This window comes from Letharia lupina (assembly GCF_014066315.1).
Source record: "Letharia lupina isolate WasteWater1 chromosome Unknown contig_19, whole genome shotgun sequence".
NCBI classification, from domain to species: domain Eukaryota; kingdom Fungi; phylum Ascomycota; class Lecanoromycetes; order Lecanorales; family Parmeliaceae; genus Letharia; species Letharia lupina.
In genome coordinates, this window is record NW_023502988.1 from 957912 (window position 1) to 1233990 (window position 276079).

Genomic DNA, 276079 nt, shown 5'->3' on the forward strand with positions numbered 1-276079 from the left:
TAATAAGCTTTTATATAACTATCGAGTTATATATTTTATATATTTTAATTTAAATAAAATTATATATATTATTAGATTTATCTAGAGAGATAATATTAAGTAATATAATTAAAAATAAATCGAGAGTAGATATTATTTTAATTAAAATAATACGAATTAAAAAACTTAATTTATTTTAAATATAATTATAAATATAATTTATTTTAATATTATCTTTATAATTTATTTATTAATTAATTTTTACGTATAGATTAAGATTATAGACTTTTTAAAAAAGAATATAATAGATATCTTAGTTATTATTATAGAATCTAAGATATTAATATATTAATTTATAAGTAAATACTTATCTAATTCTTTTATCTAGATTTTTAACTTTTTTAATAATATTATTAATATATTTAAGTTAGATAAAATAAATAAAGAGTAATACTTCTATTTTAAAAGTAAATTAAATTTAAATATTTATTTTTAATACTTTAATATTAATCTTTTTATAAAATATTTAATTAATCTTTAATATTAAAGTTAAGTTATATATAGATTAACTTTAAAACGAAGATAAATATATTAAATCTTCTTATTTTTATTATAATCTACTTCTTTAAATAAATAAAATAAACTCTTTATCGAAATATAATAATTATTAAAATAAGAATTTTATTATAATAAAAAATAAATAATAATATAATAATAAAGTAGAGAATAAATTAAATTTCTTAAATAATAATCTAGATTATTACTTTAGAGAAATATTCTTATTATATTTTTAATATATTAAAAAGATTAATAATATCTTTATTAAAGAAAAGTAGATTATATACTAAATACTTATCGCTATCGAAGATCTATATTTTATTATCTCTATATATACTTATTTATTTAGACTTATAATTTATTATCTATCTCTACTTTATATATATTATATTTTTAAAAAAATATAATTTATTAAGCTATTTAAGAATTTATATTAAATAAAAAATTAAGATTAATATCTACTTTTATAATAATAATATATTAAAATATAATAAATAAACGACGTTTTATAATTTAAGTAGAATATAATATTAAAATAACTTTTATACTTTTAAGATATTTATTTAATATATATATATCGAGTAATTTATAATAATAAAATAATAAAGAAAGAATATTTTTTTAGACTTTTTTAAAGAGTTATAGTATTTTTTATATATATAATTATTTTAATATTCTAGCTATATCCTCGCTATAAAATAAATAAAATTAAGACTTATTATAAAATATTAATAAGATTAATTCTAAACTCTAAAAGATAATTATTAAATAATATTAAATATAAATAAAAATATATAGACTTTATATAAGATAATAGCGATAAAATAAGTTATTTATTTACTTCGTTTTATTATATACTATTATAATTTTCTTTAAATTCTACTCTATTACGTAAAAATTTAAATTAATAAAATAAGATTTAAAGTCTTATAACTTTTTAATTATTTTTAATTATTTTTAATTTTAATTCTATACTACGTAGATTATTTAAACTTTATAAATTTTATAATATTTTTATATTAATTAAATAATAAATAATATAATATATTAAATATTACGTATATTAATTTAGAATAATATTTTTTATTTTAAATTCTAGCGTTAATATTAATAAGCTTTATTACTCGCTTAATAAACTAGCTAGCTATATTATAAAGCGCTTTTTTAAAAATATAAATACTATAATAATCGATATATTTATTAATAATATATTTATTTATTTATTTACTATTTCTAGCTTTTTAAAATTATAAAATTAAATAACTAATTTATAATATAGTAATAACTTTAATTATTTAAAAAATATTATCTCTTCGCTTTATATTTTTATTTTTATTTAAAATAATATAAAGTCTAATAATATTATTTAGAATAGAATATATAAGATCAAATTTATCTTACGCGAGAAGAAGATATAAATATTAATACTAAGAAATAAAATTATAAAATTAAAAAAAGAGAAAGTAGAGTAATAGATTTTAGCGGAGAGTAAGTATAATAGTATTTAAGTAAATTACGAATTAATTAATATTGATATTTTAAGTATATTAAAAATAAAGCTAATTATATTATAGATAGAATTCTTAATTAAACTTTAAAGATGTTTTTAAAATTAAATTAAATTATTTATATAATCTTTTTAAAATAAAATAATACTATTAAAATTATAAAATAAATACTTTATATTAATTATAATAAGAGATTAAATAATAATTATAATAGTTAATATAACTATTTAATAAGAAGATAGCGTAAAAATATCTTTAATAAATCTATTCTCTAATATCTCTAGATATAGAGAAAAATCGAAGAAGATCTAATATATAGAGAATAATTAATATACCTTTATCGCTAAACTTAATAAATAAGTATTCTATCGATAAAATTCTATTCTTATATCTATAAATCCTATATTATCGATATATTTATATTTCTTAATCTTATTTAAGGCCTAGAAAAATCATAATATCTCGTTATTATCGTTTAAGCTACTTTTTAGCTTAAACGCTATTTATAATAGCGAATATCTAAGTTAACTATATTATATACGTATTATATAATATTAATTTATACTTTCCATCGTCTATATCTATCGATATTATAATTATAAATACGCTATTTTAATAAGTAACATTACTCTCCATTAACGATTTATTAATTTATAATTAATAAAACGATTTTATAAGATATTTCAGATTGTTTATAGCTATCTATTTCAAAAATTAAATTATTAATAATATTTTAAATTAGATATACCTTTAATAAGAACGTGGCATATATGATGTATTAATAGAAATTTGAAAAGTGGAAGTCAAATTAATGAGGTATATTTATCGACTATATAAGTGTGGAAGGTTAGCCGAAAATTCCCAAAGTACGTGCTTCCTCTAAGATATTAATAAAAGAAAGATATAGCATTAACTATTGAAATATAGTAATAACTTATAAATATATTAATTACTTTATCTTATAGTAAAACTAAATAGATATTATATAAAATTAAATCGTTTAAATCTCTAATATCTATTACTAATCGATCTTTATATTCTTCTTTTAAAAGCGCTTTTTAGACTATAAAGATTAAATATATAAAGAAAATAGCTTATTTAATATATTCTAATTTACTCTAATATTAAAGCTTATTAAAAGTTTAATTAATAACTTTATAATCCTTAATTTTAAATAAATAAATCTTAACTTTATCGCTAATCTTAAATTATTAATTATCTTATAATAGGATTTTCATTTATTCTTCTTTAGAAATTTTTACGAATTCGATATTTATTTAGATATTAAGAAATTCTTTAACTAACTTCGCGAGAGTTTAATTTTTTTTAGATATCGCTATAAATTATAACTCTATTAAATAGCTTTATTTTCTATTTAATAAAGATTAAAAATATCGATTTCGAATAGTTAATAGATATTAAAGTCGACGAGTTAGATATAATTAACGACTTTCTTAAATAAATTATTACGAAATTAAGCTTAATTATAGTCTAGAAATAATTCTTATAATTTATCTTAAGTACGCTTTTAAATCTTAATTTTTTTAAAATTTAAATAGAATTACTTATTTTATTTCTAATAAAAATATTAATTATTAAATAATCTATTATATAAGCGAAAAGAGTAAAATTTATCTAAATAGTTAATTTAAATAAAAAATTACGATTAGTAAGTAGATTAATATTTCTTATAGATAGTATTATCTTACTATATAAAAAAACTATTATTATTAACTTTATATAAATCTTTTTTTTTATAAATTCTTCTTATAAGTAAGTAAAAACTTCGATTATAATCTAATAGCTTCTTATATAAATACTCTTATTAATAATATTAATAACGATATCTTTAAAATTAATAATATTATTATTAATTAATATTTTAATATAAAGATTATCGATAATATAAACTTCTCTTCGAAGATAAATAAGAGCTTTTTTATTTTAGAAATTTAATCTTAAAAAATAAAGCTTTATAATTATATATTTATCGATTTTATACTTATTAGCGTTTACTTTATAAACTTTTAAAAGTAAAATTATTTTAATAATTCTAATTTCGAGTAATAAGCTTTTAAATTATAATTTATTATTTAAAATTATATTATAATCTATATCTAGATATATATTATTAATTTCTTCTTTTAAAGTTAAACGAAGTTTTATATAGACGTAATTTTAACTATAAAACGCGAATTTTAAATTAAAATCCTTACTCGAGAAGTTAAATTTAATTATTCTTAAGATTTTCTTCGAGAAATCTTTCGGCGACACTTTCGATAATAATATCTTATTATTATTAATCTAGATAATATCGAGCTTTCTTAAATAATCGATATAAAAATACTTATAAAGCTTCGTTTTAGATAAGAAGATATCTTCGCAAAGACGATAATAAGTTTTAAATCCTATAAAACTCGCGAATTATTTATTATAGGAATTTAGCGAATAATTAGTAGTACTATAATATATTTTATTTTCTTATTAATCTTTATCCGCGAAGTATAATAACTCGATCTTAATATTTTTTTTCTAAGTATTATTTTCTTTATAAGATTTTTTATTCTTATTAATAGAAGCTTAATAGATAAATACCTTTAAGTATTACTATTATTAAGATCTTTAAAAGTTTTAATCTAGGAAAATTTAATTATCGCGATTTTTTTTTTAAAAAGCTTTCTTCTAGTAAAAGTCGAGGATTTAAGAATATCGAAGTATATCTATTTAATAAAGTGATAATCTAAAGAGATTATCGCTTAAGTAGATAAGGTTAATATTATAAATTTAATTACTAAGGTAGCTATATTAATTAGAATTTTATTATTATTAATTTAAGTAAGTATTTATATTATTAAAATAATAAGAAAAAGATAAGTAGTAAGATTAATAAGATTAGCGATTATAAGATAATTACTAATTAAATTTAAGATCTTACTATTATCGAGATTATAACTAATTATAATTATCTCTATTACTATCGATAAATCGAGATTATCGATTTATTTAAAATTTAAAAGTATTTTTAATATCTATACTTCTTTCTACTTTATATCTATTTATATCTATTTATTAATTATACTTAAAATTATTAAACTTAATAAGGAATTTCTATAATTTTATACTTTTTTTAAAATGTCTAATATTTTATCTAAGATCGAAATTAAGATTATTATAAATAATATTAATTTAATTACTAATATCTATAAACTTAATATTTTTTATTACTTATAAAATTCGTTAAGTATATTCTTAAGGTTTTTTATAATTACTAGTATTATAAAGTATATAGTATTTCTTAAAAATCGAGTTAATAGCTATATTAATAAGTATCTTAAATCATTTAATAAGTAATTATTTTTACTTATTAAATCTATTATCGAGCTTAATAAAACACTTATCGTTATTAATAAATTTACTAAATTATTATTTTAAGATAGAGCCTTTCAAGTAAGTCTAAAGATTTATATATATAAAGTTATTATCTTTAATACTAGCTATATTATAAGTATACTTAATAAAGAGATAAATATTATAAAAGTATATTTTCTTTAATATATACTCTATCGACGAAGCTTTAGACGCTATTAACTTATCTTTATATATTAAATTAAAAAAATTAATATCGCTTAAATTCTATTTTAATTATAAGAAATCTTTATTATTTTTTAAGATATTAATAATATCTAATAAGCTCGATAATTCTAATATTTCTTATTATAATAAATTATTATATATATATTAAGCTATCGCCGCGGAAATAACTACGATAATAATAACTTATATTTATAAATTATTAAAATTTATTTTATTTAATAAATCGATTAAGTGAGAATAAATTACTTTATTAGCGAAGATTATTCTTATTATAATTTCTAAGCTTATTAAAGAAAGTATAACAATTCTCGAAGATAAGAAACTCGATAAGTTTTCTAAGATAATTTTTATAAATAAGAGATTCTTAAGTCTTCGTAATAGCTTTACTTCTTCATTAAATATTCTAAATATTATATAAAAATATAATTTACTAATAATTTAATTAAGAGGCTAAGATAATATTTTAATTAAATTAAATCTAATATACGAATAATTATTTCTTATTAAGATTCCTTAAATTATCGAGAGTAAATAAAAATTACTTTTAACGATATTTTTAATAAATTAATAATTTCTCTTATTAAGTAAATTCGTAAATGTGTAATTATTTTTAAGAAACTTTTATAGTTAAAATATAAGAATAACGATATTATAAGCGATTAGATTAAGTATTAAATAATTTAAGAAAACTAGCTTAACTATTAATTAATAATATTAATAATTCTTAAAAGAAAGTAAAGAAAGATTAAGAAATCTTATAAGAAATTAAGATTTCTAAAAGGAAAGTTTCTGTCCCTCGTAGATCCTTAATTAAAACTATGATAAATATAATAAATTCGCTATCGAAAGTAATTTTAGATAGTAGTAATATACTTGAAAAATTTACGTAGCGAAAGCTTAGAATAAGATTTAAAGAATAAGCTTTTTTTAAAAATAACTTTCTTAAAGAATAAGCTTTTTTAAAGAATAAGCTTTCTTTAATTAGCCTAGTAAAGAAACTTCTAAAATCTCTTAATAGTTAATTAATATTAAGAAATAATATTATTATTATATTATAATAATAATAAGAATTTATAGTCGTAGTATATAATAAGCTTAATTATTTCTATCTAGAAATCTACTACTTATAATAATAGTAAGCTTGACGAGATATCTACTTAGTAGGCTTATTTACTTAATAAAGTAAGTACCTTATTAAGGCTATATCTCCTTATATTTCCGTAACATAGTATATATATATCTTTTATAGAAAATATATAATTTATTAAAATATCTATACTGTTTATAGTATTAATTATTTAATAATTAAGAAGTCTTTAATATATACTTATAGTAGTATATACTTAGTATATACGTTAACCCTCTCTAAAGTGTTAATATGATTTTGAACCCGGCTCGAGTTCATCCGGGGTGAAACGGATTGTTATGGATTATGCTTAGTAGGTATACTTAACAGAAGCTAGTGCCTAATAGCTTAGTATAACTTAATATATATATTTAGATAACCAGATCCCATAGAAAAAGAATCATCTTTTTATTACTTAAGAAACGTCTTTCTCAGAAAACGTCTTTCTTAGAAATAAGATTTTTAAGAATCTTATATTATTTTAATAATAATAGTAATATCTATATAGTAGTAGCTATTATATAATAACTTACTACTAGAAATTAATAGAATCCTTTATTAATATTAGACTAATCTAAAGTCGAGGATTCTTATACTTCTTAAATAAAAACGAAGAATCTTTATACTTTTTTATCTTTTATTATTTCTATATATTCGTTAAGCTAGCTTTCTATAATATAATTATTTAAATTTAATAATTATAAGATTTTATTATCTTCGATTATTAAGTAAGCTCTCTTATTAATAAAATTACTCGAAGAGTTATTTAATATCTTATTAAGAATATCTTTAAATCTATTAGATTAATATTGTTATTATTATTAAGAGAATAATAAATATAGTCTTATTCTTTATTACTTAATTTACTTTTTTAATAAACTTAATTAAAAAATTAGATAATTAATTATACTACTCTAAAAATAGTACTTTATTTCTTTTAAAAATCTATAATTTAAAAACGCTATCTTTTTAATCCTCTATCTATTAATAATACTCTAGAAATAAAAAGATATACCCCTTTAAATTAAGCTATAAATATCTTATCTACTAAATTTTTAAATAATAATCTTTAACTTACTATTAAATTCGATAATTTATAATATCGTTCATTAGAAATCTTAAATATCTTTATTAATAAGATTATTTATTATTATAATAATAGTAGAATAATAAATAAAGAATTTAGAATAAATCTTTAAGTTATTAATATAAAAGTAATTATTATTAATATTATTAATCGCTATATAAAAAATTATTTAAATCTAAAATCTTCTAATTTATTAACTTATTAGAAAATCTAGAAGATCTAAAAATACTAGAATAAGATATTATTAATAAAAGTAATAGACTTTATTTTCTTAATAGCGATATTAAATTCTTTAATTCTTTTTATAATAATAAATTTTTTAATATAATAGTAAATATAAAGTATATTAAAAAAGAAATATATTTTTAAGATATTATTATCTTTATTAATAGAATTAAGAATATTATAAAAGTTAAGAATATAGAGCTACTATAAAATAATTTATAAATCTATCTTTAAAATAAAGTACTTAAATAATATATATATTAATTTATTAATAATAAGAAGTATTTACTAATTTATAATAATAACGTTAAAAAATAAAATATTACTTTATTTAAAAGATTTAGACTTATTAAAATATTAAAAATAGCTACTATTATTAAAAAAAGATATATATTTAATAATATAATAAGATATCGTAAGTCATATAAATATACTATAATTATTATTAGAATTATTAAAATAATAAAGTTTAATAATAAATATAATTAGCTTAATATTATCTAAAATAATCTTAATATCAAATTTTAATCTAATATAGATTTACTTATTATTTAAATTACGCTAAATTAATTTCTTATAATTATAAATATAAAAAAAAATTAATAATAAATAAAGACTTTAAAAATAACGAAGCTTAATATAAATAATATTTCTTATATATTAAATCTATTTTATAAAGATAATCTTAATTAATATAATTAAATAAGAGATATATCTAATTAATCTATAAACTCTAATTTTTAGAATTCTAATTAGCTATAATAATAATCTTTAGCTTTTTTTAATTAATAGAATTATTAAGCTTATAATTAATTTTAAAAATTAACTTATTAAAATAATAATCCTACTTATTAAAATTACTCTTAAAGAAATATATAATAAATATTACTAGCTCTATTTATATAGCGTTAAATTATTATTAATCTAAGTTAATACTAATAGTAAAATATATATAATTCTTATTAATATTTCTAGTCTAGTTATATCCTATATCGATTTAAAGAAATTTATTAAAATATTATTATTTAATCTTTTTAATTATAAAAGTAGCGAGTTTATTAAATTTTAATTAATAAAATAAAGAAATTCGAGAATTCTTAATAGAATTTAAGTTACTCGAAGAATTCTAATAGCTTTTATAACGACTATAATAAGAAGAATATTAAGAAATAAAAAAATAATTACTCTAGCTTTTATAAATTTTATAAAAATATAAAATAAAAAATTAATTTTATCGACTTATTACTATTAAAATATACTTATTAATAATATTATAAGAAGTTTAAATTCTAGAATAAGCTATTCTATCACCTCAAATAGTAATATTAGAATTATAAACTTAGAAATAAGATTTCTAGAAAATCTATAGATTTAGAGAATAAGAATTTTAAGAATTCTAAGTATATTACGAAAGTAGTTTTTATATTTTATACTACAAAAATAGTTTTTATTTTTAAAATTATTAAATTTACTATTATAGAATCGCCTAAATATAAATAAAAAATCGCTTTTTATAATTTCTAATATATTAAAATAGATATTTATCTAAATCTAAATTCTTCTAATATTAAAGTTTATCTAAATTCTAAATATTTAATTATTTTAAATAATTATATTTTATTAGTTTTCTTATCTAATTTTAAAAAAAGAATTTAAAAATAAATATTTTTTATATTAATTTAAGATTATAATAATAAAATTATTAATATTACGAAGTATATTCTTATAGATTTATACTTTTTAAAAAATCTAGAAAGTATAAAAGAAGTTACTCTTATTAAAGTATAGATAAAGATTTACTTAATAAATAATTTTAAAACTAATATATTAATTAAAACGAATATTCTTATATTATATAAGTTTCTATTAAATTATTAATTATAAATTATTATTATAAATAATTATTAGAATATTAAGATTTCTACTTATTTTATAATAAAGCTTTACTTTTAAATTAAGCGAGTTATAAAAATAAAGTCTATATTTATATTATTATTAAACTCTATAATAAATATCTTAATTAGCTATTATAATACACTTTTTAATAATTATAATTATTTATTTAAGTTTAAATTCTTAATTTTTCTTAAAAGAGAAGATAGTATCTTTATTTACATTATAGATTCCACTATAACTTTTATATAAATAAAGAATTTTATAAAAATATTAATTTTATTTTCTAGAAATATAAAATTAGATATTATAATAGAGTATACTATAAATAAATATTATTAAGTTTCTTATAAATTAATAGACTTAGTAGTTTATAAATAGCGTATTTTAAATTAATTAAAAATAGTTATTATTATTATAACTATAAATAATTCTATTAATATAAATTATATTATTATAATAAATTTTAATTTTAAATATATATTTCTAAATAGCGTAATTATTTATAGTAAAAACGAGATTTATTATATTTTTAACTTCGTTATAGTAAAATTTAAAGATATCTTTACAAATTTAGAAAGTATTATAAATATTTTTAAAGAATAGTAAATATTAATTTTATTAAAATTAGACGCTAAAGTAAAGTTATTAAAAGTTTATTTTTTTAATTATAAAGATTAAAAAGTAATTAATATTACTTTTAATAAATTATAATAATAATAAAAGCTTCGCTTTTTTATATAATTAATTTTTTATAATTAATCTTACTTTATAATTTAATAAGATATACTATAAAATTATAAAAGAAGAATTATTATTAATATTTAAGAATTTAATATTATAATAAAAGATAATAGCTATCTATTACTCTTATAATTAGATATTATTATATTAATAATAGAATATATTTCTATTTCTATTATAAATAAAATTATATAGTTCTATTAATTTAATATAAAGCTTTCTAATAAATATAAATTTATTATTATTAATTATTATAATTAAGAAGAATCTAGTATAGTATTTATAAAATATAAAAAATCTTTATTATATATATAACGTTAGATTAATACTCTACTATATTTACTTTATACTTTTATATATACTTTTATAAATAATATTATTATCTTTAATAGAATCTTTTAAAAATATAAATTTTATTTTTAATAGCTATTTTAGCTATTATAAGAGAAATATACTTCTCTAATATTAATAAAATTCTTTCTAAGATTCTTATTAATAATACTATTAGAATAGCGTATTAATTTTCTTAATATATTTATAATAAAAGAAAAGATTAAGATAATTATCGCACTTCGATTTCTATTAAGTTTTTATAATTTAAAAATCTTTCTCGACTTAATAAAATAGTTAAAAAACTTAATTTTCCGCTATATATAGCGTACTTAGCTATTATAAAAATAGAAAACTTCTCTTATTTAAATAATAATAATTAAATCGATTATTTTTTTAAATTAACTCGAAGTAATTACTATATCTAATACTATTACTTCTAAAAAATAACTTATTAAATTTATTTATAAGCGAACTTCTATAAAGCTATATTACGAATTAATTTAAAAAGAAATTTCTATCTTTTAGAATTTATAGAATATTTTTCACTCGCTCTTCTTTCTAATATATTTTAATTAAAAATAAAAATTATATATTAATATTAATACTTTTAAAATATAAAATTTCGCTATTATAATTTATTATATATAAAGAAAAAAAAAAGTTTTTATTTTTATTAGAGAAGATATATAAGCTATAATATTTCTAAGTAAATTAATTAATACTATAAAATATAATTATTAATCTATAAAATTTAAGATTATTATTATAATTTAAATAATTCGAAAAGTTAGATATCTAATTAAAGTATTCAAAATATTATTAATAATAATTTATATTAATTACTTTACTATAATTTAAATCGCTCGATAAACTACGCTTTCTACGTTATCTATTAATAAATTAAATCTTTAATTAATTTATACTTTTTAATATTTATTAAGATTTAATTTTATTATATATTATAAGACTAGTAAATCGAATATTATTTTTAACGTATTATCTAAATTTTAAATAAATATAAATTTTAAAGAGAAGTAAATAGTGCTAGAAAGTCTTTATAAAAATATTTTAGAACTAAAAAAACGATTAATATCGCTTAAAGCGATCTTAGCTTATTATATAACTCTAATAAAAATAAATAATAATTTTAAAAAACGCCTTATTAAGATGTATAGTAAGAATTCTTAATAAATTAAGATTCTCGATTTACTTAAATAACTTAAGTCTAACCTTTTAAAAAAACTTTACTTTTAAAAATATAATAATTTTATTTATAATATTACACTTAATTATATTAATAAATAATAATTCTATATTTCTAAATTTATATAGTAAAAAGTTTTCTAACTAATATATAATTAGAATTAATATATTAATTTTTATACTACTTATACTAAGATCTCGTTATTAATCTATATTAAAGACTTATTAAAGTATCTTTAAATTTATTTAAAATACTATTTAAAGTATTAACTTAATTAAATTAAACGATATTTCACTTATAATAAATTTAATCTAATTTCTATATTATTAATTCTATTTTATATTATAATAATAAATTTTATTATTACACTTTCTTTCTAAAAAGATAAATTTTTTTTTTATTATAATATATAAATTCTCTAAAAGAAAACTTCTTATATTAAGATTTAATAAATAAATTACTATTAATTAAGCGAATATCTTACTTATTATTTTAATATCTTATAATTAAAATATTTTTATTACTATAATTAACGATCGTAATACTAAATTTATAAATATCTTCTAAAAAACTATTTTCGAGAAACTTAAAACTATTATAATAATTTCGATTACTTATTACTTTCAAATAGATAAATAATTAAAAAGAATAAATTAGACTATTAAGATTATTCTATAATTTTATCTTATTACTAGTATAAATAACTAATTAAGCGTAGTTTTATTTTTTTAAATATATCTTAATAACTTAATTATATTAATAAGATTTACTCTAAATAAAATTATCTATAAATTTTAAATAAGAGATATATTAAGACTATTTATAGATTTATTATTAGAAAATCTTAATTAACTACATTTTATTAAATAAGAAAAAATTAATAATACTATTACTTTCGCTAATACTATAATAAAAACTCGTTATAATAATAATTATAAAGCTATTAATCTTTATAAAAGATTATTAATTTATCTAAAACTATATTATAGCTACTTTATTTCTAATATTAATTTTAAACTTTCTAATTAAAGAGTTAAATTATTTAAAATATTAAAAAAAATTAAAAATCTTATCTATCAACTAGATCTTTTAGATATTATATATATTTATTCTATAATATTTATAACTTAATTAAAATCTACTTTAAACTAGTCTAAAGATCTTTATTATAAAAAATTATATTTATTATAATTAATAAAGAAAAAAGAAAAAAGCTAGATAAATCTAGAATTTTTTATTAGATTTTTATTATTTAAGATCGATAAGTTAAGTAATAAATAAGAAAATAAAAGAAATATTAAGTATCTAATATATTAAAAAAGTAGTAAAAAAAAGTATAATACTTAATATTTATTATATACTCTCTTAGAAATATAAGATCTTATAGTAAAATATAATATATATATTTTTATTAACTTTATAAGAAATTAAGAAAAAAAGTAATCTACTACGAAAGTATTAATTAAGAAAATACTTATTTTTAAAATTAACGCTATTAGAAAATAAGCTATTATTAGAAAGCTTAGCTATTCGTAAAAGAAAGTTATCTTTTAAGAAAAGCGTTCGCTATCAGCGAGAAATCCGCCTTTACTTATATCACCGCCTATCTCACTATTAAATCCTTTCGCTACTTATTATAATATATAACTTTTTACTTAATAAAAAGGATTTCTTCTATAAAATAAGATCTTATTATAAAAAGAAAGAAAGTTCGTATCTTATTTAAAGAAATAATTTTCTTTACTTTATTATAAGAAGAGAAGAGATCTATACTTTATTTAAAGAAATAATTTTCTTTACTTTACTATAAGAAGAGAGAAAGTTTATTCTTTATTTAAAGAAATAAGTTTTTTATCTATAGCGAGAACACTACCTTTCTTTCTTTCTTATCGATATATATTATACATTATACTTAATAAGTATACTTAATAAGAGCTAATACCTAATAGCTTAATATAGCTTAATATATATATTTAGGTAATTAGATCCTATAGGAGAAGAATCATCTTTTTACCACTTAAGAAATGTCTTTCTCAGGAAACGTCTTCCTCAGGAATGAGATTCCTGAGGATCTTACGTTACCTTAACACGGATACGATCAGCATATGCTATGAGTTCATCCGGGGTTAAGCGAGCATATGCCGAAGCTTCACCCCTGCCGAACTTTTTTTCACCCCTGCCGAGCTGTAACCCGGAGCTGGGGAGGAGATAATCAGAAAGGATCGTCTTGCCGAGGCACTTATAATTAAACCCGTGTCTTAATCTCCGCGAGGGACCAAAAACCCCACCACCGGAGCTGGTGGAGCCACCTGCAACTTTCGTCTCCCTGCCCCAGGTGAATACAGACGTTGAGCTGGAGTTCTAGGGTCAATCCGTCATCAACTGTAGGCGTCAGGGATCTCTTCTGACTCGATTCGACATTTGCTGACTGTTGATCATCGTGTCCAAGAAACCTTTCCCCAGCGGCCAAGATCCCGTCAACATCTTCCGTTCACCCATTTGGTCATTTGCCTAAATATCGTTCCCTCGGACAACTTGCACACCCTTAAGTCTGACGTATTGGGGTACACAACTCCTCTGATCAACCACAACTGACCAGTTCACATCACACCTGTCAAGACCACCAAGTCCATCTCCGCCTAACAGCACTTCTTCAACATGTCGAACACTGAAGCTATCATTCAAAGCGTTTCCATTCTCGGTGCTCTTAATGACCAAACCCGCATGATCTTAAGCAAAGATGCAACAGCCTTTCTTGCTCTACTGCACCGTTCGTTCAATGAGAAGCGCAAAGACCTCTTAGAACGCCGGGACATCCGCCAAGCTGAGCTGGACAAAGGAATCCTGCCAGACTTCTTGCCGGAGACTAAGCATATCCGTGAGAACGATGCTTGGAAAGGTGCCCCGCCAGCGCCAGGATTGATCGACAGGAGAACCGAGATCACAGGGCCCACGGACCGAAAGATGGTTGTCAATGCTCTGAACTCCAATGTCTGGACCTATATGGCGGATTTCGAAGGTTCGTATTCGCCTGTATTTCTATGTCCGATGCTGACCCTGCTCAAGATTCCAGTGCACCGACATGGGACAACATGGTCAATGGTCAGGTCAATTTATATGACGCTGTTCGAAAGCAAGTCGACTTCAAGCAAGGAGAGAAGGAATACCAACTCCGGACGGACAGGAAGCTCCCTACTCTGATTGCGCGTTCTCGAGGGTGGCACATGGTGGAGAAGCACTTCACAGTCGATGGTGAACCAATATCTGCAAGTCTATTCGACTTCGGTCTCTACTTTTTCCACAACGCACAAGAGCTGGTCAAGACCGGGACAGGGCCATACTTTTACTTACCGAAGATGGAGTCACATCTCGAGGCGCGTCTGTGGAACGATGTTTTCAACCTAGCCCAGGACTATATTGGCATGCCGCGTGGAACTATCCGAGGGACTGTTCTTATCGAAACCATTGTAGCAGCCTTTGAAATGGAAGAGGTAGATCTGCTTATCTGTGGGACGTTGATTATGCTGATGCTTCAAGATCATCTATGAGCTCCGTGACCATAGTTCTGGCCTGAATTGTGGTAGATGGGATTACATCTTCAGCGTGATCAAAAAATTCCGTCAGAACTCCAATTTTGTCCTCCCGGACCGCTCCGCAGTCACAATGACTGTTCCTTTCATGGATGCTTACGTCCAGCTTCTCATCAAAACATGCCACAAACGAGGGGTACATGCTATGGTAAGTTGAACCCATTCCCAATCACAGCCTTGAGCTCAGACATTTCAGGGCGGCATGGCAGCTCAGATTCCTATCAAAGACGATAAAGAGGCGAACGACAAAGCTATGGCAGGCGTTTATGCGGATAAACTCCGTGAAGTACGCGCAGGCCATGACGGCACGTGGGTGGCGCACCCAGCGCTGGCAAACATTGCGAATGAGGTGTTCAACAAGCACATGCCAACGCCCAACCAGCTATTTGTGCGAAGAGAAGAGGTGCGTATAACCGCCAACGACTTGCTCAACATGAAAATGCCGGGCACCGTTACGGAAGAAGGCATCAGGAAGAACCTCAATATCGGCCTCGGGTATATGGAGGGTTGGCTAAAGGGGATTGGTTGCGTCCCAATCAATTATTTAATGGTAAGGCATCCCAGCCATGGAGTCCCCGCATTGACTGACACGAGTGGCAATGTTTTAGGAGGACGCGGCAACTGCCGAAGTCAGTCGATCCCAATTGTGGCAATGGTGTAAACACGGTATCACAACAGCTGAAGGCACGAAGGTCGACAAAGTGTATGCGCAGAAGCTTCTCAAAGAACAGGCAGACGAGTTGTCCTCGAAAGCGCCAAAGGGGAACAAGTATCATCTTGCAGCTCAGTATTTCTCCGGTCAAGTCACTGGGGAAGACTATGCAGGCAAGTCTCATCCAAGGCTCTCGTTTTGTTGATCGGGGCTAATAGGTCGGCAGACTTCTTAACAACACTACTGTACAATGAAATCACGTCCGTAGGTCCTGCAGCCAAGTTGTAAAAAGACACCACCGGCGCAGTTTTTGGGGTTTGAGCATGTTCAATGGGTCATGACCGTAATCCGAGCTTGATGTTTCAAGTTCTGTTGACATCACATGTGTATGCTAGTCGATCGTGTGTTGTAAATAGCATCCTCGCAGAGACGTCTCAACCGGTATAAAGCATATTCTTTGGATCTGTCCAGTGAAAACCCAAAGAGGAGAGTTTCAAACCAAAGTACTATGCTCTCGAAGCAGGCCTAAGCTCAGGTATAGATGGCTGTAGAACACGCCTGAAACCTAACGCCGGCTATGTTCTCAGTCACCTTTCAGGATGCATTTTCGAGCTAGCTATCATGCTCTGGAGGCGGTTTTAGTTAGACACAAGAAATGCAATCCGTCTTTTCTGTTAGCCAGGTATGTATTCATCGTTGCAGACTCTCGTCTCTTATCTTCTCCCTTCTCCTTTGTATGTCTTGCGCTATTCTTCGCTGCTCCTCTGCGATATTAGCTCTTTGACGAGCTTCGTCTTCGGCAGCGGCTATCCATATTGGTTTGTCGGATTTGGAATATTCCTTGAGTTTGTTGACAAAGTTGTCAAAATCTTGCTGTTTCTGCTCCCTGTTCTCCAACGATCTCTTCTGGAGTTCTGGATTGTATTTCTGCTCCATATCAGCACATGTCCTGGGGGTGCAGCGGTCTGTAGACGACGTGCCTTGAATAATTCTTCTTCGGTAGGAGATACCCAGTAGACAAGGGCTGGGCCACCAACGCATATGACGACACCGCTAGGAACGGTCAAATGACATCTGCAATCATGAGGACAATTGGGCTGTGTCTCTTACGTGGACAGCATCTTGAACCAAAGCGCCGCTTTTGACATGATGGCAATTGAAGCCGTGAATGTCGATCCTTGTGGCCTAACAGATTCCGAGACTCGATGTGTCCGATATAGCAAAAGGCAATGTAAGGCAATGTAAGGCAGTGTAAGGCAGTGTAACAAGGTAGGCTGTCACTTATTGAAGAATCAAACACGAACCATGGAGAAAGTCATAAGAGCGGCGATTTCACTCTAAGAAAAGCAATGGTCTGCACCGCCACCACCGCCACATGTGAATGAGCCACATCAACAGACAGTGTAGGCCAATCGACTCCCTCACATTCTCAAGACCCGATTGGGAATGACGAACCCTATACAGCAGCCGTACGATTACTCAGCCTCGAGTTCCTGTAAAAAAAATACCGTACGCGAGCAATGTCTGGGTCGTGAATGTTTCCAATTCCTGTGCGGGCCCATGTTTTCAGGCTCTGTCAATCCGCTCCTTTGTTAGGCCTTGTGCTCCTGTTTTTTTGCATCACCCACCCCTGGATATCGCAGAGACTACGGTATTCTCGTGGTCTGGAAGTTATTCTTTGAAAGCGATCGTTCTATACTGTCAAAGTCTCACAGACTCCTTCAACCTACAATTCCTAAGCGTCCGCATAACAACTTGGATCTTTGTGCGAGTATCATCAATATCTTGAGGTTTACGGAGGTATTTGAGAGGAACCCGTTCATTATTCACATCAGGAGCGCGCGTTACCTTACATATTCATCAGGAACACATTAAAGATGAGCACCGGCTGAAGAGCAATTAGATTGCGTGTAGGGGATCTCATTGCCGTGACGCCGTCTGAACCAACTCTACCTCTGGCAATCTAATAAGCAGCCAATTTGGAGTCATGGCATATGCTCAGCAGCCACGATATGGCGGCCCACAAAGACCGCCCTACCAAGACCAGCAGGCCTCATATGGGTCTTCTCGAGAACCTTACGCTGCGAAGAATGGGTACGGCTCAAGAAGTCAAGCGGCGCACTTCAGTGGTAGCTCTCGACGGGGTCGTCCGCAGGTATTTCAAAGTACCAGTGAGCCATCAGGTGGATCCTACAGATACAACGAGGATTGGCCAGATCAAGACAACTCTTACGATGGCGGCAATGGGCGGCACGGAGGCAGGGGCCAAAACAGGGATGGAAGGTGGCCGCCCGCACAACGGCCACAGGGGAGACCAATGGAGGCAGGACGACATCCTCGCAATGATCCTCGAAGTCGAGGCTTACCGCAATCAAAAGTTGCAGCACCCGGTAGAGATCACTATCACCAGCAGGACCCGTACTACCAGTCGAACCAATATCGTGAGCCACAAGGTTATGAACGGCACTATCAACCAGAAGCAATGCACCACAATGGCTTACAGGAACACAACAACGGCGAGCATGAGTACGATGAATTTTCTCACGAGACCCCAGACAATTCGACAGCAACGCAGCACTACAATCGTCCTCCTCACAGCGACGAACAGGATTACCAAGACCCCGAATACAATGCTGGGTATCCTCAGCAAGACCGAGGAGGTCCACACGACCGAGGGATCTCTTCAGGCAACTTCAGGAATGATCGACCTCCTAGACAGCCGGAAGCACCAACATCTAGGTTCAACCAGAACCAACCCCACTCCACCAGACCTCAAAACTCTCAGCACCCGAAACCCTGTAAGTCGGCCAAAGCGTGACAGCAAGCTCAAAGGTGTGTATCGAAATGCCAGCTGACCATTGGTTCAGCTACTGATAGGGTCATCCAAACACCGATATCGCATGATGCAGTCGCCTGGGATAATCCCTTTCCAACATTTCCCTTGAGGCCCAATAAAGTCGGATATGCAAATTCCACGGGTCATGATGGTGCCATGGGATCAACAAGCCTGCGTGATGACTCGCGGCAAGACAAGACTTACGACAATAGGCCGCAAACTGCAGGCAGCAAGAGCAGCTATGCTTTGTCGCCTAATGGCACAGAGAAGCTGAACGGAAATGATCTTCAATTTCAATCAAACACTCCGCCTTCAGCTATATCGGAAACAAATTCCAATAGCAAAGGTGGAGGATACTTCGATCACCAGCCACAGCCTGAAAGGGATGCAGGGCAGTACCGAGGAACAGCACAAGACAGGCCTAGACCTCGCGACAATGGTCGTCGTGGTGCGCGGGTAGATCAACTCAAGCCTATAGTCAACGGTCGACACTCAGAAGACAACCGGACGAGACCATCACTTCCATTTGACACCAGAATGGACACAGAATATGAGCGAAGCAGAACTCTGCCAACGGCGATCTCTGGAGCAAACCTGGGATCTGCTCGCCCACCAGATCAGTCGGCCTGGCAGGAGCCTGGTTTCGTTGCTGGTTACCACGGTCCTGAAGACAGAGGGTATACGCCAACTAGTCCAGCAAATAAGTCTCCGCAAGGATCTTTTCCTCAGCCCAAACCATATTCGGATGAAGGTAGACCAACCCAAGTCGACGCAGTGGTTCATGCACAAAGCACGGGTTCTCGTCAGCCACATGCCCAAAACGACAGTCTCGGCGAATTCTTTGACACTTATTATGACACAAGCCAGGATGACCACCAGCCATATCTCCAGCACAAAGATCGACAGCACCGATCTCCCGCTGACGAAGATATGCCAAACTTTGACGGTGGACCTGCGCCGAGCGCTGGTCGTAGACGAGGGATGACCATCGACGACCATCTGCAGCCACAACCAAGAACTCAAGAATTTCCACCAGTGCCAGTTCCGCCACGGGACGATGTACGTGGAGACCATAGGAATGATCCATCTTCGAATGCGAGACATCCCCGGAGTAGATCACAACCCAATTTCAAAGACCGGCGATCACCGAGGCCACCGCTCGATGATGGATTCGACTTTGGTGTGCCTGGAGCTCCCGATAGACCGTCTGCGACAGCTCCCGTTCGAAATGAGTATGGTCCTAGCGCCCATAGTACTATGGCATCTCCCAATGTAAGGCCAGATCACTACCAACAAGACCGCCAGTATCAGGGATCAATGCCTTTAAAAGGATATCGTCCCAATGATCACAACAGAGCAAATATGCCGCCTCCCGCACCCGCTACACCCCTAACGGCATATCAAGGCAACGGGCCGCCTGACCGATATTGTTCACCGCCAGTGCAAGATGGACATTCGCGACAGATGGGACCGCCTGGTGGTAGACCATCTCCAATCAACAATCGAACAGGACCCACGTCGCCCCCTATCGCGTCACCATCAAATCCGGATGCATTACCATCGCATCCTGCGCCAGTCAGACCCGGTTTAATGCAAAGCTCTCCCGTCAATGAAGCGCCGAAGCCAGTTCCTCTCAGGCAGTACGACTCCACACCCTCGCCCATGCAATTATCGAGTCCCACTAAAAATCCAGGATTCTCGCGCTCCATAAACATCAAACAAGAGTCTCTGCCAGTGACTCATCAGGAGCTTGAAAGACTTAAGCAGGCCACGACGAGGAACCCTGACGACCCAAAAAATCAACTAGTCTTGGCCAAGAGAATGGTTGAAGCGGCTTCCGTTCTAGTTGATGAGCGAGCTGATCCGAGGACACGCAACAAAAGTCGTGAGAAATACATCCTAGATGCTCACAAAATTGTCAAGAAACTTTCCAATAATGGATATAGCGAAGCTACGTTCTACCTGGCCGACGCGTATAGCCGCGGATCACTAGGCTTGGAATCTGATACTCGAGAGGCTTTCAAGCTCTATCAATCAGCGGCAAAAGCAGGCCATGCTCAAGCCGCCTACCGAGTGGCAGTATGCTGCGAGATAGGACATGAGGAAGGTGGAGGTACAAGCCGGGACGCTGTGAAAGCTATGCAGTGGTATAAAAGAGCCGCGACTCTGGGCGACACGCCCGCCATGTATAAGATGGGCATCATTTCATTAAAAGGATTGTTGGGCCAGCCAAAGAACGCCAAAGAAGCCGTTGTCTGGTTGAAACGAGCGGCGGAACGCGCGGACGAGGAGAATCCACATGCTTTGCACGAACTTGTGAGTCCGCCGATCACAGTCAAAATTGCGGGGCATGATGGAAGCTGACACTATCGCAACCTAGGCTCTTCTGCACGAGAAACCCAGCAGCAACGAGGGTGTACCAAGGGACGAAGCATACTCGAAGCAACTCTTCGCTGAAGCAGCCGATTTGGGCTACAAGTTTTCGCAATTCCGTCTCGGTTGTACGTATGAATACGGGCTGATGGGATGCCCGGTTGATCCCAGACAAAGTATTGCTTGGTACAGCAAAGCAGCAGTGCAAGAGGAGCATCAAAGCGAGCTTGCCTTGAGCGGTTGGTACCTTACGGGGTCTGAAGGGGTACTGCAGCAAAGTGACACAGAGGCCTATCTCTGGGCTCGTAAAGCTGCTCAGTCGGGGCTGGCGAAGGCTGAATATGCTATGGGTTATTTTACAGAAGTGGTATGTCCTGACCAAATTCACAGTCCTCATCTTCGACAACAGTGCTTACTCCGAATTACTTATAGGGAATCGGAGCTCCCGCAAACCTTGAAGACGCAAAGCGCTGGTATTGGAAAAGTGCAAGCCAAGGCTTTGAGAAAGCAAGAGGTAGACTCGAAGAACTAAGGCGAGGGAACCCAGCGAAGCAAAAGACTCGAGTCTCGCGATCTGCCATGAGGAGGAACAGTGAGGGAGAGTGTACCATAATGTGATCATAGGGGAGTGGGGACACAAATCCAATCCGACTTACTTGGAAAGCGTGAGGATAAGCAGCACCATCGACCATGGAGGCTTGTGTATATCATACCTGTTGAACCTGCCGAAAAAGTCAATAACGCACCGTTGATGTTGACAAGAGTCGGTGAAGAAAAAGTAATCTATGAAGCAATCTCTGAAGCATCTCTGTACAGTCTTGTATAATAGACGTCGGCTTTCGGGCAGTCTTGCATGTAGGCTTTTATCTGACTTTCGTAGGATCTTGGGTATCAAGCCGAAGGAATTGATGGGCAGCTCACCGCATCGGTATGGTCTAGGTACTTGAGATCCAAGGGATGCCTCCATCCCCTCGAGGACGAGGACAGGTTCTTGGCAGCGGAATATAGTGGACCCGATGTGATTGAGTATTTAGGGCTAGGGCTAGGGTTCGGGCTAGGGCTACACGGCGATTCATTGTAAAGACTGTGAGGAAACAGCATGTAGGCAGGTACGCCCCTCCTTGTGCGTTGAGATTTCCTTGTGAATCACAGCCTTGCGTCTCTCCGATCCCAGTGTCACACAAAGACAGATCCGAGAGGGGCTTGCCGATACCGCCCCGACGATTAGCAATCAAGAGGATTGCCAATAAAATATCGCCTTGCTTTGCAAATGGGTCTATTGTAGTAATACACCCCTTGAAGGAAGTTGACTTTGTACTGAACAATGATATAAAAAATAAGACCTCCGAGTCCAGTGGTACATGTTTTTTGGCCTTCGTTCTCCAACCATCACGGCCCTCTCTCTCTCCTGGTCTCGATCCTAGCTGTTTCACTCGCATCCCAGGCTTCCTCGCCCTGGGAAGACTTCACTTCTACTCTCAAACAAGACTGGTCAAACAACCTGCGCGCTGATTCGCGTATCCTCAAAAGTGCCGTCAGCATCTCCACTACAAAACTGATGGCAGCCAAAACCCCTGTCTTCTTGTGCGTCTTTCTCCATCTCCCATGCTCTATGAGATCTTTACGTCTTGGTCCACACTAACCCCTCATCACAGCCTTTCCCATGGTGGAGTAAGTCAGCCTTTAGCTGGTTCCATGAGATAAATCGTCCCTCCTCCTGCGAATATGTACTTGCGCTAACCCATAGAGGCCAGCCCAACGTCATGTATGATCTTAACCACCCGGTGTATAAGAAACTGCAGGGCATAGGCAAAGATATCACAACAAAAGTGAAGCCCAAGGCCGTCGTTGTATTTTCCGCACATTGGCAGTCAGAAGGAAGCAACAAAATCCAAGTCAACACAAAAGAAAACGCGGACTTGATTTATGAGTAAGGGGATTCAAAATGCTGTTGATCAATAATCTGACCGGAATGCAGTTTCTGTGGATTTCCCGGACACTATTATCAAGGTAATTCACCCGGCATGAAACTAGGGAATGCTGAAACTTCGCAAAGAGAAATATCCAAACGTTGGCAGCAAGCAAGTAGCTGCGTTGGTCATAGATGCGCTCCGATCAAATGATATCGAGGTTGAACCGGTCGACAGAGGCCTGGATCATGGAGTCTGGGCGAGCTTCAAGGTGGCTTTTGATCCAGAAGAAAACCCTTTGAACGCACCCCTCGTGCAAGTCTCTCTCTTCTCTTCAGAAGATCCTTACCAACATTACAACCTGGGCCGAGCGGTGGCCAGTCTTCGCTCGCGAGACATTGCCATCATCGTCTCTGGCATGGCCGTGCACAATCTCCGCGATTTTCGATTCACCGCGGGAACTTCGCGGCCAATGCCCTACACGATTAGCTTTGATGAGGCCTTGAAAGACGCCGTAACCAGTCTTCCTGCAGAGCGTGAGCAGAAGATGGCAAATCTCCTCACGCGACCAGATGCGAGGCAAGCACATCCAACATTTGATCATTTGCTACCCATCTTTGTTGGTGCGGGTGCAGCAGGAGACGACGTTGGGGAGCGGCTATGGACCCTGAAGGAAGGTTCTTTCAGTTGGGCTCAGTACAGATTCGGTGAAGTGGGGGCCAATTAACGACTCAAATTTGAGACACCGATGCCTCGAACAGACTCTCCTAGGGGTCGACGAGGTTTTCGGTAGGCACAAAGCGAAGGCAAAATTTCTCGTTTGTACAATATCAATGGATGAAAAGCCTCGACAACGGCGAGCTCCAGTGGCAAACAACCCCTACGTGTAGATTACCAACAATCCAGGAAACACAAGGAACGCAAGGTTTGCGTGACAAGACTCTCAAAGTTGCAACATGAGAAAATGGAAGCCCTAAGAAAGGCAGACTTTGATGGCCACAGGCCCCGAAGGGTGCAATATTGAATGTCGGTAGAGACCTCTGGTCTGAAACCTGAAGGCAAATGAATTGTAAAAGGAGTGGTTTCAATTCAAGCAGTTACTGGAATAGTGACTATCTTCCAAAGAGACCAAGCTCCCCTTAATCTTCTTCCCTCCTATCTACACTGGCTCCTTGACCAACACCGTTATCCTTTCTTCAATCTCTTTGTCGTTGAGACCTTCAACATATCGGTCAGCTTTGGAAGTTCGATCTCATACATTTATAGGCACCCTACCACTTAGTGATTCCCGCTTTTCCTTGCCGTATTCTGCGTGTATGCATCAGCTCTGGCTCAAACGCCGTGCAAGGACCAAAGCGTACCGTATCTGGCGAAAACAGTCGGCTCGGTATCCAAAGCTTCCCTAAGCATAATTGGTGTATGCGGATTATTCTTTTTCATGGTGGGATAAGCTCTTATAAGAAACGACCTGAGCCGGGCGCTTTTTAAGTCTGTGCGTTTGCTAGAATGAATGCGATTGCTCGAACCTTGTAGCTGCGCTGTGGTCCGAAGTCTGGCAGAAAAGGAAGCGCACCTCCTTGAGGGACTTGGTGAAGGCATACTTGCCCGACATGGTGGATTGGTAGCTGTCAATTGAAGGCGAAGCTATGGTTCCGAGTTCGAGCATCGCCATTCAAGCTCTAGAGTAGTGCCGGAGATTAAATTTACTGCCGGCTGACCGGCGACTCCAAGCTTCAATTCCCCGACCTCCATCATCAGCTTCATCGGCCAGACTCCGCTGCTGTCTACCCTGTCAACATGTCCTCACGAGCTGGTCTGCGATTCTTTCAGAGCGCGAGGTTCTCCCGCGCTTTTACTAAAAAGCCATTGGGAAGAAGATACCGGACTGCAGATGCGACCGCTGCTCCTACAGAAGGAATTGTTCAGCGATTATGGAACAGTCCTGTGGGTGTCAAGACTGTGCATTTCTGGTAAGGAGCTTTTACCCTACGATTCGTCAATCACTGATATCGTGTAGGGCCCCAGTCATGAAGGTGCGTCTACGAAAATGCTCCGTAATACCAATGGAACCTCGCAACTGACTTCAGGACAGTGGAGCATTGTCCTCGCCGGAATTAGTGACTTTGCTCGACCAGCTGAAAGTCTCTCCCTGACCCAGAACGTCGCTCTCACAGCCACCGGCGTAATTTGGACTCGGTGGTGTTTTGTCATTAAACCGCGAAACCTTCTGTACGAACAGACATCAATCTAGGTGTTTCCTTTCAAAGCGAGACTAACAACCTTCTCAGATTGGCTGCCGTAAACTTCTTCCTGGGGTGTGTAGGTGTGACGCAAGTGATTCGGATCCTCATGCATCAACAGAGCCAGGAGGCTGCTTCAGCGGGGCAGATCGCAGAGCAGGACGCGAAAGATATAGCAAACACCGTCAAGGGCATTGCAACAGATCCTGAGGGCGCGGCTCAAAAGGCTGTGAAATGAGCAATGTTTTGTTCAATCGTCAGCGCGGGGGCTTGAATTATGATGTCGCTGCGCATTGTCCCGTCTCACCATCAGCTGTGCTTCCGTCACCAACGTGGATAGACAGATGGAAGAAGAAGAATGAGTTGGACATCTATCCTGCCATCCTGACTGTTTGGTCCATGGCCATTCCTATAGGAACTAGGCCATGAATTCGAAGAGTAAATCCATCCGTGACTAGAGCTAAGTGCTACTGCTATCTCCAATATCAACCAGAGAACATTCACCCGATTCAGTCAACAGAGGTAACATTTGAAACGAATTAACCTTAAACTCTGCCATGCCATGAGGCTCCTGCTTGCTACCAAGACTGAACCAGCGACATACACGGAAGTCAGTCAATACTAGCAATACTTGGTGTCCTCCACACTTTGTTGTACTCTTTCCCAGATTCAACCAACGACACCCACCGAAGTCAGTCAATGTAGGAATAACGAACACAGATTTTTTTTGTGAGGTCTGCCATGCCAACGCTTGGTCCTCCGAAATTGTGTAATCGAAAGGGATGAACCCTCATCATCCCGCACGCTATGCTGGTCGAGACCTGGTTTATGTGACAGGCCGTAATTTGACAACAGTGATGTGATTTAAGAAGACCGACTCCAGCAGATATGACCCCCAGCATATCCGATGTGGAACTTTCGGATACCGCACGCTATGCCCAATGATGAGGCGCTGAGATGGACGATGCTAAAAAGATTCCCGAAACATGACGACTCCACGTTATGCTCCCCGATGAAATTGCTGGACTGTGGGAAGGCTTGATGGGCCTAGCGCTACTCGTGAATATAGGAAGTCGATGGAAAGCACTTAATGCCGCGTGGATAGAATGCCTAGTGATAAAAGGTGTTATGCAAAGTGGTGAATGCTACCGGCATCGAGACCGGAGTGCCAGCTCCTCTCTATTCGTCCTTTAGATTGCAAAAATTGGTGTTGAGATATGTGTCCATCCAGTTCCAGAAACACCAGTACCAACTCGCTCTAGACCAGTCAAAGTCGCCGTTCTCCGTTAGATGAGGTCCGTTGCCAATGAAATCACCAGGGATCACGCCCCAGCTTCTGAGCCACTGGACCTGTCGGTCGGTCCAGGTTGGCTGAGGCAAGAATGCTTCAGTTGCAGGACGAAGTACGGTGCGTGGCCGGTCGGTAAAATATCTCATCATGGTAAGATTGGACTCTGGAACCGATGTATCTGTAAGTTTTTGAGTAGTAGAAGAGGACCTATTGTCTTCGGCCTGAGATGGGTGACGGTTGCGGAGATCAGGATCATCCGGACCAGTGGCCGTGGCCGATGATGCTGTAGAGGAGGAAAATGATGCGGCGTCATTGGGTCGTTGATTGTTTGCCTGTGTAGTAGCGGGCATGCCGAAAGACCTCGGAAGTGTAGATGTTGGACGTTGCTGATTGATCGCATGCTGCGAGAAGGCGGCACTCAGTGTCTGAGGAGGCCTGCGTTGAGGTTTTGGGCTTCCAAAGGATCCTCGCCGTTGGCGTTCTTCCCGGACTGGAATGGGCAGGTCAGTTTCGGGCCGCGTGCCGTTGTATAGCTCGGCGTACACCCAGTGTCCATGAACCTGTTGCGGTGACATCTCCACAGCTCGGTCCGCAGCTTCTGCTGAATCGCAAGTGAGCCGCACCCAGCTTTCGCCTCCAGCATAATGTCTAGCCATCTCACGCTCTGGATCAGTAAGTTTTCTCGGGTGGACAGAAGGTGAGCTGAGGGTGTTGGGATATCTTCGCAGCTCGGCAGGTGGTCGACGAGCGTAGTCCTCGCAGATCAGGCCATGGGAAATCTTCTCGTAGGTATCGATAGCCGCCCATTGTGTACTTGGGGCGAAGCCGGACACTATGATCTGTGTCGGCTCTTTGTTGTGCGAGGGCCGATGATGTGAGGCAACATTGCCATCATTCTGGCTTCGTGTAGATACGTTCGCCTGCCGGGGGGACTCGATGGCTCGCTGAGTGTCGTAGTTCAAGGCTGACAGAAAACCGTCCAAGGTAGGGTTGATTTCTTTCTTTGCTGGAGTTGCACTTCTGGTTCTAGAGGGAGTTTTGCGTCGTGTCGATTTGCCGAATGAGCCTTTCTCTTCGACAAGGCGTTTCTGACCACGCGGGGCATCAGGGTGACCGCTACGCGGAGGTCAGTAAGTCGGGTAATGAAGCTGGGAAGAGATTGGTACGCTGGATACTCAAGGGCGAAGGGAAGCTTGCCTCCTTTGCCATCGGGGGCTCGCTCCTCGAAAGGGACGCCATGGAATTGCGTTGGTCGGCCCGTGCCTGGCATCATTGTTTGTCTCTTTATTAGAGGAAGAGAGACGGAGTGTCTTGGGAAGGTATTCGTGAGGTGCTTCATAATAGGTCGGCGGCACTGGCGGGTACCTCACAGACGGATAAGGCTGAAAGGGGATTGTCGGTGTCGATTAGAATGGCAAACGCTACTGCAAGGCTAACCCCAATATAGATTAGGTGATAAATCTACGCGACTCCTCAAAGTCGCTCACTCGGGCAAGCACAAAGCTATTTAAATCGTTGATTATGTTCCATCGCCGAGGTTCGTATATCTAAAACTGTAGAGACCCCCGCTTAGAGGGTTGTTTGCCCCTTCCATCAGCCTATATTTAGCCCGATTAATAGAAGAACGACGACAGAAAGGTGGAAAGATAAAGAAACTGTGTGTACGCGTCTGTTACTTATCACCTAATCTATATAGGGGTTAGCCTTGCATTAGCGTCTGCCGTTCTATTCGGGACTGAATTGTCGAAGAAGGGGGGTCCTCTGATCTGTGCCATCAGATTTTCCTTCTTCTCTTCTTCTTCAAATTCCAAAATTGCATGTCTGCCGCATACTTCCTGCGTTCGCAGCCCAGTACAGTCACCATATCTACTCCCCTCGCTCACTCGCATATCGTTGCATCGAGTGGTGAATTCAGCTTTTTCCGAACCCGGTGGATGCCCAGTATATCGATACAAGTTTGCCAGACTGCTATTTAATTATCTACAAATTCGTTTGCCCTGTCTGATTTTCCCTTCCTGCTCTGACCCCTTGACTTCTCGCCTCTCCCTCTCCCATGATATCCCCCACCTCCTTCAGCCCGACCAGCACCACCACGACTGGCACCGGCCTTCCCTCCCTTGCCTCCATCTCGGCCACCTCCTCTGCCAGCGTTTCTTCCCATGTTGAACTCGATCCTTCTCAGGGGCTGCTCAATCCACTCGGTACCCGCCAGCTTCAGTTCCGCTTTCAGTTCGTCGTTCATCTTCCACGGCTGGAAGACGATCTGAGGCTCATTCAAAGAGCGTAGTTCCACCACCCAAGTTTTGATATAATTACCCTGGGTGTCGTAATCGTTTGCTTGCTTGACAGGATTAAACACCCTTGCTTCCCTCGGATCGTTCCCGACGCCCGCAACATATTGCCAATTCGACCAGTTGTTGGAAAGGTCGTAATCTACTAGGCAACTCTCATACCATTCTGCGCCAATCCTCCAATCAATGGCCAGATGTTTTGCTAGAAAAGACGCGACGTTCTGTCGAAGTCGGTTACTAGTATAACCGGTAAGAAATAGTTCTCGCATGCTGCCGTCAATTAGCCCTGTGCCCGTTGTACCCTCCAGAAAACGAGTCACTCTTCGTTGACTTTCTTTGTCCTTCTGGGGGTATCCCCACGAGGACGCCGTGTCATTCTTGAAGCCTTCGATACGAAAAAGTCGTGGCCCAAATTTGCGGGTGGTTAACCGGAAGTAGTCCCTCCATAGTAGCTCAAATCGTACTGCTGCAGTGCCCTTATTCTCGCCCTTTCCGTAACCGTGCACCCCTTTGCCAAGATCTGTCTTGCCATCTTCGAAATTCAGAAGGAACTCATGGACCTGCCGTGCTGTGATACAGCCAAGTGCAAGCCATGAGGAAAGCTTAGTGCTGAAGTCTAGCCCAAGTAGACCATTGCGGGTTTCTTTGTACGTGGAAAAACTGCCGCTGGTGACGAGATGGCGGATGCGCTCTTGCCCAGCGGTCTCCCCGCCATGGAAAGGGTGCGCGGAAGTTGCCTTTGTGGGCCATGTTGGTGGATTGGAGAGACCTAGATTTGGATCCAAAGGTTTGTGAAGTTTTGCGATGGTGTCTTCGACCGTTGTTGGTATCGTAAAAGGGTGGGGTTGGGAGGGTATTGAAGGTGGCAGAGGTGGCAGTTTCGAGGGGGAACGAAGGACCCGACGAGGGGCCTCTCTGAGAGGTTCAACCTTTTTGCGGTAGGACGTAAAGACGTCAGGCAAGTCTTTAGGGTTTCGAAATGGAATGTCGCGGTCATCTATATAGTATTTCTCATCTGTCCACAGCTTAAATTCGGTTCCCGCCCTCTCAGCGGCCTCCTTTACATCTCGCTCTTCCCTCTTTTCTTCCACACCTTCTTCATCTGTCATCCAAACCGCGACGACCTCTGCGCTCGCTTTCTTGAACGCATTGAGTAATTCCTGGATTACCTGTCCTGCCAATCCGACTCGAATCTCCAGGCCACTGCCAGTATTATGTAACGATCTTTTCAGATCCCAAACACTCTCCGCCAGGAACTTGGCCCTGTGGTGGCCGCATCTCCAGAATCCGGCGGCATTCGATCGAGCCTCCGGAAAAGGCGAAATTTCGGAATCGGAAGAAAGGAAGCCGGAAACTTCTATCTGCTGTGCCGCGAATACGTAGATTGGAAGGAAATGGGTGTAGGGATGCTGGGACTGCTGAAAGGTTCTGGCAACCTCGGTGAAAACAGGATTATCAGCGAGGCGGAGATCTCGCCTTAAGAGATATATGAGGATACGGGGAGAAGACATGTGGGGAGGAAGTCACGGGAGATGGACGCAAGTTGCAACGGAATTAGCAAGTCGCGAAGGGGCGATGTTCAGCGTCAGGTGGGAACATGTAAGGCGCTTTCCGGAATGTTAAGACGAAGAAATGGTTACCAATGGCCCAATTTTGCATCCTGTAGTCGTAGTGGACAAGCTTGACAAGTTATTCTCGTATTCGAGAATCAGGAGATATCATCATCGTATATCACATACTGTCTCCAAAATATGTTGAAACTCCGGGAAGTGCCGTATCGAAAGTTTCAGCTAATTTACTCCACGGCGCTCGAAAGCCATAACCACGGCGTGAGGAGACTAGCAGAAGTGTGAAATTCATGATAATGATGTGTTGATTTGTTGACTCGCCGGCAAGATCGATCGCCAAGCTACAAGAAATGTACCCCGATCTCAACCCCCTATCAGGTCCTAGGTGAGCGCCGCCTTAGCATCGTCCCAGCTGGGTCAGTGTCGCGCGATTGTGGGTGGCGTTGGAATGCCTGGTTGCCTTCCTGCCTGCTTATCAGAACTACCATGATCCTCCTCTCCTCCTCCTTCTAATTTATGTTTCAGGGGGAGTTTCTCATTGAGGCACGATCTATTATCAATCTAATAAGCGAATACAACAAAGCTTGCTTGCTCAAATCAAAACAATGCCGCTGATGTTGTAAAGAGGAAGTGAAAGTCATTTCCGCAGTGTGAAACAGTCGCCACCAATTTTCCTGCCACTCATATCAGATGTATGCGTCTCAATCTCGACTTCTTTCCTACAACGATACCCGACGTATGTATCTCACCCCGAGATCTAAAGCCTCGCACTAGCTTGAGCGGTGGCTCTGGTATTTGGTTCGGACAATAAAGGCCGCCAAGTTCCTTGCTGCTGCAAGAACATCAGCTCTGTCGGCATTTCTCTTCCCACCTTGTACAGTTGGACAGAAGTAAAGAGCTTTTACTATGGTTCAATAGGCATGCTGGCCTTGAAGGCGAAGGTTCGTAGATGGGGCTCTGAAGATTCTGGATGCCAGGCCTGAGTATGGATCGGCGATTGAAACTCGATCCATACCGTGAGGTCTTTTTGCACGAATGACTTTGGCAAGCTTGTTTGGGAAGATTCCACAACATATGCTCCCCTCCCAAAGATAGAAGAGCAGCGTTCAGATCTATCCCGCCATTGATCATGTTCAAGACTCTTTCTTCGTTTTTGACTCACTTCATCTTGGCGATAATTTTTTTTGGTCAAAAAAACTCTCAGAACCGCCCTAGTTTCTGGTTGAAATTTTTGATAGGGTTGCTCGAAGGAGGGGGGTTTAAGGTGACGGTCGAATGCTCATTTCCAAACGCACTTCCTCGTCCAGTGGCTCGTCAGGTTCCAATTCAGTGTTGACTGGATCGATCTCCTCCACTTCACTCACATTGCCTTGGCCGGAGCAATCTCCGTCTTCGAGCATCTTAAGCACTTCTTCCTCATGTGCAATTTCGAAGGTCCCTGGTGCCTCCAAGTCTGGATCTTCGACGTGGGTGTCTACTTCTTTTTCAATATCCTTGCCTTTCCCACTCAGCCTCTGTTTCAAGGGCTGTTCTTTTTGATCAAAGAATTCGCTCACCGCTCTCATACTCTCTGCCGAACACCGCCCCCCTGTTCCTAGACCTAGCAGCAGCTTTGATACCTCGTTTTTCAGACGATTTTCCGGGCCTCCGATATCTTAACCCACATATCAGCATGTGAATAGCCCCTCCGGTAGTTGTACCGCCGACTTTCGCAAGTTGTTCGATCTCAGTGTCATTTTCAAACCCCAGTTGAAACAACCATTGCCTGAGAAAGTGTCCAAGCGTGGCAATCCTAATCGCGTTGCCCTGCTTTTCTGCTCGAACGGCATCGAAGATCTGACCTAGAGCGCCCCGGTTCTCATGCTACCTATGTTTGAGATCTTTCAGACCTACGATCAGTGAGGCGATCTTCAACGCAAGGCTCATTTGATGACTCAAACGCCAACAGGAGGTATAGAGCACTTTGGGAAGGTCCGGCACATCAAGGTAAACTCTTTGGATCGTGCCGTCCGACACATCTACTCAAAAGGTGATTTGATGACCTCTCAGCTCAGACTTGAGAGGAGGGGAAAGGCCACTGTCGAGTAGCCTTGTAATATATCGCTGTGCTATATCACCGCTTACAAGGACCACTCGCGCAGCGCTCTTGTCCAACATCCATTACGTCAGCGCCGAAAGATAGTCAAACACTATATTCGGCTTAGAAATCTGATTTAGCTGGATCTTCCTTGGTGAGCCAAAGTCAATAGGCCATATCATTGAGCTTGTTGCTGTGAGACCAGCTTTCTCCAATCGAAAAGGTAGAACATTGTAGGACTTCTCCTCTGGGCTGGACTCTCCACTGAGAAATCCCGTACACTATGGCGATTTCGCTGCCCAGAGACCCAGGCGGAAGGTCTAGAGAGAAGTTTAGGCCCAGGTCTTCGCGGATATCTTGAGCATGAAATTCGAATTGTTCTCTCAGATTGCTTGTAGTCACCGTCTGCCTCTTGACTTGAACGCTACTCTCTTTTTCATTAGGATCAGCAATTAATGGAAACAACTCGCGGATGGCCTGATTGAAAGCCGGCAAATACTCTCTAAAAGAAGGTACCCCTGAGGGTCTTGAGACAATCGGGCCGACCTGCTTGCTCCGAAAATTCGGCCAACTTTGTATCCCTGGGTCGGAGAATTTTGGCAATTTCGCCCGACCACCACCTCTCTTGTCCTTGTTCTGCCAAGCTTCTTGTTCGAAAGGACATAATACATTCAAGTGTACCATTTGTCTTTTGGCTGGGCGCCTGGAGTTGGGGGAGTATTCTGCTAAAAGTTCCTCCGGAAGTGACCTGAATGCCAGCGCCATGATCATCTCGAGCATGCCGAGTATTGAATAGTGTCCCTATTCGATGAATTTTTGTTGTGGGAAACCGAAATAGTTGTAGGAAATGGCTCTTTCGAGAGCATTTACTAAGAGCATAGATGTAGTAGTGTAATGGCTCAACACTATCACTTAAGAGAGGCACGACATGCCCACGACTTCGAGAACGCACGTTGGTTGACTGTTCAACATAAAGGCGACAATAATTGTCTTCTCGATCATCGGTTAGGGAATCGAAATATCCTCCAATACCATCAAAGATCTCTCCATCTGCTTTTTGACAGCGAATATTCTCTAGCAGTCCGGGGGTTACTGCTTTGTCTTCTAGCCCCCGAATTTTCGGATCAACGCAGTCCAAGAGAGCGATGCAGAGATCGTCAGGATCGTCAAACTTGTCGATGTAGTTCTTGAAGTACCTCAAATCTGGCTTGCTTGTCTCACGAAGGACCTGAATCAAATGACGGGTGATTCCTTCAAGGTCGGGAAAATTTCCACAAGTACATCCGATACTCTCGTACTCGAGTTCGGCTTGGCTCTGTCTATCTTCTTGCTGAACTCGTGACTGTTTGTCAATGATAGAGGGCTCGTCTGACTCTTGCCTTTGATGCTCGAATCTTGTAGGCTCATGGTTTGCTGAAAGATGACCGATAGCGTGGACTCTCGTTTGAAGAGGGCAAAAGCGCTTGTCGCCAGTTCTGTGACCTTGCTTTTGCAATCTTCGCACCAGAGCTTTTGAGGTTTAGGACATTTACTGCTGGAATGGCCCTCAGCGGTGCAGCAATTACAAGGGCAGTTCAGGGCAAGTCTGTCTGAAAAAACCTTGATTGCCACATCCCCTGCAGAATTTGTTTCTTCATGAATGACCATTGTGAATCTGAGCTTCGTAAGACCAACCAAAGATTCTCTTTGTTGAGAGGGAGTGTCATATGATAGGGAAGTTTTGTAAAGTAGGGTAAAAGAGCATAGCAAGATCAGAGTGGGGGGCACATTTCTCAACCAAGCCGCCGCTTACGATCAAGCGCATCCCTTCCCGCATGCCATGCAAGATTCTGGACTCATCCCATGCTAACCAGATAAGGTCGTTTTCCATTCGGCCACACATTGAGATGATAATAGCTCCTAGCCAACCTGCGTGTTGATGCTTGGGAGGGTGCTCAATTGCCAGATTTCCTCCTCTGATACCCTTGCAGCTAGTATCTCTTCTAGTAAGTTGTACCAAGACAACTCAAGAGAGTACAAGTACAAAGTGGAGCGAAAAAAGGTCGAATGAAAATTCTCACTCAGCCGGTGCGTCCATATTACTCAAACACACCACGAACGGCCAAGTATCACAATATCTTCGAGCTACATAGAAAACATGGATGAGTGTTTCAGGAGGCATTTGCCGCTAGGCAAGGATTGTTCGTATTTCGAGCAGGTGCTTCTGTGCTAGAACGTCATGATATTGACGGCCAATGACCAAGGAACCGTCTGTTCACAAAGACAAGGTACCAGCTCTAGCTCATGAAAGTATGGCAAAATGCTGCACATGAGGCGGAGATCGATTCCTTCTGTACTCCGGGCTATCCTGTAGTTGACCAGCTTTGTTTTGCTTATCCTGATCTTCGTCCACATTTCTGGATCTAACCTTCTCCCACATCCTCGCGTGTCCTTCCGAGGCCCGCTCATTCGACTTTGCTCTCGAAGTTCTCTCCCTCTACCAGTTCTGGTATATCATCGTCGTCTTCATCCTCCGCCTTTCCACCCTCCCCTCCATCCTTCTTCTGTAAGCTCTGGTAGCTCTCGGCTAATTTGCGCAAAGATGCAAGGCTGTCTGGGCCAAGCTGGTTCAGGATACCGGGGACAAGCTCGGTGAGTTCTTTGTCCTCGCCGGCGCCGTAGATGGCAAAGGTGTTCGAAGGGACGGATGCATGGACTATTCGAAGAATTCTTAGTCAATGTATGTATAGGGAAGCAGCTGTGACGGGAGGATACAGGAGGAAGGAAGTGACAATGGAAGGGGGGGAAAACGGATGTAGAATCTTTGGGAGTGGAATTGGAATTGGAATGTACCTTTAGGCGCAGCAAAGTGGATCACATTTCCGTCTTCTTTGAACATGTTGACCTCTTCAATGGCTTGAATAGGCTGGACGTTGAGCTTTTTCAGGGACGTTTGTAGCTTTTTGTCGTCTGTGCCGGATGACTTGTGGACTTTCTTCACTTTCCTCCGGGGCGTACCCTTGCCTCTGCAGGCGGAGATGTAATGTTAGCTATGTCCAAGAAGAGAAAGCCGAGCTTATAGTCGGATGAACTTCCGTCCATCGGGCAGCCTGGAGACGCAGGAATAATGCTTACCCTAAAGCCCATGCTTGTCAGCGATGGTTCAATTTCAATGCAGGGTTGGGAAGCTATGGAAGCTGAGGGTGTAGAGCAGGGTTGGAAGTATCAATGCTCACCAATTCGCACAGACTGTTGCATCTTTGCCAGCTTAGCTTGATCCATATTTGTAGTTTTGGAGAAGTGCGGCTTGAAGAAAACGGTCTCCGCGTGCTGCTTGGTGGCCAAATTCTAGATGGCCAGAAGCTCGCTAAGAATCTTGGTAAACGTCGTAAATGTCTGAGAGATCAGTATCATGAAGTGGGTCAGGAAAGCTTGACTAATATTCTGCGCTTGTGAGATCGATGATTGGTCGAAGGTGAACACAAAAGTGTGATGCCAAGCCAAGACAACTCGGAAGCGAGGAGGTTGCGTCCAATTCAAAAAAAGGTGCATTCCTATAATGATCCTTCATCTCTTCTTTATACAAGCATGGATGTTATTACGACTACGACTACGACTATATACCATTGATATAGAACACTGGATCGGCTGGAATGATTTATATAGGAATATTCCCCCTGCTGTGCTCAAATTTTGAAGCTTTACCCCCCTACGAATGCCACCTTATCTGGCAGATTGACAGCTCGCCTGGTATTCGTCTACCTTACCACCACCTCAAGGCAACTGCTTTTACATACCTCAAATTTATTGATATCAAGTTATTCGTCGTGGGAGAGTAGAGAGGCAGCTCTTTGCACTGCCATGTGACGCAATGTTATCCACTTCATGAGAGTCCTAGGGGAACCAACTCAGTTGGCTCTCGCGGACGTGCTCGAAAACCATACTCAAGTCACTTCAGTCAAGCCTTTGTCACATAGGTCCCCTAAAGTCTGGCTGGCTTCTCTCCGTATGTACTTAATAAAATTACATCACACTCGTGGGAGCCGTGCCGTTCCTTTCTTGCTTATATCCCCGCCCAAAGTAGAAGAAACAGCTCTGTCCTTATGTGATTGATAGCATTCTTTGACGTCCCGTGTGTACTTTGTTCAGTACCATGGCCCCCAAGCCATATCGCGTTCACGTACACCAGCATGCCGGTTCTACAGCTCAAGAAATACAAGACAAACCGGAATGGAGCAATGCTCACCAACACCGCATAGGCTACTGCAACAGGCATGACCGGAGGCCTGGGCTTACCCATACGGGCGGTATGGAATCTTGCGCAACTACAAGCTCCCACTGTCCGCTAAACCAGCCACAGATGAGGAAGAGGAAGACTTCGAGGAGCAGGCCGAAGACGATCGACAGGAGCTCAGAAGGAAAGTCCAGAACGGTGACCTTGTATACTTCAAAGATATCGTAAAGCGGGAAGAGGTACATCTGTTTGCGTCCGATAAAGCCATACTCACAACACAAAAAGTCATCAACGAGGTCCGTGTAGGATTTCATCTTGGACGGCCACGAGATCATCCAACAGGATGGAGTTACGTAATGTAAGTGCGTTTGGAACTAGCTCCTTGCCCTTGATGGTTACCAAATTTGAACTTCACAAGCTATGTTTCAACCAATGTTTCGGAAGCAAAAGGCTCTTTCTGCTCTCCGTACTCGATGAGTGGAAGCATGACTCTAAAGTTGAGGCGAATGCAAAACATAACGACGCATACGCCACGGACGAGACAGACCAAGATGGCGAAAAGCCCCAGGCAAACGGCCATACGAAGGAATCGAACACGAAATATCAGAAGCTGCGCGGGAAGTACTCCCCTCAAGAAATAGCCTTACTATGCAGCTTGCAGCACGAATAGACCTGCAAAAGAAATATCCAACAGAACGATGGATGGGAATAACCTCCAGCAGCCAAAACCACCAGTCTTATAGAGAAATCGACGAAGCTGATCACTTTACCCCTCACGACTGGATTCCTCGAGCCTCTAATTTGATCAGGTCGACAAGGAAGCACCCTCTCAGCAAGCTTGCTCCAGTCCTAAAGCTCGTTATTTGGAAGGGAATTCCGAGCCATTTCGGTTCCGTGACTCCATTTGCCGAGTACAAAGAGTAATTGCTGACCGAAAGACATCATCAGTTGGGGAGCCAAGTCTCAAGTCACTGTACGATGCAGGATGAATCACAGCCAAAGAATTTCATCACGTCCGCAACCATGGGTACTACACCTGGGTCTGCATATCAAATCTAGTCACTGATGAACATTCGAATTGATAGGGTTGTCCCTCAACTCCTATGGGAGATCCATGCGCTCGATATTGAAGGAGGCAAACTCAAGCTATCTATGGACTTGGAGAATAACTTCGAACATATTAGCATTCCAGTGGTTCTTGCCTGCGATGGTAATTGACGAAAGGAATTCAACATGATCAAACATGTGAGCCGGGGATTGGAGACTAGGGGTGGATGAAACCGTCGACCGAGCTACTGTGCTAAACAGTCTGCAAATCCACCACAAAAGCAATTTACGAGGGAAGAGATGGAAAAAGCATATTAACGAGAAGGACTGCTGAATAGTTATTGATGAAAAAGTAGGTAGACTTTAAGTAACAAGAATTAAGTTGTTAATTAGGTACGTGTATGACGCGATGAGAGAACTGAACTGGCATCCGGACGTCCAAGCAGCAAAACTTGGCCACGCAGGGCGAGTGCACCAGGATGCTAGTGATGAGTTTGCCTCGATTCATCATGGTTATGCCTTCCAGAAGTTGAACGGTACGCGTCCAAATCCTCCTAAGTGCAACGGATATTACAGGGCCTGACAATCTCCAGAATGCATCCTGGGCACTGTTACCGAGAAGGCGGCCGCTTTCATGAAGAAAAACGCCGAAATCAAAGCCAAAGACCTTGCGCAATCTTCCAACGGGGATGATGGGTTGGCGCTTCAGAAACACAGCTGGGTTCCTGTCCACCTGAAAGATAGGAAACGGCCCAGTAAGACACAAGATGCTATACCTTCTCTGTTCCGCAGGACCAAAATGCACTGGGCTCGGGGGCTTGTCAGCATATCCAGCTGGTAATTCCACTCCAAAGATCACATGTGCGTCCGTGCTTATATCCCCACTAGATCCATGCTGGAGAGCGAAGAAGACCGGACACTTCAGCTCGTCGTGAAGACATACTTCCCCAACGACGACCAACCGGGTGGCGCCATGTCAAATGTCCTTGACTGCATACCTCTCAATGAAGAGATTGAGGCCCGTGGCCAAACAGGTGAGATCGAATATCGCGGGAACGGTCTACGCATCATCGAGGGCCAGAAAATGCGTTTCAGTCGGGTGCATTGGTCCTAGGCGGGTCAGGACTAAAGCCCGGGTACCAGTTGATTGCACGAATTCTTGGGACCGAGGGCGACAATCGACGATACCGAGATAGCCGTCATCGATGCGAATATGTCTGAAGCCGATATCCTCTTGAAGGACGAGTTGCACGATTTCAAGGAAAACCATGAAGGACAATTCACGATTGACCATGTGTTCAGTCATCCTAGTGAAGACAAGAACGGTACCAAAGAGCATGTCAACGCTGAGATTAATCCGGAAAACTTGATTCTCTCCAGACGGTAGTAGTGTGGCACTCCGTTGTGGGCCCCCAGCTATAATCCAGAAGGCTGCCCTGCCAGTACTGCGGGATTGTAGTTATGAGGAGAAGAATTTGTTTGGATTTTAGAGGAGGGCAGCAGTCTCGTTATGATTGCTCCAACATGTTAGGTTCATGGAGTAGGGACCTAGCAACCATCGGCAACCACGGGGTTGGACGAGGAGCTGAGCCTGGTCTTATCTCCTGCTAGCAATTGATGAGATGCGTTCGGTGAGTTAGATAGTTTAGCTTGCAATAACAGAAATAGGGTTTCATCTGGCCTTGTTGCAGCTTTGTTATCTGCATACCCAGAGCCTATGGACGTCAAATTTAGGGGCGATAGGGCCGCTCGGGTGCCTATCCGCTTGGTGCTTGCTATTACTGTGTCTGTGTCTGCCCTGGAACGTACACCTCCCGCTATCAACCATTCGCTGGAGCACGAGATCTTATCTTTTCCCATGGCGTGCTCCAAATCTTCTTTTATAAAAAGGCAGACATGCCCCCTTGTTCCTTTCATACTTCTTTTTCGTTGGGCTTGCGCAGCTATTCCAGAATTTGTTAATCGAATGCCAATGCAGTTTACCGTCTGACACCTGATTATTGCCTGATCTGGGTTCCCACTTCACACTGGGGCATCAACATACTCCCGTTCTGGCCTCTCGGAAGCTGTGTATCCTCCAAATCGAAATGCACCGACTGGCGCAAGCATAGGGAGTGCAGGGACAGCTAGGGCCATCGTCAAGCAATGGTCCTTTGCTTCGGCCCAGACCCTGTTGCCAGGGTCTTTGGTCCCTAAGGATTCCTTGAATTAATAGTCTACGTCCTTCTCAGGCGACACGGGTCGCGTCACATCTGGGCAGTGATTGGCTGGAAGTCAGCTACAATCATCAAAGCTCGAATGCGACAGTGATACAGCCACTTTGCAGTCGTCAACGCCCCTGAGCAGGGACAGTTCCTGAGTTGTCCTCACCTTGACCGGCTGTTGGCTCAATTGTGAAAAAGCACCGGATCGACGTTACTGTTAGGGACGGACTGGACTGGACTGGACTGGACTGGACGGGAAGGCTCACTCGCACTCACTATTCTTGTTATTCCCTGGGACAATACAATCTCGGCTTGTTTCATTTTGGTTTTCTTCGATCCTAGGTTTCTGGTCCTACGAGTAAACGTTGGCGAACGCCAACATTGGCTGAAAAATGCCACCAGGCTAGAATGGCCCTACCGATGCTTAGCGGCGTGGGGGTTTGCACTTGACATTTCTAATTTCGCAATAACAACCCTGACTCTGCAACAGAATCAGAGCGACGGCAGCGCATCGACTCTCTCGAAGCGAAGGCAAGGGCTTGACTTGGTGAACAACAGAGAACCCATTGGACAGATTCAAGTGGCCGTGGCTGACAGCCGCTGTCATTCGGTCTTTCTTCCCTTTCTTTTTTTCTTCCTTCGCTCCCACGCCAATAGGTATTCGGGCCGGCAAAAGAGTGCATAAGCCCTCGCTTGGGTTTCCGCAGACCGAAGGAACGGTTCGAGATCGTCCAATGAGGACGTGCTGATTCCATGCATAAGATCGTTTGCGTATGAGTACCTATGGACAACATCAGCATCACATATGAGATGACCCGCCATCCTCAATCACCCATGAGACGTGTGTGCGAGGCCTCAGCGGCGTTGAGGCACCGGGGACCTCTACACGATTGAATGGCCATTTGTGACTCTTGACCATGGCGTGCTGCCGTAGCTCTCTGTGATGTTGACTCTAGATAATTGTGTCTGAGACTCGGAAGGTTGAAAGCGGCGCAAAGCGGGATAGTGTCAGTATTTTCGCCACACAGTCTTCAACTTCAGCACCGAGTGTGACATCAGAGTACGCGAGCCGTTTGGCTGCGAAACTCAGGCGAGGTCGATGTTGAGTTTGTTCCTCTCAGTCTGTTGTTACCTTGTACGTCTACTGCATTTTGAAGAAGCACAGCTGTAATTTGGAATCACTTCGCTGAATTCCCCAAGCTACAGCAGACCCGTTGATTTTTGACTTTTCATTTGATTGTTTTTCGGGCATTCTCCGTGTCCGCTCGTGATACCTACTTGTCTTCACCAAATTCCTACCTACCTAGACACTGTTGGGGGAAATCACATGTTGAAGTGTGCGAAATTATCGTCGAGGTAAAAGTCAAACTCGGCGCGGTTTGACGGCTGGTCTTCGCGCACACAGCAACACAGCAACACAGCAACACATCTAACCCAAATTTCCCCCGCGCAAATCTGCTCCTCCAGGAGGTGTCAAGTTTGGTAAGAGGCTTACTCCCTCCAAAGTCTCCAAGCTTTGATATTGCAATCCTGCGACATAGGATTTCAGGGTTCTGATGAGACGCATTACCCTAACCCCCCACATTAAAATGTACCTTCCGAGCCTACCACCCCAAGGCTTGCATAAAGCACTAGGTACACTACACTAGTAGAACGGGGGGGAGGAAAGATTACCTACCTACATTACTTGACTCTGCCCGCAAAATGCTGGGAAGAAAAAAGAGTCGAGGCCGCTAGGGCCAACTAGCTACGCATTCACGCATTTCGTGCTCTAGCTCTAAATTACCCCGAACCAATTTAGTAGCCCCGCTGAAATCCAACCCTGAGCCCGCGTCTGGCCAACCATCATGACCCATTTCTACCCAGTTCTTGCAGAGACCCTAAAGACCCTAAAAGACCTTACCCCAAAACACACATCATCGCTCTCCTCCTCGATGCATCGTATGCAGGTGGAGAAACGTCAGTCTCTCTTGCACTTTCATTCACACCATCATTGACCCAGAAAACTCCCTCTATCTTTATGCCTCGGACTACCCAGGCCAGCGATGCGTCGAAGCAATACTTGATGAACCGGTCGGGAGACTTGGCTCGTGGGGGACCCGCACATGCAGCCACCCACTCCACCGAGGACATCGACATCGACGATGTTACAAACTTCCCCACAAATGCCCTCTCGTCCTCCGCCCTCTCGACCCCGCAGTCATCCCGAGTATCCAGACCGGCGCAAGCACAATCATCGCACATCCGACATACACCAGTCCCCCCTCCCTACCGTCACGTTCGAGACAAACTGGACATCTCCCCTGAAAACAAGCAGACTCGCAAAGACCTTCTCCGTGAGAGCTTCTTTTCGGATTGGAAGGACGACGCCTCCAGCGCTGATCTGGGCGACCCCGATGAAATGCAGAAAAAGGACCCGCTCGGAACGCAAATATGGAAGCTGTATAGCAAGACCAAGTCCCAATTGCCGAATCAAGAGCGAATGGAGAATCTGACCTGGAGAATGATGGCCATGAACTTGAAGCGCAAAGAACGAGAGCAGGCACGGTACGTGCGAAACCACACGAGCGCACCTTTGCGCAGAAGTTCGTGACTTACAAGCGCATTCGCAGAGCAAGCCAACAACCCACCAGCGCCCCTTCGGGAATTGCAAAGCTTCGAGAGTCTGTAGACCTTTCAGACACTCCGGATCCGGATGCCATGAACATCGACGACTTCATATTTCCTACGTCAATCGCATCTCCTGCTGGCATATCTCCTTCCTCCCCCCCACCCCCCTCAAACACCAATGCTTCAGCGATACCGATCAAGACGAGGAAGGACGTACAGCATCAAGTACATCCAGAACTCCCTCCATCAGCACCTACTCAAGACCGAATAAGAGATCGTGAGTTCGATTACGTACAACGGCGGGTGAGGAAGACGAGCATCGATGAGACAAAGGTGCGCCCTCTGAACTGTGGCGAATCACCCTCGGGCTCAAAGGTGCTGACTATGTGGAATACAGTCTCGAAAGCGGCCTGCCGAGTTTTCTCCCCAAGTGAATCCCACCAATGGTATTATGATACCCAACGACCCAGACGGGGATGCCGGACTGGGTGATTACTCTCTAGAACATACAGCACCACAGCCCTTTCCTATGCATGCCAACACCTACCCTCACGTTCCATTCAACCTCGACACTTTCAATATTAATGACGACCCTATACTCCATTCCGCCGGCCCATTCCAACAGAATTTCACATTCTCGCCAGCTGCATCTCCAATCAATAACCATGGTCCGTTCTCAACATACAAGAGTACCCCAATAGGTTCCTCTATCAACTCTGCAGAGTATTACTCGCCGCCCGGGTCCGCCCATCCCTCAGCAACATCTACCCCGCAACCGCTGTATGACAACGAGCATCTGTATTTCGGTCGTCAAAACGCCGATGCGCGGCATCAACGACCCATGCAGAACTACTCTAGTAGTCGGCCTTCCAACCTGTCTACCTCAATGCAGCCTCAATACCTATACAATCCCACCAACGAGGCTATGTTCAACGGCGTCACAAGTGGTGCTCCTGCATCAGCTGCGAACTTTACCGCTCCTGCTTTCTCCATGCAGCATGTCAACCCTTCTCAAGTCCTTCACCCCGAGTATTCCAACTCGCAACCGCATGGTATGAATATGCCACGTAACGAGAACATGTTCTCTTTTGGTGAAGATTCGGACAACGAAGACGACGAAGGAGGCAATTTCCCCGAAGGGTCTATGATGATGCAGACAGATTTCTCGACCATGGATGATCCTTCTCTTGATCTTCGTAGCAATGGACTTCCATGGGATGCCAACTTAGGTGGGCAGCTCAACACAATGGCGGCGAGGTATCCAGGCGGCCCTCCCAAAAAGCAGGTGACAATAGGGGGCACAGAGACGGTGACATCACCACAAGACTGGGCGCAAGGTGGTCATATTAGTCGGGCACATGGATCTTCCACCTCGGTCAGTGACATTCGCAACCGAAGCAACGATCCCAGAAGACAGAAGATCCCGCGGACGACCTCGACCCCTAACGCTGTCCATCTCGCTCAGCAGGCGGCTATGCACACTCGACCTCAGTCTTCGCCCAGTTCTCCCCCAGAGTCTGGTTTCAGCAGCGTAGCTCCGTCCCGTCCAAGCAGTCCAGGTGGATCCAAAGCTGGAGAAAACAACGGGGTACCTACGACCTGCACCAACTGTTTTACCCAAACCACTCCCTTGTGGCGCCGGAATCCTGAAGGTCATCCCCTATGCAATGCTTGTGGTCTGTTCCTTAAACTTCACGGCGTAGTTCGCCCTCTTTCCCTGAAGACAGATGTCATCAAGAAGCGAAATCGTGGTAGCGGCAATCAGCTTCCAATTGGCAACTCATCCACTCGTTCGTCCAAGAAAGCATCTCGCAAGAACTCGATCCACCAAACTCCTGCGACGACGCCTACTTCTGGCAAGGTGCAAGGCCAGACTGACTCGGCCTCTCCACCTTCAGCCTATGGATCTACAAATTCAGGATCAACTGCCGGCAGCACCCCAACGAGCTATGGGCCTGGACCATCCGCAGGCATGGGTAGCCTTCCTCCTATTGCTGCCGCTCCACCGAAGCCCGCACCCCCGACTGCAACAATTGCTGCCGGCAGACCGAGCTCGACTGTTGTGCCAAAACGCCAGAGGAGGCATTCCAAGCAAGGGGTCGGCAGAGGCGGTGGTGGCCAAGAGGCTGAGATGGCTGATGCGGACGATACCAGTGGGAAGGCGACAGCTGCTTCATCAAAGAAGAAAGATAATGGGCCCCATCAAATGGCTGCTGCGGGTATGGCCGGGATTCCTGGCACAGGGATGATGGGTACAGGCGGACAGCCGGGCATCATGACCGGCGGCCCATCTGCCGGGACTCAGGAGTGGGAGTGGTTGACGATGAGCCTATGAGGCCCTAGCCCAGAAACCTCTCAGTCGCCTGCTCCGGACACTGCACGAGTGATCCTTTGGCCTGCGTTTTCGAAACCTTGGTGCTATCTCGCAATTCAAGATCATCAACTCAACCATCAGACATGCTCGGCAACGACTCGATACAAATCCATCAAAGTTCACGTATATACCTTTTACAAGCGAATGCGCTTTATCCGGACATACACATGGTCCGTCCCTACACAACACATACTACCCTCGCTCGGGTGACTACACCGACTTGAGCGGGACTACCTGGCTGGAGGGGCTTCTATGGTGATATATCGCTGCTCTGTTCCTTTTCGTCCTTTGGACGCAATTTCGTTACTGCTTGCTTGCTTTCTTGTTTACTTACGATATTTGCTTTGAATTGATATCACCGCGTCTGACGAACCTTGGCAGAGGTGTCAGAAGTGCGCTTGGGATTTGGGTCTCACTGGATTTGGATTTGATTCACTTCGGTCCTAGATGGGCTGGAGCATAGTAGGGGGTTTATCGGCCCGGGGGATGGAAGGCAACGACGATCTGATCGTGATGATGGGATGGATGGGTTCAGGCTGTAATTAGACAAAGGCATGCGATCGATGGAGGCGTTTTGGGGTTTAGGCGAGGCAAGACGAAACAGTCCTCAGATTCCCAGGCGTTTCGCATATATTCATGACGATAAGACTCTCCTAGAGCGAGTAGGGAAGTTTAGACACCGGCTGACGCACTGGATTCTCCTGAATTCTCTGAAGTCTGAGGACATACATTTCTTGTTTTTGTCTCGTGCTTCAGCCTCTCACCAGACTTACTACCGCAGCTTTGGTTGGGCCACAGCAGCTGGGGTACTGCTGTCCTTCGCCTCTCTCCAAGCATTCCTTTGGAACCCAGCAGTCCTCAGGCGCACTCATGTTCGCTCGGGATCCATCCTCACTCGCCTTGCCCTCGACATTGCTCTAATCGCATTCGGTAATACCAGGCTTGTGTGCTTCCTACCTCACTTCTGCTTGGCCTTTTCCTTCTCTCCAGCACCAGCACCAGCACCAGCAGCATTTGCTGCTTCCTCGCCTAAGATCTTTGACGCGGCCATGAATCTGAACGTAGAGACAAAGTGTTAGCCAGGTGCTCAACCAGCGTCCATGGAAATGCGAAGACAGTGTCACATAGCCACGCCTTTATATTCCCTCCCTCACGCGTTCCACTGACTGCACCCTCTTCGACTCCTACCGTCTCCCATAGACACAAGCAACGGACGGAAAACGGCTCACTCACCCACCACCCCACCATCCCCCCAAGCCCCGCACATACTCCGCCTGCACAGCTGTCATACCGACCAGATTCTCCATATCAGCTAGATGCGCATTCAATTGCGCCAATTGCGCGTGTAGATGGCTGTACTGTCGGTTGCGGTTGATTGTTGAAGCGGAGGCGGAAGTGGAAGGATGGGAAAGAGACGACGTGGAGGGCCGGTGGGATGAGGCGGACATTGTGAAGGGCTACTGGGTAGTTGACAACTGGGGATGGGGAGCTTGGTAGGAAATGATCGTTTGTGTATAGCCAAGAACGACAGTGCTTACCACCTGAGGCTGACTTAGCGCTAATGGATACCGTGGGTTGAGCTTTAGGACGCGCCTAAGGGTCACGTGAGGGCATACACATCTTGATCCACTAGGCTCGTGGCTCAAGGCTCAAGGAGTGAAGCCCCAACCAAGCGTGTGGATTTGGTGGATCGAACAAGCGCCAAAGGCCGAGGCTTACGAGGTACATTTACAGTCGTAAGGGAATCAAGTGATCGAAGGGCAAAGAAATTCTTTCTCCTCTGCTCTTCCAAGCCAGTTTTGCTAATGCACGAGGAGCAGCAACAGCTGCCAGAAGATCACTCTATGCCCACTTTTCCGCCCTTCATGCTGGCTTCCAGATGCAAACCCAGAATTGCTGCTTGGTGTCATGGGAGAGCAGCACAAAAAGAAAACAAGAAAACGCTCCAACGCTGACTCCAATGCAGTATTATGTTAGGTAGTCTCACAATATTAAGGAGGTCACATTCGCGTGCATATATACGACCGAATGAAAGTGGACCATGCAGATGATGATCGATCCGAGCAGGACCTCTCTCAGCCTTCTCTCGCCGATTAATTTATTTCTGTCTTGCTTAATGCTTGGTCGTCTATTGTTGGTGAATCAAAAGGATGTAAGGCCGTGGACTGTATGCAATGCTATTGGGTGTAGGCGTTTTCGAAACCGAGGTGAAGTGGAAGGCTTCAGAGGTGAGGGCGAATCACGAGAAAAGGACGCTCCTGGGAAGACGGATGGACTTTTGCGGTACCGAGATGACGTCTTCGGTGTGGGATGGGCAACTACCCTCTCATTGGACCCCTACGGGGTGTCCTTGAAGACGGGCAGCCTGTCGAGGTGCGAGGCTACTCTGACTGCTGTGAGCCGAGGGATCGGATTCGATGTGCGCACTGGCACCACTATCGCCACTCCCCGCGCTGGCGCTCGCACTACCGGTCAGACTACGTACGTTTTTTTGAATAGGGCCTTTGTGTGGGTATTGGTTGCTCACCCCAGCGCGTTGCTCGACTTGTTGCGGTGCCACAGCATTCCCTTGCCCGGGAGGATATCTAGGCACAGGTTGACGCATCATGCCAGGAGGCGAAGGCCCCCCATTAGGATGCATCGAACCTGGTGCCATATATCCATCTTCTGGCGGGGACCGTCTTCCCATATTCCTCCCATTCAACGCATTTCCAGGAGAATGGCTTGTCCGCCGAGGCATTCCTGGGCTCGGGCTTGGATAAGCGCCATTCATGCCAGCATTATTGCCTGCCCCTTGTAACTCGTTCAAACGAGCAGCTGTTAGAGAGTTTGTCCTCGATTCCTCCCCCATTGTTTTCCGGTCGACGTTGGCATATCGATTTGAAGAGTAGCCCATCAATGGATTGTCTAAAGGATTGTCGTGCATCGTTGGCATGCTCGCCATCAGCTGCGCCGAAGCGCGATTTCTATTCATCCCTGGCCTAGGTCCGAAGCTGTGACTTTGGCGCATGCCAGCATTTCGTCCCATGGACCCTTCAGGGTTTTGGCGGATTTGACTAAGACTCGGCGCCTTCCGCGTCCTGCGAGAAGTGACACTCATCATGTCCACATTATCAGGATCAATATTGGGCGGCGGCGCACGCATCGCCATCGGGTCGAAGAAATCGTCATCGTCATCATCATCGTCATCGAAGCCGCCTCTATGAGAAGGTGGTGGCCTCCTGGATCCTTTACGTATGCTGTATTCTTGCTCCCTCAGTTGCAACTCTCTTTGCCGTAGGTTGAGCTCTCGCTCCCGTATTGCCAGTTCCGAAGAACTTGATGTGCCATTGCTCATATCACCGACATAACCAGGAGCCACGCCTCCTTCCGGTATATCGTCATATAGAACTAAATGACTGAATTCTCCCAAGTCATCGCCTTCGAAAGATGGTCGCCGAGACAACTGATTGGGTGGCGGTCCTCGAGGGTTGTAGCCGTTGGACTGACGTGACGGGTATCCATTCATCATGGGCGGTCCCGGTCCTCGCCTCATCGCAGGTCCCATTGAAGGTGTTCTTCCTCCACGCATGCCGTTGCCATTCGTAGGACCACTCATGGGACCACTCATGTTGCCGTTCATCGGCGGTCGAGGAGGAGCAGAGGATAGTCGAGGAGGCGGAGCAGCACCGGGGGGTGGATTTGCTGACGGCGGCGGGACAGCGGGCCGTTGCTGATTGACGATGTTACAGTGGTGTAGTAGCGCATATAAAGTCTCAATGCGTGGTACTCGGACGCCCGTCTCTTGAGCAAGCTTGATAGGGGATCCAAGATAGGTCTCCACTTCCATAGGCCTCTTCGCCATGAAGTCTTGATACATGATGCTGTTGGTGTCTGAGGGCTCTGACATTCTCCGCATTGTGATCTCCCGGAAGTCGGCGTCGAACTGACAGCCCTGAGATGTTGCGATCTGCAGAAGCTCATCTATCACATCTGCTACCATTGGCCGAACGCCAACCTTTTCTAGCAGCTCTGCATGGGAGGGGACTTCGAAAAGAACACTGGGCGGGTGGAACGCAATTGGCCTGGAGCGTGTTAGTTAGAATCGATGTGAATCTGTCTTCATAGACCCACCCTATCATACGCTCGTACTGCTGTTGTCTGATGTTTTGAGAGACCTTGCAGTCGACCTGGCCGGTGCTCAAAGTCATAGCTAAAGCTTCAGCCATATCGTTTTGAATGGCGGCTGGTATGGCGTCGTTCTTATTCGCCGGGCCAACCCATACATCCGTGGCCCCAATATGCTCAAACTCGCTTGCTCCAAGCTGTGTGATTTCAGCTCCTGATACCAATGACAGCACCACGTTCGTGGGAAATCTCTGTTCCAGATGGGACTCGACTCCTAGGGTGTTCGTAGTATTGACGAGGATGCAGGTGTGCTGAGGAGTAACGACAGACTCGATGACCGCAGCGAGATCGTAGACATCGGGTAGCGCTTTGACACAAAGGAGAACATAATCGAAGGCTGCTTTCTTGCCCGCTGCATCTTCCGGACTTCTGACGACTTTGACCGGTCAGCTTGACAGGGAGATAACAGGATTGGTGAGTTATGACCTACCATGGCGTGGTTTGAATCTTTCATTGCCAAAGAGCTTAGATCTGTAAGAAATCCGATTTAGGCTTGACCATTCATCGTGTATAGGACGAGAGCTCTGCTTACTTGAAGGATATTCCGTATTGGGCGACGGCTTCGTATCCAGATTTCCAGACCAACGTCACATCGCAAGCATTGGTAGCTTGGAGCCTCCATGAGAGGAACGCCGAGATCTGGTTTCCCCCTACGGACAGGATTCGGAGTCGAGGAGGACTTGGTGCCATTGTGGACCCGAGTATGAGCGAGAAAGAGCAGTGATGGATTCGTTGAAGTTATTCAAACGAGCTCGATTCCAAGTGTGGCCTTTACCCAACTTGTCCCAACTCTTACGTCTGAGCGGCCAACATTTAAGCTGAGATTGCGCCCGAAACACAGCGGCTGAGATGGCGGTTTCGAGTAAAGTCACGGGCTAAGTAACGAGCGTGATGCTTCTATGATGTGTCGAATGGACGTGGACTGAATATGATGGCAAAGAGTGGATGTTGACTGGGCCGGACTGCGAGGTAAAACAGTGGAAATCGAAATTTAGTAGCAACGGTCTGGTTTTTCGCACCAAGCGAAAATTTAAAGTTGAGTGTTAGTAAGATGTTGGCCTTACAACGGGTTTACAAAGAAAAAGCGAGTGGATTGCGAGTGAAGAGTTGTCGCCGTGGTTGAATCAGAGAATGGAAAATTTAAATGTAAAATATCAATGTAAACGTCTGGTAGCTAACTACTAGGAATTAAAGCGAGCTGGCACCACCAGTATTATTATCGACGCGCGGGCTCGTTATCAAGAGGAAGTCGGCGGATGCTAGCTTTTAGTACATCCGGTGGGAAAAATAATCGCAACACCCTCCACGGTTCCACCCTCCACCCTCCACCTCATAAGCTGCTCGGCTAGCTCTGATAAATTAAGGTGCATAGAACGATCAGGTAGTCATTCAAATACTCAAATACTACGGGGCCACGGGCAAAGAAAAGCCTTTTGCTCAGGGTCAGAGGCTCAGAGCTTGGGCTTCAGTATTCTTTATGCTTCTTATTATCATCCAATGATACCTTATGCCAATCTTGCTCTGGCAACTCCGATTGGCAGAGTGTTTCACAAAAGGGTGTGATGCGTGGATGGGTAGAAAAGTATGCCTGCACCACTGTGACTGCACACAGAATTTGATATGATTCAGGGGGATGCATGCCTTAGCATAAATCTAAGAGTGGGCCAAATCCCAACGTGCAGGCCGGCAAAACCCCACCCCCGAGGACCCGGACTAGGTCAGCATCATAGAATAGCCCGCTGAGTCTTCCTGACAAGAGTCAGAATCAGGTACCAGAAAATGTTCGCCGTGGATCACGCAAAAAGCTTGAGAAAGAGGCCATGGTATGTTGATTCTAGCGCAGCCTTTCGCGATGGGCTAGTTAGTTAAAAGCTGGAGGAATACCCGCGTGGCTTGTATCCTTCTCCACACCCTGTCTCTCCTTCTCTCCATCATGGCTTTTTTTGGGGCATGTCTTGCATACCCCAAATCACCTTTCAAACCACCCCTAATTTGTTGGAAATGACCCTTCCCCCATCTTCCTTCGGCAGTTGCGATCATCAGGAGAGCGCGATTAAGATGCTTTCGCCTATTACGCAGAAGGCAGGGTTCGAATTTTCGTGATGATCCTGCCAGGCCGAGCAGGCCCGCGTTGCTATTCATAGACTGCTCGGCCGAGGAAACTGATGCCGGGTCGGTCTTTCTACACATTCAATCAATTGCGTGGACTGCAATTCTTCAGAAGATCTGTAAACCGGCTGACAGCATCAAAAGCTCGCATGATGGGCCACTCACTAACCCGTTCTAATCACGGTATGCTAGGTTCAAGACTCTGTGTTCTCCTGACATAGCCGAGAGGGCTGAGGCTGCCACCTTGGAGATTGCCAGCCGTCGACCTGTACGAATAGCTTCATTCCCATATCATTCTTCTCTGATCGAGGCGCAGCTATGTTTCAGGCTTAGTTAACTGTCAGCCCGTCACTCCGAGCCCCTCCATAACAGGCAATACCTGACTTCAATCCCTGTTCGGCCAAGAATAGGGCACGCTCATGCCAATTTGTACCCAAGTGCCATTGCCGTGACCTGAGTGCTCGAGCTCTGTCGGATCCGAAAAGTCCCAGACAAAAATCCTGGGCGTTCTCTAGATGCATGAGGGCACAGAGCGTGTCACTACTCACACTTAGGGCCATGCCCTGTTGCCAACCAAAGCATCAGGGATCTGAACCCACGTCTTTGAAGAGGGGGCACTGAACAAGACAAGCCAGCTGCGGCTATGATCCGGGTATGGGGTCAGGACTAACGCCAATTGTGGGTGAGTAGCGAGCCTTGCTGAAAGTAGTGCTCCACTAAACATTTCTTGCACTGCTGATACTTTTTAGGCTTGGATTCTAGCGATTTTTTCACTCAAGCTTCAATTCAATGGCTCGTGAGCTACTCTATCTTGACTGATAAATCCCATCTGTGCACTTTCCAGCAGGTCGCGACCTCAGTTGGATGGCAATCGATGACCTTGGGACCCAAAGCTTTGGAATCTCTCATGCATTGCCTCCCGAAGAGCACGACATTGCGGCTTTTCAATGTCTCGGCTCTTCCCATCCAACTCTTTGCTTAACGAACACTTGCATGAAAAAGCAATGACTTGCAAGCGCGCCAGAAGCGCCGAGAAAGGGACAAACGCCTTTTTTCGGAGATATCAGGTTCTTGTGACATCCAAACGCTCAATGACAGATATCTCCAGTCATGCTCACCGTCGTTGGAAGAGACTCCATAAACCCTTTGCAGTAACCCACGATCACCGTTTGCGTCATCCCCTCTTAGATCAACCTCACAGCCTTCGTAAACTCTTCCCACCCCTAACCAAGAATGGGCTCGGCATCTCGTCTCTCTCCGGATCCCAGACCGGCACATCCCCACCACTCCTCAGGTTCTCTTTCTTGGTCTCCTCCACAATTCCCTCCACAATTCCCTTCTCTACTTTCTGCGCTTGACTGAGTCCTCCAGCTCTCGCTTGCGCCAGCTCGACCAACGTCCTCCCCCCGCCGTTCTGACCAAACAGATTTCGCTGCATGACGGCTTTAAATATTTCGTTCTCCGTGCTACTAGTAGGTGGTTTGGGCGGCGCTTTGCGGACAGGCGAGAATCCTGAGTGCTTCGGGCTTGGTGGCGACGGAACTCGGGATGGTCGGTCAGACGCTGCCGGCGGAAAGAGCGTAGGTTGGGGGTATCCACTGAGGCGGTTCATTGGCGCGGTTTTCTGGCGGAGGAGGCCCGGCCGGCTGGGGGCCTTGAAGGGGTCAGGAAGACCTGACGGTGCCCGGGTGGGTGATGGTAGGTCAGGAAGGGTGTCTTCTTCCTCTTCGACTATGATCGAGGCACGTGGCGAAGACGATTGAGGTGCGAGTCGGTGCTTCTGGACGGCGGCTGCAGCAAAGAGGTTCTTGTTGTTGGGTATTCCAGACGCGTTTGCAGCGGCTGCGCGGCGAGGTGAGAGGGAGAGGCAGGCGATCGACATTGGTGAAGGGTCAATCATCTGTACATCCATCGGTGAGTCAAATTCAGTGCGAGCCCGAGATAATGCGGTTCGCGTTCGCTTCTTGGGTGGTGTTTTGGATTGTATGACTGGAGGCGAGTCGATGGAGAGGCTGCTCAAGTCCGTCGACGACAGAAAATCGGAATCCGCGTTTGTGCTGACGGACGAAAACTGGACGTCCGGCGGAGTAGGTGGTCCTCCTTCTTTCGCAATTGGCCGTAATTCAAGCCGTAATTGCACTTCGGCTTCGACTCTCGACCGGACCTCGGTCTCAAACATTTTATGGAGCTTTTCCTTCTCCATCTGGACTTGTCGATTAATCTCGAGTCTGGCCTTCACCTCCCATTCCCGACGTATTGTCGATTCCAACGCAGCTCTCATTTTCTCCTTCTCCCCGTTCCAGTTCGAAGCCTTAGCCTCGGCTTCTTGAGCTTTTCGCATGGCCTGTTCTTCTTTTACCCTCAATAACTTTCCTAATTCAACCACTTCCCTCTCCTTTCTCATTAGCCGCACAGCAGGAAGATTCAGCAGGCTCGCAGTGTCAGGTCGCTTTAGCGGATTGATATTCAAGCAGCTCTTGATGACGTTTTGTAACTCCTGAGAGTATACACTTGGCAGTGGATCTACTCGACCTTCTTTGATCTTCTGTATCAAATGAAAATGCGTCTTGGCGTTGAAAGGTTGAGTCCGCGCGCACAGCTCGTACATCACGCATCCAAGAGACCAAATATCCGAGTGGAGGGTATATCTTTCTGCAGCACATATCTCGGGCGACATGTAGAACGGTGTTCCGACGTATGTCGACGCGAAGTCGTGGGATTGCATCAGCTTTGACAATCCGAAGTCTCCAAGCTTGACCGAGTTGTCCGCGCCGAGGAATACTGCGGCAATCAGTGTTGGACTGCACACGGAATATAGATATGACAGCTGCGACTTACTGTTCTCCGGTTTCAGGTCTCGGTGCAAGATCATGACTTGATTTTTGCCTTTCAAGCCCAATGGCTTCAGAGCACCGCATGGCCCCATGGCGTTCCTGCCAACCTCCGGAGCATCGACTCCATAATGGCACCGGTATAGAGCGGCGACGAGCTGTGAAAAAATGCTCCAAACATATTCCTCATCTGCATACTGGTCTTTTCCCCGGAGTTTGAGAATCTCCTTGCTGAGATCACCTCCTCCACAGTACTCCATGTACAGATAGAGTTCCTGTGTCGGCTTCAGGTGTTCTCGGTGGTAGTATCCGACAATATTCGGGTGTTTGAGGGAGTTAAGGATAGAGAACTCGGCGTGGAGCTGTTCTCGCTCCTTCTGAGACATTTTGATGTATTGAATCTCTTTCCGACACAGGATCTGGCAAGGATCTTTCTTAATAGCCGCGAAGTCTTCAAGTTTTCTGAGTTCACAACTTACATGGCCGTCCGATATTCTTCTGACCTTCCTGATTGTACCAAAAGACCCTCGACCTATGAGAACGATCAGCTCCGCAATCCCTGATCTATCGGGGAAATGTGAAATGTTTACCTATTGTCTCCAGTACCTCATATTTCTCTGGCTCTATCGAGGTCGCCATGCTGGCGATGGCGAGTGAGCCTGATGCTTCGAATGTGACGGAATTGATTGTTGTAGACTAGTAGGATGTCAAAGCCATGGTATTGGCAGTAGAGTCCTTGAGTTGTTATCACGACTTCATTGGGTGTCGAAATGTGAATTCATGGTACCTTGCAGATCCCCATGTTTACTTCGTCTGTCGGAAGGGGCAACACCCGCGTCACGAGGTGGTGGGTGATAAGATTAGAGGCCTTGGCACTTTGACGCCACACTTGCGGTCGATTCGAGATTTCTGCTTCTATCATTGATTCGCTGCTGGACAGCTAGAGATCATTGCGGTGCCCGAATCGCCATGGTACTCAGAAAAGACCAGATTGAAGCTAGTCTTCAGGAAGAGAAGAAGCTGATTGAGGATGGCAAACTCAAGGAAGACAACCCTCTCGACGTCAGCGAAACATTTTTCAGACTATGTGAAGCTTGTCGTTGCGGAGACCTGAAGACTTGCCAGGAGACGATCACAGAAGGCGTCAATATCAACGCGAGAGATCGTTTCGATTACACGCCTTTGATCTTGGTATGAGTGTACCATGATGTCCCCCACACTTCCTCATCATTGCTTGCTAACGCCTCAAGGCAAGGCTAGTCTGTGTGGTCATTTCGAAGTGGTACAGCTGCTACTTGAATCCGGTGCTCTTTGCGAACGAGATACGTTCCAAGGAGAGCGATGTCTTTATAATGCCCTTAATGACCGAATACGAAACCTATTGCTCTCATACGACTATTCGAAATCTACGGATCCACTGCAACCTCTGGCCTCGCACATAACCTCTCTTTTGACTAGAGAGCACCCCCAAACATCCGATATCCTCGTTGCCGCTGCTGAGGAGTCGTTCCGTCTGCACAAATTCATTTTATCTGCGAGGTCTCCATACTTCGCAAAGAAATTATCTGTCGCACCTGACACAGCGTCATGGAAACTTCCTTCGGCGATCCCCCCACAAGCTTTTGGAATAGCCATCAAGTACATATATCTGGGCGAAATATCCAACGATGTTGGTGGTGGGCCTGGCACGGGGTTCTCCGAAGACGAAGTATTGGAAGGGATCGACAAGATAAGCAGGCAATTGGAGATCATAAGTCTCTGGGATGGCATTCTCGAAAGCGGGGACCGCAGACTTGCGAGACAGCGGAGAACAGATGAGGTTGATAAGGGCCGGAATCAGCTGGAGGCTTGGTTCTCAAACAACGTGCTGAAGCACAAGATCATTCTCGACACGGCTAGGGCGGACAATGTCAAATGGGATTGCAACAACGGGGTTTTTGCAGATGTGCTGCTGAGGGCCGATGAGTCCGACGATGCTTTTGAAATCGAATCTCCTTTAGAGGAAGATTCCTTGCAAAGGAAACCAGAAACGAAAAATGGCATCCCCATCGGACCCCTAAGACAGGCATCACGTTCTCCATCTCGAGATGGAAAGCCTCGGAAATCTATACTGTTCCCTGTACACCGGGCTATGCTCTTGCGGTCAGAGTACTTTCTTACAATGTTCTCTTCGGCCTTTCGGGAAGCACAAGCCACGGAGTATCTACATATAATCTCCATGGATTGCTCACCGGAAGTCTTGGAGGTCGTCCTGCAATTCCTCTACACGGAGAAGACCGATTTCCCTCTAGAAATTGCTATCGATGTTCTATTTGCTGCCGATCACCTCTTAATTGAAAAGCTGAAAATGAAGGCTGCAGTGGTAATTAGCACTCTTGGAAACGGTTCAATGTCACAAATCCCTACGAGATTGGACGCTGCTGAGACTTCATCCCCCGCGCCAGAAGAACTGGACATCTACGACGTGGTCCGCGCAGGTTGGCTCACACGTGTACCAAGACTTGAAGAATTCGGCGCCAGGTATCTTGCCTATAGACTGGAATCTTACATTGATGAGGAGGATTTCGCAGATCTTGTTCGAGAGAGCGCGAACAGGATCAAAGGAAGACAAGAGACGGATACCATTGAGCTGTTGGATGAGTCAGTTCTCCCTTTCACGCTTCCACTGTACCTATCGCTTACGATCTGCTTCAGCATCCGATATTATCTATCAGAGCGCTTCCGTCTGCGCTTCGAAGATTCTGGTCTAGAAGACATGATGGAAGAGGAGCCTACAATTGCCACCGAGGCTGAGACCGACATAGATGGAAAGCTGCCGGAGGATGAAGGCGTCGATATGGGCTCATTGCCCAATGGTGACGCTGCACGAGGCGATGTGAACTCTTCATCGGGAATCATGATGAAAGACGGTTCTAGTACCATCAGGACGTTGGATGGGGAGATGGTGGGGGATGAGCTGGAGGGGGATGCAATCAACTATCAGATACTGCTTGGCAAGATAGAGGGACTTTTAACCCGATTAAAGCTCGATGCTTAATGAACACGGATATGAGCGTACTCACAACTTCAAAGCTTGATTATAACACATCATCTATGGATCATCTAGACGATTTTCTCCCTTCAGATCTTATTTAAGCTGTATTCAACAAAATGATAGATTTTCTATGTGTTCAGTGTGTTCATTGTAGTGACCGTGGTGGTGGTGAGGCTGAGAATGCAAAACATCTTATGCCAAGTTTGGTAAGCGTCCGTCCGTCCCAGCTATTTAGCGGATAGCGGCGGAAGTGCAAGTGGTGGTGTGAAGGTTAAGGTACCTTTATCACTACTCGTACTTTAGCTCTCACTAAAGATGTTCTTCTTTTTTATGGCCTCGCAAACAATCACACTCGTTCATTCCCACTCGACTGGTGCTGACAGCCATACCCTCATTGTCAAACCTTTCTTCTCTCTATGCTTAAAACGATGAACACGTCTTTCCTCAACACAGCTCACTGCCCCTGAGTCCCGGGAAGTGGGAAGTGGGAAAGCCGAAGATTGCCTTGTTCGCCCTCAATCGTCAGCATCTACCCACGATAGCTAATTGGTCTTCGCTCAACCAAATCGATGCGATAATCCGCTCTCACATCCTTTCCCTCCTCCAAATTCAAGCTTCCATGTGTTACAACTTCCAAATGTCTCCTCCACACTCTACCTTGAGCGGTCGGTCATGGTCGGCCGTCCTGCTTCTTATCGTGTCCTTTCTCTCGCTCATAGATCTTACCCTCACCAACGACAACCTCTGGATACAGACTACAAACAGCGCCGGGGAGACAATTTGGCTGCGTGATGACAGAAAGCCAGCGCTCTACACACAGGACTTCGGCGATTGCCTGGGCGGCTCCTTGATCAACGTTACGCGCTTCGATGCTGCATACTACCAGGATAATATGACGGTGCTGTTCCATCTGGAGGGGAATACTAATGTGGCCAACGAGAGTATCATGAGTATGTTCTCACCTCCTAATGATCAAAAATTTCACACTGACTCTTCCAGTGTACATTGGCGTTTTCGCGTACGGAGAGTCTCGCTTCGACCTCACCTTCAACCCCTGCAATGCCCAGATATACAGGTACGCCAACCTCGAATGCCTGGCTCTGCTTATCACTAAAGTGCTGCAGTCTTTGTCCCATGAATAGCAGTGTCCCCATCTCTGCTGATGGCATCATCCCTGTCGACCAATCCGACGTGTCTGGAATCCCTGCGATCGCTCTCGGAATACCAGACTTCGAGGGTCAGGCTATCCTTCGTATCTTCGGCAATTCTACCGAGACAGAAATAGGATGTTATTCAGCATTGGTTACGAACGGAGCAAGCTTTTCGCACCCTAGCTCAGTGGGTACCGTACTCGGTATTTTCACAATAGTGGCCATAGTCGCATCCTTGGCCACAGCAGTCTATGGGGATCACATACCGACAATGCGCACACACTACGCACATTCACTCTCGGTATTCGTAGTCTTCGCCGTCCTTCATCATATTTATTTTACTGGAGCTTTGTCAATGAATTGGCCAAGTGTGCTAGCCGCCTTCTGGAGCAATTTCGCTTGGAGCGCTGGAATGATTTACAGCGAGTCAATGCAGAATAGCATCAACCAGCTGATCGGATCCAACAAAGGCAACACCAGCATCGTCGGAGCAGCAAGTTCAGGGGCCTCTGCAAATGATCTTGGTGGCGGCTATTCGATATCCCAGATTTACAAACGAGCAAGCCTTGATATTTCCCGCCGGTATCTAGAGTCCCTCGATCACCAATGGAACATGCTAAGGACCAGAGAGCTTGAAAGTCATATTGCCAAGCGGGCCGCCTCCAATTCATCCAGCGCTTCACCGTGGTACGGAAATCCTATTAAGCCAGGCTTACCGATTCCGGGCAACTTTTCTGGCTTTGCGGGCACCTTGTCTGAGCAGGGCATTCCAGCATCGAACGCTTTCATGACCGGCCTACTCTGGCTTCTGATCCTCATAGCCCTCATTACTGCTTCAGTGGTTGCGTTCAAATGGATCCTCGAAGGATTAGGCAAGGCGAATCTTGTCAAGACGGAAAGACTTGCACACTTCAGAGATCATTGGCTTCTGTACGCTGCACAAGCCGCTCTCCGCACGATGTTCACTGCGTTTTTTATGATGATCTTCCTGACGCTATTTGAATTGACCTACAAAGGCTCCGCTGGCGTTACCGCTATTGCCGCCCTGGTGTTCACCGTCTTTTTCGTGAGCATGCTGGGCATAGCTGGTTATGCTTGCTTCTACCGCCTTCGATTGGGCCGCTACGAAACAGTGCCGGACAGAGTGCACTTCCAAAAGATTAAGGCGATCGGTCCCATTCCATGGTATGGGCTCAAGCTTGAGAGTCATAGATTCGAAAAATCCGAACCAACCGTCTCCGCCGGATCAGTACCATGGTGGAGAATTCGTTTTGTCAACGAAGACCCTCAGCGAGTTGGGGTCCACCAAGACAAAGACTACACCATGCGCTTTGGTTGGCTAGCTGCACGCTTCCGGCGGACGAGGTGGTGGTTCTTTGTCGTTTGGTTGGTATATGAATTTGTCCGAGCATGCTTCTACGGAGGTGCTGCTGGCCATGCATTGACTCAAGTTTTCGGCCTGCTTGTGGTGGAGATCATCGCCTTGGTCGTCATAGTCCTGATGAGGCCTTTTGAGGGGGCTCGACTCAATGCTCTGATGGTTTATCTCCTTGGATTCAGCAAGGTTGCCACAGTTGCGCTTTCCGCAGCCTTTGATGCTCGATTCAACCTGCAACGCATAACAACTACTGCCATTGGTATTGTAATCATCGTCATACAAGGTGTCCTCGCCATTGTATTGATGATCGCAATTGTCATCGGCGCCATATCAAGCTACATGTCTCTCACTCGCAACCATGAGAACTTCAAGCCTCAGAAACTGGAAAAGATTCGGCAACGCTACTTTGCTCACCTGGAGAAGACAGCTCCGGATGTTCCCCCACCTCCCCCACCGCCTCCACCGCCTCCGGAAGAGCCCAAAGGGCCTTACTTTAACGTTACTTCTGTTCGTCGTGAGCCCAAGATCGAGGATGAAGATGAAAACTACATCGGAAGCATCCATAATCCCCTCGGCTCTCGTGTCTCCGTTGCTCGCCCAGCCACTGCCCGGGCTAGCCGAGCAAATAGTATGCGGTCACAGCTCGAGAGCCCGTACACGAATGCTCCGTTCGGAGCGCGCGTGCACCGGGCCAGCTGGAGTTCTCGCGATTTCAATGCACATTACGACCCCAGCAACAACAAAGACTCTGCCCTTGACTACAGTACCCGTAGTTCCCGAATCTGGAGTTCTTCGGGTATTGAAACCAAGGCCAGCGATGGAAGCTTAAGAGAAAGCTCGTCGCGAAGAGTGAAGACGCCCTTGAACAACGGTGAGGGCGGGTTGGAAGTTCGAAAAAGATATGGGAAGGAGAGAGACGATGTCCTTACAGAGGAGAGGCACAGCGAAGAGCAGCTGGATCCACGTGATTGAAGGAACTTAATCAGCGTTCATCATGACTTTACGATTACATCCCGACACTAGCACATCTATCTATGTGCAATCGAGTATTCAAGGGAAACGGGTTTGAAGCAGGATTGGAGGAGAGTGGGAGCCAGATACCAGCTTCACTCGGTCGGGCTCTTGTCACATGCCTTCCGACGATGAGAACCAGGACGGACCCGTATCTTAATTGCCACTCGATTTTTGCACCTAGATATCCGCCTCCAGCACAACATCACAGCACAGGCGTACCATGGCATATAGAGCATTGGACGGGCGCTTCATGACTCACTTCGGACCCGAACAAGTTCAAGGGGAGTTGTTCGGTTGGAGCGAGCAAGTTTGTGTCCACGGAAATAGAAATAGATTTACGAATGAAAAGCTCTTAATGCCTTTCATTGCTTGACTGGAAAGGAATGACGGTAGGTAGAGAGTAGCATACGAATAGCATACGAATTTGTGTTTCCAATCCGCATGTACTTCCCTTTACCAGACGCGTTTTCCCGGGGAACTAACCAACCTCGGGGCAAAATGGTGCTCAACGCGGTGCTTTCAAGAGATGTGCTCCAGGCCAAGGTAGCACAGAAAGGATCTTGGAGTGAGTCGAGGCACTGGGACAAGGGCTAGACCAACAGATAGCTCTGTCGTGGCCCGGAATGGCACAGATTGCCAGGGCGTGGGAAGGTGGTATGACGATCGAGGCTCGAGGAGGAAAGGAGGTGCCAGGTGCATTACCTATTTTCCGTCATGAGGGGAGACTCGCAGTGTAGATGCAGGATCTTTCCGAGTATCCGGATCGTGCATTTGACTTTCCGTTGTCGTCGACATTGACGATCCATTCATCTAATTCCCGCAACGTCTATTCCAGCTTCCGTCCACACAGAACTTGTTCTCGTAGATGGTTTTGTTCCCAAAAGGGCAACAGTGATTGATTGGACGCGTAGACCGGCTGCAGTACTCCGTAGATATGCAAAAAGCAGGCAAGTGGATCTGGTCTTGCCTCGGGCGGCAATCGTCTGGTGCGGTTGTAAAGATGATAGCCTGATGGGGATCCGGAACAACTGAGTTCGCAGCAGACCCTTCCTAAAACGTCATTGTCGTTGCGTGATTCGTGACGTACAGTGCAGAACGCTCGAGGAGATTGCACGCTTTCAATCCCTGGTTGCTGGGTATCATCTTGGAGGAATGAGACGTCCATGCTTTCTCTATTCCGATGCGCGATGCTTTACGGTTTCGCCGAGTTTGAAACTTGATCGCATGTAAAGGGATGAGATGCGGGAAACACACCGTGAAGCCGGGAGAGATGGACGGAGAATATACCATCGATCAGCTCACAGAGGACAATGGTTTCTCCATCTGTCAGGTATTGTGGTGCCGAGTCCAGTCGTAGATATCTTGGATTCTTGGCGACCTTTCTCAGGGTCTGCTCGGAAATATGCATGGAAGAAAATGACGAGTCATGGTGATTATCATCTCTTGGGTCCAAAACAACCTGCATCCTCCGGTTATAACCGCGCCATTCAAGCAAGCCTCTTGAGGGTCAGCGCAGTAGCAGTGGTGGGCGCCTCAGCCTCAACGTCTTGCACATTGACCGAATTGGCGAAATGGGACAAGCAACGCGCGAACCGTCCATGTGGCTCGAACGAGGCAGTCCTTTCTTCTGGCCTTTTCAGGTCGGGAACCAGGGTCGGACGGATGAAGCCAGCATGAAGACTTGATGCACGTTTGCAGTGGCGGTCGCAGATGAGACGGAGGGAGTCTCGGAGGACGAAGCCAAGCATTGCAACAGTACTATATGCGCGGCGCATGAGAAGTTCCAATGCAGCTAGACGGGACGCATTGGACGTTGCGGGTCTAGGTCTTCGGAGGATTGAACTGACAGGCTGCATGATGGATCAGATCATCAGAAAGGGCGCACGAACAGCAGGACATTCTGGACGCTGGAAGACTTCGCAGTGGTGATGGAACTAGCCGTGTTTCGTCGACGCCTTGGGCAATTGGATGCATATCATCCGACTACAACATCCTATCTAGACCACTGAAATACTACCATCTCCTTTTTGCTTCTGGCTCGATGTGTGCGACCATGTGCACAGAATCGAGCGGTGCATATGATCTGCATTTTTCCGTCCTTCCCCTATTCGCTGCCCAATGTTTGATGCTCTACTGGCCGTTTTGGTTGCATATTGATGACCGCTATCCCGCCCAGTTTTGGAAGCCGATATCCCTGATGCCCGGGAAATTTTGTTGCAAGCATCTTTCTGAATCTGCGCTCTTAGTGAGTTGCGTGACTTGTATGTGACTCGTCCTGCATGAAGGGCAAAAGGGAAAAAGGGATGCAGAAATCACTCGCGGGTCACCCACAATTGTTGTCACTCTCATCATCATTGTCATCATTATATCATTATCATTATCATTATCATTATTATTATTTATTACTATTATTGATATTATTGATATTATTATTGTTATTATTGTTATTGGGCCGTCCAATCATGCAGGATGCAATATGCAGTATACTCATGCAATATGCAATATGGTTAATTCCGAGTGCCAAGCCCATGGGGAAGAGAAAGAGGGAGGGTCTCCGTGTACCCACGGACCAGGAGACCAGGTGGGTTGTTTTAGAATGATATACTACTCTAACAATGGGGGCGAAAAGCCACACATTCTACACATTCTACGCATAATTCTGTGTGCAATGTTTGACGATCGTCAACGTGCACGTCGATCACAGCGATCAGCCGGGCGCCGGTAAAAGTGTGTCACACAGGGGCTCCAATCGAGGTGAACTTATCCCCTGGCCGTCTTGGGTTCTCTACTTTACGCTTGGCAGTTGGCGGTTAGGATAATAATAATAATACATGATAATACATGAGTACATGATGTGTACTGTACTTAGCTCACTACCGGCGCTACTTGATCTAATCTAAAAATCATTCGGCTGGCTCTGGCTCTGGCTCTGGCTTCGAAAAGAGTCCCGTGGTGAGGGTGAGGGTGAGGGTGAGGGTGAGGGTGAGGGTGAGGGTGTGGATTGTCATCTTCTATCACATAATCCACACAGACGACGTAGAACCGACCACGCTTTGCTCCTTTTTTGCCACCTTCCCCTTTCCCTCCTGTATACGCCGTCAAAGGGAACTCTCAGAGTCAGAGAGGGCGAATGGAATTGAAAGGTGATGCCGGGGTGAAAAGGACTAGGTGAACTTAAATTCCAACATTCCTGGATCCTGACTCCCCGACCCCGAAAGCTTGGGTCCCGCATCTTCAACACTTCAACACCACTTGACGCGCCGGTCCCTCTAAAACAGAAACTGACCGAAAAAGTGAACAGCTCGAAGCCTCGAACTGCGCTCTGACGCTCTGTGACCTGATCAAGTCAAAAGTATTCCATGATCGCCCGGGCCCCAGCAGGGATAGTGCCATCGGACAGACCATTTTAATCATCTAATCCACGAGGTCGACTGCCGCTTTAGGCGAGAACAGTCTGCTGGGCGGTCTGACAGCCCTAAAAAGGACATATCAAAGGTACAACCCCCCCCCTGCTACTTCTAACCGAACCTCCCATCTCCCGCTTCCAGAATCATAGAGCCCCCCCCCCTCCCCCACCCCTTGTTTCCTGGCTGGCTTGCCTTCCTGTACGGTACTGCGGTTCCAAGTGGATAGTTCCGTCACACCATCTCGTTTTTCTGACTCGGCAAGCCGTTGAGGATCTAGCGGGGAGCGACATCAAGGATTCGAAAGGCCGGGCTCTAGTCAAAATTCGGCATATCTTGATCTCCAGTCCAATCCAGCTACTCTAACTGGTCCTTGGAGATCGGTTGATGGTGCACCTCTTTCGGGCTGAGTGTCAACGGCCCTGCAAAAGCAAAGCAGAAGTGCAAAGGCTCGAGGGACGCGCCGTCTATGGAGACTTGGGTACTACTATGACCCTTGTAAGTCGTAGCCCCTCTGCCATGTGGTTATGTATACTATTCTCGAACTCTTGCTCTCTTCCTCATATCTTTCCTTTGCATGCGCCCCAGTACCAGAGTACCTCTGGGCCATCGTTTTCTTGCTCCGATCTAGGTGTGGATTGACTGACGGTCATTCTGTTGAAGATATGAATCTGTCGAATCTCCTTCATAGAGGTCAACAAAATTCCCGCCAGCAAGACCCCCCAAGATCGAGTCAATCTTTTCCACATCCTCGGGGGCGCCTCCTACACGACCATAGGCAAGATATGGCCTCGGCCCTCACAGCGAGCCCATACATCAGCCAGTCACCAGTTTACACACGATCTCCTCAGCCTCCGCCCTCGCCACCAATTGACGAGCCGAGCAACCTCCGCACCCTACCTTCCATTCAAAGTCTAATCGGAATGGATGTACCTCCGCCAAACGAGGAGCAGCATTGTTAGTCCACTTTCCATTGCAACTAGATGTGTGAAGCTCATCAGATTCCCAGTCGATGCCGAAGGCCAGCCCATCGAGCAACAACCGCAAGGCGCCGACCATCAAACAGCAGGCCATCGACCGCATACATACGGTCAACCAACCGTGAGCAATCCAAATGCTGTACCGCCATCACCTCCCATTGACCCGCAGCTTGGTTTTGACGCTTCCCACCAGTCTCCCTCTGCTACATCTTCGCACTCCTCCACCTCTGGTCCCCAGTATTTTGGAGGCACGATTAACAATCTCGAGCCCCACCAGCAGCGCCAGCCTCCTCCGTCATCCACGCACCCTGGGCATTCAACATCATCACAAGCAACACAATCGCCATACCCGAATTCGCCTTATCCCCCTTCGCCATCAGCAGGATCGAACTATTCATATCCTTCACCGGCCGTTACAGGAGCACAAACCATGTACTACCAGCGACCGCTTCCAAACAATTTTCCGCCGCCCAATATTCCAGGTGCCTCCAATCCTTCAGCTCCGAATTCTCAAGATGCATCTCCAGTAGACCCGAACAACCCCAGCCAATGGCAACAGCAACATCAACATCATCACTACATTGCGCCGTCTTCCTCGACCAATTTTACTGGCCAGTCGCAGGATCGATACGTCTGCCAAGTGTGCAACAAAGCTTTCTCTCGACCATCAAGTTTAAGGATCCACAGCCACTCGCACACCGGTGAGAAGCCATTCTTGTGCCCCCACAAAGGATGTGGTAAAGCTTTCAGCGTGAGAAGCAACATGAAAAGGCACGAGCGAGGCTGTCACGGCGGCGGAAGCCCCGGGAGCACATAGATTCAGAGCGCATTGGAGGCCGTCATGAATTACATAGGATCCGAAGCAACGTATATACACCATACACCGGCTGGCGACGATTTCTTCTTCGCTGATCGCTTGAGGCGTCTCAAAATGTATTTTTCTATACCCTCTTGCCATGGCGAAGGCGTTTTTATGAACGGGCGTTGCCAGGAAAAAGGAGGGGCTTTGGGCCAAATTCAGAGATCACGCGCATCGAAGAGACGTATCTTGGGCGCATCAGCACCTGTAGGTGCTACCGGTCCATACGATAGAGCTAAAGCTTGTTTCTAGAGGCCATGGACATTAGAATGGCACGCCTGGTTCAGAACCATGCCGTCTATCAGACGATGCGTGCCTATTGTTCATTCGTGCGTTTCCCTCTAATTTCGCGGCCTTGAGCAAGAAAAGCACAACTCTCTGTACAGTAGATGTACGAACCAACCCAGTGCCTTGCAATCTTTTGATAATCTGATATGATTCACCTTACTTGCCATTACCAATCAAAGATTTTCCATCCCCTCTGCCGGCAAATACCATCCCTAATATTGCATGTGTCTCGTCTAATCAGGCAGTGGCTTCGCTCTCTCGCCAGTCCAATTACGGCCCTGCGAAGCTTGCAGGCCATCCGTTGAATAATCAAACCCTTGTGATACAATCTACCAGACGCCAGCCTCAACGCTTAGTACGATCCTTTCCCCGGTCGCTGCCATCTCCTGCTCATGTCAGTCTGTATGTACGCACATCTTGTCTTCGGGTGTCCGTTGGGTCGTGCACTCTGCACGATCAAGATTACTGCGCTGTGGATCATGGGTGCCGGAAATAATCGGAGATACGACGATGATAGTGGACTGTGGACATTGAAGAGTGCATGTGGCGCCTGCTGGCGGATTGGGACGACAGGAGAAAGGTGTATGGCTCAAAGGCATAACAGTTCCAAGCATGGACAGAAATCGATCTGCGGACGGGGTCGCATTCGAAGGTATTGGTGACGATATCCGATGTCGCCTGGTCACAGTCCCGTCACAATTCCCAGTCTATCGGGGACGGCAACAATGAATGGTATACAAGAATAGAAAGTATTGATTCGCCAATCGATACCCAGGTAACTCAAAAGGGCCGAAATGATGGTACATTGATGATCCCAGACTCCCAACATTTATCCAGTACAATGGGTCTGAGGTCCCTCTGGTAGCTTGCGCTAGTCCGTTCTAAAGGGTATAGATCAAACAAAATGTCCGAAAGTCCAACGCAAAGGAGAGGCCCAAAAAACAGAAAATGCTGATGGCGCCCATCGCTTGCACAAAGGAATTCATATGTTCAACATGATCGAAAATGTTACCGCCTTCCCCTTACCGCCGTCCCCCTCCCATCTACCCTTCTCTCCAAGCCCTCCACCCTTGCTCGGAAGCCTTTGACGATGTCACGTATATGACGCACTTTGTCAAACTCGGTCTCGAGGTCGTCTATCTGGCGCAAGATATCTCGAAAGCGGGCGATTTCAGCGTCGGCGGCGGCAATGGAGGACTGGGCGCGAGAGGATTGGTGGAGCGTGGAGCGTTGGGTTTGCGCTGTGAGCTAGAGAGAGATGAGCAGGCTATCGCGGAGCATGAAGAGACGAAGGAAACAGAACGGCGGAGTTACGAGAGCCACAAAGGGACAAGGCTGCGCCTTTCGCTTTGGACAGGGCTGTGAAACGTACATGATTGACCCTGCTCTGAATCGCTCCCATCAACCTCTCGAAGTGACTGCCCAATACCGCCAAACTTCCGGCATCCAATAGCAGCCGACCACCTCCCCCTTGTCCCGAGCTTGCAGCACTCGCTGCACGAGAGGTTGAAGCCGAACTGCGAGCGTGTCCGCGTCCGCGCGAGGAAGTGGTGCTGTGAGCGTAATGCGGCGCGGCGCTGGAGCTACCGGAAGACAAAGCGATCTGCTGGTGTTGGCGAAGAATATGAAGCTCGGACTGGGAAAGCCCGAGTTGCGAATCCGGTATAGAGGAAGGGAGGGTAGATGGCATCGGGGGGGCTCATTACATGTTGCTTGGGTGCTGTAACTTGGAGACCGCTCGCATTGTATGGTGGTTGGAAGCTGAGACTACTTGAGGAAGACGGTGGGGTATGTTGATTTGCTTTGCTGATACGCCAGTATGTAGTTGGGCAGTAGAGAAGGTCGGAGGGTTGGGCGTCGTGAAGAGGTGCAACGCGCAGGGAGATCCAATCGTCTGGTTTGTAGGGCTGACGGCTGTGGCTTGACAAGCCTTTGCTGACCATCTAGAGTACTTCTGACTTCCTTTCCTCTCGTTGCTGCTCTTGGTTTTTGATCTACAAAATCTGCTTCAGATCCTAATACACTCAAGGGCAACTATGCCGGATGAGAACTAATGGTTATTACGTTGGCTTCATGAATGGCTTGAAGAGTAGTCTCCCAAGGCCTCTGAGGCGCACGAAGAAATATGGCCTGTCGCTCCAAATCAATCTAAGAGGGTGTCAGTCTTGAGGAACTCTTCCAAGGGAGCATCGCCATTCATTTGCTCCTTGGAAGTCTTTCATTGGAGATTAGCTGCATTCCTCGAATGTTGAATCAAAGGGAATACCTATGTATAGTATCCGCTTAGCCACACGACAGGACGGATGGATTTCCGTCGAAAGTATATAAATCCCCCAAAGGTGGATGCTGATAGATATCGCAAGACCATACTTATGGTTCTCTTCATATCTGTGACCCCGGAGGATAATCGCCGATAGTGTTCTTGTTTGTTTGGCTTCGAACCTCTCTTCGATCTGAGCATATAAGTCGTTATTACCACAGCCAAGAAAACGGCTTCCTCCCAGCTGCGAACTTGAGGTCTTTCGTGTACTCGGTTACTTTCAATCTTTACCATCAGAGTTGCCCGTCCATTGCAGCGTCTGCGAGAAGCCTTCTTCTTTTCCTTATGCTTAATCTACTGACTCTAGCTTCACAAGTCCCGTCCAACAGTCGTCAAGCACTACATCCTTTGAACGATTAAGGTATCCCACAGTCGAACCCCCCTGTGGGTCTTCTCCCGCCTACACCTGAAACTACACTTTTCACTATTTTCACATCACCTGTATCAATTATGTCTATCAGCTCGAATGAGAGCATTCTTGAAGATGACATTGTTCGACGACAGTCTGGGACGGGGAATGTTGAGGATCAACAAGGGGAGAATCAACCTACACGAATGCTGGTCAGAATACCGTAAGAGGGTTTCACCTCGATCTTTCTTGGAGACGAGTTTTCTTTTCAAGGCTACAAGAACGTAAGGATCTCGATAGTACGCGCCATAGCTCAAATCACTCTCTTTTATGGATTATACAAAGCTTTCACCAGACCACCATAGCCTCTACTTTTGTTGTCTTTACAATGGCTCTATGCTGGACCGAAAACGGCATAAAAGCTACCGTGGGCTGCATGCAGACTCTGCCGTGGCCACTCGCCGGAACCGGTGCAAGCAACGAAACTCAAACCCTGGTAGATTTGACTCAGAGATCAAACATATACGTACGATATCCTCCCAATATCACTGTTACCAGCGCCACCAATGTCTCCGGAGGACTTGATGCTCCCGCTCTCAACCATGTTTGCCGAGCTTCAAGGCACTACCCTGACCATCATAGAGGTCTTCATCACTCTCTGCTCGACCTTGCTGACCATATGCCAGCACTCACCAACGGACGTTGTTAGCCTACTCACAGTCAGCGAAGTCAACACGAGTACTAGACTCGACTATCTTGATCCTGAACCGCCACGAAGCTCCCCTACTCTCTTCGCCTACCAGTACGCTTCTCGAGCTCGGGGACTAATTGCTATACATATCTTCCAGAAGGGCAAGGTTGAAGACGGACGGGATAGCTGTAGGAATTGGCATGCTGTAGAAGGGCGCGATTGGCCGGCCAGGAACATTCGCTAAAGCGTAATAAACTAAGGGCTTGTGTATAACCTGATGCCAAGTGAGCCGGGAAAGGAGATTGCCTAGACGGATTTGAGACTTTGTATCTTATCATAGGTTGAGCAGGACAGAAACAAAGCCTCAATTGTAGGTGCCAGAAAAAGTGGCAGTTGGAATGCCATGACTCGTCCAAATACTGACGAAATCATCACCAACAAGGAGCTTCCTGCGCTATTCAATGTTCTTCCTGGAAGAGATGATCATGGAGGACACATTGTTCCGGCTTGGTACCCAAATTTGACGTACAATTGAGTGAGAGGTTTCAATTCCTCAAACTACCATTTCTCTTGACGGCTCCACCAGCCTGCGTGGGTCTGCCTGAACTCGGGGATGTTACTCACCTTGGCGCGCCAAGAATTGATGACTAAGGTAATATCGCTAAGAATCTTGCCAGCACAATTGTGACTCCCATTTCCATCTTCACACCCAAAACCTTCGTCCACATCACCTCACAGCTATCGTAAGTCATGCCAAATATAGTCCATTGACAGAATTAGTAGCTTCACCTACTGCTTTAGCCCTACCCTGAGCAGCAATACTGACAGCTTCCTCGCCACTCAGGACCCCCACAAAGCGAGCCAAAGCCTTTGGAAACTCGAACAGAAGAACAAATCGAAACATGGGTAAAGTCCACGTAAGCCTACGAACCATTCTGACCCGACTGAGTAGCTACTGATTCTCACTTCTCTTCAGGGGTCGCTTGCTCGTGCAGGCAAAGTTAAGTAAGTATGATGAACAAGAGTACTCAAGACGTCCTCGTTAAGAATAAACTAGATCGCAGACTCCAAAGGTACCATACCGATCCATCCACAGCACCTCCGCTTCTCTTTCGAAGGCACTACATCTTCAAAAATGACGCATCACCCACTCCTAGCTCTTTGATGGGATGTCCCAATTTCGTACACGCACACACGCATGTGAGGGGTTGTGAGACGAGTGCTGATGAATCTGGCAACGGCAGGTCGAGCCTCAGGAGAAGAAGAAGACGCACGTCTCTCCCTTACTCTCTTCCTATCCCGATAATCTAATTCTGTCACAGACCGAAGGGCCGCGCGAAGAAGAGGTAAAAAAAATGGGTCAGCAGGAACAATAGAGAATTTGAAGAGCTAAAAGATTGGCTAGAATCACCTACACTAGACGATTCGTGAATGTTACTATGACCGGTGGGAAGAGGAAGGTGCGTCAAACAAGCCGTTCCCCCTTACGGTCCATCGAAATAGTGGCTGCGTGGTGGCAGATATTCGACTAGGAAGATAGACTATTGCGTGCGAAGAAAGGAAGTTCGCTGACATGCTCGGTCGCAGATGAACCCGAACCCTACCGCTTAGATGATGGCGGGACAGTGTGGTGGAAGTGCTGGGAGGGTGATGGAGTGTATGCGAGCTTGAGGCAGAAGGAAAGGGGTGTTGCATTTTGCACGGAGGTTGTGTTCACTCATTGCATAGTGACAATGCATGTACAGGTTTTCACAAGTTTCTCGGTAACTGCACGCAAATGGTGATTGAGAAAGATCGCCGATTTTATAATGCCCAAGCCATCCTCTGGTAGTTTCATCCTCCCCGATTCCACCTGCCAGGATGCCCGAGACCCCAAGTATCATACCAGAAGCGAAAGACCGCTCAACGGCCCACGGCAACTATGCTTATCAATACAGATCAACCAATACCTCAAACAAAATGGTTTCATGATGAAGTGATACCAGAGCTTTGTGCCCGTAGCTGCTGCCGCAGCGATGCTCATCTACGTTTTGAGGTAAAAGTGAGGAGCCTGCTGTCTGGCATTGGTTGGCCAAGCAATTACCACTGACAAGTCTACTCGGCGGCAGAGCTTCGCAATGTCCCGAGCGATTATCGTGATTGGTCTTGGAAAGTGTGAAAGCGTGCGCATGCCTGTAGTCGGAGCGTCGGTCGCACATCGATAGATTCTGCTTGCTTCTCCACCCCTCAGCGCTCAATCAGGTCTTCGAAACGAAAGAGGCAGTCCTTCATTTCAACTCTGTTGTATTAGTCAAGAATCATGGTTGCGCTTAGTAGACTATGGCCAGCACCGTCATGCGCATAACCTTAGTCGAAACGGATCTGAACCGGAACTAGAACCACATCTGCGACATCAACATCCAGCCAGCTGCTATCGATAGCTTGTATCCAAGAATCCACGATGAAACCTTTGGAGCTTCACCACCAAAGTCTGTCTGAAGACCTGCTTACGAAACGACGCATAGCAACCCAAAAACGATGATTCACTTCTGCAAGGTTGTACAGACATTTCGCGATACACACTTTCGTCCATGCGCTCACTGGAGGTCCGCATCTGCGTAGATGATTGCAGGCTCGCCACCATAAAGAGGTCCGAAGTCCTCTTCCTGGACCTTCGCCAATATTGTCGGCTCTGACCACTGATCTGGTCCCTTGGTCACAAGCGAGCTGTTGGGGAGAGAGCCCCATGTTGTTGGAGCTATCCAGTGTTGTGGGGGTGAACTCGAGATCGGAACCGATAATGGCGTCATATGTGCCTCGGAAATCGATGTATTGGAAGAGTTGTTGCTCGTTTGCAATGACGGTGGATGCATATCTGATGCCCTTCTTCTGTAATCCATAGAAGCGGACTGAGGATGGTAATGGTTTTGGTTGTGGTTGTGGCAATTGAGGGAAAGGTCTTCCACAAGACCAAACGACATTGATCGCTGTGCCGAAGACCATCCAAAGTCGCTCCTCGATGGTGCAAACGATGTAAAGCTACTCCTAGCATCCGGGGCGCTGTGGATCGAACCAGTAGGCCCCGGCAGATGAGGCGAAAATCCCGGAGTCATTGGAGAGCCTGAGTGCCTTCCCCAGTAGGCATGCGTAGAATCACCGGGCGATGAATGACCCGCTGACGTCGGGCCATGGTCCAGAAAAGGCGAATCCCATGAAGGTCGATTCTGCAGTGGAACCTCAAAGGCGTTGGTGATTATCGGGCCTGGGGAGAAGAGTCAGCTGTGAGCGCTAACGGGGTTTGGAGATGCATCACAACTCACCTCTCGTCAGCGGAGAAATTAGTCCACTGATAGACCCTCTTGACGTGGTAAATGGAGCTGAGAGAGACGGCTGTGAAAAAGCATTGAAATCTTCGGTGCAATCCAATGAATATGGAAGATGATCTCCAGCTAAGGCAGGTGAAGAATCCGATGAACTCGACGCCATCGTGCCGGCTCTCGAGGAGGTACGAGGTCGTCTCTCGAGCTGCGGTTGCTGGTCTACAGGGAAGAAGTTACAGTCTTTCTTCAGTCGTATGCAGTTGGCACATCTGTTCTGCGGGTCGTCTGGAGCGAGCAAGCATCTTATCTTGCGCCGTCTGCAGTGTCCTGCGAATGAAACTCAGTGACACTTCTGACATGCCCATAAAAGAATACATACCGCAAGCCACAGAGGTGCGATGGTAGCCCAACTTATTTCTTCTTTTCTCTGCCAACGTCATGCTCGGATCGCCATTTGGAAAACCACGAACGTTGGGTGTTGATGCAGAGCGCTTGAGTGATGCCGAGTGTTTCCTGCGTCGTCGCTGCGAGAGCATGGCGGCGGTGTTGAGCGGCATCATGGTTGGTGGCGGTATGGAGGTGGGATTCCCGTGGTCAAACGATGTTGGTAAAGGGTCCAGCGGCGGTTGCACCTCGGGCTCCTGTACTGCTTCTTCCGGGTCTGACGCCATGACCATGTCCTTTATATTTCTTCCTTCTTGGGTAGCGAGGTCTGAGGTGGGTAGGTGAGACTGGTGTCTGGGTTTCACCCTCGAAGAGTTCCCCGCAGCCATATGAAAATAGAATAATCTGTCGACATGCGGCTTGAGATCATCTGCTGCAAGTCGAGTTTCAAGGGAGGCGGACTACCCCAAAGCTCGGATATCTCTTTCTGATTGGGCTGGGTCTAACCAGGATTGCGGGAAAAGGGAGAAACAAAACCAAACAATGCAATGTAGCAAGTTGAAGTAGTTTCGACAAAAGGATTTTCTTTATTTGGAAAAGCCCAAGTGAGGCGACGCAACGACTATATTGAAGATTGAAAGCTGCTGTGGTTCACAGTGGACGGTCTTACTCGGCGACCCGCGCTAATGGACGTAGGGTAGTGGCGGCGAACAGGAGTACAGATAATAGGGCCGCAGTTGTCCAGGCCTCTTCTGGATTGGCGTTCAGAGCAGTGTGCAGGAAATGAGAGGAAGGAATCTCCCGACTGGACCAAGTAGCGCTGCGGTTGGGCTAAGAAGTCCAAGGCCTAGCAAAGTAGAGTAGTAGTAGAGGAGGATAAGAGATGAGGGGGGGGGCCGAGGGGTGGGGAGGTGAAGATCCATCAATGCAGTCTTGACTTTAGTGCGGGTTCAAGGTGGCCATGTGCTTCGCAGGCATATTCCATGACTCGAAACGAAAGGAAGTTGTAAATTGAGTCGTTGAGTCGTAGAGGATTTTGCAGGGTTCCCATGATAGTGAATGTACATCAATTGTTTGGCGAAGCAGGGCAAAAGTGTAGCTGGAATCAGTGCTCCAGGATGTACTTAGCTTAGGGAATAGTACTTTAGTGTTGAGATGGTGTGGAAGGCAGTCGTAGTGGATCGAATATGAAGAGAACCAACGACAGGGCTCGCTATGTTCCGCCATTTTAATCAATTCAATTCAATCAATCAATCAATCAATCATGTTTACCACTCGAGGCAAAGTTGTTCATTTTACCATTTTAGAGATGTAACCTGCCACTCGCTTCCTTTACTGCTAAAAGTGACTAGTGAGAAGAACTTGGCCCTCCTAGCCCTCCTATCGCCTCGTACCCCTAAGCTCCTAGCCCTCCAAAAACCCTCCTAGCCTTCCCTTACCAAAAAGAAAAAAGAAAAAAAGAAAAAGAGTAGAGACCCCCCTGGTAATCAAATAATCATGGGCGTCTATGTCAGGAACTAAGAAGTAAAAAGCATGGCTACCGATGATGGTGGGGTGGAAGCTTGAATAAAGGGACATTGAAGCGAAAGCTGGAAGATCTTTACGCCTCTTCACTGGAAAGAAGCGTATTTCACAGCTTCTCCTCAGTCCCTGCCCGTTGGCTACAAGCTAACCAATGACCACTGTATGAGTACCCTTGACTTGTAAATTCACGTAGAGCATCTCCGTGCGGGCGAGCAAAGCGTGATGAAGATCAGCACAGCAGTCTACACTCTTATCAAGCCACTATCGCTGAAGTTACCAGACAAGTACTTTTGTGCCACAGTCCAGGAGGCCAGTTAAAAGGGTAGCTAAGTGGTACTGTGGTACCCTGCATCTAAACCCATTGGGCGGTTGTTTCAGTATCGTCCATCGGACCATGACCGGAGAATTCTGCGCCTTTCCGCCGACCGCGCTGTGTCTAACCGTTAAAATCGCTAACATCCGGTTCCTGAATGCTAGAGTCTAGATTCGACGCAATGCATCGCTTCACTCGCTTCACGTAATTACTCCGAGCCACTTTGGTGTGTTTGATTGATGTTTTGCGGCAATAAGGGAAGCCAAAGGCAGGATGATGATTGCGGTGCTTAATACCCCCAAGTTCCGAGTAGAGAGGATACGAGGTGCACAGCCTTGATTGATTGATTGATGACGTTACATTGTTGCGTTTGCGGGTAATATTTCCAGAGAGTTGGAGATCTACAGCTCCCACGTTAAGCAAGCACGTGAAATGATCAACGGATCGACCCCCGAGTCAAAGCTGCCTTAGACATCAGACAAAGTATGCGCCTAGTTCCGTCACAGATATCTGTCCTTCCTTCCAAGCGTACAAGTCAGAGTCAAGTATACCTTGCGTTCCCCCCCCCCCCCCCAGTCCTTTTCGGACCTTTTCTGTGGAGGTCGAGTTTCTTGTCTCGGACACGTCGCAGATATGACGGTGGGCTTGAATCCAGGCCGAATCCATTGAAGAACGCAGTGTGTGCTTTGGCCTTGACTTGCAGTTGTGATTGCCTCTTCAATAATAATGGAATTAGATCATCCAACACGAGCATCGTCGAGCTCTGGACATTGTGATTGGTGCGCCAGATAAAGTTAAGCGAACAGAACGACCAACTACTTTACTTGACTTTACTTGACTTTACTTTACTTGACTTTACCTGCTTTACTTTACTGTAGCATGCCCTCCGCCTTTTTCCTCATCTCGGAATCTCCACATTTCGGATTTTCGGATCATTAACCGACAATACTTCTCCTTCGGTATCATTTGTCAGCCTTAAGAGAGAAATGATTGATTGCAGCGAAAAAGGCTCAAGCTGCCAAGATATGCTAAAGTAGCATATCCCACTTTAAGTTTACGAGCGTTGAAAAACTCTGCGAAGAATTCGCCTTTGCACCGTAATACCGTAACATCATTAAAGTAGGATTAATGATTAATGATTAATGATTAATGCCTCTTTCCATGAATCACGCGGACGTGGATGTGACGGACAAGGGAGATCAAGTTGATCTACACGAATGATACTTGATATATTTGCCTCATGGAGATCGTCATCATTTAAGAGGCAGGATAAGCGATAAAATGACGTTATCAGTCCCTGCTGACCACGAGCAAAGACCCACACACTTCACGTGCGTGGACGATCATGCGGAGATAGATGCCATTCCTGAATTCTGATACTTTAGGTAAAGTACACGTACTTATCTGGAAGCTGAAGCGGAAGCTGAAGCTTACTTTATAAAACCTCGCAGCTTTTGCTACTTTGGATGCTGATGCCCCGTGAGAAGGTTCCTGCAAGAAGTCCCTGCTGAAGCGGAGCAGCCTTCATTAGTATCATTATTATTGACTCTTACAGTATTGCCATCTTCGAACGATATCCCTGCGCATCTCAATCAGTACTCCGTACTGCGCCTTGCAGATAGATACTTAAGTTTCCCGAAACCAAATCACGCCGTCACTTGGGAGACCCAGCAGGTGGAGAGCCGCAAGTTCGCCATTGTCTCCCGCTTCCGCTGCCGTCTGCGAGCGGGATGCTTTTACCGGGTGACGCAGTTCGATGAGATCTAGATAGCTTGCCTACCGAGATACAAGACCTGTAGACCATCGACGTCGATTCAATCACGGCGTAGTTCGGTCTCGAATTTCACTGGCTGATAGCAAAGAAAATATTGGCCATTTGCACTGATGCTGCAATCGCTGGCACCACTGGAGTAGTCATCCTCGTTAGTAGGGTAAAAGATGGTGCGTCCACATAGAGTAGCGATGTTCTGACACCCCTGCGGCCAGCCTTCTAGCCAGCTGTTAGCCTGTTACGCAAAAACATAATAATGATATGCATGCATGCTCCGAGTGTAAAAGAGTGCTCAACCACTCGTAGGAACTTCCACCTGCCTGATAATTTCCGGACTGGAACGTGGAACAGGAAAAGATTCTTCTTTTTTCCATTCCATCGCTCTCCGTGTGAGATACCTTCTGCATGAAGCAAGGACCAAGGTCATCGTAGATTGGCTCCCTTTGATCGACCTTCGTCTTCCCCTTCTTTTTCTTTCTCATTTATCTTCCTTTTACCCTTTCTTCTTTTTACTTTTTTTTACTTCTTTTGTTCCTGCCTTTTTCCCCTCTTTTCCTCCTATGTTTTCTTGGTGTGATCTAGAATTGCCAGGGTCGAGCAGATACTCCAGAGCCACTCCGGAAAAGGAAACTTTCGTCTCAGAGATGGCAAAGTGCTGATAGAATAGTCCCCACCACCTTTCATGCGAACGGTTTCAGTACCGAATTAATTGGCATATAAAAAACCACATCATTATAAGGCCCCTTTGCATATAAAATACCGTTCAAAATAACGTTTTTCAGACGTAGGCCATAATTAGACTGTAAGATAGGGGTCCTAGTAGCCTGCTGAGTAATGGTACTTAATAGTAGGCCCCCAATGCAAAATCAGAAGTAGCCATTCAAGTCCATTGGGAATCTATTAAGTAAACCCTTATAGTAGTAAGATAAGTAGAATAATGAGTAGTCGGAGTAGGTACAGGCCATTTGCGGTACCCTACGCCCCCAAATCAGGTACCATCCCCCGTACAGAGGTATTTTCTCGTCTAATAAGAGCGTCTCTTCGAGCTCTCTGATTGGCGACAGTGAGCTTAGTAAGACCATTGACTAGCGCCTTAGGCCATACGATACCACAGTGTTATAAGGCCCCTTTACATATAAAATACGGTTCCAAACGACGATCAGATGGACGCTTCGGCTATATGGTAGTATCTTATATGCCAATTAATTCGGTACAATGACAGTGTTCCGACCAAGAATATCCACTATTCACTACTTCGCTCTATCATTGCTGCGGCTATACGATCCCCACCTTCCATTGACCGTGCATCCTGCAGGAACCCAGTTCCGTGTGGCCGCTAGGTCGTGCATTCTGCATGCTTTCGACGGGAAGTATCGTTGAGCCTAAGTACTTGTCTGACACAGTGGGCTCAAGCCTACTGTCCCCCACGCTGCAGAAGCAGACCGGTCAACGGCCGTCTCGCACCGCCACTGCCGTACTCAATCTTTCACCCGCACATGGCATTCCCGAGATCTCCACGTCGCATATCGCATATACAGAATTCTCCTAGAACCTTTCATTCCAAGAATACCTGAAACCACGGGACTCCTTTCGGGTGATCAACAAGCAACCACTTCATCTTCAACGATTCTTCGTGCCCGTCCACCATTGTTCCTAGGCGCGACTCATCATTACAAACATTGACGCGTTGTTTCGATATGGTCGAGATCTGGGTAGCGAGCTTCAGGGGCCATGTTCCTCTCCTCTCGACGACGTTCGATCTTCATCCATCGTCCGCCTGGAATGAGATCGAGACTTGCTCTCAGACCACTATAGTCAGTGATCGAAGCACATCTACCCTATCCTATCCGAAAGCTTCGATGATCAAATTTCTGTCGACAGTGTTAACGCATTAATTCCCTTGAGTCATGTCTTTACGATCTCACTTTCATCCTATGCAATTGTCTTGCTTGCATGCTTGCATGCTTGCATGCATGTCTCATTTTCGATGTCGTGATGTTGTGATGTCGTGCGTAGTCATATGGATCTTCCAGCAGTGTTGACTATCTGCGCCGAATGAAAATAGCACATCAGCTTGAAGATCTCGACAGTACCGGTCTGTGCCTTGGCCTAAAGAGGGACATGACACCATCTTGGGTACCAGATTTGTCAATTGTCTCGAAAATGCACTTTCATTAAAATTTAATGGTTAGCTCCTGATCAAAAACCCGTAACACTTACCTACTCCTGACAGCGTTTGAGTGCCCAGGTGGTGTAGCATCCTCACCAGTTTTCAGACTAAGACTCAAGATCGGGGCTCCATTCTTCGACAGGAAAATGAAAATTCCCGAGTATATCATACCGTGCGGGACAGAGACGAGAGGCACACACCCTTCAATCTTCGCGGCCATGTATGGTGCGACCATGAACCATCAACATTTTATTTGCACCCCTCTTCCGTCCCTTCCTCTTTCTCTCGCCATCTTATTCTCGATGAACATACTATTTTTGCGCTCCAGAAGTTGATGCTTGCCACATGCGCATGATCCAGAATGTTTTTATTGCTGGGCGCAATCAACCGACTCCGACCAATTTCCATGTCCATTTTGGTTGCTCTATATCCATTGGTTCTCCATCATCAGCAGTCCACCACTCTCAAACAGGCCTATCTCCCACCAAATATACTTGCTACCCAGCAAGCTTTCCCCTGATGGAATAGTGGTCTGGAGAAATGGCGAAAAGGCTCCCGTTGTTTAGAAGCCGGTGGAGACTGGCATCTCTCCCCAGAATGTCCTTATCCTCCACTTCTCTTTACTTCGCCATGGTGCAGGGGCGTGGACCTGCATATAATCGTCCTCTTTAGGCCAATGCCTCCTGTTTCCGATATCCTATCTTAAGGGTCGCCTAGCCTTGAGGACGTGCAAATAGATGGCTGCGAGTACGTCGAGATCCTTTAAGAACAGCAGACCACCAAGCTTCGGAGCCCAGGAAACTTGACGCCGGCTCGCGGAGCTTACTGTCCGCCTCTCTCCTAGCCATTGTGGACCCGTCAGACGTCTCGTACATTCCGTTGTTAGCTTATTCACAGTCCCCCACATGCTTCACATGCGGCCCAACGATGGAGAGCTGTTTGTTAACGACGATGAAAACGCCCAGGTGCTGGTACGTGCCAAGAGAAGAGATGTCCTTCATGATTCACAGGAAAAAGAGCAACAAGACATGGAACACGCCGGAAAAGCTCTGGAAACCCTCCTGTCATACTTCTCAGTTCAGAGTCCTATATACTTCATTTTTTTATAGAATGTTGAATCAACGAACCTGCGACCACCTCAACGAGTCTTTCACTAGCATGGTCAAGCTGCTGCCATGAACAGTGATAAGGCCTGTAACGAAACGAAATCGGCTTGTAGATCATACATTCTCCTTGTCCTTCCCAACCTTACCTGCCCTTATCATATTTTGCATGTCAGCCTCTCCCATCCACCGCCATTCACGGTCAGAGAAAGCCCGACGCCTGCCTGTTGTCAACCTGTCCTCCACAAAGCCCACAGCCTGCGTCTCAAAGTCGCGTCCTGGAGCCATCTCGCCGTAGCCAAGCTCCTCTTTTGCATACACACGGACCAGATGCGGATGATGCTCATACAATACACAGGACAAATGGCAGGGCCAGCAGTGCTCCCAGGCTCCGGTCTTGTTGCCATAGACATGGAGTCTTCATTCGATGTGGCTGACGCAGCGAGCGTTCTACAACAGAAACAGAGAGCAATGCAAAAGATTGTCATGGATCCGAGGAACCGTCTAATTTATCGATGATTTCATTAATGACTATGTCTAGTATTGGAGCATTTTGCAGACCCCTTTCGATGTCTACAGTCTTTGTTAGAGCTTCTGCTCATCGCCTATTCCCCCAAAGCACAAATCCGATCTCCTCGGGCCGTCGCATCTTTCTCGTGTCCAAACGCCCCACCGTTCTGATTCGGATTTCAGCACTGCTTGACTACTAGCACTATCGACGATCAAAGGTCAGAAAAGCACACCCGTGCGTAGACTGCGTGATTGAGGAAGGAACCAAGGACAGATGTCCCAGTCTCATCAGCTCTGTTAGGGACGACCGATGATTGATGCAAGAACGTGATACTATCCAGGGTTCCCACGCTCAGACCACATATCTCCTTGACATCTCCGGTTCTCCTCGCCTCTCCTTTTAACGTGTGACAGGAACTCTCTGAGTGGACAGCTCGAGCCGGGACTTGATTTACAACTTGGCAGCGCAATAGCACCGTCATTGACATAGGTACGAACGTAATGACTTTTTCGCTTCTTCGGCCGTTGTCGAACATGGGTCTTGCTTAGCAAAGGCCGTTTCTAGGGGCGCAGAAGACCATCCTTTCAGGGCGACGGCTGGGTGCTGTCGCATTAGAGAAGCTCGAAAATGACAGGGACCAGTGACGGCCGAGCAGTCTGTAGGCTGTGGGCAGGTGACGGGTGGAATTGAAGAGATCGAGGGCGGTGAGCATGGGGAGAATGTCACCGTCACGGACGCTGGAGTGCTGCATGATTTATTGGAACTTCGAAGTGGATCTTGCATAGACTCACAAGCTAAAGAATGCCCCTTCGGCCAATGGGCCCCCTTTCGATGGATTGGCTGCGGCATCAAGCCAGAGCCAACCCATAGTGGGTGCGTAGCTGTTGCCTGGTCCAGCGCGGTAGTAGTGTATCATGTCATGTGCGCACTCGAAATTGAGCCAGTCTTTGCGAGTGAAGACTTCACACCATGGGCTACTACCCCTGACTACGATCTCGAAGCCACACATTTCCTGCATGCTATAGACCTCACTGTTGGTGAGGTTGACGTGAGAAATTCTTGGATGGAACCGATCTACAATTGAAGGTAGATAGATGTCTCGAAATTTGAAAAGCTGCGTGTATCCGTAATGGTGGCCGAGCGCCGCATCATGACGAGACGCCAAACAAGTGTCGCCAGGCCTTAGAGTGTCAGCACCAAGATTATTCGTCTCCGGGATGAAGCTGCGCTCAACAATTTTGAAGACCAGTCAAGACCCAATAAGCCATTGGCAAAATTCTCTGTCGTTTCGATGACGCGCTTGGAGTCGCTGGCCCACAGTGTGAGCCTCTTTCCTGCTCTAGGTGGGTGCAGGAGTTGGCAATAGCGAGACCACATTTTGGCGCCTGTTGAAAATCTGAGAGTGTACCTGCATATAGGCAGGTGACTGCAATGTGGTTGTGGTCAAGAGTAGGATCTGCCTCCTCAAGTCAACGTCTCAACATGAAGGACGGGCCGCAAGAGGCAAGGCTAAGGCGAGGTAACCCCAGTCGTTGACAAAAGAAAGATCACCCTCGAAGGTGATGTTCGAGTGCTTGATACATTGGAGAAGATCTAGCATCCCTGGTGACAGATTAGCCTATGGAATTTCTCGGTTTGACACCAAGCGATATTGAAAAGTGCAGTAAAAGGTACGATTAATCACCAGCGTTAGTTGTTGGACATCGCTCAGAATGCTTCGACATCTGGCCGGAAGTACAACATACAGCGCTCCAAAACACTTCGATCGACCAGCGACTGACCATATGTACTTGCACCACGGTGCCACCGTGCGGTGGGAAGATGTTAATTGCAAAGGCAACGTTTCCATCAATCATCTTTATCCATGGGCCATTGCCACCCAGATGGTAGAACAGGGTCCCACGGACCGCTTTCCTGCAAACCGTTAACTACATAGTTAGAGAAGTACTACGAGAGTTGCTCAAATGGTGCTCAAATCAATTCCTGCCCGAGTCTTCTGTGACCAAAGCCTCTCCATAAATGTCCTTACGGGAACAATGATGGAAATGCTCAACATGAAGAAGATATGTAAGAGATAGTCATCCTACTTTGCTCACTTGATGGGATTTCTCGCGTTCTTCCAAAGCTGCTGTCAACTAAAAGAAGCGATGCATGGGGCATTGGGGATATCACCAAAAATGCCGAGAAAAGCGCAGGACTCTGGGATGTAAATCCAAGAATCACAGAGAAGGAATTAGCAGTCCATGAAACACTGTTGGCGATTCCGAATCAGCAACGTTTCGAACGATGAGGGTCAGATGGATAAATGAAGTGCGAAGGGTGGGAAGTAATTGTGGGAGGTGGCCAACCGGCTGTCATGCTCTCATATCCGCCAGTGTGTCCTTCAGCTCTCCATTTGAGCAGGGCATATTTACCATGTGAGTGTTTCCAATTTCCAAATTCCCACATCTCATTTGCGGCTTGCCAGTATGCATGGTGGGTTGCCAACAACACCGGCTCGCTTGATTCTTTTATTATATGTATCTTATTTTCAGAAGTACAACAGTTCGAGGGATTGTATCGTAGACTTGTACCACATCGACATGTTGATTCGCCTCACCCCACCACACCACTCAGCATGTCTGGCTTCTTCACCTTCCGCCTTGTCTTTGCTTCCGATTTGTCTGCATGTTACCGCCGTTCGGGTGCTCGGGTCTGTTCAATCCGATCAAGGGCGAAGATTGACGATCGCGTGGCAAATTCCTACCAGAGGCCAGCTCGAACCTGTGTCATTATTGAATCGATAGAGGAGGATTGGGAAATTGGGGAAGATCGGTGACTCAAACATGCAGATGAAGTGCGAAGCTCCCGCATACACTTGCCTCTTATTGGGGCTGAAGACGCTACTTCGGTTCTTATTCTTTGCACTATACTTTACATTTAACCCTGGCTAAAGATTGCTACTCGTGACTCATTTTTCTGCTACTTCTTCAAAAAGGGCAGTTACCGTGCCTAGAAGTACTCCTCTTGGCAAGCTACGCATCCACCACCCTCGAGAGAAACTTTTTATCCTCAACATGGTTCTCCTCGTTGAAAAGGCCCAAGAGGCTGATATACAACGACTGCTCGATATCATGTACGCTGCCTTCAGCAAAGACCCGTGGAATCGCCTCATGTATCCAAAAATCCCGGGTACAGAGGCCAGGGGCGCTTCCATTGAGCGTTGGCGAGATGAGATCTCAAACCATCCGACCATGCGCTTCATCAAGGCCGTGGACACGGACGTTGGCGAGATCATCGCGTTTGCCAGATGGAATATTTATGAAATGGAAAGACCAGAGAGCGAGTGGAAACATACGGAAGCGAGAAAGTGGGACCTAGGGACCAATGTTGACGCCGCCAACGAATTCTACAATGCCATTTGTGTAGAAAGGCAAAAGGTTATGGGCGGAAAACCGCATTGCTGTAAGTTTGAGTTGACTTGACCTTCCGTTCGACAATTCGCACTAAAATGATTGACTCCTAGGCCTGAACATGCTTGTATGTGAACCACAGCATCAGCGTAGAGGTGCTGGGAGAATGCTTCTGTGTTGGGGGCTCAAACTCGCAGACGGATTGGGGCTCGAAGCCTATTTGGAAGCATCGTCGGAAGGTCACCATCTTTACCAAAGCACGGGTTTTGTGGACGTAGAGACACTGGATATAGACATGTCCAAGTATGGCGGCCACGGCATCCACCACTATTTTGTCATGACACGGAGTCCAGTAGGCTAGATGTTGTGCGCTTCAGTCACCGTACAGGAAGTAGGGACATTGTGTCCTTACTGCTGGGGTTCCATGTTTTCTTGAATCACTATCTCATTGTTGTAAAATGTTTCCCTTCACAAGTCGGCATATTGAAAATAATTGGAGTGCCACCCTAAGCGGCACCGTGGCGATATGCAAAAGTAGGACTCGACTTGGAGGCAACACAGCTCAATCACTATTCTCATGCTAGACAGCCTCATGGCCCGATGTTCCCACATCTCGTGCTTTGCCAATCCTGGACTCCCTCCTAAGCTGGCGCTTGGCTCCCACGGGAAATCGTTTTGCGGTACCGCACCCAGTACACGTCGTGACTAGGACGTCAGCCCAAGCTTTCCTGGCCCCGCGGCTGTTATTCTCCATATAGGACGTAGACGTAGATCCTGGCATTAGAAGAATGTCACAGCGCTTGCATATCGTATGCTTCATCGCAGGAGATAGCCTAATCTGGCTTTTCAGCGATATCGCTCGGAGGTGGACAACCAGCTGGCGGGAGAGAGCGGATTCTTCGGATACCCTATCATCATCAGAACTGATTTTGCGCATCCATATTTTTGGTTCGGTTGGCGAAATAGGGAGGCTCTCAGACACAGCCTGAGAGGCAGCTACTGCGCATTGAAGCTCTTCACCAGGCTTGTTCTGTTTCTTGGCCTCATTATTGACGCAATTCGATCTCACTTGCGGTTGATCTGTACCTTTCGCAAGGTAAGTGGCAGCTTGATATAGGTAGGAAATCCTCGAATGTAGATGTTTCTGAGCAAGTCCCTTCTGCGTTTTTGCTTTATCTTGCGCCATGGCTGGCCGATTGAAACTTCATGCAGCAGCACAGAGAGCTGCAGATTGGTGGCAGGCTGAATTGGCCAGAGTGCCTTCTTGTAAATTTTTTTTTTGAGATGATGTCGTCGCAGGGTGGACCGAAAGCGAATGATTCACTTTCCGCGCGATGATGGATTCGGTCTAGCTGCGATTCATTTCAAGTTCTCTTGGCTCCTTGATCATCCATTCTTTCGCAACAACATTCAACAACTTCATCCAACTCAATCCCTCACTCCGACATCTTACGGCTGATAACTACTGTCTCTAAGGATCTCGGGCTAGTCAAGGCCGTTCGATTTTGACTGCACATTTCAACACAGCCGGCGTTGTCCCTGTAGCCTTGCGTTACCACTCGACAATAGTCTCACACTACATCCCCCTCCACTCTATCCCCAGCTCCCGTCATCCTACAACATGTCTCACGAAGAAGATCTCATTGACTACTCGGATGAGGAACTCCAAACCAACGATGCAGCAGCCGCGGCGCCAGCAGCCACCAATGGAGCCGCAACCAAGAAGGGTGACTTGACCGTCTCTGGAGGTAACGCGGACAAGAAGGGCAGCTATGTTGGCATTCACTCTACTGGTTTCCGGGATTTCTTGTTGAAGCCAGAGCTTCTCCGCGCCATCACCGACTGCGGTTTCGAGCATCCATCGGAGGGTCAGTCATAAGTTTCCTCCCTAGCTTCCTCCAGTGCCTCGTGTGTCCATCCGTCCGTCCATCTTCGCGAGAGGTATCATTGCGCTGTTTCGTTCCAACCGCGGGCGGCCCAAGGAAGTCTCACCGGATCTGGCTACACTGTATTCCGGCTGCAGATAGCAATAACGGATTGAAGGCGCTTCAAGTGAATCTCATTGCTGCTGTCATCTTCACCGATGATATCCACAATGATGGGGGCTCTAGAGCATCGTATTTCCAAGAGACTTCCGAGGCCGCCTGCAGATGCATTGAGCATACTATAAAAGAGGTTCTTTTGAGTATTGGTCTGCTTGTTTGGCTTTGGCAGAGCAGACATACTTCCTGGAGAATTATGTAATTGCGAGATGGACGGACATTGAAATGGACCGGGCATTTTAATAAATATCATTTCGGGAAAGCAAGTCTAACTTCGGCATCGCCTCATCACAGTCCAGCAAGTGTGCATTCCTCAAGCCATTCTTGGAACCGATGTCCTGTGCCAGGCAAAGTCCGGTCTCGGAAAGACTGCAGTCTTTGTCCTTACGACGCTTCAGCAAATCGAGCCAGTGCCCGGCGAGTGCGCCACTTTGGTTATGTGTCACACACGCGAGCTCGCCTACCAGATCAAGAACGAATATGCCCGGTTCAGCAAGTATCTTCCGGATATCAAAACTGGGGTCTTCTACGGCGGAACACCGATGCAGAAGGATATCGAGACGTTGTCAAACAAAGACACTCACCCTCACATCATCGTTGCTACACCCGGTCGATTGAACGCACTGGTCCGCGACAAGAAGCTTCGTCTCGGAAGCGTGAAGGTCTTCGTTCTTGATGAATGTGACAAGATGCTGGATCAGATTGGTAAATCACGTATGAAAGTTCGAATATACGTACAAAAGCTGAGACACCACTTCAGACATGCGCCGCGACGTCCAGGATATCTTCCGCGCCACTCCCACTCAAAAGCAGGTTATGATGTTCAGTGCTACTCTCGCTCAGGAGATTCGCCCAATCTGCAAGAAATTCATGCAGAATCCTCTGGAAATTTACGTCGATGACGAGACCAAGCTCACTCTTCACGGCCTTCAGCAGTACTACATCCAGCTCAGCGAGGCAGAGAAGAACCGGAAGCTCAACGAGCTGCTAGATACCCTCGAATTCAACCAGGTCATCATCTTCGTCAAGAGCACTCTGCGAGCGACGGAGTTGGACAAACTGCTTCGCGAGTGCAACTTCCCAAGTATTGCGGTGCATTCTGGTGTCAGCCAAGAAGAGCGGTGAGCACACGTTTGAACTGATGTCACCAATGCATGCTGACGATGATAGTATCAAACGCTACAAAGAATTCAAAGAATTCAACAAGCGTATTTGCGTTGCGACTGATGTCTTTGGCCGTGGTATCGACATTGAGCGTATAAACCTAGCCATCAACTACGACTTGCCCGGCGATGCAGACTCCTACCTGCATAGAGTTGGCCGTGCTGGACGATTTGGAACAAAGGGTTTGAGTATCTCATTCGTAAGCAGTGAGGCAGATCAAGACGTCATCAAGGCCATTGAGACGAGATTTGAGAACAAAATCCCGTAGGTGCCGAGAAGCAGAGTCTTGGGGCAATGCGAGTATATTTGCTAACAGCCGCAATAGTGAATTTCCAGAGAAAGGTGTTGATGCCAGTACCTATATGGGGAACTAAAGAGGGATCCGTCGATGTTTCCCAACGGCTGAGGCATGTCTTTCGGTTTTCCCTCTTTTTAGGCTATGCGGCCGGCTTGCTATCAACATTATGGTTCCCGACCAGTGGAGCGTTTTTCGAAAAATGGTGGATTTCTTAGCTCATCCAACAGGTACTCAAGATAGGATCTAGTTTACTGAACACGAAACATGCCTTGGTTTCTCATTCCCTTATACTGCATCTTGATCGTGGCAGAAACCTTGCCGAAGAGCTAGAAACGCTTCGAGTACATTTCCTCAGGCGTCATCAGCCGCATCTCTAAGCTTACATACTAGTATTTAAGTACGAAGTTTTTCTCATTCACCCGTCATAGCAAGACTCCCACCCCATTCAGCACTTGAATGAAGTAGGATGCAAAGAATGCATGTCTTGTTTCTTGACTCGAATTCCCACCATTGGTATCACTTACCCTAGCTCAAAACCCTCCATTCCCCCTGTCAAGACCTTAGCCACCCCTGCAGCCGCCCTCCCCACTTCACCTCCTTCTCTCTTCGCCGCCTCAACTTCACTGGAAACAATTGCATAAAACCTTGTTTGGAATATCCTGTGGCGTTCCTCTCGCTCAACATACATTTCACTTTCTTCATCCCTTGGCGGTCCAAAAAGGTTGAGATGGGCAAAGGCGTTCGAACGTTTCGGTAGCATATGAGCCTCTACATACCTTAATGGGAAGGGCCATTTCTCGGCACACATAGCATCTTCGTCGGCGTTGTGTTCCTCCATTAGCCCGGCGCGTAGAAATGTAGCCAGTACATTCAATGTCTTGACCGTCAACTTACCCTCTGACCCTTCTCTTCCTAGAGTAGGAGCCCGAGATGATGACCATGCATTGGCCCCCACGACCGGCCCTGTACCAGGTGTGAGGGAAGGAGCGTGCCAGTGCAGTACAGTCAGCAGGCATTTCAACGTCTTTACCCAGCCACCGGCGCAGGAGACAAGCTCGTTGGGGCAGGCTTCGATGGCCCAGAGTAACAAATCGGTGGCTGAGGAACGAATATCTGCGGCAAGATGGGTGAGTCCGGCGCGGATATAGAGCAGAGTTTGTCCTGTATGAGGTTCAATCTCTCGAGATGGAAGAGTGCGAAGAAGTTTGAGGAGTTGTATGCGAACGCTATTGCTGCCGTCCAGTATCAGAGGGTTGAGTTTCGATAGGAGGACGCCGACAGGCTGTGGGAGGGTTATATTGACGGGCCGGGAGGTAAGAGCCGCAGTGAGGTAGGCAAGAGAGTCGCGTCGTTGAGACGATGAGCGGGAGGAGAGAAGGGACAGGTGGTGGGTGAATTGCGTGGATTGAGTGGGGGCATTGGTAGTGAGGGACTGGTGGGCGAGGACGATGGCTTCGAGCAGAGTCAGCGAATTGAGTGTTAAGTTCGGTCTTGTGCATCCACTGACCCTTTGCCTTGAAGCTTGTGTCCGTGAAATTTTCTGGCTTGGGGCGAGCTTTACCAACCTTCAGCTTGGGTTTCTTGAAGTCTTTCCTCTTCTCATTCTTCTTTTTTGCACTCGACCCCATAGCTCTTCAGGGCGGCCGTTGCCTTGGTTTGTGAGTATCTGTAATAATCGTGGCCTTGATTCGAATAGTGAGGCAAGTTTGCACGCTATTGTTTGACATGCTGTGCGGATGGAGGAGCTGTCTATCCTGGCTCCACGCTAGCTTAGTGATCGGCAATTGATTGCAGCAGACAAACCTCTCAACACTCCACCTTAATGACAGTCCATGGTACAGATAGTAAACCTGAACGTTCTGGACTCGATAGTATTCTCGTGGGTGCTTTCGTTGAAAAGATGCTTTGAGCCAACAGTGCAGCCCATAGCAAAACTCTCGACGAAACATCTTTCCGACGCTCCGGTTGGGATTGGCCGTATGGACTTAGAAAATAGCCAAAATACCACGGTCCAGCATGAGCTCTTACTTCCTCAACTTTACCACGTTTGATATCCAACTTTGGCCGCCTCCACCGAAGATAGACCCGAAAGTCTTCGCTGAGTACGCCCTGAATCCTTCGTTGCTGGTGCCCTTACTGCTGGTCTACCACACCTTCACTTCAATAGTGCTACAAGCCCAAAACTTCCGCGACTAGTATGCATTCATCCCGTCCCCTTTCATGCCTCTTGCTCGGGTCGTGAGACAAGTCTTGGAAGAAAGAGATACAGCTTCAGATGATCCCCTTGATAAAAAATAACTAACTCCGAAATGGTGCAGCCCAGGACGACGTGATTCTGTCTGGTATCAGGTTTGTTTTGGTCATTTGTTCGTGCTGGAGCTTTTCATGATACGTCTGCTCCTCGTCTACCAGAAGCATTGTTCGCTGTCGGAGAACATCCACCTACTGGTGTTTGCCGTAGTCAGCAGTTTGGTCAACGCAGTGGCCTGAGACACGTCTACTAAGCGTGAACAAGATGGTACAACCAACGGTATGCCGCTCCGTTGGGTGCTATACGCCGTTCAATAGAAGCTGACAGCAGGAACTTAGCCAGCAGCGACCTTGGAGAATTTGTCACGCCTAGCATCGAAACCTGGTGTCCAATCCACCCTCATTCTCTCCAAATCTGACGGCTCTATCATTCGCAGCACTGGGCTTCTTGCTGGATCGTCATCCTCGTCTTCACGAGACCTATCCGTGGGGAATGGTTCAAGCCATGATGGTTCCGTAGAGCCGGTGGATGCAATAAGAACTGGGATTGCTTATCCTAGCAGCACAAAAGATGAGAAGAAAGGTCACAGTGCAGAGGACATTGCACGAATGGTATTTGCGTTTGTGGCAGGAGCAAAGGCATTCACAGAGGGCATGGACATGTCGGATGAAGTCAAACTCCTTCGGTTGAGGACACGCAAGACTGAGATAGTCATTGTCCCGGGTATGTTCTATACCGCTTTCCATTGGGCATCATGCTGAGAAGGATGGACAGATGCGAAGTTTCTACTCGTTGTCATACATGATACTCCGCCAGCTTAGTAGGGGGCTTTCGCTTGCCGTGCCTGGATATGCGATGGACCATTAAGGCTATACCCAACAGGGGTCTCGCGCAGATATGGTGATGGCAATAAGACATGATACCACTCGACGTACCTTCTCCGGAGATGTATCCGTCGACCAAGGCTTCCTAACACAGGGAGCGAGTGGACCCTGAATACCAATCATTTTCAGCTCAACGTTGTGTGCCTCTGTCCTCTCAGAAGTGATGAGGCTGATGAGGCCGATGAGGCCGATCTGTAGTAATGGAACCAAGGGTAAGGATAGCCGATTGTATCTATTTGCTTTCAGGACTCTTCGACAGAGTTCAAGACGATCTCGTTCAGACCCGAAGCTAATTGTTTCCTGAAGTGCCTGATTAATTTCATCGAAGCTTGTTGCCACAAGCTTCAATTTCTCCGATCAGCACGCGTGAAAGGCGAATTACCTAGGTATCCGTCCACCAATGTACCAACTACGAAGCGAGCCGAGTGCCCAGCCTGAGCATAGCTGCAACGTCTGTCAGTACTCTAACAACAGGTAACCTGAGAGGACTTCTAGAAGGCTAGTGGCGCTGACGGCGCCGCTGTTCACTGAATCACCAGTGTGATAGCGTCGAATACTGGATTACTGGCTGTCAATGAGGGTGCGGTCGTTGCAAGATCAGTTGCTTGTAAATAAAGCTTTAAGGCGCCGCCACCCTCCACCTAGCTCGCGTTGCATCACTTGCATGTCTCGTCATCCATCTTAGCACTCGTATGCTGATCAGAACAATTACAAAGCTAAGCGCATACCCGTGCTCATCACAGACACATTTCTATCCACAGGCGGGAGTTGTAACCTGTACCAGTGCGACGGTTGACGCGATAGTGATGTCCAAGACGCTGCAGGATGCAAGCCAACAAGTCGACATCTGATTTAAGTTAGATCAGGCCCTGTCCCTCCGTCCGCCAAAACCATCCTCTATCCCTATGGCACTGTTGGAAATGCTCGCAACAGCGGCTATGATTTGGAATGTTACCTCGAGCTTGGTGATGGTTGTCCGGGTTGATGAGCTATAATATTATCGATCCCGCGTTTGATTGGCCTAGCTGCATGACAGGCGACGAGCAAAAAGAACGAGGCACAGGGAGTGCATCTCTTGATCACACTTCCATTCTTAGACTACGCGATACACTTGTCTTGTTTTCTATTGATTTCCACCAAGAGATTTGGTCTTGATCTATGCAAGTTTTAATCTGATTGTACTGATGGTCCTTTCAGTACGATGAGGCGGACCGCCTTTCTCTTCTAGACTAGGGAGAGAGCTCGACACCATTGTACTATTTATTAACGCCATGTCGCATTCGATATATTTCTCCTACTTTCATTTATTGACCTCGTCGTGTGCCCATCTCCCCTCTGGTCCATATCAGACATCATGGCGAACCCGGGGGGTATCGCAAGGGACTTGGACGGTGGTGACCCTCGCATAGGCTCATCTGCAAGGTGCAGGTTTGGCGAGTCACAAGCTGCCCGACCGCAGTGTCACGTTCGAAGAGTATTGCGTTATGCTGCCATCATGCGCGCCAATTACCGTACCGTGGTACCAGCCCACACTGACAACATCTACACCGTATGAAGCCTGAAGACGTTTAACCCTTTCGCCAAGGAGACCTAAGCCACGACCACAGAGGCAGAAGTGAGTGAGAACGGCACGACGTCCTCTTCGCCCGATCGAGCCCAGCCCTTTGCCATTGCAGAGGAAGATTATGTCCAAGCCTCCCGTGCGGTTCGTACAGCCACATGGGGTGCTGTCTTCTTCCTTATCACCATGGATACCCTCGGCTCTTTATCCAGTCCTTAAGCACCTTCCGTTCGAGCAGCTTTGGCGGAATGCACGCTTACACCGTTCGACACATAGATGGGCAATCAGACAGATAATTTACAAGCCTAACGCTGTCCTCTACATATCTTCGCTATATTCGCTGGCTAGTAAGCTATCCGTAAGGCCTGATCTCGAATCTTGATGTTGACTACCTGCAATGGAGGATACTTGCTATGGAAGATGGTCCTACAGTTGGACTCTGATCGCTACCCTCTCAAGACCTATGGTGATATCGCTATTAATGTATAGGGTCAAACCGTACGACACGGTGTCAACATCCTGCAGACGTTCCGGTTGCTTATCAATGTTGGCATCATCATCATTTCTGACGGGCAGAGTCTGTCACAGATGGCCGCGAAAGGACCGAGCCTGGACCAAAACGGCGTATAACTCATCATTCTTTGCTTGGTATGGGCCATCCCGGGCATGTTTCTTGGGCAGATCCGAACCTTGGCAAAGCTAGGGAATCTAGGACATTTCCCCATCTCATTGAACGTCATCATTGTCGTTTCAACGATGGCTGTCACTGCACACATGCTCCCTAATTACACGGCTGCCAACCCCGCCTACATGATAGACCCAGGTCTCATACTAACGACTGCAAGTCCACCAGAGGGAGTGGCTTTTCAGGATCAGGTCGTTGGACTTATGCAAGCAGTCTACTCGTACGGCGGTGCCATGTTGTTCGTGGAGTCTATGTCCGAGATGAGGCGAATCTTTAACTTCTGTAAGGGTATGATCCGTGCCCAGACATTCAGCTGCCTCTGCTACACGCTTTTCGGCATCCATGTTTATTCTTACTAAGAGCGAGTCATCATTGCGAGCTTCTCTCCCCAGCCTTTACTTCCTGATTCGTACTGCGTTTGGAGTAGCGAGACTTGTTGCAAGAGTAAAACATGCCAGGAATCTGTTTCATGACCTGGTCTTCATCCTAGAAGATACATGGTAAGCCCGAAAGCAATCAGGACGTCGCGTGTCTATGAATCTCTAGCTATGCCTGGCAGACGGTAGGTAGTAAACGCGTTTGGTTCCACCTCCGGCCTTATCGCGGCCCTGCTTCGTGGCAACATCGGCATTAAAGTCATTGACACAAACGTACTCATGGACTTCTTCAAGGTTCCCAGCCTTGGAACGAAGGCGGGCAAAGTGGCCTGGTGCGAAGTCGTGCCTGTGTATTGGGACATTGCATTTGCCATTGCCTCGGCCGTTGCTTAAGTGGGCAATTTGGGAGGTTGCCGCAGCTTGCATTCTGCAGCCCCCCTACAATTTCCCACCTTTGATGTACCTGGGCTTCCAGATTAAGAAACGGGTTATTCGAAGCGGCGAGCGGTTCGACAAGCAGCGACAGGACGGACGACTCGTCTCGACGATGGCATGATACGTCGACCTTCAGCAGCAGCAGCCCTATTTTGTCAACGGATGTATCGATGAGAAGGGCAACAATTTTCGCGGGACGAAGGGTACAATATGGCGATTTTTGGATATTTATTGTCCAAAAGATGAATCTCTTGAATATCATTTTGCTGTGTAAGGAATGTAGTCCAAGTAAAGTTCTGGCATGAGTGGATGAACCTCTTGCCTCTTTCCGTATTCAAAGTGGGTCCTCGCAACAATCTAAAGTACGCTAAAGGAAGGTCATGAAACGCTGCCCCGCAGTGACGTCACGGACCCTTGATGGTTTCATATACAAGTATAGATAACAAAAGAGCACGAGAGCAGTCATTCTGAGCATATATAGCAGTGCGAAAACGTGCCAAGGTGGAAACTGTTGATGAATAGGCAGAAAGATGAATTGCGTGACCACATACCACTAAGGTATGTATCGCGCGCGTTCCTCGGTAACACCAGTAGCGTCGGAAACAAACGATAAATACTCTATTGCCCCTCCTTCCTTTCAAACATTCCTTTTCTTCACAACCACCATCATCTCTACCATTCATCTGCACAAACAATTGCTCAAGTAAATCCACAAAGACTACAACACACTCAAATCTGCAAGCCAAATCGCCATCATCATGTCTGATCTTGGGTAAGTTCTATTTCTCTCCGGCAATCTATGCTGCCTAGCCACTTGAACCGCTGCCTGACACCAACTTCGACCGCAGACGCAAAGACTTTGGCGATAAGGCTGAGGAGAAGTTCACCCCTGATTCTCAGAAATCTCTTTTCGACAAGACCAAGGAAGGTGTTACCGACGCAGGTAAATTACATTTCCATACCAGCCTGCCGGACCTCTGACTGACAAGATCCAGGTGACAAAGTTGCTGGCAGCGTTCAGCCAAGTACGAATCCTCCTCCTCCATACTGCCCTGCTCGGGACTTCATGCCCTTGCTGACACATCAAAGGCGATGATAAATCAATCACCCAGAATCTATCCGACTCGACTAGCACTAAGCCTGGCGAGGAGAGCTACCTAGACACCGCCAAGAAGACCCTCGAAGATGCCGTCGAGTACGTTGAAAAAACCGCTGGTGGTGCGTATCATTTTATCCCGTCTCAATCATCTCTCGCTGACAATGTCCTCCGTAACAGACGTATACAACAAAGTCGTCGACAGCACCAAATAGATCCCCAGCATCATGATACCCACTACAGCAATCGGTTTCTTTGTCGCTCCGTTCTTGAGCGCCCCCACTCCTATGAGAATCCTAGTGGCCATGGCAATGCACGGTCTCTGCTTGGAGTGAATGATGGCTTGTGGACGAACGGATGAGAAATAGTGATGGAAGCGTTGCTTTTGCTCTGAACGAGCTTGATAGCAATAGTCAATGCAAGCCTAAGGGCAAACTTTGATTAGACTACATTTATGCTCCTACTTTTGGTGATTCGACACGTAGATTGGTGGCTTTCCCCTTCAGCTCATGGCTTCTAGTGAAATAGATTCATACATTGTCTACTCAATCTCCATGATTATTCCAAAATCACTCTGCAACCATGATCCAATACATATCACTCCTACCAAACAAAGCAGCGCTCTAAACCGGCCCGCATCTGGTCACCACCCTTTGTTCACCACGCCCTTAAGAACCATTATCTCAATTATTATAAACCCTTTCCACGTCTTCGACCATGGCCAAAGACAAAGACCGCGCTCAGAACCCGGCCGCCCAACAACGGAAGCTCGAAAAGCAGAAAGCCCTCAAGAAAGGTTCGACCTCGACCTCACCCTTGCCCTTTTCCACCTCTCCACTTTGTCCAATCGCATTAACTGACGACCCCTCTCCCTTCAGGCAAAGCAGCCGTAGCAGCCCAACGAACCGAACGCTACGCCTCTCGTAATCCCCGCCGTCTCGAATCGACCATATCAGACCTTCACGCTCTGAAAGAAAGCCAAGGCGGAAAACTCTCGGCCAGGGATCAGCGGCAGCTTGAGGAAGCAGAGCGGGATGTTGCGAGGGTGAAGAAGGCAAGGGAGGTATTGGGCGACAAGGCTCCTACATTCAGCAGTCATAGGGGTGGAGGCGAAGCGCGAGGCCGAGGGGACGGTAGGAGAGGGGGAGGAGGCTACGGGGGGCTGGGGAAGAGGAATCGGGAGGAAGAGGAGAGCAGTGGTGGGGAAACGGATGAGAGTGTGAGGAAGATACCCTGGCCGAGGGACACACCGCCGCCTGTACCACGACAGCGAAGGGAGGATCGCCCGAGGCATCCTACGAACGCGAACAGCGAACCGCTGGGTGCTGAACGGAGGCTACAGAGTCGTGAGGGGGCAGAAGCCGAGGTGCCGGATACAACGTTACCGGCGAAACCGGCGCCGAAGACGACGTATGAGAGCAAGCCTGTGGTCAGGGATTTGAGGAAGGAGGCTACGGCGAGGTTCGTCCCGAATGCTGTGAAGAGGAAGATTGATGCTACCAAAGGAGTTGGGGCCAAGTTGTTGGAAGAGGAGGAGGTGGAGAAATTGGAGAAGGAGGGTTATGGGGCTGGCGGGAGAAGTTTCGGGGATGGCGTGAGGGGAAGGTCTGTTGTTGATGCTGCGCCTGAGATTGACGGCGTAGATGCGGAGGACGAGAGAGAAAGAAGAAGGCTGGAAGAGGAGGAAGAGCAGTTCAGGCAAGAGATGGAGATGGTGGAGGCAGGTGGAGAGGAGGGCCATGGACCAAAGCGAGTCATGGTAGAAGAGGTCAGCGAGGACTTACAGTAGGTAGATGATGATACATTAAGTATTGATCTGTCTTGAACGTCGGAGTCTACAGAATGCGATGTGGCTGTGACGTTCTGTTCTTGCTTTCTTACACATACGAACTCCCAAAAAACCTTCGTACACCTCATCTCCAATGACACCTGTCTCTCCTCAAAACAACGGCATCATTGCATTGGTCTCGTAGACTAGGCAGCCTTGCCGTGTTCCTATCGTGAGTCTTCATCCCGTCATATTGTCCATGCCATGTTGATTTCCGTCCTGGACGTCCTTCCTTGCGTCAAATGAAATGCCTGCCTTGCTCGACGAAGCCCTTAGCGAAGTGTGACATGAGGTTTTGCAATTTTGCAGGCGAGCCCGAAAGTCCCACAAATTCCGGGTCCAAGGCACTTTCACTTTGTCGTAGGGTCTCTCGAACGTCTGGCACTTGGCGTCGTCTCGATCTCTTCATAACTCAAGCACTTCCTGCTCTACCAAGCCGGTATACTTCTCATACCCGTCCTCCCCAACCAACCTCGCCTTTGCAATTTCATCTTCACTGACGCCACTCCATTCTCCCTCGGGTATCCAGCCAATATATGCTCTATCCCCAAAACCGCCAATCCAATACACCTCCCTCACGACCAATCTTCCCCACCAGCTCTGATGGATCTTGTTACCCGGCAGCCACGCCTCGGCATCTGGATGTCTGTTCAGGAAGCAAGCCTCCACATCATAGGACAGAACCTCGGACGTAGGAACCGGCTCGATATAACCAACCAGGCTGAAGCGCGGCATGTTAGCCGGGGAGTACGTGTAGATATCGTCACTAGGCGGCGCTGTAATTGGAGGATGCCAGCGCAATGAGAGGGTGACATTGGAGCCGGCGCGTGTATTGCGGAAGGTGGTGGCGATACTGATTGCGAGGATTGTAGGATTGCAAGTTTGAGGGGAGCAGGAGGCGTAGTAATCCATTAGACCTATGGGAACACCGCCGAGGTCTGAGGCGGGGTGTGAGAGGGTAGAGAAATCATCCTCGACGGAGGAGGTGGCGGGGAAGACGGTAGAGAGGGTGGCGATGGAGGATAGGCCGAGTATCCGACGGGCTAGTACGGCGGATTGGTGGACTGTGGGGATACGGTATTCGGTGGAGAAAGAGGGGGGGTTGGAAAGGATATGTTGCGGGGGTGGGGCGGAAGCGGAGACGAGGAGGAGGATTGAGAGGAGGAGACCGGTCGGGAGGAACATCTTCGAGGATGAAAAGAGGGTGTGTGAGAGGCGCAAGAAGGTAAATGAGAGCAGAGAGAGGTGGTGTTTACATCGAGGGAAATCAGATGGACACGGACCCGCACAGGGTTGATACTGATAGAATGAGGACATGTTCTTATCGAGGCGACTGGACTGATCTTCGCGAGAATTGGTGGGAGATTACTCCGTACATATTGGATTGGCTATGGAGCCTTCTTGCTTATGTGCAGTCCAACTTTTACTGACCCTCCGCGCGCATCGAGGATAGTGTCCTCGACGATCGCTGTCATCAGGATTGCATGCTCGCTTTCTTTGTTCGTTTGCTTCGGTGCTGTCTGTTTCGGTCATACTTCCAGCTAATAGTTCGATATTTTGTCGCCTCCATACTGCACCTTGCGGATCATTGACCGGTTACAGTCCGCTATGTTCTGAATGCCGGCTAAGCCCATACTTTGGTCGAGGTCCTGCGCATTGGCTGAGAACGGTGCTCCGACGCATATTAGGGAACCAGGAATGCTTACTGCTAACAAGCCTCGGACGACATCTCGAGCACCAAGCTTCCCTCCTACTGCCAGGCCATATACAAAGGGTCTGAGTGTAGACGTCAGCTGGACTGTTATGCAAGAACAGGACGCGGGGGAATGATTCACCTGCCGATCAGCACGCCCTTCGCCCCTAAACTCAAAGCTTTGATGATATCAACGCCTGTCCTGATACCACTATCGAAAAGAACCGTAAGCTGATCCCCAACTACGCAAATTTCCGAGTTAGCATTGCTTGGTCGAAGTAGGTAATGGAATTGCAAGACAGGTCTCTGGAGTAGAAAGGTCCTCTTGCTCCCGAAACATGTCTTGCGACTCAATTTCAATACCACGTAGGAAGTATCAGCTCCGAAATGCACGTACCAGCCTCCACAATCTCTGGTAGCACTTCCAAACTCCCAATGGCTCCATCCAGCTGTCGTCCGCCATGGTTGCTAACCACGATCCCGTCAACTCCAGCTTGGACTGCCATCCTCGCATCGTCAACATGCTGGATTCCCTTCAAGACGATTGGGCCATCCCACTCCTTCTTCAGCAGCTCCAATTGCTCCCACGTGTGGGCGGCGCCGCTGAATACGGCTGCTTCCCATTCGCGGCTTGCCTGTAGGATGTCTTCTTCAACTTCAATGTTGTGCTTTTGCTTGAACTTCCGGCGGAAGACTGGGTCAGAGAAGCCTGTTTGGTCTCCAATCCCTGAGGCGAAAGGTACATATGCATTGTCGAGATCAGCAGGGCGCCAGGAGAGAGTCCAAGTGTCCAGGGTTACAAGGAGGACGCTGTAGCCATGAGACTTTGCACGGTGCAAGAGCTGTACAAAACTGTGTCAGGCACTGAAGCCAAACAGTCTACAGATGTCTGGGCGACGTACTGATACGGTGAGATCATCGTCTTGGGGCCAGTATAGTTGGAAGAATCGCACACCATCCCCACTTGCTTTGGCCACGTCCTCGATGCTGGCGCTCGACGCTGTGCTGAGGATATATGGAACTCCAATCTCGGTCGCGACTTCTGCCACTCCAAGCTCCTTGTCTGTGTGAAAGATGGTCTGGACGCCCACCGGAGCAATGAGAAGAGGTGATTCGAGCTTGTGACCGAAGAGTTCGACTCTCAAGTCTCGGTGTGTGGTGGGCCGGAGCATGCGGGGAATCATCTGGTCGGTGATTGTCAGCCATTGAACCATATTGTATGATTGAGGTGAATCGTGCCTTCCATTGTCTAAATGCCAGCCGGTTCGCATCCATCGTGCTTTTCTCACCGGCTCCACCAGCAACATAGTTGAAACTTCTAGCACCAAGATATTTTTTTGCCTGTTCTTCAAGCTTGTTTGGATCGGTGGTCACGGTTGGTAGTTTGTTCTTGAGCAAGCCATCCTCGTAGATTTCCTACCCAATTGGTCTTCGTTAGCTTCCGGTTGCATTCAGCTCAAGGGGGAGTTTTACCGCTTGGAAGGCGCCATACTTGCGGCCGCCCTCGGGTTGCTCGGGGTGCTCCTGAACTTTCGGCATAGCTACGCAGAACCAAGAGTCTCTACGATTTGAGGACTCTTTGTGTGAATGATAGCGTGTGGAGATGTGAAGCCAATGATGAAGTAGGGCAATTGAGAGTGGAGCTGTTTATTAGAGTGATCAATTGAATCTTCGGCGCAAAAACCCCACCAACGTCATGAGCGGAAAAACAGGCCCGGTGCCGGGAATCTTTATGTAAAGGGACACTGAAAGAATTGTAGAACCACCTCGCGATATTATTGAAATGCGAACATTCCCGCAAATTGTATTCAGAAACAACTTTGTCAGGTCCATGCATGGACGTCAGAAAGACCAATTATAAGCAGCCGCGGAACATTTCCCTCAAAGCAATTCAAAATCTAAGTGGGAAACAAGCCAAGTACTTCAGTTTTTTTTTAGAATGTATTATATAGCCATTGTGTAGCGATACAGTGTCTTTGTTGGTACATGATAGCAATGTCTCACATCATTGGGGTATACGCTAGAATGTCGTAGATGTAGCAACATGAGCAAAGTGCAAGCAAAACCGAGCCACGGGAGATGTCGTTGAGATCTTTTGGTTAGTGAAACAATGAAAAAGGTACCGGCTCTCTGATCCAGTCCGAAAGCTCGTATCCTGACCCGCGCGGGCGGTAGAGAGGTCACGATGGGGCTCAGACCCCAGCTGGCAGGCTGAGATCAATGGAGCCATACGGCAACACTTGACGAACAGTGATCAGGCTCTTCGTGGCAAGAGCGAGAAGGTGGTGCAGTGCTTGAGCTGCGACGATCTTACTGTGTTGTGTAGGCGGCAGTAATCGTTCGAAGGACGCGGAAAACTTTGAAAGACCATCTCCGGCAAGCTCATCCTCATCATCGCTTGCATGGGCGGGAAGGGCCGTGATTTCGGCTTTGACGAATTCTAGGAAATTGTTGGCCTCTTGATTCAGTGTTGCTCTCATCCATTGTGACTGTCCAGCTGTTTGAGTATCAACGGCGGCAGCGGGACCATAAAGCTGGAAGTCGTCAAGGGCTTGATCATCAGAGATCTGGCGACCACCGAGAAGCTCGTCATCATCTTCAACAGGAAAGTTTTCAAGACTGCTGTAACGTTGGCGCCCGCGGCCGAGGAGAGGACTGGCGCTGAGGATTCGACTGGCGCGTCTATCCTGTGAGCTGGGACCAGCAGCAACGGGTGGTAAAGAGCTAGGAGCGCCAGCACTCGTAGGGAACCCGCCAATACTGCCGGCGAAGCCACGACCACGGATGACGGAGCCTTGACGAGAGCCGACGGCTGAGCTGATATTCCATGGCATAGAAGGATCTTCGAGTGCTGGCGGAGCATGACGCCCAACCTCGACTTCCTAGAAATGGTCAATGGAGAAAAAGATCCACTGACGGTACTCATGCATACATCGTTGCCTGAGATCATTATTGTCCCGTCGTCATCCAACATCATGTCGTCTCCACGGCCGATCTGAGCCCCGTCGCCGTCTCTGATCCGTACGCGTCGGGCTTCGCTACCAGAGTCGTGGTCTTCCTCGTCATCACGTCCTCTCTTCTGTCCAGCGATAGAGATTCTGACGCCTGTCAAAGCTTCCATCATGGCTTCGCCTGCAAACATATCCAGAGGACTTTGGAGCTTTGAGCTGCCTAATCCAGCACCTACACCGCCAATGCCAGCTCCGACGACCCAGAAAGCAGCATTCTTCTTTGCGAGGACAGGAGCTTTGTGGCTCCTTTTGGCTGCGGTTGCCTCGGCCATGTTCGCAAGGTAGTCGGTCTTCCATTGGGTGAGGTCAGTATTGTGGAGCTCCTGCATTTCATCCACTGGCAATGTTTTAGGTGTTCGACGCTTATGCTGCAGAGGAGCATCTGCAGACTCAGACGATTCTTGTTCTTCATGTACACCCGACGAAGGACCGAGGATTCCAGAGCCGGCAGGAGCTTGAAGTGCGGTTGTTGGAAAAGCCTCGGCGTCAGGCAGGACGATGTCGTCGTCGATTTGGGGAAGGTCAAGGTCGAGGTCCATTGCACCGGGCTACTATTGGATGAGTCGTCTGCTCGATTTAATTTGGGAGTCAGACTTACCTCCAATCGGCCAGCTTGGTGACCTTCCATTAGTTCTTGACGCACACGAGCACTGGCGGCAGAATCACTGCCTAGCCGTATGCCGCCAGCCAGAGCAGCACCTGGTCCAGGAGTAGGCTCTTCCACCAAATTGCCATCGGCGTCAATGGTGAAGCCGGGATCGATGTTAAAGCCTTCGTCTTCGTCGTCCAACAGACGGCCGATCCGTGCACTACGTTGAGCTGAGCTGACATTCTCACCCGGAAGGATGAACCCGCCCAGGTCTCCAGCACCTCCGCTACCAGAGCTAGGTATTACGAGGCCGAGCATTGACTCGTCAGCTTCAGCATGGCTTGAAAGGCTAGAGCGCTGTGAATGGGGTGATAGTATGCTGGAACGGCGAGAAGAGTCGTCCGTAGAGATATCGAGCGCAGATAAGTCAATGTCGAGTCCCGGAAGGGCGAGATCTGGGAGGAACGCTGGGTCATCTTGAATGACGAGCTGGTCGGAGCTGCCAGTGTCCTCAGTGCAAGTCCACTGTTCAAAGACCCGAACTTACCGCGCTTTCCCAGCGTTAGGATCTAACTCCGAGGTACGAACGGCTTTGAGGAGCGCTCTCATGTTACTCTGGGCAATTTGCGCGTCGGACAATACATAGCCACATTGCTGGGAGAAGACGCGAGAGACACCATAGCTGTGAAGAGTATGAGCAGGCTTCAAGATGCCCACATCCTGGGAACCTACAGCAAGTTGCTTTGCAATCTCAATGCCATTGGCGCTTCCGGTTGGATGATGATGCTGCATGTCTTCGGGATGTCGACGTCAAGGATAGCCTTTCGATTGATCTTTTTGGTGTTCGACCGAGACCCAAGCGTCGCGACAAGCCTGTCGATGTCAGCTGCATGCTGAGATTCAAATCTGAATGGGAGAGTAAGTACGTACCACACAGTCGCGACGCCTCCTTCACGAGATGTGAGGACTTGCAAGCGGAGGGTAATTAGCTGGCAAGCTCTCGAACTCGTAATGGCATTGGAAACGTACTTTCGTGGCTGTAGAACATGGCGTGGAGACGGGAAGATGATCACTGGAGAGCTTTTTCTAAAAGGAGATGATGAAAAAGCCAGGATGTCCTGGATAAAGGAAGTCGGAGGAGACAAATACAGGAAGATTTGGCAGCTGAACTTGGGCCTTGTATGAAGGAGAGAAGGAGGTGGAGGAAATGGAATATGACGCGCCATACTCTAGTAGTCGAAGAGGAGCTACGGACCAACTTAAGCTTGTCGAGCATTTGGAGCGCTTTTGAAGCCTGCGTTTACCATCTCACAAGAGCAAGTCATTACTTCATCATTGGTATAGCATTGATACACATGTTGATAAGGGCAAGAGTGAAGAGACTGCATGGAACGAAGTGCGATTTCGAATACGGCTGTGATGGGCATTTCTATGCTCATTGCTCAGTAGAGAGCGGCGAGTTTGGAACCATAGATCTTGTCAATGTGACGCAATGGGGCATCAGAAGGGATTCTTTCAGTCGACGGTGGCCTTCACACACACGAAAAGCATGATGAGAGATGCTACAGTGGCATGAAATATCTTTCTAGCTGGATTGTAAGCCAAGACTTCTTTGGCCTCTGGACAGATGATAACATGTGACCTCAGCAATTGAGTAGCCGACTCAATCCTACCTACTCATCTCCAAAAAGGGACGCGGTATCGAGGAACTTTTATAGCATGGTGTGTAATGTAGTGATAGGAATCATAGGATTAATAAGGATGGAAGGAGTGAGTTACTACCGCAGTGGAAGCCGAGCAAATGCCGAGGCGCTTAGGCTAGTGTCGCGCCGCCAACGGCATGAATCAAGGGAAATCAAAACATTATTACCTTACTTACATTAAGTAAAGTAGGTATCTAAGGCAAATATTATAACCACACAATTGCACCAGCTTTGTACCTGCTCTTCTTTCGGGACAGACAGCGTTGCCAATCCCCCTGCCCCGAATCAGAGCACGTCTTTCAGCATCATACCATTCTGTCAGAGCTCTACTTCTAACCAAGCCAGCCCGTCGGGTTGCCTGGTGTTTGCTGCCAACCTCTGACCAGAGAACAACCGTTCACGGCATGGCGGCCATTGCACCTCCACCATCACCTCTGGGTAAAGGCAAACCCAATTTCACCTTGCCCATGCCACCTCCTCTTCTCCACACTCGTTCCGCTAATGACATCTACGAGCCACCGCACACGCCAACCAGCGCCGGGTTCACATCTCCGCATGCCACCCCTCAAGGCAGTCCGAGCAAGAATAAGCTTCCTCCAGGGGCCAATGAACTTCCAGATGTTTTCGAAAATGCCTTGAAGCTTGGCCCAAGCAGCCCTAACAAGGTTGGAAGGCAGCAATTGAGTCCGCACTCACCGAATAAAGGCGCCAGGCAAGGCTTCGAAGAGATATTTGACGAAAGCATCAGTCGTCCAGAATATGCCTTAGGCCCTGGAAGTCCAACTCGCAAGTCGGGAAAGGAGAATACACCTCCAGGCATACGGCAGTCAAAACCAGCGACGCCCAATCAAGCCGCAGTATCACGTCAGGAGCCATATCAGGCTAGGGACACAGACTCTGGCCCCAAGGGACGATGCAATGCTCAACGAAGTCTGACACCTGAAGAGCTGGAGAAGCTGCAATTGCCCAAAGTGAAACGTCTTGCGAACGTTACCCAGCTCTGTCAGTACCGCCAGTGAGCAGAATGATGTCTAAATCTAACGTCTCTAGATTTCTTGGACCACTACTTTGATCTCCTGAGTTACGTGCACCACCGCCAGAGTCGTGAAGCGCTCTTCAATTCCCAGTTTCCCGCCCCTCCAGCCACTCCTGCAGAAGAGTACGAAGCGGCAAGACACAAGTATTTGGGCAGAGAACGGGCAAATCTTCGGAAGCGCCGCACAAGACTCCGTCATGGAGACTTCCAGATCCTCACTCAAGTCGGTCAAGGTGGCTATGGACAGGTGTATCTGGCAGCCAAGAAAGACACTAGAGAAGTCTGTGCCTTGAAAGTAATGAGCAAAAAGCTCCTCTTCAAATTAGATGAAGTCAGGCATATCTTGACAGAAAGGGACATACTGACAGCAGCCAAAAGTGAATGGTTGGTGAAGCTACTATATGCATTCCAGGACGACAAGAGCATCTATTTGGCAATGGTATGAATATTCTGCTCTTTGGTTTCGAGCCTAGATTGACTCTTTTACTCAGGAATACGTCCCAGGAGGCGATTTCCGGACACTTCTCAACAACACTGGTGTACTGCACAACCGTCACTGCCGCTTCTACATCGCCGAAATGTTCTGCTGCGTTGATGCCCTCCATCAGCTAGGCTACATTCACCGGGATCTGAAGCCTGAGAACTTCCTCATCGACTCTACCGGTCACGTTAAGCTCACAGACTTCGGCCTCGCAGCTGGCATGCTTTCCCCACAGAAGTTCGAATCAATGCGAATCAAGCTTGAGGAAGTCGGCCAGCTCTCCATGCCCTTCGGCAACCCTATGGACCAACGCTCCGTCGCCGAACGACGTGAGGGCTACCGAGGCTTGCGTGACCGCGAGGTGAATTATGCCAAGTCTATCGTCGGATCTCCTGATTACATGGCGCCCGAGGTACTCAAGGGCGAAGAGTACGACTTCACTGTCGACTATTGGTCTCTCGGCTGCATGCTCTTCGAGGCCTTATCCGGATACCCGCCCTTCGCAGGTTCCACTGTCGACGAAACATGGCACAATCTGCGTCACTGGGACAAAGTGCTCAAGAAACCTAAGTTTGAAGACCCGACTTACTTCCTTTCTCCCCGTACCTGGGATCTGATCCAGCGCTGCGTGAATTCGAAGAAGAACCGCTTCCGTAATATCAGCGAAATCTACAAGCACGCTTATTTCGCGGAAGTCGACTGGTCGAAGTTGCGAGAGCAGCGAGCCCCATTTGTACCGGAGTTAGATGGTGAAACAGATGCAGGCTATTTCGATGACTTCAGCAATGAGGCAGATATGGCCAAGTACAAGGAGGTGCACGACAAGCAGACTGCATTGGAGAACATGGCGGATCGGGATGAGAAGATGGGCAAAGGGTTATTTGTTGGCTTTACTTTCAGGTATGCCCGAACCACAGTTTGTATTCCTACAGGATTACTGTGCTGACTCTTGCCTTCAGACACCGAAAACCCACCGTCGATCCCAGCGGCAAGCTGACCAGCCCCCGCAAGACCCTCCCTACAGATGGCTCTTTCGGCACTATCTTGTGACGAGCTTGATGGTTCTTTCTTCGCTTCAATGTCTGTTTTACAAGCAACATGTTTGCCATGCGCCATGAATTTCTTTTCTCGAGCTATCTTCTTCCCGGGACTTTGAAAAATGCAGGCAGCATTGAATATTATGGTAATGAAACGGGTCATGCCTACGAGAGACGGGGTACATGGCGACTGCGTCTTCTGACGGAACGATAGAAACGGGCGCCAGGGTACAAATAGCATAGCATGTGAACACTCGAATGCCTCTTCACACGATGAAGGAATGCCCCAGAAACGCGAGTGATACCTATCTATCGCTAGTGCAACTCCATTCCTTACTAAAGATACCATATTAAGATACAAAACCCTCCTCCGCATCCAACGCTCTATCTCTCTCCAACGCCTGGCCTTCTCTGCATCTGTTTTCCAAGCTTTCACGCCCTTCGAACATGCCAATCCCGAATCCAGCACTCGGAACCAGTTATTGACGCTGACGCTTTTTCTTTTCACCCCGCTCTTCCCCCCCACTGCCCCAGGGCTTTTCCCCTTGTGGTAGCGCCCAAGGATCCTTGCTTCCTTCCTTCCTTCCACCTCGCTTTGCATCGATACCCCGGCCAGCCACAGCATTGTAGCCACTTCGCTTTAGGGGGCTGTGCCCACCTCTTAGCTGCGTGTGGTGCACTTCTCCTGAACTGCCTTCGTTGCTGGTCGTAAAGTGGCTGTCGAATGATGGAAAAGACACTCCGAGCGACCAGGAAAGCTGCTTCTGATGTGTTGGATCTTCTGAATTTACAGGAGCTGTGTCCTTTGACCCAGCAGCTGTAGAATCCCTGGTTTCTTCGGACGTGGCGGTTACGCTCTGATCTTGCTTCTCATTTTCACTGCGTAGCTCTTTGCCCTTGCTCTCCCTCTGCCCATGCTCATGAGGCTTCTGCTGCACTTCGTCCTCCGTCTCCTTGACCTCTGGTTCCGGCTCCTCATCCTTTACCTCAGTCACTCTACGCACGTCGAACTCTCCACCCAAGGGTCTGAGCTGGGGATCAGACGTTGTCATGCGGTCCTCCTCTTGAGGGGTGCTGACCCGGTAACGATCATCAGACCAACGTCGACGATCTTCCCCCATTTCAGCGAAGATGTCCTTCAGCTTGCTGACTTGATTGAGAGCCACAGATGGTATGAGGGCTACTGATGGCGTTAGTCGCTCTTCAGAAGGAGTTCGACGGCCGACGGTGCTTGGTGAAGGTTCAGATTCCGTACTATATTCACTTATGAGAGAACTGTCCGATTCAGGATTGGCAGTCTGAAAGGCATCCTTATCTTTCCCGAGCTCGCGGACCAGGGTTTGCGGATCCGGCTTGTTGATAAGCAATGGGTGCCGACGCTGTTGCTGTTGCTTCTGCGAGGGCGTGCCTCGGGACGACTTGCCAGGGCTATTGGTTGTAGCCTTCCGGCACTCCGCGTCAGCAGGCGATGGCTCCGAAGCATTCTTTTCCACAAAACGAGAGGCATTTCTTGACCACTTTTGCATCTCACTGGTTGATGAATCGCGTTGTGGAGTTGTGTCCAGCAGCGCTTTGGCCCACAGGATTGACTGAGCTTCCGCCTTTGTGGTCTGCTGCTCCTGTGCGTCTGAGAACGAGTGATGGACGAATTGCGAAAGTTGCTGTCGCAGTGACTCTATTTTGGTCCAAGGTGGCGAGCCAGCCAGAAGTCGCTTCACAGCAGTTGCCTTCTTGACAACTTCGATCATTTCATGTTGCTTGGTCCATGCATCCAAACTCATCCCTGGTCCTATTTTGCCTTTCTCGTCAACCCAAGAAAGCATAGGCCCATGTTTGTTGGCGTGTTTCTCCAATGCGTCCCCTCCCTCGTCTATGGTTTCAAGCAAAATCAGTTCCGGGTCTTTAATTGTGAACGGGCTGGTGCCGGAGAGGCTTCGAAAACCAGCCTCCCTTAGAATGGTTTCAACGTCGTTGTTTTGTTTCTTTGTCGAGGAGTGATCGGAAGTGCTCGTTTCGGAAGAATGTGTTGATGTCGCATCGGAAGAGTTGAGACTGTTGAAAGTGGCATTGATATGCATCGCGTTGACCAGATGGAAGACTTGGTAGTTGTTCTTCTGCGCGTAGTACCGGTCAGCGTTCGAGACCTCCATCACAGTCTGATGACTGATCTTTGGCGGGGCCACTCTCACTCCATCGTCCATTAGGAAGGGAGTCTCTGGTTTGGGAAGGTCCTTCGATTTGTCGGTCGGCAGGGGGCGCGCCCCAGTGTCAACAGTCAAGACAGCAAAGTTCAGTTTCGTATTTCCCGTTGTCTGCACACTCGAACCCATCTTCGTGCCTTCAACGGCGAGACCTGTGACCTTGGAGGGAGTACCCATATCGTCTTCACTAGGTGCTTCCTTCACAGGTGTGAAGTTTCGAGGCTTCTTCTTCTGGTGTGTCTTGATCGGTGTCAAAGGTGCCGCTAGAGAACTGGATCGAGGTGGTATTGACGGTGCACGCTTGCGCGCTGGGCTCCTCAGAATCGCCCGATCGGAAGGCGGTGGTGAAGGCTGTATTAACAACATGCTTGGAGCTTGCTCGAGATCCTCTTCGATCCGTCCTAACGGGAACCCTCCGGATTCGACGTTAGTAGGGTTTTGCAATTCTCCTTGAACACCTTTGGTGCCCTTCCCTGTCTCGGAGGGCGCCAAGCTCGGTAGGGGTTCTGATTTTTGTTCTCTAGCAGTCTGCCCAGCATCGCGAAAACCAGGAAATAGTGTTGCCTCCGACGACGAACAAGCTGCCTGATCCATAGGCGATAATGGCTCCTGCGTAATACTGTTCGAGCGTTCAGTCCGGGGACTAGACGACAGCGTCGTGGAGCTTAAGATGGACGGGCCGGTGTCTGCAGATCCTTGTGTTGAACTGCTGACATCTCGTCTCATTGCTTGTGATATTGGCTCGAGAGGCACTGCTGACACGGCAGATGTCCCTGGTGCAGGTGCAGGTGCAGGTGCGGTTTCCGACACCTCCGCTTCATCGTTCTCCCCACTGCTGGGTTTAGGGACATTAGCAACGGAAGCCTTCGGCTGTTCGCCATCATCTTCCGTTGGATTGCGGCCTAAAAAAGACTGGTCCGGGGTTTCTAGGTCTTTCGGTAAGGTAAAAGCGGATTGCAAAGGGACTGTAGGGGCTATCATGTTGCTGGCTTCGATCTCGGACCCACCTTGCTTTCTATTTCCTTCCAAGCGGCCAGATTTCTTCAGAAATTTGCCAGCATCATTTGCAGAAGGCCTTGCCCGAGCTGTTGGCTTCGAATTCCCAGAGGCAGGTTGTACCAAGGGAGGCTCCGACCCTTTAATATCGGGCCCTGGCAACTTATTGGAACCTTGAGATTTTTTCTTGGGGGCTTTTGCGCGGCCTTCAGCGTGCCTCGAGCTGGTAGCTTGGTGGCCCTGCTGAACTTGGGGCTTGGCACTGAGGGCCGACACGATCTCCTCGACCCCGTCACCGGTAGACCTAAAGGCCTGATTGGCATGCATTTCTACGCTGGCGCCTGGCTGAACGAGTGCGGGATCCTGGTTCATTGGTCTCGAATCTACTTGGCCGTCTGTACCAGACTGACTCACATGGGCCGTTGATCCTGCTTTGCCATAAGAATCTGGAATTGCAACTGCTTCTTGAGGCTGTAGGCCTGACTCCTTCTGGCCCACGTCCACTGCAATGACACGCTCAGAAGGTATTCCCGTCTTTCCTTCTGAACTGCTGGTAGACTGTTTCTTCCCTCGAGCCGAACCTTTCGATGATTTGCGGCCATGTTCAATTTTTGATTTCCCTACACGAGTGGAGTCTTCGCCCTTGCATGACTTTGTTGGCGAGACATTGGATACTGGCCGCTTCGATTCTCCGTCGCTTCCATGCTGACAGTGGCCTGGTGACGCGTACAACTTGGGCCTGGGGTAGTTTGTACTGAGGAAACTTCCCTCGGGTAAGCTCGCAAATCGCGTTTGAGGTAGACGTTCCAGTGCTTCGGCAGCATCAACAGGGCTCTGGAAGCTGTGGTTGCTGACGTTAGTACTGCGTACGATGTTGCTGACGGGTATAACGTACTCTGCAAATGCAAATGAACGATTAATGTGATATTTTACTGGCGAAGATTCCCTCGGCTCACTAACGTCAAGGAGCCCTCGACACGGTCTAAGTAGATGCATCACAGCAGCTTTGTCGAAGTCCTTTGGTAGTCCACCGATCCAGATCGTGCAGCCCTCCTGCACTGGACGTCTAGGATTTTCATTTGCCCTTGAACGCTCTGGGGTTCGCGGAAATGGGGGTTGACTAGCGTTTGGCATGGGGGCGAGCGCGGGTCTCTGAAACTCTGGAATCGGGTCTTGTCGATCTTGAGCGTCCATTTGACGATCTGGAAGTTGGTGTCCAAAGGCGTGTGGGTCTAGCGGCTGGGAGTGGTGTGGTCGCACCTGTGTCGAAACAAAGCCGGCGTTCTCTTCGAACGCTTGTCCCTTCGCACTGACTCCTTGGTGCCGCACATTAGTTGGTATGGGAAGATTTAGTACTGTGGGACGCGGATCTTGGGTTGGTCCCTGTAGTTCATGGACAGCTGGCGAGTAAGGGTTCGACACTACACGTGAACGACCCTCCATTGCAGGTTGCATTGACATCTGTCCATAGTCAGGCGGGTGATGAAATGTCTCCTGGCCGTTGCCTGAGTTGTGACCTGGAGGCAAGTTGGGTTGTTGATAGTAACCAGAATATGGCACCCCTCCTGAAGAAGGGCGTATTTCTTGGCCCAACGGTATGGCATCAGGCGATCGAGGATAGAATGGCAATTGTATGTTCTGAAGAGCAAAAGATCGCTTCGGGTTTGCACCATTGGATGCCTGACGTGGGCCATTTTCCGTGTTGGACACCATTCGGGCATCGTCTGAGGAAGTTTTCTTGGGGTTCTTCTTTCCCTTGGGAAGATTGCCATCGAAAGTTCCTATACGGTTAAGGAGCGGAACAGGTTGGGTCGGAGGGGGCAGTGGGCGGTAACTGAACGGACCAGGAAGACCTCGAGACGGTATGGCGACATGACTATCCGGAGGCCAGGAAATGTGGGCATCCATGGCGTAGTGAGTTATGGGATCACTATGGAAGTCCCCACGGCTTGTGCTTCCGGGATAGACATGTTCTAAGACCTCTGTTGATGACGTGAGACGTGGGAGAGGAAAACGTGCTTGCGAAGTTGGGCATTTGCCTGGAGGCCCAGGCAAGTGGCGAACTAAACCTCCTTGCTGTTGAGGCTGACCGTGCTCTGGATTGGAGCTTGCTCTCATGCCCTGCGCAGCGGAGAGGTTTATAGGGAACGGGGACCGCGCTGGCGCTTGTAACTGTGTGAAACTGCGTTGGTTGTGCATCATATGTGCATGTTGTATCTGGAGACGAAGTGCGCTTTGACGAGCTTCTGCAAAGTGATCATCAGCGTATGCGCCTCATTTACAAGGAAGATAGTCATACCATCGTGGTCTTCTTGCTTTTTCAGATTTCTGATCTGCATCATCGCCTCTGTTAGGAATTCAATCCCATGCTCTTCGATGTCCTCCTTAGTAAAGAGGTCGGTGAGAGCATGGTAAGGTCGTATGTATGTGAAGGCTTCACTGTTGGCGCTTTTCCAACGGCCCACATAATCCTGGACCCTCGTTGCCTTTTGGGCGCTGACGCTTGCATTGAGTCCGGCAATGTACTCCAGGACTGCGCGAAGGAACTCAAAGCCATGGACCGCAGCGTCGCAGTAGTCAAAGTATTCATACACGTCCGTGTCCGTAACCGGCGCAGTGATCGCTTTACATACTTCTGGAAAGTCTTTCTGAAGCTTTGATACCATAGTCTGCTGGTCTTCGATGGGATTAGATCTGAGGATGGTTCGCATGCTAGGGATCTTTTCGCGTCGAGCATATTCGCCGTTGCACGTAGAAAAGATGGCCTTCCCATCGAAATGGTAAGCCATGGTGATGATGATGTGAAAAAGCAGATGCAAGGATGCTTCAATGCTCTATGCTCTAGGAGGCCGTGTTGTCGATCTTGGGAACCTAAGTGTTGACAGCATCCAAGCACAAAGTCATGGGGCGGGGATCCGGTATCCAAGGCTAGTGGGAGCTCTTCAATGTGTCATGACAGTGGTGCTGGTGGAAGTAGCAACCGTCGTCGCAGTGGAGCAGGGTCGTTGCGTAATTGCTTGACCGCAGTTACCCTTCTTAGAGAACTGGATGAAAGGAATCCGATGGCTCGCTTCTTGAGGGTCACCCAACTCTTACAGATTGAAGATGTTGGAAGATGGTAGAAGTGTGAAGATTCAATTACGCCTTGGCATTGTGGTTGGGGACAGCGTAAGTGTTCTGACGTGAGAAAGCAAAATATGGAATTAGCTGCTTTTGATAACGGTTGCTTCACTTCAATTGACCAGCGGCTCGACACCATAGCTTCACTCATTATCCATCTTTGTTATCACAACAAGATGCCTGGTTTTTCAATTCAAGGGAGGTAAATGACTCAACACTCATTCCTGATGCGTCGCCGGGAAGAGCAACCACTCTCTCGGTCTTTGAATCTTCAGTATTTTACGGGTTCAGCGAGTTAATGGGAATGCTCAAGCGATTCAACATGGCGGTCTCGTCATTTGCTGATTGTAGCATGCATTTCATCGCAGTGGCGCTTTCGTTTGTCAGCAAAGCAATTAGTATTCCCTTGTACACCCTTCCATCCAGCAAATTCCCTATCCTACACAGAACCAGTCTCTTTCGGTAACTGAGAAATCATTCTCAGGATCTCGGACTCATCATCTCCAACGACTGATAAGATGATCAGTACGTGTATGTGTGCCAATCGACTTGCCTCGACCCACCAACGTTACCGTTATTCCAGTCCACAGTCTACAGGCCAATTAGTATTCTATCTTCAAATCCCAGTGCAACGGCGCACTCACCACGGGCGGCTTGAATGTCTTGGGGTTTTCTCCCAGCTTTCTGATGGCATCTCCCGAATCCTTTGCCCCCTCGACTAGCCGACCTGCATTCCAAGCCCCAAGATATTCTAGAATCGTCCTCATCTGATCTCCCGTTGGTGGGTCCTCTGTGATGTTCAATTCAAATTCCGTACGCTGAAGCTTGTTCTGATGCGTGTGGTCTGTAGCCTGGTCTTCGGTTGCAGTCTCAGAGGCATGGGCGGAGATCTGTTTGAGAAGGGTGAGGACTCGGAGGGAGGCGGGTACTGAAGGCTTGTGGAAGAGTGCTGGGAGAATTTTAGGTTAGTGTCATTCCTTGAACATAGATGGGGAGCTGTTGGACAGGTTTGGAGATTAGTCGGTGAACAGAAAAAGCTCCGTTGTCATCGAGATATGTCTGGCAACCCAGATTTTGCAAGGACTTACTTATTACATCGAGGGACTTATGAAAGCGGAACATTGTGGTTGTGATCGTAAAGATCAGTATTATACGCTCATCAAATTTGGAGGAGGTGGAGCTTGGAAGAGGAGGCTCCGCAGCTATCAGGAAATGACTGCCAAGCCCGCTGGGCGAGCACTAAAAGTAGGTATGGAAAACCGACGAAGCTAGGTGCTTTCTTTGGATCACCAGCACTACTTTACATACGCGTGTGATCCTTTGTCAAATAACTGGAGACTGTTTGATCGATGACTCCCTTCCGAATGTGCGTACGATCAATGCCTCCCAGAAAGTCATCATCAGCAGATGAAATCCATTCTCCAAAGGATTTTATCTCAGCAGAGTGCACGAGCGGCTAGAGCTCTCTCTATTACTTGGGGCTGTGTGCCTTCACGTACTTCTTCCTGGGGCCAGACTTCTGATATACTAATGATCAGATAATGTGGCAAAAGTCATGCATAGAGTGCGAAGTCTCTGAATGAGCTTGTTGAAAGTCCTACAATCCAGGCGCGTTCTTCATGTTATCTGCAATTGGATTGACTGTGATGCGTTTGACTGTCTGTATTCAGTATCCTGACAAAAAGAGCCGACCTGTTCTGGTTGACACCAACGACAATGTGCGCAAATGAAAAGAAAGGAATTCGAACTTCCCTCACTACACAACTTTTGCTACAGTCTCTTAACTATAACCAAGCCAGATATGGATGCACATGGTGAGGTGTACATAGTCCAGGCCAGTTGGCTTCCCGTTACGTCCGAGTGTGCTCCGAGTACGAGGTGGCTACAGCACATCCTCAGCGACACTAAGTATCCTATCGTCTACCATTTCGCCGAGCAACAAGTCACCCCTGTCCAAGTCTTGAAGCTTTTGTTCATTCATCGATCCGCCAACCCTACGTCTCCGACACTTCTGCGATCCAGGGCAAATCATCTGCCAGCCTCCGCTGCTGTCCGCTTCAGAGCTTTGAAAGCATGGCCTCGGCGCCAGACACCTTAGAGCACAAAGGTTAGCTTTTGTGCAGTCACAATTCGTTCAAGCTCGTCGAGACATACCGTAAAATCCCCGCCAGGCTCGTTCTCTGCATATACGATCTTCCCGTGATCGATTACCATTGCATATCTCCCAGTCCTGTCTGCCCCAGGTGTCCAGCGTATGCTCTTCGAAACGCTATGTCAGGGTCGGACATAAGCATCTAAAGTCCTATCAGCCAGCGGCGCAGTATCAGCCTGCTGAGTCTTAGGCTCACAATCTGGTCGTTCTTGACGCCATTGGCCTTCCCCCAAGCGCTCATGACCCAAGCATCATTCATAGCAACTACAAGTACAATATCAACGCCTCTGCCTTTGATATCTTTCAGATGTTCAATGTAGTCAGGAAGGTGGCGGACCGAGTAGCCAGGTGTGAAGGCCCCTGGGACAGCTGGATTATAATTTCGGAGTCAGTATTGCCTATTCGAGGGGTTGCATTGAGCCTTGGAACATGTCTACAGAGTCGAAACTCACAAGACATGTCTCAAGACTCAAGACTTGGTCCAAAAGGGGAAAGATAAACTCCGAAAACACGTACCGCAAAGTACTACTTTCCTGTCTGCAAACTTCTTGCTGGCGTTGTATGTCTGAGGAATGCCGCAGGATGTGATAGTCTCCTTCTCTTCTGCGTAGGGTACCCAGCTGCAGCGAGGGAGTGCTGAAACTCAGTAGGTGCACAGCGGCCGTGGGGGCAGCATGAAGAGCGTACCTGAAGTGAATGCCCTTGGGAAACTCGTCCCCAGCTCTGAGGGCGGTCATCTCTAGCTTCTTAACCGAGTGACCAACGTGACCAAATAACGGGCAGAGTTTTGGGTAAAGGTTTGGATATCTTGAATAGGTCCTGTCGATTACTATGTAGTAGGTGAAGAGTTCGAGGGCCGTCAGAAAGGTCGGGAGTATGTTGAGAAGGATAAACAGCTTGGCCATCGTGATGTTGATTGAGGGGGTTGCAGGAGGGGGCCACCGGGGGCAAGTTTAGAATACCGACCGCTCGAGAAGGTGTCCCTTAGCACTTTGGAAGGTACTCGTGAATGGAGGAGCGAAATCTATTTGGAGTACAAAAAGGGAATAAGTTTTAGGCTACGATACCATGCTTCTGAGTCTCATGTTTCGCTACTCAAGTTCGAACGCGCTTTCCTGGGACCCTTGCACTTCTCATGGAACAACGACTTCAATTCCTTGGACAAGCATGGCAAGGAGTATCAGAGATCTCACAATGCAAGGGCCCTGTGCCTTCTTGACCTCCTCAACAATTCCCCCTAATACCGTCACTAGCTTTCTCAACCCAATTGCGTTAGCCGTCTTCCATTTGGTCAACTGGTCGCCGATTGACTTCGCCTTAATATCTTCGAACTTTCCCTGCTGAAGCCTTAGTTGGTTGTATAATATGTATCCGACGCTCCGGTAATATGCTTCAATGAAGTAAAGAGTCTGAGAAAACCACAGATCGGCCAACTTCTGCTCGATGTCAGAAGTACGTTTGGCGGGTTCGGAGCGCGTTGTCAACTCCAACACTGCCGCAGGGGGTACATTGTGTCCGCCTTGAACTACGGTTACTCGGCTGCTAGGTTTCTCCTTTGTTTCTGTGGGAGTTGTAGGCCGGCTGCCAAGCGATAAGGTCTTCACAAAGTCAGCATGGTTGAGAAGGTCCCCTGAATTCGCCTTTTTCGGAGAGTCTGGCCCCTTCATACGTTCCTGCAGGTAGGCGTCGACTTCTGAGCGGACGAGTAAACCCAAACCCCTGAATCTGTATCGCACAATACGATGATGAAGTGCCACCTTTAGCAGACTCTGAAAGCTGACTATACAGGTCCCCGAACGCCTGACGGTAGCCATGGAACATTGTGCTCGGCAGCTCTTCGCGAGTCTGCTTCTCGATCCGGATAAGAGAGCGGTATTGCCTACAGTGTCCACGCCGAACTTAAAAGCATCTGATTGCCAGTCACAAAGCCATACCGCATGGACTGGCGCCTGGAGTGTAAAATGTCTTTGCGAAACATCACAAAATCGTTATCTTTGCAACACAATTTTTTTTGAACGGCAAGATTTACAAAGGAATGATCTACTGCAAAGTCTTGGATCTGCTTAAGAAAAGGATGTTCGACACTGAGAGTTTTGTTGTGGACGCAGTCGTTATTGGACAACACTGAATGGCAACGACGGTATTTCTGACTTTCACTCTGAATCCCTGAATTTTGCACCCTGCCAGTCGATGAGATAGCTTGCGGAGTGACCTACGATCACTAACCACGTCGACGGCCGCGAAGTCGAAGTCCGGCTGATTAGTCTAAACAGCCAGAACGAAAGGATTCAAAGGCGAGCTCGGGTTCCGGTCCGTATTCTGGTCGACGTACCGAGGACCAAAGTCTGGCTTCAGAGCTGGAGCAGTGGCTGGTGGACTCCACATTGGGGTTACGCCTGAAGCTGTCGTGATTTAGTGAAGCCACTTGGACCAAAGCATCAAAAAGAACAATACGGATATCGAACTGGCACCAGCATTGTTGGATTCTTCTCGTCAAGCCAATTGTAGTATGAAGCCACCTCGAAACCCGAGATCCTGTTCTGCCCACCTTTTCCCAAGCCAGATTTAGCCTTGGCTATTGAATCGCCAACACAGGCATTGCGCTCTTTAGTATTTGCCATGCTCAGCTCCAAAGGATAGAGTAGAAAGTAGAACTTGAATCTGAGCAAAGAGTAAACCATAGTGGAAGAGTACGTACGTAAGTGTGAAATTTCAGTTCCATGCAACCAGACTAGGCAGATACACACCTCTTTTTGTTGTGGCTTCATGCATGCTCCGTGTCTCGGCTTGCTGCATGCTTAACAGCTTCGTCAAGTTGTAAAACGGCGGCCTGATTGGAGCAAATGTAACTACACCCAACCACAAAAAAAGGATTCCATGACAGCAGGTATTTAAGAGAAAGATGCTTTGCTCGCCTTCAAAGCTGTGCACAACTTTCTATAAGAGCACCTTGGAGGACATCTTGAACCGTGAGCAGAGTTCGGAGGAGTCTGACAGCTCACCGTCTCTTGCAGAGAGGGCGTTAAATCCTTCAAAGAGCATTATCAAAAGATGCATCAATATCGCCAGAGTGTCTGTCAGTTTTGCATTTGCAAATAATGATAGATTATCAACCAGTCAATCGCCTGCCTTGGGTTACATGTTCGATTGACATCCTCTCAGTACTTCTGAGCGCCAAAAGGACAGACTCTCCGGCAGAGGGGGTAAGAGGAGGCTTATGACAAGACCCAGGCCACTCCGAACCCGCACTTTAACATATCATCCGTTGTGGTCCGGCCCGGCCTGTTCAACTCAGAGGCGGCAGCCTCTCCTCCAGATACTTCTGTAAGTCATCGATCTCTTTGGGGTCCGCCGAATGGGCCAGTCCCTTGTAAGTCCGAAAGTCAACTATCCACCCCATTTCTCTCAGTGTCTTCGATGTATCTAGGCCCCACTCGTGCTTTACCAGAGGATCCACATCTCCGTGGCCCATGAAGATGGGCGTATTTTTGTTTGCGCTCTCTGATTTGACGTAATCTTTGATCTTATTGTGTAGGAGAAGGTAGCTTGAGAGGCCGAAGATGCCGGCGAGTTTATCGGGACACTAGCACACCTCAGAGTCAGCATTCCGATTTAGAGATAGATTTTCACGTCATAAGACATGGTGAGGGCGTATAATGCGTGGCAGGACGAGTAGTTTGCTCCCGCAACATGTCTCGTAATTGGGAACTCGGTATCAGATACGAAGATACAAGTCCGAAAAGTGCCTTACGCTTATGCCAGTGAAGAGGGATATCGCTCCTCCTTGAGAGAACCCACCTATAGTGTGTTAATGCAGAGACTCTGGGCCCGTAGAGGCAGAGATGTTCATACCCAGTACGATGCGTGAGGACGGGATACCCTTCTCGATCTCGGCTTTGATAAGAGAGGTGAAGTAATCGCGGGACTTGAGGATACCGGGCCTGATCGATTTCGGTGTCAGTATGTTTGTTTTGAGGTCAATTCACATCATGAATTGTTTTCTGGGAATCCTCTACTCCTGTGGCAAGTGTCGTAACTCAAAACACAGTAGGAATCTGGCAGGAATGGCTGGGAGCAGATGACTCACTGGTCGTGAGCTTGAGCAAGATCGCCGAATGTTGTCTAAAAATCCCAGTCAGCACTCGGTCTCCGGCATCGCTAGCCATCATGAAAGATTGATCCGCTCAGCACAAGAAGACGAACGCGTGGCCGTACAATGTCATACCAGCCGGGCATTTCCATCCCAAAATTTACAGTCACTGGTATATTTGGTGCGTTAGGGAAGACGAAGGCACATTCACTGAATCTGCCTCGTCTTCTGAAGTTCTCTGCAATTGGCATCCTGTAGGATCATCAGAGTCCAGGGTTGTAGCCATTAAAGAACGGCTTCCGAAAAGAGCTTTGTCCGTACCAGCCTGCTCCACTGTAAAAAGGTTAGCGAAGTCGCTGGGAAGTCGTACTAGCATCTATATTACCTGTCTCCCAATCCATGCGCCCATATCACCGTGGCTGTATGCTTCTTCAACGCGGGTACGATCAAAGGCGCTGCAGTTGCCATGTTTCCACGGGATGAGGAAGAATGACGGTGCCGCTCGGCCTGTGCCTAAGTAATTCGTGGAGTTTGCGATCTACGCAGGGATTTCGTTGCGGATTTCGGACACTTAAAGATCCGGACACTCAAAGATCCGGCGTCGTCATCGATGTCAACCTTGCCGCGTCTTAGCCTGTCACCATTGCCCCGTATACTCCCTCCCTACTTAGGCATCAGCTTTGGTTCTCTTTCTCTTTTTCTTTCTCCTTCTTCATTATCACCTTCCATATTCCAGCAATAATGAAGCTCATCCAGATCTTGCCGCTTGCCGCTCTCTCCACTGCGTTTGTGATTCCCGAGGAGCAGGTCATGAGCCAGGTAGCCATTGAGTCTGACCGAGCCCCGGATTCCTTCCTTGAAAAAATCCCTTCTAAAGACGAGGCGATCAAACAGTTCCACAATTCTTTCACCAAGCTCATAGACACCTCCAAAAATGCCTTTGACGACGCCATCGAATACGCTACGGAGACTACAGAAGAGGTCTCGGACAAGGCCTACGAAACTGCCTACCATGTCAGCTCATGGCTAGATTCTGCCACCGACAGGATTCAGGAACTGGGAGAAGAAGTTGTCCTTTTCTCCGAGGATGACGAGGAGCATCACGGTGGTAAAGGCCGCAAAGGCCGCAAGGGTCATCATGGCCACTGCAAGAAGCCGAATCTGACTGTGTATGAGCTCATCTCCAAGAGCAAGTACACCACCAAGCTTGCCGCCTTGATCGACGAGTATGAGGATGTTATTGAGCTCCTCAATGGCACCGCTTCAAATTATAGTATGTCTTCTTCTAGAATTGATGTTTATGATCGTCAACCATGAACGCTGACTGGCGACCCTGCAGCTGTTTTTGCGCCAACCGACAAAGCATTCGAGAAAATCCCGGAGCATGCCCCCAAGCCATCGAAGGAGGAACTCAAGAAAATCTTACTTTACCACGTCTCGGAAGACTTCTACCCAGCAGGCAAAGTCTTGGTCACACACACGGTCCCGACCCTGCTCTCGGTTGACACGCTCGGCATTGGGCCACAGCGCTTGGCTACGGAGATTGGTTTGAAAGGCCTAACAGTCAACTTCTACAGCCGCATTGTTGCCATTGATATCGTACGTCTTCCAACACCTACCGATAGACGAAGCTGACCACGTCCAGTTTGGAACGAACGGCGTTATCCATGGCGTTGATAGCCTACTGATCCCGCCCCCAAAGATTGCCAGCATCATTCAGTTCCTCCCTGGCGAGTTCAGCACCCTTGAACTCGGCCTTACAAAGACCGGTCTTCTGCCCGCTATCGCGGACACCTCGAACCATATTGGTGGAACAATTTTCGCCCCCTCCAACTTCGCCTTCCAGAAGCTGGGTCCTAAGATCAACGGTTTCCTCTTTAGCAAATATGGTCAGAAATACCTGAAGGCTCTTCTAGAGTATCACGTCGTCGCCAATCAGACACTGTATTCTGATGCTTACTACAAGTCTGAATCTGTGGACAATTCCGTGGAAAAAGATGGCATCCCCAAAGGTTTCTTCCACGTAAGTCTTGTCCCCTGCTCGTAGCGTCCGTCAAATTTTTGGCTAAATTCAATGCCTAGATTGACCTCAAGACTCTTCTTGATGACAAGTCTCTCAGCGTTGACGTCGCCCGCTATGGCCGTTACATTGAAATCAAGATTAACGCCTTCTCCACTGTCACGATCGAGGATGGGATCGCGTCAGATGGCGTCATCCACGTCGTAAGTAATGTGCTCGTCCCTCCGAAGGCTGTCGACCGTGGCGTGCAGCACTGGGATGGTGGAGAGATGACCGTTGAGGAGCTCAAAGAGAGGCTTGAGCCTTTGATGGGCAACGAGAAGCCGCAGGAATTGTGAGTGCCAGCCAGGGTAGATGCAGACTGGTCGAGCTTGGAAGTCAAAAGCAGTACGACGAATGTCGATTGATGATGAGATGTGTAAAAAGGTGAAGATACTGTAAAAATCATATCACTTTCAAGACAAACTACATGGCTTATAAATCGTATCTTGTATTCTTTTGTCAGGCACAACCGTAACGTATCATCCGTCTCGATGATAGATGAGCCCTCGAAGTTAAATCAATCAGAAACCGAAATGGCTGGTCAGTAGCGACTTTAACATCCAAACGCTCGATACTCTTTTCCGATTTCCCAGTCTGTCAGGTTCACCTGCACGTTTAGGTAGGGCGAAAAAGTGGATGGCTCAGAAAAGGGTTGTTAAAATCATAGATGCATTCGCTACGAATGCCCGAGGCACCTGCGATCGATGATCTACGGCTGCTCTCCTCTGCCGCTATGCAATTATTTATCGTATAATCCACTATCGCAGAGAACGCAGATGGAACACCTGTATATGCTAACTTTTTCATGCCTGCCAGCTACTCCTTGACTTCTTCAGCTGTTGGCAAGTCGATAGCACGATAGAGGAGGATCAAAGCAGAGTGACTCTCGCCTGTCACAGTCATTAGCATCAGACAACCCTGTCGTGTCGGAATGCAAGACTTACCACCACCACTTAATGACTCAATCTTCTCCGTCCCGACCTCGCTTACTTTCTCATCGTTGAACCACCACCACTTGCCATCCTCCTCCTTCCTCTTGCCAGTCTCATGATCTATCGGTCCTTGCTTCTTGACATACGAAGTGTAGTGTCCGCTATCTGCACTGGCCCCCTGATGAGTCACCACACCCCTGAGCTCATATAGTCCAGACTTATTAGATCCTTCATCGGCCGCGAGCTCTGGGTTGATGAGACCGAAAAGCTCTTTCTTAGCTGCTAAAATCGATGCAGCTCGCTCGGAGTCGTACTCGCCGTCTGTCTTGTACACAGCGTCTGTCATCTCCTTGTCATCGCCCTCCTTCTCGGCTGCCTTGTCATTGACCAGCTTCTTCTCGTCCGCCGGACCCTTCGCCTTCAGCTCGTCCGCAGCACGGTCTTGTTCTTGCTTATGTGCCAGCTTTTGGCGTTTGCGGGCCCGCACAACATCCTCTTCATCCTTGCGCACTTCGCGGACTTTGTCACGCACGGGCACCAGCTGATTCCTCAGCGTCTCGGTGCAGAACTCTACCACGTCCAACTCCGCTGGGAAGGTCACCTTCTTCATGATCTTCGACTTCTTACGAATAGTAGCCTTCCACCAAAAGCGGATGAAATGAACTGTGAGGTATTTAGGGAGACGCGAGATTAGGGAGGTTTTGGTGTAGAGGGCATCGCGGTCAAGAGTTGGAGAGTGCTTTTCGATCTTCTCTTCAAGACCTTTGAGAATGCCGTCGCGAAGGTGATTAGTGGCATTGAGGATATGGCAGTCTAATTTCAGGAAAGCATCTTCGCTCAGGATAGGCTCCTCGCCTGCTTCGATTGCTGCTGGCTCGTCACAAGTGAGAGTCGAGGAGAAGCGGCCGGCAAGGTACTTGTCGATGAAGGAAATCTCTCGTGCGTTTTTTGTTTCTTCGGCAGAAGACGATGAGGTCGACGGGACTGGAGGAGCTTTGATCTTGAGCTTTTGCCGTAGTTGGGATAGGATCTGTGTCCATGCTTCTTCGGCATCTTGTTGTGCATAGCCATGGCCGGTCCTTGACTTCTCTGCAAACTGGGGGAAAGTTGTCTGTAGAGCGTTGAGGAAGATCAATGGTGGGAAGCCTTCTTGTGTCTCGGACATTTGCTTGTATAGGTCTCGAAGAGAGCTGGTGAGGTCGACTGATCCCTGTAGACCGTATTGACTAAGATCTACCCCCCGAGACGAGCTTGCTCCTGTATACTTCGACAGCTGTTCTTGGAGTTCCGGCACGGCGCGTAGAGTTTGTAGCGTCGAGTTCATGTAGCACGTGTTACCCAGATTTTGCAGGCCAGCGGGCGTTGCCCCTTCAGCACTTGCCGCTTCTGCTTCTGTCATGTCTTCCATAAACTTCATCTTCTCTTTTGGTCGCTCAAGGGCCACGCGTCCACTCTCCGCTGGAGTGCCCATCATCATGAAGGTTTGCCCGGGCTTCGCCCCAAGCTTCGAGAGCTCGGTTTCATCTCTGAGCTGGCCACCTTTGATGAGGATTTTTTGACGGTCTGGTTCGACACCTGTCAGGGAGTATAGCTGGTATTTAAAGGTCTCTCCTGTCGATGTAGGGTCCAGCTCCACCTCATGCTTCTTGCCTTGGTGCTTCACAAACACTGTTATATGAGTCAGCTCGCATGGAAATTGGGGAGTTTCGGGTCTCACCCTGAATCGCCGACATGATGGGTAGCTGCTGTTGCCAACTCACGGACGTAAAGATTTGTTTGCCCGGAGTGTAAGTATTACTATGTTTACTGGCAGCCGGGGCAAAAAGTCACATTGGGAGCTGCCGAAGATTAACCGGTCAGTGTCACCCGTGGTGCCCGCTGCTTTTTGTCCGTTCTCACACTTAGGCTCAGGCAGCGACCATACTGGCGCAACGTAGTTCGTTTGGTTTTCAAAGGGACCTGCCTGGCTTGCTCTGTTAGACATCTAGCAAGTCTAGAAATTTTATGGGTGTAACAGAGGATAAAAAAGGTCATATTCCAGGCAATGGTCAGATGCCTCTATCCCTCTTCTCTGCAAAGCTAACCTGCTTTCCCAGTCTCAATCCCTCCGTCCTTACCTCCTCTGCGTCCGGTCTTCCCTGACTGCCGCATTATCCCTTTCGAATTTCGCGTCCCAGACATCTGAACGCCATAACGTCCCCGAAATCGAAGCCGCCAGCTCTCCAGAAGTCCTCCTTAACCCATTGACCGTCTCCCGCAACGAGAACGAGAAAGTCTTGATCGAACCGAGCATCAACAGTATACGAGTCAGCATTAAGATCAAGCAGGCAGATGAAATCGAGAACATACTAGTACACAAATTCACGAGATTTCTGACGCAGAGAGCAGAGGCTTTCTTCATACTACGGAGAAAGCCTGTAAAGGTCAGCCGAGGTCATTGTGATCTCCTTGGGAAATAAAGCTCGGGCTGATATTTCTTGTTAGGGATACGACATATCATTCTTGATAACGAATTCCCATACGGAGGAGATGCTGAAGCATAAGCTGGTTGATTTCATTATACAGTTCATGGAAGAGGTAGATAAAGAGATATCCGAGATGAAGCTTTTTGTACGTCTTCCTGGATCCTCGCAGACTACCATACCACAGTCTAGGTGTCTCTCCTCTCGCTGAACGCAATGATCTGACTGTCTGAACAGCTGAACGCGCGGGCAAGATTCGTGGCAGAATCTTTCCTGACTCCGGTTTGCTCACTTAGACTTTGCAACTGGAATTAGGCTGATGAATCAATTTAGTTCGACTGAGTGATTTGCACCGCACAGGTGCATCATGTCCTATGACTGATTGCAACAAATACGAAGCTAGCGTCCTTTCCTGTTCTAGCCGTAAGTCAGTGGCTGCTGACGGTTGGATGGGTCACGGATGCGTCTCTACCGGTTGGCTCGGTTTCCTCTGCATCAATGCCACTGTCAGACACAAATTGACCACAGCGAAGCAGGGCTGGCAATAGCTTCAGCTACCACTACTGGACCTGGTACCACGTTACTTCCTGTGAACTTTTCCAACTTCCACCAAGTGTCTGAAGCAAATCGTTTTCCCAATCTTCCACATTTGGCGTTCTCACGCGCTAATTTCCACTTTCTCTGGTTGGCGGCTTATCGAGATCACCCTTCAGGTCATGAGCACCGCGTATCTCGATAGACTATGCACCTGCCCTTCTGTAAACCAATGACAACATTCTCGGCCAGACTTGAGAAGAGCGCCTACCGTGGATTGAGGTGATGATTGCGTAACGTGAGCCGCTTTGCACCCTTTTTCCTGACCGTACGCCCAACATCTCAGTCATCGTAGGCCACTTTCCAAAGGAAACCAGCGGTCCAGCAAGAATGTTCAACGTGCTTATAATGATGTAATGAGATAGCCGGTATCATATGCACCATGGATGCTTTGCGTTAACCCGGCGCTGCTTTGATGCTTAATGCTGTTTGTTCGCTCTCGACTCTTTGCTCTCTAGAACGCTACGTATCTCTTCGACGATGCGTGGGTTTTGAGGAAAGCGCCTAGCGAGTATGATTTGGGATTGACTTAAAAGGGACGCAGATCAGGTGCTGGAGTCCCAGTTGATTCCAGATGCCCTAACTTGGAGGGGGCTTCTTGCCTGTTTGGTGCAGAATTGGTACGTTCGTCAAAAGCGTTCTAGAAAACTCCCTGAAATCAGTTTCCATCTGGCAGCAACAGTGCGTTCGTACCGTGACCATGGCAATTTGCAGAAAGGTCTGGACAGTCGATGGTATGATTCGATCCACATCCAATATGCAGTCTACTTTGACGAAAGATGCAGTTGGCTCCGTATCTAGACGATCTTAATGCCACGCGATATCCACTTACTGGACTGTCTCACTCAAAGTTGGGGTAATCGAAGCCCGCGCGTGAGATTCTGATACTTCCTGTACTGAGACTTGGCCATTCGAACAATGTTCTGTGCCCTTGGCGTTGTCGTCCGAAGCCCTCGAGTTGAACGATATATTCTTTGGAGCCAATCACAGAGTCTCTCCTGACCTGGTGCTGATACTCTCCTGTTCCCGGAGCTCGGCCAGGATACGAATTGTCTGGTGGCAGAGATGTCAGCCTAGGAACATGGGGTATGCAACTCGAAGCCACTCAAACTTCCTGCTGGTGGAGTGAAACTATGCACTTTTGTAAGAACGCTGTCAAGGCTTCTCCTGCACTCCGGACATTCAGAGCATTGGTCGGGTTCAGGACACCTCAAGGAAGCTTTATGCGTCCTGGAAGATGTGCTAGGTCAAATAGGTCTCTCATTCCAAACGTCGGTGGATACCGCCAGGCTCCTCTCGTGGAGTTGCTGCTCGCTTGGCTAGTGTGTTTTGTAGGGTGTGATATCCGCCTTTCTTCCCATTTCCCTCACGACCACCGACCACTCAACTTTTAAACACCTTATGGCTCCAATCTCTACAGCTGGCTAGCATCTCAACGGATCGTATCCCGCTTTTCTTGCACGGTGCAGCTTCACTAGTCGCATCTGGTGTTGCGAGGTGTAGCTTGTTGTCCTGTCGCAATTTTACCTCTTGTCGAACCATTTGTGTATTCGCATCAGGATCAGAGCTCAAGTCGCTCTGTCAATGTAAGTAGACACCTTTCTGGCCAAAGCATAACTCGCTCGAGTTCTTCCACACATCGGACAAGGACCCTCTTCGTGCGCTCACACACGCGTCACTCAAGTTTAAACGTCCTTGACCTATCTTCCCCGACTGAATTCATGGCAACTGGAAATGAGGCTGACTCTGAAAAAGAACTCAGTGTCAAGAGACTCATCGCAATCTTGTAGGTATACCTCTCCCCTATCCAAAGCACCAATAGTTGTGGAAGATTTTGTAGCACCTGATTACATTCAGGGGATCGTTCTCATGTGATTTTTTGTTGGCAGCGTTTGTTAGCATTATGCAGTGTTGACACCGAGTTGCTCAGTGCCGAGCATGGATTCGACGGAGTCCCCTGAATGGATGTATGAAGAGGGCGATGCATTGGCGGAAGGGACAATAAAAACAACAAGCAGCCGCAAATCTTCTGCAAATCCAGCAGAACCTATCAAGAAGACTAGACTGTTCAGCCTGGCAGATTCACCCAAGCCAACCGTGGCAACTGCGGTGGCCGGAAGCGGGTCAACACAGCTCAATCTTACTACCTCCGCTTCCCATTCATCACAGAACCTCGACATCTTGGAACCTTTTTTCGAATCTGATTATCCCTCACAAAGATTTCGACCCGAGGTATACGAAGAAGAGGACTCAGCAGAACCATACTACTCTCCTCCATCAACATTCATACCACTGGCATCTCCAAATGATATGAAAGTCCAAGATCAAACCTCTTCGTCGGTATTGTCGTCAGTGGCCCAGGTGAGAGGGTCCTATTTGTCAATCACCTACAACACTAACTTCCGACATCTCAGATGATGACTCCTGCATCAAATCAACAGTACCAGGGACAAAAGCTGGCACCCACTCCTGTGTCAGCCCATCAGTACACAGGAGTATCTCGGGACCCAAAGCAACGCGGTAGTCTCACTTCCCACGGAGCGTTCATGCCCTCTTCAGCCCCCCCTCGCGAGAATCACAATCGAGGAGATATCCAAGCCGCAGAATTTCTCACAACTCTACGCAATGCTCAAGGGTCATCAACTCTAGGTCATTATCACAAGGGTCCTTCATTCAGCACAATGGGCCATAACATATCGACGCATGCTGGGACCAATGACAGTCCGTTCAGTTCAGAGGCTGAGATTCATCCAAGCTCAGGAGTTCCTCTGAATCAATCTGACAAGACCATGCCCACCACGACACTACCCCAAAATGCCAACTTCCCTCAGCTTGCAGAACACCAAGGAATCCATGATTGGAACAGTAGTGTTTTCGACGACCGCTGGCTCTTGCAGCCCGAAGAGATATGGAACTTAGAGGCTCGGCGTGAGTCCATCATCACCGTATCCCCTGAGAGGCAATCTTTGAACCACGAAATCTCTCACGCTGTCGATCAAATGGGCTCGCGTATAGAGGGATCTCAGCGCTCGTCAACCCAGAACGCGCATATGCAACGCCTCGTTCGTGAAGCGGGAGATAAGAATGAGCAGCTTCGTGGCCGTCAGGTGTCGATTGCGCCTACTGAAACACGTTTGTGTGAGAATAGTGATACGCTCGTTGCTGGTCGGAAGGGCAACCATACCAATCAGTAAGTTTGAATATCCTCATGCTATCTCCTAGGCACTGACAACGAGCTCAGGCTAGTACCAACACCGCCTGAGCTTGACAGACTTCGAGAATGCGTCCACGAATTGGAAGCAGGAAGTGGTGATCTACCTTCAGGGCTCCAATCTCGTCCCGACGTTATCCGCAGCTTTTTCTACGAGCGCATTTTTGGGCCAATCGGACCTCCGAATCCACTTAGTGCAAGTGAGGCACAGAACGTGACCGAAGTAGGCGGACGTTTCATTAGCCTTGGAGCGCTGCGCGAGCAAATCGTGAGAGATATCGAAGACCTGGTTCAATTTATGCTCTCACCGGTAGGAGAAGGGATCCGCTCCGACACAAGTGGTCGTACCCCAACGACTACCAACAAGCTGGCTTTCAGCGACCAGCCCGCTGCTGTCGAGAGCCGCAATTCCAATAGCTCGCAGCTTCAATCATTGGGAGGAGACTCTTCTATAATCGATGTGCCTATGGACCAGCGTCGTAATGCCAACCTACCAACTACCATCGGAGATGGAGTCCAGCGAAAGACTCAGGCTCTTTTTCCTCGCAGCGTCGGCCAGACTCGTTCTCAATTGCACGATCCTATCACAGCTTCTAACCCACACAATATGGGGCAGCAAGGCGCAGCTGGATTTGGCCAAGGTGGCATTATGTCATCAATTCCTCCCCACGGTAGTTACACTGAAGTTGGAAATGGGCCAACCGGAGCGTTGACTTTCGCTTATGGTGGACCTCCACAGCACCAGTTCGGCGGGTATCCCGGCGCTTTTCTTGTTGGACCTAGTGGACATCCTAGTCAAATGCAGTACCCGCAGGCTTTTGGCTACCAACAGTCATCTTACGTTGCTCCTCAGCCCATGGCGTATGGCAATTTCTGGCCGCAGCCCTATGGACAGCCTACTTCCGCTTATCCAATGTACGGCCAGCAGCCTACGATTGGTCGTCCAGAATACCTACCTCCTCCGCTGCCGAACAATCGTTCCTACGCACGTCCGCCTGCGACGAATCGTATCGCTCCTCTCTACGCTCAGACCACTGCCTTTCAAACACCTGCGGTAGCTCAAGCTCGTCAGCTTCCTGGAGCCTTCCATCAGATTTCGGAGTGGCAGAATCGATTCGGCCTTCAGCTAACCGTGAAGCCAGACCTGCCTTCCTTACCCTATCGTGCTGGATCAGATGCTATGTTCCCACACACCTTTGGGGGAGCCAGCGTTCGCTTTCAGAACCTTACTCGCGACGTTCCTCCTAGCCTTGACACAGTGTCCGCCGAAGAGAACGTACCCTTTATCGAGACGGCCAGATCAACAAAGCCGGCTGAATGGGGTGTGCTGAAGGTTGGAAACGTAAGTAAGAAATAATTTTGAGGATGCTTTCATGCGTCGCGACATTCATGTCTTGGCCACTACTGTCCTTCAGAAAGATATACGTCTATCAATGGTTGACCTTGGTCAGCTGGACACATGTCTAAGGACAAATGTTCCTCTGCAGTGACTCCAGTACCTCTTTACAGAGCTGCAGTAGCTCGCATTGTACTTTAGCTTTAGATTGCGTTACTCTTCATTCAGGCATTTCTTCACTTCTTTGGAGTACCTGCATCTGTAACAATTGGGGAATGATTTTGAACAGTTTGACTGATATTTACGGAGAGTCTGTCTTTTGGTTGTCTCTGCGCCCGAAGTTTTGCCGTCTAGCGAAGATTTCGTTCCTCGTGTTTACTCTTTTACTACATTGCCAAAGCTGACACCTATCCCCATACCAGATTCCCTATGACCTCACCAAGGCCCAAGTCATGGCATTCCTGGGACCTCATGCTAAGGTCATCACCTCAGACGTCGGTCCAGCCATCCACATCATCATGGATCGCCCCACAGGCAAGACGATGGATTGCTATGTCGAGTTTTTTTCCACGCCGGATGCTCGCGCTGCCTCCAATTCCCTCAACCTTCGTCCTAGGCACATGGTCCGCGTCAATGACCGTGTTGTGGATGTGGCCACGAGTAGTCAGGCTGAATTGCTCAAGGAGCTTTTCCCCAAGGCGAAGAATGTGAACTGGGAGGGAGGGATGCCCACGATCCAAGAGGCAAAGGAACTGTACAACACAGGGTTTAAGACCTTTGTCAGTGCGGAGGAGATGGGTTTACTGGTCCGGCATGCTGAGCAGCCGCATCGCGTGAGTGATATGACCGGCCTCTACCCTTCGTTCATTGCTCGACTGACAAATGCCTGCAGTCAAACTTCACTCAGCGATCTCCGCAACGTACTTATGAAGCAATGATCTCGCTCCTTGCCAAGTTCCCTTGGTATGCGACAAAACACTACACCTTGGCTACCCGCAACCAGATTTTCGCCGCCACTCGCTCGATGTTACACATTCTGTCCATCAACCTGAGCAAGAGCTACAAATCTTCTGCCGGAGGCTTTGATGATCATAGTCCTGCCAGTTCCTATGGTTCTCCAATGAAGAGGGGCGGTTCCAAATTCACAGGATCCCCCCATATCACAGAAGACCTGTTAAGAGATCTCTTGTCGGCCGCATTGAATGCTGCAGGCTTTTCAGAGAAACAGCGCTGGGAGCTTTCCGAAGCGACTGATTATGCGCGTCACCACTTCCGTATTAGCCCACTAAGTCAATGGTGGCCGTTCGAAGTCCTTGGCCGTAAGCCACACATGGATGAAGATGTTGTTGAGGTAAGCATGGGCAATCCCGCTGATAAGCTGGCCCATAACTGGTAATCGTTTTGCTAATTGGTCACGATTCAACAGTTCTATGCGGACGTCATCGCCAACAATCCAGTCACTCGACCCAACATGGGACCCTTCGGAAGAATCGCACATGTCACGGAGCATATCGACCTTGAGGCCAATACCATGGACGCAATCGGGGACTTGGAGTGGAAGCTTCTCTATGCCCTTATCCCAGGTGGACTTACTGGTGAACTAGGGGACGACCTGCAAGATGCGATGGGAGGCCGGTTGTGATGGAGCGATTGATGGAGAGGCAAGGGGTGTCTGGTGGACGTATGATGAGAAAAGTTTGGTCCTTTTCTCCCGGAATGATTCGTATGCTTGCTTCAAAGTCCCTAAAGGCTTGTGAGGCATTGGATGCTTTGCTGCTTGCTGCTCGCAACGCCTAGTCGAGTTTCTATTTCTTGGCTAGGGCAGAGTAGCACCGCAGCAAGGCACGGGTATTGAACCACAAAACAGTCCGGCTCGAAGAGGCAACCTTCACAAGGATGCATTTGACCGTGGAAAACAGCAAGCAGGGTGCATCAGATAGACAGCGAATTGCACAGTGTGACGTAGACTCGTTCGAATAGCATGCAACATGAATATTTGATTTTAGCACGTGTCTGCTGATTCTTTGTGTGCTTCATAGTTCCTCTCATACCTATTCGGTATGGAAAACGGTCTGACTGAATCCTATGCCCGTCAATGACTATATTACCAAGTCTTCCTAGCTGGCCTAGATGTGAGCCCTAGGCATTGAGCTCCATACCTGGTGCTACCCACGTTCGTCCGTCTAGATAGGTCGTTGAGTCGCATGTGGGCTCGACAATCCATGACTTACCCGATCGCTCTTCAAGCCCAAGTTTGCAAGCCTTTTTTCTTTCTTTTTTTTTCTTTCTTTTTTTCCTTTCTTTTTCACGAAGTATCTTCGTAGCTGACCGATGGGATCTCTCGTTAGAATTGCAGGAGCAAGTATCTCGACGCAACAGCTTTCCACGTGCAACTGCAAGTCGCCCTCGGCAAAGCTCGGGGTATTCTAGGAAAGCCGGCGACATGCTTTTACAATTGAGCAAGCCAAGAAGGCAATTATAATGCTAAAGTAACATCTCGATAAGACTGCACTTCTGAACTTATTACATTATAGATGCCGACTCAGGAGGCAGGTAACTTTTGCCGTGGTAAGATAAGATACCTCGGATACCTACCTTGGCATCATCAAGATAGCTTGCGCAACGTTCAAACCTTCAACGATTCCGACTCGAAATTTCTTTACCGAGTCTACCTGGTAATTGCAGTAGCGATCAAGAGAAGCATGCATGCAGCCACAAGATGTTGAGTTTCACTACGGAGCTGGATTACTCGAACATCCTCTTGTTACTATGTATAGTACGAGCTATCGGAGATCGTCGTCATTGTCCCAGTCGTGCTCTTGAATTTGGTCTCAGGGCAGCGACGGTAATCCTAGGAAGCTAACCTCGTAGTTGGTACTGTGACTGCATGCTGCGATGCTTGTAAAGTCATGCCATGCCTGTTTTGTCTGCTTTTCCAACCCAAGGACTCTTTCGAGTGGTTCCCTCCTTCCTCCCGCATGTGATCACAGTTTGGAGTTTTGGCTAGCAAATAGCGCTAATGCATTCGCTCCTCGTTCCCTTGACGGGCGCATTACATACTGTAGAAATGTCCTGATCAACTGGCAATGCGGCCTGCATCATGCACAAACACCTCATCGTACTCACACCTTCCACATGCTCCAGTCCATTGATGATGAGCTGGCATCGCCAATACACCCTACTCGGCAGATGCTCCAAGGCAGTTGGCCACAGTACGTTACGAGTACGAGTACCTGCCAGCAGTCGATAAGCCCATGATCGTTTGACTCCTGTGCTCTATTGCCTTTCATTACCTTACCCTATTCCCCCGTGGTGGTTAACTTCAATCCCATTGAAATTGCCTTGAGTTATTTGAAAGAATCTTGATCAAGGAATGTTGATAATTTGATTATTGTTGAGGCCTTGGCCTGGGATACAAAAAGAAAGTAGAAATTCTCGGCCCGCTGAGCATCCCTTCCGCCTCCGTTAATTCGTCTAATTTATCGTCTTTTCCATCAGGCATGCTTTTACTTTAAAATTCGAGCGGAATCTAGCTCTTAGACTCGCATGCATTTCCAGTCATCTGACCTTCCACAACGCTACTTTACTTTACCGGCATTCTACCCTGCCGTATTGGCCCGCAGGATTTTGAACCTTGACCCCTAAAGCAGCGACAAACCGCACTCCCGACTCGGCCGAAGCCAATTGATTACCACTACTTTACCTTACCCTTACTACTGGACAAGGTCCGTGTCATCCCTGGGCAAATCATTCGCCCGCCCAAGACGGACGCATTCTTGGTCGCATTGTTCGACATACCTACTACCGGCATACCTACGACCGACATACCTACTACCCTAAACCTAGTAGTAGCACACCAGGCGGTTGGACAACTTCATCCTTCTGCCTTAACAAGCCCTTTTAGGCTCCTAGCTACATCTTTTCTCGACTCCGTAATCCCTATCGACCGACCCGTACCTTAGCCATCACAATAATGGCGCCACTTTACGCCGTTTCGTAAACACATGTCAAAATCCTGCCTTCCAAGAGCTACGACGGGCTGATTCCAAGATCTGCAAATAGAAACAACACTATCCGCCGTTGTACATGGAAGAGAGGCAGCCTAGTCTCATCACCATCAGGACCGAAGTGGGACCGCGCTGACATCCATGCGCTTCGCGTGAAACCATGTGGTGTAACAGAAGATGAGGTAGAAGATTGCTTCATTGGATGACATAGTCGTAGGCTGTAGCGTCCTCCAACGCCAAAGTCCACATCCATGCGAAGTTCCTTTCTTTCGCAATGGAGGGCCAAATGAAGCGATCAGGATTCATGCTTGCGCTTTTACTTGCCTCCGCACGCAGCATCGAACATGGAACGTTCGGGTGAACGGGAAATTGACGTGATCACAAGACACCACCATTCGTAGGCTTGAAGCGAATGAGCAGAGGAGCAGCTGTCCTTGCCGAGCCTGCATCAATATTACTTGCATCTTTTGGCTTGCATGCTTCGAAGCGCTGAGCCTTGTCTCCAAATGATACACGCCCCCCCATGCAGCGTCCCGTTCCCGCATCTGATCACGGCAGCCTCACGAGACACCGAGACACATGGCACTCGCTTCGAGCCGTCAGCATGGAACCCGAGCGAAATATCCCAATTCCCCAAAAGCCAGCCCGCTGCTCGCACCGGCTCTACCCTCTACCCTATGGGGCCGCATAGCTTCAGAGTTGCCTTTCTAGCCGAACCTTCGGTGCGCGGTAAACGAGCCTTGATCTCAACCAGTCCACTCCCTTCCATTTTCCATTTTCCATTTCCCATCTTAAATCTTACAAGTCTCACAAGCCCCAATCATGCGCCATAGCGAATGGGAATCAGTTCTCCTTACGTCAAGGACCCCACAATCAAGCGGTGTGACAACCTACATGTCAAAGATGTTCTAGGCGTAGGTCGGAAATTGGCGGTCCCCGCTATGCCATGCAGTCTGTCGGTCTAAATGGCGCACCCGATTCCCAAGGAGGGGAGGGGGGAGGGGCGACGCATGTGGTGGGATTTGTGTACCAGGCAAGAGTCAAAAGGCCATCAGCCACCACATGCGTGACAATATGGATACTGGCAATACGGCATTGTTAAGATGATCACGGAGAGTAAATTCTACATCGTTATAAGACGGCTTTTGTCAGCATTTATTGCACTCCCCGTATTAGAATTTTCTTTTCTTTTGGAAAGCATCAACCAGCAGTGTGCCCCTCATAACAAATACTGTGCCACACTTCAGCGGCAACCCCCTGTTTCTACGCTAAAGTGCGTCATTACGTGCAGCACGCTTTCGCAGATTCGCAGCTGGTGCTTGTCTCGGAACGGCTTAGCTTTTCTGCGCGTCGATGCCCAAGAATATCCCTGCACAGGGACTTGGTGTGGATGCGCACATGTGCGGAGAGATTTGATGAGGGAAATCCGTTCAGGCTTCCAACTACTGCAGCTTATTGGAACGTTCTCGACTTGATCGCTGCACATGACACCTTCAGCTAGCCACAGTCAGGCAAGATTGCGAAATACTATTACCGTCGACCACACCGCTCTGAGGGAGTCAAGATTACGAGCGGCAAAGCTGGGAGTTTGGCAAAAGAAGTTGCCACTTGGCCGGGATTGGCTTTGGTGCATGGCTTGAAACCAAAGTCACCTCGGGCGGGAAATGTTGTCTTTTTGAACTTTCTCCACTATTTGGCGCTGTGGCATCATACATGTAAGTATCGAGTCTGACACGGCCAAACCCTGACGGCTTTCCTTCGTGCCGAACCGTAACTCCTGTAACGTGTTCACATGCTCGTCGGAAGCTTCGCACTCCGTACTACCTACTTGATCTCGATAATGCATAAGCCACGTCAGCCTCGGCTTGACGCATGCACGAAAACCCTGTCTTCCATGCGCACGAGATGTAGAGGCCAGACGCCCTTTTTTCCATGGCCTGAGAAAAAAGTATCGTGCCTTGCTGGCCCAAACCGTGCGTGGCTCTGACAATTATTGGCGCCATTTTCCGGGTGGCCTCCTGATGCGGATTACTTTACAGAGAGAAAAGAGACTTTCGGCCGTGAGGAGAGCTAGGGACTAGGGTCGTCATCCTGGAGCAGCGGCACCTCAGGCGGCGTGGTCGATCCTCGCGTGGTCGTCAAGGTTTATATCATCCACACTATCTCCATTCCGGCCCACCGATCAACGCGCTCATTCGTCACCCGTCTATCTTTTCCCTACCATTTCTCGCCATCTCTTTCTTGCACTTATGCAGCCGTACTCTTTCGATCGAAAATGCTTTGGTAGCGATGACTTGAATTCAGCAAATGCGCTTTGACCCCGGCGTGCCTGGGAGCAAGGGACAGGGGAAAGACGGCAAGGAGGTACCAAGACGAAGGAAGTGGCCCCCAAAGCCAACTGAGCCAGCTATTCCCAAAATGTACATAATCAGCGAAAGATCCCGCCAATGACAACGATTCCAGCGCGGGCTGAGCCTTCGTGCATCAGCCCAATTTTGACCTTGCAGCGGTTCGGGTTCGCCAAAGCACACTCATCATACTCACTGCCACTTTAAGCCTACGAGATGTATTGAATACGGGATCAAAGTCAGCGCTTTATGTATGGATCGAATACATACACTCACTTGTCCTGAGCAAAGATTCACACATGGCGCAGGAAGCATGATGAAACCAGGAGGTTACAAGGGTACCTTTATATATGGTCGCGTTCTTTCAGCTCTCCGCCCTGAGCAAGCAGTTTAGACGTCGTAGAATGTAAAGTACCGTAAATGAACTGATCAAGGTGAAACTGATTTTCTTCGTTTTCCTTTTCCCTTGTTTATGTGTTTTGTTGTATTGTGTGGCATCTTTTTTAAGTCACCGCATCACCTCCCACCCCTACACCCAACAAGCTTTCGGCATAAAGGGGAGCGCGACATGCCTTCTTAGACTTTTGGACGCTGGATTTCTCTAAACGAGAAGCAGCATAAACTTTCCAATTTCCAGCCGGGTGCCTTTGGTTCAAATTCACATTTCACACAGCTGACCTGGATTATCATTCTTGTTACTGTTATTAAGTATGTATTATTTTGTGTTATTATTGTTATTACAAGTGGCGGTATAGGTGGAGTACGAGGCGGATTCGTGTACTAAAAAGTATGGTCACTGGTCTCAGGCTCCAACACTAAGCAAAACGCTCATACCTTACTGTACTTTACGTTGCTCCTTCAAGCCCACACGCACCACGCGGGATCCTACCTCGACCACAATTCTCCTTTCCAGACGGCCGTCACAGACCTCACAGGATTCTTGGACTTATATACCTAGCCAGTGATAGAGAAAATATTGATTGCATTTGCCGCTGGACACAGCAAGCAGCACATCGGTCTATGAGACTAAGAAAGACAGGTGCCGCTCCCGCCTGCCACAATTCCCAAGCACCGGCTTTTACCAGCGTGCGAAAAAAAGGGAACCTAAATACCCGGAACCCATTCAGCTGGGTCCGTCCCTTCCCTTCCCCCAAACTCATCACAATTCTTTCCAACCAAAAGATAAATTAATAAAAAATAAATTAAAAAAAAAACATCATTTACAACATTTACACATTACACATCGCATTTCGCCCTTCATTCCCCTCCCCCCAATCACCAATCACCAATCACCAATCATCCAACACCCGCCAACACATACTTCCTCTCGACACACGTCCTCGATCATTCGCCACTGGTCCTCAATTGAAGCATCCAATAGCCATCAGGAGCATCGGAGCTTACTCAATCAGTCGCTCCTTCCGCTTCTACCCTTCACGAACACCCGGTCGTTAGCTGTGAACCTGTCATCCATCGCCGCTCGGCCTTCACCGCAACTTTATTTTTCGATCTGGTCATTCCATCCGACCCACAACCGTCTCCTGACCCAAATCTGACCGCTACTTGAGGAACATGAGAATAGGTCCAAGGCATCTCTAAAACAACTTGACTCACAAAAGGTCAACCTCCTCCCATTCCGCCAATGTCCAGCGATCCAAACAAACCCGGACAGTATCCGCCTCCGCAGTGGGATAGCCAACCACAAAGAGGTGCATATCCAGTCCCACCACATTATCGAGTAAGTACCCCTACATCAATCATCATCATCATCACCACCTTCGTCGTTCTGTCCCTCTGCTAACGTAAGCTTGCAAAGGGTCCTCCGCAACCGGGCTACGGAAGTTCTCCATCAACACCTGGCGAGATGGTAACTCTACCTCCACCTCCACAGGGCCATCCAGACATGCGATACGCAATGCCACCCCACGATATGTATTCTCCTTACGGGCCTCCGGATCCTCGAGCTATGGGACAACCTCACATGGGCTATCAGAGTCAACCGGCACCGAGGCAGCGGACGGCCATCGCGTGTCGCTATTGTAGGCGGCGCAAGGTACGTCATGGCTCGTCTCGAACATGTCTCGAGTCATGCTGATCCGGTGCAGATTCGTTGCTCTGGCTTCGAAGCATCAGATGACGGTCGTTGTACCAACTGCCAACGCTTCCAGCAAGAATGCATCTTCACCCCAGTCTCCTCCCAAGCGCAAGCCTTTGTGCCAGCCCACACTGCGTATCCACACCTTCGCAATACTGGGGCTCTGCAACCCCAACGTGGTGGAAGGCCGTTGTATCCTCAACAAGGGCAGCCTGCTATTTACGGGGCTCACGGACAACCACTGGGGCCAATGACACACGACCCTAATTACCCGCCGCCTCACGGCTACCCTATGCCGCCTCCTGGGCCATATCAAGGCGGCCCCGTCTACGATGATCGAGGCCACCCACAGCCTCCCCATGCTCAAGATAAAGTGAGTCTCAAACGTCTCCGTTCGGACGAGTCTTTCCAGCCTGCTCCTCCCCCACCTGCACCTCCAGAAGAGTACTCCTCTCACCCCTACCAGGGTCGTCCTCCGGCCTCAACTGGTCGCCGTGGCTCCGGTGGGGCATATGAGTATCCAGACCCAACTGGCCTTGTCCCTGTTTCACCTGCATCATCTGCGACTTCTTATCAATCAGCTCCTTACCCGCCACAGGGTCCAAATCCTTACTATCCTCCCCCTCAACAGCAGCAACCGCCCCCGCCACAGCAGCAGCAGCAGCCCCCGCCAGCACGTCGCACATCGCCTCAATCGGCCTACTCATACGATGCACGTGCCTCGGGCTCGCCTCACGGAAGCACCTCATCCGCTTCTGCCTACAATTACCCCGGTGGTCTCCACCCACCTCAAGTGTTGCCTCCAAGAGAAGGACGGACACCTCCACCGGCGCAGGGACAGACTCGTGAGGGCAACGGCAATGGAAATGGCAACGGTAGTGCGCAGCGGGGAGGGATGGCTGTCCGAGATTTGCTAGGTCCAGGACAGGCGCAAGACAACTCTGGTGGCAGGTCGAGTGCGGATAGTGATATGTTAAGGGCCTTGAACAAAAAGGGTCCTAGCTAGGCATGCTTTCGCCTTCGTGGGGAGAATTCTCAATTTGCAACGTCCGAATTGGAGCGTCCGACAAGTGGACCGAAGAGGCTGAAGGACAGGTTCCTGCTGGATTGGAAGCTTGTCTGCCAACCGTCTATTGTCTCCGATCTCTCCTTCTCCCTCGCTTCCACCTCGCAACTCAGTACGGTATACAGCTACGTACACTAATACCCGAAACCCCGATTTTCTTTCCAGCAACAATCTGCGACAACCACGGGCGGCTACAAAATCCAGGCATTTCTTCAGCGTGCGGCGTGCGTTTCAGGATTTCCTCCTGTTGCAAGGCAAATCGCGCGATTTTTATCTTTCTTGACTTGTATTTCTACCAGATCGGAGCGCACATGCGCTGAAGCCCTAGAAGCAAGATTTACGAGAAAGGGAATAGGTTGTCTGATCACCCATTTTTATTGCTCGCGAGGATACTTTTTGGAAGAGCAAGGTCAGAGAGACGGGTAGATAGGTAGCAATGTGTGAACTAATAATCAGACGAGTTCACTGATTCTCATGCCGCAATAATTCTACAGGATTCGTTAAAAGCATGGCAAGTCGTGGGACATTTTTGTGGTTATGATGCTTTAGAAACGTATGTTGAGACTGCATCTTGACCTTGACAATACGCACCACGAAACCCTCTCGGTCTAACAACCATCTTTCCATGTAGTATGCTTTTACTTAACAATTGCATCCATCACGTACCTCTGGTATTATCTACCCTCTATACAGCATCCTCCGTGTCTCCTTGATGTGAATCCTAACGCCCACCGCCACCAGGACAATTTCTTCCCGCATCCTTGCCCCTCCCACCTCCATTCTCTTTCCTTTACTCCCCTTAGAAGTCCGCCTCTCCCAGGGCAACGCTGTCAACATCCACCCCGTCCCTGAACCATCTCTCTTCCTCTCCAATCACCACATCGTTTCCACTCATCATCCTCTTCTCCATCTTCCCATCGGCAGCAAAAGTCCAGTGCTCAATGCCATAACAGCGTTTCCAGACCATGGAATCGTGCGCATCCCTGTATTCGTACTGCGCCCATTTCGGAAGTCAGCATTGGGTATAAAGGGTAAAACTCAGACTCGCAAGACAGTTCTCGGGTCTAGAAAGAGCCTTTTTGCTCGGGAAATCTGTCTTGCAGCCCAGAGTTCGGCCTTCAGAAGGAAGGAAGGAAGGAACCACTCCGATATGTACAAACCCAAAACTGTACACCTATCCTGTTGTCCTGCTGAGCAAAGAGTTCCTTGCGCAGTCTATACTCCTTCTCCTTCTCCCATTTCTTCGTCAAGAAATCCTCAATCGCGGCGTGCCCGCGCAGGAAGGTGCTGCGGTTGCGCCAGATGGACGTGGGGGTGTAGGCTCGGGCCACTTTGGAGGGGTCCCTGGTGTTCCAGAGGGCTTGGGCGGCTTTGACTTTCTGGTGAGCGGTTTCGAGGGTGAAGGGAGGTTTGTGCTGTGCCATGATGGTCCCAACTGTTGACGGCAGACGGGGTCGGGCGGGACGGAGGCGAGAGGGGAGACTGGAGATGCTTCAGGGTGGGCGGGGTTTGTTCGGATAGCGGTGGAGCTGCAAGTATTTCTCCCATCTCCGAACTCGGGCTTTTCTTGAAGGAAAGAACATGCCGGTCACATCACGTACGGAATACGAACACTCGGATTCCATTCGGACTGCGGTTGGCAAAAAAAGTTAGGCCCTAGGAAACAAGGTCAGGACTGTCTGCGTGGCATGGCACGGTGCACGGTGTAAACCTGCTCCGAACACAAACAAAAGCGCTTCATTGTGCACACAACTTTGCTCCGTTCAGTCAGGTAAGGGCGGAGTCGGGGTGTTAGAATAATCCTGCATTGGTATATTTCATCTCCTACATTCGTTCCTTTTCTTTCCAGACCTAGAAACAGCACAGCGCCTAGATTCGATTGCCCAATCGTTCCATCGTAGGAGGTCTCTGATCTCAACGTCTCATTGATTACACCAAAATTATATATATATCGGGCAACATGGCAGATTTGCTCCTCGCCAATTTCAGCATCAGCGTCAGACCAAATTTACTTAAAGTCTTGAAACATGTCTTGGGGGTGTCTACTCTGTAGACATGTTCCAAGGCCTAATGCAACCCCTTTAATAGGCAATGCTGACTCCAAATTATAACAGACATGGCTCGCCGCTGGTGGCTGCGCTCAATCAATCCTCTTCCTTACGCTTCCTCGCCCTGTTGCTCTCCTTCCTGCCGTGATTCTTCTCCTACTACGCCTCGCCAAAGGTGCATTGATCACCCTGGGCTATATCCACAATACATACACCGATGGAGCTTTCTTGTACAAGAGCACAGCACCTATACCCGACGAGGATGGCTCGATCCCAGCTAAGGCTGCTGATAAGGGCTTGGTTGTCTTCATCGTGGGAGCGAACACCAATCAGTGAGCCTTTCTCCGAGGAAAATCAAAGAGTCAAGGGATAATCACTAATCACTGACAGCCCAATGGGTCTTTTCGCCCCAGGTTTCGCGAATGTAGGCGATTACTTTCAAAACATGTGGAAGGATGCTGAAGCAGACCGCGAGAAGTGGGGCTGTGAGTATTTGGAAGCATTCCTGACTGCTCTGTAGCTGACTCGATGATAGATCTCGGAAAAGCGAACACCATGCAAATGGCTACTGCAGGCGGCAATGCTTTGGTGACCATCTCCTACTGGAAGGACATAGAACATTTGCACGCATTCGCTCATGGCCCGACTCATCGTCTGGGCTGGGACTGGTGGGCTGCGCAGAACAAGAAGTATCCCCATATCGGCATTATGCATGAAACGTACGCTGTGCCGAAAGGTGCATGGGAAAACATCTATCAAAACTGCCACCCTATTGGCATGGGTGAGTCAATGCTATCGCCGACCTTTGCATGACTGTGACTAATGTACCTGCAGCCCAAATCAAATATCCAATCAGGGAGTCGAAAGACGCTCCTCTCAAGCTCGTCAGTACGATAACGCAGGCGAAGGGCGGGAAATGGAGAACGATGACGAGTAGAATGGGTGGAAAGGAGGATGAAGGTGAGGAGTGCTGAGGTGTCGCGTTACTGTATAAATTTTGAGCAAGTGGAATGCAGACATTGACCCCACGGTGGTAGGCGGGGGCGCTGCTTGAAAAAATGGCAATAGGGTAGAAACCCCTCGAGTGTTAATAACATAAAGTAATCACAAAGTACAAGGTTCATAAAGCATCTCTGTTCGGACTTCGTCGATCGTCTTGGCTTGTTACCTCTGACTCTCTGAGTGCGTTAAATTTGGAGGAAGCTAGGACCGAAAATTGCTACTTTACTGGCAGCATGCCCGTAGTTCCATGTTTGTTTAGAGGTGTAGCAAGCGGTATGCTTATATGGTATACCTTAGCTTTGGCGTGGACTGGGTGATAATATGCATGCTAAATGGCTTTCAAACCGTTATAATTATACAATGGCAGAGGCAACTGCGAGAGGAAAGCCTGGGCGATCCTCAACTTAGAGTAATCTAATCTTACTTGTGTTCGAAACTCTAATCTGCCATCTGGTCATCCTCGGCCTAGCTTACTTGTATGAGTAACTGTGCGCACAAGACGTGCCAAGCGCGTTGAACTCAATCATTCTCTCGTCGTACTCAACGAAGTCTTGATCCATACGGATGTATAGTGGCATATTCTAGGGCTGTGTCTCGAACCTTCGGCCTACAATGGCTCCCTCGGGGCCCCTTAAACGCAAGCAGTCTCCCCACCATAGCAATCCTCCCCCATCCGCTAAGCGTGCAGCCAAACGCGTCAAAACCTCTTCAGCCAGAAACATCCTCGCCCAGACTTCCGACAAAGCCTTGAGCAAGAATGGCGATCTTGACGTATCCGCCTTCGTCAAGGCTCGCGAGTTTGAGATCAAAGCAATGGCTGCGAGCATGGGGGCTTCGAAGAACAGCCTTTCTACGAGAGCGTTCCAGCAGGTGCCGAAGGATCTGAGGAGAAGGACAGCTAGTCATAATGTGAAGAGGGTGCCCAAGAGGCTCAGAGCGAGGGCAGCAAAGGAGGTGCGTCGAGGCCACAAGCAAGATCTTCAATGGAGATGAATGGCTGACCTAGTACCGCAAGTGGAAAGATGAAGGAAGATAATGCGCCAACGGTAACGGCTCGTCGAAGAAAGCCAACACCCCACCAGAGACTCCGACTCGAGAAGGCAAAGAAACTCAAAGAGCTGGGCGCTCTGACTAAGAAGAAGCGTGCTGCGGCAAAGACGCAAAAGCCTGGGGAAACAGATCCTGAAAAGATGGTGGCTATTGTTCCTCGATCACGCAAGCTCAAGAAAGATACCCTTGCAAAACCTGCAAACCCTCCAGCCAAATTCCGCAAACGCCAAGTCCATAAGCAATGGCTTCCTACACATCTGTACCATGCAAAGAGAGCGCATATGACTCCGCCGAAGGAGCCGTTATGGCGATTTGCGATACCCTTGACGCCGACGGATAAATGCTATAGGCCTACGCATCGTGCTGCATCTTTGAGAGGCTGTGTTGCTTGGGATACGAGCTATATAAGCACTATTGGAATCGAGGGGGTTGAACCCAGTCTGTTGGGGCTACTGAAGGGTATTGGAGTAGAGGAGAACATGCTTATTGGGAAGAGGGAGGCAAAATGGAGGAGAGGTACTAGAGGCTGGGAAGGTTGGATCAGGGAGAGAGATGGCGAGAGGATGTGGATCTCTAGAGTTGGCATTGTGTGGTGTTTTGATGCCTCACCCGCAGAAGACCTGGGAAAATCTGGACGAGAAAGACAGATCGATAAGGAGAAAGGAACCGAACTAGAGACAGAGCCCGAACCGCAGAGCGGAGATGGGGAGGGAATGGAGGTCAATTTGGCGGGAAAAGATGGAGCAGAGCAGGTGGTCAAGCAGGAAAAGAAAAGACCGAGGAGGAAACTTCTTATGAGAGTGCATCCGTCTGCCTTCCTCCAGGTCTGGAGCGAGATTTTGAAGGTGGCCAAGATCCAACGGCCACAGGTCATGGTGGAGGATCTAAGGTTCGAGATTGGTAGCATCGAAATTGTTGGACCTGGATCTACTGAGGCATTGATTGGTGCTCTTCATCCATCGCAAGCTTCCGAGCAAGCTGCCAGGGTTACTGCAAAGAACCTTGCAGAAGATGAATGGGTGGACGTTGGATCGGCGGAGGAAGTCTGGCCTCAGCTTGCAGCAGTCACGAATCCAGCCTGTTTACCCACCAATGTGATGTTAGGCTTCAACATCTCAGACCCACGGCTACATTATCCACCACGTACTGTCCCGCAGCCTGTCTTCGAGGTGGCCAATGAAACATTGCCAGAGCTACTGTCATCATGGCCACCTGACCAGGCCCAAGCCACGCCTGACATGTTCGACCGGACGAAGCGGCTCACGGCTTCTCGTCAATTAGCCAGCCAGAAAGCCATCAACCGCCGTAAAGGCGAGGCGTTGCCAGGAGGATACCCCAATCCAACTCCCAAGGACCCAAAGATCCCTGTCCTACTCCTAGCATCTCGTCCACGCACCAAAAATGGTCAAGGCACGTGGACCTTGCTTCTCCCCTGGGACTGCGTCCTTCCCGTCTGGTATTCTCTGATGCACTATCCTCTCTCCACTGGCGGAAACCCTCGCTTCGGCGGTCTGCAAGAGAAGAAGCAGGTGTCTTTCGAGCAGGGCGTACCCTGGTTCCCTGGTGACTATCCTGGTACGAAAGCAGGGTATCAATGGGAGCTGATGGAACGAGAAAGAAAGAAGCAGGAGTGGGAGCGGCGGCCAAAAGGCAAGAGGACAGAATGGAACAAAGTAGATCTTGGGGAAGGGAGGAAAGGAGAACTCGGTATGGGTTGGGCCTGCGACTGGGACCGTCTTTTCCAAGGCCCTTCGTCGCCGGCCCGTACAGAAGCTGCAGAGAAATACTCTTCGGCAGGACCTGAGAAAGCTGCCAAAGACGCAACCAAACCTGCTCCGCCTCCGCCCAAAGACCAACAGCCAGAGCAAATCCCCACCGAGGCCCCAAACCCACCCCTCAAGATCCACCACCTCCCTAACCCCCCCTCAACCACGCCTCTAATCCCACCTACAGCTCTCTCCCCAGTCCACATCACCCTCCTCACAGCCGGCCACCCTACTCGCAGCGCACGCATCTACCGCCTCCCGACCAGCAACCCCGAGATGCGCGCCAAATGGCTCGCTCTGGCCAACCCACCTAAAGCCTCAAAGGGTGCTCGACACTCACGGCCACCACCTCCGAAGCATGTCCCGCAGCATGCTCGTGTTGCCAACAACCTTGCCGCGAGCCTTCTCAGCGGCAGCGTCGCATCCCCCGAGACGGGGTTGCCGAAAGCGGGTGAGAAGGAGTATCCGCCGGTCCCGGACGAGGTCGATTTGATCGGCTTCGTGACGACGGGTAACTATAATCTGGGCGAAGGCAGGTGTGAGGCCATCGGGAATGTGGCCGTGGCGAGGGTGGTCGGCGCGGACGAGGAGGGAAAGCAGGCGAACGCGAGGAAGCTGTGCATCATCAGAGAAGCCGGGCAGGGTTTGGGCAGGTTGGCTAGATGGGAGTTTTGTGTGAGCTAGCGCGGGCGGAGGGGAATCCTCAGCGTGTCGAACCACTGGCTGAACCTGTCTGCCGATACGATCGGACCTCGACCCTTCGCAACGAATTGCAGGTATCTTACATTCAATGTGACCGAGGAGGCCCCGGAACCACTGTAGCATCGGGCCTCCAGCCGCGTAGATCCATCGGACACCGTCTCCTGAACGCATGCACAAGTCTCCTCTGGACCAGGTTCGAGTATGCAATCAGTTGTTCCATTGAAATTGATGAAGTTGATGAAGTTAAAGCAGTCGAAATGGACTATCCATCCCTGTCCTACGCAATGCCATCCTCCATCATCAGACCTATCCAGCCGACCATTGATACAAGAAGACAAACCACCTCCTCGTCGTGTCCTCGTATCTTTCAGATGCTTGTAATCATGCAGGATAAACATTCGTCAATACCATTATTTCCTCCATTCGCTCCCCTCATCCCCTTCCACACCCACCCGACTTATTCGTGTATGCACTTTCCTTGGGCGAATTTAGACACCTACATCCCCGCACCGATCCTCATCTGTTTGACTATCTTCTTATCCTCTACCACCAGCCCTCTGGCCTTCAAAATTTGCTCCAACGCTTCAAAAACACGCTCGAAAGATGATTTGGCGCCTTTCTCTTGCGTGAAGCGTGCAATGGCGATGTTGGCGCGGCGGCCGCGGTGGAGGAGGGTGTGGAATTCGGCGGCTACGGAGAGAGAGGGTATGTGGAGAGCTGCAAGTAAATTAGCATAGATGGCATATGGCGATATGTTGGAATGAGAAAGTGACATATCTGGGGATTGAAAGGGACAGGATGAGGAGGTATCGTGGACGATGGATGAGAGGAGAAACGGCACATACAGTTCTTGACATCCACCCTGGCCCAGATCCTCCCTGCAGCTTTGTCAACAACGATATCACGCATGCCATATTTTCGCCATTCTCGGAAGACGCCAGCGACTTCCTTGCGAGCGCGGACTTTTGAAACCTGGAAACACATCACATTGACGGCAGGCTTGATACGCAAGAAGCGAGCTAGCCAATTTTGTGGTTGTGGTACAATGACTCTCGCAATCTGAGGTGGCGGCGGCATCATGGTATCCTCTGCGTTGTTGTTTTTGCCATGCTTGTTCGGCTTGAGGACGCTGTTGTGGCTCGCGTTCTGCAGCGCACCGCTCATATATGCATGTTGCGGAATGTAAGTGAAGGTGGAGTCTTCGGTGACTAGGCTGTCGGCATCGCCGAGGTCATAGTCACCGCCAGCTGATTTATCGGGCTCCTTGGAGTCGTGTCTGCCGGAGAAGATCTTGAAGAAACGAGCTTTGCCTGATCCTTTCTTGTGTTCACTGGTTTGGGACTCCTCGCTCGGGACGTCGGAAGCACGGTTCCGGGCTTTCTGACCTAAGGGCTGGAGATATGACAGCGGCTGCTGCTGGCCCTTGACTGGGAGTGGAGGACCCATGTCATTGTCTCGGCTCCGCTGGACGGGCTGATGGCGGCGGAACCAGTTGCGCTTCCTGGCTTCGGGAAGGTCTGTTCTTCGAGTAGCAGGATCGAAATTCTCTTTATCCTCGCCTTCGTCTATGGGCTCAAGGCTAGGGTTTTCGAGAAGTGCTAGGCCAGCGGAGCGGCGTTCTTCGACCTGCTGGCTATACAACTCTTCGGTGGTGAACAAGCGCTCTGTTGGTATGATCTGTCGCGGTGATCCTGCGGATGGTGTAGATGATTCGCTCTTCTTACGTATGGTAAGGGGCTTAACAGGCGATATTGGCTTGAGACCGTCAGAAGACTCTACAACTCTAATAGTTGACTGTGTATGATTAGTGTTCTGTCTCTTGGATGGTTCTGATGCAGAGCGGAAGCCAATGTTATTCTTCTCCATGATTTGCTCAAATGTGTCCTTGCGTGGGATGCCAATACTAGGATCAGGCGTTGAGACTGCTCGTCGCTCCTCCTCATGCAGTCTTATCGTACTGGGCTGCATCAGTCGGTCCAAGTGTGCGATGACTTCGTCGAGATAGCCTGGAGACATAGTTGCTTCAGCGGCTCGCTGTTTGAGGAGATCTCTGGTCTTCGCAAGCTCTCGCTGAGTGTAAGATCCTAGATGCTCGGAATCCATTCGTCTCTCGGTAGCTGGTGGCAAAGGCAATGGACGTTGTCGATAGTCCACCTCGATTTGCCTCGCTTTGCTGTGACGAGTCACAGACACCGGCACTGGATCCTCGTGCACAGAGAAGGAAGTCGCTGGTGAGGAGTAGGTATTCTGAGAAGATCGATTACCTGTGGCTTCGGTTCTTGGAGTTGGTATGCTGGAGGCGATTGGCGAACGATTGAAAGCATCATCGCATAGCTTCTCCATCTCGACGCTGACCTTTCTGGCGTCATCCCTCCAGTAGTGACTTGCTACTCTTGGCTTCTTTGCAGCGTGTTCTTTGACTGGGCTCTTCCGTGAGCGAACGACAGGCAGGTCTTCTGACCGAGGGTTTTCCTTCATGGATGTTGAGGGCGAAAGCGAGATTTCTTTGGTTTTGGCACGCGACTGAGACTGATCTCTAAAGAATCTCTCTTGTAGGGTGAATGGCGAGGTATGATGCTCCTGACTTCGCAGGCGCGGATGACGGCCGCTGAAGGAACGTTTGCGATTGTGTACGAAGCTGACGTTGCGTTTATAGCTCGTCGACTTTCGCGCGATAACGACGGATGAATTGCTTCTCATAGAACGTCGGGAGGACATCGTCATCCTGGAGTTACCTTGTGAGATTTGCCGGTTGGTCATCATCCTCTGGAGCTGTGAAGGACCTGCGCTGTGCATGGTCATTGATGGAGGAGGTGAGCTTGCGATACTGTATACATCTTCTGCGCCTCGGGCTCTGGCAATTGCGGGATTCCGTGCAGACGTCGTACTCCCCAGACGGGTCGATGGCTTCCTGGAAGCATCGTGAGACGTGACGCGAAGTAGGGTTATTCGTGCTTGATCTGCTTGGTCTTTCGCAATTTGGGCCCGGGAAGGCCGGTAGGGATCATAGCTCTCCTCGGTTTCTGCAACGCTGGCCTGTCGATGGACACTCTGGCTGTGGCTCTTCCTAGGTGGCGCCGCGCTTTGCTCGAGGATAGAGTACTGAGATTGCCGCCGTTGACTACGTGATGTCTGAAGAGAAGGTCTTGTCGAAGACCGCCTTGCAGCTCGCTGCTGTGGTGGGTTGTGGTGGTAGTCGCTGGTTGAGTACTCGATCGGAGGACCTTGGTAGTTTTCGAGCTGCTCGTCTCGAAATCTGAGAAGTTTGGTATAGAGGACCTTTTCATGATTTGGCCTGATGCATATATGATTAGCAATTCGACGGGGTTTCCAGTCAAACCCAATGAATCTTACACGTCACTCAAGAGTTTCTCCGCAAGCTCCTCCACACTGACACCATGCCACAGGTTGCCCAGATTTCCCAGTAGGACATCGTCAATGTCGTCTCGACGCTTGATAGGCGTTCCACAATCCTGTATTGTCAACGGTGGCGCAGGACCAGTGTAAGGTCTGCCATTGTGATCCGTACTATCAAGGTTCTCGTACTTTTTGAGGAGAGGGTGTTGCCACATGTGCTTTATCGGAATTCGTTGTCTTGGGTCCGGCTGCAATATTCTGAGTATCAGATCTGCGGCTTGCTGCGAAACCCCTTGGGGAATGATGTATTCGCCGGCCAGTACTGCGTCAATGACATTGCGCCAATCGCCAGTACTGTCGAACGGCAGCGTCCCTGTTAGCATGGCGAAGAGGATGACGCCGCAGGACCAGATATCTGCCTTGTCTCCACGGTAGTTTTCCGCGCGAATGACTTCGGGAGATGCATAGTGTGGACTTCCGCAGGAGGTATTGAGCCACTTGTTGGCAGGCTGAAGTGCAGCCATACCAAAGTCCACGATCTTGATATTGCGATCGCGATCCATCAGGATGTTTTCTGGCTTGAGGTCTCGATGGCAGATGTTGAAGCGGTGGCAGTAGGAGAGACCGGAGATCATTTGACGAAATATGCGAACAGCTTCAGGTTCCGGAAGACGGCCGTTTTTGATAATATGGTCGAAGAGCTCGCCGCCTTCGACGAACTCCAGGACAAGGTACCTTTGAGCTCCGGTCAGTCGGTCCATTGCAATCGCGATGCGACTATCTAGACTCACAGTTCACCCCTGTTCTCCCAGACATCGTATAGACTAATGACGTTCGGATGCTCAATTAGCTTCATGATGACCACCTCCCTCTCAATACCTGTTGGAATGGCGCCCTTGTCGTCATTCCGAAACATCGTATCCATGACGGCCAAGCTAGTGCTGCGTAGCATCTCCGCCGATTTCCTGCTGACGATCTTGATCGCAGCATATCTTCCCGTAACAGCATGTCTCGCTTTCCTTACTCGCCCCGAAGCCCCCTTCCCAACCGTCTTGCCCAGTTGCCATGGCCCTATATGGGTCTTGCGTCGCGATTTACCAGACGCATTAGTCGAAGCATTGGAGATCTGAGAGTCGCGATTGGAGTTCCGAGCATCTTCGCTGGAGATAGCCGAGATGCGTCTGTCTTCTGCTTTCACCACAGGAGGAATGGGATCGTTCAGAATCTGAAGGTTGCCACCGGGTGCAAGAGATCCGTGGTGGGGTATGCTGGCTGGAGAAGAGGTGTAGTGGTCTGAGCTGGGGACTGGCGTGGGGGATTGATTGTTGACCCAATTAGTGGCATCGCTGAGCGGGTGGCGTCGTCTTTGAGCTTTCCCTTGAGCATGATGTTGATCCATATTTGTAATTTATCTCGCAGATGAGGGTTGGACGGGCGCCTCCTGACGATGGGTCGCGTTGATCGATGCCCAAGCTGACCCGGCGCCGTGGTTGGCTGACGACCGAGTCTGGATATGAGCAAATTATGCTTGCAAAGGCTGCTGTCGCCCACTGGATACTAGCTGAAAGCCATATGATCAGTCCGTAAAGCTGAAAAATAAAAGAAGCTATGATATCATTCTCTTGGTCAGTGAGTGAGAGAGAGCGAGCGCGGTATAAAAGTATCGAGCAGCCGCCCACCCCTTGAAGACTGATAATGTATTCTGAGAGAGCTGCTGAATACGACAAGTCTTCTCCCTTCAGGCAATATTTGGAGCGCGTCCGAGTGTCGCTCTTGCCTGGTCTCCGTGACTCCTCAACCTTCTCAACCTTCGGGCGAGCAACCAACAACCTCAACACGTTGAACGCTCAGTGGAGAAAGTGTAGCAAAATGGTAGAGACAGTGGAGAATTGAAGCAAATTGAGCTGCAGCAAATGAGAGACGGGAATGCAACCCAGGTTGGCTGGAGGTGGTCTATTTTGGAAGTGAGGAATGCACCAAAACATTGGAGAGAAACCTCAGCTAAATGGAGATCAATAGGGCTGAGACTCAACACTGCCTCGCGGTGACGAGCAAAAGAAAATACTCGGGGATAGGTTAGAAAGTCATGTATGTAACGAAGTCAAGATATTTTCTTTGGAGTGCATGAAGATTCCTTCTCGACAACGGCCTACACCTTCTCACAATTCCATACTCTCGTCCGTTACCGCGACTCCCCGCTCTTATGAACGTCCATCTCTTAGATACAAAATTCAAGTCAATGTCATGGCATCTCCTGCATTTGTACACCTTTCCTGGTCTTTCTTCACGCCTGTGCTTCTGTCTATCATTCAGCACAGCTTCGGGAGCCTGAAGCAGACTAAACTGGAGGATTGTTTCAAAGAGGTCTTGCACCGTCTTGCGGTCATCATGCTTGCTACCACATGGTATCTACAATGGTGGAAAGCTCAAAGCGAAGCGGCGACGTTCGGGTACCATGTAACCCTGTCGATCTAACCTTCTCTGGGATTACACCAATGGAGGTTCAACTGGCATATTCCATTGGACTATTCTGCTGAGGCAGGTTCACAAGGCGAAGTGGACCAGAATACAAGGTATCAATATTAAGAATGAGAATGCTAACACCGGCTGGGTGCCAGAAAGAGCTCGGGCATTATTCAGCCAACTCGTACACGAAGACGCTTTTCCACCGCAGCACCGGTAGCGATACGCTGCAACAGCGACACCACCTCAAACCGGCTCGCGAGACCAACACCTGCACTAGGTTTTCCCACCACCAGCCCTGGGATATCTAACAATTCCGCATCCGAAGCGGCCCTTTCCCATCAATCATCCAACACCCGGCTACCCCCGGTACGCCACAAAGCGAGATTCTTCTGTACACCAGGTTCCCTGCACAGCATGCGATGGTAAGCGCCAACTACTATTACCTCGTTGCATGTCGTCCTACGCCCCACACCATGACGCCGTGAATCTCATTGATACATCGCCATGAGAAGAGAAATAAACAGAAGGGCCAGTAACCCCTACACTGAACTATTATGGAGAACGGGTGATTCATCGTTATCACTTGATTCGTCCTTTGGTTGAGGATCCGGTGTGTCTTCCCGGTCCCTGGTGCTCGAGGAGGATGTCGACTTGCCGCAGCCTTTGACAAGGATGTGTCTCTGTGGAATGTATAAGTTAGGATTTCCCCAACTCCACACGTAAGAAGCTTACCTTGAGAGCATCTTTCCTCGAAAAGCTCTTCTCACAGTACCCGCATGGGAAGGGTTTCACCGCAAGATGTATCCTCTTATGCCTTTTCAGGTCATGGTTCCGGTTGAAACTTTGGGGACACTGATCGCACTTGAAGGGTCTCTCATTATGCGGTGTCGGTTGCGGATTCCCATACATCTGTTGCTGCAGATGTGCTGCGTGGCCGCTATTGTAGCCAGCCATCATCCCCCCGGGAAGACCATGGCTTGGTATGCCGACCAAGCCCATTGGATTATTTGGGTGATGGATGTTCGACATAATCGGTCCGCTCATGTGTGCTGGGGCACTCATGGGCGCTGGGAGGGAATATGGAGCATAAGTGGAGCGGCCACCGAACGGATTCGACTGTGACGTGGGAGGGGAGAAGGTTGCTGATTGAGCGTTGACAGGCGATATTCGAGACCCTTGTGGTGGTGCGCTCATTGGGCTCTGCTGAACCGGCGATGAATTAGTGTGGAACGGAGGAAAAGTGCTTTGATGTGCTGATGACGGTTGAGACTGGCTGTAGAAAATAGGCGTTGAGTTTGGTCTTTGCATATATGTATCTGTGCCATTGACAGGCGACGCCTGGGTTGTGGCTGAGACGGGCGTCTGGGTTTGGGTTTGGGTCTGGTTCATGTACGCCATTGCCTGAGCCTGTTGCTGCATGGTTGGGAGACTTGTAGCCGCCGACATTGATATTGATGTAGGTAGAGGCGGGAGCTGGCTCATGTCGTATTTCATGTCAAATGGCGGAGGAGGCAAGCCCTCGGTTGCAGACGGCGAGTTGGAGTTGCCACGCGCAAGAGATGCAGCAAGTGTGCTCGACAGTGAAGGAGAAAACAGTCCCCGAGCTTGGTTCAATGGGTTTGTCCATGGCTGTGGCGTGTTCCCACTTCCCATTCCAATAGGCGTCAGACCTGTTGGAAGCGGTGGCCAAGCAAAGCTGTTGTACGGCGGCATTCCACCTTGGTTATTATTATTGAGACCATTCAGGGCAGAAGTTATCGGACTAAGGTTGTCACCTGGGACTGTCGATGGCGGCGTCAAAAGGTTGCCTACGCTGACCGATGCCTGTGTAGATTGCGTACCATTAATGGCAGGCAAGGGAGTGTATTTCTGTGCGTATTGTTGACCAAAAGGTGCCGGGAGTTCGAAGCTTGGCAAGTTGTTCGCGGCTGGTCTGCGAGATGTCAAGCTGGAAGATGCTCCGGTTGGCTCCAAGTTCGAGGCCATACCGGGCTGCTGCTGTACCGCGGCCGTCGCCAGATTGTTGAGGACCGCGTCGCGGTTGTTGTGACCTGGTGGCTTGAAACCGTCCGTACTGTCGCTTGGTGGGGTAGGTAGGGTGCCCAATTGTTGAGCCGTAGTGGCTGGAGTAGAGGAGGATGCACCAGGCCAGTACTGCTGACTGGCCTGTTGTTGCAAGAAATCCAGGGAGGGCAACGTAAGCTTTGAAGCCGGAGACGGCGTGGCGGGTTTGAAGCTGCGGCAAGCTCGATCGACTGCTGGCAATTGAAAGTGATCGCGCGCTGGAGGCAGCAGAAGGGTAGCCAGCGTAGAGAGTCTGGGGATTTGTAGGTGTTGCTGTCCTCGACGGAGCTTGCACCGTGGTCGTTTATTGAATCGGTGGAAGTTCACGGGAGGGTGCTATGGTTGTTCTTCGAGTCGCGTTTGGTATTTGGTGCACTCGATGCGACCCTTCTAGTCGTCTTACTTATTCCCAATGAACGTTTGGCTTTTGTGATTGCAGGCAAATGCCCGTGACGGTGGTTCTGGTACTGGGAGGCAGGTCCCGAGAAAACAAGGCGCAATGGCGTTTGGCTCGCGGAAGTCAGTACCGGTTGCGTCGGCGGGGCAGAGCAGAGGAGAGCTCGAGTCGGGCACGTCAAATTATTCAAAAGCTTTCTCAGATTAAGTTGCAGGTACCGCATATGCAAGAAGCTCGGTTCAACAGTCGATGGAGCGGCGATCTCAAGCCTAAAGTGTTGTGAGAGCTCAGTGTGTGCCTAGAATGCCGAGTCCAAGTGCAAGCCCAGGCTCTCGGGTCCGTCGATCAGACGGACGATCGCAGGAGCTGTCAGCGCAGTAGATCTCCGCCGCTCGCTGTAACTTCCGTCCGACTGGGCAGCAGTGATTGATAGTAATAAAGAAGAAAATAATAAATAATACGGAATGCAGAGGGGATTAGATATGATGAATCACAACAACAATGATAAATAATTGTAATAATAAGGGAAAGAGGTTGAATCCAAGCTTTTGGAAGGATTGTTGGGATGCGAAGCCTTTGGGGGGGGGGGGAGAAGGGAGAGGAGGGGGGAGGGATTGGTTGTTGTTGGCGCGTTGTAGGTAAAGTTCGATTTTCCCTTTGTCCAGATTTAAGGGTGGGCTTGCGGCAGGCGGTCTGAAAGGCTGGATGCGGGCTCTGACGGCCTTGTTTGTGCCGCTGTGACCTTGATAACACCGCTCAATTTGGCAGAAGAGACGGGTTCAAAAAAGGATGAAGGGGAGAAAAAAAGCAGTTGACAAAATCGAATGTCACCTTGTTTGGAATTGATCGGTTTTTTCAACGGTGATTGTAAACGTAAGGAGGTGGACGCGTCGCTGTCCGGCGAGAGCTCTGGCCCCAGTCTCGCCAGTCCGTCGCTTGATAGAGTCTCTTTGGGATTTGGATGAGAGGGAGTGGGAGCGACGCGGACATGGACAGGCTAAGGACAAGCTTGGTCTCGGTCATCTTAAATTCATGCGGAAGCACTTCTTTCATTTGACTGTCTAACCTTACTCTGCCTGACGTAGAGATAGCCTCAGCAGACCTGAACAACAAGGGGTTGATTGTCTTCATCTTTCTAACTTCTACAACAAAGTCTATCATGCTTTTCCCATCTCCAATTTATAGCCCTTTCGAACTCAACTCATATACCTACCCCACAATTCCTATTCTTTGGCCCACAAGCCAAGATCAAAATGCCTTATGTCTAGAGCTCGGTCTCTGAGCACAAATGCTCGTATTTACGGCTTTACGGAGCATGTGGTCTTTCATTCAGATTATGCCCAGCGAAGTATCGGCAGGGGTATTTGGTCGTGAAAGGGAGGCTCCGGAAGGCTGATTCTGACCTTCAGAAAGGCTTCACAATTTGTTTGGGTGAGTCTAAACTCTTGAAGCTTGAGAGGGTGTAATGGATCTCACGTCAATAATGATATCGACCCGGTTGGATCATCTGCCCCCGGTCACTTTAGTCGTAACCCGTCAGGGACTAGGAGGTATCCCTTGCAGACAGGGGTCTCTCTTTTTGCGCAAGAACAATGAATGGAGAATGGCCCCTCGGAAGAAAAGTCTAGACTTTTGACCTTACTTATTTGTCCCCCCCTTCAACTTTTCTCGCAACCATTTCCCTTTTCCTTTCCCTGGTCGTATCAATAGATGTCTATTGACTCCAACACGTCCTAGTGGGAGCCCATACGAATTCAAGATGGTTTGCCTGAGGCCTCATCTTGCTATACGAAGTTGTGAAACTTGACAGTTGTTGGTGTTTTAACGCGGCTCGTATTAGGGGAGGTTTTCTTTTTTAGTTAGGCCTGTCTCCGCAGCCTCAACCCAACTTGAAGAGATAGAGTGCAGCGGAGGGGGACGGAAGCTTCCCCTGACTTTTGTACCAGGCAGTAGGTATGGAGATCCCGATTCCATGGATCATTTGACGTTCAAGGAAGGCATATCTCTCTCAAAGCCTCTCGTGTGCCCAGGAGATATTCAGAAGGTCCGAACGGTTCCGTGGGGCTTCAACCATGGTTACGGGATGCGGAGACAATCGATGAGATCTTCCTTGCGTATTGCGGAAGTCCAAGCAAGTCCGGGGAAAGTGATGCCAGATCAGGGTATGTAAGAAAGGGTGGAGACGGTACAAGGCAAGGTAGAGGGTTAGAAGGGACCGGTCTAGACACCATCTCGGACGGCGGACCGGATCGACCGATGTCAAGCTTGATCATGCTCAAATGAAGTGACGAGAGATTATATGCTGGCTGCTGCTATCCTTCCATCAGCGTGATACGACGAAAAGATGTCAGACTCCTGTCACTTTGAAAGGAAGGTTGTAGACTTTTTACGATGCCTTGCATGAAACTTTCGCTTATTTGACTCTTTCATTGGTCGAGGTCAAATTGAGCCAAGAAGCGACATCAAACTTGCTGTCTTGGCAAGGAATCTTTTGACTGGACCCCACATTTAGAGTGGCTCGCAACCTTTCTTCTTCCGCGCGAGTTGCGACCTCTCTCAACCCACCCTTGAAAGCTCGAAATAGTCGTGAGAATGATGATGATGACAATGATTATGATAATGATAATGATAATGATAATGATAATGATAATGATAATGATAATGATAATGATAATGATAATGATAATGATAATGATAATGATAATGATAATGATAGTGATAATGATGATAATGATGATGATCGCAAATGAACAAAACAAGTCTTTTCCATATCGAGTCCCATTCAAGTGTCTTAATGTGGTACATTGTGCTGGGATGTCGGTGTCCAGTTGCGTTTCTCGATTGTTTAATAATAGTAATAATGGTAATAATAATGATAATGACAATGCTAATGATAATGATAATAGTAATAGTAATAGTAATAGTCATAGTAATAGTAATAGTAACAATAATATTGTTCCCATGATTTTTCAAATCTACGAAAATCCGCTAAAAGTTCAGTGTCTCCGGAATCTTGCATGCGTCTATTGATTGTCGGGTCCCACGCCTCCTCGGGCTACTTTGCGATAAGCAGCCAATAGACTCCACCCACATCGCCCCCCTCCAAAAGCCGCCAACCACCGACACCCGCAGCCCTCAAGCCAGCCATGCCTCGTGGCAATCGCAACTAAGAACCCTAAATCATTATCTTATTCACTTGCTGCCACACCCTTTCAAGCATACATCCCTCCCCCCCTCCCCCCCAATTCTTGTACCTCCTTTTCTCCCTTTTTCCCTCTCTCCCACTTGAACCAATCATGATCCCAATGTCATCCTCCCACAGATAAGGCAAATCATGACGGGAAATCTGACATTTGATATAAAATATTTGTCATGAAAGGGTTCGGACTTTTCAATATAGCTTGCCAATCACGTCACATCATGCTGCATACCTACGGTACAGCTGCAGATGCAAATACGTTTACCCATGCACGGTTTGCATACCGAATCCGGACCATTTTCTTTTTGGTGGTATTGGCAAGGGTAGCGGCGATGACTGGTTACCGGAATATGTATGCCCCGGTAAAGATAGCCAGAACCACGTGGAAAGCAAGGACCGTGCGCGATGCGTCGGTCTCGCCGACGGAAACTATACCCCACCTGCCGGCAGTCAACCTGCATGACAAAAGATGGCCTTCCGCTTTGGGACGGCGTGGGGTCCCGAATGCAGGATGAATTTGGAATCGCTGTTCCTCGGGTTGAGAACCCGGACATCTGGAACCATGCGTCTCTTTTTTTACCAAGCAATCTCACTGGCCTGCTTTATTGTTGGGGAAAACACCTTTGGAAGATGACATTCTTCGTGACGATGATGATCAATGACTGCAAACCCTAGCACTAGTACTCATTTGTCTTGCTTCTATCGCCACAAGCCTAACCAGATCCGCCTCGTTCATCATCCTTGCCCGGTCGTATAGTGATGCAGCAAGACTGTCACCCTTTACCAAAATGGCTAGTTGTAGCTCAATTCATCTTGACTCATCTCTTGCACCATCAAGCCATCGACTTGGCAGTCTTCTGCCTGATTGAGCCCTTCACACTCCTTTTCCTCAGACGAAAACCCATTCCATTCTTCCTCCTCCTCATCTTGCACTGCAACATCGTCCATTTCACCGTAGTGTTGGCTCACAGGTTAGGCCATAGACCCAGCATCATGGCTTGGGTCCGCCGCATCATCCCCAAAACCACCCAATTTGTGCTCAATAGCGTATTCGAGGTGCTGATTGACGAGCTCAGCACCCCCGGACATGTCTTCAATCTCGGGCCTCTGCCCCGGTGGTTTGCCAATGAAGGTCTTGTCGTAGAGCTTCAAGAGCTCACGAGCGGTACTGCCCTGGATGTTCTTGTCCTCCAGCTGGCCTCGGACCCAGCGGCGCTTGTTGCGGAGCTCAGTGAATTCTTTGGCGCGTCGAGAGCCTCGCTGGGACAGCCATTGCTCGCGGATATAGGTAGGGTCGCTGAACGTTGCCAGCGGGTTTTGTGAGAGCACTGAAACGTTGCTCTCGGCGCGTCTCAAGACCTTCTTGGCGTTTTTGCGCTTCGCTGTCACTGGATGCCTTCCCAAAGGAGCGGTTCGCTGGCCCGGGGCCGCGGTCTGCTTAGATTTGACGCGACTCATGGTGTATGCAAGGCGATAGGGTGGCGAATATTGGGAGAAAACGTGCGCGCAGCAAGGGTCGATGTTATGGAAGACGTGATGCGAAGGGGTGTAGGCGGACCAGGAATCGCGTTCAAATCAAGGAGAGCCAGGCAAAACCGACAAGATTACAGATGGCGTGTGTACAACGTGTGCTGCAAACGTCGGAAGGCGTAGTTGAGGAAACTACGAAAAGGTGTTGACGAAAGCAAGGACAGAGACTGGAGATTTTAATTTTGATATAAATATCGAAATAGGAGAAAATCTTTTTACCGAGGGCCGTCGAATAGCTTCGTGGCGGTAGCTTGCTCCCGTCACGGCAGTGAAATACGTGCTCTCTGGTTCATGTGAGGATAAGTCTTTGGTCCCGTGGTCTTGGGGTAGCTGCCAACCTCATGGGTATATTGACGATGTCCGATCTGCTGATCACAACTATTGTGGATCCTTCATCCAATGGGAAAGTGGTGCAGTAAGAAGAGTGGCCGCCTTCTTCCTGTGCCTTGAATACCTGCGAGTGTTGGGGGGGTTAACCAATCCTGGTGCTTCGCGTATCTTTTTGGTTCCATGTTCGATCCTGACCTGTATCAGTCTTTTTACTTTTTTGCCCGCACTTTCCTTTCAACGCAGTGACGTCTGCACATACTACCCTGTACGGTTCCTTTTACTTTTGACCCGTGATTTCCGCTGTTTTGAGAATCCTGTGCCTTTTTGCTGGTCCTCTTTTGTCAAGTCACACTTTGGTGTTTGGCACTAGTCGCGAGCATAGTGCGCACATTGAACCATGTCACATCCATTCACTCTCTATCTTCGAGCTGAATAAAATCAGCCAATGTTAATCTTCCAATTTGTCGGACGCTTTACTCAATACGCTCAACGCAGCGAACAAAGCGAAAAAGCGAGAAAATCGCATGCACTGAAAGATTACAATTCGATGATCCAGAATATGCTAGCAGATGGGCTCCCACGGCTACTGGTTCCGACAGGCAACATTGAGGAGACAGAGACCTTGGACGAGAACAATTGTCAAATCGTGGTGGTACGGCAAGCAGACTCATCTTCCGATGGCGCTTGACCTTCTGGGCTCGGTGTCCAGTATTCTACCTCGTCGATCATAGGTGCCATCGCAATGGGCGCGCCTCACGCCAAGTGGAAGACCGAGAAATGCAAGAGGTGACAGTACCACTACTAGCATTGACACGAACCCGTGATCTCGAGACATTGGATGGTCTGGTCGGAATACCCCAGGCCTTGCGCATCTGGCAACCTCGGACTAGCGCTTTCTTCGCACAATGCATTGGCAGTGTACGCATACTGGGCTTGAAAGCTTCACATAGAAGAACGGATAGGCGTAAGGGGTGACGGTGAGAAGCCGGGACGTCGTCGTTGAGAAAGTCATAAGAGAGCTAGCCGACATGGGAAAGGACTGGTGCCATGCCAAGAAGCGACGCCTGCTCTTGACTTCAACCTCGAAGATAGATCCTAAGGGCAACTATTGACATTCTGACCTCCAAAGACAACTCCAAGCTACCATGGTCTCGCTCTTTTACCGCCTCCGAATGTAAGCCTGAGTCTATGGCCACCCTGATTGCTGGAAAAGGCTCTACGAATACAAATCTCAGACCTCAAGTTTTGCTCCTTACTCTTTAATGCCCAGTTAATATGCGTCTCAGAAGCTTCAGACTCAAAATATTACCCGTGCATTCATACTCTCTGAATCGTAGGTGCTGTCTTGGTCGCACGCTTCTTGCTAGTGCTCTCCTTCAAGGAATCTCCAATTGTTGCATGTCGCTGCCAACATCAACTACACTCATTATTTGATTCTTTTCCTGGAATCTTTTCCTGGCGTGCAGGTGAATCCTTTGAGAAAATCAATGGCCCTTTATTGGTATTGGTAGCTTTCGCACAATCCAAAGCCATCGCCCTAACAATTCGAGTTGCCAAATTCACATACTGTTGATACCCTATCGCGCTTATTTAGCGAAAAGCAAAGGAGGTCAGAGCTTCAAAGTCTGAGGAATTTCTGCTTGAATGGTTAGCCTGCTGTGTTAGACCAGAGAAGTATAGTGAGGGCTAGCCAGAGTGCTTGTATAGTGTTGAGATGAAGTATCGCCGCCACTACAGGCCAAGCGACCCCCGTCTAAGAAAGGAATGTACGCATTCTCTTTTGGCCGCAATCTATCCCAGACATTTGGAAGAAGAGAGTGAGTACTGACTACATCGCGAAAAGGAAAAGAACGATATAAGAAGCCAAAGAAAAAGGTGTGCCGAACTCGAACCCGGAATCGAAAAAAGGAAGTTTGCCTCAAGAGATCTTTTTAGATCGTACTTATCCTTCGCACTTCATCTTCGGCCTGTCAACGAAGCGCCACCAACGTTTACCCTGCAGTACGTATTGCGGTCGACATACTATAACACTGATAGTGGGGTTGAGACCTGGCGATCAATCACGACCACTAGCGTTACGTGGAGGACGCGGTTGCCTCAGCTAAACTAGAGGATCCAATGCCTTGTCTGAGAATAAGACTACTAATCTCATCCTCAAGGAAATCTTGTCGGGCCCTTCGGGACCAAGGTGCTGCGCCTTGCCTATCAACACTTTGCACACAACTCTCTGTCACAACGCTAACACTACTGTGACATTCCTCATGCACCTCTCTTCAGTTTCAATATTATCAGACCTCCATTACCCATTATGACTCGAAGCGAGGGTCCTGTCAGCAACTCTGGTGAACTCTTTGCCATGGCAAAAGCCCGCCGCCGCCAGAAGAGACAGGTCAAGAAAGCAGCCAAGAGGGAAGCTGAGCGCAGCAACAGCGGTAAATCACCATGCCATTTTCTCATTGGTTTTGCTCTCATGGTCCAGACTTCATTTGCAGCACTGTTGGGGGTTTTATTGACGCATCAAGCCCAGGGAATATGGCCCCCCAACCCTCTCATCAGACCAGCATACAATCCCAGCAAGCGCTGCTCGGACATGGCGATGAGCCTGAGAGTCGTACCGGCCTGGGTCTCGAGAAACGAATCAATGACGAGGAAGTGTTGCGAAATCACACAAGTAAAGACCCAATTTCAAGCTACTGCTCCGTCGTCAAATCGCCCATTTATTACGTCTTGTCCAGCTTTCGCTGACCTGGCACGACACGAAAAGCAGCGGCCAAAACTAGCCCGAACGCCAGCACCATCGGCGACGGTCCTTCGCAAAAGCTACCTGCAAATGGTGACATGTCCACACGCCCGCGTCATTTTGACTACCAGCGAGGTCGTGAGATGTTTCAAGCAGAGTGGGTGGCGGCCGCAGCAAAGGTTTCCGGGGGCCGCATCACGGCCAAAAAGGAGGACATGGAGGACTGGGTCAGCCCTTCGGCCAGCGTGAGGCGTCGGCGGGGCTTCGCCAGGGACACGGATCCGGATACCATCAGACGCTACGAGCACACGGACATGAAGCTTGCTCTCGGCGAGATGGAACGCCTGGAAGAGGGGGACGATGAGAGGGCGGCAGATGTGCGGATGGCGGGAATGTAGGGGCACTCCGTTTCAATCTTCCTGTGCGAAACAAGGGCAATCGCGAAGTGTAACGTGGCTTCGTGGAGCGGAGCCACTTGGTAACGAGCGATAGAAGGGGCTTTGATCATGGCTTGGGCATTTGGGTATTGTGGCAGCGACAGGAAATGAGTCTCTGATTCTGTGAAGAAATTAGGGGATATCCAAACTTCTCATATTTCAAGGAGGTCTATTTGATAAATGAGTCCATCCTACTCATCTGCCTCTTCCTCATCCTCTTCTCCTTCTTCTCCTTCCTCTCCTTCCTCTCCTTCCTCTCCTTCCTCTCCTTCCTCTCCTTCTTCTCCTTCTTCTCCTTCCTCTCCTTCCTCTCCTTCCTCAGAGCTTGGCTCTTCATCGGGCATGACTACACTATTCAGATACGAAACAAAAGGCGTCAGGATCCCAATCAGCTCCCCAATCCTCCCCAGACCTCCAGGGCCAAGCACCTCTTCGTCCTTCAGCTTCTTGCCAATAGTATAATTCCGCAATTTCAGCAGGTCAATGTTAGGATTGTCCTTCTCGTAACCCTTGGGCTTCGTCTTCAGCATATTCTCCGTGTTCATACCCACAAACGCCTTCACAGCTTTCTTCTCGTCATTCGCTATTCCGCCAAAGAAGGCCTTTCTGAGCTCTGCCGCCGTCAGCACCGCCTTGATCCTGTGGCTTTTGAGGTCGACGTCCTGCCGCATCAACGCCAGAGGCGGCGCTTCTGGATGCCAGACACCAGCTCCCACGAATGATCCGTTAGGCTGCACCTGGACATAGTAACCCGCATACGGCCCTTTTCTTCCGGTGCGTGACCAAGCAGCGGAGAAGTGCGTTTTGTAAGGCGTTGGGTCTGGGGAGAAGCGAATGTCACGATAGATGCGGAAAGTGAGATCTTTGGGCGGTAGCTCTGGGATCGTTTCGTCTTTTTCAATCACTTTCCCTGTGAGGCACTCGACGAAGGAATCGAAATCCTTCTTCGACTGTCGATAATCTGCATCGTGCATCTTGAGCCATTCGCGGTCGTTGTTGGCCCGCAGATCCTTGAGGAACAGCATCGTGTTCTGGTGTACGGTGCTGTCCGTATATGGTACCTTGCCCGCCTCCCTCGCTTTGGGCAGTCTGATGAAGACCGCTTCTCCAGGTGCGGCATCGATCTTCGCGCCTAGCCTCCACAGCTCTTGCCCCTTCTTCCCTGTGCTGGCGACCCCGCTATGGCCATTGCTCCTCGCTGGTCTCCCTCTTTTCCCCTTTTTAGGCGCATTGTTCTCACTCGCATCTCCATCTGCGTCGTCTTCAATATCGCTCTCCGGCGGCGATGACATCAGGCTTGCAGATTCATCCTCGTCCTCATACCCAGATGCCTCCTTTTCGATATCGGACTCGGACTCGGGATCCGAGCTGTCAGGGTGCTCGAAGTAAGGGCTCTTTTTGGGAGTAGTCTTTGAAGAGGTAATAGGGGAGGACTTGATGCGCTTGGATTGGCGCGAGGGAATGGTGGATTCGGAGGCCCGCTTTAAGGGGGTGGAGCTGGGGGAGGCGTTGGGGAAGTGGGAGCGACGCTGAGGCATGGTGTATATTTGCGCAGTAGGATGCGATCGTGGTGAGAGGAGAAGCAATTGGAGCTACGCTTGGTATGTACTACACGTAGTGTGTTGCAAATTAAAGCTGAGCTTCCTCGTCGTTTAACTTTGACCGCCAAAACGCGTCGGCGCGTGACATCACCATAGCCGCCTTACCGGAACAGGAAGCATTATTGATTTTCCCCTTTGACGCGGTAAGGCCTCCTTCCCGTCTCCGTGCATGTCAATGATGCGCCAGAAAGCACAGGTTTCTCCCTCTTTCGTGGCCAAAAAGAACGCCATTCTTGCCTTACTCTCCACCCCCGAATCTACCTACACGGACCTCTCCCCCAAAGGCTCCGTTGACGCAGCAATTAAGCCTCTCATTGATCGCATCAATGCATTGGACGGTGTAGTGACTACAAGTTCCTGCGCGGGGAGAGTGACTGTCTTTCTTGAGGGCAGAAAGCAGGGCAAAGGGTATGAGGAAAGAGGACCTGCTAGGAATGATGGGAGGTTTGGGAAGGAGTCGGAGCAGGCTGCTGTGCCCGGGGGAAAAGGAATGGGTGGAAAATGGCTCTTTGTAAGCCATGAGCCGGTTGGAATATTCAAGAAGGACGAGGGGAACGAAAATTTAACGGAGCTTCTGGGCTTGCGTTCATCGGGAGCGCAGAATGAGGCTCTGGCTCTCAGTGGAGAGGCCAATGAGATGCGACTTGCAAGATTTCAATTCGAGCCTATGGTATGTAGAGGATCTAGCATTAAAAAATGCATTTTCAGGGTTCTGCTCGACAGTGTGATGATGTTATAAATGCTGAGAAGAGACGTAGATCCTCCACATCATGACCGCTTCTTTACACCGTGCCCAACCCATTCTCGCAGCAGCCATCAACGCGGGATTTCGAGAAAGCGGCATCCAGAGCCTCAAAAATTTGGACGATCGTACTGCCTTTCCTATGGTTGCTATTCGGACAGCTGGTCTGGCTTTCGAATCGTTAGTCGGACTCATACCAAATCGTACACAGGATCGAGAAGATGGAGCTGAGATTGAAGAGCACGTCACCTGCATTGTTAGCGAAGAGTACCTGGAGCTTCTGGTCAACATCGCAAATGAGAGATTCAAAACAAATGCAGAAAGAATACAGAGGTTTGAACAAGATCTATTCAAGAGAGAGGAGGGCCTCGGGCAGGCGTGGGAAGATAGCAATTGCAGGCAGGAGAGGAAGAGAGCTGAGGGCCTGGAGCAGCAGCAGACGTTGCGAAAAGCGCAGGTGACTCAAGAAAGGGGTGGCCCTTCGCCGTCTGATATTGATGAAGGCATAGACAATGCTGGACTTTTTAGCTCTTCGCCACCACCCTGATTCGTCAATTGCTCTTGTTGTTGTTATTTACACAGGCACGGGGAGTGCCGTTCGAGCTGGAACTCAGTCCAAACCCCGGGAATCTGCCCCTTTCCCGTGCACCTTCCGCAAGCATCTCAAGTCGTTAAGAGTCAACACATTTTCATCAATGTCGACTGCGGTGGCGACGAAGAGAGTTACGTGGCTACTATTGACAGTCACGGTCTCGTCAGGATTACTTGGAGGGGCTGTCGAGGGTAGAATAAGTGCAGAGCGTTGTGGCTGACGAGTATCGGATGCAGGCCAACGTGCGTCTGAGAGGGAGTAAATGTAGCGGGTGAGGCTAGAAGAACGCTAGAGTAATGGAGAGCCCAATTTGTCGAAAGACCATGAAGCCGCTCGAAAATCTGACGCTTGGCCTTCGCTTTGTCCCTAATTCTTTTATCCATGCGCTGGCGCTTGAAGTCTTAGTGTTGGCCACGAGTGATAGTGAACCCATCAATGGTGATCTTCTCACGGCGGTTGAGCACACCGCTTTCGAAAATAGGGTCTACACAGGGCACGGTGGGCAGTGAGAATGTTCATGACTTTAGTGGTCTGGGGGATCGGTTGCAAAACGGCATGCGGTCGGAAAGCTCGCAACCGGAGGTGTTGAATCTCCCATAGCGCGAGATTTTAGAAAAAAACCATAGCAAACGTTGGTTGTATTCTCGCTTTAAAAATGGATATGATCTTAGAAAAAGCAAACAAGTGGACTCATAGCATAAGTCTTCCAGGGTAGCAAGATATAATGTTAAGAGGCAAAGCACACATATATCTCTTTTCAGAGAAGGCAGGCTGTGGTCATCGAACCTCTCGTATAGCAGCAGCATGCCTGCTTGCCCATCGACGAGGGAACTGCGGGCATGCAGGACACGGTGGCAGTGGCAGACAAGATGACAGCCGCAACGTAGCAAAACATGTAGTGCCCTTCTCGGCTCTTTCTAGACCTGTGATGTTGGCTCGCAAGAAACTCTCTGGGAGAAAGACGGAGATAGAACCACCTGATATTCGGCTTGCTATCAACCTCAGGCCTCCAATTCGACTCGCAGATGCGAAGATCGGTCTTCCAATGAGCTCGGCCACGAATGCCGCCGTGGAAAAGAGGGCCTACAGGGAAGCTGACAAGAACGCTGAAGACTCAAATTGACGGTGGGGAATCTGAGATGCGTGTCAAATTGCATAGGAGAATGGCGTTGGGTCAGGCTTGATTTTCGAAGGTGGAATATGCTTGAGGGGCGCCAGGAGGGGTTGGAAGGGAGAAAGGCCAGGTTTTGTTGTTTCAGTTCCCAGCCACAGCGGTGACGAAGGTATCTGGCGAGTCCGAACCCGTACGAGATCGACGGTGGCAAATGGTGTAGAACACTGTCGTCGGTCGAGGGAACATGAATCATTCTACATCTTGGCCTTGTAGTACATTGGCCGGTAACACGCCATTAAAGTTGACCGGCTACTGGCATACAAATTTGGTAGAGAAGCGTGTCAGATAAGGATCGGCGAGTGCTTTCGTACTCAAGACGGGGCATTTCCCATGGATCTGGCTGCTGCGTTGAATTTCATGTGCAACCCTTGTTGCCCCTTCAGAGGTTCTACCAGCCTCGCTGACTCAATTCAGTCTCGCTGTCAACACATCGGTATAGAGTATGCTTCCTCGGCCGTCCAAGTCCACCCACAGCGAATGTGCGAAGGCTGTCCGCATCGTCCGCATCATCCGCATCATCACCAATCCACCCTCTTTTCTCCCCCAAGAGGGCAACACCTTTAGCTTGCAGAGAAGAGACCAAAGGTAACCTATCCGCAAGTGCAGCGCCAATTCTCAGTGTTACGAAGCCGTCCAGAGAAGCTGTCCACGTGGGCTGGCTGACGGAGTAAGCGGCAAAAAGCAGAAGTCCGATTACTTACAGCAATATCAGGGGGCTGATAGCGATTAGTGGGGCCTTGACAATCGAGAATTTCTGGATGGCCATGCCGGGACTTGAATACAAGAATCGAGAATGGCTCATGGCGCCGTCTGTGTTGACAGTCGGCTCCGGGAAGAAGTCGGGGTTCAGAGCCTCGCGAGCGCTATAATAGGTACCTGCTGTCAGAGCGAGGTTGAGGTAGAGTGTTTCGTTCCAAGTTTTCAGCCAACTAGAGAGGTATAGATTCAAGGCACTGGCGCCTTGTTCATTCGAACATTGCTCCATTGTATATGGACTGTTAAATAGAAGGTCGTCGATGTTATCACCAAAAGGGACTTGGACTTGTTCGCAAATAGCTGTGAGTTCGGGACCCGTGCTGTTGATAGAGGTAAGAGTATTGTAGAATGTTCCATTGCCAAACATAGCCAGGACGGATGTTAGTAGAGGTCCAGGGACCACATGGTTAGGAGGCATATTAGCACTGTCACTCTGCATTGAGCGTTTGCTGATTGCAGGTAAAGTCCTTCATGACTTGTGTCAGACATCTCGACAATGGAGAGCGGCAGTTGTACACATACTCGTTTCCTCCAATTCCTCCGTAAGTAGAGATGTCATCCACGTCGGGAGCGGTAGCTAGTATATCATCACTAATAAAGCCATTCCACTGATTTGGAAGCTCAAAGTAGCCCAGGGTTGATTCAGCAATGCAACGGTAAGTATAGTTTGTGGCAATTTCCGCTGCGCTGTAGTCCTGGTTATCTAGATATAGATCCTCACTGATCTGATGCCTGTCAAGGGTTGGCTGCCAAGGCGACGAGCTAACGTCACCAGGAGCGCAAACCCTGAAAACGAAGGGATCTGCCCATGACTGACTGGTATTCCCAGATATCGCGGATCTAGTCGGATCGACGTTCGAACAATTTGTCGAGAAAGGATTGGATCCCGGACACTTAGACGGGAAATCGTTCGAAGAAATAGGCGCACAATTGACGGAACTTCCCATTCCTAAAGAATATACACGAAGAAGGCCAGTATCTGCGGTGATAGGTGCAGCAGAAGCGAACCAGGGTATACTGCTTTCCACGCCTAGAATGTCGTAGATCGGAGGCCTGGAGGAGAAATTCGTGTGAGGCGTCCACAAATAGGAAAAGTCTCCGGATGAAGCGGTGGTGTCCCCGATTGTGGCTGGTATAACATCCTTGGAAGTGGCAACACTGGTCAAGCCTTTCGGTGTCAACTCGCGCGCAGGCGCTAAATCATTAAACACGCCGTCTCCGATGCTCACGTTCACTTGGACAGTATCAAGGTAGTAGCCCTGCAGAGCTGGGATCATGACGCCTGCTGATAGTCAGCCTGTTCGGGCTGAGCCTACTGCGTTCGAGACAGCGTTGAACTTACCCAAGCCACAGAGAAGGGCCGCTAGGTACAGTAGATATGAGCCTGTTCTATATGGGTTGCCTCGTCGGAAGATGTTAATCAGAATCGCAGGGTCCGTCCACCCTTTATCTGCAAGACTGAGCATTTGGCGCAGTGATAACGATTTCTTCGGCTTGGCAGAGGGCGTTTGACAATAGACCACGACAGCTCTAGCACAGATCATCGATGTGAGAGGGATACTGAGTGCTGCTATGATTGAATTCGCAGTCTTTACGAATTGGCGCCACCTATCATTACCAATGAATTGGCTGCTGTGGTACCGAGCAGTTGGATTATCACAGGTGGCAAACTGGATGGGCTTGTAGCACAGCACGCATGCCAACGCCCATACAATCATTTCGGCAACGACGTGGCAAAGGGCCAAGAACGCGCTGGAGTAATGGTACCGCAGTTCGCGGGGCGCAATGTCTGTAGAAGAGGTTTGCTTCTCTACGCCATGATGTGGCGCTTGTTTGCCAAACGATGGTCCTCCGTCTGCAGTGTGTGGAGCAGCCTTAAGGTTGGGCCTCTCCCTATTCACGATATCGCCAATGGAGTTGACAGTCAGGAAAGACTTGTTCGAGGCTCGACGATGACTCTGGTCGAGAGGAAGGGCGATGATAGCCTACAATGGAGAAACACTGGCAATCTCTTTTTCAGCTCTTGATATCATACGCCTATTTCATGTCTTGCAAATCAAGATCAACGCAACTTTATTTTCTTTCCATTCAGGAGTAAGCAAATCCAATTCGTGGCTCTCAAGATATTGAAATTCCCTCCCCAAAATAGAGCAATTCAGTTCTCTCCGGTGCTTCAACTTATATACAGAATAAACTAAGAAGCCTTTGTAATGTCCTCATTTACAAAACAATTCATTCAGAAGGGATGTACAACGTGTGAAACCTAGAAACCTCCTTCTCTTGAAGTAAAGACATCTCAACTGGATTTGATGTGTTTGCATTGGGGAATGAAATCTCTGATGCAAAAGGGAGACAAACCCCGGCAAGGCATCTTGTACGTTACCTCAACCTTTGAACCCCTTAAATTCCCTACGACTCCCATGAAATGAAACAGGAGGTCTGAAGGTAGCGGTTCCTCAAGGGGCGCAAGACATGGCGTAGGAAGCAAAGCGCCAGGAATTCTCTTTTGTTGTAGGCAGAGTGTGACCATGAGCTCTCTCACAAGGTTGCAGTATTTGGTTATAGAATATCAAGCCAAATTGAAGGGTCTGAGAAACAGCTTTCATGAAAATGAAAGAATCTGCGACGGTCAAGGTTAGTACATTTAATACGTCCTGTTGCGAGAGGATCAAGCCAAGGAACTTATGCTTCAAGCTCAGCATTCGGGAGTGTAAAGGTAGACCACGCTCCATCAGAAATTTGTAAAAGTACGCTGAAGCCAATGGAGAATGAGAAAGCTCGCCCACCCCTCGAGGAATCGCGTCTTGGCGTTCGTCTTTGCCGAAAGTGGATTCGTTTCTCTTGGCATCTCAACGACATATCATTCCATTCTCTGATCATAACCATGAATTGCCATCATGCGGCTTTATATACCTATCCGAGGATTTTCTATAGTCCCTGGATACCAGGGACTCGTATATCAAGAAGAGCCCACACCAATAATTTCTGTCCGCACTTCCACGAAGAACAATGGACTGAAAGCCCTGTATGCTTCATGACTCAACAAGTTCATATCATGTTGCCTCAAGAAAAGTTGTAGCCATTCTCTTTTCCAATGACCTGGTTCAATGGTAGTCTTTTCTGCCCTGCCCTGTCCGCTTGATCCATGAAGGCCTGTTGCAGAATGATGCCTTCTAGATTTTAGGGCTATGAACTGGCGTATGCTTTTCTTGGTATGCTATAGCAGTGTATCTCTATGTTTTCCCTGTATTGTTGTGCTCGATCTGATGTCTGGCTTTAGCCTCAGACCGACCTTACCTCACGCTAGGGTCGCCGCTTGGCTATTTGTTCATGAGATGATTCTAGTTGTGCAGTCTGCCTGCTTGTGTCTTTGTAGAATGATGTTGAATCATGAATTCACGCTCCCTAATGTGACTTACGATTGCGAAAATTAGCGAACACTGTTTTGAAGATGGGTGGCAGAGTTAGCTTCACTTGCGCTCAAGGCAAAATCAACAACACATAATTCAGCCTCCGAGGGTAGAATAGAGACAAGAACACGAAACGAAAGAAAACAGAGGAATGACAAGCTAAGAGCTTCTACAAGCATTCCTGCATTTTTGCATTTGTTGATGAAAATTTGAGCACCCTCAAAGGCTCTGCAAAAAGCGTGAAAAAGACGGGAAACATTAGGCCGGATCGAACCAAAAAGATAACTCCCCGAGGTTATCTTTTCGGATTGGTTAACCGTCCACAACATGGAACCTACAGAATAGAATGAGGGGTAGAAGAACCACCAAATACCCGCCATACTAGCTGTAGGGATGTGTGATGCACATTTGGTGATCAGACAGCTTCAACTGGTCTCGACCTCCGGGAGATGGTCAGTCGCCCCATTGGTCAATTGCAGTCCAGGCATAGCCGAGTTCGGGCGGCCAACGCTATGAGAGAAACTGCCATGATGCATTTGACTACACCACAGAAGCTCTGCCATAACGGGGAAACCGTTCCCTCAGTGGAGTTAATTCTACTATTTCAATATCTATATCATTAAGCACAGCCGACCTCACATCATAACAGACATCATCGCCTTCCGCTCCTTTTTGACAACACTCTTCTATCCATGTACAACCCTCCGCACACGCAGAATCTTTTCTTGAAACCGCCTTTCCTCTACCCACGCCACCCACTCCGTACAACACTCAATCCCACACACATCAATGTGAAACTTTCAAGATGCCAGTCCTTCGCTCTGGTTCGACGGTCAGCTTTGTGAACCGACGAAATGCGCGCCGACATGGCTTTCGCGTACCAGTCAAGCCGAACCCCCAGCAGACGAGGCCAAAGGCCAACAGCACCGGTGCACAGTCAAGAAACCGTTCGACTCCGGTCGACCTTGCAGCTCTGACTCGAAATATCCGCTACCGACAACGTGCGCGTGCCAACGGACTCGCCACCGGCGACAGCGCAGACACTCTCCGCGAAAAGCGCCGCTGGGTTCAGACCGAATTCGACGCAAGCCGCATCAATGGCAAAGCGACGCCGGAGCTGCACGATCTATACAACAAGAGAAATATCGGCAAGCCACAGCATCAGCGGAAAATGGCTCAAAGCCTTTCCGACGCCGCCAAAGAAGCCAAACGGCGGCTTGAGGAGGTCTTCGGACAGAGGTCAGGTCTCAGAGCCGTGGCCGGCGCCGTGGGCCACTCCTTGGGTGATGATTCCGGTGACGCAGGTGAGATGCCCAGCGCCACAACTACAACCTTGATGGCTCTTATACTCACAACCATCGAGCAATCGCACAGCCATCTGACGGCGAAGCAGTTCATACCACCAAGCGTCCCGCAGCCCATCTTACCGCAGACAATGACGCGGCAGCCCGGCAGTTGGTGCTTGCTAAAGGATATGAGCTGGCAGACTACAGTGGTGGGAACCAGGGGATTGGTGCGGAGGCTGACAACACGGAAGAAGGAGAAGAGGAGGAAGGGGACGAAATAGAGATTAAGATGGAGGAAGACGCGGATGAGGGTCTGAAGTCTTGAGGGCATGGTAGATGACAAGGCGAACCGATTCCTCGACGTTTGCTTCTACAGTGGTCAACAGCATAGATTCCATGCTTATTGCAGGAGGAGTGGATTGTTCTGACGCATTTGGCTGGATCGGCCGACACTTAGAAGCAATGCTACGGCACTGACTAATGGCATTGAATCGTACTGCTGATGCTTCTGCTTATGACCTTGGGGCCGTGAGACAGATATTGACAGCCATTATGGTTTTGCCCATAGATCTCTGACCACAAATGATGGGTCATAGACTCACTTTATGAGTTGAAAAACTTCGATTCCCACAATGCACTGACACGAGGCACTACAGTTTGACCGCTCAACAGCAAAAAGTCTCCTGGTCAGTTAGTGTGAACTTGTCCTTGTCTCAGAGGTTGTCGCTTGGCGTAGTAGGACTTGAAAATTTCGAGATTCACTCTATTCATGACCTTGACATCCTTCAAGTTTCGCATGTCAAAAATATCCCTCTGTTCGTGACTAGAGCCTTTGGAATCCTTCCATATCAGGTCCCGAAACATGACATTCATTCCCATAGGCATCCGGTACTATGCCACGGAGAACACTCACCCACAGTGACCGGGTCTGCGGCAAAGGATCGCCGAACCCTAATGGGGATGCTCACCCGCTTCTTGGACTGTATCTCGAAGAATGGCTGGATCTTCAAGCCGCGACCATAGGTGGTCCCCAGTATCGCATCTTTCGCATAGATATAAGAGTGCAGGCGTGCGGTATGGGGCCTCCACAACCACAGTCTGAGTCAGCGTCGGAAAGGACTTTAGCCAAGGGTAGAGGCTCAGCCAATCTGTCCAGTTGCCTGTCAAGCAGGGCCAGCTCGGTGCATCTGACCACAAAACGCATTGTTCTTTGCTGTATCTCAAGGACCAACACCCCTCACCGGTGCTCATACCGAGGCTATTCGTCAACATTGCATAGACTGCATTGTCGTTTTCTCAGAATCTTACACGGCCACACGTCTCCGATGTTTACTAGCCAGTTACAACAAACGGCCGGACGTCTCGGGTGTTTTCTGGCAGCTCATGACAATGGTACAATCAAAGAAATACACTGGCGCAATAGCTTGGCTGACAAGTCCCAGACGTAAGGAATTAATGCCGTCTACGCGAACACATTGGACGTATGGCAAGTTGGGGAATCGAGAAACAATAGAAGCGCCTTCGATTTCACCAAGCCCTCTAGACTAACGTGCGGAAACACAAGCGCATCCTTGACTTGTCCGTATGACTCGCGGCTCACGACTCGAAAATCGGGGCGATGCGCCAAGGACATACTTGGCCAGACATCGAGCAATATCTTCCTACGTTGCTCGCCAGCCTTTTTGCTCCGTCGTGTGCGAAGCAGCTCTTTGCATCTTCCCAGAATGCATCGTAGACGCAACCAGTCCACAATCAAATCATCGACCACTTTTTCTAGCCTCAAAGATGACCCCGGACGCCGTGGGCATCTTTCCCATTGCCAGGTCCAGACTTTTCTTGGAGCGAAGCGAAAGCCTGTCGCGGGTCATTGTGGTTAGAAAATCCCATCCTCTTCGAATTTGGCAAAGGCATAGGGAACACGGCCAGAACATGGGAACGGAACGTATAGAGGAAGTGACAAGTGTCGTTGGCTTCATGTAAAGCACAGATCTGGAGCTGAGCGGTCCGACCAATTCGAGCTTGGCATGGCACCTGCTCAGTGCTGATCTTTCCCATTTCTTGGGGGTGGCTGGGGGGGGGCGTTTGAATTGCGGCAATTGCCACTTGTCTTGAGATCTTGAGTGGCTGCAGACCAGGCTTGTGTGGACTGCGAGGCTAACGCTGAGAAAACGTCTTTTTTGTTTCCCCTGCCAGGATGAAGCACGCTTATCCGACGTCAATGCCCGGAACCCTGTCCCCTCATCAGCCCCCTGGCTCTTTCAACCCATTGCGCGCCATCCGCTTTCTCATTTGTTACTATCTCGTTGAGCCTTTCTCGCCTCGTGTCTAACGTTTCTCCTTCAAACCCCGACATCATAGCTCGACCAACGATCCCAACGTTCCTTGTGCTAGGCATCCGCAACATTTCTCTCTCGACCCTGTATCCCACCCTAGCCGCTAAGTGGGCAACCCAATCGCAGAGGCTAGAATAAGCTGAGGGTTGCTTTGCTCGAGCCTTTGCATTGAGGTCCTTGAGGTCGCCTTGTTCTGGTCCCGGGCCAAATATCTCCTCATTGTCTGGACAGGCAATGGCGATAGCTATGGACTTGGATTTGTTGATGTGGGCAGCGAAATAGGAAGGTGCTAGTGCGTCTGCAGAGTTGTTGTTGAAGACAGATGGAGCGCGAAAACGAAGACCGGATAGATTGTGTGAGCAGCATGGGATGGCCAGGAAGGGAGAGGAGGAGATGGAGGCGAGGAGAGGTGTCCAAGGGGTCAGCTCATCTGCGTGATTAGAGATGATAAAGGTACCCTGAGGGAATATGCCATTGTGCCATGCTGGCACATCGCCCATGGCTTTTTCTGTGGTGGCTGCGGAAGAGAGCCCCTCCGATAGTATGCCTCCATTAGCGTAGATGGGGTACATAGTGTCGTGCTGTATTTCGAACAACGGCTGCGGGATGAGTATCATCTCCTTAAGCTGACTTTGGATCGATGCATCAAATGTATCCCACGTCTTCCGTCTGCGGGCATCGAAGCCCCAGCCCGAGTATCCTTCCCGCAGCAGTGTATCAACGAGCACCCCATTGCCGCACCCGATATCGACAAAGCCCGGAAAATTCCCCTGTTTGTTTGTAGGGTCATCTCCGTCCTGATCGACCAGGCCATTTCCGGCATCGTACATATCCTTCCACAGCTCGATCAAGAAAGCTGCGATGCCCAGATCCTCGAAGACATGCTTGCTCGGCTCCGTCTTCTCGACCCAGCGATCACATAGTCTCTGAGCATGCCTCTGCTTGAGCTCCGTGTAAGTATTCTGGACCCGCTGCTGTGAGACCATCTGGTCATGGTGTACACGTTTCGTGTAGCCCGTCCATTGGCCCTGGCCGTGTTTGTGGATTGTCGACAATAGATGCTGACCCGTCCGGAGAAGGCGTGAAGATAAAGGAAGAGACTCGGACGGATACAGGCGGTAGTGTAGAGAGATGTTGCCTTGGGAATCTTCAGAGGATGCACTTGGGTTCCAGCAATGCATGTAAGCCAGTGCTTGTACTCTTGGATGGTACCAGGGAACCTCGTCGATACTCGCAGCGTGTGGTACGTAGATGACAAGAGAGCGCTTCGGGTCTCTAGTATCATCGGTAGATGATTGGAGTAGGAGACATGTCTGGGCAATTGGCTTGTCCAATTGAGGATTTCGAGGGATCATCCGCCGGATAATAGTCCTCTTGACCTCGAAGCCTGGAAGCTCCCCATCTCGGATATGGTATTCTCGCAACCAGTATTGCACTTTCACCGCCTCATTCTCCGACAACTGCGCATTGGTGAGCTCATTGTTCGAGCTATCGTAGAGGATATCCGCTCGAAAGAGCAGGCTGGAGTTGATGTTCGGATTCTTCACCAGGTTGAGAGACACGGACTCAAAAACGTCAGGCGGGAACTGGCAGGAATGCTGGAGTATTGGAAGCCATGCTTCGTTTGGCAATCGTCGTGAAGGATGAATTTCTGTACTTTCCGAAGTGAGGTCGTCAGATTCTAATGTTTTTGCAGGCATCTGTTCAGCCCGAATTCATCGTCATTCGTCAATGCGCTTAGGCCTTCCCTAGGGGAGCTTTTTTAGGTAGCCAGGAACCAGCCCTAGAGGCGAGGCGAGGCCCCCCCACGAGTACCCGAACGGGAAAGCCCAAAAGGATAGCTTTCCCGCACAACCAGCTCCGCTCACAGCTCTGTCAAGCTTCATGTAACTTTCCAGCGAGTCTCAAATTCTCAACCTATCCAATATCCATGTCAATTGCGAACTCATAAGACCTAGCGCACACGACAACAGAGTACCATTCCGCTATCTAATCGAACCTCCTCTTGCTGCCATCATGTGGCAATCCCCAGTAGCCATCACCGGTGCCGAGAACATGTCCCACTCCACTCATGGCCCTCTCTTCTCCCCCTCCCTCATTTCCCCCGATGTCACCTCCGCTCTCCCGGAAAAGTACACAATGCGTCCCTTGCAACGCTCAGACTACAAAGCCGGCGTTCTGGACGTACTCAGAGTCCTCACGACCGTTGGCGAGATCTCGGAGCAAGCATGGATTGAGCGATATGATTGGATGGCTAGGCGGGGGGATGAGTATTACATACTGGTGGTGTGTGATGGGGAGGAAAAGGTGGTGGGGACGGGATGTGTGGTGGTGGAGAGGAAGTTGTGAGTGGTGTTCTTGGAGCTGCCAGTAGCATGCGCTGATTTACCTGTTTCGGACAGCATACACAATCTCGGCTTGGTGGGCCATATCGAAGATATCGTCGTCAACAAAGATCAGCAAGGAAAGAAGCTAGGCCTCCGTATAATAGAGGCTCTCGACTACATAGCTGAGAAGGTTGGGTGCTACAAGGTCAGTCTATTGTCCCCACGCGGTCGCTCAGATGGGCCTTGGTTCGATTGCATGCGAAGCATTGCTGTATCGTCATTGCCTGGACACAATTTCTCACCCCCTCCTGCCATCTCCACGCCCTTGTCAAACACCCCACTCCCCCACCCTTTCCCCCCACGACTCCCACTCTTCACTCCACGCTTACACTCGCACTCGCGAAACCCCAATGTTCAACCACTCGAATACCGTTTCGGTCCTCCCGAGCTGACATCGTTCCCCTCAGACAATTCTGGACTGCTCCGAAACGAACGAAGGCTTCTACGTCAAATGCGGCTACAAGAGGGTCGGACTGGAGATGGCACAGTATTACGACAAGTGACTACCAGGCCCTAGCTCAGAAAGAGGGAAGCTTTGAAAGATGGAAATTGACGATATGAAACTTGTTAGGTGAGGTCACCATGGCAATGGATCTAATTGACTTGTTGGCCAGAGGATAATGGATGTCCTTGGATATCTCGCGTATTTGGGGAGAAAGAGAGCTGAAGTAGGTAGCTGGCTCAAACGTGTTAAGATGCGGCTGATGAAGATATGCTTCGGAGAAAATGAGGAAATGAGTGTATGAAAGGCAACAACAGTGGAAAATTGAGATTTACCAGTGACAATGCTGCTGCAAGTCCCCACCAGCCGATCGTGTTTGCTAGTCAACGAGACGCCGTTCCGTGATTTGCTCTCTAATTTTTCTAGCCAGGCATTACAGTTATGATGTAGTATACCGTCCTCACGCACAAGCAACCCCCAGAGGTATCTCTCCCAAGCTCCAATAGCAGCATATTTCCTTTTTCGTTCGTCTAAGCGCCTTCGCCAAATGGGGTATGATATTCTAACGCCATGCAGGCGCCAACATGAACAGACGGTGGTGATAAGCCAGAAAAGCAAGATAACAGAATGAAAGTATATGCGAATAGTGTGTCTAGGTATTGCAAGCGGACGCGAATCTGACCGAGCATCTCCGGCCAGCGTTGCATGCATGTCAGATGCCAGATTCCATGCAACGCTATGCAGGTCATATGCACCTAATAGTAGTTGCCTTTGGGGAACGCGCAAAAGATCCCCACGGAGATAGCAGTGATGATCAGTGCACCACCAAGAGCTTGCACGAAGATGGTGTCCTGGATTTGCCGAAGAGCCGGCTCTTGGATCCAGACTTCACGATCGAAGACTTTCCGGATAATGTTGCGTTTCTCGTATTTGGCGACCCAGGGTTCGTCTTCGTAGCTATTGGCGCTGCCGACAGTGTCGAAAGAACCTTTGCCCATGTCCCAGGAGGATTCGTCGTCGTCTTCAGCGAAAAGCTCCCATGGGCGGAGATGGCGATGGTGCATACCGTGAAGGACCTGGATAGAATTAGCGATGGCAGCTTGGCTTAATTTTTCAGGGCTTCAGAGAAGACATACGACACACATGCCCTTCCAGGCAGCAATGAGTGTTGCCACACCGATCATGAAGCCAATGGCCGAAAGTACCCTCCAGCCTCGACCAGCATTACTGAGAGTGATGAGAATGGCACAAATGATACCTCCAAGGATGCCGGCAACACCAAGACCACGGGCGAAGACGACACGGGGTGCGTTGCCGTTACAAACGGTCCACCGAATGAAGTTGGGGTGGGCTTGGTGACGTAGAGACCATTCGACCGTGTGGACGACAACTCGAAAGGCTGTGGGGTGAGTGGTGTTAGCCAAGGCGTGCAGTAGAGTCATCCGTTCCTTCGCTGAGAGGTTCAGCTGGCGAGGTGCACCATCGGCTATGTAGATTGCAATGATGCGTGAGATTTCCTCTCGGAACGGCTGGATCGTGACTGCCCACACATTAGCGTATACTTGCTTCGTAAAGAAAAATGAGTGCTCACATGGTTGCCATTTGAGGTCAGCTCCTTGAAAAGCACCTGCAGTCTTTGTCTGGAACGATCTGTTGGTGTTGGAGTTCAAGGTGGAGCAGTTCTCGCTCCACGCACGCTCGGATGGAGCTAAACTTTCTCTGTATTCTCCGCCATTTGGGGTTCTTGGTGGCGTATTGAAAGGGTTGCCCTTCACCTCCACCACACTTGCAGTAGGGGGAGCGAAATCTGTGCCTTTGAACACAGCTGCAGTCTCAGCACTGATTTGCTGCTTGGGTCCTGGTGTTCCCTGATTTGCCTGTGCATCTATCTCCGCCTGTTCTGCGGACCATTCTGGTGCAAGAGCACGCTCGTTTGATGGAAGCTCGTTGAAACGCTTGAGGTAGTCACGGTACCAGAGGTAGAATTGGAGGTTCTCGGCGGAGTGTTCAATGTAGACGAGGTAGTTCATGAAATCGCGTGCTGTGCATGGCTAGAAGGCATTTGGATCAGCCAAGCAGATCACATTGATTCAGATATCGGGAATACCAGTGGATGTGCAGAGTAGATGTTGATCAATTGCTAGCTTCAGTGTCCTGCTGATATAGCAGGGTGAAGTTGAAGCCTGGGTTGCATGGATGGACCAAGACAGGAAGTCAACTTACCGGGCAAGTGCCTCCAGTGATGATGCGGTCAAAGGACAAGGCATCGGGGATACCAAAGGACATTCCTCCAGAACCTCCAGAGGCCTGGGAATCGATGGACGCTTCTCCAATGGATTTGGTCTTCTCGTGCCCGAGGACGGAAGCCCGAGCGGAGTCGACATATGGGGGACGACGGTAAGTGAGAGAATAGACCATATTGGCTGGCGATGGTGGAGAGTGTGTATGAGGATTTCAAGACGAGCAGTTTTTGGGATGGGCAGAAGACTGTAAGAGCAATGGAGTAGAGATGGAGGGAGGAATTCTCGCGGCACCGAGGCTGATTTTGGAAGGAAAGTCAAAGTTGACGTTGGAGATTGTGGATCTCGGTCAGCGTTTTTGGATGCACGGCTACAGCATGCATCAATGTAAAGAAACCGCCACGCACTGCACTCAACTGCTTTTTCACGGCGGTAGGAGAGCTACGAAATTAATGTCATAATCAATCTCATCCACTCACGAGAGGGATCTGGCTTGTTTTGTAGGAAGCGTCAGCCTGTGATACGTTGAGTTAATAGGAGTACCGTAAGGTAGGTATCTCACAGAGGAACAATCCCGTGTCGAGCGATGGACAGGAACAAGCGTGTGCCAACGGGAAGACTAGGAGAATGGAACACTTGATCATTCGTGAGGTACTAGTACCTTGGGTAATGTACCCATGCATGCATGTTAGTAGCGAGGACAGCCTTCTGTTTGAGAGGAAGTCGCTGGAACGGCTCAGAAGGCGGCAGCGGATGTCGCGTTGGGCTCACAGGCCAACAGATCTTTACAGACTTTCTCTCCCTTGTCTATCCTTCAAGACCTTTCATGTCATCATCCATGGTCCATGCTCACCTCCACGCTGTCAGTGAATCAGTCTCTCCTAAGCGTGGGGCCGGACACGTTGTGGGACTGTGGGAGGCAAGAGTCTGGAATGATCGGAGATTACGCCTCAAGCTAGGACAGGGGAAGCTTATCAAATCCAACGCAGATCATGCAAATTAGTATGGTTCATTGTGCTACGAGTGCCGAGATGCACCGAGATTCTGCCCTTCGGTCAGCAGGCTGCAGGTTCTCGACGCGTGACGAGTAGCGAGTAGTCACAGAATATCTGCCTCCTGCGACATGATTGGACACTCTTAGAGTACATACCTTACATTCAATATACCTAATTACCCACTGAATTCTCTACCAGGCGTGCCGAACAGTGGCTGGCGTATTTCAAATGACCAACATCCCTGGCGCCCCTGGTTGGCCGCCCGAGGCCAAAATGCTCCGATCTGGCGATCTGGCGGCCGATATTTATAACCGGGTTCCTAGACATCCCCAGCGTCGATCTTTGAAAACGGGTGGCCCGTCGAGGTCGTGCGACACTCAGGCTCGCGACAGCATCCATATTTCGGGTAGGATCAAATCATGTGGACAAAACAAAATCTATCGATATTCAACAGTGTCCATATATCCGGCTCGCTGTTAGCATTACCTAGCTATAGATTATGCTAGGGATTGGAGATTGCGATATCCCCGGGCGACGGAATCCAGAAGTGGCAGCAGTTAAGGTACTCTAGCTAAAGTCCACAGGGTGGGGTTTCAGCGTCTCAGCCCTATATCCTTGGCACAACTCCATAGAATAACAGACAGCTTTCATCATGAAGCTGTCACAATCCTGACCTTTCCTTCAGCTGTGACACGGAAAAGCCAATACAGGCGTGGTTGTCAGGTGCTGCTCGAGAGACAGCATCGTTTTCTATTGGAAAATACAAGCTGCTTCTTCTGACGTTTAGCATCAAATGTAGATGGGAAGCTAAGATGACCTTTGGAGACTTGATGCATTGCATCAGCATTTCTACCACTCTCTATCTCCTCTAGAACTCATTCACCACGTCTCTCATGCCTCCCTCGATACCTCCACCCAAATCATGACTTCTGCAGGGGCTCTTGTCACTGGAGCCTCGGATGATCTTGGTAGGGGCTGTGCACAAGCGCTTTGTGACTACGGCTTCAATGTCATCCTACATGATCGGGATCGGCCGAAGTCGTTGCTGGTCGAGAAGTGGCTGAACAAGAATATATCGTTGTCGAAAACAAAGGCTTGTCTTTCTGGATTGTACGGAGACAGCCAAGGACCTTGAGAAATCTCTTGCTGGTCTGCACAACCTACATTTCATGGTCCTGATAAATCATGTGTTTGGGCCTCGATGGTCACCCTTCCAAGTTCTGTAAAGGACTGGAAGACTACATCAACGATGGAGTAGACAATCAGGTGGGCATATTGTCGCAGGAGATCGTTCGGGGTGGAATGCTTGGTATGATGAAGATAAATTGATGTGCTGTTGCTCAGTCGCTGCTTTCGGAAAAATCTGTCCTCCAAGGGTATTCCGGGTCACAGGATCTGTGATAGCCACAAGTGATATTCAAAGGACAAAAGTATTGATGTTGACAAGGATTTATTATTACTGTTTGGAATATCAAAACGCAAAAGTCAACCATGTGTGTGCTACTTCACATACTAGATGTTCTTCCTGTCCAAAGCGTTTCAAGCCTTGTTTCTCAATAAATTCTCCAGAGCTCTGGAATGTGGGCCTCATTCCAAATACCACTGCACAATGGCATTGTCCACACAATGAGCCTTTCAACACCTTTGTCTTGGCCGTGACGTCGTCATTCACTTCCCAACTTTCGTTCAGCATCTTCCCCGAAATTTCGTCATCCTTAACAAAGTCACCACATAAGATACACTTCACCATGGCTGTCACTAAGCTTCTTCGAACGCGTAAGGGGATCCTATCCCACGGTCCACCGCTATCGTGGCCAAATGACACCACGATTGGTCCGCGTCGTCCACGTCTCGGGCTTCTCAGACAGGCGACTCATAACCATCGACAGCATCGCATCTCTGACCTGTCAGCTAGCTCAAGGCACAAAGCTCCCAAGCTCATTCACCATCCACATCTGCGTTCCCGAGCTCCACAAGCCTCAAGCTACTCAAGGTACAAAGCCCACAAGCGTACTCATCATTCAACACAACAGTCCAAAGCACCAAAAGTCTCTGGCAAACCGCCCAAACAGATTGAGAAGCTCGTGGTTCAGAAGCCACCTCCTCACGCAACGCAGCTACCCAAGGCTTCACAAGTATCAAGCAGCTCGCTAATAAACAAGAAGAAAGATGCAATGTCTCAGAAGAATAACCACACAGGCAAACCGTCCCATCCTCCCCCTCTCACATCAGAGCCACCCCGACCCGATACCCACCCAGCAGCCAAAGGCATGGACTGGACCGCCTACGACCGCGCCAAAGCCCACCGCTTGAAGAACATCCGCATCTGGGTCCACTCCCTCCGCCGCGCCCACCGCATCGTCGACTCCGTCGCCACAGAACTCATGGCCTACTACGGCAGCGCGAAGTACGGCGGCCACCCCTCCGCGCGCACCCTGTCCCGGCACGCCTGGCAGGCGGTCCGGCTGTGCGAGCACGAGTTCGGCACGGATCTGCAGTGGGGCAAGGGGCTGGGGGAGGCGGTGTGGGGCACCGATCACGGCAAGGTGGAGGCGTTGATTGAGATGAAGATGGAGGGGGAGGGGACGCCGGGGGTGGGGACGGTGGGCGAGAGTGATCTGAGTGAGTTTGAGGATGGGTGGTGTGAGGAGGAGGAGGAAGAGGATGACGATGAGGGGTTCTGGGGCGATGGGGAGGGGAAGGATGTTGAGATGGCGGAGGCGCCTTGATTCAAGCTGTGGTCTCCTTTGTGCGTGGGGATAGAGACGTGCAGAGGAGAAGAGCCGTAGAGTGTTTCTCATGGATACTGTTTGGAGGACCGAGCCAGGATTAACGGAGTTCAAGGCCTCCTTGGAGCAGGCTGCTCTGAGCAGCAAGTTGTAGCTCAGTATCAATCATATCACCCTTGCTTTGCAATAAATTCATGGTACATTCAGAATCTCATACCGCTCTCATATTCATGTAATCTGGCTTTGTGGCGCGTTGACGGCCCGAAATCGTCTGCACGCTCATCCATCTGTTGCCAAAGCCACTCCACCATCCTCTCTATCCGTCTCCATATCCCCGTAATTAGCCTCTTCCTCTCTCCCCTCACCGTCTCCCACTTCTCCGCCAATAGCCCCAGCGTTATCTCCATCACCCAGATCATCGCCACAGTCTGGCCAGGAACCCACCCTTCTCATCCTTCTGGGCCTCTTCCTCTCTCAAGGAACGCTCGTGAATAGCCCGAGCATCTGGTCGTAGCAGATGTAGGATGCCCAAATTATCGTCCTCCGGCACATTCTTGCCGTAGAGACAACGTAAATGGTGGGCAGAGGCGTCGCACAGGCCGCAGCGGTCGGCTGTCTGCAGGAGGGCATCGAGTCACTTGTGGCGAGAATTCATGAGGGTTCGTCTCTCGTATTCGAGGAACTTTTGGCCTGTTACCGGTCACTGTGTGCCGCTCCAAATGAAACAGGCCTTGGGCATTCCACTGACTCTTGGCCTGTGACTGAGGTCCGATCAAGGTCTCGAGATCTTTGTTCATCTTTCGACGGGATCGATCCTCCTGCTTCATCGCCTTCGATGGCTTCGGATGAGGCATAATACCGATTTTGAGAGTTGGGTGACTGGTTGTGCAGCTTTGAAGTTGGACGCAACGAGAGGAACGACTTTGAGAAGTTGCGCTAGCGCGGACTCTGATTGGCTGAATTCTGACGAGCGCTGGGTATAACTGTTATTTTATAGTTTCCCCATCCATGAGAAAGTTTGGCCGAGAGTACATAGCCCGGCGGAGTAAATCCCAAGATTTAACGTTAGCCCAGTCCCATTCAATAATACCCATTCCATAGCTCTAGGTTTGCCATGCAAGCGCAGAAAGGCCCCAACCAGTCCAATTTCACAAACGCATAGCGTGAGATTGGCAGCCTGAACCTGCCTTGTGTGGATTTCCTATTGTTTCTCCTCAGTTCGACTCCAGCCTTTTTCTTCTTCTCTTATCTTCCTTTTTTTCTTTTTTGCTCTCTCGAATTCTCGCGTAATTTGCAACAAGGCTCAGACCATGGTACCCTCCGGCTGGCAGCAAGGACTTGGTTTGAATAAAAGAGCGCGTAAGCGCATTACGCAAGTCATCATTTCCACAAGGACAAAGCACAGTGGTTGGCAGAAGCTTCAGAAGCAGGCTAGCGACTTGAATATCACGCAAACGATATTGAGATTTCTTTTTTTCCGGCCAAAACACTTCGAGGGGATTAAAAAAACAAAACATAGAGCAGGTCTCGAAGCACGTGTGGTGAATGTTTCATCGCAAGTGAAAGAAAGGTATCACAGGACAATTATCTGGTGGAGGCTTAGAGAAGGCAAGCCGTGAGACGTGCAAATAGCCTTTGATTTTCTCAATGAGGCTGTGATGCGTGAGAAGCCCGTTTGGTGTGCGACTCGAAGGCTTGGGACACGGCTCAGAGAAAGTGGTGAAATGCAAGTCATCTCGAATGATAAGAGACGGAGGAAGAGATGTCGTTGGAAAAGCCAAAGCAGACCAAGCCAACTTGGGCGATAGTTTCTGGAGAGAATGCCAAGGCAAGCGTTGCCCGCAACGTTCTTTCCGACTACCATACTGTTGTACACGCGAGCTGAAGCACTACTATGTTCATAGTGCCTATGTGACAGACCACTTGCCATTTGTTTCTTTGGTATTCTGTTTCTAGCGGGTTTCGTGCTGAGCGGCCAAACTGGATGGTCTCTACCACTATAGGGTATTCTTTGAAAGGCAATGTTCTTCTATGCGGCCGCTTCATGGGCTTAGAGCATCGTCTGCTACCTAGAGAGGACGACCCACTCTCTCACTTGATGCTAAAGAACCTTGCATTTTTTACTTGCTCCTTCAAGTTGTTGGACTGGTAACTAACGACAGCGGCGGCATCAACCTAGCTTGTGCATAGAACGACTGTCACTTCTTTCTTTGTGCATCCGGTCTGAACATTGAAACTTTTTTTCTTCAGTTTTCATTGACTTTTTTAGACAATATGATATAGAAGAGATCCGAAAATTAGACAGCGACCTCTATTTATCCACGTCCCATGTTTATTTCGTTGATAAAGAATACCGCAAAGTCAACTGCTCATTCTGTAGAGTGAATCATCCTCTGATCTTCATTCCTTGAAGATGCTCTATTGCGTAGGAGAGAGGCCGGTAAACCTGCGCTGATGAGAGATGGAAATTGCAGTGCTGATTGTCAGTGATGATGGGGTACGCTCGGTGTCTTACTAGAGTCGATCTCAGGAATCCCTTGAAACTGCCAAATCATGGCCTCATTACCCCCATCATGCGGCTGGAGGAGCATCAGAAGCGGCTCTCAGCGCTTTTACGTTCCCTCAACACCAATTGGGAACCATTTGTATTACCTGCCGAAGTCGCCCGTCCTGCGATTGTTCTCTCTTGCCTTACCTCTATCTCCTGCCGTATACCGTTTTACGCAGGACCCGAGTCAGATCTCAAGCCGCTCGAAAACCAACTGAAATGTGTATGAGAACCCTGTTCAGGGGTAACCAGCCCCAGAAGTGTCACGTTGAATTGCTGTGGTATGTGATGGCGAAGACACTGAGAATAAGCTGAGACAGAAGAGATAGTACAGCGCCAAACCCAGTACTGCAGATGTTCCACGGCACGGCATTGATCTTTTTTATTGACGCAACATGCTTGATATCATGAACCTAGCTCCAGCTCTCAACCATGGCAGCTTTCGGCCATGACCTTAGCCGCAAACCACGCTCCACTCATCTTCCAACCTCACGACCCGTCACTAGCTCAACGAGTCTTTCCGGACGCCTTATTCGGCACACCCTTCGACCCCATCTTGCTCTGAATCCTCCCCGGCTGCCCCCTCGCCGCTCCAGCCGCACTCTTCGCCTTCTCAGCCTTCTTCTTGCTCTCAGCTGTTGCCTTCTTCTCCTTGCCCTTCGCGATTGCCTCCTTACGTGCTGCCTCGCGGGCCTCGGGACGTTGCGAGCGGCGGTCTTTGATGAGTTCGAGGGGAGCGCCGACGATGCCTCGTTGTTGCTTTACGGTGCGGCGGGTGCGCTTTTTGGAGGTTTCCTGCAGGATGGTAGGATATTTAGCGACTTGAGCAGAGGAGCAAGTGAGTTGGGAGTATAGAAGAGGGGTGCCGATGGAAATTGAATGGAAGACTAAGAAGCCACGATGGAACGCTCTGCTTGAGACATCTCTAGTGTAACCAGCAACCCTCGGCATCTCCCACCACAGGCAATGTCATGTCATAGAAGCCAAATCAGCTTGAGCTCACCTCTGTGATACCCTTCTTATGCTGCCTCCGGAACAGCACGGTCCATGCAATACGACGAGGGTTCTTGCGCTGCAGGAAGAGGGATTCGGTTTTGCCGTTCTGGAAGCGGAAGATTTTGCTGTCGCCGCGGATGTAAAGCTTGCCCTAGATTAAAACACACAAGTCAGCCGTTGTTCCCTCTCAGTCCCCTACCCCATGTAGAGATGAGATTCCGCTGCTGCTACTCGGAGGGGTGTCTGCGAAAAGCCGAGCAGACAGGATGGGACAGAGGCATACCTTTCCGGGGTAGATCTTCTGACCGCTGAAAGTGTCGTCGTAGGTACGCATGATGGCGGTCAGTGATACGTAACCTGTTTGTTGCAGAAGGGGATGATGTCCTGCTGGACTTTTCGAGATGGTGTTCGCGATTACGGCGGCTAGTGTGGGTCAGGTGACTGTAGGGCTGAAGTGAAGCGAGGCGAGAGTGGGAGATTTCGTCTCGTTCTTGCTGTACTACTAATGTCTACAGATGTGATCTGATCGCTGCTGAACAGGGAGAACGTCACTTAGATACGCTCGTTATGATGTCAAAGTTTTAGAGCAACAATCTGCAATGTCTCGATGACATCGACATAATCCCTTCTGTCTCCCCAAACCATCACCTAGATCGATCCTCTTCCATCTGTTCAATCCGCTGCCCTAATGCAACTCGGATCGTTTTGATGATGTAGAGACATAAGACCTTGTCATGTATTGTCTCGACAGCATTGGTATGATCCAGTCTTCGCACCAACAACATCGATAGTATTGCCCCATTCAAATCGCTGGCGGGCCCGTGTGATACGAGCATTCCTCCTCCCGGTTGGGTTTGCAACGGACGCACTTAGGGACCCGGCAGATAGGGCAGCGGCCGCAGCAGTCAGGGCAAGAAAGACCATCGCATATCTCACAAATACTGGTGCACTTTGGACAGTGAACTTTCCCGCACCGAGAGCATGCCAAGAACGTGGGTTCATCGATACCGTAGGACATGAGGCCGGCGATCTTTTTCAGCCACTGAGTTGCATTGACTCGTTCCTGTGGCAGGATCCCAGCTTTGGATGCGCCGGCTATCTCCTTGCATATTGACCAGAGACAGCAGTATCTCCCACAAGTTTCGCATCTCTTCATAGTGTCCTTGGTACAGCCGATGCAGAAAAGGTTCTTTGAGTCCCACACCCGGTCGTGATTTGGATGCTTGTGATTTGAGTAAGATAAGTCATGGATGTCGCGATAGATTTTATGCGTGCCGGTCCACTGGCGAAGCTCTTCAATCTAACGACGGGGAGAGTGTTAGCAAAGCTGAGGGATGAAGAAGCGCATGCATGGTAACTTACCTTCTGGCCCCATATCTCCAGGGGTACCCGCCCAAAGAAGTTGCTCTGGCGGAATGGTGCCACGCCATCCTCACGGGTCGAAATGGGGGCCATACTGCCACAGTTTGTGGACCATTTTGAAGGAATGTTGCCATCCTGGTTGGTCAAAACGATAGGCATACTACCATCATTCGTCATGAGATCAGGACCGATGTTGTCACCCTCATCAATCGGATCCATGGGCAAGAGACCCGCCTTGATACGAGGTCTAGCTGAAAAAAAAGATATCTTGTTGAAACGCGTACGCTTTTCGACAGGATTGAAATCACTGTCATGACTTGCTTTGACTGAAGAAACATTGTATTCTTTAGGCAAGAGCTCTCCGGTGGATGTGATTTCTGGACCAAATGTTGCTTGGAGTGAGCACTTTTCGATTGCTTTGATCATCTTGTGATGATCCCGATAGTGCGTAACCGTCGGTGCCATATCGATGATGTGCCGGTTTAGGTGGGCGCGGTTGGTTGTGGTTTGTTTTGGTTGAAATCTCAGTTGACGGTGATCGTGGGTACTGTTGCCCAAGGGCCATCCATCATGACGCTCATCATGACGGAGGCAACGTCTCTGTCAGTGAAGGGTACAGCTCCAACGAAAGCCCTTTAGTACATCAGTATAGACAGTCAAGCTGCTTTATAGGACAACTACGGATAGATAGGTAGTAGAGCTGGAGCTCAACACAGGTTGGGGGGTATATCCAGCAACAGACAAAGAGGGGGCCAGCTTCACAGCAAAGTGAGGATGCAGAGAATTATGCGGAATGAGAGACGGCAGCTTGCATCGCTACTTCGGCTCAACTTATGCATGGCCCACTGTACTACATTGCATACCGCATTAAAGACGCGTCAAAGAAAGGCGTCTACCTGGAGCCCTTAATGCCATAGCCTCATATCAATTCATCACACCATCATAATGTCTATGAAAGTCAACCAGAAACGCTTCCCCTAAGCTTTTGCATACTGCCGAGTCCATTCTCTTGCCGTCTGTATAGCCGCAGGCTCATCCTCCTTCCATCGTTGTGCCACATCATTCGCTAATGGATCATCTGGGTTTGGTGCGCCAAGCAGAGCTTGTATTGAGAGGAGGATTGTACGGATTTGGAGGGCTGGGGACCAGTTGCCTGTTCTTTTTAGCCATGGCCAATGAGCTGAGGACCAGAATTGCAGTATACTCTTCAAAACATCTAAACAGATGCGGCCCAGCTTGTCGATATTCGGGTGGTAGATCTTGGTGAGGAACCTGATCTTGGGGGGAGTCATAGGATAGTCGTCTGGTAGAAAGAGCTCAAGCTTGAAGATACCCGCTGAGAGCCATAAGCCACTGCCTCGATCCGACGCCCCAATGTAAGCTCAGACTGACCTTCATATGGTGACTGAGAAGGGCCGTGGATCTTAACGTCGAAGTATCTGAGATTGTCTTCGTGGGGAACAGCGCTGATACCAGGCACACTAGCATTCAGAAAGGTCAGCCGGGCCTTGTTATTGAGTTGTTTGGGCATGAGCGAGGGAGACATGCGGTTCTGCCATAAGGCGCTCCGTCTCTTTAATTATGCGCTTTGGTAGAGCAGCCATGATGGCTACCAAGGTTTGCTTATACCGTGTATCATGCAATGAACACTCAATAAAGCTCTGTCTAGCGCTGCAGCTGTTGAATCGGGATCTATGACGGATGGGCAGAGTATGAGAGGGAGCGGAGAAAGGGTTTCCTGATCCTATTGGAGAACGAGGCTAGCGACGGGGTCGATGGCCATGAGCTCTTCGAGAAAGGCACTATCAGTATGTAGAGAAACCCCACAAGCAAAGAGCTGCGAGATGTACCGGTTAATCATGTGGTGAATCGCTGGTGAGGCTACCTCATGGGAGATTTCTTGGCATCTAATTCCAAGGCGCTAACATAAATACAGTTAGCGCAAATCGCGCTCTCAATCATCACCAATGTTGAGGATCGAGGCTCGCCTTCAAGGTGGATGAAGGGGGAATGTTCTGTCTCCTAAATCGTACTTCCAACACCTGGAATATCGGCTTTTGGGAGGGTGGGGAGGTCTTTGCTTTCTGTCATCATGTTATTCCTCTTCTGTGACTGGAAATATATTCTTCTCATTTGCCTTGAAACTACTACCTCTCATTTATGACTCAGTCCGAAGATTTTAAGTTCCTAGCTATAGGACTTCAATGTCTGGAAGACTGGGCGTTCGCATCTTTGTTTATACTACAACAGAGTCTATGGTCTTTCTCTGCCGGTGAAGGCCGGTTCTCGCTCGAGCGGGAAAACTTGATACTACTATGGCAAAATTCGAGGGCCTAAAGGGCCTAGCATCAGCTTTTGACAGCCCAACGTTCGGCCAAGATGGCTCGTTCAGCTTAGACAAGCCCGTCGGTTCTGCTTCCATCTCGCCATGCGGTAGAGACGTAGTTCTGGCCTCGCGCCAAGGTCTACACATCATCGACCTCGACTCGCCCTGGTCTCCTCCTCAACACCTCGCCCATCATACACCATGGGAAGTAGCCGATGTCCAGTGGTCTCCATTCGCTGCCCGGGATTACTGGGTTGTCAGTACGTCGAATCAGAGAGCTCTTGTATGGAATTTGGCGTTGGCCAGTGCCCAATCTTCGGTCGAGCATGTCTTACACGGACATTCACGTGCTATCACAGACATCAACTTCTCTGCTCACTATCCTGACATTCTTGCAACCTGCGCTGTTGATAGCTTTGTCCACTGCTGGGACCTTCGCCATCCGTCCAAACCTGCAATGACATTCTGCGATTGGTTTGCCGGCGCAACCCAAGTCAAGTGGAATCGGCAGAATCCTCACATTTTGGCTTCCTCCCATGACAAATTTCTTCGCATCTGGGATGATCGAAAAGGTGCCTTTCCACTGCGATCAATCGAAGCCCATGCCACGAAAATCTACGGAGTAGATTGGAGCAGGACGGAGACCAGTAATCTTGTGACCTGCTCGTTAGATAGGACTATCAAGTTCTGGAACTATATGAAAGACAAAGATGAGCCAGATCGTGTTCTACACACACCGTTTCCGGTGTGGAGAGCACGACATACTCCGTTCGGATTTGGTCTTCTAGCGATGCCGCAGCGAGGAGACCATGATCTCCATCTCTATGACCGCCGCGTTGACGCGGTCAAAGACGATGAGCATACAGTGACCGCAGTACACAGGTTCGATGGTCATGATGACCAAGTCAAGGAGTTCCTGTGGAGACCCAGGGGCAATGTCACAGAGAGCATTGACGATCGAGAATTCCAGCTTGTTTCCTGGGGTACTGATCGTATATTGCGCTTGCAAAAGGTGGGCGAGGAAATCCTGGGCAATGTTGGGTATAAAAAAGGTATGCAGGTGGGACGAAGAATAAACATTACCCGCAAGAATGCGATCTACAAGACCTTCCGGGAAGATCCATCGAAGACTGAAGGAAACACGTTGGGAGGCGATGGCCCTTTCAATGGTGCTGGAGTGCCCGGAATGGGATCTGCGCCTACTATTGGTATGAGCAGAGCCCCTGTCCCGTTCATTGGAGGATATGGAAATGGGGATTCTATGAGTCCAATGATTGGACAAAGGACGGGAGCCTCGAAAGAAATGGACCCAATTTCATGGATGCGAGGTGTCAAAATCGGGAAACGTGAGCCCTCACCGTCTGGAATGCATCAGAGCGTATCTACCATATTTTCGCCGAGCCTGAAGACAGATCCAACGTGGGATGTTATTGAATCTTTGGGAGAAGAGATCACTCACGTGGGAGACAAATTTACAAAGGTCAAGTTCGATGAGGTATGAAACAGCATCCCAGCAATTTCCCTACTGACCAATGCTGATTCTACGTGTGTAAGATCGATATGCAGCGCCGCAGGATTCAGGTTTCTCTCTCTGGGCCATGGGGATCTGAGAGGAGCTCCACATACCTCAAGGCTCGCATCGATTTTCCGACCAACTATCCGGCTGCCGCGGCGCCCTCCCTCACCCTGGAGCAAACAGCATCCCTCAGCGGCGAAACAGCTAACCAGATCTATATGGATGCCAAATCGATTGCTTCAAGCTTCATGGCCCAGCAAAGAAGTTCGTTGGAAGCAATGCTATGGTACCTTTTAGGCGAACGGAATCTTGAAGAGAGCCTGCTTTGGCTGAAAAAGCGCCAAGAGAGCGTGGATCTTGAGTCCGCCCAAGACTTGGACTTGAGCTCCAGTGACGAGGAGGATGAAGGCCTCGGTAGGTACGCAGGAGGACAAGATGAGAGCATGGAAGCAAGTGACCCGATGATTGCTGTCTCGAATGCTCAATACAACGTCCCACTACCCAAAGCCTGTGGAGCACTCTGGGCCGAGGATGGACGCTTGGTCTGCTTCTTCCCGCCAAAAGAGGAAAAAGAATCCTCGCTACTGGACTTGAGTATCAAGGCTAGTGACCGATCCTCTGGGAGTCGCAAGAATATCTTTGAGGACTTCGGCCGACTTCACAATGATTCGGCTCGGCAAAAGCGAGGAGCCTCAACACTCGAGACTATTGAGAGCGGCGACTCCGATCCGGAATACTCTTCTGCATTCTCGTCCAGCTCATCATCATCATCATCCTCAGACAACATGGGCTTGCCTCGTCATCATTTCATGCCGAGTATGGCATGGCGTGGGGATATGTTCGAGGCCCATCAAGGGCCAGCTGTTGATGATTCGCAGAAATCGAGCGGCGACACTGGATTTGCCAAGTCCACGGTGACGATGTCCGGCAACTACGTTGCAATACACGATGTTACGCAACTTCTCCCAGTAAAGAAGCATCTTGCTCAGGCGTATACCATCCACGGCGGATCCAATTGCTGCGCTCACAATTCACGAATCGCCAGAGAAAGCGGAGATCTAGATCTGGCCGACGTTTGGTCGTTTGTCGAGCTGATCATCCAAGAGAAGGTGCCTCTCGAATCAAAGGTCATTCCTGGGAGCGACGCACCCGTCATGGTAATCGCACGTCGTGCTGCGTCCCGTCTCAAGCCAAGGGACAGCGCAATCGATTTGTCGTTCGATGCGGCCCAAGAGGACAAACAACCGAGTCTGCGAGGATCTGTGAAGTGGGGCAACCATCCGTTGGGAAGCCGGTGGTTTGTAGACTCATTGTAAGCGGCACTATTGGACATCGCCATTCGCTTTTATCAGACATTGACCATTGCAGATTCCGACATTTCGAACAGCTGGCGGACGTACAGATGCTGGCAATGCTTGCATGTATCCTTGATGAACCGCAAACCCTCATTCAGAGCGTTGGTAGAAACAGTTTTGGGCTCGGGCCAGATAGTAATACACATGGCCATCGAAGTTTCGCGAATGGTTACTACCCATCTGAACAAGTTGCAAGAAACCATTTCAGACTTTTCTTGCCATCGGAACCGTCTATCCCAGTCGACTCTCAAAAATTGGTTACCGGGCCACATTCTGCAAATTCCTCCATCGGCCCATTGAGCGATCTCTGCACAAGTGGAACGCCTCCATCCCATTACAAGCATTCTCGTACAAGCCCTGAACATAAAAACTCACAGTCAACAAGTCTGTCTACCTCACCGGAGCTTTATCGCAATACCCATCGCTCAAACTCGAATCTCAGCGCATTCGCGTCTTTCTCCCTTCCTTTTTCTTTCGGTTCCGCAGCTTCCTCACCGCCCAACTCGTATCCCAAGAAGCGTTCAAGTCCAGTCGGAAGCTACCTCGGAAATCCTGCTTCTACGGTCATTTGGAATACGTCTGGCCTTTTGGGTAGATCATCCACCATCACGGAAGACCCCAAATCCTCCTTCTCGTTGTCCGTTTCAGATACAGAGGAGAATGCCGTTCCTATACCGAAGAAGCCTGTCTTCAAGACCAAGCTGAAGAACCAAGACCAATTTCACAATGATGGCTATGCGAACGTTCCTTTGCTGGATCCAAGCAAAAAATGGCGCTACCGTGCATACAGAGAGGCATACGCGCATCTACTCTACATCTGGGATATGCCCATCGATAGAGCCGAGGTACTGAACCATAACCGTCCCTTGCAACCAGACACATCGCCACCCTTCACCTTCGCCCCAAAAGCCACAGCCCCATTCGGCGCCATAGCAGGCGCAAACCTCCTCAACTCCGGCTACAATACCGAGAACTCGAATCCAGTCTTCAGAGACCACTGCCCTTCCTGCTCGACGCTGCTTCTACCCTCTCAAACACCCTCTCGCCGCTGCCAAGCCTGCTCAAAGCTACCACCGGCTCCTCTCTGTCTGCTATGCAACACCTTCATCCGAGGTCTTTCCTCTCCGTGCCCTAATTGCGGCCACGTCCTTCACGCTCCATGCCGCCAGCTCCTCTTGCAGGCCTCCTTCGATGAGTGCCCTTCAGGATGCGGCTGCGTCTGCACAAATTATACCACCATGCCACTCCCACCCTCAGTAGCAGAGCCAGAATCAGCCCGTGAAGGAGTTCGATCTAAGGATGAAAGTCTAGCGGGCAGTCCTGCAGTCACTGTGACAGGTGATGAAGGCGCTGATGAGCAAGAGCAACTTGGATGGAAAGAGGAGGGGTGGGAAGACGTTGCCTATGAGAGTTTAGCAAGGAATCTGCGACCGAGAACCCAGAGCAGGGGCAAGTGAAGGAAGATGAGTGGGTGAGCCGACGGCAGTGGAGAAACGATCGAAGCATTTTTTTAAGAAGATTTACGCATTGAATATATGGCGTTGATTGGGATGAGAGATACCCGTGGTCGCACCCTTTTCTTTGAGCCTTGGTGCTTATACAAATACTTGTAAACCCACACTGTCACTATTGACTGGCTCGTCTGTACAGATACGAATGATCTTTCAGACGATACCGCCTCTGAAAGAACGGCCGTCTATCTCGTCGTTATGGTAGAACCACCATAGTCTTTGGGCAAGCTACTTCCAAAACCCCGAAACGTGAGTGCACGCCGCCTCGGGCCTATGCCCATCCCCACTCCGTCCCGAGTGGCAACCTTTCCGACAACCGTGCTACACTCTCAGCCCGCGGCCTCCATCCACCAAACGCCTCACCCCATCAGAATCCCTGGCATCGTTTCACGCCGTAGAGTACGTAACACACCCTCTCCACCTCCCTCCACAACCGCGAGTCCACAGGATCGGCGCTCCGTGTCGTCCGTATCAATCAATCAACCACCTCTCGAGACCGAAGCCCACCTCATGAGCCCCGTGTCTCCAAAAGGGTCTGATTTTCTTCTTCTTCTTCTTCTTCAAAAACCCGATGAGCGCCGCTATGCGTATCTTGATTCAGACCCGGCCGTCCTCCGAAGAGCGCGCGCGCTGTGATCGGATCGGAAGTCAGAGATCGAAGCCCCTGCTCTGCTCCGGGGTGCGGATGCCTTGCGTGGGCGTTGGCGATGGCGTTGGCGATGGATGAGTCCGGCCGCACCGCACTGCAGGAAGTGATGGATCGATTGATTGATTGATTAATGTTTAGACGATGGGACCGCGAAGGTACCAAGCTGACGCACAGCTTGGACGCTTCGTGCGGTGATGGCACTTGGGCGACTGTCTGCCGTGTGTGGTTTTTCAAAAAAGGTTGAGTATGCTAGCGCCGTTCCGTCTGTCTTACGTGGGCGGGCGGGTTGCGGCGGAGGAGGAGGGAGGAGAAGGCGGGGAGGGATGGAGGACGGACGGACTTGGCTTGTGGGATTGCTGTCTTGACGGACTGGCCGACGTTTTAATATCGCGGAGACGTGGCATGTAGATACGGTCAGATGGCTGAAAGGGAAGGATTGACCCCTGCCTTCTTCTCGGTATCGTGGAGCAGAGAGCTGTGCTCTGTGGAGAGCAGATGGGGTGGTAGGCTGCGGGCTGAAGATCTGACGTGACTGGGTCCCGGACGCGCTGGCTTGGGGGCGAGCGGGGAAGAGGACTGAAGATGTCGTCCGTCGACTGGGTGGGAAGGAGTGGGGGGTGTTCTGTCCCGGATAGGCGTTGAAATGGTAGACTTGGGCGTGAATGGTCGAGTCGTTTTGGTTGATATGGGAAAAGGGTGTCAGGGTTTGGAATTTGGAAGACGAGAATTCTGGGAATTGGTATTCTTCGTTGACAACTTACCTGGCATCTGGCCGCGTTACTGGAAGGTGAAATGTCCGGCACTCATCACCGAGGAGTCAAAACAGAGACAGGTCTTTTTCTGTTTTGGGTGTTCACCATTCGTCACATTAGATATCTCCTTCTTTCTGTTTACTATCTCTTCCTCAACTCCATACTTGCCAACAATTTTCTCTCTGTACGATTCATCCCCCCTGGACCCCTTTCTCCTCCACCCTACATCACGACGGCCACGTGATCATCCATATACTTGTTGATATTGCCTAAAAAGCACGCCGCAATCACACTCACCCCGCCAAACGCAATGCTGACCAAATACACCCATCGGTAGCTCTCCGCATACGCGATCTGCCCCGCTCCCACGACAATCTCCCATGCCGTGTCATTACCCGCGATACCGGGTATTAATTTTATTTCTTCGAGGAGAGAGGCGCTGGTGAGGGTGATGGCGGTTTCAATGGCTTCAGGGTTGGTGATGCCGAGTTCCAGCTCCATGGCGCCGCCGATATAGTAGATGGCGTTGGGGACGAATTTGGAGAGGAAGACGTTGTAGTAGGTGGTGTAGCCGATGGAGCCACCGATGACGCGGACGGCGAGGGTGAGGGCTGCGACGGTTGCGATGAGGTCCTGAGGTGGTGTTAGTGATGTGGGGGATGGGGAAGGGAGTGGGAAAGGAATGGGACGTACGTCTGGGCAAATAATGGTAGTGATGATGGAAGCTGGTACGACGATGCCCCCAATTCCGAGACCGGCGAGGACCAGGAGGCCCCAGGCTCGGTAGAGCGTATCAGCCTTCAAGCTAGCAAGAGCGCCGATGCCTAAGGATTTCCAGGTCAGTCATTGAGAACCAAACGGAAGACCGGGACGAAGGCGTAACACTTACCCGCTGTCATGACAATAGAGCTGACAATCATCAATTCCCTGTTATGACCTCTGAGGGCACTGAGTAAGAAGAGCACAAGTACAGCTCCAATTAAGATACTAAATCCCACGGGTAGTCCTCGAACCCCCACCCCGACCGGATCTTGGCCGTATACGTTGAACGCTTGTGTAGGCCAGAAGAGGAGAACGGAGAAGAAATTGGCGCCGGAGATGAAGGTGATTACGAGGGTCAAAGCGAGAATTCGAGGACTCTGCTTCAGGCGCAATGGAAACATGGGGAATTTGGCGAATTTTGCTTCCCAGATGGCGAAGGCGACAAGTAGGAAGGCGCCCAGGAACAGGGGGACAAGGACGTGGGCGGTTTTCCAGGAATACTAGACTCAGTCTTAGAAATCTCCGCTTCCTTCTTTCCTGAACCTCAGGCGCAACTTACCTGGTAGCCTCCCCATTGTAGCCCGGCCATGAACAACAACATTCCGGAAATGCTAAGGAAACCTCCCACGAAATCGATCTGTTTGAAGACTTCCATCCTCGACAAGCCTTGCGAGTTGACTCGGGGTGGTGGGAAGTAGAAGATGATAGTCAGGATGAGTCCAACAGCAGCCCAAACACCACATAGTACACCACAGTATCTCCAACCCGCGTGTGCTGCGATCAGTTGCGCCCATAGCACGGACGGGCAGAAGGGCACGATTGTGAAGATGAGAATTGCGACGTAGGTTCCGCGCTTTCGGGTGGGGGCGAGTTCGGAGGTCACAGCGAGAGCTGTGAGTTCGTTGATACCAGCTCCAGCGCCTGCTATGGCCATGCCACCTGTGGAGATTTATGAGCGCTTGCTCCTCTTTTCTCGTCAGATTCATCGTGCTCACCAATGAAGACGTTCATGCTGTGTGCAGTCGAGGCCACAATCATCCCAAGGATGATCAAGCACCCACCCAGTATAGCGACATATCGGCGGCCCATGAGATCGGAGAGGGAGCCAACGAATGGGCAGACTGCTGCCAAGGCTAGAAGATTGGCCAGGACCTGTCACATGATCAGTATTCAGGCTCGCCTCAAGTCCGGATGGCTGCCAAACTTACAAACCAGGTCCATCGATCGGTGCCACCAATGTCGCTGGAGAGAAAAGAGTTAGCAGCTTGTTGTATATTCAGTGGGATTGAAGTACCGGTATATCAAGGGTGGTATGCCTCCTAAGCGCATTGTCAGTCCTGATCTTATCATATCACATGATGAAAGGTTGTTTGTACCGAAGATATAGACGGGGATTTGGGAGCCAGTCCAGAGGAATGCCATAGCAACCAAAGACATCATCCTTCTGAAAGACATCTGTTCCAGTTGTCAGCAGCTGTCCCACATGAATGGCAGAGGGGGCTGTCGTACCCGTGGTTCATGATCATGGTCCTCATCATCGCCGTACGTCCGCAATCCATCTTTCTCGTAGTACGCAGGGTGGCCAGGTACGCGCTCGTTGGTGTGTACGGCCTCGACCTGGGCGCCCACAGGCTTCTCCTCTACCGGCGACCTCGACTCTTCGGAACTGGGAGCCATTCTTAACGAATCTTCCATATGCTATACTCCTGGTCTCAACAGCCGCGTTCTCTAGGTGTCACAGAGCGCTATGAAGGCGTCGAGATGGTACGTGTCCCACACAATCTGTGCGGTATGATCGGAGAATAGGCCTGGAAGTAGAAACAGCAGCAGCAGGCAGACTATCAAAGGATGGAGAGCAGTGACAAGAGTCTCAGACCGAGGTGTAGGAGACGACATGAGGGGTCGATGTGCCGGATTTACGTCTTGGTGAGGGATATTTATTGTAGCCATCCTTTGATTGTTTGGTGGGCGAGAGACCGCTTGGTGAGCTTGTGCGTCTGGTAAGTGATGATGCACCTAGCAAAGCGCGAGGTCTAGCCCAGGATGGACCTTGCGTCCGCTAACCCCGTCTTCAGGGCTAGTAGCTGGTCACTTTCGGAGTGTGACACCCCTGTTGATGCCAGTCAAGCATGAAAGAAAGAAAAAAGAAAAAGAAAGAAAGAAAGAAAGATGATAGGCTAAAAGTTAGACGATGCTGCATCCTTCTTTGATGTGAGAGCGACTGTTCATTGAAGATGGTGGTGTTAAGCAAGGTCCACTCGCCGTCAGATCATCAAGTGGGGCAGGGTGGGGTAAACCCCGGGCCAGATCTGCGCATCTTAAAGTAGCCTCTCTTCCCGTCCGAGCTTCCTCGAACACGCGATCCGAAATTCAATCTCCAAGTCGGCACCAGCGGGCAACAGCAAGCTGCTGATTCGTGGACGAAGCATCCGATCCTGTCATTCCCCATGGAATGAATGCCGTCACCTGTCTGTTTAATCCTCTGCTGTTCTGTTCCGTTCTCTTCCGTCCTCCTGCATTTCAAATCTCTTTTCCACCAGAGGGAAGGGGGCCGGGAAGGAAGCCAAAACACCTGCCAAGACAGAGAGCCGCAGAAGATTTCCGCATTGTGGAGCCTCACGTTTCATCTCGGTCCATCTCGGCGTGGCCGCGTCGGCGTGACCGCTAGCTACGAGTAATGGGTAGCTGATTGATGGCGGGTTGATAATTAATATATGATAATTGCTACCGACACCATGACAGATGGTGGTCTCCGGTTGCCTGGGGCAATCTTTGACGATGGACGTACATGGGCTGCAGAGTCCTCGATGTTGATGAGATTGCAGTCCCCCTGCAGGTAATAAGGACCGGCAATCTAATAATGCCCTCAGGAGGCTGCAGCCATCATCGCCATGAAGTTGCATTCTCCTGCAAAATCCTGCAATCCTGGTCAACCTGGTGAAAAGCAACGTAAAGATAGGGAAAGCGCCCCCGGATCTTTGGTTGCAACCCTGGGATCTGGGTGCCTGCATGACTCCGATGTCCATCGTGCTTCCATCTGTGCGAAGTCCCACGCCTATGAACTTTTCGTTATCTAGAGTACTACTACTGTCGCACTGGTGTTCTTGCAATATTGGGACTTTGGAGGGATGTCTGAAAGCAGAGTGGATGAGTTTTTGCTGCTGGAGAACCAGCTTACGTCAAGTCTTTGCTCTCACATGCAATGCAATGAATAGAGTCGCGGAAACGAATTAAAGATAAGGACGCCCAATATGCACCATGCCGCCTTGCATCTGTCAGGCTTGAATTGGGTAGCCTGCTGCGATGGCTCGCGGCCAATATTATTTACTCGTCGCACTCCACGTCGTCAAATCCTTCCCAGGGGCGAATATGATCCCATAACATCTTTCTTCGTGAGATTTAGCCGATGATCCCAGAATGCCATGTTTTCAATTCATTGGTCGTCATGCTCGTGTTTACTCTAGCTGTGCATTCGGTGCACGGACCTTTTCAAACCGCGCTCTTCGAACCGTCCACCTCTCTTTCGCCTTCCTCAGACCTTCATCCTCAAATTCGTCCCTGCCTGAGCCCATCGTGTGAAGAGAAAAAGCACTCCAGTAACTAACAGTGTAAACCCAGAAAACAATGCCACCCCGACCCAACCCCCAGTCCCATCCAGAATCGCGCCTGAGATCGGTGTACCGCAAAGACTTCCCAGACTGCAAAGCACAGAGCACATTCCCATCCTCGTCCCCAACCTACTTAGATCAGGTGTTAAGCTCGTTAAAGCTACCGATGGCAGGGACACAACGCCGCCAGAGAAAAAGCCGTAGAGGATCGCGAATACGATGAGCCCACCGGTGCTGTGAATACCTATCCAGCAAAGGGCGATGATGCCTATGGTCAACGCAGTGGGGATGAGCAAATTGACAGGTCCCATCGTGTTGGCAAGGAAACCTGTTATGATCCGGCCAGGAACCGATGCCGCATTTAGTATGGGTAGGAGGTAGAACGCCAGACGCGCCGTCATGACACGAGTATCTATAGCGTAGGATGAGATGTAGTAGATTGGACCAAAGGCTCCTGCGTAGCAGAAGAACATGGCAAGGCAGAAGAGGGAGTAGGGTGTTTCTTTGAAGGCCGCAAACTCGACGAGGGAACGTCTCTGCTTCGGTATCTGACGGACACGCATGACGGAGATCGAGACCAGGCAGGTTGTCAGTGAGATGAATCCAAGAACACGGGTGGCCCAGGAAAATCCGATTCTGGGCTGCAATTGGCTGAACACGATAGGGTAGATGACGCCGCCAAGACTGCTACCCGATGAGGCTAGTCCGGTCGCGAAAGCTTTCTTGTTGGTGAAGTATTGGGGGATTATGGCGACAGAGGGGATGAAGAGGCAGCCTTGACCCAGTCCAATGCAGATTGCTTGGGCCAATATGACCTGCCAATATTGAGTGCAGAGACTCGTCATCATGAAGCCGAGGACGATGAGAGATGTGCCTGTCAAGATGAGTGCCCGGAAGTAGCCAGCGTCATATAGAGGCCCGGTGATGACGCCAATGACGAGGAGCAGGAATGATTGAATGCTGCCGATCCATGAGATGTTCGAGGGTGATTTGTCACTGAGGAACCCAATATGGTAGTATGTCTGGAAAACACCAAAGGCGTTCACTGTACCCCTACGAAGGATGTGAGCCCTCAAATGATAGCGACCAGTCATTTTAGCATTGAAAGGAAGTCATACCAGGAATTGAAGAATAGGAAGAAAGATCCAGCAACCTGGAGCCACGCCACCAGTCCATCATCCGGCGGGTCGTCGTACCCTGTAGCTGGTATTGCTACCATTCCCTCGGCTGACGGTGCACCATAGGCTGTAGACACCGCTGATTCCTTTCGGGCAGCGAGGACTTTACCGGCATAGGGGGGCATATCTGTCGTAGGATACCCCCTGTTTGTCGGGAGATCATGCATGACTCCGATGTCTCTGGATATGGCTTGACTTGTTATAGCCAGCGGTAATTGAAAAGGATTTTAGAAAAGGACAGGATGAGTTCTCCAGTTGTTACAAACCACATGGGTACCTTTTGTAAAATTATCCGGTAGAGGAAACAGTAGAATGGTGAAGATGGACGCAATTGGGAGGATGTGGCATCTCTGACCTATGTAGAGGATGACCGGACATGGTCAATGAGTCAGAGTCTCCTGGTGCCTCGACGCAGGGTCTTGATCGAAGCACAGGTTGCGTGCTCGCACAGTCGCTGAGCTGCCATCAGGCCACTCGGATGGCATGGATCACGTCCTGGTGCCCAAAAATTGTGCCGGTCTCGGAGGGATTGCAATACGTTACGAGTACGACGTTGCATATTGATTAACAGTGATTAAGTGCCTGTTTAAAGAAGGCGCTCGAGTAGCGGTCAAGTGTCCTCGAATGATGAGGGTTTATGGACGCCTCAACGATTTGGATATGCATGGAGGAAGGAAAATTAGCCGGGCTCATGCAGCTAAAAAGCGGATCTGATAAGACAATATGTAGGATATTAAACAAGCTACCAATCACAGGCCATGGTTGCGGACCGGGCATGTACGCTTTTCCTAATGAATATTATCAGATGATCTGATAGTGCTTACGCCTTAGAATGCCGACCACTCGTGAGTGACATTGTCTAGTACCTATATGGTAACCCTTAGTGTCGGTAGCTTCCAAGTTCATTGAACTCTTAGGTCACAAGCCGGGCGAATTTGGTAATTTATGAGAGTAATTGTATGTGAAGGGACAGTTTGAGCAGGGTCCTTCATGCAGCAACTTAGCCGAATAAATCACTTAGCGCTCTTCGCCTATCAAAGACCCGCTAAGTGTACCGGCATCGAGCCACCACCACCACCATCTCGGATCCTTCATTCATCCATCAGAATACAGGATCATATTAAAAATGAAGTTTCACACTGACCCTACCTTATCACTGAAGGGTATTTTGAAGTCTCAAAGTAATCTCTAGTAACTAAAGGTGTCACGTAGTTCAAGCCTTTTGCTCGTGTGTCATTGATATGAGTCTAGGGTGACGTCGAAACATGCCTTTCACAATTTTGAACCGAAGAAGAGGCTCAAAACAAAAAGTCCCAGGGGCCGAAGGAGCGCCTATAAGTAGATTGATACAAATGTCTGAGACTGAGAGAACGCTTTTCTCGATGCTAGCAACAAATGCGATAGCCGCTCAACCCGTGCCTCAAGTCCACCAGCTCAGTCGTGACATACTCCGTACAGCGCTTTGAGCTCTATCGACTTTCCATTCATATTTCCTCGAAGGGGTTTGTACCGCCTTTGTGACCTGGGACTTCCACTACTAAGACCAGATGTCGAATTAGCGAACCTAGTCCCTAACACGGAACAAAACGCCATGGCGTGGGTACCTGCACACGAAGGGTACAAAGAGCACGTAATGTACCAACCTAGGAGATGGTACAACGGCTTTCATGAAGGACCGGACCAGCGATCGGAGATTGGTCCGGGGAACCCGTTGGTTCATTTCCCTGGGGTTGAACAGAAGTTCAATGCAATGGCTCGCTACCTGGACAAGGTTGAAACCCTAGAACTGGTCAAGGTTCTTCAGGTTCCATTGTCGAACATGTCCTTGCAAGACGACATCGACGGCTTCTGGTTGCGAGTCAGAAGGGCGAGGGAAGCTGTAGGCAGAGCAGAGAATGAATTGCTCTTCTTGAAGGAACCGTCTTTGGGCGACCGATTTAGAAAATTGATAGATGAACTAAAGCGTTTATTATTCGAAGAGGCGTACACCGAGGAAAGCATGATACAAGCGACGTTGGCAGTCGAGGCAGCGCTCAGCGCGGCGGCTGATCATAAGGCAACCAGTGGAGAGGTGCCTGACAACCCTGGCAATAGGTACCTAGAATCCCAGAATGAGCCGGCAGTGGAAAGGACGAATGAATTTCGAATGTCAGAGAAACTTAGCACGTGAAGCTTGAATCCGCAGCCCCGCTGATCCTGGGATATTCTCCCGTGTGACCGTGCTCTTCGACGGGTGCTTGACTTACGGATCAATTGCCATTGTTGTGTCAACCGAGCGTGAAAGTATCCATCGCCGCTCCTTTGTCGAAGGAGGAAGGTTGAGCAACAGGAACGCACCAGCGTGAAAAGGGCTGTTAATGATAAAGCCATGCATCCATTGGCACGCGAGTCCCAAGACCTTATGCTCCAAATTCGGAGCGTCCCTGCCGGCCTCTACAAGTTTGCCCTTTCTAACAGCTGGAAACGCCGCATCAGCTACCTCGCCACTAACATCCCCATATGAGTCGCCGCGGCCACCAACCGCGAGCACTTCTACAGTAGCGTTATGCCCGAAATATGCGTCCACATCTGCAACGATGCAAGAGGCTCCGAAATTATCAAACGTTGGATTTTGACGTAGTTGGGAAGTATGAGCTGGGATTCATGTACTGCACTAAAGCTACGGAGTGGACCGCGAACGAGGAGGTTTTGCAAATTCGTGTGGATGCCATAAGTGTGTAGGCGCCGATGCTATTGCATTCAGCACCCATGCGAAGCCGTGGTAGGACTCATTCCACGGCTAACGAGATTACAGTATCATAGCTCTCCTTTGTCCGTTTAGTACTGGGCTGCTGAGTCTCCAAGGCATCTGACTTCCACAATGCACAGTATCGCAGATGACAACAATGAGCACACCTTTGACCCAGATTTGCACCTACGAGCGCTCTCTGACACGGTACGCTCTGCTTGGTTTACCGACAACTTGACTTTGCAGCTATACAGAAACCCGAATATCAGCACGAGTGCCTACTACGCAGAATCTCGAACACCAGTCCTCGATTCTCCTAACGCCTGTTCAGAAACCCAAACGCCTTCCCCAATCCCCCAGTCAAGCGTGCAATCATCCACAAGCCAAGCGGCAGCAACAAAGCCTCAATTCCAATATACGCCCATCAAAAAATCGACCGCGTACCCCTCATTCTCACGACTCCATTATCTTAACGCCCAGCAGCAGACCCTGGATTCTAGTCTCACCTTGTCCAAATGCCGACTGTCTGCCCCCCAATTCTCACAGTCCGCTATCCAGAGCCAGAACCCCAAGTCCCGCCCACGGATCGGCGATTAGCAAATGTCCAAGTATACGATGGCCGACCCTCGCTTTTCTGATCTCGTTTGCCAAATACGTTACGAGTCTACTAGTCTTGCTGCCTTTAGTTTCCCCAGATGCGTGATGCCACCTTGCATACCTTACCGGCTTTCACAAATTTGATGGTCTCGGTCACATGACACTCCCTCTCTGCTTCATGCCTTCCTTCTCAGCCCCTGAGAGTCTCAATCTTCGCATCGCTTCCTAGCAAAGAACCAACAGGCTCATACATCCGAACTCTGAGCGGAGTCGCAACGTTTCTCCCTTCGCTTGATCGCTTGAAGACATTACGACTACCAGATCCACCATCCTACACTTATACACTTACGATCGAGTCTTCACACATACAAAAGTTGAAGCGCAATTGGCACCATCCAATATCCACTGTTTAGCCATGAACGCTGCAGATCTCCCTTCTCCCCACAACCACCAAACGCCCAACTTTCACCGCGTCGAGATCCCCGTCACGCAATCGCTTCCCGGCATGGGAGGCCGTCATCGAGATCCTCAACCGGTCACGCCATCCATCATCGACGACGAACACACCCAACCCTTATCCACCGCAGCGGTCGGACCTCCCTCGAGGATACGATATCTCAGCAACACGGTTCGACGGACAATACCACACGGCGTACTTAGAGCACAACGACAATGTCGCCAGGACGAGAAACGTCACGCGTCGTGCGTTTCTGTTTGGCGCCCGAACCTGCGAGTGCCGGTGCTGCTGCCGGGGAGAAATACGAAGATGTGGGACGGATAGCGACATCGACCCTACGTATGGGAAAGGGGTCTGAGTGAGTCGTTATCCGAATTTCGAAGTGTGTCATGCCGAAGTGACGGAGCCTGGTAGCTCTGCTGTTAGCTGTGGCGGTGTGTTCGCTACGGGAGCCTTCCTTTCCTTCCTTTCTTTCTTCCTTCCTTCCTTCCTTCATAAATAGTTCCGTTGGGTCGTGGTGTCAGGTTTCGGCCCTGCGCTCTCGAGATGGATAACCGTGGACGCGTTCCGGCTTTGCTCGATTTTTGGCAAAGACTAGTGTACTTTCAGTTGCCGATACGACGGAGGGGCAGAAGCGAGAGAGGGGGTCGAGAGGACCAAGGTAGAGCAGCTGAGTATAGCCGCGGAATCTGGATCTCGTCTTGTCTAGTTCAGACGGGCTAGGTGGATTGGTGAGGCTGCACCGGGGGCTGGTTCAATGCGGTGGGGGGGTTGGTGGTGGCGTGGAAGCTGGGCGCTCTTTAATAAGTTGCTTTACAACATGGCCTGTCTCTGATTAGCTCACGTTGGGTTAAGTAAAGGGGTGTTTGCAGATATAGAGCTTGTGCTGTAATCACTTATCATTTGGTTTCGCGTTATGGCTCATTAGTGGATCCACAGCATTGTCAATTGTGGCATGTTGTTTTAAGACTGAAGAACGTTGATGCTATTATATCTAAAATTATAAATCACTCAAACAAGGTTAATAAATCGCTCAAGGCATCTCGTCTATACTCTGAATATTCGACGACTTCTTCGCATTCAACTCATCCCTCTTCTTCTGACTCCTCGCATACACCACCTTGCGGAGCCGATTGATACTCCCCAACGGTCTGTGGGCCGCTAATGCCCTCCATGGATCCAGCACCATGTGGTCTTCCCAGAACACCCTCCGTGCCTGGCTGAAACTGTCCTGGACCGGAAACTCCACGGTCCCGATCGTCTGGTACGGGGCTGTCACTTCGTCCCATACGATGCTCGCATCCTCAGTCGGATGATGCGCAGGCGAGGTGCCCAGCTGGATCTTGACTTCATACTTCGCCGGCGCACCCCTGAAGTAATCAAACAGCCAATCCGAAATCTGCGTGTAAGACCCGGAGCTCAACACAGCCGCCCCACCCTTCTCCTTCATCTCAGGCAGCACAGGGAACATCGCCATGTGCCCGTAGTACTCCCCGAACCTGAACGCCGACTGCGTATACATCGAATGGCTTATCATGTTCGTATTCGGCAGCATCCCCGGCGCGTGCTGCTTGATGATATCCGTCCTCAACTTCAGCGCCATCGCCAACCCGTTCGGATTGTCGAAGTATCTCTCCCGCAACTGCATGATTTCGAGACAGGTGTCTATGTCAGTCAGTTCGATCATAGGGGCATTGTTGAAGAAGAAGTCTTGCGTTGAGAGACTCTTATTGCCGGGGGTTTCGAGTCTTTCGCCGTGGATGTTGAAGATCTTCATAGCCATGCCGCGGGGGCCGGGTTCGGTGTCGGATTGGAGGAAGACGGGCTCGTTGGCGTAGCGGGAGGCGATGGGGTAGGTGCCGGGGTGCGCGAAGAGTCCTTGGGAGAGGTGAGGGGGGAGGCCGGAGGGGACGGTCAGGGTACCTTTGACTAGGCCTTGGGTTTTGACGTGAGTTGCGCGGAAGGCGTGACGGTGCTGTTGACTATTAGTGCTGGGGTAGGATGTGGTTGTAGGGTAGAGCTGGCTGACCTTGTCGAAATTGTGCTTCTGCATCTTATTCATGGTGTCTGCAATCTGCTGGGCTTTGGCCTCCTCGTCCGGCTTGATCTCCTCCACGCCTGGGGCATCCCAGTGAAGATAGGCATCATTTGGAGGGGCGGTGGAAAGGGCGCGTTTGGCGGTGTTGTAGCCCTGGGTTAGGGAGTCTTTGACCGCGTCCATTGAGTAGAAAGGGAGGTGCCTGGGCCGTGGTAGCTATACAGATCCCAGAGCCCAAGAGAATCTATCCTGAGGGCTTGGTTGGCGACATGAATTCGTTACGTCATTGTTGAGGTGGATGTCCGGCAAAGCCGGGAATGGCTTCGGCCAAAAGGGGGCTCTTCATCATCCCCACTTTCCAGCTACCAACATAGATGTGTGATATGCTGACATTATTCCTATAAATCAATGTGATTGATGAAGCGGTACTGCAATGCCGTCTCAGCGTCTATGATGGACGACGCCTAGAAGACGACAGGGAAGGAGCCGCAGCCGCAGCCGCTGGCTTGATCAGGGGAAATTCTGGACAGCTTTCCCTACCAAATCCCTCTATTCATTCATCATCTCATACGACTACCTTGACAACTGAACAGTTGCAAAACCTTACTGATTGAGAGAGTCCAATGATATGTGTTCCCTCCACGAAAATTTGTAGGATGATATCCCATCATGGTCGAGCAAACAGCATAAAGACGTGGACATCAACATTGCTCTTTAGTCCTCAGCGTTGCCTTGCACGACATCCATTCAAGAAGTAAAAACTCAAACTCCCATTACCTAGGATGACATTGTACTCTCGAACCTCAAAATTCGTCTCCTCCAATCCCAAGTATTCATCGTCCCATGGATTCCCCTCGGCACAGTCGACAGAACCCCGAGCGTCATCGTCGTCTAACTTGTTGTAGCAGTGGAATTCTGAATCCGAAGCTTGCACAATTCTCTACTCTGAGGAAATGATCGTTGACCAGAGCCCACCGTCATGGTTGGCAATGAGCATAGCAGCGACAGAACCAAAACCAATCTATCATGAGGTCGCTAACAGAAAAAGCACAATGGGTCCCTGCACGTTGACATATGATGGCTGTACACGTTCCCAATAATTTGGACGTAATATTCGAACCGCAGGTTGTTCTGGAACGGCGCTAGAAGCTATAGAATGTCAATATCCCCATGTTGATGTGAATCTTATTTCCCCATTCTCATTTTCTCCAAGACCCTACTTAATTCTGCTAGCGCTTGCATGGCCGCAAGCTAATGTAATGTACAACTGAAGTATGGTGGTACCTTATGCAGCCTAGGTTACAGGGTCTGCCATGGTCAAAGCACTGCAACTCATGTCAACCAAATTGAGTCTGTCTTTGCATCATATTCACCAAGATGAATACATGAAGAATATGATGGAATCATTGATAATGGCCAGCTTCACAGAACCAAGAGCATTAATAACTTCCAAAATGGCCTTATTGTGCAACGAAACAGACTGGCGTGCCTTAGTGTAATTGATGGCATGCTGGGGGATCCGTACCGTCTCTACATTAGCTTCCGTACTTCCCTACTGAGGACTTCAGGGGAAGGTCCTTCATTGCTTGCCTCCTCTGTAACGAATGCACCTAATAATATCAATGGCTGTCTACGCGAGCGCAGGAGATGACAAAAACATCCCGTCTCCATATCTCCAACCGAGGGCCTATGCGAGAGTGTGAGGCCTGATTCGGTATTCTATGATATACGACGATGCCCCCCCCAAAGACGTTGGCGCTTGGAATAGTCCTCTCATACAGCTGTCCATCTCCACGCTTTCGCTGGGAACTGCTGCCACGTCAAGATGCCGAGTCTCCTCTCATCAACCGAGATCGAATATGAACTCGCACACATCCATGACAATCGAGCACCCAACGTTGTTATTTCTGCTGCAATATGCATTTCCTTGGCCATTACCGCAGTACTTCTACGCCTGCTCGCTCGCCGTCTGAGCAAAGCGAGAATACTTGCCGATGACTACATGATCCTCTTCGCCCTGGTAAGCCGACAGAGCTTTGTCCAGGAACAACACGAGCCGAGGGATCTGGATCATTCGATTGGCTGATTATTCTCTCTAGATTATATGCATGGGTCAGGTCGCTGCGTGCCTTTACTGTATGTTCAGACTCTGACATGGCCATCATTTTCTGCAACTAGGTCGCTAAGTCCCATCTCCGTATCCAGCGGTACATCTTGGAGCAGGAAAACACGTCATTCTCCTCAAAGACCCAGCAGCATACGCTAAGGTATGGACATGGGTCCCCTCCGGAATCTCTGATTCTTATTTTTGATCGTTATCACACCCCAACCGCTCTAAAAGCCTTCAGACCATCATAGCAATGGAAGTGCTCTACTGTATTGGCACCGCCGCCTTCAAGTACTCCGCACTCCTCCTCTTCCACCGCATCTTCGGCTCCGTTCCTCGCTTTACCGCCTTCCTCTGGTGCTTCGCCTTTGTAATCCTTGCCAACAACATCGCCGAGGTCTTCCTCTCCATCTTTCAATGCACACCCGTGCACAAAGCTTGGGATTTGAATGTCGAAGGCTCTTGCGTGAACATTCTCTTAGCAGCCTGCATACCCGGCTCTCTCAATGTAATCTCGGATGTCGTTACTTTCCTGCTGCCAATACCGTTGATCTGGAACTTGCACATGGAGCGGAATCGAAAGATCCAATTAGTGGGCATCTTCCTCTTAAGCGGCTTGTACGTCCCTCACCAGCGCTCGCTCTCCCTCCAATCCTCCCAGCGTCACCACGCTGACCCCGCAAACCTCACGAAAGCGTCTGCATAGCCAGCACATACCGAACCATCATCGTCAAGCGCCTCTCCCACCAAGACGCAAGCTGTACGTTCCCCACGCCTTCCCTACCCCCCATCCTGCTTTCCCCCCACTCACACCAATCCAACCTGACAACCACAGGGGCCGACGTCGACCCCATCATTTGGGCCATTGTCGAAAACTCCATCGGCAACGTCAGCGCCAGCCTGCCCACCATGCGCCCCATCTACAGCCTTATCGTCCGCGGCCACCACTGCAGCTCTGTCGAGCGCTCCTGCGAGCGCTGCAACAACAAGTCTCCGACTCCTCGCAGCAGTGGTGGGAGACGGGCCCGGAAGCCCGGTTCGGCGACATCGTGGCTTGAGACACTGGGGACGAGTGATGGGAAGGGGAGCTGTCGTTTTGATGATCATGAGTGTTTGGAGAAGGGCGGGGCGGGGTGGACCGAGGTGGTGGAGATGGATTGATAGGGGGGTTTTCCAAAGCGGGCGTATGTATGTATGGTGGACATGGATTGGGATCAGCATACGGGCCTTGCGGCGGACGGACGTGTCGGTCGGGAGCTGAGGATTTACACATGAGGTATTCCGCCGACAGTGTAAGATGTGAACTAACACTTTTCGATCGCTTCCGAGGCTGTGTTCCCGCGTGATCCCGTCGTCGGCTATTACCGTCGTCGCCTTGCACATCGTCTTGCAGCAGTGGGCTTACATACATACATACATATCTGACAAGGTGCGCTCGAATATGAAAGAATCTTTCAGAGCGGTGGCTCTTCGCTACCACTTCCCTTTTTGTAATGGCGTTGCATAATTAGCCATGAACATCGTCAGTGGATTTTGAAAATGGAAATTACTGCCAGGTTGACGTTTTTGGGAGTCGCAGTGGAATAGATGTCATTCCCATGAACATGGTATTGATCTTGAACATGCTTCAGTCTTGATCATTTGCGACGAATGTCGGAATAGGGTACCATTCCCAACGTCACTGTCGTCGTCGTCCACGCTTCAAATCTCTTCCAGATGGAATTGGATTCTTAGCGTTTAGGTTGGGTATCATCCATAAGTCAAAGATTAAGAAATCGAAATGACCCCTCGATGCTAATCGCGTTGGTATGTTAAGGAATTTGTACGCCTTCGACGGCCACGTTTATTGACAACTCGCATAATATATACACAAATCCATCCCTCCGCGACCAGGGCAACAGGTCGCCTAATCCAATTCGCGTCGCTCAGCCCAGCAGCCAGGTAGACACCGCCGGCTCATCTGGCGGCAGCAGCCATGGCCCCCGCCTTTAGTCCCCTCATCAGGTTCACACACCCCTTGAAATCCACCCTCGAGCGATCCTCAGGCATATACTCGCCAGAAGCGATGCAAAGGACGCGCATGCCGCGTTCGTAGGTCAGGTTGTGTAGAAGTTTGGGGGTGATGAGGAAGTATTGGGACCCTCCCCTGCCTTGGCCTGCCACCCCATCCTTCTCGTCTTCTTCTTCTCCATGGCCGTTTTCGAGTGAATGCTGAGCCACACCATCAAGCATACCGCACGCAATGCCAACCATACGTTTGTGAACAAGACGTTCGTTGCGGGGATCCATACCCTGGTTTATCTCATCGACGACGCGGAAGGGAGAGCGGGTTAAGGATTGCAGGGACATGAGATAGAAGATTGTGCTGACGGCGCGTTCGCCTCCGGATTGGCGGTGGGAGTCTAGGGTTGTTAGGGGTTCGGATTCTCTGATGACGAGAGTCAGTTGCCAAGTTTGCGCCAGGGTTAACATGGACCTACCTGAACTTGACGCGGATCTGTATAGCCCACTGGTCGAAGTCTTCGTCTTTGTGAACGCCAACCTCGCCAGCGCAGCTGATCTGCTCCATGTTCAGAGAGAAAGAGTCACTGATCTTCCCAACAAGGGAGTCGAGCTCTGGCTCCCACTGATCCCTAAGCTCTTTGATTTTGTCGTCGAATTCAGAGAGGGCGTTCTTGATCTCCTCAAGCCTAGCAGTCAAAACATCAATCTTCTTCTTCCTCTGTTCATACTCCTTGATCACACCCCCGTTACCCTCATGCATGAGCTCCAACCTCGCTTTCTCGCTTTCTATTTCGCCCTCGAGGTGCTCAGTCGATTGGTTCGCCGGTAGCGCAACGAGGAAACTCCTGAGCTCGTTGTCGACCCGGGCCAGGAGCTGGCTGCATTTATCGAGGAGGGTTTTTGCTGTCCTTTGCGAAGCTTCGGTCTCTCTTACCAGTGCATCGACTTGGCGCTGTTGGTCTTCGAGAAGCTCTTGCACGGAGCTGTTTCGCTCTCTGAGGATTTCCCAGTCGGAAGTCGCTTCTATGAGCATGATCTCGGCCTCATGGAGGTTGTTGTGGGCGACTCTGATTGCCTCGACAGCGTCCTGTGTACCTGATCAGAATTGTCCTTACACTGGTACTCTAGGAAACACACCGCATAATCCAACGCTACTTCGCCTCTCTCCAATGCAATAGTCTCTTGCTGTCCCATGATTTCTCTCAATCGCCCTCTGATACCACTAAGAGCATTTTGGGCCGTGGCCAATTTTGCCTCTTGGGCAGCTATCTGGAGGTTAGAGTAGAACGGCCAAGGGTTTGGATGACATACCGAGCTTCGTTGGAACGGCCTTGAACTCCCCCAGAGCTTTTTGCTTAGCTTCTTTTTCGGCCGAGATCGCTTTCTGCACGAAAAGGTCAGCAACAGTGTTCCTCGTTTCCGGTCTGGAGACAATCATACGCCTTCTTCGCTATTGGTATTGATCGCATTTCGGTATGCCAGGATCTTCTTTTGATCTGCATCGGATTCCGCTTGAAACGATGCCACTTCTTCCGTCCAGCCTTGAATGTTCTCTTGCAGTTCCCGTTTCGCTGTCAGATCTACTGGTCGGTCCGTCCACACATTGGCTCTTCTGATATCTCTGACTAGGGTGGACTTCGCGTCAGGCCCGAACTCGCGGCGACGGGTGATCCTGTAAGTCGACTTGCTAGTCACCCAAGATTGTATTGGACTATTCTGCAACAACTCAAATTGCTGAGGCGTGGTGTCTCGCAAGGCAACACCGGCCTCGTGGACGTGTACCTCCGCGCAAAGCATGGCCAATACAGGTTCAGGGCCGTTGAGGTAGTCCAACGCCCACCCTTCAAAACCAAATCGCTTCATCTGCTCTGCACTGACTGGTGGACGGAAAGGATCGAGGCCTGGTAGTATAGTTACGATGTTGACATCGGAAAGACCCATGCGGCCGCTGCCTTGATCTGATAGCTTCTTGAAATCGCCTCTAGTCTGCACGGTAAATTGAATCATTACACCTTTGTGGAACAAGGATTCTATATGGTCCACGTATTTTGGGTCCTTAATTGTGCACTCCACGATTGGCGGTCCAAAGACAGGCTTGTCGAACTGATCTTGATTCTGTTGTACCCATTCCCATAGTCTGTATGCGTCGCGTGATATACTTTGGAGTTTGGACTTCTGCTTTCCAGCCTGAGAGTCTAATTGGGCCAAATCGTCTTCGGCTTGCTTGATTCGATGATTCTTGTCCACGCCGCGCCGTCTCAGCTCTTCTTGATGTCTCTTCAGATCTCCAATCTTGGTCGTGCTGTCGTCCACGGCATCGCGTTTTTCGCGTATGCGTCTGTTGTACGCCTGAACGTCCAGCTCTGGAGGCTCCACCTCCATCTGTCTCTTCAATTGATTGAAGGCGCCCTCAAGCCTGACGATCTCCTGTCTATGTTTCTTACCACCGCTCTTTTCCGCCGAATCAGCGGCCACAAGCTCGTTATGTTTGTCCTGTAGCTCCTTAAACTTCTTATCAATGGCGTCGGCGTGTCGCTCGGCTTTGCTGGTGGCATTCTTCCGCTCCGTCACGACGGCCGCAATCTGCGCCTTATACTGTTCTTTTGCATTGACAGCTCGCAGTGATGGCTCGACCTCTTTTCCCAGCCTCGTAAGCTCAGTTTGAGCTGCCTTTCTTTTTTCCTTGGCTTCCCCATGGGCAGACCTCGCGCTCCGATATGCCGCAAACGGCCGTGCGGCTTCCAGCATTTTGACATGCGTTTCTACCAGCTCACGCTCGCGCATGCGTTCGACGTCGGCCTCCTGTAACCGCTGTCGGCTTTCAAGATTGTCGAGTTGCTCTTGATCAGCAGTGTTCTTAGCCTGAATATCCTTCTGCTTGCGCCGGAGGTCTTTCAGATTCTCATGCATATCAATCATCTCCTGCGACGCCACAGCCCTCTGAGTCGACCGTAGCAGCTCCACTGGCGTCATAGCTGCAAATTCAACCACTTTGTCTTGCGGCAAAAATTGACAGAGGTTGTCGATCTGAATTGAAAGGGACCTGCAGAGCTCGATGACCGCTTTCTTGCCTTGTGGTTTGCCGTTGACCGAAAAGACGGTCTTGTTGCCGTCGCGCTTGATGTTACAACGTATGACTACGTTGTTCTTGAACCACTTCCCATCCTTTGCGAGCTCGATTTCGATCATAGCCTCTTGACATCCATGTTTGACGTACTCGGATACCTCTTTGGCTCGGCCAAGATGCTATAGCTCGTCAGCCTCGTTCTGTCGGATTATATCCTCCTGTAGACTCACCTGCGGTCCCCACCCCAATCCCAGACATATCGCGCATACCAATGTACTCTTTCCCGTGCCATTAGGCCCAATGACCATATTTAGACTCGGTCCTGGAAAAAACTCCACAGCGGTGTACGTAACGAAGTTCTTGAGCTCGACTCGTACAATGGATCCAGGTTGATACTTCTTCTGCGAACCTTGCGCTCGCAGCGTCTCTCTTTGCAACATGCTGGACTGAGGACGGAGCCCATTGGTGAGGGGGGTGCCGCTCAGCGAAGAAGACGCGTTGCCATTAGTGAGGCGGGCTCTCTTGCTGCTGGGTAACTCCGGTTGTGAGGAGGGGATGAGGTCTGGAGAAGCGCTACCTTCCTCATCAGTTTCTAAATCGTCTCGCGATCGCCTACGAGGCGTGATCGCCGTAGGCATCCTATTTGACTGGACCGAGAAGCTTCAGCAATGGAGACGATATTTCTGCAGAGTTGAATTTTGGGGACGCGCCTGCCAAGCCTGTCTCAACACCTACCAGGCCTAGCGTAAGCGCCGCTTTACACTGACGAGACGCGTGCCACTACTTTACTGCTTGCCGATTTCAGCCCTACCGAGCTACCCCATCTGCTCATTCTGCTGGCAAGAAATCCTTACTTCAGCAATTACTCTGACTTGAATCAGAGCGCAACAACCATAATGTCTCGCGCGACACTCTCCTCCACGGCCCCTGTCAGCCATCGAAGGCTACAACATCTGGACACCCGAGTCAATAATGTCCTATCGAGCACGCGACTGCATTCACTATATCCTTTCCTTTCTCCCTCAACAACGAAAAATATGCCACCTATTTCGTCCCCATAATGTCCGCGTTCAGAGACTTCGATGTGACAGTTCATGACACCATTGTGGACGAAGAAGCTCGAAAGATGGTTATGCATGCGTCCAGCACGGGTACGACTGCGCTGGGGCCATACAATAATGACTATACGCTTATTCTGCATATGACTGAGGATGGGCGCAAGGTGGAAAAATTCTATGAATTTGTGGATAGTGCGTATACTGTGGACTATATGCCACGACTACAGGATGCCATTGCCAATCAGCAGAAGGGATAAGGGAATGGGCGCTAGTAGTGGGGACCTAATGAACCCCAAACTGGGTTCAGGTCAGACGCAACTCCGAAGCAGACCTCGTTGTCCAGCTAACCCTCTAGGCGGGGTATTATCCGAGATTTGGTACAGGTGTGGGAGCGTTCAGGACTTTTTGGTGCTGACCTCCGTAGAGGATCGTTGCAAACCCAAAATAAGACTAGAACATATACGGGTCTCTGTCAAGGGTCGATACGAAAAGACCTTGCCACACACTTAGCTTCAGCCTCCGTGTTCGCTAACCTATTATATTGTTTTGACCGTGTTTAGGTCGTGCAGCAGTGGCCCTATCGTTTCGCATGGACTTGGGGACCAATTGAGATTTGTTCTAAACATGATCCATCACCTCTTATTCGACAACAAGCGTTAATCAAGCATCGGCGACCTGCAGGATTTTGCCGCCAGTCTTTTAATGCGGACAATCCCTAGCTTTAGCTAAAAATGTATGTATCTCAATTGACATCCATTGCATCCGGCCTGGTAGATCTTTTCCCCACCCAAATCTGTAGACAATCACGACTTACGCATCACACCCACTTCTTGCTAAGCTTGTTACTCGGCCGCTCGGCCTTTATTTTCTGGTTTCTTGTTTCAACTCTGCCGAATATGTTGACCCAAACATCCCTGTTGGGCTTGCAGACTCCAGCAGCACTGATATGACCTGGTATCTTCCAACCGGCGTCTCTAGGCTCGATCTCCCAGTTATATAAAAATCCAGCTACCCAATGCAGATATATCCTCTCGGCAATAACCCTTCCCTTGCACATCGAAAAGCCTGCCTCGTTTGGACGCAAATTCCCCTGGCCGACTTCCACAGAGCCACTCTCACGAACCAAAGATATTTCCGGATTGAAGACTTCTGGCTCCTCGGAATAACAGGGATCGCTATGGTGAAGATAGTCTCCCGATTTGAGCTTGAACGCAGAGGTCGACGCCGTTTCATTCTCCGGAACGAGGTTATCTCTCCTCATTTTCCTAGCTGAACGGATCACAACGTCGAGCCGCAAAGTCTCAAAGGCAAGCCTTCAGTAGCGGGCGCAATCGGGCCATACTCCCTTTCTGCTGGTTTCAAGATCTCGTCGTGTTGTACCATGCTGAGCGGTCTCGGCTTGGAAGAATGTTTTCGTCTCGCCGCGAATCTTGTCGGCTGATCCCGGCGTGGCAAGGATCCGGAGAAGTAGTTAGAAAACTAGATTGTTGGCATCGATAGTAAGCCTTCAATCACAGCCCGCGCAGAGAGAAGTCGCAATCCACTCAGTCTACGATATTCTCTGTATGAAACCCTTTGCCAAGCTGAGAGCAAGAGGCACTTACGCCTACGGCATACTCAGTCCTGCTGCCGCTCGAGCATGAATGGTTAATCCAATACGCTTTCAGATCCCATCATACGATTTGATCAATTCGCTCACGTCACTGAGATCTCTGTAAGACGCTGAAAGCTACCCATCTGCTTCAATGTCTAGCGCATGATAAAAGGATGCAAGTCCTTGGTGCAATCGATCTCGTGCTTCGTACAGTTTTCTTAACGGTGGATCCAACGCGGCAATTTCGCTGCTAGCACAAAAAAGCTGTCGTCGAGAATATCAATATCTTCCAGGGCGCCTGGCGAATCGGCTACATATGCCTTGTCTATCATTACAGGAAGGGTCATGCGCCCCAGAAAGCATGTCAGAAGTGGTAACAGACTGACTTTCGACGCTGGGATGTTAGTTCTCGATCCTTTTCACAGATGCGTGCTGCTCCCAAGGTTCAAAATCTGATTTCGGGTCTGAGTTCACCCCGTCATTTTCTTTTCCCTTGGGCGTTTCTTTTCAAGTCACTAGGCTTCTCACTTGAGCATGAATGTGAAAAATTGCCGACCGTGACATATCGCTCATATCAGGGTCTTGAAGTAGGTGTTTGGCCACGCAGGTGTCTAGCTCATCAGACGCTGCAGTATAAATGTCTTGGTATTCTGCAAGGTTTCCAAATGTTTTGTTGAAAAGCATGCATTTGATCGACATGTAGTCGACGACTGACAAGCGTAGCTGAGCAGAATTTCGAACTAATGCGGGTGTGTAAACGATGTTGTGACTCGACCCCAGAAGTACAGATGGAATACTGCATGGTACTTGCCTCTGAAAAATCTCAATCAGCCGTGAACGAGCCCAGCGATACTGGTCGTGGTGCCGATTGCTTTGCAAAGATGAGCCATTGACGAGGAGCTCGTCCAGCCGTTTTTGGGCAGACAAAGAAAAGCCCTGCTGAGAAGGAGATCGTAAACTCCGGCACAGGCTTGCCGTAAACCGAAGAGTAGTCACTGTGAAGAGATGTGGAACATTGTCCATCGCCATCAGTTTCCTCGAATGCTAACGCAAAGCCTGTGAAAACCACGGATGCGGTTGTGGTACTGTTTGGTATACATCAACAATCCTCGCTTGATGAAGACGCGTATAAACGTTCTTGACTTACGTTGACTTTCCCGAGCCGTGAGAGGATACTCGTGGATTCCGGTAGGAAGTAGCAGTCGGCGCAGTAACTTGTGTCCTTTGGAATCGGGTAGGTGTATAACCCTGTGGGGCGTCATCCAGCCCTGGCAAGTAGGTCGTCAACAATTCCCCTGTTATGCCTGCACCCGCCTCGGCAAAAAGACAGGAAACAAACGGTGGCGAGGCGAGGATGTTCGGAGAGCAAAAGAAGCATGTAGCCATCTTAGACAAAAAGAGGATGACTGGGCAAACGTTCATCGAAGAACGAGACTAGTGGCAAAATGGCAAAAACCAAAGTAGTAAGCAAAATTGGGCAGTGCTTCTTCTCCTGCTGCAGAATATGCCTCTCAATGGGGTTGAAGTTCCTCCGCTGTAGGACTGGTGACATAATTCATTGGCTCGCTCGTGGGAACATAGGTATTCCCTTGTACAAAGGCTTGTGTTGTTCGGGAAGACGCAAGTACTCCAGACTCAGACCTTCAGGATTGAGATGCGGTCAGGCCCAAAGGCTACAACTGTAAACGTGTCTTCATCCGGTAACACTGAGATTAAAATAAGGATGGATAAACGTGTCAGGCGTACTCAGAATTCCCCTTAGATCCGTCCGCCGTCTCCTCCCACGCCAGGTGTCTCTCGTGAGGTGCTTGCAACCAGCATGTTCCACATGAGAACGTCGTTATTACAGCAACGGCAAGGATAGCGGCTGAAAGCGCGAGTAGGGCTATCGGAGTTCAGGTCTTGAGGGATGGTACTGCGGAGAAGACTCTCGCTAACCTTCACCAATCCGTTCTGTCATAATATCGGAATCTATCGCTTGTGTATTATCGATCTCCTCAGTCTTGACTTTTGCCATCGTTATAGTACTCACTACCTGCAACGCCAATCCCACTTTCGATCTACCCTCCGTCCTTACCTCTTTCATCCCCCGCGTTTCAATATCTTATCCCTCTCGTCTCTGCGTTACAGGCTCGCTTCATCAAGCAAGCGCGAGCTTCTCTAGCGCCTTGGCGGCATGGAGCGCTAAGCCTGTTTGAGGTTTTGAGTGCCGCGGACTTTGAATACCACTCACGGGGCTTCCACGAGGAAAAAGGCTGCCGGGCACAGGGCGTAAAAACGTTCGCCCGGGTTTGGACTTTTCGTGTATCCTCCTACTATTATGTATTTACCTTACCTTCTACTCGGATTGTCCAATGTCTCACTGCTGTGGGCTTGGGTCACGACCGAATCGGCGAGGCTGTCACGTATGAGCAAACATCGCCAGCCTAGGCGCAGGCAAGGTGCTGAAAAAGGTGGCGGTCGGAGTGGTAAAAACTTTTGATAAGACAGTGTTGGCGAGAAGACTTTTTACTTGATACACGCTCTTTACAAAGCAGTCATGAATGTCAAGGACAGATGTTTCCGGGTTGTTGCTCAAATCGATGTGAAAACAAGATGTTTTCGGTAGTAATGCTGAAAGAGTTATTTACAGGTGGTATCGCTACAAACTGCTGTCATGGGAGGCTGTGAATCCGCTGCGCAATAGTCTCAAGCAAATTCAAGGAAATTGTATCCAACAAAGAGCATCTAGTTCAGTCCTGGTGCTTCGGGCTCAGCATCAGTTCTGGTCGCACATATTTGTCAAAGTCCTCTTCACTCAACGCCTTCAGCTCCATGGCACTCTCTTTCAGCGTCAAGCCCTTTTTGTGGGCATTCTTTGCGACCTTTGAGGCTGCGTCGTAACCAATCACCGGATTCAAGCAGGTAACAAGCATCAGGCTGCGTCATCATCATTAGCCCGGGAGTCAATCTGCACCAAGGAGTGCTAAAATTTACCTCTGGTGCAAAAGTGTACTGATCCTGTCCTCGTCAGCTTCTAGACCTGCGACAAGATTCTTTTCGAAACTCCTCATGCTGTCGCTGAGGATCCTGATGCTGTGGAGCAAATTCCTGATCAAGACAGGCTTGAAGACGTTAAGCTCGAATTGGCCGTTCATTCCGCCAATAGTCACGGCTGTATGGTTCCCAATCACTTGAGCACACACCATAGTCAATGCCTCGCATTGTGTAGGGTTGACCTTCCCAGGCATGATGGATGAACCAGGCTCGTTCTCTGGAAGCTTCAACTCTCCCAGCCCGCAACGAGGGCCAGAACCTAGATAGCGAATATCCTGCGCAATCTTGAACAGTGAAGTCGCTACCGTATTCAGGGCCCCTGAGGCTTCGACAATCGCATCGTGTGTAGCCAAAGCCTCAAACTTGTTTGGTGCAGTCTTGAATTCGGCTTTTGTTAGCTTGCTGATCTCCTCTGCTATGGCCTCGGCGAAACCTTCGAATGTATTTATACCTGTGCCAACTGCTGTTCCTCCTTGGGCAAGCAGCCGAAGATGAGGTAGAGTGTCTTGCACGCGCTCCACGCCTCGTTCCAATTGCGCGACGTAGCCCGAGAATTCTTGGCCTAGGGTTAGGGGCGTAGCGTCTTGTAGATGTGTGCGTCCTATCTTGATGATGTGCTCGAAGTCTTGACTCTTGGCTTGTAGCGCTGCTTTTAGGCTTTCCATTGCGGGTATAAGGGACTCGGTGATCTCGAGGACGGCGGCTATGTGCATGACGGTGGGAAAGCTATCGTTGGAGGAAGCGGACATGTTCACATGGTCGTTGGGGTGTACGGGCTTCTTCGAGCCCATTGTGCCCCCTAGTATCTCAATGGCACGATTCGAGATGACCTCGTTGGCGTTCATATTCGATTGTGTCCCTGAGCCAGTCTGCCATACCACGAGAGGGAAATGATCGATGAGCTTTAGTGAAGCAACCTCCTCGGCCGCTTGCTGGATTGCCTTTCCAAGCTTTGGATCTTGATGGCGCTCAGCTAAAGTCTTTCTTGAGATCGACAACGGAATTACCGAGCCCAAAATGCATGTTCACGGTCGCTGCTGCTCCCTTCAGTATGCCGAATGCTCTGACAACGGGTGGGGGCATTCGATCTTGAGGCTGATTGATCTTGAAGTTCTCCAGCGAGCGCTCCGTTTGCGCTCCCCAGTACCTGTCTGATTCGACTTGTACTTCACCGAAGGCATCGGTTTCTGTTCGTGTAGACTGTTGCCAGAATGTGTCAGCGCTCCATTCTTGATAACGGTTCCAGAGATTGGAATGTGCCCGATTGAGAGAGTTGCGTACCATGTTGAGACGCTGTAAGAAAGATTGATTGCTTTTGGTGCATAGGATCGACGAAGTCGGATGTTTCGTAGCTGGTCCTCGTAGCGATCGCAGCGCTTGTGTTGAGGAGAAGAGTGAGCGCGAGAGCATATTGGACTCTCAGAATGACCGGGCAAAGGGATGGAGGAGGTGCCTCACTCGGGCTCTATGGGTACCGCCTGTCCTTTTCCAGACTCGAGGTTTTTGTTTTGGAGCCTTCATCATAGCGCCAAGACCGAACTTCGGAGATGACAAAGCAATACGAGGTTTCCCGAGTCCGAGATTCTCCGACTCGTCAACAAAGCGCTCCTTTCGAAACATGATCATATTGTCTTTCCGTCGTCGCTTTTGGTGTTTGATGCTTGTCTATGGCAGTCAAACTTTTCAACTGAAGTATGGCTCTGTATGCAATGGAGGTCTTCGAGGGGGAAGGGACCATGTGCTTCTCCTCAAGCATCGCCACTCCGACGAGGATAAGAACACGTTGATCAAAGGCCGTTCTAGACACAGGTTTGCTAAAAAGTACTCGTGTTATTCCTTTCGAGGTCACCATGGCTTGTGAGGCAGCAGCAGTGCGCACGATCCTGATGAGTGTCATCAGGACTTGGGTCTATTCCGTCCTACACCACTCAAGGGCATTTCAGGATGCCATCCCAACTTCTATGTACACCTGGTCACGCATTCTCATGTTCATACGTTCGCGCTCGTGCTCGTGCTCGTCAATCACTTTTTCTGCCAGTTGTTCTCGACGTTGTACCATAGGATCCTCGTTTTGTATTCTCAAACCCTTGCCATTTCGCCTTGATCATCACCAGAACGCCAGGTAATCTATTAAGCAAAAGTGCCAATTTGAAACGCGGAAACTCTTTTGTTCTTATGTCAACTTTGGGGGTTAACCCAAACATTTCTAGCCCGTGATAACAATCTGTTCCACGCAGAGTGAGCGTCAGACAGTGCCAAACCCTCCATCATGATGCTGTTTATGTCGATTTCCTGAGTATCTGTACCGCTTTGATTCCCCCTTTTTTTGGCACCTTGCCTGATGCGTCCTCCCGTTGTAGAGCCTTTGTTGGTACTTTGTAACGACATAGCATCAGTCTCCACGGGCCAAATCAACAAATGTATGGGGAGAACGGCATCGACGTCAGATCCATGGTACTGAGATATTGCACCACGGGGAAAGATGTCATTCAAAATGCCGAAGACACTCGCCAGCCCACGCAACCATTGAATATACGGTTTGGGCACTTAGGCCCGCCTTTGTTGTCGTGCCTGGGTTGTGGAATGCCACCGCAGACGCGGTAGACATTGCAGAGGCAGTATTTGTTTACTGAACTCTACAGCCGTCATATCAGCTCACTTACAGGGCAGGTGGCTGGTGGGTGCCCTCGAGTATGAAACAATGGTGAGCGGTGCCTGCCTCACAGACATTCATTCATTTCTTATCCGACTTCTAGTCAAACGGTCATGCATTGTTGGGACACGAGGCAGATATGAAATAGGCAGACACTTTCGCTGAAACCAACCAAGTTCTTCCCATCGTGATCAACTCTTACATAGCTCATCTAGAATGCGATCTGCTGACAGAAGATTACCTAAAGTGAACCTGGTTGGGGCGAGTCGTTGCCTGCCTACAGCTCAGCCTCCCGGAGCAACAAGGGAATAAGCTTGAAACCTCCACTGCGGCGCATCATCGGCAGCCTAACAGGATCTTTCTTTAGGGTGCGAGGGGGCTATCATATGATGATGGTGGTGAGCTGTTTCGGCGGTTCTCGGCGAAGTGCTTGGTGGGTTGTGGCTGTTGTTGCCTTTGAGTCATCGTCGCTAAGCAAAGTTGGCCCAATCATCGGCAGGTTACCCGATTGCGCCAGTGAGGATTTCCGTGCTTTCGCGCGGGGCAATATCCTTGCATGGTCAGGATGTGGAGCTGGATCTATTCATGCCGCAGGAGTGTCGCAAAGTCCACCAGGACGAGCGTTCGCTCAGGGATTGGAGTCCATCATTTGAGCGCAGAATTGCGGTCGAGTCTTGAGGCCTGCAAAAGATAATTCTATCTTGAAAACCCGAAGATTATGCAATGTATTATACCACTAGCCTCCACTAGCCTGCTTCAGTGGACTCTGTGGAGCTGCTCAGCTTGTTTGGCACTATGATGATTGGTTGATAATTATGAAAATTACGGTGAGGCAGAACCGCATGCATAAGCCGGAAGGAAAAAAAATAAAAATCCTGACCCCTCTCTTCCGGGCAACGTCTCTCCTCTCTCCCAATCTTGGAAAGCCTGGAGGCAATTAATCACCTCACTTTTTGCGTGCAAATGTAGCCTGTAAATCGTAGTAGGAGCGCAAGATGCTCGAAAAGCGCATGTTAAATATAGGCAATGGAGCAATTATGAAAGGATAAAGAAATTGGCGCTGAGATGACGGACAGGTGGCCAACAGGAAGCTGGCCCCCTCTGACTCAAGGATGCTCGGCGCCTCCCCCAAGCAAAACCGGAGCTGCTCGCTGTCTTTCTCCCCCCGCTGACCATCAACAAAAATGAACTGGCAACATCGAGTTTAGCAAGGCAACTTTCGAAAAGAACAGTCTGCGGCTATCTTCAATGTTCATTTGGTCAACCTCTCCGCTCCTAGAATTCTGTATTATTACTAAAAGTCCTTTGGCGTTTGTGATTTGACGTGTACCGTGTGAAAGCTTGCGCCCGAAGCAAGCTGCCCTCAAGCCTGTGAGTAACAATGGGAACCTTCAACAACACGCCAGCCGCGAACGGCGAAAGCAAGACTCATAGCTAACAGACTGCTATTATTCACGGTTGCAATAGTAGTAATATTGAACAGTTACTCCTGCCATTTCCTGAAATTGCCACCTATTTGCCTTCGATCGTCTCACTTATTTCCCTGCCTATTCCCGCCACCCTACAACCGGCCACCTACGAACGCCCCCAGCTTCACCAGCCTAAGAATTATCAACACCTTTAAAATACTACATCTTTAACCCAATAAAAAAAACCAATTCGAAGACCTCGAGATACCTGCCTGTAGTCCAAGCGCACGCAGCTTGGACGGAGTCAACGCTTTCCGCCCGTGTCCGTTAAGCTCAGCAGCAGTCAAAATGAACATCTCGACCAGTAACTCGCCCAAGGCCACCGGTATTACAAAGTCCATCGCAACCGTCTCAGAAACAGATCGAGGTGATAGTGGAGTCTGTTAAATCAGTACTACGCTACAACACGAACTGCTTCTCCCTCGCAACAGCTCTGTCCGCGAGGCTCATACTACTGCACTTGACTTCGCTGTCATAGTGTACCAACGGTTTCTCGCGATTGGAAAATCCTATACCCGGGGGCTTTCGACTCTTCGAGAACTGCATCACCTGTTCTCAGTCGTTCAGTCCACAAATATTTGCCTGGTCTGAGGAGCTTAGGCAAGGTGTCCTGGAGCCTGGATCCAACATTACGTCTGAGTCAATTGTGGTTCTGTCTAATATCTACCCTTCGTTCTCCATATTCTCAAGATTGGAGTACCTGGAAAGATATCTGCTTTGCATACCACTGCCGGACAGAACTTGGGGAACTCCAAAGACTGGAAAAACACCTTTGCGCCTCAGGAACGACATTTGCCTCCTGACTCATTGTTCATTTGGACTCTGACACATCTTTCCTTCTTATCTGCTCGGTAACTACTCGTCTCTCTCGACATCCGAACCGGCTCTCTACTTTTTCTTCCCATGGCCGGCGATCCAGATTCTGATGCATCTGCGTCGTGGCCGCACCACAATTCCACCAAGGACTACCCCTATAGTCCTTCACTCGCCTCAACAGCATCTTCGTCCTCCTCATCGGTCTTTTCTCTGGATGCGCCCTCATCCCAGAGCTCCGTCTCGTCCTCGGCTGGCTGGCCGAGCTCGGCATGGAACAGTGAGAATGAAAACGAGAATCAGTACTTCACCAGCCGTCACATCTCACAACGAAGTACGACAAGCTCATCAGATGAAGAAGTCATCATCACATCATACCTGCCTTGCTCTCGAACACGAGCTCAATTACCTGCTGAAGCCGTCGCTCTCGAGTCTCGGCAGCACCCGAGGCGAACACAACGTCTGAACTCATACGAATCTCAAGATGGAAAGAGTGTATCATCATGCCCTCGACCACCGCCATCTTTGGTGCGACAAAGTGAACGAAAAGAGAACTTTGTCGACAGTCTTGTTGGTAAGCTAACATGCTGGATAACTTAGGAAGATCCATATGCTGACGAAGCCACTCCTCCAAAGACACCACAACTCAGATGATTGAGACCATCTGGCCCCTATCTGTCTTATCCTGCGGCCGAGATACCATCCTTGGCGGCAAACAGCAGAATTTGATCGGCCTTCGGGTCTTCGTTCAAGAAGTATTGAGGCGATCGAAGACCAGCTACTCTACATTGCAGGTGGCTCTTTATTACTTGATACTGATACAATCTTGCATACCCAAGCACGATTTTACCATGGAACAATCGGAGGATTCTCCGTCATGCCGAGCTATGCAATGTGGACGACGGATGTTCTTGGCGGCTCTTATCTTGGCTTCAAAATACCTCCAGGATAGGAATTTCTCGGCTCGGGCTTGGAGCAAAATTTCTGGACTGCAAACATGCGAAATCAACTCAAACGAAATGGCGTTCCTCTCCGCAGTCAACTGGAAGCTTCACATACCTCAGCCTGTCTTCGAGAAATGGACGGATATCGTACTGAAGTACTCGCCGTCTGCTCAGGTGAACGCGCCGCCTCGGTCGTCCCCGACTTCGCCGCATAATTGGAAATCCATCATTCCTCATCTGACGCCGCAGCTCGACACTCTCGAGTTCGGGTTCGCGGAGGTTTCGTATGATTTTGGCTACAACTCCCCAGGATCTGACATGAGTCCACCACCCATACCAATTCGTGAGGAATTATCACCATGCTCGGGGTCAAATGAACCGACACCTACGAATCCATACACCATTCCGAGAGTACTTGAGCCAACGCCTCGGGATAGTAAGTATGGTGAGCAGAAATTGCCGCCATTGCCACACTTAGGACCATTGCCCACCCCACAGATGACCCCTCAGACCGGCACCTTTTGTACTCCTGCAGTGAGTGCTTCGGGACTATCCTCTCGTCGATCATCAATGAGCTATGCAATGGCCCAAATCCAAAACGCTTGTCTGGCAAGGTCTCTTCTGGACAATCCCCACCAGTGGAAGCCAAATGCGCCTGCTCCATTCCCAACGTCCGCACGCCGATCATCGTTGGCGACGTCCGCTTCCACGTTCTCGTCTCCGGAGTCTATGATCTCCGATGTCTCTACCCGGTCTTCCAGATCGTCGTCGATTTCTTCAGTAGCTTCATCGAACTGCGCGCTCCCACCGCCGAGATTGGCGGTACAAGCGACGCGTCGATGCGCGAATATGCAACTGTGTTGCCTGAAGGAAGAGAATCAGAGACCAGTCCTCACTGAGGACGACGGGCTGTCATGGGAGGCCTTCTCCGCAGCGTCCGAATATCACCCCAAATACACCCCCGCTTCAACCCAACACAGTGCCTCAACCCGCGAAGCTGCTGCAGCCCTACGCGACCTCGCGCTTAATCGTCAGCACACCCCCCCGCAATCCCTATCGACCCCCCGTCCCGCCAAATGCCTCAAACGTGCTCGCCCTCATTCCGTGGATCTGTCGGTACAATCCGCGGTCCGCGACATCATTGCTCCGCGCTGTCTGGGCGACATCACAAACATGAAGAAGGCAAGGAAAAACGAGGAAGATGGCACCGTTTTGCCTGACGGCAAGGTTGCTGACTCGTTTTTGCTTTCCAGCCGTGTTGACAAGAGAAAGCCGGCGCTTTCAACAGATGGCTTACCGCGCAAGAGAACCTGTGCTGGTAGTGATAGGGGAGGCAGGGAGGAGGCGAGGCTGATGCAGAAGGTCGTGGCAAGGGGGCCAAGGATATGGGAACAGATTCTTTGATCCTTCCCAATCCTTATCCCAAAGCATCTGAACGGATGTTTGGCCGTGGAGGTGGAAGGACTCGGCAGTGGGAGATTTGTGGTTAGTTGGTCAATGCCATCTACTGTATTATCTATATCTGCATTTTCTTTGTCTAGAGGAGTGTAGAAGTGTTGCATGCTATGGCTCGGAAGGGGTAACGAAGGGCGAAGAAACGATCAATTGAACAGTAACCACGCATTTCTGGTCCCCATTCCCGTGACTGAAATTTCATGCTTGCAGAATTGTGTGCCGGCTCTCCATTTCCCAATCCATGCCATCCTCCATTGCATCTACTCCCATACCTCCTCGTACAAGGCAGCACTGACTCACACCCACGCTAGCTCCCCTTTACCCGGTCATGTGTAAGATCATACTTTCCACTTTCCAGGCCAAAAGACGAACCGTAGCGCAGTGGCGATCCTTGGCCGCCACCTGCCTGCCTGCCTAGACTCGAGCCGTCCGTCCGTCGTTGCTTTCTGTTCCATTGGCGCTCTTTCCAAGAAGTTGGTGTGATCCATCGTCAGGAACGTGCGTGCGTCTATTGGTGTTTGGATACCTTTGATGTATAGGTGGGGGGGTGATCGTTATTGAGTTGTGGGGGGGGGATGGATGGATGGATGGATGTGAAAGAAAGAAGGCAGCCACGCTGCTCTTTTCGAGCATTGGGTGGGCGGGGATCGGATTGGGGGCTCGAGGGTGTTGTTCTTCTGGAAGTGATGGGAAGATGGGTGGGGGCTTTCATGGCTGGGTGGAGATGGTTGGGTGGAGAGGGTAGATGTTTTGGAGATTAGGTTCGTGGTGGGCTTTCCACTGGTGGTGGTAAGTTCAGGCAAAGATATTGTTACATTTCTGAAACTTGCTTTACTAGGTTTTGAAGGGGGGAATGGGTTTTGTGGCAATATACCACAAACGGCATCGTTGACATATCGGTCGACACGGTGACGCTGGCGTCTTGCTTACCTTGTGCTTCTGCGCATAGTTTGATTCGGAAGCGGTATACTTTTGTGGCAACGTTTTGACCTTTTTTCACCAGCGGGGTAAGATGGAGGGCAGTATTTACAAGCAATGAGGGGCAGGAAGCGTTCTTTGGGTAGTGTGGAAGAGAAGGTACCTTTAATGCCTTTACCTTTGCTTCCTCTAGGTCTTTAATGAGGCCGCTCAACTCGTAGCGTGGGAGACGAGGTTCCCAAGCGTATCGGCAATTTGGACGGGGGAGATTAAAAGTTTGAAATCAGTGCTGAGAACCCGCTCATGGAGCTGATACTCTTTTCGGTTTTGTTCAGCTCGAGCACCCAGGCAAGAGCATTAGATCCTGAAGGAGCTCCACAGCCTCGATATATGCTGATGGGGCTTCTCAAGAAACACTATCTGTGTTAGAACTGAATCTTGCCTGCCAGAAGAGAAGTGTGCAAGAGGAGAGACAGGCCGTATTTGTATCGATTTACATTGCTAAGTTTAGGCAGTGTTCTCTACAACATCTACCATGAACGCGCCACCCAATCTGCAGTAATGTCAGCGACCACCTCAGATTGAAGAGATAGGGTGCTTGTAGAGCTTACAGGATCGCGGGTTCGTGAAGACTTCGGTGCTCGTAACTCATGGTTCCTACACCACCAGCTGCGAAGACGTTAGCAGACTTCAACAACCGGAGACGGAGAGGGCGGGCGGCAACAGCATACCTTCCAACAGTAATGACACTCCCTCTGTCAACTCCCTCCCAATCCAGCGCATAGCGAACGCTCGCAGTATATGCCCGTGTGCCACGAGCAGCACATCACTAACCGGCGCCTCACCCTTCGGTTTCCCAATAGCTTCATCGTGGAAGCGCGCTCGTATGTCTTTGATCAATCGATCTAGTCGGTTCGTTACATCTGCAGGCGATTCTCCCCCCGGACATCCATCCCTCCAAATATCCCACACCTTCTCCCCAGCTTTTTCCCTCTGTTCTGTTATCTGCACACTTGTCAAACCTTCGTAGTCTCCGTAGTCCCATTCGCGTATGTCTTCTGTGACTTGCACTTTGGCTTCTGTGCGTACATCGCACGGAGTGTGTTTGTCGTGCCAGGGAAGTTTGTCGCGGCAGCCGATGTCGAGGAGTTCGAGGGTGCGACGAGCGCGGGAGCGCGGGGACACGTAGCTAGAGGAACAAGTGGTTAGCAAGTGTGGATTAGATGCTTGGAATGCGGATAAGGGAGGGCGTACATGTGGGCAAGCTTGGAGGGGACAATGAGTCTGTCGTCGCCCACCAGCGCTCGGCCGGTGGCGCGAATTCGCTTCTCGCCGTTCTGTGTCAACGGTAACTCTGTGGTACCCGTGTGTCGGCCGTTAAGTGACCATTCTGTTTCACCGTGGCGGATGATGAAGGCTCGTGGGGTCGTCATTGTGGAGGTTGGTAGGGAGTGGTGGGGATAAAGAGTGGCAGTGAAGGGCGGGTGTGAGAAAAGAATGAGGAGCAGCGGAGAAGGCTCTTTTAAAGAAAGATCAGATCAACAGCGCCTTTCAACGAAAGGTCTCAATCATCCCAGAGCTCAGTCATCATTGAGTAAGAAAGTCAATTGGCTATCATCCGGCGTCCCGCCATGACATATGCAGCTAATTGTAGAGGACGCATCTGTGGAAGTCGCTGGGTCACAGTCGCGCAGAGACGGAGATGGCGGGTATTTCTCGCATTCAAGAGACGTCCTCAGAGCTCAGCTCGGCGAAGTATTACATACTCAATTCGTAGTGAAGGCTGGAGGATTCAATGAATGAGTGCATCACATAGATCCACGTAGGCTAGTCTCAACTAGGGAATTCTGAGACTTCATCTCTTGGCCCAAAGTCTTCTCCCTTCTCCGACATCGCATCATGTGATGCTCAATACTCCAAAAACCATGTCCAAGGCTTCTAAAGCCAGCACAATTATACTCGCTGCTGGTGTCGCCGCTACCACTGTCACTGGAGCCTGGTATGGTGCGGGATTAAAGATGAAGAAGGATATGAAACAGGTGCGGATCATTCTCCGTGCCAGTTCTCTCCAATCTCTGCCACTTCCGTGGCTCTCTCCGCAGCAGTGAGGACTTCCAGTTGACTAAAATCCTTTGGCGTAGGAAGCCAAAGTTAGAGCAGAAGTCACACCCGCGGACATGATCGCCTATCTGGAACAAGCAAGATCAGGACTCGTGGCCAAGAAGATTGGGCTGGAAAATAAGATTTCGCAGTTAGAGGCAAGGGTGGCTAGAGTGGGAGGCGCCGAGGTCGATGATGGAGCGAAGGGGAGACGGTTTTGAGGCTTTCGTAGAAGAGCTGTAGGAACAAGTTGCTTGGCAAAACTGAGTGTTGCCGTGGACCTAGATGGCTTCTCGATTGAGTAGGACAATAATGGTGTCTTCTTATTATCCCGATCCTTTGTATTAGCCCAGTCTAGCTGACCGTCGTGCAGCATCGGAGATCCAAGAACGGACAAGCTCAAGCAGTCTAAGGCACTCAGACTTTGGCGAAGTTAGGCGAGGTGTTCAAAAGGTGTCAGTCAAGAACGGTCCAAACCCTTAGATTTTGGACAGGAGCAGCGTCAATGAGGGAGACTTATCCGTCTTTCAACCTGATCTTAGAGTACTTTGAACTGTGAACGACAAATGAATCGGGAGTGATGCCTGAACTTGAAGCTATTCAATGTTTTCAGGGCAAAGTTTCGAAGATCTGTGGATCTGTACCGTTGCATCTGCCCTGTTTCGGCACCATGCCTGTCGGATTGTCTTAGCTAGCAGTCGAGTGGAAGGGTCCAGAAGCTGGTCAGCCATAGCGGAGCTTGCCTTGAATGGACGATATTCACGGGAGTAGTGATGCTGTTCATGTGCTGCTGGACGGTGGTGTTCCGGTTGGCAGGTGTCATGCGGGAATTGGCCGCTGGTTGATGCTCTCCATCGATACAGTACCGTATCGGTAGCGCCATTCGCTAAGCTATCAGCTTTGGAGTTCGAATCCAGCTTGGGCCAGATGTTTTGATTTGAACTTTTTTAATGGGCCGCTCAAAAACGTCTATGAACCTCAAACTCAGTTTGCATAGTTTCTTGGGTCTTGTGAAACATTTTCGAGCTTTTTGCTTGCCTTATTAACCTGGTTTCTGCCTAGGTGGTGGTTGTGTTGTTGTTGCTCCTCCTCGGTGTGGCCGACCCCCTGCTAGCGCCTTTTCAGGCCTTCGTGAACAGAACACCAAAACACCGCCGATTCTGCACTTGATACCAGTCGATGAGCAGCACATTATGATCGGTGATCTCCTGTGATATTCGAACTACATCCTACTACGTTGCTTCATGCGAAGCAACGGCAATTTTAGTATGTCTGGTGGTGGTTGCGGAATCTTTAATTTATTGGAACATATTTCATAATAGGAGTTTATCCTCCATCTCAAGTTTCTGGCGCAGTGGTATCTTCTACATTCACTCGCTAATATCGTACAGAAAAAAAAAATTACAAAATCCGCCCACGAAGGCAAGGATATTTTACCCATTAGTTTAGTTACTCGGTATTCAACATACCATCAGGCGGGGAGCAGGCGGGGAGCAGGCGGAGTGTGAGAGAGAGAGTGAGAGAGAGAGCGCGTGATTTGCCAAAAACCCACTGAGGGACGCTTTAGGATGGTGATGGCGCCAAAACCCACTGGAGGACGCTCTAGGATGGTGAGGACATTAGCTAGCAAAGAACCAAAAAAAAAAAAAAAAAAAAAAAAAAAAAAGCCAATTGAAGAAAAGAAAAAAAGAATAAGGCAAGTCCTCCTCCCACACCACCAGCACCAGAAACTTGAGATCTCTTTTTTTGCCCTTTCGAAGTGTCTAAAAAACTCAAGCCACCGACGCTGACAGTAGCTCCAGCCGCGCTCTTGACAGTGTATGGAGGTGCATTGTTCTCTGCCTTGACTATTGGTCTTTAGGCTGTATGTTGCCATCTCTGCTTTGCTAAGATAACACACTATATACTATAGCTTTGGAGCCCACTCTCATCCCCAATTTCTAACCTTGGTGTTCTCGCTCTCCATCGCTGCTACATATTCCCGCCTCAACCTACCATCAACGTCGTTGCATCTTGAATCGGTTCTACGCAGAGTAAAATTGCCGTGCCGTGCCGGACTCCACAGGCGAGGTGTCCAAAGATGTGTCAGTTGGAATCATACAGACGCCTAAAATATCGGCGAAGCCACATCCATCAAGAGGTCGATTTACTATAATGCTCTAGCTGAAGCAATGCGTATTCGTGAATGACGTCCTGGCTGGGGACGGTGGCTCGGATTCTACACCTTGGACTGCAGCTTTGAGCGATATTCGAACAAGAATGGGATTGGTTCTTCATATCAGCTACTCACGTCGAAGAGTATTCGATTTAACGAGAGGAATGGTTTTGCATTCGGAATGACGATGTTCTTAGGATCTATCCCGCGAAGGTACCTTTGTTCTTGGCAGCATGAGTGCTTTGCAGCAGATATCCTGTCATTGAGGTCACTTTCCATGGAGATGCGCTACAATGTTTCGCAGATAGGCTCGTAGTTTTGGACCGTCGGATGGCATAGTGATGAGCAGGATTCACAAAATGCGTTCATCTCGAGGGTCTGGCCCGTATTTTGAGATTTTAGAATGGCATGATGAGTAGGAGTTTTGAGCGGCATAATGCCCGGGGAATCGACCAGTGTTTTAGGCACATCGGATAGCATAATGGAGGGCATCGATCCTTAAAGAGCATGCTGCCCAGGGGAATCAATCAGTCTTCTACGGTCATAGGATAGGAGGAGGATGATGAGCAGATGTTCGGGGAATCATCAACCCGTGGCTCGAAGATCTCTCAGGAGTTTAGGATCTAGGAGTAGGAGAGTTTGGGTGAGGAAGGGCGTTGGAAGGCCGATGAGGCGATGTGGTTTTATAGAAGGATTGGATCATGGTAAGGCAAGACTTTCACGGCGAGAGAGATCGACGAATTTCATTGCGACTTGACGGCTATAGAACAATAGCGGTTCTTTGGAATTGGTTATGTTATCCTTGAGCATGTTCCTCATCACCCAGTCTGCGCTCGTCGTCCTGGCCGCCGTAGACACCTCCATCTAGGATCCATGCTTCGTTGTCATCGTTGTCGTCTTGCACTCTTCGCCATGCGCTCTTGCGGGGCTGGTTCTCCTTGTTTTCCTCTTCCATGTCGGTTTCTTTATCTTTGCCCTTCCATACAGGTCTGATAAGACTGCCTAGTAAAGGGTTTCTGCTAAACGCCCCACCACCATCACCCCCTCCACCAACATGCGCCTCCCCTTGGTCAGCGACCACTTCATCTCCCACTTCATCCCCACCACTAGCTCTCGGTCTCTCCACCTCGCCCATCCTCTTCACAACCTTCCCGCCAACCAAATCAACACTAAGAACCACCCTCCTCTTCTCATATTCCGGCTTCGCATTCCACTCCTGCTCTCGCAATACCTTCTGCTGCCTCTTCAACTGCGCCGCTCGCTCCACAGGAGAAGACCACATGCTGAGGCCTGAGGTGGGCGTTTCAAAGTCGGCGGCTTCGTCGATGATGTGAGTGCGACGCGCGTTTTCGGCTTGGTAGGCTAGGAGCTTGTCGCGGTGTTGTTTAGCTAGGTCAAGGGTATTGTCTGCGGTAGAGGATGATGGCGAGGCTGCACCGCTGGAGGCGTTGGTGAAAGGGCGGGGGGTAGAAGCTAGGTTTGGCCGGCGGTGGGATGCGTTGTTTAGATTCATCTTCTCCTGCCCGCGTTCTTGGCGCAGCGAGTCAATCATGGCGCTTATTTCTTGGGAGGAAAGGAGTGGATGCCCGCAGAATGTGCAAGGGCCGATGCCTTCTTTCACGCAGACTATCTTTCCGCAATTGAGACAGTTGGGAGCGGCGACGAGGAGGGGATGTCGTGTTGCAAGACAGGTGCAGCGGCGGGATGAGGGATCGGCGGAGAGGGAGGGATTGGTTTGCAGCTCAAGGGTGCGAATGGCGGAGTCCTGTTGGTGGTTAGTAAGGGCCGTTTGAAAAGGAGGGGGAAAGGGCGACGTACGAGGTCTTGGAGGGTTGTGGATGCGCCGTGCATCGAGTTGCCGCCTGCGACATTGATCTTGGTTTTGGGAGCGGGTGAAGAAGTTCTGGAGGATGTACGAGAACCTGAGCGAATGTTGGGGAGGTCCGAGATAAGATGTCCTGTTGCTGAAGGTGGGGGTTTGGCAGCTGGGGTAGAGGTTGCTGATGCGACTTTGGGCAATTGGCGTGCGTCCGGCTGATCTGAGAGAGCCAAAGTCTTTGCAAGAGCAGGCTCTGGCCGTGGACGCTTGCTACCGCCCATGTAGTCCTCCTCATCCTTTTTCTGATATGCGCCCAGCGTGTTCCCATAGTCCTCTGGCTGCCGTGGAGGTGGAAGCTTGTTAAGAGGGGCCTTCTTCTTTCGCGGTTTGCGAGCACCCTCGGGCGGAACTGGGGCTGGAGCTGGAGCTGGATCTAGAGCTGGAGTGGCTGTATTTGGGGCGTCTCTGCGTGCATTGAAGGAGCTTATGAATTCGAGAGCTTTGGGTGAGTCTCCCAAAAAGTTCTTGAGATGATCGGCGGCTGCATCCTTTGGAAGCGCGGAGGTATAGTCGATGACCTGTTTCAAGGAGTCTTGATCAAGAGGGAGAAGGTGAGAGAGCTGAGTCGTTGCCCAAGTAGAGTGAGCCATACTGAAATGAAAGCAAGGGTATGACAAAATACTTGAGAGCTGAAGGTGATGTTCAAAATATCGTGGTCTGTCGGACAAGGATGACATGCATGACATGACAACGGGATCGACTCAGGGATCTTTCACGCTAGGCAGGGCTGGCGCTGTACTTGAGCGACAACGAGGTTTCATGATCCTTCATTGGCACATGACGCTCTTGCGGTCTTGCTAATCATCAATCACCCCTCATGCTTGTTGCATTGCAGCGTCATGGATACCTCCATGCTCCGTTGAATCCACCTATCCCAATTAAACGACCAGTACCTGAGACCATTGAATGCACTTCAGACTCCCTGCGACCATGAAGCCTTTATGGGAAATCATCAACACACGGCAAGAGAGTTTCTCGATCAATCCCATACCCGGGTAAGTGCTTGCTTTAGTCCACTCAACTATCTAGCAGCTACTACTCTTAATCCAACTGGAATTATCTCATCTAATCGTATCTACCCCCATTCGCGCCATACCCCCATTCGCGCCATCTTAAATCCGATAATTCCGACGCAACACCAAAATGCCTACCTTTCACCAAATTTGTATGGCAAACTAGCACAATAATATTGATCTGTCATTGCTACCAAGGCTTCTATATCGGAGAGCCTAAATCACCGTTTTTTGGGCCTTATCGGCCTATCATGTCTTGAAAAAACCGTCACTACCTCTTCTTCTACTATCTCTTCTTCTACTACCTCTTCTTCTTCTATCTCTTCTTCTACTATTTTCTTACCTCTTTTATCTCTTCTATCTCGCTATTATTACTGTAATAGAGCGAGGTTTAATAGTAGTAGTAGGCCTAATGTGAGAGGTGTAGTAGTCTTTTTCTTAATTGAGCTTAAGTAGGCCACATTTGAGTCTAGGGTAGAGATACCTACTACACTAGGCCTACAGACGGCGACTATGGTACCGTAGTATTGGCCATTATGGTAGACTGTGATAGTAGGCTATTTGAATAAGTGGTAGTGGTAGCTATCTATGTCGGATTTATCGGATTTAAGATGGCGCAAATGAGGGTATGGCGCGAATGGGGGTAGATACGATTATGTGAGAGGCAATGCTTAATCCACTCAGTCAGGTCACCTAACGCATTCTGATCTCCCTGAACCATGCAAACGTGCTGCTTGTTTTCCTTTATTCTGCTTGTTCATCAGAATAATCGAGGCGTATTGAAAACATGCTGCCTTGGCTCATTTGCCTTGCTTTGCAGAAGACATTGCCCTTACTTGATCCTCTCCTTTCCTTCTACTCTGAACAAAAGCGAAAAGCCGCGGTGTGCTCTGGTCTGCCATGTGGTCCCTACACAAAACACTATGTGTGCGGTGTCTTTAACGACGAGGGCTCTATCTGAAAGTGACCGCCCATCGGTGAATAAAGACGCACAATACGTTGGAACCTCGCACTTGTTCGAGCACCCAACGCTCGGTCGATCCGTAGCATTCGAGTGTAGACCTCTAGAGCCTGTAGTACCCCAAAGCTTACGGTTCAGGTATCCATCGGTCATACTGTTTTGTAGTTTTGTATTTCTTGCTTTCCTTGAGCTGCGAGCTTTATCTGACAAATCTGCTCAAGGATGTCCGTCACGGATCATCAAAGAATGGAATCAAAACAAAAAGCCGAATATGGAAATAGCAAGATGTCAAAGGCACCGCGGAGATGGTTAAAGACTTTAACAAAAACCCTTGTTCGGCCTTCCTTTGTTAAGTTTTGTACTTTTGACACATTTATGAAGCAAACTCCATAGTGCGCATCAAAGCCTTCTTCAATGGGGGTTGCTAGCTCTGGTTCCCTTGTTCTAGCTTGGACTGTTGCAATCGCGCGCATACAAATGGACGGTCTGCGCTCGAGAAAGACGACTTCTCGAACATACACACCCACAAGCATTTACAGTCAGCCACCACATTTCATCCTATTCTTCTCGAAGTCATTAAATCTCACACCAAGCCGTCAAGATGCATACTTCCGTCGTCTCAGCACTCCTCTTTGCTGCGTGCGCCTTTTCCCTTCCCGCAGAGCAAAAGAAGAGCGTTGTCGCTCGCACAGCTCCAGCCACTCAGCTGCTAATCACGGGGGTAAGTAATGTTCTCACTTACCAACAAGGAACTGATACTGATTCAAGAATCAATAGTGGAATGTCACCGACCTGACCTGCAATCTGGACAACATTCATGCCCTGGGATTCATGGGTCCCAACGAGGACACCTGGGGCAACGGAGGTAGCTACACCTCCTACTCCTTGAGTCGCGCTTTAGCCGCCAACGAGACACTCAATCTGTTCGCCTCAGCTGGTGGTAACAACTGTGGCACATTCTTGTACTCTGTCCCTGCCGGTACGGCAAATGGCTGTTATGAGCTTGGCGTCAACCAGGAATTCTCTTGTATGCAGATGGGTACCCCAGCATAAGTGCCTGGCACACGCGGTGGAGATTGTAATGGCAGTTGTAAGTAGAGCGGGAGCGGGAGCGACTTCGTCTTTTTGGTTTGTTTCATCTGCTTTTTAGCCGGCAGTCGAAGGGGGACGCTCCTTGGCCATACACGCTTTGTTTTTCGTGGCGCTTTTTTTGATTTATGCTAGTAATGATGTCCGACAAACTCAAGAGCAGCAAAAGTGATGAAAGCGTGTCAAACCAGGACGTATAAACCAAATCTCCATCTTAACCAACCTACCCCAACACTACTCCCTTCATCCACTATCTATCGTCAGCTCTGTAGGCACCATCCCAGCTGTCGCTGCTAGGGCATACAGCTAGGGCTACTAAATTCATCACTGTACTTGCCGGTCGCGTGAGTTGACAGATCTGGGATACCGAGGTAGATAGCCATTGCGATCGCTTTCGAGAGATTGGCAAGAATACTCCAAGTTAGCATCGGTAAGTCTGAGCTTACCAAGAGGATCTTGACATACGATGCTCGGATTTGCGTTCCCATCGTAACTCATCTTGCTCACCTTTCAGGCCCACCTGCATCACCCTCGACTTGTCAAAAAGGATGATATGTGAACAACGGTGATGTGAAAGGATAATTGATCTATCTCTAAATTCTTCTGGGGGATATCTTTTACCCTATAGAAATAGAGTGATATAGCCGACATGCGCATAGGTCATAGCGGAGAGTGGCTGGGAACATGGCTGGGAACTCCACATTTCGACACGACTCACCTTTTGAAGGGTGATTATCAGGGCGGCGAGAGGCACTTTCCTCGATGCAGGTATGCCCGCAGGGGGAAACGGCGACCCAGACAAATCTCCCATACAAATTTCTCTCATACAAATCTCCCACCAAAATCTCCCATGCAAATCTCCCACCTATTTCTCCCATACAAATCTCCCATACAAATCTCCCACCTATTTCTCCCATACAAATCTCCCACCTATTTCTCCCACCTATTTCTCCCATACAAATCTCCCACCTATTTCTCCCACCTATTTCTCCCATACAAATCTCCCACCTATTTCTCCCATACAAATCTCCCACCTATTTCTCCCATATAAATCTCCCACCTATTTCTCTCATACAAATCTCCCATACAAATCTCCCACCAAAATCTCCCATATAAATCTCCCATACAAATCTCCCATACAAATTTCTCTCATACAAATCTCCCACCAAAACCTCTCATACAAATCTCCCACCAAAATCTCCCATACAAATTTCTCCCATACAATTCTCCCATACAAATCTCCCACCTATTTCTCCCATACAAATCTCTCACCTATTTCTCCCATACAAATCTCCCATACAAATTTCTCTCATACAAATCTCCCACCAAAACCTCTCATACAAATCTCCCACCAAAACCTCTCATATAAATCTCCCACCAAAATCTCCCATACAAATTTCTCCTATACAAATCTCTCACCAAAACCTCCCATACAAATCTCCCATACAAATTTCTCTCATACAAATCTCCCACCTATTTCTCCCATACAAATCTCCCACCAAAATCTCCCATACAAATTTCTCCCATACAATTCTCCCATACAAATCTCCCACCTATTTCTCCCATACAAATCTCTCACCTATTTCTCCCATACAAATCTCCCATACAAATTTCTCTCATACAAATCTCCCACCAAAACCTCCCATACAAATCTCCCACCAAAATCTCCCATACAAATTTCTCCTATACAAATCTCTCACCAAAACCTCCCATACAAATCTCCCACCAAAATCTCCCATACAAATTTCTCCCATACAAATCTCCCACCTATTTCTCCCACCAGAATCTCCCACCAGAATCTCCCACCAATTTCTCCCATACAAAATCTCCCATACAAATCTCCCATACGAAACTCCCACCAATTTCTCCCACCCATTTCGCCTATACAAATCTCGCATGTGTTCTACGCCTTGGCTAGGACCAACCGAAGAGGAACGTTATCTCTTCATCGGAGCAAGTTCGGGGCAGAAGGTTTATTATTCCGAGAAGACTGTATTAACGAGAGTAGCAGCAAGCGTTGATGTAGCGACAGCGGCGCCAAAAGCGTGCAATTGCTTACCTATCTGCTAGAGTTTATGCGATACGGCGAGCGACAATCCCATGCATTCACCAGCGACCCAGTCGACCTAATGAGGCTTCTCCACGTCGGTCAGCTATCTCTACGCACTCTGAAGACTCCAGCGACCCGATGGCACTCATGCAAAGTGGCGAAGGTGGTCGCCTGGGAGCACCTGCAAACGGACGACTTACCGCGAGTGTAATCCACACCACATCCATTTCCAATGATCAGCTTTGGCGTCCGTCACGGCTTGCTAAAGGCTGCTGGGCCTATATCCCGCGCCCGGGTGGAGGAGGAAGCGGCGCCGCGGAGGGCGGCTTTCTTCTTCAGTTTCTGCGACGCGGCGACGCGCACCACTGGTCTTTCTCCATCCTCACTTGCTACTTGATGAGGCGCGGGCGAGGGAAGAGACGGGGGAGGTGGGGAGGGAGTGGTGGGGTTTGCAATGTTGATGCTTTTTTGGCCATGTGTATGGATGTTGATTTGGGCATGTCTGGGGTCGGAGCCGAGCGTTGGGGATATCCAACGACTTTCTTCCTCTCCCTTCGTTGTTTCAGACGAGTTTTAGATGATGTCTTGAACGTGGAATACTATACTTTGACCAACGGATCTATTCATAAAGAAATGCGAAAGAACGTATTTTCGATTCGAGTAAAATAATGCCTTCAGAACTATAAACCTGCTTGATCGGTTCCCGCATATAATTATCAAGCAGTAATTAGTATCATCACTGACACCATCTCCTCCGAGCTCTCCCAACAGCTAATCGCCACTCCAGAGAATTCCAAAGGACCCGATCCCACAGTCTCGAAACCCTCAGCGAAGAACCCCCCTTCGAGCCCCAATCCCACACATCGACAAACAACCCCATCAACCACCCCCCACAAACCCCCCACACCCAACGCAAACCCAGCCTCCTCCCTCACCATCTCCCTCACTCCATCCAACAGCATCCGCAACAGCATCCCCAAGTACGTCGCAACCCCCCCTTCGCGCACTGAACCTCGTCAAAAGCTCACGAGACCTGACTGCTAGGCCCTGGCTTGGCATCTCTCGACGATGATGATCGTTTCATGAGATTGCTAGCGTTTACCTACGCCACCTGCCTGCGATTCCCCCCAACTCCATCTGGACGCAACGACGCTTCCACAGTACGACAACTTGCAGCACCCGCGCGTCGGGGCGTTGGTGATCGGAAGTGGATGTGGAATGAATCGATAGATAGATAGATGGATAGGTCGCTCCACCGTGACGGGGCGTGAGCGCATGGTGGGTTTTGGGTCCGGGCGGACTTGCCGGATTGCGGAGGAGGCGGTGGTGGGGTGGGGTGGGGATAAGGACTTTGAAGTGGAGGAGGCGGTGGATGAGGGGGGGGTTCGGTGCGGATGCTGGTGAGGGCGGCTTCGAGGGTTGGGTGTTTGGGCGGGCGGTTGGGTTGGAGTTTACATATGATGACGACTGTTTTGGGGGGTCCTGTCGATGGGGCTCGCTGGGATTGCGGAGGCGGTGGGGGGTGGGTTGGGGATGAGGGGTTGAGGGATGAGTGGAGCGTGGGTTTGGGTTTGGGAAGGGGTTGACGGAGTAGATGCTGCGGGTGGCTGCTGCTCTGGAGGATTGGGGTGGGATGTTTGCGCGATGAGGTTTGGTTTTGCGGTTGGGTTGGTTTTGATGTTGATGATGGCGACGGCGGTGTTGTTGTAGGAAGTTCTACGTACCGTTGGGGCTGGGGCGAAGGGTGGCGAGATTTGCGTTTGAGCTTATGATGGGGGCATTGGATGGGGTGGTGTTGGTGGTGATGAGAGGTTTGTTGAGAGGAGGATTGATTGCTAGGGTTGGATATTTGTTGGATATGCGAGAAGGCTGGAGCTGTTTATGAAGGCTTGTCTGCTTGAAGTCATCTGCAATGTGTGTGCTTCTTTCAGGGAAATGGAGTCTCATCTGAACGAACTGAGCATGCTATTTTTCAGTATTCTTCATTGCGACGGCACTGTCTGTTGCCTTTTGACGTCTTGCTAGACATCGTTTCTTGGCTCACTTTGGTAAGGTTGTTGTGGAGTAAGGTACATGCTCTTTCAGCTGCTGAAAATCCAGGCGCAAGAGGTTATTGCTAGTCAATGAACGGCAGAGACGTAGTTTGAAGCTTTGGTGCGTGCTCATGGTTATATTCAAGCGGCTGAAGAAAAGAAGGAGGAGACTCTCAAGACATGTTTAGATAGTCTGCACAGCGGCATTTCTTCCTACCACGGGAGATGGCATTACTTCAACATCAATTCTGGAATCCTGTGTCAGTCTTTCGAAAACAGAGATCGAGAAGCGCTTTGGCAATCCGGTCTTCACGAGATGTCTAATTCAAGGATCTTGTACACGCCTACCAAATCGGGATTGCCAAATTCTGAAGGCTTAGAAAGAGGTGCTGGGAACGTTGAAAAAGCCGTCCCTATTGTGCGGAGATTAGAGAATGTGGCCAGTTTGGACCTTCAATCTGCGAATCCAGCCAAGTCCAACACTATCATAACTATGAACAATTCATCGGAAGATCTTGAAAGGTTCCTCATGCTCCATGGGACGATGCCAGTTGAAAGTGACCCTGACGTCCGCGTCCTCATCCGAGGCGTTCTTGTCGGTACTTACGATGCGGTAAGGAGGCGATAGACGGTACTGCACTCCCTTTTTGAAACCCTCTAATTATCACCGCATCAGTATTTGTCCCTGAAGGCTTGCATTAAGGGATAGAATTCTTGACGTTGCTTGCATGTCGACATGACGGAAAGAGACCAAACTCACGAGTCAAAAGCTTCACAAATTCGAAGATCGAAGCGGCCCAGACGGTGATTGCAACTATCTGGCCAAACGTCCAAGATTTATTATGCTACTATCGTTGGGGTAGGATAGCTTTTCCAGGAAGAGGCCAAAAAAAAACAAGAACCAGATGAAGTACATCGTTTCGGATACCGTGTTCGTAAAGCTTCGTGCGTCGGTCACGCCAATGAGACAAAAGCGCGTGCAAAACTAAAGCAGCGTCGATTGTCCTTGGCCGGTCGGAGGGCACTCTCTAGCTGCTTTAGGTTCCCTCTTATAAAACGTTGAACGATTTGAGCCTCCTGCACCCCACAGTGATCGAATATTAGAATTGCGAGAACAAAAAGTCTAAAGCGCGCTATGCCTCCGATGCTTCTTTGTGCTATACTCAAAGAGGTGATATCTTGATACGGTTGCAAACAAAATACAGAAGGGTCTCTGTCTCCGTAGTGCGAGTAAAGGTTGTTTGTGGCGGTCTGCAGCTGGTGACAATCAGCCGGCGAGGGGCTGAAACTGCCAGTGTGGTAGAAAGTAGCGACTGACAAGGTGGCAGTGTCGGTCGAGAGGATCAGCAGATACCATGAATGCATCCCACCCGTGTGCAGGCTCAATAAGGTGAATGTGACGGGAAGTAGGCTGCTAACAGAAATGAGTCCGATGAGGCTGTAGTTGCTGTACAGGCCTTGAAAGGAGGTCGTGCCTTGGTTCAAGGTACCCTGATTGACCGAGACCTGGGCTGCAATGTCAGTCGCGAGCATGAAGAAGCATTGAGCCTTCTGAAATTTGACTGTTGCGGACTCGATAGTAGGCAGGTAATCTTGCAAACGTGTCTGCACATCCTGAGCTCGAGACTTGGTTTTGGCCCAAGCAGAGGGCCATATTAGACACAGCGGCCGGAGCAGTAGGAGACATGTTTGATAGAAGTGAGTGTGACCTAGTTTCAGCAGCACGAAAGATCCGAGCGCGATACCGCTTTGCAGACAGTATGAGATGTAGACCTGGTCCAACTTCAATAAGCGTTTCGATTATGAGGACTCGATAACGGAAGATGACTTACCCCAATACCACCGACGTCTCAGTTTAGTAGGGCGGGTACGCTGGCAGAGCAGATAGAGCTGAAGCAAGAGGCGTGGGTAGACTCTACGACTCCTCGAACATATGTCCATGGACAGGCGTTATAACCGCACCCAGCATTTAAGTCGCAGAACTGATTCAGACAGCTAGAGATGCTGCCGTATACATTGTCGGCCAGATCTTGGAAATTTTTATCATTTACATCGATGTGGAAAGCCTCCAACTGGTCGGCAGAGTTTTCATCCTTATGACCAATTGTCGGTAACTCAACACTCGCTTATCACTAGTACTCATTCGGCCTAGTTATTGATATATGAAGGCCGTTCCTGTACATAGGATTCTTCTTCCTTAGACATCATTAAGACTACTATATCTAATGATAGGTCTTATTATAGCAGTAACTGTATATCTAGATATTTATTAATACTAATTAGTATACTTTAATACTAGTATATAGATTAGTAAGGCTATACTCTTAAAGAAAGTCTATTCCGATATCGCCGCGGTACTTTACACGGTTCTATATTACTTAATCGATTTCGCTTATTATAACGATTCGATTAAATAGAATTATAATCTCTATAATTTCTACGACTTTTATTTAGTAGAGAAAATACCTAGAAAATATCAAATACTATTAAGCTTTATATTATATTAATATATAATATACACTTAAAATAAACTTTAAGAATAAGAAATCTAATTCTTTAGAGATATCGCTTAATACTATAACTCTATAATAACTAAAGAATATACTATCTAAAGAAGTTAATCTAATAGATATCGATAAGAGAATTAAATAATTCGTTTATTGAAGAATATAAGACTATAATAAAAAAAAATCATCTGCAAATTTGAAAAGTTTCTATAAAATTTGAAATTACTAATCGCGCGTTAATCGCGGAAATTATAAAATTCGTCGAATTAGTAAATCTAATTAAAATTCGTCTAAATTCCGCCTAATTAGTAATTATAGTCTACTTTTTATACGCTATTCGCCGATTTAGTAATTACTATTTACTATTAAAATACTATTCGCTAATTTAATAATTACTATATATTATTCGAATAATATCTATTAATTTAGTAATTACTATATATTATTCGAATAATATCTATTAGTTTAGTAATTACTATATATTATTTAAATAATTTTTTTAGAAATAATAATCGCCTTATATTAATATTTTATTATTTCTATAATTCGCGATATCGACTCGACTTTATAAGTTAAATTTAACTTAACTTAATTATATTATAAATTCAATTTAACTTAACTTAATAATACTATTACTAGATATTAAGTCTATATATATAAATTTATATTACTATATTAAGTAATCTATCTTTTTTATTAAAGATAAGAATATTATTATTTATAATATATCTTATAAATACTAATTATCTAAAAAAGAAAATCGTTATTAATACGCTCTCTTATCGCTATAATCGCGTTAAAGTTAATATAATATATATAAAGATTAATAATATATATTTATATCTCTATTATTTAATCTTAACTCTATTAACCTCTTCTCTTAATATCTAAATCTCTTTAAGATTTATATATATTAATACTTATTAAAATATTAGATATGTTTCTTATAAAATCGAAACCGGCTTTCTTAAGTTAGAAGTTTCGGCTTTTAAATAATTATATATATAAGAATATAGCGAGTAATAGTATATATAAATCTCCCTTTATAATATCTTATATTAAGGCTTTCTTCTAATTTATTATATTTTTAAAATAATATATCTCGATTCTAATATTATTATATAGATTATTAATAACTCTTACTATTTTATATCTTCTATAATAGCTTATATTAAAGCTTTCTTCTAATTTATTATATTTTTAAAATAATATATCTTGATTCTAGTATTATTATATAGACTATTAATAACTTAAGAGAATTTTAAATAATAGCCCTTATTATAAATAATAGCATTTTTTAAATTATAAGAAGTCGTAAATTAGTTTAATAGTAGTCTTCGACGTTAAAATACTTAACTAGGTGCTTTTTAAAGCGTATTAATATCTCTCTAATTAAAAAAGAGCTCGCTCTCTCTTCTCTTTCTAATTATAATATCTATGTATATATTCTATAATTATAAAACTTCTCTTCGCTTAACGAACTCTAAAGATAATTTAAAAGTTATTTAAATTAAGAAGAATATTTAAGTTAAGAAGAATATTCGAGTTAAAAAAAATATTCGAATTAAGAAGAATAATTAAAATCGATTTTATCTATTATATATTTAATTCTATTTCTAATATTCTAAGATCTAGATTCTCGATATCTCTATTATCTTATAATATAGTATATATTAATCTCCTTTACTACTCTATAACTTTTATTTAGAAAATTCGAATTATAAATATTATTATATTAATTAAAATTAATAAAGCTATTAATATAATAAAATTTCTTATCTTTTATTAACGCGAGTATAATATATATATTTCTCTTAATACTTATAAGGCTATAGAATTATTATTTTTTAAGAATTCTTAAATTTCGCGCTATTAATAATTACGCTCTTTCTACTTTTATTATATTATAATATTTCTAAACTTATTCATTATATTAATACTTAAATATCTCTATAAAAATACTTTATAGATAAATCGATTTTTATCTAAAATCTCTGCGAGCTAGGTTTATTACTTTTATTATAATTAATACTTTCTCTATTAATTTTCTCGAAAAAACTCTATTAGCATCGAAGGTCTATTAATTATATTCATGAATCTAAGCGTAATTTCTACGCTATCTTTTTTAAAAGAATTAATTAATAGATCTATAGACGACGACGTCTTTGAATAAACGAGCTATATCTAGAGAATCCTTCTCGAGAGCCTTTTAATATCGAATATTAAAATAAATATAAATCGAATATTAATATATTTATTTATAGTTTATCTTATATATATTAATATTATTATCTCTTTTAGATAGATAATATTCTCTTAATTTTATTTAATCTATTCGAATAAAGGCGGCTAGAGCTTCGAGAAAAGTATTTAACTTTAATTATTTAATAACGATCTCTACTAATTACTAATAACGACTATTATAATAATAGATCTATCTTATAATATTACGCTTTTTATTATTCGTCTATTAACCTTAGATATAAAGATCTAAAGAAGTTCTTATCTCGATCTTCTTTTTTTTTCTATAATCTCTTAATTATAGATAATAATACTTTTATATCTTAATACTTAATAAGATTATATATTATAATTATCTTTTAATATACGATATTATAACGTATAATCTATTTAATATAGTTATTATACTTATTCATTAGTTTATAATACTTTTTAAAGAATTTAATATATATCTTTTCTCTTATTTAAGTAATTAATTTATTAGATAAATTAAATAATTATATTATTTCGAGTAAGTAATTAATACTATAAAACTTTAAGAAGTTAAAATAATCTTTATTCATTATTTTATTTAAAAATTTATATATTTAAAAAACCTCTTTTAATAGATTAATTCGAATTAGGGCCGCGAGTAGATATCGAATAATATTATTATTATAAGAACGATATCTTATTAGTATAATAAGATTAAGAATAGCGCGATCTATATATAGTATATTTAAATTTAATTTAATTAAGATCGATATAAAGATAATTATTATTATTCTCTATAGAGTCTAACTATTCTCTTTTATTTACTATATCTTCTTATTTAAAAACTTAATATATCTTAAATTAATATAATTAAAGATTATTTAAAAGCGAGTATTAAAAAGCTTATTTATCTTATTCTCTATCTTCGTAGTCTTAATATATTTAATCTATTATTTAAGTAGATAATCTATAAATCTCTTAATTATTAAGAAGTATAGGATGTTAAAGTATTATAGTCGATATATATTAATAGCGAAGTAGTTATTAATAAAAGAATAGCGATTATAGAGTATTATATTCTATAAGTATTTCGATATCTTTTTAATATATCTCTTTTATAATCTTAGCTACTCGGCTATACGCTTAAATATTTACTTAGAATATAAGATTAAAAGATATAATCGCTCCCTCTCTATAAGTAAGATTATATATATAGAATAATATCTATTACTTAAGATTAAAGTAATTATTATTTATTTTTTATAGTTTAATATTATAGTAACTAGTATTAGATAATATCTTTAAATTAAATTATTTATATATTATATATTAATATTATATTTAAAGTATTCTTTAATTATTAAATATACTTTATTAATAGATAGTATATTATAAAAGTATAAGAAGTTATTTTTAATTATTAAATCTAAGATATAGTAGTAGATTTAGATCTTAGCTTCTTTTTTTATAATAATTAATATTATTTCTAAAATTACTATACTCGATTTATTATACGCGCGTCGCGTATTTTATTAAAGATTCTTAATTATAATATAAATTAATTAAGTATATTAATTTTTATATATTTAAAAAAGATAAGTTTTATTTAATATTAAAATAATAAAAATAATAATAGAGTTATTAGATAGCTTATTCTACGTTTTTTATTATTAATTTATAATATATATCTCGCTATAGACTCTCGCTTTATTAGCATTTTTTTAGCGTATAGATTAATAATATAAGCTTATATTAAAAGGTTTATATATTAGAAATACTTTAATAATACTTATAATATCGAAGTAAATAATATAATATATCTTCAATTTTAATTTAAGTTTAAAGTTATAAATTTTAAAAGACTAACTAATTTAATCGCTATCGATATTATTATTATATATATTCTATATCTTATATCTTAATAATTTCGCGTTATTAAAGCTATAGTTATCTTAGAATCGCTATAAATAAACGTTATAAAAGAATTTATTAATATTATTATTAAAGAGTCTCGACTTAAAGAATTATAGCGCTAGCGTATAATCTTTTTAAGATTTAAATAAATTCTAAAAATTATCTATATTAAATATCGATCTAATATTTAATCTAATTTAATAATTAGATATCGATTTTATTTAATTAAGAGATTTCGATTTAAATTATAATTTTATTAATCTTCTAATATCTCGCTTTTTTAGATATAATTCTATAGAGTTAATTATTAAAGATGAAATTATAATATTATAATTTAAGTCTATTATAGAGATAGAGGATACTATTATCTTATTATTTAGATTTATTATTTATATTATATTTATTCTCTCTTTCTCTATTAGAATCGATATAGATATAATATTAATATAGATATATTAAATAAGATAACTAAGGTATCGAACTATATAGGTGGAAAGGAGGTATAATATAATAGGGGATACCTCCGCCAAGGCCCGCTAGCTATAGAGCTAAGGGATATATTAAGAGTACGCTCGTAACACTACCCCCCTTCGTTAAATCATATTCTATAATTAGTGAGTAGAAAGGTAGAAAAATGAATATATATGCACGCTTAACGTCTAAAAAATAATAAAAGTAATAAAGAAATAATCGTATCCGGGAACCCCAGTATCGTACCTTTCTCCGTTAGAGGTATTAAGAACAATAGCAGCTTTTTATATTTACGCTATAGCGACGTCGCTAGTCGGGGTATATACGTATATAGGAGGTCTAGCCGAAAGCAAATCGATATAATATAGCGAAAACCATACCCATAGACGTAGAAGTAAATAATAGTAATTTCCGAATTCGTATTTAAGCGAATAGAATATCTGTGAAATAATGCGACGTAATTAATTAAGAACTCCTAAACTAAACTAAGTCGTAAACACTAAAAACTCTAATTTAATATTAAGTAACTTTGATATAGTCTTCTCTATAATATATTATTTAGCTAATATCAATTATATTTCGTAACAGCGATAACGTAATTCATGTGTGTATTGGTATAACTTCGGAAGGTCTTTAGAGTTATATTAGCAACGGGGGCCTACGCGGAAGGCTATATATAAGGTAATTTCTAATTAAAATGAGTCTGAGGGATCGATTCTCGGTTTTAGAAAAAATGAGGCTATTATAAAGATATCGGACGGTCTTAATTCGATTAAAAATGGGGTATTCGAGGTAGTTTCGGCCCGGGGACGCTGCCGCTATTAAAGGCCCCTCGCCTTAATTTCTTTATAGATAAGGCTCTTCGGGATATCGCTTATAGAAGTCGTTCATCAGATTCTAGCAATTTTCGAATTCACCGCCGTCCGCATTATACCAGTTAAGATTATTATCGAGGCCTTTCTACTTAACTTTATACTTAAGACAACTATAGATTAATTTAAAGCTAAGTATTTCTTTAATAATTTATTCGATTCGACCGTTGATAGTAATATACTTCGGCGAAGGGTTTATCTGCCCTAGTAAGAGGTTATTTACCGCGAGACTTAAGAGATTAAGATAAAAGACGTCGTGGATTCTTATGGTTGGCGAAAGTTTTAGATGATATAAGATTTTTATAAGGCCTATAATCTCGAATAAATTGAGTCTCTTATAGTCTAGTTTATAGAAAAAGCGATTAAAGATAATATTCTTGCTATTTAGAAAGATCTTATCGCCTATTTAAAAAGTAATCTTTTATCGATACTTATTAACTTATATAACTATAGCCTTCTAAGCGCGGTTTATATTACTCCGAATATACTTAAGAACTTATTTTATATAATCTATAATATTCTTCGCTCGAGTAGTATTAAGACGCTTACGTATAATCTCGTAGTCGGTAATATTCGAGCTAAAAGTTATTCGAGAATGAAACCCCTTATTCGCGAGGAAAGATAAGATATCAGTAGTCGATAAGATAGTATTATTATCGGCGAACTCGGTAATAGATAGCTATCTTATCTAGTCGTTCTATATATAATTATAGTATATTCGAAGATAACGCTTTATATCCTAATTCGCTTATTCGATTTATCTATCGATCTTAGAGTAAAAGACTATTAATAGCTTAACTATAATATCTAGTCTCTCGCAAAAAGACTTTTATATAATAGCTATAAATTAAGAGTCTCAATTCGATATTATTAAGATTAATAGATCGTATAGATGAAATACTTTCTTAAGTAGTAAGTTAACTATCTTCTTAGCGATAGTGTCTTCATCGATATCGGAATAGGCTATATAGTAACGTTCCTTAGTAAATTAATCGATTACTATTTAAATAGCGTTATAGCTGTCGAATATAGATAAGCCTATAACAAAGTCGATCGATATATCTTACTATCGTTTTTATGGGATTAATAGAGACTATAGTAAATTATACTTCCGATCGCGAGGCGCCTTAGCTCTCTAATAAATATAGTAATTCTTAACGTAGGTGGCTATAATAGTTCTTATATCTCGCCAATAGTATTCTCTTTTAAATAGTTTATAGATATATACTACCTCGAAATAGTCGTAGAATAGTTAATTATATACCTCTCGAATAATATCGATATATATATTATCGAATACCTATAAACGATTCTTATAATAAAGCACTTCGTCTTATACGAAGCATTTACTAAGAGTAATTTCTCGAAACTTATTCTTATTTTCGGCGATAGCCTTACGAATTTTTATATAATATTCGTCTTTCTTATTAGCCTCTACTACTTTATAATAGATAGAGTTATTAATTATATATATATCGATATATTCGCTATTTAATTTCAATCAATTAAAGATAAGAATTATCTAATACTATTAGCGTAATCGTTTATCCTCGAGATTAATTAATTTATATCTAGCTATTCATATAAGTATATTAACCTTAACGTTCTAAGATTTAGATCGATAAATAATCTTTATATTGAATTCTAATAATATATTCAAATATCGAGTCTAGCGTTAATTAAGATTTCTTTTCTTAGTAAAATATATTAGTTCTTTATAATTAGTAAAGATCTTAATAAAAACGTTTATATATTTCAGTTTAGGGCGCTAGTATTCTAGATAGCGAATAATTATTAATAGTTTCTTATCGTAGATCTAATAATTATACTCGATCGAGATTAGATTTTTACTATAGAAGACTATTAGATAAAGAACTTTCTTATTATTATATTAAAAAAGAATATCTTCGTTAACATAGTCGAAAGAGTTAGTCTCTAGAATAACGTTCTTTATTCTATCGAAATAACGTAGAATTAAAGCTTTAGTAACGGCGACTTTAAGAAAGTAGAAGGCCTCTTAATATGCTAAGAACTAATCAAATATAGCCTTCTTTATCGTGAGTTTTACTATGAGTTTAACTATTTTAGAGAAATCTCTAATAAATTACCGATAAAAATTATAAAATCTAATAAAGGCTTATATCTCTTTAAGGTTAGTAGATATAATTTACTCGATAATAGTCTAAATCTTAATAGAGTTTATTTATAACTCGTCTATAGATATTAATAAGTCTAGAAACTTAATTTTCTAAACGTGGAATTCGCACTTAAGGATATTCACCTAAAGGTCGGTGTTTTTTAATTTCTAGAGGATTTATCTAACGTGTTAGACGTATTTCTTTTTTATCTTATTATAAATAAGTATATTATCGAGGTAAATCTGATAGAAGTCGTTTAGATATTCGAATAGAATATTATTTATATATTATTAATATGTGATCGGGCCGTTAATTAGATCGAAGGGGAGAATCTAATACTTGTATACTTTAAGGGAGATAATAAAAGTAGTGAAATTCTCGCTATCGGGATATATACGTAGTTTATTAAACGCGGCTATAATATCTAATCGAGTGAGATATTTATATCTCTAAATTCTTATTAAAATCTTATCTATTAATAGGATTAGATATCGATTTCTTTTTATAATAGCGTTTAGCTTTCGATAGTCTATATAAAAACGTAATTCTTTATTTAGCTTTTCCGCGAATAGAATAAATAAGGCGAATAGTATATAGCTTAGTGTTATAAATCCCTTCTTTAGATATTCGTCTAGATACTTCTTTATCTATTTTAATTTGTGTTCTAATATTAAATAGATTCTACTTTTTAGAAGTTTCGTTTTATTAAAGCTATCGTTAAATTCGAGCTTGTAATTATAAGAATAATATAGAGGAAGTATATTCGTCTTAGTTCTATCGAAAATATCGAGATAATCGTAATACTTTATAGATAGCTTACGTTTTACCTTCTTAGAACTAATCTTGTCGACGCTATTAATCTAAATGAGATAGTTAGAACTATAATATCTCTTATATTTCTTTTCTAAGTCGTAGAGATACGATTTATTAATCGATATACGAGTTTTGCGAGGTATTTAGATAGAGGGAAGCGTATATAATATAGGCGATATATTATAGATCTTATTCATTATTAATATAAATAGCTTATTATCTTTTTCACGGGCTAATTAATAATAAGCTATTACATTAATCTCAGCGATATTAATAAACTTAAACTCCTTACTATTCTCATCCTCATTTAATGAGAAGATATTCGAATTAGTCTCATTATTATAGATAAATAAGAGAGAACTTTATCGTTTTAGTATAATAGATAAGAGGGTAGATAATATAGATAGTCGAAGCTTCGGAGTTGATAGAAAGGAGAGGTCGTTTATTATTAATATTTAATTATTATTATAATTATATCGATCGGATAGAAAGAGTATCTTATCCCGTAATATATTAAGAACTACCTCGTATTTATTTATCTATAGTTTTCTAACTATTATATCGTATTTCAATAATGCAATTAGTATTAGATATATTTCTTCTTAATAATCTTTTACTATTATCGTAGAGAGTAAATAGTATATAATTAGTCGTTTTATAATCTGGTCGTTATAATTCCTTAGTGATTTAGATCGTAATAGTGAGAGTAGTTTTAGATGTAAGGCCTTATATATCGCTAAGATTAAGAACTTATTTATAACTATATAAGTACCGATATATTTATTATTTATAAGAGAGTTCTAAAGTAAATACTCTCTTTCTTATAAAGATAGCGTAACTTATATATAGAAAGGACGACGTGCTAGAGCGTTATTAAAGATATCTATTAGATATACTTTATAAGTATCTCTTATCGTAACTTTGAAAGAGGCTATTCGTTTCCCGAATTCGAAGAAGAATCGTCGCTACTCGTAGTGTCGACGTTATCGATTTCGAATTCTTCATCTATTTCTATCGCGTGAAGTCGTATCTCCTCGAAGATCTTTTTATCGGCCTCGATTTAGATAGTTATTATATAGTCCTTTCGATAGTAATCTTTCTTACCGTAGTTATAATATATTAATTCCCTTAATTTCGAATTAATCATAATATTTAGAGGCGTAGTAGTTATACTTAAATTAAACTCGATAACGGGTATAAGGCGTATATTAATCGCGGGTGCTATCGTCGATATTTATATTATAGTTAACTTGATAGTAATCTTTATAAACTTAAAATTCTTATAATCAGCACGTTATAAGTTATTTAGCTTTTGAAGGTATTCTTTTATAGCCTTTAAGGTAGTAAAACCTCCTATAACCTACTATACCTTCTTTAATTTCTTTCTTAGTTTCTTAAAAAGGTAGTTCTTTAGTATAAGGGTTTCGTTATAGCTAAGAATAGTGCCTAGTCGAATAAAGTCTAAATAGAAATCGATAAAGAGTTAAATTTCTTACTATAGAGTATATATATTACGTAATATATTACTACGTCGATCTAAGTTCTCGTAGATATCGACTAACTCGTTTATAATCTTAGTAAAAGATTAATATAGATTAATGGAGTTTCGAAGTCTTCTATATATCGTATATTATATAGTCTTATCGCCGAGTTATAAGACTACGTAGACTATCTTAGAGTTCTCGATAAGATAATAATCGCTATTAGCCTTAAATTTCTATTCTATTCTAAAGAATTAGTCGTCTTAGATAAGATCGCTATCGTTAATAAATAGAGGTAAATCTAAGATCTTAACTAATTTCTCTTTTAAATGTCTAGGCGTGCGTTTTTCCTTAATCGATAATAGTTATAAGTCTTTTATTAACTATATCTTAAGGCTATTAACTTTCCGCTATAGAGAAGTTATATTCTTTTAGAAGTCTCGAGCTAGTTAATTTATCTTCTCGATTATTCTATAGACCTAATATAAATCATTTATAATTAGATTCTTTTTTATTATAACGACGTAATATCGAGTAGTAATCTCTCGAAAATCATCTCGCTTCTAACGAATTTTATTTAATATAGTTATAAATTCGTTAGATTAGTACTTAGCTTAATATTATAGTTATAGACTATTAGCGATATCTTAAGATATATCTATTAAGTCTATCTCGTTAGAGATATTATCTAATAGAACTAATATTCGTCGAAACTTAGTTTACTCTAGTAAGGTCTTAATTTAATTTATTCTTTCGATATTAAACTTCGCTATGGGAAAGAAGAAAGGAAGGTTTAAAATAAAGTGGAGAGGAGTTTAAATACTTCGAAAGAATGGGTGCTAGGAATATTAGATATACTAGAGAACAATAAAGCCTCTTTAAGGCGTATCGAAATTATTCGATATTAAGAATAAAAAATTTCACTGTGAAGTCTAAGATAAGATTATTTCTTTGCGAGGATTTAATATACTTATTTTCTAACTATTTAAGGCGTTAAGAAGACTATAAGTACTTTAAATAGTAGTCTTTCGAGTGCACTTACTCCGCTTAAAGGGTCTCTTATCTCATAAAGAAGTTATATACGAGGAAGTTTCGGAGAATAATATCTTCAATTAACTATAACTCGGTCGTTTCTTATCTAATTAGAGTTTTATTAAAACTCTAGACGTTATAGTATATAAAGTTATAAGTAATACTATTAATATATATTTTAAATATAGAAATATAAGATGATATTAGCTATTTCTTTCGATTCGCTAGCTATACGAATAATCCAATACCTTCTTTATCCCTCGACTACTATTTGCCGAGACCGTTTCGCTATCTCTTTTAGGCTCTTTAAAATCGATTTACCTATCTAATAGACTTACTTAGAAATACGATAGCTTAACTTAATTTCTTATCAAAAGCCTCTATCAGCGCGTTTCTTTAAATTCGTTCGCTAATACGAATAAAATAAGTGGGTTAACCTTAGTTATAGTATTAGAATCGATATAGATATAATATTAATATAGGTATATTGAATAAGATAACTAAGGTATCGAACTATATAGGTGGAAAGAAGGTATAATATAATAGAGAATGTCTCCGTCAAGGCCCGCTAGTCATAGGGCTGAGGGGTGTGTTAAGAATACGCTCGTAATATTCTCTATCTTCTACTTATCTAATTACTATTATAATATTAAATTCATAATTATATTATCTTTAAATAAATATATATCTTCTTCTCTTACGATAATTAGAGCTATTAGATTATTAATATTATTAATTATATCGCGATTTATAATATTAAAAGACGCGTATAAAAGAATTAGTTTTCGCTTTCTATAATCTCGTAGATATCTAATAAATCTACTATTATTTTTATATTATTTTTTATAGAAGCGATATACTCGATATATATTCTCTTATCTATTATTAATTAATTATAAGATATATATTCTTTAGTAATTGATAATATATTAACACTTTAACGAATATATATTATTACTCTAGTCTTACTTATTACGAAGTCTAATTTTAACTTTATATTCTTTATAATTATATAAAAGATATTTATAAATCTATATATAAAAAATATCTTATATTAATAGATATTTATAAAAAGAAAGAGTCTATAACGAGCTATTTAGAGAAGAAATACTTTTATTACTTTTAAACGTTTCTTTATATTTAATACGTATATAATTAAAGCGCTTTTATATATATAAAATTATATTTATATATTTACTTTAAAATAATAAAGTCGTCTATAGAGTATATAATTTAGAGATATATATTTTATATAAAAGAAATTAATTTTATTTTAATTTAAATCGTTTAATTTAAATAGTAGTATCTCTAAAAATAAGTATTATAAAAGAAATATATTAGATCTATTTATCGTTATTTATAATATATAGTTATTTTATTATATTTAACTAGCTAATATATCTTTATATTAAAATAAAAGTCTTTTAGATATAAATAATTAAAGCTAAATAAATTATTAAGAGTTATATATATTTAAAGAGAAGATAATTTAATTAATCGATTTTTATAAATATAAAGAAGAAAGAAGATTAGTATATCTACTAAAAAAGAAACTCGACTATCTATTAATTAATCGAAGAATAAATAAAAATTATATAGATATAGTATTTATTAGTCGCTATATCTTACTATTATCTCTTATATCGAAGAGTTAAAATAAGTATTAATTTTCGAAATACTAATTATCGAAGTAATTATTATCGCTTAAATTCTATCGAAGATTATTAATCTCGAAATTATTAGTAGAGAATAGATCTTAGAAAATTTATATTATTATTAAATAAATTTATATTTTTAGTAGATATAATAGCGAAATTCGTACTCTTATTATCGATATACGCGTTACTAATTTTAACGCTAATTAAAGCTTCTATCGAAGTTTTTATTAATAATTAATTAAAGTTAATTAAAGATATAATATACTAATATTTAATTAAGACTATCGAGATAGTTATTAATAAAGTTAACGCTAATCGAAGTTTACTTATAATTAATTAAAGTTAGTTAAAGATATAATATATATTTTAGAAAATAATATCGAATATTTAACTTAAACTCTATAATCTTATTTAAATTTCTTTTATCTTATATCTTACTTAATCTAACGCGCGTTTTCTTACTACTATATTATATATACTATTATATTAATATCTATATTTTTTTTAAATAATATACTTATAATAGTAGTATTTATTAAAATTAATTTCTATCTTAAAATTAATATCGCTAAATTAGATATTATCGCGAATCGAGATAATATTTATAAAGAACTTCGATTTTTAGAGTCTATATTTAAAGTGATAGAAGAGAAGTTCTCGCGTTAATTAAGATATAAAGATCTTTAAAAAAAGCTTATAAGATCGTATAAGAGAAAGATTAATATTATTATAAGCGAGACTATTTAATTATTATTTATTTCTAATTATATAGCCGCGTAAGACTCTAGCTTTCTTCTTAAATTCTTATATAAATTAATCTTATTAATTAATAAGGTATCTATAAAGTAAGAGAAGTAATTATTTAAGAGGAAATCGATAGAAGTATAAAAAGATAAATATATAAAGATCTAGAAGCTCTTAATAATTAAGAGATTAATAAATCTCTATTAATTTAATAGATTATTAATTAAAAATCTCTCTAGTATTAACTTTCTTTAATTTATTATTATTAATAATCTAAATAAGTATAAGCTTATCTCTATTTAGAAGTTAATAAATAATTTAATAATAATCTTTTAATTTTAAAAGTAACTTAATCTTAAAGCTCTTATTATTTATTTTTAATTAAAACGATTTTAGAGCGATATTAACGAAAATTCTATAATACTATTTTATTTAATTTATAAAGTAAATAATATAAGCTCGATTATAAATAATAATAATAATTTATAAGAGATATATAAGTATTAAAAATAAGTATATATATTTAAATAATAGATATTCTTATAGCGCGTAATTAAAGATTTATTTATTTTATTTTTTTATATTAATAATAAGTATTAATATTAATTCTAGCTTTAATTAAGACGTTAGATATTAAAACTAATATCTTTAAAACTTCGCGAGATTTATTAATATACTTATATTTCTAATTTTAATAACTTTTTAAGATATTTAAATATTTAATTTTTTCTTCTATTAAGTAAAAGTAAATCTCGAAATTCTTAATCTCTTTTAGATTTACTAATATCTCGCTTTAATCTAAATCTATTAAAACTTCGCTTTCTTCTTATTCTATTATTACTTTATCTTTAATCTTATTATTTAATCTACTTAATACTTATAAAGAAAATAAAATAGATTCTTAATTTATTAGTATTAGCTTAAATAAGAATAACTCTTAATTATAAATTTATCGCTATTTCTTATAAAAGAAGTTTATTAATAATCTAATAGATAATATTATTATATTTAAAACTTATAAAAATAATAACGCGCTTTCGCTATAAGAGAGAAAGTATTTAATAATAGAAGATATTATATTAATAGAGCTCTTAATTAAATAAGATTATATTTTTTAATTAATTAACTTTTATAATATTAAGATTAATAAAATTATAAATTAAAGAAAGATATAGAATAATATAAAGATTAATAATAGAGATCTAATATTAGAGTATATATTCGAGTATTATTAATTATCTATTTTTTATATTAATTAATATAATAGAAAGATAAAGCTTAATAAGAAAAGAAGATCTTAATAATTTAATATAATTTAGTAAATTATAAAATAAATCTTATAACTTAATTATAATAATATAAATATTAATAATATTTAAATATTTAGAGACTTAGATTATATCTTAGATCTATAAAAAATATTAATTTCTATTATTTTAAAAATCTATTAACTCTATAATTTAATATAGCGATACTTTTAAGTAAATATCTATAAAGAAGCTATTAATATAAATAAGCTCGGCTTTAATAAGATAAATATATTTAATTCTTTTATTCGATTTACTAATATAAATATTTTTTTAAACTCTAATATTATTAATAAATTAAATATTTAAGTAATAACTTACTCTATAATTTAATATTCTTAAAGAGTATTAAAATATTACTATTATTAAAGTCTTTAAAAAATCTTCTTTCGCGGATAAATATCTTATATTATTATCTATTTAAAAGAATTAATAATCTTAATACCCTTTAATTAAGATATTTAATATTATTTATTTATATAAAGATAAAGCGAACTATATAGCTTAAATAATATCTAAAATAAAATTCTTTCTTATTATTATTCTAGTAAAGACTTTAGCAAATTAGCTTATAAAAATTACTAAGCTTATAAATCTCGATAATCGCGACGTTATATAACTTCGCGTATTTTATATATATAAATTAACTCGATATTATAGAGTTAGCGCTAAGCCCTTAATCTCTATAAATATTAAATTATTTAAATATATAATTGACGGTTAAGTTTAATCTAAATAAGAGAGATTCTTAATTCTAATAACTCTCGAGTTATATAAAAATTATATAAAAATTATAATTAAAGATAAAGAGAAATTTAAATATAACTTCGCTATTAATTAGATTTATATTAATAAGTTTTATAATATAAAGTTAGATATTATCTTAACTTTTATATTAATTAATATCTATAAAATAGAGTAATCTAGAATTATAATTAATAATTTTATAAATATATAAAAACTATATAAAAAGAGATAAGTATATTATAATAGACTAGCGAAGAAATATAAATACTATCTATTATTCGTATATAGATATTTAGCTATATTATAAATTAAATTTTTTATAGATATAGTAATAATAGTTCTCTCGATAGAGTAATTATAATAAGAAATAGATCTTATTATATTAATAATAATAAAGAAAGTATATTATAAGATTAAAAAGCGAATAAAGAATATAAAAGCTCGCTTACGTAGTCTATCGAATAAGAAATTAAAGAGAAATATTAATAAAATATAAATAATTTTAGATAAGCTAATAATTAAATAAATAGCGAAGATAAAAATTATTAATAGCGATACTTTATTTATTAAACTTTTACTATATAAGATAAAAAAGATTATCTATATATTAAATAAAAATTAAAAAAAGATATTATAGAATATTAATCGAATTATTTAGAACTAGATTAAAGCGAAGTATCTTATATAATATAAAAAGATTATAATCTAAAATTATAATATCTCTAATCTTATCTATAACTTATATTTTAATAAAGCTTATAAGCTTTAAATAGTAATAGTAATTTTAAATATTCTTAACTTCTTTAAATAATATTAACTAAAGCTAATTAATTCTAAGTATTAAAATAATAAGAACTATTATAGAATAAGATAATAGCGATTAGACTTTATAAAGCTAGATAATAAAAAAAATAATTAACTTTAATATTTAGAATATAATATTTATAACTATTATCTAGACGAGCTAATATAAAATATTTCTAAATTTATTATCTTAAAATAATTAATTAATACTCTCGAGAAGAATATATATAAATATATTAAAAAATTAATTATTTTTATAAATTCCTCTATCGTTAATCTTATTATTAGTCTAATATATTTTTCTTTTTTATTTAATTAATCTCGAGTAATATTAATAAACTTATAATAATTTAAACGAGAGTATTCGAATTACGAAACTCTCTAATACTCCATAGCGATTTTTTTTAAAAATTATAATAATATAATAATACGACCTTTCGAGAATAATAATAAATCTCGCTTTCTAATTTTTATTAAATGTTTTATAAGTATAGATATAATTTTAATAAGATTTTTTCGCTCTATAAATCTAAATATTAATTAGAAGAAATAATAGAATATTTAAGTAGATAATAGAGTAGTATAACTATTATAGAAAAATAAAAAGATCTATAATTATTATTTAATATTAAATAACTTAAATAGCTTAAATAATAAGATATTAAATCGAAATATATAAAGAGAGATAATTTAATTTTAAATATATAATAATATTAAAGATAAGAATAATAATATTAGAAATATAGATAACGCGAATATATAGATAGCTTAAATATCGCTTATTTAATTTCGATACTACTACTATATCTAATATTCAAATTAAATAAATAATATATTTAAGTTAATTAATAGTAATAATAGACTTAATATTTAACTTCTATTAAATATCTATAATTCTTTTAATTATAATTTTTAATTATTAATATAATCTTTAATCTAGCTTTTAAATAATATAAATTATAATTAAATATTTAAGTTAAATAGACGATTTAAATAGTTAATAAATTATTAAATTAAAGTTAAATAATTAATTATCGCGCTAGTTATTAACGCCTATAATATTATATTCTACTATTTTCTCTTTATAATTTATTATTTAATATTTATTTATTTATATTATTATCTATATTACGCTTTAGTATTAATTATTATTAGCGAGTATATAATAATTAATTAATATTATTTAAAAAGTAGTTATTTATTTATTTATAAGTGCTATTAAAGATTTAAGTTAAATACTATATCTTTCTTCTATTTTTCTATTTACTTATATCTTACTATAGATCTTAATTAAACTCTTATATACTATTTATTCTACTACGCGTTTCTCTATAATTATTTACTTATTTATTATTATATTATACTCTTTATAATTATTTTATTAATTATATTTAGAGTAAATAAAAGCTATATTTATCGAATCTAATTTTTATATTAAATTTAATATTATAAACTTAGATATCTTAGCGAATTGTAAGAATATTTATAAGAGACTTCGCTTTTTATTACTTATATTTAAAATTATAAAAGAGAAGTTCTTATATTAATTATAATAAAATAGTTTTTAGAGAAAGTCTATAAAATAGTAGAAGAGAAAGATTAATATTATTATTAGCGAGATTATTTAATTATTATCTATTTCTAATTATATAATTATCTAAGATCTAAGTTTCTTTCTTAAAAACTTAAATAAATTACTTTTATTAATTAATAAGATATCTATTAAGTAAGAGAAGCGAGCGTTTAAAAGAGAATTTATAAAAATATTAAATATAGAATATATAAAGATTTAGAAGTTCTTAATAATTAAGAAAGTAATAAACTCTTATTAATTTAATAGATTATTTATTAAAGAGCTCTCTAGTATTTAATCTCTATAATTTATTATTATTAATAATCTAGATAAGTATAAACTTATCTTTATTTAAAAGTTAATAAAAGATCTAATAATAATCTTTTAGTTATAAGAGTAAATTAGTTATAAAGCTCTTCTTATTTATCTTCACTTAAAACGTTTTTAGAATAATATTAATAAAATTTCTAAAATACTATTTCGCTTAATTTATAAAGTTAATAATATAAGCTTAATTATTAATAACGATAATAATTTCTAAGAGATATATAAATATTAAAAATAATTACGAGTATTTAAATAATAAATATTCTTATAACATATAATTAAAGATTTATTTATTTTACTTTCTTATATTAATAATAAGTATTAATATTAATTCTAGCTTCGATTAAGATATTAAATATTAAAGCTAATATCTTTAAAACTATATAAAACTTATTAATATATCTATATTTCTAATCTTAATAATCTCTTATAATATTTAAATATTTAGTCTTTTCTTCTATTAAGCTAAAGTAAATCTTAAAATTTTTAATCTCTTTTAATTTTTATAATACTCTATCTTAATCTAATTCTATCGAAATTCTACTTTCTCTTTATTCTATTATCGCTCGATCTTTAATCTTATTATCTAATTTACTTAATATTTATAAAGAAAATAAAATAGATTCTTAATTTATTAATATTAGTTTAAATAAGAGTAACTCTTAATTATAAGTTTATTATTATTTTTTATAAAAGAAGTTTATTAATAATTTAATAGATAACGTTATTATACTTAAAACTTATAAGAGTAATAATATACTCTTATTATAAGAGAAAAGGCGTTTAATAGTAAAAGATATTATATTAATAAAGCTCTTAATTAAATAAGATTATACTTTTTAATTAATTAATTCTTATAATATTAAGATTAATAAGATTATAAATTAAAGAAAGATATAAAATAATATAGAGGCTAGCAATAGAGATCTAATATTAAAATATATATTCGAATATTATTAATTATTTACTCTTTATATTAATTAATCTAATAAAAAAATTAAGCTTAACGAGAAAGAGAGATTATAATAATTAAATTAAATTTAAAAAATTATAAAATAAGTTTTATAACTTAATTATAATAATAAAAATATTAAAAATACTTATATCTTTAGAGACTTAGAGTATATCTTAAATTCGTAAAAAATCTCGATATCTATTATTCTAAAAATCTATTAATTATATAATTTAATATAAAGATATTTTTAGATAAATCTCTATAGTAAAGTAATTAATATAGATAAACTTAACTTTAATAAGATAAATATATTTAATTCTTTTATTTAACTCGCTAATATAAATATTTCTTTAGATTCTAATATTATTAATAAGTTAAATATTTAAATAATAACTTACTCTACGATTTAATATTTTTAAAAAATATTAAAATATTATTATCGTTAAAGTCTTTAAAAAGTCTTTCTTTACGAGTAAATATCTTATATTATAATTTATTTAAAAAAATCGATAATTCTAATATTCTTTAATTAAGATATTTAATATTATATACTTATATAAAGATAAAGCTAATTATATAATTTAAATAATATTTAAATTAAAATTCTTCTTAATAATTATTCTAGTTAAAATTTTCGCGAATTAATTTATTAAAATTATTAAGTTAATAAATCTCGAAGATCGTAATATAATATAATTTCGCGTCTTTTATATATATAAATTAATTTAATATTATAATATTAGTTTAGAGTCTTTAATCTTTATAAATATTAAATTATTTAAATATATAGCTAATAATAAAGCTTAATCTAGATAAGAGAGATTCTTAATCTTAATAATATTTAAATTCTATAAGAATTATATTTAAATTAAAATAAAGAGTTTATTTATATATAACTTCGCTATTAAATAAATCTACGTCGATAAATATTATAATATAAAATTAGATATCTTCTTAATATTTATATTAATTATCATCTATAAGATAGAGTAATCTAGAATTATTATTAAAGATCTCGCTTATATATAAAATTTAAATAAGAAAAAATAAGTATATTATAATAGAATAGCGAAGGAGTTTAAGTATTATCTATTATTTATCTATAAATATTTAATTATATTATAAATTATATTCTTTATTAATATAATAGCGATAATTCTATTAATTAAGTAGTTATAATAAAAGATAAATATTATTTTATCTAAGATAATAGAGAAGAAATATTATAATATTAAAAAGTGTATAAAGAATATAAAGTCTTATCTACGCGCTCTATTAAATAAAAAATTAAAGAGAAATATTAATAAAATATAAATAGTTCTAAATAAGCTAATAATTAAATAAATAATAAAATTAAGAATTATTAATAATAACGCTTTATTTATAAAGCTTTTATCTTATAAAATAAGAAAGATTATCTACTTATTAAGCGATAATTAAAAAAAAATTCTTTAAGATATTAATTAGATTATTTAAGATTAGATTAAAGTTAAATATCTTATATAATATAATAAAATCTAGAGTTAAGAATATAATTTATTTAAATCTATATATAAATTATACTTTAATAAGATCTATAAATTACGCGCTATAACTATTATTTTTAATATTTTTAAATTCTTTAAGATATATTAATTAAAGCTAATCAATATTAAATATTATAATAATAAGAATTATTATAAATTTAAATAATAGTAATTAATCTTCTAAGTTAGATAATATAAAGAAGAATTAATTATAGTATTTATAAGATAATATATATAATTACTATTTATATAACTTAATAAAAAATATTTTTAAATTTATTATATTAAAATAGCTAATTAATACTCTTAATAAAAATATCTATAAACGTTTTAAAAAGCTAATAATATTTATAAATTCCTTCGTAATTAATCTAATTATCGCTCTAATATAATCTTCTTCTCTATCTTATTAAACTCGAATAATATTAATAAACTTATAATAATTTAAATAAGAGTATTTAAATAATAAAACTCTTTAATACTCTTTAATTATTTAATTTAAAAATCGCGATAATTTAATAATACGATCTTTTAAGAATAATAATAAATCTTATTTTCTTATCTTAATTAAATACTTTATAAATATAGATATAACGCTAATAAGAGCTTTTTACTTTATTAATCTAGATATTAATTAAAAGAAATAATAAAATATTTAAATAGATAAAAGAGTAATATAGCTATTATAGAAAAATAAAAAGATATATAATTACTACTTAGTATTAAATAATCTAAAAAGTCTTAATAATAAGATTTTAAATAGAAATATATAAAGAGAGATAATTCGTTCTTAGATATATAATAATACTATATTATCTTTTTAAATACGCTATTTATAAGTATACTCGATTATTCTAAAGCTTCTATACTATTTTAATATATAATTATAATTTAATATTAAATAACTTATAAGGCTTAAATAAGAAGATTTTAAATAAAAAGATTAAATAAAAGATATTTAACTCGAGAATTGAGATTTATAATAAGTATAAGAATAACGATATAAATAAAGAAGTAAAAGATAAGATAGTTTAGATATACGATAAATAAAGAAATTAAGAAAGATATATATTATTCTTAAATAGATATTTTAAATATCTAAATAATATATAATATAATTTAACTCTATATCGTATTATCTAACTTTAACTATTTAATTTAATTATTAATTAATTCTCTAAATAGATAGAATAAATAATATAATAAGATTTATTAAATAAAGATCGACCTATAAAGTCTATTTCTAAATTAGAATCTCTATTAATTCTATAATATTCTTTCTAATATATTCTTCTTTAGAATTATTTTACTTTTTTTAGAATTCTATAATTTAATTAATTTTAGATATAAAATATAGATCTCTATAAGTTAGTATTATATTATCTTTATCTATTCTATCTAAATTATTTTATATTAATATTAATTTAAAAATTTAAATAATATTAATTATCTTATATAATTTAATAATAAAAGAGTCTAATTATAAAAAGATTCGCTTTTTTTTAAAATAAAAGATAAAAAAGAGATATCTAATTAAAAGTATATTTAATATTTTTTATAATTAAATAAAACTTAGCGAGACCTTTAAATAATTAAAGAACATTTTCTTAAAAGTTTTTACGCCTAATATTTTAAAAGAATAATTAAATAATTACGAATTAGATATAGCTATAAAAATTAACTATATATATATATAGACTTATAAATATAAATAATTAAATAAATAATCTATCTTTATTAATAATATTAATTTTATATTATAATTATATATCTTTAATCGAGCTAGTTTTTATATATATTTAAGAAGAACTATAATTAATATACTAATATCGCTTTTTAATATTATTAAGATTTAAATACTAATTCGCGTTATAATAAATAATATTAATTTTAATATATTTATAAATATATTAAAAGAAGATAAAGTATATAATATTATAATAGATCGAATTATATATTATATTAATAATAAAGATATTAAAATTAATTATTCTTAAAAGTTTAAGATAATTATATTATCAATATATAAATAAAACTAGAATTCTATATTCTTTATAATTAAAGAATATTAAATAAATAAATATTTATTTTTTATATATATCTATTATTACTAATATATAAAGAGATTATTTATCTTAAAAAAAGAAAAAGATAATAAAGATATTAAGAGAAATATATAAAGCGATATAATAGTTTAAATTAATTATTCTCGCTATTAGCGAAAGAATTCGAAGTTATAATATATATATATATAAGAAATAATTAGATATTTATATTATAATTATTATATTCTCTAAAATTTATTTAATTTTAAGAAATTCTATAATATAAAGAGTCTATCTTATTAAAATAATCTATAATCTCTACTTTCTCTAAATATCTTCTTATACTTTATATAATATAAGACCTTTATCTTTAATATAATTAGCGTCTTATATTATTTAATAATATTAAACTTAAATAACTTCTAGAAAATTTATTAATATAAATTTTCTTTATAAGCTATATCTTAATAGACTTCGATTAAAAAAAATATGCGATCTTTATTAAATAGAGAGAGATAATATAAAAAATATTAAAGCTAATATTTAATCTCTATATTCTATTAATAGAGATTATAAAAAAACGATATTAATTATAGTAGAAATATACTATTATATATAAAATAGCTTTAAATTACTAAAAAGAATTATACGTTATTTTTAATAATTATAAAATCTATGATAATATTATTATCGATAATTATATAAATTATAACTTTATATATAACGTTATCTAGAGAATAAAATATATTATTAATATATCGAAGTAATTATTATCGATAAATATTTATATTAAAAAATCTATAATTATATATATTAAAATAAATATTATTTATAAGAAAATACTCGAGAATAAGAAAGTAAATAAAGAAGTATAATTAGAGTAATAATATTTAATAATAAATAATAATTAACTTGGCGTTAATTATTAATAAAAAATTTATTTAATTTAAATAGAGATTATTAGCGAAAACGTTATTTAGTTTAAATAGAGTATTTAAATTAAATAAATAGTTAAATTTAAATAAAAATTTAACGCGTTTTAATTTAAATAAGTTAAAAATATATTAATTAATAACCTCTCTTTTTAAGTTAATAACTTCCCTCCACCCTTTCATTTTTTTATTTATTTAAATATATTTACTTTTATATTTTATTTATTATTATCTTTAATATTTAATATTAATTTTATTTTAACTTTTAATAATAATAGAAGATTTATAATACTTTATATTTTATTAAGTAAGTCTACTATATCTAAATTATAGAGATTATAAAGACTCTAAAATAAAACGCGAAAAAGAGAATAGTAATAAAGAGAGCTAAAAATGCTAGAAGAAAGAAGAAAATTAAGAAAATAAAAAATATAAATTATAATTTATTTATTCGCGAAGATATTATTAACTATATATTAATAAAAAGTAAATAAAATAAAGAAGATTAATAAGAGAAAAAGATATATTAAAGAATATAGATAGATAAATTCTAGATCGTCTAAACGCTATAGAATATATAAGTCTAAGAAGGGTATATATATAGTATTTAATTACGATAATAATAAATTCTTAAATAACTCTATTAGTCTATAGAAGATAAAGAAGTTATTAATAATTATAATTATTATATATAATAAAGCTTCTCTTAATATTAATAATATTCTCTTAATTTTATATATTATTATAGATATTAAAAAAGATTTCTCTTTTAAAATCGAAGATAAAGATAAAGATTATAAATTTAGTATATTCTTATTTAATTTATATCTTCTATTAAATTAATATCTTAATAGAAAGCGATAGAAAAACTTTTATTCGAACCTCGATTAAGTATTAAAATTATTAAATCTAAGATAAAGAATAGTAATATTAATTATTAATTAGTTAGTTTTAGAATTAAATAATATTAATATAAACTAGCTAATATAAATTATAGAATTTAAAATAATTCTTATTAGCGATAAAGAATTAGAATTAATAAAGCGAAATAAGAATATACTATATAATTAAATATCTAAATTAATAAATATATATTAAATTAAAATAGAAAATAATTTATTAAGAGAAGTCGTCTTTATAATAACGAAGCTAGAGTACTTTATATAGGGCTTTAATATAAGAATAAATATATATTCTAAATATAGTAGAATAATAACTAAATTATTATAGATAATTTAATATTAAAAAGTATTATATTAAATAAAGTTATTAGATATTATTATATTAAAGTTATATTATTAATATATAGCTTATTTAAGCTTCTCGCTAATACGTCTATTAAATAAAATAAAAAAATTTAAAGCTTTATTAATATCTCTAATAATATTAAATTATATATTATTAATAAATTAGAATAAAGAAAGATATATAGATTATACTTTATAAGATAATTTAAATAAAAATAATCGTTAAATTACGCTTTAAAATAATTTAATATAATAAAAAGAGTATAATTATAATATTAAGAAAGAGTATCTTAATATATTTAAAGCGATAAGAATTATCTTACTTATAATAATTATAATTAATAAAAATTTTAAATATCTAGATTTTTAAGAGCTAAGTCTCTAATTAAAGTATTATATTAACGCGCTTAATTAAATAATAATTAAAATATAAAAAGATTAGAGATAATAACTTTATAAGAATACTCGATTTATATAAAGTATTAATAATTAATTTATAAGTTTTAAGATAAGAAAGATATTAATACTTTTAATTAATTATTATTATTAATACTTTAAGCTCTTTTTAATAAGAATATAGCTTTTTAACTATATAGACGATTTTCGTTTAATTCTAATAAAGAAAATTTAAGATATTATTTAATCTTATTTTAAGATTTATATAATATTATTATCTAAAGATCTAAAAATAATAATTAATAATTTATTAATTAATCTTTAATTTATATATTAAGATTTATAAAATAGATAGAATATAATATATTTTATAAAATTTAGATTAATTAATTTCTTTAGCTAATAATCTCTAGAATAAAAAATACTTCTTATTTTAATTAATAATTATATTATTATATAAAATTTTCTTCTATAATAAGAGAGTATCTCTTAAATTTAGATAAAGAAGTAAGTATTTTTAATTACTCTTATTTAATAATATTATAATTTTTATAATAATTATCTTTTATTATAATTTAAAGAATTATAATTCTAGATATTTTTATATTAAAAGATAAAATAATAAGAAAGTCGAAGGTAAGCTTTTTATTATTATTTTATTACTTATATAATTATAATACTTTTTAGAAATATATAAATATATTAAGAAGTTCTAGAGAGATATAAAATAATAGAAAAGATTTATTATATATTATATATTACGATAATATATTTTAAAGATATATTTTAAATTAGTAAGAAAGGTATAAAGACCCTCTAAATTAAATAACTTATATAAGAATTCGCTAGATAATATTATCGAGAAATCGAGCTTCGTAAATATTTTAAAAAAAGTTATATTAAGATTTACTAATATTAAACTATTTAAGAGATTAAATTTAAATCTAAAGATAATAAAAAAATCTTATAGATTATTAAAAAATAATTAATATATAAAATAACTAAATAGAAAAAAATCGATTTAATAAATAATAATTAGAACTTAAATCTCTCTAAATTTAAAGTATAAATACTTTATATCTCGATAAGTAGAGAGAATAAATAAAAAAGACTAAACTTTAATATATTATCTATAATTTTACTATAGTAAATAAAAAAAGAGGCGATCTATAAAGAGAATAAGTATTTATAAATTAATAAAGTTATATTAAATAAAGAGGAAAAATATAAAGAATATATAGCGTAGTAGATAGAATAGAGAGAGTTAGTCTCTTTATTTACTAGGCGAATTAAATAAGAATTAATAGAGAATTAAGCACCGCTATAACGCTTAAAATTCTAATTATTTAAAAATCTATATTTTAGAGATTATAAATATTATTAATATTATAATAAGATATCGCGATAAATCTTAAATCGATAATTTTTATTAGATACCTAGAGATATCGAGTCTAATTTAAATTAAATACTCTAAAGACGTTATTATAATCGATAATATTATTTAATTTAAATACGCTATAAATATTAATATTACTAGCGAGACTAGCTAATCTAGAATTTTTATAGATATTATTATAATTAATAATACTATCTAGCTTAAATAATCTTAAAAATCTTTCTAATATATATTTAATTAATCGAATTAAATTTTTAATAAATATTATTATTACTAATAATATTATTTAACTCGAATAATTTAGAAAACCTATCTTATATATAGTTTCTCGAATTTTTAGATATATACTATTAAATTAATAGCTTATAATCGCTTTAAAATCTAGTTAATTTAAATAAATACTATCTTAGCTTACTAAACGCGAAGTTTATTATATTTAATTACTAAATTAGCGAAAAGGGTTAGATATAGATAAAGTCTACTTAATAGACTAAATCGTGCTAAATTATGCTTATAATACGAACCCGACGGAAATCGTGCGGAAAGGAACTTTTTAGATTTGCAGATGATGGGAGTCTCTCTCCGATATCTTTGCTAAGGAATTTCGACAATTCGCTAAAGAGGACTTTGAGGCCCTTTCTAAAGACTAGCAATATGGTTTATGAAACTGCCTACGAAATAATGGAGTCTATATTAAGAAAGAACGAGGGGTTTTAATAGCCGAATCATTGGCGAATATAGTTTAAGAAGAAACCCCATAGCCACTGGATGACGAGAATCGTCCTCCACCAAAGCACCAACAATATCACCCTCCTCAGCAGCAGCCAATTCAGCCGCAGCAGCCTTATCAGCCTTATCGACCGGAGAACACTGTTCCTCTCCCCCCGCAACAGCCTTATCAGCAGCCTTATCGACCGGAGAACACTGTTCCTCTCCCCCCGCAACCGCCTTATCAACCAGAGAATACTACTCCGATCCTCCCTCCAACCCCAAGCGACGATCCTTTACGTTAGCCTCAACAACAGCCAATGCAGTCAATTCAGCAACAACAGCCTGAGGATACCACTTTAATTCACCCTCCCCCCACTTTAATTGTCGAGGATACCACTACGCTCCTTTCCCCTCTTACTATAAACTACGATTTAGATTACCGAGTCCCACACCTACTACTCTTACTCTATTAAGTTATTTAAGACAGCAGCCCTATCAACACGAGCCAACTCTCTGCGGTTTTACATCTATGTACTATATCGACTCTTAGAGAGCCTACTTTCTCGCTTAGTAATCTCGGTTCACCTTTCGCCTCTTAGTATACTTATTTTCTCGCTCCACTTTTCGCCTCCCAGTATACTTATTTTCTCGCTTCTTGGCTCGCCTCTCCGCTTGGTTATATTCGTGATACGGAGAGGCGGAAGGCTACAGGCCTGTATTCTTGATGTAGCTGTCTAGGGATTTGGCCATGAGGGCATGGCCTTTCCGACGGAAGATTATCGAGATCTTATAAATTTAAGGAGATAAGATATCGATTAATTATATCTCTCTTATTGCTATTAGAAATACGCCTAGCATAATTAGATCTACGTCTACTGCAGTAAGAGAAGCAATTGCAGTTATGGAGGTTACGGAGAAGGAATGTTTTTATAGCATGCGAGTAGCCTCATCTTTTTCGGTTTTTGCCAGTGTCGGTAACTCAACACTCGCTTACGCTAGTACTCATTCGGCCTAGTCATTGGTATATGAAGGCCGTTCCTATACATAGGATTCTTCTTCCTTAGACATCATTAAGATTATTATATCTAGTGATAAGTCTCATTATAGCAGTAACTGCATACCCAGGTATTATCAACACCAATAGAGCCACTACTGATGGGGGCGAGCGAGGCCATCAGCATGCAATTTTGCATCGTGTACGGGTCAGAGAAAATCTGGCTGTTGTTCTGACAGGCTTTCGTACAGTCGTTAACCAGCGGCGTAGTTGGCACCGCATAGTTGCAGCCGGCAGTGAAAAGAAGGCCTCGGCCGTACGGGCTGTAATTGTACTGGGCTTCAATGTATCTGCCTGCATATGCAGATTCCGCATCTTGGAAGCTGAAGAGTGGACTTCCATCGCCAGGTTGTTGAACATCACTTGGCACTTGACCAGCAGTGCCTTGTGCGTTGTTAAAGGTATTGATGATCAATGCCACGACAGTACGACTAGAGTATCGCATCTTAAGCTCCTACGGCAGATGGCAGTAACCAGCAAAAGAGCCTCTTCGTTCAAAATACCTACTCTCGTGCTGCTGGAATCTGCCGCTGCGATTCTGTATCGTTATCTAGCACATTTAGCACTGACAACTAGCACTTCTAGCGCTGCAGCGTGAGACAACCCCTAGCAGTGTCTTGGCGTCGCCATCTGGTCACCTCAGCACCTAGAATTATACTGTAACGGCTTCTACCACTGATGCAATTGATCCATATCACCAACATCAGTGCCACCGTCCCAAATAGGCAGATATGGCTCTTGTACACACTGACCGCGGCACCATTTTTATCGTCGAACTGCAGCACAGAGCCATCCTGAACATCGGCGACAACATCCATTGATTTATCAGGATTAATTGACAATAACTTTTCAGGAAGGGTGTGCTCTTGTCATTGGCCGGGACATGATATCCTGAGAAAAGATCGATTGAGTCACAAGCGAGGTCACGGAGAGAGATATACTCAGAGTCGACAGCTGCGTAATCAGTGGGGAGCTGATATGCTTGGCTTTACTGCGCATCGAGTGATCTTCTGAACCAGTCGCTTTCCGAGCAACTGACGGCTTGGAGATGTATAGCTTACATATTCATCAGGGTCACATGGTAGAGGGATACTATAAGAAGAGGTGATACCTAGACTATTTCATCGGCCTGTACTGGCAGTTGATATCTGTTATGCACAGCAGTGTTTCAGGACCACTTAAGAAAAATACCCTCTTGTCGTAAATGACCAACGAGCTCGCGCCTGTGTGCAATGTGTTTGCATATTCTCAGACTGTGAACTTGCCTGAATATTCAGCGAGAGCTGGAGGAGCATGTCAATGGACAAATACAACTGAATCCGCTCAGAGATCAAGCTCGTAATGGGTGTTCTCCCCACGTAAACATAAGCCCCGTCTCAGTATTCAGTCGTTCCGAGGACTGTGCTATGGGCCAAAAGAGATTCTAAGAAATCTGATGGACTTGGTGATAGGGTGACCAGGTGGCGATGCCAAGACTCTTAATCCGCACTCAGCCCTACATGTACCACCAGTAAGGTACTGCTACGAAGCACCCGGGTGACGGAAAAGCCTGGAGACTAACTAAATGGATATTACGGCCTTCCCCAGCAAATTTCTATGCGCAAGTATCATGTTTCTCCATTAATAGCCTGTCAATGTCATTCGTCCATCACCGTCTAGAACAGCCTAGATTCTTTCAGGCATACTAATTACACACTCATTCATAAACTTAGAGGGGGAAATTTGGGTGTGAAATTGTATGTGGGACGGCCTTTGATCTCCTAGCTTATTTCAGGTTAGTGTCCAGGCTTTTCTGTCACCCGGGTGGAAGCAACATCATCAACAACGGGTTGAAAGGTTAGCGCTTTGATAGCTGCTCCGCTTGTGATATGAAAGACACATAATTTCCCTACTCAAGCCGTTTTTCCCCTCAAAAGCCATGATCTGTATCGACAGACAAGGGAAGGCTGACAAATGCACAAGCAAATGAAAAGATGAGCACCAGATCATCCGTGAAAGGGGAGTCTCACGTGTCAGCAAAACTGACATCCGCGGGAAGGTGAAAGAGATGCTGGAAGGCCATAGGAAAGCAGGCAAGCCAGGTCCTGATATACAATGACAGACAGAGTCGTTGAGGCAGGTATAGTACGAGTACCGTCATGGTGGACGACCCTTTACTCTTACTACTGCTACATCAGGGCTAGCGACGCTTGACACGCCGGCTCCACATTACGACGGCAACCTCAAAACGTAAATTATGAAGCTTATAGAACTAAGTTCAGCACGACTGTTCCTGCTCCTGCTCCGAACCCACGGCAGCATCGGGACTCGTGAGCGGGGAAAACAGCTGGCGATTGGGCTGGAATAGCTCATTTCATCCACTTCAAAGGGAACGGCGATAGGACGAGAGCTAGTGGACTACTACATGTGCCCGTAACACTTTGCATGCGAGAGCATAGTACTCCCCGTACTCATACTGATACTTTGAGACTTGAGAACCCACAGCCTCATCCTGATGACAATGGAGTCAAACCAGTCCTGCTGATGGACCCCGCTTGGCTTTGTCAGTCCCTTGAAAAGCGAAAAAGTGATCACAATACATGGGCGAGAGGCTGATGGGTGGATACCGGCACGGAAATGAGGAGTCGCGAAAAGCTTACTTTTGGCAGGGCGTCAGGGTCTCCCAGTTTTCCCCGGAATCCCGTGCTGGAAGGCGCTAAGATTGAAGCCAGGTTAGAAAGTCTACATAGTCTATTGAAGCCTTCTCGCTTAGAGACAAAGTATTTTTTAAGGCCAATTAAGTTGCATTAGGGCATTTTCAGGGCCTGGTCAATCGAATGGAATGGCTTGCATTCAATGCTTCGACGTCTTTCTCGATTGCGAAGGACTCGTCATTCGCATCGACGCAATGCAAGTCTGACACTACCTCCGGGACCCACCGTTCGTGATATCGGCATGAATATGCCTGTCGCTGCATGAACCTTCCCCGCCTGGAAGTCGCAGCTGCTCTTGGGCTAAACTGTTTGACAATTGACACAGATTAATAAGCTTGAACCCGTTTGGGAGCCTTGCATATTTCTCTATTCCTTGCATATTCGCTTGGTTTGAAGGCTAAAAGCCAGCATGAATCCATAATGACGGGTGGCGCTGCGGCGTAGCTCAGGAACTTCCACTACAAGCGAGTCTGTGCAGCCATGTGCTTTCCAAACCTTATTTGTATCTTTAAACGTCAACCCGCCATGTGCCATATTCCTATTTCACTTGCTC

General features: G+C 45.5%; 76 protein-coding genes across 76 annotated transcripts; 35 read left to right on the top strand and 41 right to left on the bottom strand.

Annotated features, from left to right (window-relative positions):
• Positions 1 to 14909: 14909 nt before the first annotated feature.
• HO133_004023 (uncharacterized protein) lies at positions 14910 to 16781 on the top strand (the record flags this gene model as incomplete). The annotated part of the gene is made up of 7 exons (XM_037294942.1): positions 14910 to 15270; positions 15318 to 15742; positions 15789 to 15989; positions 16038 to 16391; positions 16450 to 16470; positions 16534 to 16666; positions 16720 to 16781. The coding sequence occupies 7 exons, from the start codon at positions 14910 to 14912 to the stop codon at positions 16779 to 16781; spliced, it is 1557 nt and encodes a 518-aa protein (XP_037148989.1).
• A 402-nt stretch (positions 16782 to 17183) lies between these two features.
• Positions 17184 to 17641, bottom strand: HO133_004024 (uncharacterized protein; the record flags this gene model as incomplete). Its single annotated transcript, XM_037294943.1, has 3 exons — positions 17184 to 17420; positions 17474 to 17546; positions 17604 to 17641. The coding sequence occupies 3 exons, from the start codon at positions 17639 to 17641 to the stop codon at positions 17184 to 17186; spliced, it is 348 nt and encodes a 115-aa protein (XP_037148990.1).
• An 864-nt stretch (positions 17642 to 18505) lies between these two features.
• Positions 18506 to 22320, top strand: HO133_004025 (uncharacterized protein; the record flags this gene model as incomplete). Its single annotated transcript, XM_037294944.1, has 4 exons — positions 18506 to 19325; positions 19361 to 21645; positions 21710 to 22069; positions 22135 to 22320. The coding sequence occupies 4 exons, from the start codon at positions 18506 to 18508 to the stop codon at positions 22318 to 22320; spliced, it is 3651 nt and encodes a 1216-aa protein (XP_037148991.1).
• Positions 22321 to 23465: 1145 nt separating this feature from the next.
• Positions 23466 to 24339, top strand: HO133_004026 (uncharacterized protein; the record flags this gene model as incomplete). Its single annotated transcript, XM_037294945.1, has 3 exons — positions 23466 to 23632; positions 23681 to 23712; positions 23759 to 24339. The coding sequence occupies 3 exons, from the start codon at positions 23466 to 23468 to the stop codon at positions 24337 to 24339; spliced, it is 780 nt and encodes a 259-aa protein (XP_037148992.1).
• Positions 24340 to 25409: 1070 nt separating this feature from the next.
• HO133_004027 (uncharacterized protein) lies at positions 25410 to 26090 on the top strand (the record flags this gene model as incomplete). Its single annotated transcript, XM_037294946.1, has 4 exons — positions 25410 to 25582; positions 25630 to 25645; positions 25705 to 25841; positions 25901 to 26090. 4 exons carry the CDS (start codon positions 25410 to 25412, stop codon positions 26088 to 26090), a joined length of 516 nt encoding a protein of 171 aa, XP_037148993.1.
• Positions 26091 to 27031: 941 nt separating this feature from the next.
• Positions 27032 to 28416, bottom strand: HO133_004028 (uncharacterized protein; the record flags this gene model as incomplete). Its single annotated transcript, XM_037294947.1, has 2 exons — positions 27032 to 28259; positions 28310 to 28416. 2 exons carry the CDS (start codon positions 28414 to 28416, stop codon positions 27032 to 27034), a joined length of 1335 nt encoding a protein of 444 aa, XP_037148994.1.
• Positions 28417 to 29115: 699 nt separating this feature from the next.
• HO133_004029 (uncharacterized protein) lies at positions 29116 to 30945 on the bottom strand (the record flags this gene model as incomplete). Its single annotated transcript, XM_037294948.1, has 1 exon — positions 29116 to 30945. One exon carries the CDS (start codon positions 30943 to 30945, stop codon positions 29116 to 29118), a length of 1830 nt encoding a protein of 609 aa, XP_037148995.1.
• Positions 30946 to 32261: 1316 nt separating this feature from the next.
• On the bottom strand, positions 32262 to 34726 carry HO133_004030 (uncharacterized protein; the record flags this gene model as incomplete). Its single annotated transcript, XM_037294949.1, is given in 5 exon segments — positions 32262 to 32533; positions 32559 to 32865; positions 33362 to 33880; positions 34032 to 34307; positions 34322 to 34726. 5 exon segments carry the CDS (start codon positions 34724 to 34726, stop codon positions 32262 to 32264), a joined length of 1779 nt encoding a protein of 592 aa, XP_037148996.1.
• A 797-nt stretch (positions 34727 to 35523) lies between these two features.
• On the bottom strand, positions 35524 to 36340 carry HO133_004031 (uncharacterized protein; the record flags this gene model as incomplete). Its single annotated transcript, XM_037294950.1, has 4 exons — positions 35524 to 35774; positions 35912 to 36084; positions 36194 to 36206; positions 36295 to 36340. The coding sequence occupies 4 exons, from the start codon at positions 36338 to 36340 to the stop codon at positions 35524 to 35526; spliced, it is 483 nt and encodes a 160-aa protein (XP_037148997.1).
• An 871-nt stretch (positions 36341 to 37211) lies between these two features.
• On the top strand, positions 37212 to 37962 carry HO133_004032 (uncharacterized protein; the record flags this gene model as incomplete). Its single annotated transcript, XM_037294951.1, has 3 exons — positions 37212 to 37365; positions 37419 to 37650; positions 37743 to 37962. The coding sequence occupies 3 exons, from the start codon at positions 37212 to 37214 to the stop codon at positions 37960 to 37962; spliced, it is 606 nt and encodes a 201-aa protein (XP_037148998.1).
• Positions 37963 to 38748: 786 nt separating this feature from the next.
• Positions 38749 to 39726, top strand: HO133_004033 (uncharacterized protein; the record flags this gene model as incomplete). Its single annotated transcript, XM_037294952.1, has 4 exons — positions 38749 to 38875; positions 38933 to 39094; positions 39194 to 39438; positions 39532 to 39726. The coding sequence occupies 4 exons, from the start codon at positions 38749 to 38751 to the stop codon at positions 39724 to 39726; spliced, it is 729 nt and encodes a 242-aa protein (XP_037148999.1).
• Positions 39727 to 42563: 2837 nt separating this feature from the next.
• Positions 42564 to 45488, top strand: HO133_004034 (uncharacterized protein; the record flags this gene model as incomplete). The annotated part of the gene is made up of 3 exons (XM_037294953.1): positions 42564 to 43090; positions 43156 to 43486; positions 43551 to 45488. The coding sequence occupies 3 exons, from the start codon at positions 42564 to 42566 to the stop codon at positions 45486 to 45488; spliced, it is 2796 nt and encodes a 931-aa protein (XP_037149000.1).
• Positions 45489 to 46485: 997 nt separating this feature from the next.
• On the bottom strand, positions 46486 to 46975 carry HO133_004035 (uncharacterized protein; the record flags this gene model as incomplete). Its single annotated transcript, XM_037294954.1, has 2 exons — positions 46486 to 46582; positions 46761 to 46975. 2 exons carry the CDS (start codon positions 46973 to 46975, stop codon positions 46486 to 46488), a joined length of 312 nt encoding a protein of 103 aa, XP_037149001.1.
• Positions 46976 to 47962: 987 nt separating this feature from the next.
• On the bottom strand, positions 47963 to 50384 carry HO133_004036 (uncharacterized protein; the record flags this gene model as incomplete). Its single annotated transcript, XM_037294955.1, has 5 exons — positions 47963 to 47980; positions 48055 to 49591; positions 49641 to 50070; positions 50125 to 50165; positions 50227 to 50384. 5 exons carry the CDS (start codon positions 50382 to 50384, stop codon positions 47963 to 47965), a joined length of 2184 nt encoding a protein of 727 aa, XP_037149002.1.
• Positions 50385 to 52998: 2614 nt separating this feature from the next.
• HO133_004037 (uncharacterized protein) lies at positions 52999 to 55273 on the bottom strand (the record flags this gene model as incomplete). Its single annotated transcript, XM_037294956.1, has 2 exons — positions 52999 to 55166; positions 55225 to 55273. The coding sequence occupies 2 exons, from the start codon at positions 55271 to 55273 to the stop codon at positions 52999 to 53001; spliced, it is 2217 nt and encodes a 738-aa protein (XP_037149003.1).
• A 330-nt stretch (positions 55274 to 55603) lies between these two features.
• Positions 55604 to 57671, top strand: HO133_004038 (uncharacterized protein; the record flags this gene model as incomplete). The annotated part of the gene is made up of 3 exons (XM_037294957.1): positions 55604 to 55825; positions 55890 to 57274; positions 57329 to 57671. 3 exons carry the CDS (start codon positions 55604 to 55606, stop codon positions 57669 to 57671), a joined length of 1950 nt encoding a protein of 649 aa, XP_037149004.1.
• A 634-nt stretch (positions 57672 to 58305) lies between these two features.
• Positions 58306 to 61169, top strand: HO133_004039 (uncharacterized protein; the record flags this gene model as incomplete). Its single annotated transcript, XM_037294958.1, has 3 exons — positions 58306 to 58618; positions 58668 to 58743; positions 58793 to 61169. The coding sequence occupies 3 exons, from the start codon at positions 58306 to 58308 to the stop codon at positions 61167 to 61169; spliced, it is 2766 nt and encodes a 921-aa protein (XP_037149005.1).
• A 4231-nt stretch (positions 61170 to 65400) lies between these two features.
• HO133_004040 (uncharacterized protein) lies at positions 65401 to 66412 on the top strand (the record flags this gene model as incomplete). The annotated part of the gene is made up of 3 exons (XM_037294959.1): positions 65401 to 65572; positions 65625 to 65734; positions 65789 to 66412. 3 exons carry the CDS (start codon positions 65401 to 65403, stop codon positions 66410 to 66412), a joined length of 906 nt encoding a protein of 301 aa, XP_037149006.1.
• Positions 66413 to 72678: 6266 nt separating this feature from the next.
• HO133_004041 (uncharacterized protein) lies at positions 72679 to 74174 on the bottom strand (the record flags this gene model as incomplete). Its single annotated transcript, XM_037294960.1, has 3 exons — positions 72679 to 73343; positions 73402 to 73728; positions 73781 to 74174. The coding sequence occupies 3 exons, from the start codon at positions 74172 to 74174 to the stop codon at positions 72679 to 72681; spliced, it is 1386 nt and encodes a 461-aa protein (XP_037149007.1).
• Positions 74175 to 84233: 10059 nt separating this feature from the next.
• Positions 84234 to 84930, top strand: HO133_004042 (uncharacterized protein; the record flags this gene model as incomplete). Its single annotated transcript, XM_037294961.1, is given in 3 exon segments — positions 84234 to 84621; positions 84683 to 84696; positions 84712 to 84930. The coding sequence occupies 3 exon segments, from the start codon at positions 84234 to 84236 to the stop codon at positions 84928 to 84930; spliced, it is 621 nt and encodes a 206-aa protein (XP_037149008.1).
• Positions 84931 to 85149: 219 nt separating this feature from the next.
• Positions 85150 to 85755, bottom strand: HO133_004043 (uncharacterized protein; the record flags this gene model as incomplete). The annotated part of the gene is made up of 1 exon (XM_037294962.1): positions 85150 to 85755. The coding sequence occupies one exon, from the start codon at positions 85753 to 85755 to the stop codon at positions 85150 to 85152; it is 606 nt and encodes a 201-aa protein (XP_037149009.1).
• A 435-nt stretch (positions 85756 to 86190) lies between these two features.
• HO133_004044 (uncharacterized protein) lies at positions 86191 to 88149 on the top strand (the record flags this gene model as incomplete). The annotated part of the gene is made up of 5 exons (XM_037294963.1): positions 86191 to 86437; positions 86906 to 87316; positions 87372 to 87732; positions 87782 to 88039; positions 88101 to 88149. 5 exons carry the CDS (start codon positions 86191 to 86193, stop codon positions 88147 to 88149), a joined length of 1326 nt encoding a protein of 441 aa, XP_037149010.1.
• Positions 88150 to 88593: 444 nt separating this feature from the next.
• On the bottom strand, positions 88594 to 89701 carry HO133_004045 (uncharacterized protein; the record flags this gene model as incomplete). Its single annotated transcript, XM_037294964.1, has 2 exons — positions 88594 to 89525; positions 89581 to 89701. 2 exons carry the CDS (start codon positions 89699 to 89701, stop codon positions 88594 to 88596), a joined length of 1053 nt encoding a protein of 350 aa, XP_037149011.1.
• Positions 89702 to 90089: 388 nt separating this feature from the next.
• Positions 90090 to 91145, top strand: HO133_004046 (uncharacterized protein; the record flags this gene model as incomplete). The annotated part of the gene is made up of 6 exons (XM_037294965.1): positions 90090 to 90268; positions 90392 to 90422; positions 90486 to 90523; positions 90579 to 90603; positions 90663 to 91047; positions 91099 to 91145. 6 exons carry the CDS (start codon positions 90090 to 90092, stop codon positions 91143 to 91145), a joined length of 705 nt encoding a protein of 234 aa, XP_037149012.1.
• Positions 91146 to 95024: 3879 nt separating this feature from the next.
• On the top strand, positions 95025 to 95577 carry HO133_004047 (uncharacterized protein; the record flags this gene model as incomplete). Its single annotated transcript, XM_037294966.1, has 5 exons — positions 95025 to 95038; positions 95115 to 95209; positions 95262 to 95291; positions 95356 to 95484; positions 95543 to 95577. The coding sequence occupies 5 exons, from the start codon at positions 95025 to 95027 to the stop codon at positions 95575 to 95577; spliced, it is 303 nt and encodes a 100-aa protein (XP_037149013.1).
• Positions 95578 to 96079: 502 nt separating this feature from the next.
• HO133_004048 (uncharacterized protein) lies at positions 96080 to 97151 on the top strand (the record flags this gene model as incomplete). Its single annotated transcript, XM_037294967.1, has 2 exons — positions 96080 to 96158; positions 96241 to 97151. The coding sequence occupies 2 exons, from the start codon at positions 96080 to 96082 to the stop codon at positions 97149 to 97151; spliced, it is 990 nt and encodes a 329-aa protein (XP_037149014.1).
• A 444-nt stretch (positions 97152 to 97595) lies between these two features.
• HO133_004049 (uncharacterized protein) lies at positions 97596 to 98375 on the bottom strand (the record flags this gene model as incomplete). The annotated part of the gene is made up of 1 exon (XM_037294968.1): positions 97596 to 98375. One exon carries the CDS (start codon positions 98373 to 98375, stop codon positions 97596 to 97598), a length of 780 nt encoding a protein of 259 aa, XP_037149015.1.
• A 646-nt stretch (positions 98376 to 99021) lies between these two features.
• HO133_004050 (uncharacterized protein) lies at positions 99022 to 100422 on the bottom strand (the record flags this gene model as incomplete). Its single annotated transcript, XM_037294969.1, has 5 exons — positions 99022 to 99125; positions 99281 to 99725; positions 99786 to 100067; positions 100123 to 100299; positions 100357 to 100422. 5 exons carry the CDS (start codon positions 100420 to 100422, stop codon positions 99022 to 99024), a joined length of 1074 nt encoding a protein of 357 aa, XP_037149016.1.
• A 653-nt stretch (positions 100423 to 101075) lies between these two features.
• HO133_004051 (uncharacterized protein) lies at positions 101076 to 103275 on the bottom strand (the record flags this gene model as incomplete). The annotated part of the gene is made up of 4 exons (XM_037294970.1): positions 101076 to 101765; positions 101816 to 102442; positions 102493 to 102982; positions 103031 to 103275. 4 exons carry the CDS (start codon positions 103273 to 103275, stop codon positions 101076 to 101078), a joined length of 2052 nt encoding a protein of 683 aa, XP_037149017.1.
• A 1315-nt stretch (positions 103276 to 104590) lies between these two features.
• Positions 104591 to 106753, top strand: HO133_004052 (uncharacterized protein; the record flags this gene model as incomplete). Its single annotated transcript, XM_037294971.1, has 4 exons — positions 104591 to 105188; positions 105237 to 105661; positions 105714 to 106603; positions 106663 to 106753. The coding sequence occupies 4 exons, from the start codon at positions 104591 to 104593 to the stop codon at positions 106751 to 106753; spliced, it is 2004 nt and encodes a 667-aa protein (XP_037149018.1).
• A 466-nt stretch (positions 106754 to 107219) lies between these two features.
• On the bottom strand, positions 107220 to 112726 carry HO133_004053 (uncharacterized protein; the record flags this gene model as incomplete). The annotated part of the gene is made up of 3 exons (XM_037294972.1): positions 107220 to 110778; positions 110833 to 112183; positions 112237 to 112726. The coding sequence occupies 3 exons, from the start codon at positions 112724 to 112726 to the stop codon at positions 107220 to 107222; spliced, it is 5400 nt and encodes a 1799-aa protein (XP_037149019.1).
• A 770-nt stretch (positions 112727 to 113496) lies between these two features.
• On the bottom strand, positions 113497 to 114179 carry HO133_004054 (uncharacterized protein; the record flags this gene model as incomplete). Its single annotated transcript, XM_037294973.1, has 4 exons — positions 113497 to 113567; positions 113621 to 113648; positions 113702 to 114006; positions 114146 to 114179. The coding sequence occupies 4 exons, from the start codon at positions 114177 to 114179 to the stop codon at positions 113497 to 113499; spliced, it is 438 nt and encodes a 145-aa protein (XP_037149020.1).
• Positions 114180 to 115151: 972 nt separating this feature from the next.
• On the bottom strand, positions 115152 to 116114 carry HO133_004055 (uncharacterized protein; the record flags this gene model as incomplete). Its single annotated transcript, XM_037294974.1, has 4 exons — positions 115152 to 115316; positions 115406 to 115578; positions 115726 to 115829; positions 115897 to 116114. The coding sequence occupies 4 exons, from the start codon at positions 116112 to 116114 to the stop codon at positions 115152 to 115154; spliced, it is 660 nt and encodes a 219-aa protein (XP_037149021.1).
• Positions 116115 to 116342: 228 nt separating this feature from the next.
• On the bottom strand, positions 116343 to 117023 carry HO133_004056 (uncharacterized protein; the record flags this gene model as incomplete). Its single annotated transcript, XM_037294975.1, has 1 exon — positions 116343 to 117023. One exon carries the CDS (start codon positions 117021 to 117023, stop codon positions 116343 to 116345), a length of 681 nt encoding a protein of 226 aa, XP_037149022.1.
• A 1472-nt stretch (positions 117024 to 118495) lies between these two features.
• HO133_004057 (uncharacterized protein) lies at positions 118496 to 119767 on the bottom strand (the record flags this gene model as incomplete). The annotated part of the gene is made up of 7 exons (XM_037294976.1): positions 118496 to 118792; positions 118961 to 119007; positions 119062 to 119150; positions 119297 to 119331; positions 119425 to 119551; positions 119621 to 119632; positions 119685 to 119767. 7 exons carry the CDS (start codon positions 119765 to 119767, stop codon positions 118496 to 118498), a joined length of 690 nt encoding a protein of 229 aa, XP_037149023.1.
• Positions 119768 to 120040: 273 nt separating this feature from the next.
• HO133_004058 (uncharacterized protein) lies at positions 120041 to 121657 on the top strand (the record flags this gene model as incomplete). The annotated part of the gene is made up of 4 exons (XM_037294977.1): positions 120041 to 120572; positions 120639 to 120898; positions 120945 to 121322; positions 121382 to 121657. The coding sequence occupies 4 exons, from the start codon at positions 120041 to 120043 to the stop codon at positions 121655 to 121657; spliced, it is 1446 nt and encodes a 481-aa protein (XP_037149024.1).
• A 520-nt stretch (positions 121658 to 122177) lies between these two features.
• Positions 122178 to 124026, bottom strand: HO133_004059 (uncharacterized protein; the record flags this gene model as incomplete). The annotated part of the gene is made up of 3 exons (XM_037294978.1): positions 122178 to 122251; positions 122306 to 123961; positions 124011 to 124026. 3 exons carry the CDS (start codon positions 124024 to 124026, stop codon positions 122178 to 122180), a joined length of 1746 nt encoding a protein of 581 aa, XP_037149025.1.
• Positions 124027 to 124337: 311 nt separating this feature from the next.
• HO133_004060 (uncharacterized protein) lies at positions 124338 to 125097 on the top strand (the record flags this gene model as incomplete). The annotated part of the gene is made up of 5 exons (XM_037294979.1): positions 124338 to 124340; positions 124390 to 124716; positions 124778 to 124903; positions 124993 to 125037; positions 125089 to 125097. The coding sequence occupies 5 exons, from the start codon at positions 124338 to 124340 to the stop codon at positions 125095 to 125097; spliced, it is 510 nt and encodes a 169-aa protein (XP_037149026.1).
• A 2190-nt stretch (positions 125098 to 127287) lies between these two features.
• Positions 127288 to 131538, top strand: HO133_004061 (uncharacterized protein; the record flags this gene model as incomplete). Its single annotated transcript, XM_037294980.1, has 6 exons — positions 127288 to 127710; positions 127764 to 128539; positions 128591 to 129902; positions 130319 to 130729; positions 130789 to 131247; positions 131323 to 131538. The coding sequence occupies 6 exons, from the start codon at positions 127288 to 127290 to the stop codon at positions 131536 to 131538; spliced, it is 3597 nt and encodes a 1198-aa protein (XP_037149027.1).
• A 6355-nt stretch (positions 131539 to 137893) lies between these two features.
• Positions 137894 to 139352, top strand: HO133_004062 (uncharacterized protein; the record flags this gene model as incomplete). The annotated part of the gene is made up of 4 exons (XM_037294981.1): positions 137894 to 137989; positions 138068 to 138304; positions 138357 to 138719; positions 138945 to 139352. The coding sequence occupies 4 exons, from the start codon at positions 137894 to 137896 to the stop codon at positions 139350 to 139352; spliced, it is 1104 nt and encodes a 367-aa protein (XP_037149028.1).
• An 859-nt stretch (positions 139353 to 140211) lies between these two features.
• On the bottom strand, positions 140212 to 140836 carry HO133_004063 (uncharacterized protein; the record flags this gene model as incomplete). The annotated part of the gene is made up of 2 exons (XM_037294982.1): positions 140212 to 140406; positions 140573 to 140836. The coding sequence occupies 2 exons, from the start codon at positions 140834 to 140836 to the stop codon at positions 140212 to 140214; spliced, it is 459 nt and encodes a 152-aa protein (XP_037149029.1).
• A 536-nt stretch (positions 140837 to 141372) lies between these two features.
• Positions 141373 to 142434, top strand: HO133_004064 (uncharacterized protein; the record flags this gene model as incomplete). Its single annotated transcript, XM_037294983.1, has 5 exons — positions 141373 to 141408; positions 141527 to 141792; positions 141851 to 141945; positions 141996 to 142241; positions 142295 to 142434. The coding sequence occupies 5 exons, from the start codon at positions 141373 to 141375 to the stop codon at positions 142432 to 142434; spliced, it is 783 nt and encodes a 260-aa protein (XP_037149030.1).
• Positions 142435 to 143074: 640 nt separating this feature from the next.
• On the top strand, positions 143075 to 145962 carry HO133_004065 (uncharacterized protein; the record flags this gene model as incomplete). Its single annotated transcript, XM_037294984.1, has 2 exons — positions 143075 to 143416; positions 143485 to 145962. 2 exons carry the CDS (start codon positions 143075 to 143077, stop codon positions 145960 to 145962), a joined length of 2820 nt encoding a protein of 939 aa, XP_037149031.1.
• A 514-nt stretch (positions 145963 to 146476) lies between these two features.
• Positions 146477 to 150736, bottom strand: HO133_004066 (uncharacterized protein; the record flags this gene model as incomplete). The annotated part of the gene is made up of 4 exons (XM_037294985.1): positions 146477 to 146697; positions 146826 to 149275; positions 149335 to 150072; positions 150129 to 150736. The coding sequence occupies 4 exons, from the start codon at positions 150734 to 150736 to the stop codon at positions 146477 to 146479; spliced, it is 4017 nt and encodes a 1338-aa protein (XP_037149032.1).
• Positions 150737 to 152342: 1606 nt separating this feature from the next.
• HO133_004067 (uncharacterized protein) lies at positions 152343 to 154487 on the bottom strand (the record flags this gene model as incomplete). The annotated part of the gene is made up of 3 exons (XM_037294986.1): positions 152343 to 152483; positions 152536 to 154120; positions 154195 to 154487. 3 exons carry the CDS (start codon positions 154485 to 154487, stop codon positions 152343 to 152345), a joined length of 2019 nt encoding a protein of 672 aa, XP_037149033.1.
• A 3768-nt stretch (positions 154488 to 158255) lies between these two features.
• On the bottom strand, positions 158256 to 158921 carry HO133_004068 (uncharacterized protein; the record flags this gene model as incomplete). The annotated part of the gene is made up of 2 exons (XM_037294987.1): positions 158256 to 158427; positions 158449 to 158921. 2 exons carry the CDS (start codon positions 158919 to 158921, stop codon positions 158256 to 158258), a joined length of 645 nt encoding a protein of 214 aa, XP_037149034.1.
• A 2710-nt stretch (positions 158922 to 161631) lies between these two features.
• HO133_004069 (uncharacterized protein) lies at positions 161632 to 162461 on the top strand (the record flags this gene model as incomplete). The annotated part of the gene is made up of 3 exons (XM_037294988.1): positions 161632 to 161755; positions 161803 to 161994; positions 162091 to 162461. 3 exons carry the CDS (start codon positions 161632 to 161634, stop codon positions 162459 to 162461), a joined length of 687 nt encoding a protein of 228 aa, XP_037149035.1.
• A 230-nt stretch (positions 162462 to 162691) lies between these two features.
• Positions 162692 to 164038, bottom strand: HO133_004070 (uncharacterized protein; the record flags this gene model as incomplete). Its single annotated transcript, XM_037294989.1, has 1 exon — positions 162692 to 164038. One exon carries the CDS (start codon positions 164036 to 164038, stop codon positions 162692 to 162694), a length of 1347 nt encoding a protein of 448 aa, XP_037149036.1.
• A 241-nt stretch (positions 164039 to 164279) lies between these two features.
• Positions 164280 to 165390, top strand: HO133_004071 (uncharacterized protein; the record flags this gene model as incomplete). The annotated part of the gene is made up of 2 exons (XM_037294990.1): positions 164280 to 164771; positions 164860 to 165390. 2 exons carry the CDS (start codon positions 164280 to 164282, stop codon positions 165388 to 165390), a joined length of 1023 nt encoding a protein of 340 aa, XP_037149037.1.
• Positions 165391 to 167306: 1916 nt separating this feature from the next.
• On the bottom strand, positions 167307 to 168831 carry HO133_004072 (uncharacterized protein; the record flags this gene model as incomplete). The annotated part of the gene is made up of 3 exons (XM_037294991.1): positions 167307 to 167832; positions 167888 to 168647; positions 168708 to 168831. 3 exons carry the CDS (start codon positions 168829 to 168831, stop codon positions 167307 to 167309), a joined length of 1410 nt encoding a protein of 469 aa, XP_037149038.1.
• Positions 168832 to 171580: 2749 nt separating this feature from the next.
• HO133_004073 (uncharacterized protein) lies at positions 171581 to 172386 on the top strand (the record flags this gene model as incomplete). Its single annotated transcript, XM_037294992.1, has 2 exons — positions 171581 to 172079; positions 172139 to 172386. 2 exons carry the CDS (start codon positions 171581 to 171583, stop codon positions 172384 to 172386), a joined length of 747 nt encoding a protein of 248 aa, XP_037149039.1.
• A 1890-nt stretch (positions 172387 to 174276) lies between these two features.
• Positions 174277 to 176094, bottom strand: HO133_004074 (uncharacterized protein; the record flags this gene model as incomplete). Its single annotated transcript, XM_037294993.1, has 1 exon — positions 174277 to 176094. The coding sequence occupies one exon, from the start codon at positions 176092 to 176094 to the stop codon at positions 174277 to 174279; it is 1818 nt and encodes a 605-aa protein (XP_037149040.1).
• Positions 176095 to 176410: 316 nt separating this feature from the next.
• On the top strand, positions 176411 to 177284 carry HO133_004075 (uncharacterized protein; the record flags this gene model as incomplete). Its single annotated transcript, XM_037294994.1, has 3 exons — positions 176411 to 176739; positions 176797 to 176926; positions 177189 to 177284. 3 exons carry the CDS (start codon positions 176411 to 176413, stop codon positions 177282 to 177284), a joined length of 555 nt encoding a protein of 184 aa, XP_037149041.1.
• A 694-nt stretch (positions 177285 to 177978) lies between these two features.
• On the bottom strand, positions 177979 to 179641 carry HO133_004076 (uncharacterized protein; the record flags this gene model as incomplete). The annotated part of the gene is made up of 4 exons (XM_037294995.1): positions 177979 to 178299; positions 178360 to 178763; positions 178815 to 179274; positions 179447 to 179641. 4 exons carry the CDS (start codon positions 179639 to 179641, stop codon positions 177979 to 177981), a joined length of 1380 nt encoding a protein of 459 aa, XP_037149042.1.
• Positions 179642 to 182206: 2565 nt separating this feature from the next.
• On the top strand, positions 182207 to 183187 carry HO133_004077 (uncharacterized protein; the record flags this gene model as incomplete). The annotated part of the gene is made up of 1 exon (XM_037294996.1): positions 182207 to 183187. One exon carries the CDS (start codon positions 182207 to 182209, stop codon positions 183185 to 183187), a length of 981 nt encoding a protein of 326 aa, XP_037149043.1.
• Positions 183188 to 183602: 415 nt separating this feature from the next.
• On the bottom strand, positions 183603 to 184041 carry HO133_004078 (uncharacterized protein; the record flags this gene model as incomplete). The annotated part of the gene is made up of 2 exons (XM_037294997.1): positions 183603 to 183799; positions 183936 to 184041. The coding sequence occupies 2 exons, from the start codon at positions 184039 to 184041 to the stop codon at positions 183603 to 183605; spliced, it is 303 nt and encodes a 100-aa protein (XP_037149044.1).
• Positions 184042 to 186242: 2201 nt separating this feature from the next.
• Positions 186243 to 187065, bottom strand: HO133_004079 (uncharacterized protein; the record flags this gene model as incomplete). Its single annotated transcript, XM_037294998.1, has 3 exons — positions 186243 to 186530; positions 186739 to 186882; positions 187015 to 187065. The coding sequence occupies 3 exons, from the start codon at positions 187063 to 187065 to the stop codon at positions 186243 to 186245; spliced, it is 483 nt and encodes a 160-aa protein (XP_037149045.1).
• Positions 187066 to 187463: 398 nt separating this feature from the next.
• HO133_004080 (uncharacterized protein) lies at positions 187464 to 188558 on the bottom strand (the record flags this gene model as incomplete). The annotated part of the gene is made up of 3 exons (XM_037294999.1): positions 187464 to 187672; positions 187740 to 188031; positions 188094 to 188558. 3 exons carry the CDS (start codon positions 188556 to 188558, stop codon positions 187464 to 187466), a joined length of 966 nt encoding a protein of 321 aa, XP_037149046.1.
• A 512-nt stretch (positions 188559 to 189070) lies between these two features.
• HO133_004081 (uncharacterized protein) lies at positions 189071 to 189697 on the bottom strand (the record flags this gene model as incomplete). Its single annotated transcript, XM_037295000.1, has 4 exons — positions 189071 to 189246; positions 189298 to 189429; positions 189486 to 189574; positions 189642 to 189697. 4 exons carry the CDS (start codon positions 189695 to 189697, stop codon positions 189071 to 189073), a joined length of 453 nt encoding a protein of 150 aa, XP_037149047.1.
• A 711-nt stretch (positions 189698 to 190408) lies between these two features.
• Positions 190409 to 194747, top strand: HO133_004082 (uncharacterized protein; the record flags this gene model as incomplete). Its single annotated transcript, XM_037295001.1, has 3 exons — positions 190409 to 191914; positions 191974 to 193247; positions 193304 to 194747. The coding sequence occupies 3 exons, from the start codon at positions 190409 to 190411 to the stop codon at positions 194745 to 194747; spliced, it is 4224 nt and encodes a 1407-aa protein (XP_037149048.1).
• Positions 194748 to 196424: 1677 nt separating this feature from the next.
• Positions 196425 to 198659, bottom strand: HO133_004083 (uncharacterized protein; the record flags this gene model as incomplete). Its single annotated transcript, XM_037295002.1, has 9 exons — positions 196425 to 196835; positions 196896 to 197026; positions 197092 to 197464; positions 197524 to 197903; positions 197960 to 198116; positions 198173 to 198206; positions 198259 to 198283; positions 198341 to 198419; positions 198474 to 198659. The coding sequence occupies 9 exons, from the start codon at positions 198657 to 198659 to the stop codon at positions 196425 to 196427; spliced, it is 1776 nt and encodes a 591-aa protein (XP_037149049.1).
• Positions 198660 to 200419: 1760 nt separating this feature from the next.
• Positions 200420 to 201875, bottom strand: HO133_004084 (uncharacterized protein; the record flags this gene model as incomplete). Its single annotated transcript, XM_037295003.1, has 3 exons — positions 200420 to 200701; positions 200737 to 201625; positions 201691 to 201875. The coding sequence occupies 3 exons, from the start codon at positions 201873 to 201875 to the stop codon at positions 200420 to 200422; spliced, it is 1356 nt and encodes a 451-aa protein (XP_037149050.1).
• A 1466-nt stretch (positions 201876 to 203341) lies between these two features.
• HO133_004085 (uncharacterized protein) lies at positions 203342 to 205075 on the top strand (the record flags this gene model as incomplete). Its single annotated transcript, XM_037295004.1, has 2 exons — positions 203342 to 203844; positions 204619 to 205075. 2 exons carry the CDS (start codon positions 203342 to 203344, stop codon positions 205073 to 205075), a joined length of 960 nt encoding a protein of 319 aa, XP_037149051.1.
• A 1490-nt stretch (positions 205076 to 206565) lies between these two features.
• Positions 206566 to 207753, bottom strand: HO133_004086 (uncharacterized protein; the record flags this gene model as incomplete). The annotated part of the gene is made up of 2 exons (XM_037295005.1): positions 206566 to 207507; positions 207562 to 207753. 2 exons carry the CDS (start codon positions 207751 to 207753, stop codon positions 206566 to 206568), a joined length of 1134 nt encoding a protein of 377 aa, XP_037149052.1.
• Positions 207754 to 209395: 1642 nt separating this feature from the next.
• Positions 209396 to 210383, top strand: HO133_004087 (uncharacterized protein; the record flags this gene model as incomplete). Its single annotated transcript, XM_037295006.1, has 4 exons — positions 209396 to 209590; positions 209670 to 209706; positions 209776 to 209837; positions 209919 to 210383. The coding sequence occupies 4 exons, from the start codon at positions 209396 to 209398 to the stop codon at positions 210381 to 210383; spliced, it is 759 nt and encodes a 252-aa protein (XP_037149053.1).
• A 1250-nt stretch (positions 210384 to 211633) lies between these two features.
• On the bottom strand, positions 211634 to 215386 carry HO133_004088 (uncharacterized protein; the record flags this gene model as incomplete). Its single annotated transcript, XM_037295007.1, has 6 exons — positions 211634 to 212105; positions 212158 to 212768; positions 212819 to 212946; positions 212993 to 213065; positions 213122 to 214927; positions 214979 to 215386. The coding sequence occupies 6 exons, from the start codon at positions 215384 to 215386 to the stop codon at positions 211634 to 211636; spliced, it is 3498 nt and encodes a 1165-aa protein (XP_037149054.1).
• Positions 215387 to 215808: 422 nt separating this feature from the next.
• On the top strand, positions 215809 to 216063 carry HO133_004089 (uncharacterized protein; the record flags this gene model as incomplete). Its single annotated transcript, XM_037295008.1, has 1 exon — positions 215809 to 216063. The coding sequence occupies one exon, from the start codon at positions 215809 to 215811 to the stop codon at positions 216061 to 216063; it is 255 nt and encodes an 84-aa protein (XP_037149055.1).
• A 2160-nt stretch (positions 216064 to 218223) lies between these two features.
• On the bottom strand, positions 218224 to 218786 carry HO133_004090 (uncharacterized protein; the record flags this gene model as incomplete). Its single annotated transcript, XM_037295009.1, has 2 exons — positions 218224 to 218485; positions 218548 to 218786. The coding sequence occupies 2 exons, from the start codon at positions 218784 to 218786 to the stop codon at positions 218224 to 218226; spliced, it is 501 nt and encodes a 166-aa protein (XP_037149056.1).
• A 1346-nt stretch (positions 218787 to 220132) lies between these two features.
• On the bottom strand, positions 220133 to 221720 carry HO133_004091 (uncharacterized protein; the record flags this gene model as incomplete). The annotated part of the gene is made up of 4 exons (XM_037295010.1): positions 220133 to 220319; positions 220377 to 221394; positions 221444 to 221636; positions 221718 to 221720. 4 exons carry the CDS (start codon positions 221718 to 221720, stop codon positions 220133 to 220135), a joined length of 1401 nt encoding a protein of 466 aa, XP_037149057.1.
• A 3741-nt stretch (positions 221721 to 225461) lies between these two features.
• HO133_004092 (uncharacterized protein) lies at positions 225462 to 227719 on the top strand (the record flags this gene model as incomplete). Its single annotated transcript, XM_037295011.1, has 2 exons — positions 225462 to 225945; positions 226008 to 227719. 2 exons carry the CDS (start codon positions 225462 to 225464, stop codon positions 227717 to 227719), a joined length of 2196 nt encoding a protein of 731 aa, XP_037149058.1.
• Positions 227720 to 229195: 1476 nt separating this feature from the next.
• Positions 229196 to 230121, bottom strand: HO133_004093 (uncharacterized protein; the record flags this gene model as incomplete). Its single annotated transcript, XM_037295012.1, has 4 exons — positions 229196 to 229241; positions 229300 to 229357; positions 229420 to 229877; positions 229943 to 230121. 4 exons carry the CDS (start codon positions 230119 to 230121, stop codon positions 229196 to 229198), a joined length of 741 nt encoding a protein of 246 aa, XP_037149059.1.
• Positions 230122 to 230613: 492 nt separating this feature from the next.
• On the top strand, positions 230614 to 231009 carry HO133_004094 (uncharacterized protein; the record flags this gene model as incomplete). Its single annotated transcript, XM_037295013.1, has 2 exons — positions 230614 to 230727; positions 230830 to 231009. 2 exons carry the CDS (start codon positions 230614 to 230616, stop codon positions 231007 to 231009), a joined length of 294 nt encoding a protein of 97 aa, XP_037149060.1.
• Positions 231010 to 233739: 2730 nt separating this feature from the next.
• HO133_004095 (uncharacterized protein) lies at positions 233740 to 235412 on the bottom strand (the record flags this gene model as incomplete). Its single annotated transcript, XM_037295014.1, has 2 exons — positions 233740 to 234708; positions 234762 to 235412. The coding sequence occupies 2 exons, from the start codon at positions 235410 to 235412 to the stop codon at positions 233740 to 233742; spliced, it is 1620 nt and encodes a 539-aa protein (XP_037149061.1).
• Positions 235413 to 237397: 1985 nt separating this feature from the next.
• HO133_004096 (uncharacterized protein) lies at positions 237398 to 237849 on the top strand (the record flags this gene model as incomplete). The annotated part of the gene is made up of 2 exons (XM_037295015.1): positions 237398 to 237517; positions 237574 to 237849. 2 exons carry the CDS (start codon positions 237398 to 237400, stop codon positions 237847 to 237849), a joined length of 396 nt encoding a protein of 131 aa, XP_037149062.1.
• Positions 237850 to 242284: 4435 nt separating this feature from the next.
• On the top strand, positions 242285 to 242677 carry HO133_004097 (uncharacterized protein; the record flags this gene model as incomplete). Its single annotated transcript, XM_037295016.1, has 2 exons — positions 242285 to 242581; positions 242645 to 242677. The coding sequence occupies 2 exons, from the start codon at positions 242285 to 242287 to the stop codon at positions 242675 to 242677; spliced, it is 330 nt and encodes a 109-aa protein (XP_037149063.1).
• Positions 242678 to 272864: 30187 nt separating this feature from the next.
• On the bottom strand, positions 272865 to 273651 carry HO133_004098 (uncharacterized protein; the record flags this gene model as incomplete). The annotated part of the gene is made up of 2 exons (XM_037295017.1): positions 272865 to 273287; positions 273586 to 273651. 2 exons carry the CDS (start codon positions 273649 to 273651, stop codon positions 272865 to 272867), a joined length of 489 nt encoding a protein of 162 aa, XP_037149064.1.
• Positions 273652 to 276079: the final 2428 nt, after the last annotated feature.